Source organism: Patella vulgata, chromosome 3, assembly GCF_932274485.2.
Source record: "Patella vulgata chromosome 3, xgPatVulg1.2, whole genome shotgun sequence".
Taxonomy (NCBI): Eukaryota; Metazoa; Mollusca; class Gastropoda; family Patellidae; genus Patella; species Patella vulgata.
In genome coordinates, this window is record NC_065881.2 from 22,751,220 (window position 1) to 23,039,577 (window position 288,358).

At 35.1% G+C, this 288,358-nt stretch overlaps 9 protein-coding genes across 18 annotated transcripts; 4 read left to right on the forward strand and 5 right to left on the reverse strand.

Moving 5' to 3' along the window:
- The first annotated feature begins 8,754 nt into the window (after positions 1–8,754).
- Positions 8,755–38,826, forward strand: LOC126816267 (WD repeat-containing protein 7). 4 transcript variants are annotated; one of them, XM_050542557.2, is made up of 28 exons: positions 8,755–8,858; positions 9,737–9,927; positions 10,246–10,352; positions 11,103–11,181; positions 11,753–11,921; positions 12,448–12,518; positions 12,823–12,939; positions 18,309–18,454; positions 19,975–20,001; positions 22,135–22,219; positions 22,832–22,994; positions 23,486–23,568; positions 24,347–24,506; positions 25,145–25,362; positions 25,853–26,048; positions 26,925–27,242; positions 28,255–28,386; positions 29,205–29,843; positions 30,383–30,518; positions 30,985–31,213; positions 31,835–32,024; positions 32,359–32,562; positions 33,005–33,191; positions 33,661–33,931; positions 34,132–34,214; positions 34,449–34,551; positions 34,846–34,950; positions 36,063–38,825. In XM_050542557.2, exons 2-28 carry the CDS (start codon positions 9,766–9,768, stop codon positions 36,246–36,248), a joined length of 4,566 nt encoding a protein of 1,521 aa, XP_050398514.1. In that variant the 5' UTR covers positions 8,755–8,858; positions 9,737–9,765; the 3' UTR covers positions 36,249–38,825. The 4 variants fall into 4 exon arrangements, with proteins under 4 accessions (XP_050398514.1, XP_050398513.1, XP_050398516.1 ...); XM_050542556.2 differs by lacking the exon at positions 19,975–20,001 and adding an exon at positions 20,069–20,098; XM_050542559.2 differs by lacking the exons at positions 19,975–20,001; positions 28,255–28,386 and adding an exon at positions 20,069–20,098 and having other exon boundaries at positions 36,063–38,826.
- An 8,285-nt stretch (positions 38,827–47,111) lies between these two features.
- LOC126816268 (protein broad-minded) lies at positions 47,112–71,889 on the forward strand. 2 transcript variants are annotated; one of them, XM_050542561.2, is made up of 34 exons: positions 47,112–47,233; positions 47,919–48,100; positions 48,735–48,875; positions 49,545–49,728; positions 49,952–50,026; positions 50,607–50,732; positions 51,077–51,152; positions 51,562–51,665; positions 51,888–51,949; positions 52,676–52,817; positions 53,192–53,248; positions 53,596–53,842; positions 54,645–54,734; positions 55,344–55,486; positions 56,222–56,349; positions 56,699–56,900; positions 57,485–57,567; positions 57,791–57,929; positions 58,307–58,394; positions 58,836–58,954; positions 59,771–59,890; positions 61,098–61,186; positions 61,872–61,979; positions 62,188–62,311; positions 62,932–63,028; positions 63,571–63,600; positions 64,914–65,039; positions 65,400–65,483; positions 66,360–66,429; positions 66,954–67,081; positions 67,557–67,711; positions 68,462–68,602; positions 69,068–69,256; positions 69,437–71,889. In XM_050542561.2, exons 2-34 carry the CDS (start codon positions 47,946–47,948, stop codon positions 69,554–69,556), a joined length of 3,942 nt encoding a protein of 1,313 aa, XP_050398518.1. In that variant the 5' UTR covers positions 47,112–47,233; positions 47,919–47,945; the 3' UTR covers positions 69,557–71,889. The 2 variants fall into 2 exon arrangements, with proteins under 2 accessions (XP_050398518.1, XP_050398519.1); XM_050542562.2 differs by lacking the exon at positions 63,571–63,600.
- A 7,382-nt stretch (positions 71,890–79,271) lies between these two features.
- LOC126816275 (probable tubulin polyglutamylase TTLL9) lies at positions 79,272–87,152 on the reverse strand. The gene is made up of 14 exons (XM_050542571.2): positions 87,041–87,152; positions 85,671–85,708; positions 85,053–85,139; positions 84,735–84,846; positions 84,385–84,470; positions 83,951–83,984; positions 83,298–83,432; positions 82,867–83,001; positions 82,684–82,771; positions 82,170–82,291; positions 81,357–81,490; positions 80,755–80,868; positions 80,244–80,371; positions 79,272–79,823 (listed from the first exon to the last, which is right to left on the reverse strand). The coding sequence occupies exons 2-14, from the start codon at positions 85,703–85,705 to the stop codon at positions 79,753–79,755; spliced, it is 1,281 nt and encodes a 426-aa protein (XP_050398528.1). The 5' UTR covers positions 85,706–85,708; positions 87,041–87,152; the 3' UTR covers positions 79,272–79,752.
- Positions 87,153–92,194: 5,042 nt separating this feature from the next.
- Positions 92,195–115,139, forward strand: LOC126816274 (ubiquitin carboxyl-terminal hydrolase 10-B). The gene is made up of 13 exons (XM_050542570.2): positions 92,195–92,286; positions 95,390–95,485; positions 96,680–96,728; positions 97,444–98,619; positions 98,996–99,087; positions 99,422–99,531; positions 101,145–101,316; positions 102,136–102,238; positions 103,773–103,888; positions 104,947–105,072; positions 106,299–106,388; positions 108,011–108,212; positions 110,192–115,139. Exons 1-13 carry the CDS (start codon positions 92,269–92,271, stop codon positions 110,383–110,385), a joined length of 2,544 nt encoding a protein of 847 aa, XP_050398527.1. The 5' UTR covers positions 92,195–92,268; the 3' UTR covers positions 110,386–115,139.
- A 17,374-nt stretch (positions 115,140–132,513) lies between these two features.
- Positions 132,514–172,461, reverse strand: LOC126816272 (uncharacterized). Of its 5 annotated transcripts, none has more exons than XM_050542567.2 (8): positions 172,399–172,461; positions 148,824–149,858; positions 147,024–147,150; positions 145,510–145,675; positions 144,013–145,042; positions 142,688–142,805; positions 139,320–139,474; positions 132,514–135,493 (listed from the first exon to the last, which is right to left on the reverse strand). In XM_050542567.2, the coding sequence occupies exons 2-8, from the start codon at positions 149,762–149,764 to the stop codon at positions 135,388–135,390; spliced, it is 2,643 nt and encodes an 880-aa protein (XP_050398524.1). In that variant the 5' UTR covers positions 149,765–149,858; positions 172,399–172,461; the 3' UTR covers positions 132,514–135,387. The 5 variants fall into 5 exon arrangements, with proteins under 5 accessions (XP_050398524.1, XP_050398522.1, XP_050398525.1 ...); XM_050542565.2 differs by lacking the exon at positions 172,399–172,461 and adding an exon at positions 170,815–170,963; XM_050542568.2 differs by lacking the exon at positions 172,399–172,461 and adding an exon at positions 168,054–168,074.
- An 11,488-nt stretch (positions 172,462–183,949) lies between these two features.
- On the reverse strand, positions 183,950–203,650 carry LOC126815765 (lipopolysaccharide-binding protein). Its single transcript, XM_050541680.2, has 15 exons — positions 203,348–203,650; positions 201,353–201,452; positions 200,655–200,786; positions 199,467–199,540; positions 198,295–198,449; positions 198,076–198,139; positions 197,559–197,650; positions 195,903–196,079; positions 193,897–193,971; positions 190,645–190,812; positions 190,094–190,161; positions 189,214–189,256; positions 188,028–188,091; positions 184,977–185,053; positions 183,950–184,383 (listed from the first exon to the last, which is right to left on the reverse strand). Exons 1-15 carry the CDS (start codon positions 203,505–203,507, stop codon positions 184,336–184,338), a joined length of 1,497 nt encoding a protein of 498 aa, XP_050397637.1. The 5' UTR covers positions 203,508–203,650; the 3' UTR covers positions 183,950–184,335.
- Positions 203,651–212,168: 8,518 nt separating this feature from the next.
- LOC130010440 (lipopolysaccharide-binding protein-like) lies at positions 212,169–265,029 on the reverse strand. The gene is given in 17 exon segments (XM_056100031.1): positions 212,169–213,481; positions 215,589–215,665; positions 216,256–216,319; positions 216,710–216,752; positions 217,135–217,202; positions 217,450–217,617; positions 218,150–218,224; positions 219,114–219,290; positions 219,589–219,680; positions 219,779–219,842; positions 220,796–220,950; positions 221,626–221,699; positions 222,441–222,572; positions 223,747–223,846; positions 226,225–226,275; positions 226,278–226,314; positions 264,979–265,029. Coding segments are annotated over 17 exon segments (1,572 nt in total). The 3' UTR covers positions 212,169–213,337.
- LOC126815762 (testis-specific chromodomain protein Y 2) lies at positions 263,941–274,841 on the reverse strand. The gene is made up of 7 exons (XM_050541674.1): positions 274,759–274,841; positions 271,908–272,811; positions 270,948–271,369; positions 270,558–270,721; positions 269,994–270,204; positions 269,535–269,678; positions 263,941–268,989 (listed from the first exon to the last, which is right to left on the reverse strand). The coding sequence occupies exons 1-7, from the start codon at positions 274,789–274,791 to the stop codon at positions 268,828–268,830; spliced, it is 2,040 nt and encodes a 679-aa protein (XP_050397631.1). The 5' UTR covers positions 274,792–274,841; the 3' UTR covers positions 263,941–268,827.
- Positions 274,842–274,862: 21 nt separating this feature from the next.
- Positions 274,863–284,964, forward strand: LOC126815766 (enoyl-CoA delta isomerase 2). 2 transcript variants are annotated; one of them, XM_050541691.2, is made up of 10 exons: positions 274,863–274,928; positions 276,514–276,667; positions 277,167–277,265; positions 277,773–277,955; positions 280,820–280,889; positions 281,721–281,817; positions 282,124–282,244; positions 283,293–283,382; positions 283,634–283,777; positions 284,660–284,964. In XM_050541691.2, the coding sequence occupies exons 1-10, from the start codon at positions 274,879–274,881 to the stop codon at positions 284,816–284,818; spliced, it is 1,167 nt and encodes a 388-aa protein (XP_050397648.1). In that variant the 5' UTR covers positions 274,863–274,878; the 3' UTR covers positions 284,819–284,964. The 2 variants fall into 2 exon arrangements, with proteins under 2 accessions (XP_050397648.1, XP_050397649.1); XM_050541692.2 differs by lacking the exon at positions 274,863–274,928 and adding an exon at positions 275,104–275,163.
- Positions 284,965–288,358: the final 3,394 nt, after the last annotated feature.

Genomic DNA, 288,358 nt, shown 5'->3' on the forward strand with positions numbered 1-288,358 from the left:
AAATGACCGCTATCTTCAAAATATCTTTATGGCATGATCGAAAAAAGCTGAAATGTCGATAACATTATAAATAAGTTGAAAATAAAAAGTTAATTGGAATATTATCGCAAAATGGCTACCCTTACAATGAAAAACCACTCAGAAAAAATGTCAACATCGGTTTTTTGTAATTAAACATCAAAACCTTCAAAATAAAGCTTATTCAATGATTTCAACCCGAAAAGTCGACGGGCTGGAATTCTGTAACAAAACGACACGGACTATCGGGTCGTTGTTGTAAACGCCGCTGCTCGTCTACAGATAGTCTTTAGACTGTACATGTACTACATAATCTCTACTATCTTAAAACTTATAGATCGTAAAAGATATTCGGGCCTTGGTAAACAAACCTATATTGTTCCTGCTAGTTGTGATATGTTTTCCATCGATGATTATATATATATCTCGACGATAGTTTAGTCCATGATTTAATACATCAATATAGATGAAATTTGTTTAAAGGGTTTCTATTATGCGTCTTGGAATAATGAAAATAATAATAATGTTTGTATATGCATAAATCAAATATAGATATTCGATAAATTAGCCGAACACTCGTGCAAGTGATCGATTCATTTGTGTATCTAGGCTATATATTTACTAATTGGTAACATTGGTAATATTTCATTGCTTGGGGATTATTTACAAGTAACATTAAACCTAGAGATGGATATTTACATCAATTATAGACCTATTTATTGTATGGGTCAATTTGACATCAACTGGAGCATCAAAGGGTTATGCGTGTTTAATAGGCCAGTCAATTTATGATTTTATACCCAAAAGATTGCATTTTTGCGTTTATTTAGGTGTACTTTATAACATCCCAAAAGTTTACCAAATTTTGCGCACCGGAAAGCGGTAATATTGGTAAAATCCAAGATGACCGATATTCGCCTAATCAATGTTCTAGAATATCCTAAATCGTTAAGGCTCTATTGTGTAGAATGAACATATATATAGGAATTTGATATAAAAATGTCAAAATGACCCCATTAGCAGTAATCTGACGTCATATAGCAATATATGACATACTATGACGACCGGCACATCTACGTACTAAAATATTTAAACTTTTGGCTTTATTCCCTATAAATCTATATTGAGGTCATCAGAACATGACACTGAAGTGTCTTTAGTCCATAAAAAATACACCTGGCATTAAAATGACGTAATATGGACAGCTTTATGGAAGTACGGGTAACCTCTCAAAACATGTAGATACTAAATATTCCAGTACGCGATGAAGTACCCCGAAAATGTTATAACGGATCGGTTAACACCTCCGAGCATATCTTCAAGTGAAATATTGACCCCAAAATCATTAGTTCAGACACCAAATTTACTTTATCATGACGAAGCAGTGCAGAGTTTTGCCTATTCGTAAATTTGGAGTTTCGGTCTCAGGTTGTTGCGTTTCGGTCGTAGGTTGTGGCGTAGGGGTATATCTGAAAATGGTGTAAGGGATCCGTTAACATCACTGGGTATATCTACAAATGAGAATAACCGAATTTGCTAATTTATTAAGAAACAGTGCAGAGATATGCCCATTCGTATATATGGTTTCTCGGTGATAGGTTTTTAGGGTAGGGGTACCCTCGAAAATGGCACAATGGAGCATCGGACATCTATGAAAACCGTTCCATCAGAAGGATTGGCCCTGACAACCCGAGGGTCAGTTTTATTTGTTTCGATTAAAAATTGACGACTTTATGCTTGTCTGAAGTTTTACCTTTTTAAAAGAAATAAAAAATTTTCTTGTTACAGTTTTTTTTTAATAAATTGGCTGATATATTAAAAGACCTGACAATTAATCTCAAAATTCGGGACTTTCTGGTAGTCCCATTTTGGTAAACTTTTAGGCATCATTCAATACATCCTTTTTTCATAAATTGACTATAATTCATTAAATAATTATTAATGTGAAACTAGTACCAATGACGTAAATAGTTTTGGTTTAGATGCCATATGCTTAATTATCAGAAGAGAAAGAATATATATTTTTTAATATTATGATAAATAGATTTGTGAGAAATAATGAAATTAATTTCAATAATACGAGAGTGCTGGTAGGTAGGAGTTTGATTTTTTATCTGCGAACATTGACAAATTAACTAATCGGTTTACGTGTGTCTGTGTGTGTGTCAGCCCAGGTGGAGTGGGGGGGGGGCTTTATTCCCCCCCCCCCCCACACACACACAGAATAATTTTGCCGCAAGTATTGATTTCTCCAGGTTACTGCACGCAAGTAACTATTCTGTTATAAACAAAGAGACATGATTTTAACTTAGAAGTGAGTCTTCTAGAACGTAGACTTTCAGAAAAAGAAAACCCTGCTATGCTCTATACTGATCCCCCTGGGTAAGTCCATCTCACGTCCCTTGTATCTATGACAGATTAGGTAATTAGAAAAACGACGGGATAAGAGTTTTATTTATACTCTTTCCTTGTGTCCCTTATGTGTCAAATAATTCACTGCTATCAGTTATGACCAGTTAAACAAGCGGTTGTCATGCAAGATACGCCAAAATTTTGCAAGAAATGGACGAGGAAGAGGTAAAATCAATAGGGCTCATTCTCTCATTCAAGATCTTTTAATCCTTAACATATTTGTCAAGTTTCACCAGAACGGCACAACAACGGTATAGCCCCTCTGGAGGACCTACAAAATCCATACATATTTCAAAATGTAAAATGTCCCCGACGATATTCACACAAATCGGACCGTAACTTCCTGGATTATGGCCCCTGATTGTACGAAAAATCGTTGGTTTTTTTTACCTTGTTCTCTGATTTTGATGAAACTTAAAATGTGTTTATATCCCAAAGATCTAGATTCCTGTAGATATTCACACAAATCGGACCGTAACTTCCTGGATTATGACCCCTGATTGTACGAAAAATCGTTCCTTATTTTTTTACCTTGTTCTCTGTCCATCTCTTGCAAAATGTGAACGTGCCAACCGCTTGTGTTTTCATGGTGAGGGAGTTAGAAAAAAAGAAATAAAATTTCACTCCATTGCCGAAATCGCCCGACGATCTAAACCCTCAAGAGCTTACGGGGCCTAGGCGGCCCCTGGACCCTCGACTAAAGACCTAGGATGGTAGCCCCCCCCCCCCCACAATCAAGAATTGCTTCCACCGACCCTGTGTGTGTGTGTGTGGGGGGGGGGGTATGGGGGGGGCGTAACTTGGTATTCTTCAAAATTATCTAAAATAACCGTTTTTGCACTACTAGCCTCTTGAAATATCACATTATTTAAGACAGGGGATTACAGTGCAACTATACGCTATTTCATTTATTTTCTGATTTTTTTTAAATAATGGTATGTTTACTTTCAATAGCTCTCCGAAACATTTATCTATTGCCTTCGACTAGAATTTTAACTGAAAGAGCAAATATAGTACGATATTCTTTATTTGGATAGCAGCATACTTCGTGTTTCCCACTGTATAATTTATCGATTTTCATCAAATTAATGTTTCTCAAGGGGGGGGGGGGGGTTATAGAAGACATCTCAACAATATGTAATCTTCTTGAACAATTTCTAGCTAATGATACCAGAAAATTAAAAACAATCCTTTCATCGCACGGAGATATACGAAGATCAATTAATTTTTACCTAAAAATACGTCAAACGTCTTTATTTATTTTTCTAATACATCAAAAAATGTTTTAGAATTTAATTTGTCGGTGGAAAAAAGTTAATGTTTGAGACTTATTAAAGATACATTATGGGAGATTAGATAGTGAGTTGCCAGTTCTCACTATAATAGTTAAAACCTAGATAATGTAAAGGCATTTGCTGAAAATTTCAGTCAAATTGATCCACAAAAATCATACTCTCGATTATCCATTTAATCGTTAAATCGAGAAGGAAAGTTATGCAGCAAATCGGATCATAATCCAACAAATATCGCAGGCTAGCGTCGACATCGAGAGTTGATTATGGTCTGGATACGTTAATTAATGTCTAATTAATAGTTAATTTAACATTTCAGGCCTAAAGAAAGACCTACAACAGGCAGATTTAGCTCTTGCATAATGTATGTTTAAGTCGCATTGATGTCATCCTTATCAGTGATTGTAGCGGCCTAGCGAATATTCACTGCGGATCAGAAATAAAATGAAATGAAATGGGGTTTAACATCCTACTGTTCTGCTCCTAACCTGGGCTATTGAAGACGGGCATACACCATACAGTGTGCTATGAGGAAAATTTTGCCCGGGCAGCGCCGCTACGGCCTACTCTTATATCGAATTCCAACTGCCAAGAGATCTTTTACGTGCACGCCAATGTGTACACATGACCTCGGTTTTTCGTCCCATCCGCACGACTAGACAGCTGTCCTTGTCAGACCGGCGTCCTGCATCACTGACAAGGGGAAAACACGCCGGAAAATCGGGATGAACTTTCTCGGCCAATGCAGGGATCGAACACCCGACCTCCAGGCTAGCGAACCAGCGTCTTACCCACTTAGACTGCGGATCAGTGTGCACGGAAACGCAAACCAAATTCCACGATCTAGAGATACCTACTAATCAATGTGATATTGACCATTCTGTCTGTTTGTTAACCTCTATATTGCATGATGCAGCCGAAAGCATGATCATACGACCTAGCTGTACAAGATTGAGAGAGACTCGGCCGATCTGGTGGGACAGTCAATGTGAAAAACTAAAAATAGAAAAATATTAGACTTGTTTCGGAACAGCAAGGAAAATGAAGATTTGTTGAAATATAAAAAGTGCCGAAGTAAATTTAAAATGCACTGTGATACAAGGAAACGAGCAGAGGCGGCAAGGACTCGATCGATCAGACAACACAACAAACCTTTGTCAGAAAGTCAGCAGATGTTTGAGAAAAGAAAGGGTCGTACAAACCATATCAGCGACTCAGTGGTTCACTTTCTTTGAAGACCTGTTAAATAATAAATTCGAGACAGACGATGATTTGGAGCGAGAATGATTGTAAGGACTAAAACAATGAATCAGATGATAATCTAGATATTGAAATAAGCATAAAAGAAATCCTTTCGGCAGTCAACAGTTTACCGAACTAAAAAGCACCTGGGCCGGACGTAATTGTTAATGAGATAATTAAAAATTCAATCCATGCAATACTGCCTTATTTGCATGTTATTTTCAATCAAATTTTTAGTAGTGGGACTTTTCCAAAGAGCTGGCGGATGCCATCATTCATCCTGTCCACAAAAAGGGTAATCCTATGGACCCAAATAACTATAGGGGGATTTCGCTTGTGTCATCAATAAGTAAGCTTTTCACAAAAAATCATTAGCAGTCGTCTAACCCTATGGTGTGAGGTTAATCAAAAGTACTGTGAATGCCAAGGTGGTTTTAGAAAGGGTTATAGCACAGTGGATGAAATCTTTACCCCCCAATCCTCTATACAAAAATACCTTACAAAAAGGGAGGTCGTATGTACTGTATATTTGTAGATTTCTCCAAAGCTTTCGACAGAGTCCAGCATCATTTTATATTATATGTGTTATACAAAAATGAAATCCGAGGAAATGTCTTCAGAGTCATAAGATCGATGTACTCAAATCTTAGATCATGTGTACATACCAGCAAAATGCAACTTTCAGATTATTTTGATTTTACAGTAGGAACCCGACAGGGCTGCACGATAAGCCCGCTACTGTTTGTACTGTACCTCAACGAGTTAAAAGAAATGTTAGATAATTACAATTGTAAATGAATTTTTTTTGTTGATCCAGTTATAGATATGTATCTTTAATGTATGCTGATGATATTTCATGTATAGCGGATACGGTGCTCAGGCTACAGTCACAAATTGATTGTATAAATGACTTCTGCAAAAATTTGGGCAAGAAAGTAAACTTAAACAAAACTAAAGTTGTAGTATTTAGGAGGGGTGGTATTGTGAAAGCAAATGAACAGTGGCGGTTTGGCGGCATCAAAATCGACACCGTGTCCTCTATCGGCGGTTATGTGATCCCCATCTTTGATCATTACAGTATAAGATAATTTGTATTATCGTAGTTCAAATTGTATTAGAAATCGTTCAATAATCATTATAATCATACTTATATATTTTTGTACCTAATTATTTATTAATAAGATATATTAATAAATGGCTATTTTCAATCCATTCACAGTGTTGTTGTATTATACGTGCTTTGATCAAACTGAGCAAGATACTGTGTTGGCATAAATAAATATCTAGCTATCATGTTAAGTCCAAAATTATGCTGGTCTTTGGCTATAAATACTCTTGTACAGCAAGCCAGGAAAGCTACAAATATGCTTCTATGTTTCATACGTAGAGAAAACATTAATATGCTTTGTTTCTTATGATAGTTCCAATTGTATGCTCGGTTCGGAAATATGGGGATATACACGCCGTGATGCGTCAGATATACTACAAACTCAATTTTGTAAATCAATACTAAATGTAAACTCAAGTACTTGTAATGCAGCCGTATATGGTGAGCTAGGTAGAACCCCATTGTTAGTAAATTATTTGTTTAAATGTATTAAATATTGGTTTAAGTTTTTATATATGTCAAATGCTAGATTTCCGAAAGCTTGTTATAATATGCTTGTAAAATTGGATAATAATGGCAGAGTCACGTGGGCCACAAACATCAAATTTATATTATATAAATGTGGATACGGGTTCGTCTGGGATCTACAATAAGTTGGAAATGTTCAGATGTTTCTACAAAGCTTCAAGCAAAAATTAATAGATTGTTGTTCACAACAGTGGTCACGCGATGTATCTTCCAATTCTAAACTTGAACAGTACAGTCATTTTAAGTCCATACTCGAACCTGAGAAATATTTGTCCGCTATTTATAATAATAAATCTCGACGAAGATATTCTCGTTTTATCAAGCAAATGATTCAGTATGTGAATAGTAGACACATACAGAATATACAACAAAAACAACAATTGGTATTTTGGTTGCTGTTGCATGTTCTTTATATTTCGCTTTTCCACATAAAGCAAGCGGATTCTTTTTCCACATGTTTATTTTTCTATCCGTATTGATGATAATCAACATCAATCAGCTGGGCCTCCTGTTTTAATTTTATTATGACAAAGGGAGAAAATGATCACCCACCTTCTCTTCTCACGACAGCCAATTTTAACACCGTGTTATACAAGAACTTTATTTTATGTTTTACCCATTTTTTTTTATATTACGCCTTCTTATGTAAATTAACCTGTTCATAATATCATATATTATTGGAAGTTAAGTAATTTGTAATAAACAACAGCAACAGCAGCCCACTGACTGGCCACTTATTAATGCATTTTAATGTCATGCTGCGATATCGGACCAAAGAGGGTAATTAAAGGTATCTGCTGCAATAGGGGAAGATGACAATGATTGTTCAAGTAACCATACAACAATAACAAATAGTTCATCTGACTAGTATTGTAACAATATCGGCCCACCACTATCCTGTCAACCTCTACCAGATTTTCTGAGAAATTACCTCTTTAACAAACAAATAAATCCATTTTTAAAATTATTTTTATTCCTCACTTAACTTAAATACATAATACATCAACTTTAAAGCTTTAAATGAACCAGGATATAAAATGAATGAGATTTAATATAATATAATATGGCGGACATTGTCTAATCCAATGAATAGCCAGTTGGTGCTCTAGAGAGTTGATTATGTGCCTATACGTTTTAAATAAATTTCTACCTACTAACATAAACAATATTCGAAGCCAGGTTTACCTCTTACATAATAAGTTTCGGATCCCGTTGGAGACAGGGCCCCACCCACTCGCCCACCCCTCGCTCTAAGTAACGGTATAAAAATTCACCTATAATAATTCTGTTTCTATGTAACGTGTAAACTTGAGGCGTCCGCAACTGTATATAATGCATCTTTCTAATAATACTCAAAAGTAAAATAGAATTGCCAATAACACTCGTCTGATCGACAATATGTCGTTTATTTGACTACTTTTAATTGTATATGGTCTTATATTCGATTGTCTGATCTTTGTCGGTGACCCTATTGAGTCTATTCTCAGATTCAGGTGCCCCTTTCTTGGACTCGGGGCCCTTGCACTAGGGTCAACGGGGAACTTTTCTCCAATTCTCCACTGAGGGCCCCTGTCACAGGGGTACCACATTAAGTTTTTTCTCCAGATTTAGCTTTTTCTTTCATTTTTATTTTGGAGATTTTCAAATTCGGGTTGTAGGCTAGCGCCTCTGCTATAATCCGCTATATAGCCTACTACTGATTGGAAGTGGAATAAATCATAAAAATTAAATTGTGCTCTTAAAACTGAGCACGGTCACTCATTTATCCATATTCATGTTTCCTATTATTCGAGTTTTAAAAACTGTATATCCCGATTTGGTAGATGAAGAGTTATATATTTGCAAATGATCCTGTCAGTGTATCAGATAACAAAAAGCCATCCACGATGGCCGAGAATCTGGATAATCCGAAACAATTTATCTGGATATTCAAAGCTATGGGAACTATTTTTGGATGATTGAATCACTGCGCTGTACATAAAATTGATAATGATCTTCAAATAATGTATCTTTATTTTTCATTGCTTTACGTTGAATGGGCATAAGAAACACTAGTATTAAGCGCATAGGCGAAAGGAAGGTTATGGAACCAGTGAAATCGTATGCTAGAGATTACCTCTCTTTTATATCGTAGCCATTTCCGGGAAGTGTTGTTAGGTCTCGGCTTATTGATAATGTACATAAATAATGTTGTGAATTGAATTATAATATTTTGGTTATATTCTTGTTTTTTTTCGTTTGACTTCAGTAATATTCAGGTAATTTTATATACCTACAATAAAACTCTGCTTTGAGTTTGTTTTTGGCGAGATTCAATGTATAACAATAAACAGTGGACAGTGACAATTGCTCATGAATCCAGGTCAAAAACAAAAAAATGCCCAGAAATATGACATTGACAGATGACATGTCAGTTTACACAATTGATATATTGGGGATATTATCAGCTTGTTTGGTCTACTCTATACCTTTTAGTCTTAACAGTTAAATATCAGGTTTGGCAAAGCTTCCATACAACCACACTATCAGTTTAAACTGATGATCATCATCATTTGACATTTGGGAAATTTAGAATCGATGGCAATAAATTATTGTGAACATTCATTCTGAAAACATCAGTCCAGAATGGTTCAATTTCATTTAGTATTTGCGAAGATATGATGACTTGAAAATTTCGCAACATTTAGCATCCTCTGCTGATGATATAAACAAACCAGCGCCACATATAAGTGTTGGGTAAAATCTTTTGATGCTGTCTTCTTTTTTATCCAAATTAACCCAAACCCGGGTTAAAAACAAATGTATATCAAGTCAAGCGAATGAGAGGAGCCGGCTGTAACCAACTGTACACTGCACTGTGCAATATAACAAACCTGCGGACAAGACGTACAACAACCACACAGAGATTGTAAGCAACAAACACACATCGAATAGATTCGAGCCAGCATTCACTGTGCTGTACAGTTCGGGGCCTGTAGTAATACTGATAGTATGATACAGGCTTCACACTCAAAATAAAAACAATTTAACAATAAGGGAAACAATCCATGAAAAAAAGAGGAATATTTTCCAAATGTTGTATCATACCTGTATTATCAGCACATTTTGTTAAAATACTTCTTGATTATTATTTCAGTAGAGCTGATGTAAAGTAATTGTATAAAGATGTCTGGAGGAAGTAGTATTGTAGTACCTATGGTACTATGGGGTAAATATGCTCCTACACATTGTATATCAGCTATACTCTCTACACCTGATATGAAGAATATTATAACAGGATGTAATGATGGACAGATTTGTATTTGGGATTTGACAGATAATGGACAGGTACTTTTTAATTATAACTGATTTAAAATGTTTTTGACATTTGACGGATAATGGTCAAATAATTTACTTTAATTTATATTTAAAATGCATTTGGGAAATAAAAATACAAACTGGTTGTTCATGTAAAAGATCCCATGACAGTTTATAGACTAGTTCACATGAACATTACTGTCTAGGCAATATGACCAAGGTATTGTATTGTGCGATTAGGCCCCGCAGAATATTCATTAATAACTCATAATACTCATATATGTATGTATCAACAATAATATTATTTTATGTATTTCATCATAGAATGATACATGTATGTTTTTTCAGTTATATCCAAGAAGTATGTTATTTGGTCATACAACATCCATCAGTTGTCTAGCACTGGGTAGTAACCAAACAACACAACCATATATAGTCAGTGCTTCAGAAAATGGGTGAGACTTGTTTTTTCTTTGCTTATTTTTCAATTCTATAGCTACAAGGAAGTAATGATTATTAGTAGGCTTAATTTCTAGGAGTATTTGGGTTGATTTTTCTGGTTAGAACAGCTTTGAATTCGTTATAATAAAAGTCACATGTCTGACAATTCAATTAGATAATTAGATACACTTATAGTTGGTTCCATTTTAATTTTATATTTCAATATTATAAACACTTAGTTTAGACATTGTTTGAGTCAAAGCATGCCCTAAATTATGTGACATCAGACTAGAATCGTTGATGTACCATGCTAAATACATATACATGTAGGTATCTGCGAAATGACATATAGCTGTTTTGGGGCATATGAGCAGTGTGACCAAGGCCCTGTTTTACCGGGGTGTTGGATGGTCGAATGGTTAGCATGTGCGCACTATATCATAAGGTCTGTCATTGAGTCAGCTAGCATGGTTTTTATTCCCCATTTTCGATTCCCCTGAGTAGGGTCGCCTGTCCAACCTCGTGGGTTTTCTTCGAGTCCTCTGGTATCCTCCCACTGCTAAAGACCCCTACGCGCAAGCAAATTATTGAAATAAAAAATTAAACCATGTGTTAGTCACGAAATGACCTAGTGTTTGTGTCGAGTGGAGGTTAAACCCCATCTCTCTCTCTCTCACTCTCTCTCTCTCTCTCTCTCTCTCTCTCCCTGTTTTACCATATTGCAAAATATTATGAAACTCATACAATGTTATTTATTTGTACAGTGAGATGTGTTTATGGGATATAAGTGATGGCCGTTGTATTGAACATACCAAAATGTCTCAAGTACATACAGATATGGTGGTAGGGTATTTTTATATAGATTTCATGTTGATAAAATAACATGATTTCACTCATATTTTTGAAGTGTAATTCAAAAGAATAAAAATCATACTCAGTACTGCGTGATTTACTCAAAAAAAAGATAAATTCATTTTTATTAAACTCCTGTTCCTGTCATCCATTTTAACCCTTTTACACGGAGCAGCAAGTTCTTGAATCCTGACCTTTGTTTACGTCCAGACATGCATTGAATGTTTAAACAGTAACTGTTGGTTCAACTATATCACAAAGGGAGGATATTGATGATCAGGGCAAAGTTGCAGTCCCAATGGTTTGTTCCCTTCACTTCTTTACGTCAAGGCATCAGATATCTTAGTCCAAGGAACCCAGTGTAGAGGCTCCGAAACGTTCAGAAACTCGACAGTCAATAAGTTAAAAGTCTAGTCTGCTAGGAAAGTAAAGATAAAAATGGTTCCAATTGAAAAATTATGCCACATATAGATATTTTAATTTTTAAAAAGAAAAATTTGAATTCTATGTCTATTATCTAGAAAGCTATATATTGATTTGAGCTATATGTTTTGTATTTCAGTCCTACCATTTCTCTAATACAAAAGATTATCGTCTAGTATGTAATGGATATTATCCCGAAGTATTAATAATAAACCCGTTGAGTTTTGAGGTTATGATTTGTCTTTCGTCTAAAGTTGTGCCAGATTGGATTAGTGCTTGTTGTGTTTTGCGACCCGCCACAAAAGATGGTAAGTTGTCTTATTTTTGTTTTGCTTCCGACCTGGTGTCAGAAGAGTTTTATCTCAGCTGTTTACTTTATTTTTTGTTTTATACTTTTGCATACTGTTATATGTCTACTTTTAAACTAATCCAACATGGTATTTCATTCAGATGTTATGATGAATGGTCAAGATGATAAAAGTGCAGAGGAAATTGATCTGTTGTAAGAAATAAATCTCTCTTTGCAATTTTTTGTCTAAGGGAAATAACTCTATATTGGTATTCTGTAGCATAGAGTTTATGTCCACAGGTCACATTTACGAAAGATTAGTGGAATAATAATGAATGCAGTTGAATTATAATTGGTGTGAAATACCATTTGTTGGCCACTATCTTTCTCACCTGCCAGACTGAAGACCAATAAAATTTCAGGGTTATGTGTGTGGATTTGATCATCAAGGCATTTGTCATGGAAGTAAGGTTGCCAGCAGACAGCAAGAAGGCAATTGACACCGACCACTCTGTCACGTTTACTTCATATTTTTTCCCTTTCAGATGATGTTGTTTTAGCAATTTCAAATTCTGGAACTGTTAAAGTTTGGACTTTACCAAGCTCTGAAATAAAGGTAGTGTGGAAACTCATTGTATATATAGTTTTAAAAGAAGTGTGTTTGATTGAAGGGAATCAAGGATTTGTTTTTAACTTTTGTCCCTCCTTAATTACTCACTATTTAAATATAACATTTAACTACTGGGTATAGTCTTTAAATCTTAATTTTTTTAACGTAAATAGAATAATCAGATTCAAACACTGATCACAAATGGACAGAAGTATTAGATCACATATCCTGTCTGTAATTTAAACAAAACAAAATTAGATATGTTTTTGTGTTTCTTGGATATTAATAATCTGTTATTTTGTTTTTTTAGGCTAAAATAGTTTTTGAAGATGAGTCAAAGCAGATTCGCTGTTTAAATGCACAGACTCTGACTTGCTGTAGTGCAAATCAAAGAACTGTTTTAATAGTTTGTTCTAAATACTGGCAGGTTGGTATTTTTCCTCTTTATTTGTTGTTTCAGTAGAATAAGTAGAAAGATAAATTAAAAAAATATTCCTTTTACAGTAGGGGGATGGTAATCATGGTTCAATACTAGTCTATATATATATATCTTAATTTTGAAAAAAAGATTGTCATTTTTTTTTCTATGGTACACATTCGCTCAGAGATTTGAGTAGCACATACTGTGTGTGTTTGAAGTTTTAGTGAAACATTTCAAATGAATAACTAGTGGGCATTGGGAAATTAGATAAACATCTTTGGCTTCTGATTTTTGTTCTGTAAAAGCAAACAGGGGTCTTATTCAAGAAAACTTAATCTAAAATATGTGTGCTGGTGAACAATCAGGATTCTTAAAATATTCTCAAAGGAATATGTCTTTAATTCTATTTTGTTTAGATTACAAATGAAGTTTGTTTTGATAAATTCTGGAATGTTAAAGATTTATCAATTGATTTATTGAATTTTTTTTGTCTGAGGAATTGAAGTATATTGGTCTTGTAAATTTATATAGCATATTGGTGCATTTGAAATATTGAAAAACGCATCTACCTACTAATCATTATAATTTATATTAACCATTTTTTTTTTTTCTTTGTGATGTGTTTTCTTTTTAACATTTCTTCAAGACAGTATGTTAGCAAGTGCTCTTGTTTTGGACATATTTGCCTATCATTATCATAACTTACTGCCGTAGAAACTGACCAACTGAAAAATATAGCTTTCAGTAGATTTAAATGCCATAAGTTAAGATTACATCTTAAAATATTTCTCAATCTGTAGATTTACATACCAAAAGTTAGCATTACATCTTAAAAACTTTCTCAATCTGTAGTTTTCTGTGTGAAAACACATGATAATGGTTACAATTTTGAACTATTGAGACAAATTACTTATAGTATGTAAGCTAAAAATTTCATCATAGTTTTCTATTCTTATGAAATATGATGTGATACTAGAACACATTCATGAAATTTCATATTTTTTAATTTTATGATTATATCATATCCAAGAAATGTCACCATAAAAAAAACGTCATAAGGGACAATCTCCTAGGAATTATACCCGTAACTGAGTCTCTCAGAATATCAGAACACAATCTCTTGAAAATTAGAACCGAATTTCAAAGGAAATCAGAATGCATTCTCTTAAAAAATTAGGAAAAAATCTATAAGAAATCCAGGATCTTATGAAAGTAGAAACAAGCAAGACATGCCATATTGTAGTGTTTTTATGCCAAGATAAATGAAATTAATACTGTTCTTTTCAATGTTTTCTGTTGTCTACTGCCATCCTTGTAAAAAAAAGTACAATTTTCCATTCCTAAATGATTTAATCAATTTTGAATTTTATTCTGGTATGCAAGTTTCTTTTTAATGAATGCTTTGTAAATAATAAGCTAATTAATAGTTCATCAAGCCCAAGGTGGTTAATGTTATGTCATCATTTCTGGCTGTCATCTTCTTCAAAACTACTGGAGATGATTATACATTTTAATAAAACTAAAATTTGTTGATATGAAAAGGCTACTAAGTCCATGTATTGACTTAACCCTAAAAAGAAAAGTGAAATAAGCAATTCTTCTGATCATTATCTACTTTTAAAAAATAGAGCTGATCTATAATGTTAATTCATATTTAAGTGGGAGCCACAGTGGCTCTGTGAGTATGACTCTAATTCACTGACCACCATGTTTTGGGGAGCGGGGTTGATCTCGGTTGTTGACTGAGAAAGTTCCTCAGGATTTTCCAGCCAGGTTTCCCCATGTCTGTGATGCAGGACTGAGTTTCTGTCAAAACACTACTGTCTGTGCAAAATGTCCTTTATAACTGTTCATAATTTAAGTACCTGTAACCTGGTTAGTGAAAATGACTATTTTTCATTTGAAGGATACTGTACCCTGCACCTCGCCAAATTGTTCTGCAAATTCATATTCTTACAAAATGTACCTTAAAGAGCACATAAATGGCCAAACATAATTTTATATGCTTATAGCCAGTGGTTACTATATCCAAACAATACACCTGCAATAATAGGCTTCTGCTTAAAAAAGATGTGTATAAAATTGTTCTGCTTAAAAAAGATGTGTATAAAATTGTTATCGACGCCATTAATATATGAATACCAATGAAGCCAAAATAAATAATTATGTTGGCTTTTATGAAACAAATGGTCAAGAAGAATATTTAGAGTGATGTTATAATAGTAGTTTTTCAATTCGGACAATATTTGTCAAGACAAATGATTGCTATATATGTTTTATTCATATTTATACGGCATATTCGTATTTCCTCTAGCAGTGTTTTAATTTAGAACAAATCAAAATGTTTGATGTTGCGAAAAGGACACAACGTTTTTAAAACAAACTTTGTGAATTGAATTCCCATGCCATTTTTGATTCACTCTATATTAACTTTGAATTTACGTGTTAAATAGGCCAGATAATGGTGTTTATCTAATAATTTCAATCGAATTTAAATAAGCAGAAGTTTACAAATTAAAATGATGCTGGTGATCTAAATTTCACCTCTGATGTGAGTAGATGACAAGAAAGCCACAGGTATCTGTCTCTTTTGGATTATTTTATTTGAAAGATTTTCATAATGAATAAGGAATGAATGTTGATTAAGTTTTAAACAGTAACTGATATGATGTTGATAATCAACTGTAACAATTGAATTGCAGGAATTTGTTTTCTGTTTGCGTATTCCGAAAAATTAAATAAAGTTATGCCGTAGACCAAAAGAAATTTTTATTGCACTCCTCTTGTGACCTTAAGTTGACAAATGTTTATTGCAATCCCCTTGTGACCTTAAAGATACATTATGGAAGATTAGATAAAGCGCTGGCAGTTCTCGCTATAAGATGTAAATAGATTATGCTGAAGATTTAAAATCTTTGTAGCCTCGATTGTCATTGTTACTGCTGTCATGATAATTAACAAAGTCTTGACTATCCTATTTTGTGTTTAATCATCAACAGACGTTGAACAGCAGATCAAATTGAAATCCAATGAAAATTGGACATAAGATGGCATCGTGAGTTGATTATGGTCTTTTCATGTCAATAAATGTCTAATTAATGGGTTATATAACATTTCAGGCCTAAAGTAAGACCTGCAATAGGCAGATTTAACTTTTGCATAATGCATGTTTAAGTTGGCATATCAGGATTTGAACAATTTACAAAAGCAACAAACTTGGTAATTTTATGAAAAAAGGAGCAGTATCTATCTTTGTAACACAATTCTCAGTCACACAATTAAAGACATTGCGGCTTTAGCAAATTAACTCTAAAATATTGTAATCCAGTCACAAGTTATAATCTATTAGACTAAAAAGGCCCGTTGTTAACAACACTTCTGCCATATATAGATAATTTTTTTATATAACTTGGGTGATGATTAGTACAGCCAGCATGTAACATAATTCAAGTGAGCCTGTGTATACAGTGATGAGAGGTGTAGTCCCTGTGATGTCACATGCCAATCAACTGGATTAAGTTAGAAGTGTTTTAGAGGATCTAACACATAAACGGTCATATATAGAATAATTTTAGTATTCAATTGACTAAAGTGTTTATAATAAATACTGGCTTCAAGTCCACATGATTTTGATATGACCATATTATGTGCTCTTTAAACTGATGGGCAATTATGGCTATTCGATCGATTGTATTTAATACAATGCACAGCACTAGATTAGTTTGCTTTAGAAATTTTATCAATTTTCAAGGTCTATAATTTTAAACATCATGTGAAATCTCACCGCAACGAAGACGGGGTAAGGGCCAATCACTGTGGAATGACTCGTCTTGTAGAAATATGATTTAAAGAATGTTAGAAATTCTATTTCATCAGTTTTTAGTTTTTTTTGGGTTTTTTTTCATATTTCAACTTAATCAGGGCTTGATCTTCCTGGGATTGACATCTTCAGGCTGAAACAAAAGTATTAAGTTGTTTTAATGACAATAGAAATCTTTGAATTTATTTCGCATAAAATTAAAGCACGATCAAAATTAAAATAACTTAAAATGTTGATGTATATGTAGCTTGTACCCTTGCCTCGTAAAATTTATATAGAGATTGTATAATGTTAATAAGGTATGTGATGTTATTATCAAAGGGTTTAGTGAGTTATTTGGCATGTAATTTATGTACAAAGTACATTTGCAGCAACTTCCAAGGTCGGTTAATCTAATTTAGATTTCAACCTTCAAAAGAATTGTCGAAAATACAGAGATATAAAGACTAATCTGTTAATTGTGATATCCAGTTAAAATAACGGAAATTACTGAGGATTAAAATAACCACAATTGTAGTAGATCAAGCCCTGTTTTATTTGTTATGCTCAGTCAAACCTACATAGAGTTCCAATATTTGCATGTCGTAAAACATTTTAAGAATTCTTTTAATGAAAACATTCAGCATGTTATCTTCTTTATTTATGAACTTAAAAACAGGGCTTTTGCTTTAGAATATTAGAAATTTACACTAACAATGTAGCAATTAATGTTAGAGATAATGATTGCTGAAAAGTTTTGATGTTAGTCTAGTAATTCATATTAATTAGAAAGTAGATGAAATTAGTTTTTGAACAGATGCACTTTTCAGTATAGTACGACGTTGTAAATTCAAAAGTGTATATAGAGAAATATTGTAAATTGTCACATGACCGTAGAAATAATTAAATCGAACAGGAAAACTTATTTGAGAATTGATAACTTAAAAGATAACAAATTTGACAAGGCACCGACTCACTATACTTGTTCCAGAATGTGGGGTTTTCTTCTTTCTTATTTGCAGAACATGACTTTTCACGTAAGTGCTTGACTGGAATGTTGTAGGTTGGGAAAACTTCTGAAATATTATTTCAGTAACTTTCTATGAATATCACATTTCAATATTCCAGCACATTTTGCTGAAAGCATAATGTACGAATCTATTTATTATATTGCTTAAACTCATTTTTGCTATATTACACATGTATTTCTAAGATTAAAATCACACAATTTTTGAGCACACAGTTCATTAGATACTGTTTATAAACAATGAAATATTACAGTGTACAAATCAAGAGTCATTTAAAAGATCAATCAAGAACAGCAAACATTTTAATACAGTTTTAAAATATTGAAATATATATATGCAAAATGAGGAAATTTCACATCTGTCTGTTTAACAAGAACTTATACATTGATATGTGATTCAAATATAAAATTGGACCACGGATGAAAAATAAATCGTCATTACTATTTATCTTTAAATGCGAAGCTAAAGAAGAACAACAAATTTGTTTTACTAAATATGCTTACAATGTACATTTTACTAATATTAGAACTGTTTTAATTCTATTGCAGATCTACGATGCCAGTGATTTCACTCTCTTATGTTCAGAGTCTAACAGAGTAGGTGAGCGATGGTGTGGCGGAGATTTCATCAGCGTAGATCGTGTTATTGTCTGGAGCAACGAAGGCAAAGGCTATTTATATAAACTACCTACCAAGTACGTATTTAGCACTTTATTTATAATGCTAAAATAATAAAACTAATATCTAGAAGCATGGCTCTTTATATTTTATAATTAGGGAATGTGAATTAGAAAAGAATGAAATTTATTCTTTAAGAATACCCTTCATTATTTAGGTTCGACCAATTTTACTTTACTTTGTCAGGATCTTTGGTAAAAAAAAACCATGCCATAATCCGAAAGGTCTAAAAACTAATTTTGTTTTGGTACTTTTGAAAATTTGAAAAGAAGACTTCTTGGGAGGAAAGCCTTCCGTCCTATCCTTACTGTTGAGGTCTCCCCCTCCCCTGTTATGAATTAATATCATCTGATTTTTAGATAAAATGCATAATTATAACATCTAATTGTGTCACACCCTTTGATAAAATCATAGACTCTATATACAGTCCATGATGAAATACTTTATTATAAAATCTAATTGTGTCACACCCTTTGATAAAATACATTATTATAACATCTAATTGTGCCACACGCTTTGATGAAATACATTATTATAACATCTAATTGTGTCACACCCTTTGATAAAATCATGGACCCTATTACAGTCCATGATAAAATAAATTATTATAAAATCTAGTTGTGTCACACCCTTTGATAAAATACATTATTATAACATGCAATTGTGTCATACCCTTTGATAAAGTTCATTATTATAACATCAAATTATGTCACACGCTTTGATGAAATACATTATTAAAACACCTAATTGTGCCACACACTTTGATAAGATACATTATTATAACATCTAATTGTGTCACACCCTTTGATGTTATACACTATTATATCATCTAATAATGTCACACTCTATGAAATACATAATTATAACATCTAATTATGTCACACCGTTTGATAGAAAGCATTATTAGAGCATCCAATTGTGTCACACCCTTTGATAACATTAGTAATTAGAACATCTAATTGTGTCACACTCTTTGATAAAATAGATAATTATAACATCTAAATGTGTGACAACCTTTGATGAAATGCATTATTATAACATCTAAAATGTATCACACTATATTCACTAACCACATCTTAATAATATTGTGTTTCATGTATGTTTTAATTCAGTATTTTCCTTTCATCAAGCTTGAATTGGTTTCATTCTAATATTTTATTTTTTCTTCACCTCTTATGAACCCTAATCCTAAAAACTTTATTCTTTCTTTGGTTGATTTAAAAATGGCTGGTTATATTTTTAGATTTGGTTATTTATTTGATATGACTAAACCATAAAAATCCACATAATTGGTCTATTTAATTATATTATGTTCCTTCTCATTTCCCAGATTCAGATCTTATAAATGTTCATTTGTTACAAAGTTTGAAAGTAATTTTACATAACAAAACCCTTATACTTTTGTATCCTATAATTCTTTTCTTTTTCTTCTTTTAATTTTTTTTACATTAGATTTTATTATGTTTCAATTCAATCATGAAATAATTGTGGCTTAGTAACATTAATTTTGACAAAGTAATTCTAAATTTGAATTCAGCTTGCTCAAAGGAAAAGCTGTAAATGGGTAAGAATGTTTCAGTGTTCACCCGTTTTTTGGTTTATGCATGTTTTGAATTGTTTTATTAATTTAGTATTTCAGATAATAAATCTATTAGTCAAATGTTAGTACTGGTTTTCAATTTTCTTGCTGTAGAATACTTTATTGCTTTACCCTAATTGATCTCTGGTCAAAATATTTTCAAATGATTGGTAAAAAAAGCAGTGGAACAAAATATAGAAGAAATATGTACATCAAATGACAAATTCCTCTATCCATAACAGAAATGTTATGCATGTAAGCCCAATTTAGTTCAGCCCACAGATAATAGAACAAAGTCGGTAAAATCTTCTTTATTACATTGAAAAAACAAAAAGAGAAATATTGATAATGTATTTTAATTCATTTGGAGTTCAAAATAAATAAAACAATATTCTAATCAATTATTATTAATAATATTAATAGTGATATTCGGACCCACTTCAAATTTTATTAAGAAAAAACCCAGTTACAATATATATCAATGAGTAATTGATTTGAATACAGGATAATTAAGTTCAGTTATTTCTGTCACCTTTCAAGTTCTGATGTGCCAAACATGATGTCTGGTCCTATTACCAGTATTAGCTGTTTGTTGAGATTATGTTGGAACTGTGTAAAATAAAATTAAAAGTGGAGATTTGAAATAGAAATTTATTAAAAAGGTTTCTTATCATTAGTTTCAAAAAGCTTGTTTTTTTTTTGTTTTTTTTTTCTTTTTGCATTTTAACTGGTTTCTAACTTTTGCTAGTGCTTATTTTAAGATGCCTTTAAGCCCAATCCAAATTGACTTTTAGTTCTTCGGAAGTTAGATAAATTAATGGCTAGATGAGTCTTGTCCTGTGAAGAATTTTTTTGTTTAATATTTCAAAGTGTAAATATGTGGAACTAAAAGCTTTTGAGAGAAACCAAGTTCTTTTTGTTGTTTTTTTCGTTCAAAAATACGAAAAAATTTTATAAGTTGATCCCGAAGAGCAAAAATTCAAATTGGTATGGTGGCCACACACTGTGGTCTAATACCAGTAATAAATTATTCAAGCAAGAAACTTTACTTTCATTGAAGAAGGTTATAGTTAATTTTGGTTTCCACATTATGCATGTTAATTTGACCATGTTTGTGGTATGTTTAGATTGTATCCTGGTATATATATTTATATATTTTCTAATGACAGGGATTAAATGTTCATATACTGTAAAAGCTACCTCAAGTCGCATTAATTTCGCCACACATTTCTGTTTTTTTAACATAACCAAGGGAAGTATGGGCAGTTCCATAAGTAAATCAGCATTATCATCAAACATTTTATTGACTTAAAACAATCCACTTAAATGTGTTATTTCCAAGGTAATTGGTACCGGAGAAGGTTACTCTAATTGCATCTTAATTAATTAAATGTTATATACAACACTTACCCATGATATATCTAACAATGGCTCACATGTTATCATTATTGGAACAGTTAGGGTGGGTTATATAGCCGTAATATAGTACTTCCCCCCCCCCCCCCCCCATTGAATTGATTCCAGATTCTTGATACAGTCTGTGTTGTCTACATCACATGTTATTATATAAACCTTATCCTTTAACTAATAGGTGGGCAATATTAATGTATGAGATTTTTCAAACTTAACCTATGTTGTATATTACAGTACTTATTTACTTAAAGCTAGTTAGTTTATAGTAGAGCTTGCACATTCCGCTACAGGTATCATGGTTGGTGTTTTTTTTTTTTAAAATGTAATAATAATTGATGTTCAGTTTCTCACATCATCTGAATTGTAAATATTTATCAGTAATCATTTATTTCATCCTTGCTTTTATGTTGAGAAATTTTCATGCTAGGGCATTGCCATTATTCTAACCAAATCTAGTTTCAAAATTCATCTGCACGTTATATTTTCAGGGTAACATAGGTATGAGTGATAGCAGATCTTGTGCCAGTCATTAATGTCTGTATCCATTGTTTAGAAATATAAAGTAGCAGCTAGAATTTAGATATTTATTTACTGTATTATTTCTCACTGTAATATTATGAATTTAGCATGTTAATTCAATGTTAACATGAAATAACTATAATGAAAACATAATATTGAATGTTTTGTTGGTTGTTATTATTTCAGTGCTGATCCTAGGAGTAGTGAATATAGACATCATCAACCTACCAGTCCTCATGCTTATTATATACTAGATATATATAGTGAACAGGTACTCTGTATTCAATAGTATATAGAATACATAGGTTTAAAATAACTAACACAAGGTACAATTTTATGGATGCGAGAGTATCCTCATCGAAACGTTGCTTAGTATTAAACTCAGTAATTGTACCTTGCGTTAATACGTTCAATTACTAAATGCCAATCAAAGAAGGTTTAAAATAACTGATTCTCATTTGGATTCCTCAGACTATCTAATTTTTCATGCTAAAATGTATTTGATTTTTTAATTTACAAAACAAAAATCAAACATCAACTGTAGATAATCTCTCTGTTTGAATAAAATCAGATTAAAAAGATTTTACCCAACACATGTAGGCAGAGGATGTCTTTTTTGAACAAAATTTCAAAACATCTTTGTAAATACTTAATGAAAGTTTTAACCAATATTGGAATAAAATTCCTTTAAGTGATCCAATTTTCATGATAATGTGGTTTGCAAGGAATTAAAAATCTCAAATGACCATCATTGGCTTCAAGACAATTTTATTTCCAGAAAATTCTAAATTTCGAAAATATAGTTGCTGTCAAATATCAGAAAAATTTGAAACAAAAAAAAGATGTTGCTTACGTTAAAGCTGAAATTTGTGGGTTTTTTCAGCAATTAGTATGTACACCAGCAATGGTATTTTCTAAGAGTATGAATGGAAGAAAAGGGTTATTACGTGGTGATTCTGATGGTCGAGTTGTAATATGGATGTTACCAGAGGTATCAGAGAAACAGATGACATTAGTTAGACAAGAAAGTTTTGATAGATTACCGGGTAAGCTCTTAATAATTTGATTAATAGAATTTAGATTTCTCTCAAAATCCAATTTGTAACATAAACATGTGTTCATGATAATGGATATTATAAGATTAATCCTATTTAATATCGGTTTTCACAAAGTACAGAGAGCAAATTCTGTATTATCAATAATAATTTCCACAAGTGGTCATTTATACATTAACCACACATCCATTCTTCATAATGTTATTTAGATATATAAAACTATAATCTGGTTGACTATTTGACAACAAGTTGAAAGATGATTTGTTTTAGCCCCCCAAAATTTATCTAACTTTAAATGCCTAAAAACCTCCCCAACATAACATTTGTGCCATATTTGAAATAATGAGCAAATTTAAAACATTGTCATTGTCATAGCGGAAGGTAACTCTGATATCCTGAATATTAAGTTTTGCATATATCTAATCACTTTAAGACAGTTACATATATTTCTAGACTCAGTATATCATGGTTTTTTTTTTCAGCATTACCACCTAAAACTAGTACAACTTTACAGGATATCTGGGACAGTTTGTATAAATATCCACCTGGTGTACTAGAAGGCTTGGTACGTAAATGTATGAATAAAATTAAATTTTGAACAAATGAAGACAATCACACTTGCTTAAAAAATCAACACTAAGGACCAAATGGTGATGGTTTAAGTAAACCATTGGTTAACTTTGTAATTCTAGATCACTGGTAATCATGTACATGTATTACCGGTAAATGTTTTTTTATTTGATGATTACAAAAAATCAGTAAAATTAAAAATACATTATGGGAGATTATATAAAGAGCTGGCAGTTCTCACTATAATAGTTAAAACTAGATAATGTAAAGGAAATTTGCGGAAAATTTCAGTCAAATTGATCCACTCTGAACCGAGATTTTAGCGATTGAATTTTCTGCCTAGCTTCGATCATCATTACTAAAGTCAGTACGATAAAATTCATAGTCTCGATTATCCATTTCATGATTAAATCATGAATGAAAGTAGAGCAGCAAAATGGAATCTAATCCAATAAATATCGCAGGCTAGCGATGACATCGAGAGTTGATTATGGTCTGGATAAGTTAATTAATGTCTGATGAAAAATTTAGATAACATTTCAGGCCTAAAGAAAGACCTGCAATAGACAGATTTAGCTCTTGCATAATGTATGTTTAACATGATTTGAATAAAACTGTCATTTAGTTAATTATAGAGTAGGTAACTCTCATCTTTATATATAATAATATTAAAACAAACTGAAATTTCTTTTAATTGTCCAATTTGTTGATGTTTGATACTCATAACATGAAAAATTAGCTTAAAATAACTCCAGTAAAAAATTAAATTTCAGTGTGCTGAAGATGAGCATCATTTACGTATAACATCAACTATATATATACCATCACAAGGCAAGATGGTTTGTGGTAGACAGAATGGTAGTATAATTATACTCCCAGCTACACAGAGTATTATATTCCAATTACTAGAAAATAACCAAATATCAAAAGATTGTAAGCATTTATCTTTATTTAATTTTAAGCTTGGGTCCGTCTGATAGGATTAGGATTTTAGTGCAATCAGTCTCGGGCATGTCTTGAATATGGTTGTCGTTTCAATCACTCAAATACAAGCATTACAAGAAGTATGATTGGCTGCCTAACATTATGGGCTATATCCTAATTCTTTTTACGCCACAGTGGCTCGGCAATTATGACACTGGTTCACTAACAAGGCCTCGGTTTCACAAAACATTCTCAGACATAAGTTAAGAATTAATCAAAATTGTTCGCCTTATTTCAACTAAAATATAGCCTTTTATATTACTTTTGTTGTTATAATGTATTAAATACATCAATAAGAAACTATGTGCAAATCCTTAGGTTTTATCAGCCTTCTATAATTTTGTTTGTCAGCTGAAAACCACATGATACCAGTGGAACCGAACATTGTAATTCAACATTGTAATATTTTATTATTGTGTACCTAAGGTCATATCTTGCAATCTGATACAAAGTCTTTAATTTTCAAACATAAGAAAGAGAGATTATTTTAAAATAAAAAAAACTCTATTTTGAAAGCATTTTCAACTACTATTATTTACTCATAAAATTGATTGAACTGTTTTCTAATTTCTTTTAACCTATTTCAGCAATATCCCAACAGATGTTAGATGGACATGATGGTAGAGTTACTTGTCTTCTTTATCCATTTAACGAGAGTACTCGATATGAACCACAGCATCTATTATCAGGTGGAGCTGATTTCTCTGTCATATTATGGGATATATTTTCTGGTTATAAGATTCACACATTTACTGTACATGGTGGTGAATTAACACAGATGATAGTACCACCTGCTAATTGTAATGTAAGTTGCCTTTCTGTTAAATGTTGGTGATTGGATTACTGAATTTGCCAGTCTTGGCTGACTGGCTGTAAAACTACTGGCACAAGAAATATAATGAAATGTGGTTTACTTTTCTGCATCAACTGGGCTAATAAAGACAGGCACAGACTTTGTGCTTTGAGGGAAATTTGGCCTGTACTGATTTCCAACTGTCAAGAAGTCTTTAAATGATATACATGTGACCTCTGTTTTTTTGTCCTACTCGAAAGACAAGATGCTTTTTTCTTATTTGACTGTCTGTCCTGCACCACTGACAGTTGGAAACTAGGCTGAAACATTTGAGGATGTTTCTTGATTAAATCCAGGTTTTACTGGATAGTGAGCCAGCATTCCTCAATATGGCTCTGACTGTGGCTCTTGAAAATTGTTTACACTCAAGAACAAAGATCATATTATAGTCACTTATCAAAATCTGCATCAGCTTTTGTTTATATATATATATTTTTTTTAGGTGCGTATTTTATCATCAATCTGTTCTGTAGCCAGTGATCATTCTGTTGCTCTACTTAGTTTAAAGGAAAGAAAGTGTATATTATTAGCTGGTCGGCATCTGTTTCCGGTACATACTATCAGATGGCGACCATTGGATGATTTTATGGTAGTTAGTTGCAATGATGGTACTATATATGTATGGCAGATGGAAACAGGTATGTATTGTTCTACCTTTGTCTTTCTAAATCATAAGATTTCCTTTTGGGAAATGTGGGGTTGGATGGTCTACCATTGAGTCAACTGGTGTGGTTTCGATTCCCTGGTTGTACGTGACAAGGAGTAGGGTCACCTGTTCAACCTCGTGGGTTTTTTCCCGGTCCTCCGGTTCCCCCCCCACTGCTAAAGACCCCCCCTATGCTCAAGCTAATTATTGAAATAAAATTGAATCATATGTTATTGAAATAAAATTGAACCATATGTTAGTCCTGAAATGACCTAGTTTGTGTTGAGTGGGCATTAAATCTCTCGGTCTCTCTTTTGGGAAACAGTAGATATAGTAGACTAAAATAATACATTGGTTGGTTGACAGATGATAGAGAAATTAGCCTTGTCTAATACCATAAGCTTTGATGATAAAATTATAGTATAAAACTTAGTAGGAATTGGCTCTTATGGAAGGACACTGGAATAAACAGAAACTCAACACAGTTGCCTTCTCATCTCTGTTTATTTCTACTCCGATATATGAAATAAAATGGGGTTTAACGTCCTACTGTTCTGCTCCGACTGGGCTAATAAGGACAGCTACTCCGATATAACAGAATTATGTAAAATAAATAGATTGACTAGTAATGACTACATATTTAGGAAACAGCTATGGGTACAACTTTGGGACCTTCACACTTGTAAATCTTTGTATTCTACTGTAATTTGTGAAATGAAATGAAATAGGGTTTAACGTCCTACTGTTCACAGTAATTTGTAATTCATTATTCAAAACAATTTTATTTAGAAGGAATCATGAATTATTCTATGAAATATGTTTCGATATTTACCGATTTGCATAGTGTCTTATCCCATTTCTCTTTCAGGCCATTTAGATAGAGTAGTTCAAGGTATCACAGCTGAAGAAATCCTCAACAACTGTGATGAAAATGCGGCTCCTATGGAGAATCTAACCAATCCTAGTCTTACCCTCACACAGGCACTGAAACGGAGAAATTTTGCAACATTTAGAAATCTAGCACAACAAAAGCTTCAGTCTCATCAGAATCAACAACAGCTGTCCCAAGGACCAAAAGCTGACTATGTTAAACCTACAGGGTTTCCAATGTTGATACAAGGTGTGCGTACTAATACACGAGATCCGGATGCCCATGTGGTATTCTTTGATACAGAATCACTGATTGGTTAGTTTATTTTAATATTAACATCAAACTTACCAGAAATCCAAACTTGGAACCTGTTTTTATTTAGTTTTGAACCAAAATTTTTCTGTTTCTCATCTTGAATTTCTCATCTATCATGAATTTGAAATAAAATCTTTGTGTTTAAACTAGACAGTGGTAAAAACATTAGAACATAATGAAATGAACAACACTTTCAAAGGGTTACAAAAACAGCACATAAAAAAGACATACATATTTCAAATGATTGATTTGGGTATTTTCATGGAAGACTGCAATGTCCTAAGTTACAACCCCTGTGAAAGCCATAAAATATAATTGATTATATGATACTGAATGTCCTTGATAACATACCAATTTATAGCCTTCTACTACTTCAAGTCATTGATATCCTACATCAGTACGCATTTATGTAAATCTCCTTAATGTATCATATCAGAGAAGAAAAGTAGGATGTTAAACCCCATTTCATTTTTAATGTCTTATAGATTTCAGTATAGATTAATGTCAACTCCCTTAAAGTCTTATTAATTTTTTTAAATGTGAATTTATCATTTTGATATCAAAATCTGACTTTTTTGAAGATTTGAGTACCGGTAGTTAAACATAAAGAAAAGGTATGTTCTTATAAAGAGTGGAGTATAACTACCCAACGACAATCAACTGTATACAAATGCAGCACAGACAAAACAAAAGGACGAAGTGAATGGCAAAGCATTTACATAAAAAAAATTGAAAGAATAAACTGCATGCCATGGTCATTACAATATTGTCAGTATCTAATTGCTATATGCAGTGTATGAAATCAGTTTCAAACTCAGTGGGACTTTTTAAATAGAATGTAGCTTTTAGAATAAATGCCTGCTTTAAGCACAACTGCCAATTAAGTCAAAATACTGTCCTAACAATTTTTATTTTTCATGCTCTTTCTTTGGTATTGCTTTCTTTTATGGCATTTTTAGATTTAATCCCAATTTCTTATATTTGGTGGTTGGCTTTATCTATTTTCCCACAGTTCAGTTATTGACAGAAGAGTTTGCGTTATTATCACCGGGTGAATTGGAAGCCAGAGGACTCTTAACCCCTGTAATTGAAAGACCTTCTGGCACCCAACCAGAACTTAGTGAGGCACAACAAAAAATAGCAGGTATTGTTACAGAAAACAAATATGGTCTTATATGTGTGTGATGTGATGTATTTAATAATGACACATTGCATCAATTGTTTTGATTAATTTATAAAAACAACATCAGCTTCAAAATAAAGTTACTGTTTATTACAGAATGACGTTTTGCTCAGTAATTATATTCCATAGAATTTTGGCCTGTATAGAATACAGCTTTCTAACAATTTTATAATGCAGACAGTCTAACAAAAACTTATATTGTTATTGCATGAAACTAATCTAGCACCCGAGATCGCTTATGCTACCTATCACCTGTCCATTGACTATTGTTCATCTATCTTTCATCAATGTCAGTAACATTGTATATTCTGCTACCACTTGATTTTGATCGCATTTGATAGAAATTTTGCTTTGTGATGCATATTTAGCTTTTACGAGCTGAGAAGGAGGTTCTGAATGAGGTAAATTCTGAGTATTATTGACTTTCATTCTGGATAGCTCAATAAATTCTAATTATAGCTGTGTTGCTTGACTTAGTTAAGTTGAATTAAAAAAAATGTTTTTTTGTCCACCTGGTATTGTTCACGTAGGATAAAATACCCCAAAAATGTTATACAAAATACTCAAACAGTGGGATTTTCTAGTATCTCTTCTGTAGAAATAACTCATCAAATTATCAAGTAATGATGATCGAGGCTAGCCTAAAATTCAAAAGCTTATATCTCGTCTCACATTTTCAGCATATTCTATTTACATTATCCATTTTTTAACTATTATAGCGGGAACTGCCAACTCAAAATATATATTATAACAGATTTGTTGTTTTGTATGCTTTCTAGGACTAATAGCTAAAGCAAAAGAGAAAGCAGACACAATTGGACAGAAAATACAGGATAAAGTTCAGACATCTGGTCTAACTGTAGGAGGAAGAGATACATCAACTGCTAGTAGAGGTTCCATTATCAGTACTGCATCAACTACTGATGCCACACGACCAGACAGCATCCGTTTGCAAACAAATATCACTATGGAAATAGCACAGATTTTCATGTCCTGTTTACATGCCTGGGGTTTGGATCCTGATCTCGATAAACTCTGTTTAAACAAACTTGGTCTGTTAAAACCTCAAAGTCCCATATCATTTGGTTTGTTGTCAAGGCAGGGTCATATGTCTCTCATGTTACCGGGGTGGCACAAGCGTGTTTGTCACAGTGAACTTGCTGATCTTAAAGGTGTTACCGTCAGTAAAATTAGACAAGGTGATGTGAAGTCTGTGTCATTTGCCGAACCTCCACAACCTCCTGGAGGAAGCGTGTCTGGTAAACCAACTCTGCTGGCTCAGCGTATGGGAAGTATGCCTTTTGATGATGAGGAGTTGTATAGTAGTGATGATGGTGCCAACAATGATGATGCCTTTGATGATTCTTTACCAGTTCCAGAAAAACACATCAATGCTACAGCTCTACAACAAGAAACAGGTAATTTTTTTTGGCCCTACATGTTTGAAATTAAGTTTGAAAAATCAGTGTTCTTTAGTTTTATGGTAATATTACATTGTTCTTGATGAACTTTTGATGTATTATTTTATCTAATCAGACTTCAATTATTCCAAGACATGGTACAAATGGGTGGGGATCACGTGGCTAAGTGGGTAAGACGCTGGCTTGCTAGCCTGGAGGTCGGGTGTTCGATCCCTGCATTGGCCGAGAAAGTTGATCCAGATTTTCCGGCTTGGTTTCCCCTTGTCAGTGGTGCAGGACGGAGGGCCTGACAAGGACGAAAAACCGAGGTCCCGTATACATATTGGCGTACACGTAAAATATCCCTAGGCCGTAGCGCCGCTGCCCGGGCAAAATTTCACTCATAGCACACTGTATGACGTATGCCCATCTCCATAAGCCCAGTTTAGGAGCAGAACAGTAGGACGTTAAACCTCAGTTCATTTCATTTCATTTCCCTCCCTTTGTAAGGTCTTTCATTAATAATCGAGTATTAATGTATTGTTTTATATTATCAGGTATATTTTCCACAAAAGCAAGATGGCAGATATCTAGTGCTGTAACTACACAACATCTACTCAGCGTAATATCTGTAGCTAATACCATGATGAGTATGAGCTGTGCCAGTTTCCTTATGAAATCCAGAAGAAAAAAGTAAATATTTTTATGTACATGTGATATTTTTAATAGAATTTGTTGGAAAACTGCAAGTGCTTGATATCGGATCTCCAATCACGCATTGTGATTCAGGTGTAGCGATCTGATTTGTATCCTTATCTGCTTTCTATATTTCGGTTAATCAAAACTTGTTTTGGCTTGTCATGTTCATGGTGGGCTTTGTCTTATTAGTTTAGAACAAATTTTGTTTTGTCATCTTTTCAAATGCCAAAGTTTTTCAATACATTTAGTTTGTATTTAGCTGTAGGGTCTTGGTTTTGTATATCAAGTTCGTTATCCACCATTTCAATTTTTACATGATCTACTTTCTGACTTCTATTATATTTACGAATATTGATTGAATGCAGGAATTAAATTCTTTACAAACCGATTTCTGAAGGCGAACATACTAGATCTCTTTCAATCTGTTGAATTCTGACACCCTGATTTTGATCAATTACAGGAAAAAGCAAGGTGTTGTAACAGGTCATGCTGGTATTATAGTAACAGATGTACCTGATGGTGATAATACAGATGATATGTTAACAATGCAACAAGCACAGATCAAACAAGGTTGGAGTTTACTAGCGGCATTACACTGTGTTCTATTACCAGAGTTAGTTGGTGCTAGTCATTATAAACCTCCATTACTAGAGATGTTAGCTAGAAGATGGCAAGATAGATGTTTAGAGGTAAGATAATGTTTAGTATGGAATAATAAAATACAAGGTACAGACAGAACAAACAATATAAAGAGATAGTACAATACTTTATTGTTCATGTTTATACCATTATTGTTCATTTCTATACCGTTATTGTTCATGTCAATACCTTTATTATTCTTGCTATAATCTATTGTTGTTGTTGATATACTGTCCATGTTGATACCTTTCTTGTTCATGCCACTACCTTTATTGTTCTTGTCGTCACCTTAATTGGAATTGGTACTGTTTATTGACAAAGGGGGGGGGGGTGGATGGCTGAATGGTTAGTGTGCGCGCGCTGTATCATAAAGTCTGTCATTGAGTCGACTGGTGTGGTTTCGAATCCCCGGTTGTACGTGACAAGGAGTAGGGTCGCCTGTCCGGTTTCCTCCCACTGCTAAAGACCCCTACGCGCAAGCGAATTATTGAAATAAAATTAAACCATATGTTAGTCCCGAAATACCTAGTTTGTGTCAAGTGGGCGTTAATCGCCATTTCTCTCTCTCTCTTTATTGACAAAGTTTATTTAGTTGTAAGGCAAATCTGGCCAGCAAATAAATTGTTTATAATCCAGCACTCATTGGTAGGAATGTAATAATTTTATATCAGATTCGTGAAGCTGGTCAAGCCCTATTATTAGCCGAGTTAAGAAGAATTGGATTGGAGGGTAGAAAGGCTATTGTAGATGAGTGGTCTCCCTTCCTACCAATGTATGTTGATCCTAATCTGAGTTTATTGAGTGATGCTCAGAAAGGTGAAGAAGAGGATGATGATGAAGATGATGAATCAATGATGGCAGGTAGGGTAAAATTTTATGTAATCAGATTCAGCCCATGTTGTTTAGCTTTTTATTGCATAAAATATAGAGAAGTATGTCAAAGTATATCTTATTTTTTATAGCTTGTTAAAATACAGATGTGACATCATCCTTTGATTTTGGTGTACCATTATTGGCTATGTGCCAATATTTCAGAAAATGGTATGGGAACTAATAGCCCACTAACATCTGATTGGTCAATATATCCTAGGAAATTTGCAATCTCAACCTGCCTGATAATATATTATACCTTCTTTTTTTATGGGTAATTAAACAAATTGTTAATTAAAATTATTATATTTGATTACTGTTTCAGGAGATTTACCAGCTCATAAAGTATCAGTATCATTTGAAAGTCGTAGAAAACAGGCAACAGCTATCGTAATGTTGGGTGTAGTGGGTGCTGAGTTTGGTCACGAAATTGAACCAAGCAGACGTAAACATGAAGAACCTAAAAAAGGAGGAAGAAAGGCTCCAGAGGGATTCAGTTTAACTAATTACTCCCTAGCTAGACATACAAGTAAGGTTTCTCTTAGAATTATATTTTCCTTAAAATATATATTACGTACATCAGATAAACTACTTTTAAAGCCCAAAACTGTTCAACTGGTCTCTTGTGGTCAGCGCTCTTTTAGCTATCAAGCACCTGTTTTATGGAATAATCTACCATTTAGTTTAAGATGTACATTTCTATATTCTTTTAAAACACAACTTAAAACACATTTATTTAATCAGGCTTTTAACTGACTCTGTATACAATCGTTAACATTACATTGTCACTTTGTAAAGTGCCCCTGAACATGTTATATGAAAGGGCGCACTATGAATATGCTGTAATAATAATAATAATGTTCTTTGATTATGTAGTAAAGTCGAAGCATAGTAGCATCAATCAGCAGTTATGTGTGTGCCTGTATTTAAAAGTTCAATAGTTATTAAATAATATACTGCATATTTTTCAGGTAAAGCTTTAACCTTTCTGTTATTAACACCACCAAGTTCACGTCTGCCGGCCCACACACCAATACGTCGTGCTGCTATTGATCTGATAGGGCGTGGTTTTACTGTGTGGGAACCTTATTTAGACGTATCATCTGTTTTATTAGGATTATTGGAACTGTGTATAGATTCTGATCAGATAGTACCAAGGTAACATTTTATTTCAAGATACTGGTATATCTGCATTTCATTAGTTGTTAAAGTAAAGATAGCCTTGATCACTGTTTTGTTGGTGACCCTTTCTTGACAGTTTATTTACCGCTTACATGGCACAATAACATGCATTTGTTATTTTAATAAATGGCAAATATCTATTCATATCAGTGTTTTTTCATTATTTAGGCAAAACAAGCCCTTCCCAAGTAAGGTATTCGCAAAATGTACAATTTCTTTCTTTTTTTTTTTAAAAGTTTGCTCATACGTAAAAAAAATGTACAATTCTTTTTATAAAAAAACTTTCCAAGACAAAAAAATGTTTGACAGTTATTGTTCTGTACACCGTAACCTACAGTGATTTTTGCTAATAGTTAATTACTTTCAATGACAGTACCAACTACACTGCTGTTGGTTTACAATGTGTTGTTTACTGGCAACTAATGATTACCATATTTTGTTTCAGTGTAACTTATGGTCTACCTCTATCACCAGTAGCTGATGCTTGTCGTACAGCTAGACATGCCCTGTCTTTAATAGCCACGGCACGACCAGCAGCTTTTATTATCACCATGGCTAAAGAAGTAGCGCGTTATAATGCCCAGGCCCAGAACGCCCAATCACAACATACCCATCTACAAAACCTAGTCTTAGTCCGAGCTAGACAAGAGATACAACATATTCTAGAATTGATGGTAGAAAAGATGCCCAATGATATTGCTGATATATTTGTTGAGGTGAGTTTTCTTCAAATAAAAATTGAATCATTGTGTAAATAGAGCGAAATTTTCCAGGGTCAGTCATTTTCCTTACACTAAATGGATGTAATATTCTAAGAAAAAAACACCATAAAGAAATAATGATGAGGCATGAATAAACCTGATGTATATAAGGAAATCTGTGATTCTGATATGAATAAAAGTTGTTTTATTTTTAGACTGTCGATGTTGTGGTACATTGTTTAGATATGGGTCAATTAAAATCAAAAGGTTTACAAGAATTATTTCCAGCTATTTGCAGGTAAAAGTACCTTATCAATAATCTTAACTATTACCAATTTCTTTGGGTTTAATATAAAATTTAAGAATAAGGGTCATGTAACATATTTTGATATAAGTGAACATTCTAGTTATATGGCATTAAAGAAGGTTTGGGAAATAATTCATCTTTAGCTTATTCTTTTGTAACAGATATGGAATTCTCTGATAGGTGCTTAGAATGGTTTCTATTTTAAATGTAATTTTGATTTCACAGATTTAGTATGGTATCGGCTTGCAATCAAACAAAACGAATTTGGGTTGGGGCTAAAAATGGTAACCTAGCTCTCTATGAAATGAAACAACATTCTAAATGCCAGGTAAATTAAACCGTTGATTTATTTAAGAACAACATCAGTGGCCTGCTTGAAACCTAGCAGTCACTGAATGAATATATATGGGACTAAATTACGTTTAATAGTACCAACTTAAACCCCCTTTTATTTTATTTATTTTATTTTCATTCAAAACTAATAGGATAGATTGTTGATAATTTGAGTAGTGAAGGTTTTTTCTCTCACCAAGACATTGCTTGGAGTTACTGCCACTGGAAAATAAAATCGACATTAAATTTTGGAATGAATACTTAATTATTGTTTTGTATAATTTTACAGCTAATCTCAGCCCATCAAGGACCAGTTATAGCTGTATGTGTCAACCCTGATGGCAAATATCTGTGTACATTCTCACATGTTGATAGTCGTCTTAAATTCTGGCAGGTATGTTGATCATTAATACACATTTATTACAAATGAGAGAGAGAGAGAGAGAAATGGTGTTTAATGTCCACTCGACACAAAACAGGTCATTTTGGGACTAACGCATGGTTCAATTTTATTTTAATAATTCACTTGCGCGTAGGGTTCTAGGGAGGAAACCAGAGGGCCCCGAGAAAACCCACGAAGTTGTCACGCACACCCGGGGAATCAAACCACGTCACTTGACTCAATGACAGACCTAATGATACAGCACGCACGTGCTAACCATTCAGCCATCCAGTACAAGACATTAAATTACAACAATATTTTGAAAACTTTTAAAACATTTTTATCTGTTTTGTGGTCCTTGTGAATTAACTGTTTCAGTTGCATTTAGTGACTGAACTGGAAATACAAAAAATACAGTTCGATGGAATACAATTACTACTATTTATTACTGTAAAACATTTCGACCAGTCTGATTAAAATACAGATCTATATTTTGTTTCGTTTTTTTTATACCTTTGATGGCTTCTACTACATGAAGATCTGACTAGTTGCTTGAAAACGTTGAGAGAATACTCTTCGAAACGTCGCCCGAATAAATCAGTAATTGTTCTTCCATAAGTATGTGTTATAGTTTATTGTAGTGGGAGGTCGTGTCAGGGGTCATACAAGCGGCTTTTGACCCTATGATGTCAGATATTGATTAATCAATCAGCGTTGACATTTCTAGTGATTTACCCACAGTTCTGTCAACAGCACGCCAAGAACTTGCCGTAACAAACCGTTTCATTGGCTAATTCGTCACATCAACCAGAACGCCTGTTATATAACAACTCTTCCAAATCCTAGTTTTGTGAAGACAAAAAAAAACGAAATAGGATCTGTGTTTTAATCAGATTGTGTTTCGACTAGTTAGTCTTTTTCAAGCAGTGATTCAGTATCCTACTTCAATCATTATTTGATAAAAACTAGAGAATCCTATTCGAAACACTGTTCAGTAATAAACATTAATTGTATTCCATAAAATTCTGTTGTTCTGTGTAGAAGTATTAAGGTGCATCTGGATTCTGAGGGCTCTCAAATCTGGTTATATTTTCAACTAAATAAACATTTTTTTTTTTTTTCAGACTGCCTCGTCTTCCATATTTGGTATTGGGTCTCAGCAGACTAAATGTATCCGTCAGTATTCGGTGCCAAAAATAGAAGTTACACCTTTAACAAATATATTAAAACTAGTACGATTGGTGTGGATTGACAATAAAACAGTTGTATTACTTACAGTTGATGGGTCGGAAACCAAATTCTCTATTTAGAAATAAATTAGGACTGTGGGTGGGCATATAAACTAAAGCCTGTCAATAAATATCTTTCATTGTTATCAACACTTTTGTAAGATATTCTCTAATTTCCATTTCCAGAGAGAACCCATAAGGTATTTTATAAATACAAAGCTGTCCTGATATGGTATATTTGAATGAAAGTTTAGTTAAGGTGAGAGGCAGGGCAGAATTATAATCTAAAATCTATACAATCTGACTGCGGTCTAAAGAATTGATTTGGATTAAAACTGATAGTTGATCTGTATCCCTATGGTCCATACTCCATAGTCAGGGTTGAAAAGTGGAATTAATGACCTATATGTCAGAGTAGAATCCCACACAGACAATTCAACCAGGCTACAATATAAACTCAATAATTCAATATAATCTACTCTACATATATATGTATTTAATGACAAGGGACTTGATTTGTTTCTAGCCACTGATAGATAGATACATATATTCAGTTATATAATATTTTAAAGCCACTTATTGTTATTTTGTATTTTTAGGACAATATCTTAATTATTGACAGTTTAATCCATATGTTGATAAGCAGTTTTAAGATGCAATATAGTAATAAATAACTGACAGCTATGTTGTAGACAAGAAGTAATTATGATACATATATATAATTTATCTTGCACAGAATGGAGTGAAATTGAGTCACTGAGAGAGAGTGTATGAGAGTGTGTATTGATAATTGTATAATAAAATGTTTATTGTTATGTTTTTGTATAAATAATAGTATATCTAGTCACACATATTATAACTGTTATTAATCATATTATATATTGTGGGTGAAGTGTTCAAAAGGGTGTATCTCGGGAAATTAGTCAAATACACTTTTGCATTTTTAAACTCTCCCAATTAATATGCACATTTCCTTCTAAGCTGTGTATCTCTATGCCGATTAGAACTGTTCTGGGTATCATGTGTCCAAATGTTGTATCTTGATTTCTGGAAATTTTGAAATGCAAAAAGTTCTATTTCTTAATCTTTAGAAATTCGTAGATGCACCCTTTTGACACTTCACCTACGATATGTTTATTTGTCCTTTCTTGAAAAATATTTGAAATCATTCCTTCCTAGTACATTGCATATATAGCTTAACTGAAACTAGCCTGTAACAAGATTATGTTTATAGTTATATAAAATTTAATGGTGTATGCTTAGCTTTGTTTTCGAAAAAGTTGAAATTTGCAACAACTTCTTAACTTCAATAAAACATTCTCCTAGAATACAGTGATAGTCATTAATCTTTGGCGTTTTAGGACAAAAACAAAACCAAGAAGGGATAAGCAAGGTTTTTTGTTTATTAGGCCATAATAATTGTTTCTATACAAAAATTGGCTTTTTTTTTACTACTGTGATAATTGTGTGTTATATCATTCTATTTAATATGTTTATGTGTCTGTATAATTGTTAAATTAAAGCATATAAATAATAATTCAAATGAAAATGGTGATTAAAATGACAATGTTAGTATAGTTTATAGAAGTATATTTATCAGTAGCATAGAAATCCGGTCATGTTAAAAAAAATGATAAATAAAGATGAGACTAAAACTACAAAAGGAACAATGTATCGGTATTAATATATTTAGATATAAAAACAGATAATCAAGTATTTGTTGTTAAACAGAGTTTAAATAAGATGTATATTTTAATCTGCTCATATTTACCCATGTTATACCTTTCCATTCTACATAATTATTATGATAAAACCGGTGGATGGATAATTTCTGGTGAATGAAAGTATTGTTATTGCTATATTAAATATTGTATTCAATTTTATTCTATTTAATTGCATAATTTCACTTATAGGTCCATATTTCACAGTTAATAGGTTATAATATAAGTATAAATATATTCCAAGTAGATATAGTTTAAGGCAAAAGTCATTGAAATGTTATTAACTAGAACCTAACTATAGCATAATTTGACCAGAATAGAGGGGGTACCACTTTACTTGGCATGAGGTTACGATGTTGAGGGGTCCCACTGCTCCCCTTGGTAGAGGCTTAGATGGCCCTTTGGAAAAAGAGTCAATGGAAGTTCTGTAGGTTTAAGTATACTATTACCCATACTTATATCATTTGTATTTAGCCCTGATTACACCAATACTTTATGGGCAGTTTCCAATTTTACCAGAGTCTATTACCAGCTGTTCATAGGCTGCTTGATTGTTATAAAGTGGAGTATAAGGCATTGCCCTCACCCCCCACCAATACTTGTTATGCCTAAGGTTTACAAGGCATTGGTCAACACAGCTCACAAAAGGCTACATGGACTAAGTCTGTTTCCCAATCCCATTCAGATATCCTGAATATAAATATTGTTTCAAATGAAAAGAAAACTTGCTAAACACGAGCAAAGAATAATTATATACATTTATCAAAATTTGTAGTTTCAACAGGTATGATTTCATAATATCATTATGCTAATTCCAGTTATGTATATCATTATTTATTTTTGCAATTGGCCTATGAATGTTTGTTACAGATATCACATGAATAATAAACTTTTTTATATTATACACAAGTTGTTCTTGTAAGACCATTGCATGATTATTGGAGAGATAAAAGTAACATGACGAATTTAATATGGGTAAAATATACTTTATTTTATTTAAATAAGCAAAATATTACTACCTTAAACTGAGAGAAAGGATGTATGCTCTTATTTATAGATAAAAACAAAAAGCTACAAAAGAGCAAACAGTAAAAAGACTAGCAGTCAGCTTGATAATTATATGGCACAATGAAATAGTAATTATTTAAAAAGAATATCTTGGCCAGGAAAACCATTTAAAGCTTGGCTAAAATGGTTGAGGTTTTAAAGAATTTAGTGGGACAATCTGTTGGTGAGCAATTTCCTCCTTCAGTATGAATTCCATATCATCCTAATGGAGAAAATGAACAGGGTTGAAGCAAACGTGAGCTACCTGGGATATCTGTAATAATAAAACAGTGAAAATGAACAAATGTCAAATGAAATTTCAGCCGACTGATTTAAGCATAAAGTAAATTCTACCTTATGCACCTTTATTCAAGAAAAGCATGGTTCAAATAAAGCATGCTGTCAAATGTTTGCCGAGATCTGTGCTTAAACTGGTCCTTTCTTGCTGACCAGACGGTCCTGAGTTTGGTTCCGGTGTTGGCAGAGAAAGTTCCTCGGATTTTCCAGCCAAGTGTGTTTCCCCGACACTTGGAAATCGATCTAAGCCGTACAGCTTTATCCCGGAAATATCTCTCCCAGACCATACTGCGTGGATGTCCCTCTTCAATAAAAATTGGCCGTAGCACCATTGTCCGGAAATATCCCTCCCACACCATACTGCGTGGCGTATCCCCATCTTCAATAAAAGTAGGCCGTAGCACGGTTGTCCCCATGTTCCCGAAGCAACGACTGCGAGTTTTACAACTATGTACGGAGTTAAAGTGAGATCAAGCCTTGAGGGTGGGTTGTCCCGGAAATACTCCACTTCATTTGTGAGTTTGAATTTTGAAAACAGATGCTGGAAGAAACATATCTGTGATTCCAATGTGCTTTCAATCTGGTACCGGAAGTCACAGGACAAAGTGGGTGAAATAATCTGGGTCACTTTCTTTCTAGAAACAACCCCTCGCGACCTGACTTCTATGCGTCCTCTACTTACCTCTGTTTAATCTTTTGTCTTGCACTATTTGGTTGATATCTGGGTAGTGAATCAACTTATATTCTGTAATATATCGGAAAAGAGATAGTCTGATACATATCGTTTTATCTGCAACGATGACAGGACACAAACGCAAGGACAGCGACATCTGACAGGCAACCACCGAATTGTATATTCATGCCTAATTTGCCTGTGTTCAATAAGGATTATTTGTCGTCGATTATCCAGCACTGAGGAATAATGATTGGCCTGTGTCAAATTATACAACCCGACAGATTATTACCGATATGTTGCGTAAACAATCCATCGCTGACAAAATTATATATTTATGTTAAGTGGGTTTCCTTCCCATCTTACCTGATTGTTCAAATACCCGAAAGTCAGGAGCGGATGTACTATAAAACTAACGAAGCCTAAAATTCAAGATCGCCAAGCCCTGTGAGATCCACAGAAGCAACTTTAATCCATACTGCTTAGTTTAATTTAGGCCACTTTAAAGATCGGGCCGACATTACGTAGAATTGGAAGTTTAGGGATGAATATCTATGATGTACTATAATATAGCTGTGTGTCCATGTAATATCTAAGGTTGAATCAGGACGCACGAATTAAGTTCTCGTTGGATTCTACGAGCATAGTGTTTTGTATTAATTTCCTTTTTTCTTCCCATAGCAAACAGGTTAATACAAATGTTGGGATGACCTTCTATAGAACATCCCCAAAAGAAGATCTACAGTGGTTAACCAAATCTGGTTACTGATAATAATTCAAGCTTAAAAAATGTAGGCCCACCACTGACGAATTTAATGTTTTAATCTTGTATCTCTATCCAAGGGTTTTTCCATCTAAGCGAGCCGTAAGGTGCTGACTCGCTAACATGGAGGCCCCGGATTTGATCTCAACGTTGGCCGAGAATATTCCTCGGGAAATTCCCACGTGGTTCCGCATTGTCAGTGGTGAAGGACTGGGGCCTAGTCGTTCGGATGAGACTAAAAAACGAGGTCCTGTGTAGATCTTACAGCTGGAATTCAATTGCTGTCAGGGAAACATTCCCCTCATAGCCGTGCTTAGTAAGGTGCTGACTCGCTAACATGGAGGCCCCGGATTTGATCTCAACGTTGGCCGAGAATATTCCTCGGGAAATTCCCACGTGGTTCCGCATTGTCAGTGGTGAAGGACTGGGGCCTAGTCGTTCAGATGAGACTAAAAAACGAGGTCCTGTGTAGATCTTACAGCTGGAATTCAATTGCTGTCAGGGAAACATTCCCCTCATAGCACACTGCAGTCTTCATTGACAATGGCCGGGTTAGGGAAGAAAAGCAGGACGTTAAACTCCATTTCATTCATGATTTCCATCTAAGTTCTTATGTTCTATAATACGTAAAATATATTTATTTAACGTTTACCTGTATTCAGTGAACCTAATATACCATGGAATCTACCTAGAATATTTCTAGGATGGTGATCATGATCAGTGGAAGGCGTGATAGTCTGTAATTCATAAACACCTGAAAAGTTATACAAACATTGTTCACGAAACTAACGATTGCCGATATAATACAGTTTCTTGGAAAACGCGATACTTGCAGAAACGTTGAGAAATCGGAATGTTGAAAATAATTTGATAGACACTTTGCAGGGAAGCATCAGAACTTTCATCAAGAAAATAAAAGTAACTAATTTCACATGATATCATATTTTTAAATCAAAGAACCCTTAGACACTGGTAATCCCAAATCTGGCATATTTAGATCAACGCATTATTCACGAGCGCCCACTCAACTTTTGGAAATCAGTAAGGTCCGGGAACACGGGTGTGAGACCAGTCTGTAATGCATACGACGGACACGAATATATCTCAGTAACTGCTGGGCAGATCTGTCTCAAACGAGTAAATGACGATCATGATACATGTATTGGTGAAGAGAGAGCCGCAAGGAGAAGCAATTACTCAATACCCAACTAGCGTTGAACACATTTTCGGCCACAGATATCGGAAACAGTGTGTTGCCATTGACCCAGTGTCGTACTTTGAAACACACAGATTGTCTTAGGTGGTTAAACATAACTTACTTCGCAGACAGTTCTTAATATGTTTATAAGGTTTAAAAGTTAGAACACATTTGGCTGCAATATTTTGTGTCACAGTAATGACAGGGTACAGTCTATCTGTGTTCACTGTGCACTGTTCCATCTGTGAGCGTTCGATCGAGCACCAGTTGTCAACATTTGCTTCTTGACAATTTAAATATCCGAATATTTCGTATCCGATTCAGATTAAATCATATGATGAGTTTGCAAAAACGGCACGTTACGTTCACGACCCCCTTGTTTCTATTTGAATCCCTTTTTAACTCCACAGTAAATATGCCTCGGCGAGTGCAGATTTCAAGGGCCGCGCTACGTCCATGGTAGAGGTTAAGATATTCTGGGCCGGACTGGGCCCACCTGTCCACCTGTTCGTGACAGGTGGGCCTAAGCTCATTAAAAAAAAAGTGGGTCTAAGAAAGAAAAAAAAAGAAAAAAAGAGAGAGAAAAAAGAAAAGAGAAAGAACAACACAAAAAAGAAGTGTACTATAAGGAAAGAACTTTATGAGTTTGACCTTATTATACCGAGAACCGTGTAATTTATCTTTTAACCTCTACTTAGTTCTTCATATACTATTCAAAAAAAGTAGGGGATATTTGATTTTTAAGTGTTATTAAAGTCACCTAATGAAACTGACGAAGAAACAAATGACAAAATGAAATGAAGTTCACATTCATCGATTTATTCCAAATGATCGTTAGACTAAGTAAGGCACAGACTGACCATTATAAGGGTAAAATGATACGCGGGGTCAAACAGCAAAGTTACCACAGCATCACAACCAAGTCAGTAACGGGTAAATCCTCCTCTGTTTGCCAAACAAGCATTGATCCGACGTGGCATACTCCTAATGAGACGTCTAGGGTCATTTTGGTCCAGATTGTCCCATTCCTGTTGCAACGCAGCAGCAAGTTCTTGGACATTGGCAGGACGTTGTTGACGTTGACGTAACCTCTGTCCAAGTATGTCCCAGACATGCTCGATGGGGGAGTGGTCGGGACTCAGTGCTGGCCAAGGTAATGTGGTGATGTTCTGTTGTTGGAGGTAACCTGTAACGATCCTGGCCCTGTGACATCTTGCGTTGTCATCCTGGAAGATGAAACGGCGGCCATGACGTCGTGCGAACGGCACAACATGGACTGCCAAGATGTTGTCCCGGTAGTACTGGCCTGTAACACGCCCTGCAACAACATGTAAAGCCGTTCTTCCAGCAACAGTGATGCCTCCCCACACCATAACAGAACCACCCCCAAATCGATCATGTCTGATGACGTTAACGTCTTGGAAGCGCTCGTTTCGACGACGCCACACCCTCCTACGTCTGTCCAAAAAATCAACAGTGAACCTTGACTCATCTGAAAACATCACATTGCTCCAGCGTCGATTATCCCAGTGTTGACGATCCCTACACCAACGACGTCTTGCCTGAATGTGATGATCTCTCAAACAAGGGATCACGCGAGGACGTCGGGCGCGAAGGTGACCCCTATGCAGTCGATTCCGAATCGTCTGGCCACTCACTCTCACACCAGTGTCTGTTTGAAGACGAGCGCTGATTTGATTTGCTGTGATGACACGATTTCTCAAGGCCAAGGTACGGATAAATCGATCCTGGGCTTGAGTTGTCGCCCTTGGTCGACCTGAGCGTGGTCTGTCCTGTACAGATTGTGTATCACGGTATCTGGACCATAGCCTGCTTATGACAGACTGAGAAACATTCATCGTCCGCGCCACAACCGCCTGTGTTGTGCCGATCTGTAGCATGCCAAGGGCACGTAACCTTTCATTTTGGGTAAGCCGACGCATATCAAAATTTGTTTTCTGGTCACTAAAACAATTAAACTGATGTTTCCACCCTGGAATTCAATGCCACAATGACTGTAACATTCAAAGTCAGAGTCGTGCAAATCTTGGGTTGGACCCCCATGATGATCCCAAGCATCACCTGCATTCCATGCGGTAGCTATTGGTGCGTTTGGGCGTCACATGTAACTGGAAATGTTTCTTCTGTTAGGTTCTATAGTGACTTTTTTCGTAGTCATTTGCATATTTTAGTATTATGCCCCCAAAATCAAATATCCCCTACTTTTTTTGAATAGTATATGTCATTATCGCCGAAATAATCGCCAAAAACTTGCCAGTTTTGAGTTTTTCGCGAAAATTAATCAAAAATTTGCCTTCTTCTGCTTTGGTCTGAAATGTTTGGAAAATGGGTTTGCGGTTGTCAATTTTCAAAATTTTCCGGGGGGGGGGGGGGGGGCAGACCCTCCTCGGACGCTAGCGGGCCTTCGGCGCGTACTTGTGTGGGCCTTAGTCAATGACCTGACAGGTGGGCCTTTGGCCCACCAGTCCGGCACTGGGGCCGGTTGCGACATCTAGCTAAACACTCGCGGACAGGTTGGAGAATTTAAAATACTTGCATTGAGGAAGTGGAATCTAATACCTGCGGGGAGGTTGGAGAATCTAATACTTGCATTGGGGGTTGCAGAATCTAATACTCGCAGAGTTATTTATTGGGTAACCTATATATTAATACTTTATTGGGGATTGGATTGTGGAATATAATACTTGCGGATGGTTTAAAGAAATGTCATACCATCTCATACTCGCAAGGTGATATCCTTTTTTTTTCTAGAATTAGAAAACGGCTTCAGACGTGTTTCCTGTGAGGGTCGCACATGTATTTGCGAACGTTGAATGCACTAGATGCATTTAATATTGACGATTGAAATTGAATTGTGTTGTGACTCGTCAAAACTAAATGAATGACAATCTTACCGCCTTTATCAACATCTGTTTTAAATACTGTATTTGGTACCAGTTTCATTAAAGAGTTGTCTTGTCTAATAAGCATGGGTAAAATTAGACTAAAATAATTCTTCGCCCATTCTTCATCTCCGCTTAAAGCTTTTCTTACTGACGATCTATGTGATAAACTATCTGTTAAAATAGTTAAAGAAATAAAATGAAATGGGGTTTAACGTCCTACGAAAATACGTCATGGTGTGCTATGAATGAGTAAAATTTTGCCCGGACAACGACCTACTCTATCGAATTCCAACTGCCCTGGGGCCTTTTATTACGTGTACGACAATGTGTACACGGGAAATCGATTTTTAGTTCCATCCGAACGACTAAATAATTAAAGAGAAGCGTAGTATATTATATAACATGATATATTATGCCATTTAAAAAAAATCGAATGTGTTATATCCTAAAGATTTTTTTTTTAAAAGCACTTTGTGAGGTAATCCTTCACTGAGTAGCAATAAAGGTTACGTCATGGACCTGATGGGGAAGACATGGACCTGATGGGGAAGCTATGCACCTGGTTACGATTATTCTTTCAAACCCCAAAGTGCCGTCTCAAAACTGGGCAAATAAAAAAAGGAATTGAGTTAACATACCGTATTCCCATATATGGAGTACGTCGTTTAATCCACCAATTTCACTTGTCCAATATCCCATCATTTTAGAATATTTTGTTCGTACAGATATCCATTCTGTAGTCAGATCGAGGAAACGTTTAAAATCTTTAGGGTAAACATTATAACATCTCAATTCATAAATCGGCTGTTGTTCGCTGGTTGTCAGATTTCTAAATATCTGTTTAAAATAAACATAATAAAACATAAGGATTGTGTTGTATTTTATTTAAACAATAATAACATAAACATCTTTTTGAAAACCAAATTCCCAGGTCTTCAATGGAGTTTCCTGGATTTCAGAAAGTGGAACGAGAAATTTGAAGGTTTGTAAATGTAGATTTAAAAGTGTCCGGGCGGCATAATTTGTGTTACATGAATAATGTGAAAAATAAAACACGACTATTCCATGGGCTACTGTCAATAAATTTAGTCAATTAACGACAATAAGACAATGCGCCCGCCACCCAAAATTTTGGTTTTGGTGAAGAAAACATTCTTATCAATAATGTCAACAATTTTGACTATTCCTTATCCCGTGAACCAACTAATTAATGTATCCCTTTGGATTAAAAACTGTAAGTTTGATCAGGGTCACGTAAATACCCCCCCCCCATCCCCCGGCGCAGTGAATATTTTTTTCTCGCCTACTTTCATGGAAATAACGCCGTTTTGGCACACTCCAGTACTGTAATCCTATACATGTATGCACCTAAATGAGCAGAAATATTGTTTCAAAGCTTCTGAATTTATCAAATTCCGGGGTAGTTCCCCCTGACCTAACGCCAAACTTGACGTTTACCAACTTGGACCCGCCGCTGCTCAAATCCCTGGACACCCCCCTTTTGGATTGTATATCTGGATTTTTTTCTTGTCTTTAATAACAGAAAAACCCCTATACTATAGATCTGAGAGCGTTTTTTATACACTTGGGGGCAGCTGTATATGTACTGTAAATAAAATGAAAATGAAATGCAATGAAATGGGGTTTAACGTCCTGCTCCGACTGGGCTAATAAAGGCGGGGAAAATAAAATAGTTTACGTTCAAAATCCTCTTGCTCTAGTTTTAGTTTCGTTTTCCGAAAAGTTCGTGTGCGTTTCTGTACGTTTGAATCGTATGTCCCTTGGGTTTTATTTAATCAAGATAAAAAAGCAAACCCGTGTAAATTTGTGTGTCCTTTTCATACGGTGAGGCGGAAACCTTCAAAGCAACTGTATACATTTGTACTTATGTAAATAAAATAGGTTAGGCTCAAGGTTCTCGTTTGCTCTAGTTTTAGTTTTGTTTTTCTATTTTTGTTCTTGCAGTGAGTTCCATAAGCGATTTAATTAAACATACCACCGAGACATTTTTACTGCTGGCCCTGCAAATTCTGCTTATTCTTTGTAAAGCCATTGCAAATAATTAGACTTCGTTAACTTTTTTTTATAGTCTTATGATGATACCACGTCCACAAGCAAACGATAGTCCAGTCACTCGGCTCACATCGTCCGCGCCGATGACAGAAAATAGGTCAACGACAGCTGACAGATGGAGAAAATATCATAGGGTCTGGTAAACTAGGTCTATGAGTCACGTGTTAGCACTTGCCAACCCATTTACATAGTTTTAGTATCAGATGATGTGATTGGTTTGAATCTTTGATAATAACCAACCACAGTTCTTGACAGATTGATTAAAACAAAATGGCTGTGATGTAAACAAAAGTAAAGAGTGTGATGAATAATTTCATAAATTTTGTTTCTTTTCTTGGCTAAAAAAGCAAAAGTCCATCCCCAATGTTACATGAATCAGTAATTCTAGGTAAATCTTTAAAAAGTAGCATAAAAACCACTCAGAAATCTCTAATTTAGCTAATTATCTAAATATCGTACCTGAAACAAACACAAACATATGAAACAGCTCCATTTCTATTTCTATTTCTAAACAACATTTTTCATCTCTTTAATTTCTAATGATAGGAAAAAAAGTTAGAAATGGCAAATGTAGTTAAACCCAACCAGCAGGATTATGTGTGTGGGCCCCAGGACCAGTACTGAGACTTTATTAAACGCTCAAACTAGTGGTTAAATACTTCATACTTGTCATTTGTAATTGTACAAGTAACAAATAATTAAGTATCTTTAATTTAAAATTAATTGATACCCTCCATATGAGTCAGTGTATTTCTTAATATATTAGTAGACCTACAAAGCATTGTGTAATGACACTACTTTTGGAGCATTACTCAAGACACTACTCTTGTAGGTTATGGTGATAATTAAGTACCAGTATTACTTGCACATAAAACATGATAAATATTTAAACCTTGGCTTGGAAGAAAATCTTTGTTGTAAATTAAATACAACTGCTTTACCTCTTAACATTGAAATTGGTGAATCTATTTGCAACATTTCACTGCCTTTTTTCAGATATTGCAGAGAAGAACAAATATTTCATTTATTGGCCATTTTTAACTTAATTGACTCATTATTTTCCTCTCTAACAGATGTTGAAGTAACCTTAATGCAACAAAATGACACATCCAAAGGGTTTAGAAGGAGATGACCTAATTAAAAATATTCAACAACTAGTTAGTAGTTTCGAGCCTCATATCAGTGAACTGGAATCAACAGATCAAGTTAAAGATGTCTTATTACAGTTAGAGAGAAATGATGAACATTTTCATAAGTAAGCTTTTAGATGATAATTTATGAAGTAATGTAGGGCTAGAAACATTTCAATTTATTTATTTTACAGAGTAACAAAAAAAAGCTTTTAAGCCTTTTTTTGTTACTCTGTAAAATAAATAATTTTCTAATTTATTTACAGTTCACACATTAAAATGTGTGAACTGTAAATAAATTAGAAAATTATTGTTAATTATTTATTGTTAATTAGTTGTAAATTATTGTTATGTTTTTAGAACATCTGATACCATCTGTATATAAACAATAGTTTATTATTGACATACATTGATCAGGAAACAGGCAACTAGTCTATATAATAATCCTGCTCCTCAATATGTACAAAAATGAAATAGCATTACAAAAACAACATTATGTACACTATATACAATATCATACATGAATATAAGTACATTTAATTCATTTCTTCTTTAGTGGAATTCCCATAGCTAATAATTTTTATTGTACTTCTTTTGTATGCCACTGTCCACGTACACAGAGTAGCAACATATCTAGTATTACAGTTGCGTATAAATCCATTATTGAATATTGTGTGTAGTATTTGGACATAAAAATGAATGTCGATTTAATACAGTTAATTAAATTTAATGAGGTTGATTTTATTTATTTATTTTCAGACGTGAGATAGTGAAACAGTTGAAATCTGGATTAAATGATGTAATAGATAAAAATTCTATGACAGGACAGGTTGTATCTAGTGGTTATGATGTAGATAGATCAGTTAAACAAAGGACAGATGCTATACGATCTTCTAAAGAGTAAGTTCCATATTAGACATGGGGAGCCATGTTAATAGCTCAGTGAGTTTGGTGCTGGCTCACTAACCACAAGCTTCTGGGTTCATTATCGGTGTTGGCCGAGAAAGTTCATCAGGGTTTTCTAGTCAGTTTCAACTTGTCAGTTGGCAGGATGGAGTGCCTGGCAAGGAGAAATGTCTAGTGGTTCAAATGGGACAGAAAAACAAGCTTGTTAAAGAACCCTTGACAGTTGGAATTCAACATGAAAGACAGGATTTTATTCATATTTTCTAGATATAAAGCAGTTTTGTATCATCATTTTGAATTTACATATTTCACTGTTTGAATTCAGGAATAGTATGTTTATCTTTCATACATGCTTAATATATAATAATATCAAGTAAAAATGAATAAAGATATATAAGAAATATAGATTGATGCTAATGATGAATAATTGGGTTGTTGAAAAGCTCGCTAGCACTGCTTTTGATAAAGACAATGGAAAAAAAAATGGAGCGACATGATAAATCAATTTTATGTTGTTATAAAATAGGTTAGGCGGCCCAAATATGAAAACAGGGAATGAAATTTGAGATCCATGGTCGTTATATCAAGGATAAATCACATTATTTGTAGATCTTGATCATAGGTGTAATTTTATTGTTATTAACTTTCTTATTATATTTACAGTTATAAAGACTTTAAGAAGAAACTACATGATGATGTTAAAGATGCTGTAGAACATATTGTATTAAACTATGATTCTTTAAAAATAGAAGATCAGGTACGAGGTTCAGGGTTACCCCAGCAACGACAAGGATTTATGGGTAGTGACGATGAAGATATTTCTTCTTGTGGAAGTATATTTTGTCAGGTAAAGTATTTCAGCTGCCAGTTTTTATGTTGTAACTGCCCTTATGTTATACCACAAGTACCTAAGTGATTCAACTTGAAGTTAGAATACACAAATGGACCGTGGTTTTTTGTCCCATACAAATAACTAGGCTACACTTTACTTTTTGGTGTTGTATATAACAATGGGCTTTGTGTAAGATTAACATGTGATAATTGATATTTTTCATTGTTTTATTTTTAAGGGAAGTGTGACGATGTTTGACCCTGATGCTTTAAAGAAGATAGCCAATGAATTATCTATATCTAAGTCACATCAAGTAAGATCACTATTCTCTTTCCATAGACAAAATTAGACAGCATTTAGCAAGGACATAATTTCCCTTTTTGTATTAACTCCTTTATACAAAATAAAAGTTAAACAGTATCATATGTGTTAGAAATTTAATTTTAGATATGAATTCTGATTAGATAATAAATTACCAGCTAGAGCTTGTTGTAAAAGGTGCGTACATGTATCTAAAGAGAGAGAGGGAAGAGAAAAAGAGATTGGACAGGCGATCCTACTCTTTCTCACATACAACCGGAAACCCTGCCAGGCGATCCTACTCCTTGTCACATACAACCGGAAACCCTGCCAGTTGACTCAATGACAGACTTTATGATACAGCGCGATGACAGACCTTATGATACAGTGTGCACGTGATAACCATTCGGCCATCCAAATGTATCTACATTTTGAAAAAAAATTTTTTTTTAATTTTCTCCTCCACTAAGATATAAACCTAAAATTGATATATTTGTGTTACTTGTTTCGTTTTTTTAACCACAAATATTAAAATCAATGTTATTTTGTAAAGTTTAAAAATAACTAATTAATTTATCCATGTTATTTGGCAGACTAAATATGATGCCATGTTGAAGTTAAATCGTATTATGAGTGCTGATATGGTTAATAATAATAGTTGGAATTATTTACGCAAACAATTGTTAGATGTTCTATCTGATCCTGATGAAGAACTTACGGTAAATAAATATATTAATATGTTATCTGTGAATCATAAGTTTAATGGGGGCATATTTTAAGTCTTTTGCTAGTTCTGTTATGGTTTCATAAGTTTCCTACACCTTCTCTGGTTTCTGGCTACCGTTAAATTGATTATTAAGTTAATTATTCAATGTTTGTATGCTAAGAGGATTAATTTATGTTAGAGCCAAAACCACCTAGTAATTTCATCCTGTATTACTATGTTTTATTAGGTTGTCATTAATATTTTGAAGTTTGGGGTTTAAGTATATGAGATTGCATGTTTCCCACTGCTAAATAAATATTCACTTACAAAAGACAATTACATAATTTTCTCTTTCAGCAACTAAGTCAGAAATTTATAGCAAAAGCATTTACAAATACATGCCATCAAACCAGAGAGATTTATAGTTTACTGAGTAAGTTATCCTTTAGTAAATAATTTATATTTTTAATAACTCACTCATAGAATGTTCGCAAATTTGTGTATTCAATATCAGTGTATGTTCACAGTATAGTTCACAAATATCCTTTATTGATTAAATTATTCTTCAGTAAATGATTTATATTTCTCATAATTCACTCGTAGAATGTATATCCCCTAATTTGTATATTAACTATCAGTGTATATTCGCAGTATATTTAAGGTATGTGTACTTGTGTGTATTTTACACCTGATAAAGTTCACACTTAATATGTCTATATATACATTTTTAGTGTGTATTAGGTACTTGATATACTCACATTCCTGGATGTTACTTTTATCAAAGTAATGAACCAGTAAGTTTAATGTTTTATTATACCTAACACACGTTTCTATAATTTCAGCTGAGTATTTAACATGTCAGTTTCAAACTAGAGACAGCAATAGACAATTGCTCAGTAATGGACTTGATACATCTAAGCCAGAAAATATTAAACTACTTAAAGCAGTAAGTTCTAATTCTCCTGCTCTGTGTACAACGCAAAGGCATATAGTCTTCTAAGGCAGATCAGTTTGTTTTATTAAAGCTAATGGTAGTCATTTGCTTAACCAAATGTTTATTACAATGCTAAATGTAAAAAAACATCAGTCAAGTTATATCTTTATTTGAATGATTGAAAAAATATTACCATCAATTCAATCTGTAAAATATTATATTTTCTTATTATAGTTTCGATTGATGAATGAATTTCAACAAGAAGCCTCAAATTATTGGATACGGTATCCTGATAAGTATGTTTGTTTCTTATTTCCTTTTAAAGATACATTATGGGAGATGAGAAAAAGAGCTGGCAGTTCTCACTATGATAGTTAAAATCTAGATATTGTAAAGGAAATTTGCTAAAAATTTCAGTCAGATTGATCCACTGTGAACCGAGAATTAAGCGATTGAAATTTCGACCTAGCCTCGATCATCATTACTAAAGTCTGTACGATAAAAAACATAGTCTTGATCATCCATTTCCTGATTAAATTATGAATGGAAGTCGAGCAGCAAATGAGATCATAATCCAGTAAATATTGCAGGCTAGCGATGCCATCTAGAGTTGATTATGGCCTGGATAAGTTGATTAATGTCTAATTAATAATTTAGATAACATTACAGGTCTAAAGAAAGACCTGCAATAGACAGATTTAGCTCTTGCATAATGTATGTTTAAGTTACCTCTGGTATATAGATTTTTTATGGACTAATTTCATCTGAATAGAACTGTTACACTGTTGCATAATGTATGTTTAAGTTACCTCTGGTATATAGATTTTTTATGAACTAATTTCATCTGAATAGAACTGTTACACAAGAAGATACATAAAATTTAATGATTGACAGTTGTCACTACATGTGATATTATACTAGTTTATATTGTAATAATCATGTATACTTGTGAATGTTATTTTTGTAACTTGTATTATTGTAATTACCTGTATATAAAAGTAATTTGTGTTATTGTCATGAAGGTATTTAGAGGAAGTGGTTGAATCTACGTTAAAGCTGTTTTCTGTTCAACAGACATTATCTACCGGTGTACAGACTTATCTAATGCCATTACATTATTTGGCTCTAGTTGACCCTAAAGCTGTTTGGTGTATTAAATGGATGGTAAATAAAAAAAATTTTGATACGTTTTACTGGTACTATATGAAAGTCCTATTCTCATTGTTGTCCCCTTTTTCCATCTATTACTAATAGAGACTGGGGATAAGTAAAATAATCAAGTAGAAAATTATCATTAAATTTGTTAGTCACAAAATAATCAGATAAAACTTACCATCTGTTAGTCCTACAAAAATCAGCTAAAATATTACCACCTGTTAGTCCCAGTATGATAAGACTACGTTTGTTCTACCTAGCAAACTCCCTTACATTATCATTTACGTTACATAGCCATTATTGATAAAAAAAAGTAATTTATTACGAAATTTATCTTGTTAGCAATTGTTCAGTTAAATTCAATGTATGTATGTTCTTTTTAGCATGGTAACTACAGCAGAAGAGCATTACTAAGTTTATTGAAGGATTATAAACAAATTGTGAGTACCTTGTATCCAACTTTACAATGGTTTAATTCAAGATATTTCTTAGATTTGGTCATAATACCCTAATGGTCTTTTGACCCCTGATGTGACCTATCACTATAACTTGTCAGATCTTCATGTAGTGTAGGCCATCGAAAGTATAAAAAACGAAACGAAATATAGATCTGTATTTTAATCAGATTGGCGGAAAATCAAACTAGAATCAGGATGAAACAAGTGAAGCATATGTTAAACTCCAGGTTTAGCCCAATTCATGAGTTTATTTCTATGTAAATATATGTAATATTTATGTAATTATATATAATATGTAAATATATATAATTACTGTGTACTTCTTTCAGGTTGAAAATGCTGTTTATCATTGTTTACATTTCTTCAATAAAAAAACCAAAGATTACAAATCTAATGATATCGCGGAATCATTGTCAAAACTCCACGTCTCCAGTGGTACTACTAAAAGAAAACACTTCTACACAAGTTTAGAGTTAGAATATATCTATCTTATACATTCTCTCTGTTTTATTGGACGTCTGCTGTGTTTTATTGATGGACGAAAATTCTTCCCAATGAAATTTAAAGTTAAATCAGGTATGTTTTTAAAACTTAGGCTATATACTTTAAGTAGGGTCAAGTTTGTTTAACTGGCATTTAAGACAACATGTCTCGACCATAATCCCTAAGAGGCACTTAGTTACGGGATAAAGAAATAAACAGTAACGCATACTTATGGAAGAACAATTACAATTTACTGAGTCGATATTGAGAAAATACTCATGAAAACATTGCATAAATAAATAAGTAATTGCTCTTCTCGACCTGTGCCTGGAGGTCAGGTGTTCGATCCCTGCATTGGCCGAAAAAGTTCATCCAGATTTTCCGGCATGGTTCCCCCTTGTCAGTAATGCAGGATGGAGGGCCTGACAAGGACAGCTGTCTAGGCTTTTGGATGGGACAAAAAAACGAGGCCTCGTGTACACATTGGCGTGCATGTAAATGATCCCTTGACAGTTGGAATTCTATATAAGAGTAGGCCGTAGTGCCGCTGTCCGGGCAAAATTTCCCCAATAGCACACTCACTGTATGGCATATGCCCGTCTTCATCAGCCCAGTTCAGAGCAGAACAGTAGGATGTTAAACCTCATTTCATTTCATTCATTTCTCGACCTGTAAATATATCTTCTTATTGTCTTAAATATGATTGATTGATTTCCATAAAAAAACTGTCAGAATTCAGATGTAGTGTAATCATAAAGATGGTACAAAAGCCTCCTTGCAAGACAGCTCATCATCATCATCATCATCATCATCATCACTGTTTCAGTTTAGGAAGATCAACGGAACTATATTCTCTAGTTATATTGTTATTCTAAATGTTTTTTATTTTGTTTAGATTATGCAAATCCTGTAACTGTCACAACTTTATTAAAAGCATTTATTACCATCATTGTTGAATGTCCTTCTGTCTGGGACTCAAAATCAGGTAGGTCTGAGATTTAAATACACTGATAGACTTTATTATATTTAACATAAAAGAATTAAGTTATTTATGTTTATATTATAAAGAAGTTGCTTTATTGCCCATAAAATATACTCTTATATCTTGATCTTTATTATTAAATACTTTTAAAAAATGAAAGGGTTCAAAATTATGTGAATGCACTAATTATGTTCAATCCTGTCGACATCTTTTCACTTCTTTATAAATTTGTACTCTTAAGTTGAAATACACAAGGTCTCATTTGCTGATAAATATGTATCTGCATGGACATCATGTTTACTTTTTATATATTTTATATGATATGTAATATTTTGCTATCTACTGTGGTTTTTTTTAGAATTATCTGCTGTAGACCTGCAGAGACTATATTGATTTTTAAGTTATCCAGAATCTTTAAAGTTTGAAATTTCAAAAAGCTTAAAAAAAACAAAAACATTGCATGAATGGGAAATCTCTTTAGAATTAAGCCAGCATGGCTACTGTCCATTTCTAAAGAATGATCTAAAAACTTAATTTTCCTGAAATATACCATCCAGATGTGTAAAAATATTCTGCAGTTAAAGAGTTAATATGAAAATTTGTACAATTCAGAGAGTTTAGATGCAGCTAGTTTAATGAGTGAAGTTTTAAAGGATTTATGTGAGTGTGGTAAATTAAAAGAGATTGGTTTCTGTCATAATGATATAACTACAGCATTACTCATACCTATATCACAATATCTAAATATTAATACTGTAAGTATAATTATAATCTCATACCTATATCACAATATCTAAATAATACTATTATAAGTATAATCTCATACCTATATCACAGTATCTAAATAATACTATTGTCAGTATAATTATAAACTCATACCTATATCACGATATCTAAATAATACTATTGTAAGTAAAATTATAAACTGCTACTAAGTTTGTCTATTTTTACTTTGTTCTTTTTGTTGAATAAGCAGATTGTTTTCCCTCTAGTAGATTGGGTGGAGCTTAACCGTGCAATAACTAGACATGTTCAATGTTATTGCACACTTTTTGCTGGTTTACACTAGTTTTAGTAGAAATCATATAGAGAAGTGGGGTGGGTTTTCTGTGCAATAACAATAAGCATGTTGAGCAGTTGTCGATGTTACAAGTATAGCACGCGTCATTCGTTAACAGGTTTAATCCCTCGGCCTTTGGCCTCTGGTTAAACTTGTTAACTCATGAAAGCTGTGCTATAAATATAACTTATTTTTAAAAATTCATTCTAAGGTTGAATATGAAATAATAGACTTGATTTAAATGAAGAGTGACCATTCAGCATCACCTAATTTCACTTGAATATGAAAAGTAGAAAAATATACACTTGGCGAACATGTTAGAAGGCAATGACTATAGTCTGTCTGGCTCGCTTGTTCCTCTTGAAAAGAACTTTTGGAGAGTGATCCATTGCTGACATTGTTGTTGTTTGACTAAAACTGATTATTTCAGGGTAAAAAATTACCAAGTGAAGAAGCTTTATTGCATGTGGCAGATATTTTGTGTGTAATGGCTTCCGATTCTGATGGTCGGCAACATTTAATGTATGGAGAAGGTGGAAACATGTTCTCTAAAGCCAAGTAATTTATTTTATATGTTTATAATTAATGTGAAAGAAAAATATTAATTTGTTATATTTTCGGACTGTATATACTTATTATTAATGTGGAAGAAGCTTAAAATTTCGGACTGTATATGCTTATTATTAATGTGGAAGAAAATTTATTTTATTTTCGAACTGGCATTCATAATTTTCTTCTGTTACATTTTTAAAAAGTATATATCTATGTTCTATGAAGTACATTTAAAATAAGAGTTGTTATTCTTGCAAGAAATACTTTAGTGACAGTCTGGTTCTGGATGCCCAAGACTACACAGTTTATTAGACATTGTTGTAAATTATTATAAGAACATATGTTGAATTTTCAGGACCTTACCACCAATACATTATATTTGTGAATTTACGAAGAAATGTTTGCGTAAAGAATTGCCAGCTGGTATTTCTGTGCCATCTAGAACTGTGATTGGTGTATATCTATATATCTGTCGTCAGTTGTATATAACATGTGATGGTCTACATATACTACTACCATATAATCTACATACCTATATAGCAGATGCCTGGTTAGAGGTAAGATCTTGTAATATTGGGGATAACTGATTCAACGTTCCAGAATTGAATTGAAGATGTCAATGAAGTAAACATGAGAATTTCGGTAAAGAAGACATGATGCACAAACAAACAATGATACCATTACAACTAATGACCATAGCTGAAACGTTTAATTATGTGTTGATTCTTGTCAAACCAGATCTGTTTTCAAGACTGGCAAAACTGTGACAGGACTCAATTTAGCGTCACATTTTTGCAATTCCACCAGTTCAGAACATTCTGGACTGACAATTGAACTCCCCTGTTGTAATTGCCTCTATGTTCACAAACGTTTAACATTCACAGACACCTTTGAGCATTTTACAAATTTCCGCGGAATCCCTCCCGCTTCCTGTACTTATTCTGATCATGCAGATTTTCCAAACTAATGGGCTTAGTGCATGTACCACCATAAATCTTTGATAAACCCATCTCAGTAGCGATTCTGATTTAAGAAGCGGGACATATGCATCAACCCGTAGTAAATATTTTTCAAAGTGCCCACTTGAGAATTACTGTAGTACAGAACAGTTGATATAGATATTTTTGTTTGTATATTCCAGGCATCACAAGCTGGAGATCGTGCTGCTACTCCAACTCAGTTAGATTCACAAGATACAATATCTAGAGCTGATGATGATAATGTGTAAGTATGATAATGCTGATATTGATAAGAAAATGATAGATTTCCGTGTGAAATTATTATGCCTGTCTAAATTTGGTAACAAAACAGAAATGCTTTGCGGGGAATGGGGAGGTTGTTGATTTGAGGGAGGGGCAAGTCTCCTCAGCAACCCAGAATTCCCAAATAGTAGAGTACCATATCAGTTTACCATAAAATTATATTTGCTTGTTTTATTGTTTTTTAGGTTATTTTGGCAGGATTCGTTATTAGGCAGTTTATTAAATTTTGCAAGTACAGCAAGAGGAATATTATTATTACAGCAGAATAAAGCCATTAATGAATGTGTGGCTTATATGTATGATAGATACAAGAGAAAACTTCAGGTACACCCCTTTAATATTCTTTTATTTGCAATTAGCTCATTCAGACAATTTTATAGCAATCATTTCATAGCAATCAGTTTGAGTAAAAGTTGATTTTAACAGATTTAAGTTGTTAAGAATAATACACCTGAAGAATACTGAAGCCCATATATTATGATTTTTTACACATGGTACTAATATTTTTAGGTTTTTCTTTCTCTTTATAATGAATGTATCTTCCAGTGAATGTGCAATAAACTTATAACAAAATACAGACACTTTGATTATAGTTTAAGAATGCTTGGAAGAATTAAGCAAATATCAAAAATAGTTTGTTTTTTGTGATTTTCATGGCAGAATATGTTTTCTGTGTGATTGTAAATAATGCTGTGTTGTAGGTTGGTAAATTTGAAAAGTTTGGTTATGGTGTGATGGTAACACAGGTAGCTGCTACAGCACCTGGTATATCAGCTTTACAAAATACAGGTGATGGATATAAAATGACAGTTCTAAGTAACAATATATGTCTAAACTAACATGTCTTTTAGTGATCCAAATATGAATCTTAGGTGTAAGAAACCTTTATTTTGGAGTGATCTGTAAAATTAATATATATCCATTTAATAAACTGACAACTTTATGGATAACATTCACTAAGTTTATTAACTGCAACGTTTCAATGAGGATACTCTCACCGTTGCTTGATAACGGTGAGCGTATCCTCATTGAAATGTTGCAGTAAATAAACCTAGTGAATGTTATCCATAAAGTTTTCAGTTTATTATATATCCCGTTCACTAAATGCCTTTCAAAGATAATATACCCATTTAAATGAATATTTGTATTTGTATTTAGTCACTCTAAACTGCTGCTCTTGTATATATTATGATTGTGTTAACATACATTGTTATGTCCATTTATTTATAGGATATATACAAGCTTTAATGAATGAAATTTGGACCTGTTTAGAATGTGGTGAATCAGATGTGCCAGTTTATGCTGCTAAAGTTTGGCCAGTAGATGTTATAGAACGATCATCACATAAGGTACAATATTTTACTCAGACGACTCCATATAACATAATAATCACATGATGATTTGTACAAACATATGCAAGTTGGTTGTCTATGAAAAAACCAAGATAAAATCACAGTGTTGATTTCTTAATGAAAACTGTGTAACACATAATTGAGATTGTGACATCCAGCATAAAATCAGATTGTGACCTGTAACATAAAGTCAGATGATGACATAAAACATAAAGTCAGATGGTGACATATAACATAAAAGTCAGATGGTGTAATATAACATAAAGTCAGATGGTGACCTTTGACACAAAATCAGATTGTAACCTATAAAGTATAACACACAAAGTCAGATGATGTAATATAACATAAAGTCAGCGGATGACCTTCAACACAAAATCAGATGATGGGAGGCAGCTAACACAAAATCAGGTGCTTGTTTCAAACATAAATTTAGATGGTGGTTCAAAGAAAAATTCAGATGTGTGATCTAATTTAGATAGTGACCTGTAACAAACAGTACCGTTGTTGATATCAAATATTTCAGTAGCTGATATATGAAGCTATATTTCATGTCAAAATTTTCCTCGGGAGTGGCCTCGGTCCACAAAAACCAACTCTCATTTCCAGGTTCACAAACTAAGGCTCTCTCTCAATTTCTTGGTCGCCAAACTTAAACTCTCTCAGTTTCTCCACACACAAACTAAAACTATCTCACTTTCTCCACCCACATACTAAAACTATCTCATTGTATGAGCTAGATAGCAAATGCTAGAACTATAGTTATATGATATTATTTCTTTTAGTTTTATATTTATGTGTGATGATATTTTTCAGCATTTAATAAGAATATTAAATATATTATCATCGTTTGCGGCTGTATATGAATTATTGGCTACTAAACCTCTACCTGTTAAAGATAGTTATACGTTTAGAGAGATACCAGATACTATAGCTGTAAGTTTCTCTTAACTTATTTTCATGTGCGTGCTGTATCATAAGGCCTGTCATTGAGTCAACTGGCGTGGTGTCGATGCCCCTGTTGTACTTGACAAGGAGTAGGGTCGCTGGTCCAATCTTGTGGGTTTTCTCTGGGTCCTCCGGTTATCTCCCACTGCTAAAGACCCCTACGCGCAAGCAAATTATTGAAATAAAATTGAACCATATGTTTGTCCCAAATTGACCTAGTTTGTGTTGAGTGGACGTTAAACCCCATTTCTCTCTCTCTCATAACTGATTTTAAATTTTACCATAGTTCAACACCAATAAAGATATGAATGACCTTTAGATATTGATACTCCATAAATGTGCACTAATTGGATTGAGTCTCACTTGACACAATTTTCCTCAGTATTCAGATATGTACAAATGCGAAGAATATGACCCAGAGAATTATTTGCACTCGTCTTATTGGCTGAAAATATCAGATCATTGTAAAGCTTGTATAGCAAACTAACTATGCATGCTGACAATTACCATGTTTTGTCAAGTCTGATGTTTTGATGGGTAGTTGGGGATTGGAGTTTGCAATCAAAGTATATACAGTTATTATTTTTAAATACATATGTAGTACTATCAGACTTTTTTTCTTGTGTTTGTTTCTTTGTGATCGTAATAATACTACAGCATCAATGGTTTTACAACTTTATTGCTAAGCTGTAATGGCTTTGAAGGTTCCTCGTTCTTAATAATAATAGCTGCTAGGAATATCTGAATGTGTCCTGATCCATCTCGCTCTACACCCTATTTTATACCCCCTAATTTCTGCACGTCTTAGATAGCTGTGACGTTAATCTGGAATAAACCTCTTTATTTCACATGACTAATAAAGGAGGAGACATTACCTTATTTGGTCTACCAACCATAGGTCAATTAACAGACAGAATTTGATGGATATCATGACAATGGTTATGATTTTACCAAAATATCACTGTTTTTTTATGTATAACTATATTCACGTTCATTAAGTACGAGTGGTTTGACTCTATGACAGAGTGAAGCAACAATTTTTCAAAGAACCAAAATTGTCTTAAGGATCAAAGTGTTACACATATTCGTATAGATCAATTCAAAATATTTGTCTTATTCTTAAGCTTTTCTTGTTATGAAATTTGCCCTCAAAACAGTAATTAATTGTTTGAGTTTAATAATTTATTTATTGCAGGCAATGTTAGATAGATTAATAATGGTGGATAGTCCAGCTAAAATACATTCATTATTTAATTATGAACATTCCCATGTATTTGGTTTAAGGTAATGTATATAATATGATATAATATGTATATAGTTTAAAGAATTTCTGTAAGACTCTGTTCCTTTACATCTATTTGACTGAATTTTACTAATTTACTTTGAGATATTCTTAATGGACACCATGATAGATCTTAGTTCTATTTGCTGCTTGGGGGCCACTGTAGCTTAGTGAGTATGGCACTGGTTCATTAATCAGAAGATCCTAGCGTGATCTAGAAGATTTTTCAAGATTTTCCAGCCTGGTTTCCCTCTTTTCAGTGCTGCAGAACAAAGAACCTAGCAAGGAAAAGTATCTAGTCATTAGGATGGGAAGAAAAACTGATGTCCATCAGTGTACTCATTAACTTGTATATAAAAAAAAATTGATAGTTGGAATTTCATGAAGTATGGATGGAAATGCTGCTGTCATAGTGCATGCTCATCTTCATTAGCCTAGTCGGCGCAGAAATGAAATGAAATGGGGTTTAATGTCCTACTTTTCATCTGGCCATCTGAAACCTGGGAGCAGCCATCTTTATTTAGTTATGCATTCATTAACCAGTCACATAGTGTGCTTGATTATTCATTATAAAATCTAAAACGCTAGTGAAGCCACTAGGAAGTTACAAGTCTTGTTTTTGTTTACATCCTGTATGGTCTTTAACCATTCCTGTTATTATAGTATCGATGTAATTTATATTTATAGGGCATTAAGTGTAATGGTATCATGTCTAGATACAAGTCTACTATTACAGTCACAGTATAAAATTCAAGATGTATTTCTCATGGCACAGGCTGAAGATAAAACAGACAGGTAGTCTTATAGCTACATAATATTTTAACTTAGAGATACACTATTAATCTATTTAATATTCTTACGATATTTTCCCTAGACAGAAAAAAATGGAGGTCCAGATGAGTAGTAATTAAAAGTATGCATTAAAAGAATAAAAAATACAAATGCCATGATTTGAAAAATTGTCCTCCTTTTTCGTTTTGAATAAAATGATTTTTGTTTCCAGTGATCAGTTTATAATAGACATGTTGTCAGCAGAGAGAAATTATATTCTTGTATCATCATTTCTCATTGGTGGACCATCTGAAAGAATCTTACCACCTCACTCATTGGAGCAGGGAGAAACTCAGGTAAGACTGAACTATTTATAGAAATTATCTTATCTGAATATGCATGGACATAGCAGTAGAAGAAAATAATGGACAATAAAATATTCCCCTCATTGTGACCTAAGCAAATAGATTGGGTTAATTTTAACATATTTGTGCTAATTTTCAGCAAGGTTTATTGTTTACCAATGTAATAAATGAAAACATTTCTATTATTGATGAGGAAAATATTTCTCTCATGTACCAAGGGGGGTGGATGGCCGAATGGTTAGCACGTGCGCGCTGTATCATAAGGCCTGTCATTGAGTCAACTGGCGTGGTATCGAATCCCCGGTTGTATGTGACAAGGAGTAGGGTTGCCTGTCCAACCTCGTGGGTTTTCTCCGGGTCCTCCGGGTTTCCTCCCACTGCTAAAGACCCCTATGCGCAAGCGAATTATTGAAATAAAATTAAACCATATGTTAGTCCCAAAATGACCTAGCCTGTGTTGAGTGGACGTTAAACCCCATTTCTCTCTCTCTCATGTACCAATATTAATTTCACATCTGATGAAAGTGATGTGTTTTCTCTCAGATTATTTTTTAATTCTTACTTGTGTACATTTGTTTGTATTTTAATGATTTGTTTTGATTTTATTACAGAAGCCGGGTGTTATATATCCGTATCCTATGTTTAGTTCTTATCCAGTACCTAAAGAATACATTCCTAATCTTGCTGGTAGATCTGTCATGAAGCAAGGTAGATAACTCATATTTCCCCTTTTCATTATAGATCCTATTGTATGATTTGTTGCTAAAACAAACTTTCACCCAAACTCAATTTTATACACCAATATAGAGAACATATTCAATTTATTGGGGGGAGGAGATGCAACTCAAACATTCTTATTTTATAAATGATTAATGATATTTTGATAGATGATGTCCTTCAATATATTGCTGTAGATATCACTTGATACCAAATAGGAATTATCTTCCATGAAATGAATTATTGAGTAATGAATATGTGACGTAGTTAGAATCAATCACTCTTTTAACAATAGAACTTCTATTATTTTCTTTGTTTTCCTATACAACTGCATCTATTTCACTGCAGCACTAGCTATATAATTGTATCTGTTGTCATAATGAATTTCTATTTCATACATATTTCTCTTTCTCTCTTGTCTTATGGAATTAGTTCTAGCGTTTATTTCTAGCTGGCCTTATATAATTATTTCTAGCTTATCTTGTTAAATAATTCCTATATTTAGCTAGACTGTCACTATATATTATTTTCAGCTTTTGTAGAATTTGCTGATGAAGTTAAAGGTTTGCAATTCAGTATAAATTGTATCACACTGCACAGTGTTCTGCTGCATGCTTTTTGAGCACATTTTAAAATTGAGTCATTGGTATGTCAAATATTGTCGCTTGTCTGGCAAACCGACGAATCTGAAATATTTAAGTATTGAGAATTATGAGTTTGAAATTTGCGCTCTATTGTTATCTCTATGTCCATCAAATAATAACGTTTAGGTAAATGACGTACCGTGTCCTGATGTATATGTATGAAATATTAAATCATAAATAAATGTTAATATTTGATGGCTACAGAGATAACAACAGACCGCAAATTGCTAACGCATAATTCTCAATACTTAAATATTTCAGATTCGTCGGTTCGCCAGACAAGCAACGATATGTTCACAGCACATTGTACACTACATGTATAGAGAATGTATTATTGAAGACGGTATTTGATTTATACAAATATGTTAAGTCGACAGGGCTGTAATCCAGAACATTGATTATGACTAAATTCTTCCTAATCATACTTCAAGAATATGGACCTAATTATTTCCTAATTAACCTTCAAGAATATGGTCCTAAATTCTTCCTAATCAGTGTTTGAGATCAACATTTTCTAATTAACATTTGAGAAAATATACTTAACTCTTCCTAATCAACGTTGGAGTATATGGTTTGAATTTCTTTATAATTAATCAATGTTCAAGAATATGGTCCTTACTAGCTGAGCTAGTGTGCAAAAACAAAATAAATTGAAGTGAACTTGCTTTAAGTTTATGAATTTATATTGAAGGTAGCCAGGTAGGTTTCGTAAAATTAAGTACAGCATTATAATGTTACAGATTATATCTGAAAATAAATACAGAAAGTCTGGATAAAAGAATTGGCATTATTTCATTCTATTTGATGTAAAAAATCTGTCGTACTTAAAGGGACATTATGGGAGATTAGATAAAGAGCTAACAGTTCTTGCTATAATAGTTAAAAAATAGAGAAAATAAAGAGAATATGCTAAAAATTTCAGTCAGATTGCTCCACTCTGAACCAAGATATTAGTGATTGAATTTTAGGCCTAGCCTCTATCATCATTACTAAAGTTGGTACTATGAAAAACATATTCTTGATTATCCATTTTGACGTTAAATCATCCATCACAAAATGTATTCAGATCCAGTAAATATCGCAGACTAGTGATGGCATCGAGAGTTAATTATGGTCTGGATAAGTTAATTAATGTCTAATTAATAAATTAGATAACATTTCAGGCCTAAAGAAAGACCTTTAATAGTCAGATAGAGCTCTTGCATAATGTATGTTTTACTTCTTTATTTCAGATAATGAAATGACAAAATTTCTCTCTGCCTCTGGAAGGGGAGACAAAAAGATGGCTTGGTTAGACAAATGTCGAAGTTTATTTTTCAATCTTCTGACTAAAAAACCTGATCAAGTGAAAGGAACATGTAAGTTGAAATTCATTCCTGGTAAAATGAGTAATTTTCAGATTTTACATAGCAAGCTCTGTTTTGTCATTGTTTAATTGTGAGGGAGTTGGATGGTCGAATGATGAGTGCGTGCTTGTTGTATCATAAGGTCTGTCAGTGAGTCAACTGGTGTGATTTCGATTTCCCTGTTGTACATGACAAGGAGTAGGGTAGCCTGTCCAACCTCGTGGGTTTTCTTCAGACCCTCCGGTTTCCTCCCACTAATATTGAACCATATGTTAGTCCCGAAATGACCTAGTTTGTGTCGAGTGGACATTAAACCCCATCTCTCTCTCTTTCTGTGTTTAATTGTGTAATGATATATTATTTATATTACAGTACTACAGTTGTTATTTGAGCAAACTGTACAGGCCATGAGTCAGATAAAAGAAGAAGCAGTATACCCTTTAACCACATTTACTGGTAAATACATACTTCAATTTAACTTCTTTGGAATTAGCTTTTGACAGCAGGATGATCCCATAAACTGTGCTTTAGTTTTACATAGTTCCGTTGACCTTTTGTGTCCCAAATTAGCTCCATTAACCGTTTGTCTCCCGCTTTAGTTCCATTGACCACCGTTTCGTTGATTTTTGGTTTCCCAAATTAGCTCCATTTTTCCACTGACACTTTATTTCCCACCATAGTCACTTTTTTTAGCTGACCTTTTTTTCACACCATAGTTCGAACTGAATATTTTCTTCCAACCTTAGTCCCTCTACTTAAAGTAGCTAAGTCTCTAACTCAATATCATCCAAAATCTTCGACATTCAAAACGCAAATTATTTGCCAATTTAAATCAACATTGATGTTGTGGTCTTACCGGGAAAAGATGGGTTTCTGATATCCAATATTTAACACTAAATAAACATTTTACCATTGGTACACGAATCGCGTACCATAATGTGTTTCAGTGGCATTTGTAACAAGAGACTCGAAGAACAAGGTTAGACATATTCCTCAAGTCATATCAAACAGTGACGGCATATTCTTATCTAGAGAGCATGCACAATAAATACTATTGGTATAGACTGGAATAACCAGACGCTGGAGATTGCCATTTGATTGAGACTTCTGGCGTATTTCGCCGAACATGACTAATTAGAAATTACAGTAAAAACAGAATTATTGAATGTAAATCAGTTTATATATATTCATATTACATTATTTATATGCGTTGCGACCCATTTGTGTCAATTACTAGGTCCCAAATATTAGCGATTTAGCTCCTTTCAACTGAGGTTTTGTTTAGGGGAAAACTATTGTAGATTATGAGTATCAATCTGATAATTTTTTCAGGTGGAGAGAATAGTATTAAAAGCTATAACCTTTCACCTTTACAACTACTAGGTGTTAAAGTAGCTGTCAGGTAATTATAATGATAGAGTTATTTTTACTTATAAGTCAGGTTATCCGAGTAAAGGCATAGTTCCTCTAGAGATTCTCTATAAGTAGATCTATATTTACTTATAAGTCAGGTTATCCGAGTAATGGCATACAGAGATTCACTTTAATTAGTTTTATTCTATGATCCTGGTGTCCTTCATCGTTCAAAGTAAACTCCACTGTTTGTTATATCAAATATATAAAGTTTACGCTGGATAATATCAAGCATGTGCACTTCTTTGCGAATACTTAAACTAATATATTTCAAGAATTAAGCATTTTCAGTGGCTGAGAATTAAAATTCTATTGCAAATTTGAGCTTTTAGCCAATGAAAAGGTATACTTCTTAAAATATCTTAGTTTAATGTTTTGTAAAGCGCATTTGAGCACCTAGTGAATTGTGCGCTATAAAAATGTTCATAATAATAATAAAAATAATAATAATAATAATTTGGTGAATAAGAAATCAGCAGTCTTTATTAAAGTTTGTATGATTATATTTTGTAGATATGGTATACATTTAAAGGTTGTGACAACACCTACAGAAGCTACTGATAGTTTAACTCGTTTACTAAAACAAACAGGTGCTTTCTTCCAACAAAAATCTAAACATTCCAAAACATCTTCTACTTTATGTATCCTTTTATAATACTTTTATTTATTTTTAAAATAGCAAAACACATACAAACACTCATGGGGAAATTAGATTTAATAGCATTCTTTACCTGGTGTATAATACATGACTACATGGGATGATAGGTCAATGACCAAATAAATTGAAATGAAATAGAGTTCAGCATCTACTGGATTAGTGAAGACATACATACAGTGTGCAATGAGGAACTTTTTGCCCGCTCAACAGGATTCCATCCTACTTTACACCAAATTTCAACTGTAAGGATTCTGTTACATGCATGCCAATGTGTACATGAGTGGACCTCACATCTTCATCCCATCCAAATAACTAGATACTTCAAAAATCGGAATAGAACCCAGGGCATCCCGCACCATACACACTGAGCCACCGTGACTCCCTTAAAGAATGATGTGACTGATATTGTTTGGACATATTTGAAATATCTTTATCCAATCACCTTAACTTATATAAAGTATATCAGAAAGGTAGTTATCCTGGTTTTGATTGGTTTGCTTCCACCATATTTCTCATGTTTAATGGTGATGGAGACAAGGCATGGAGATTTCTACACAAGTTCAGTACATTAACTGTATCAGGTTATCTGTGGATGCCAAGATTACATTCTTCTGTAAGTAAAATTAACAATACCATTTTCATGATGCCTGTCTGTAAGGTTGTGTACCTTCCATTATGATCCTTCTGCTTGATTAGATTGAACTTTAGATCAATAATTTGTATTAATGTGTTGAAGTGATAATAAGTATGCTCTGTTTTGTATTGGAAAAATGTAATAGCAATATTTCAAGCTAATTCAAAATTTTTAAACTTGAAATGAACCCCACCCGAGTTGCTGTTCAGTTACAAGTCATTGCAACTCTTTTTTTTCAATTTCTTTTTTAAACGTACATAAATAAACTGATCTAAATAAAAACTAAAATTTAAAAGTATTTGTGTTTTTCAAATTCTAATTTAAGACATGTGAATTGACAGATGAATTCCTCAGACATGAGACAATCAATTTCAGAGCCAGGGTTTAATCACAAGACTGAATGAAGTCACAAAGCTTGAAGAAAGTCCAACAAGAAGCCTTTTTTTTTAGATGTCCAGTTGAGACATTTCGAAACTTGTCGATGTAAATTCTAATTTGAACAATTCGAACAGATACAAGCAATAAAATAGTGTGCGCATTAAGTTCAACATATTTCCTTTTTCCAGATTTAGTTTGCCACAACACTTTGATAACTTTTGGCTGAGGCAGTTATCTCTTTGTCACATTATTATTAATTTTGTATGATGTTATTCCAGACTTATATCCTCTGAAATATTTTCAGTTTCTGTTTCTTGAAATTCATTCTGCTGTTTGTTTTTATTTTTCTAGGAAGATCTTCCAGACTCAATCATGTACACTGGAATTCCACCAATATTTTATTCAACAGCCCATAACATGGAATTTGTTCTACAATCAGAATTACCAACATTAGCATCAGCTTTTAAAATGTCCGGCTTCACACCAGCACAGGTAGATAAATTCATGATGACAGTTTTTGTCTCATGGAACTTTCTTCCATGCAAATAATGAATGTGGAATGAATATGAATTGTTTCTGATAACCTTCGTAAAACCACTGGATTACTTAAGGGAGCCATGATGGCTGTGTGAGTATGGTGCTGACTGACTGACTAATAAGGAGGTCCTGGGGTGTTGACAGAGAAAATTGCTCAGTATTTTCCAGTCTGGTTTTCCCTTGTCAGAGGTTCAGGATGGGGGTCCTGGCATGGAAAAGCATCTAATTAATCGAATGGAACAAAAACTGACAGAAATCAAAATAAGGGTAGGCCTGAGTGCTGCTGTTAGGGCAAACTTTCCCCATAGAAAATGTATATCTTAGAAACACATTGGGTGCAGAAATGTAAGATGTTGAAGCCTATTTCATTTCAACTTCCTGTGTCTAAAAGATTTGTTTAATATGTTTGTTATATTACAGATCTGTGTACATTGGTTAAAACAGTGTTTTTGGAATTATTTTGATTGGAGTGATATATGTCAATATTTAGTATTGTGTATTATAATGGGTGTAGATTATCAGGTGTATATATGTGTAGCCATATTAAAACATCTAGAGAAAGATATACTACAACACATGCAAACTCATGATTTAATTATCTTCTTAAAGGTAAGATCTACATAAACTTTGTACTCGTATATACTAGTTGTGATGGGTGTCTTGCATGAAGACCACTGGCCAACAAGTCCACATAGCTTACAGTGTTTGAAGTCAGTTTGCCATATTAGTTTGATTACTTTTAGTTAATTCATAGAAAAACTTGTAAAGTAGTTTTTTTCTGAATTTCAGGAAAACCCTATAAAGAAATTTCGTGTAGCGGAGAATCTAAAATATATGAAAACTCTCGAGACTAAATTTAGGAAAATAGTTCTCAAAGATATGGTAACAATGGTGACTAGGAAGAAATGATAAAAATAGAAACTTCAGGAAATGGAAAGTGTTATAAACCAAAGTATTCAACAGAAAGGGCACTACTGCAAACCCTACTTCAGGAAAAATAGTCAATATTACTCAATAAAATAGTTCTATTTAACATTTTATTCATTCGTTATCATATATAACAGTAATCGTGTAATAAAAACAGGAGTGTATGTCAGTCATTCAGTCAGTTGTATGTTTTCATGTGGTAGATATTTTCATGTACTGAAATGATGGATAATTGCTTCTTTAGTCAATGATAAACTATTTATGCCATCTATGCTTCATGTATCCCTGTCACTTTCATATTAGTCACATCACTAAACACATGACCATGTAATGGTTGAAAGTCATATTCCTTTAAAGATACATTATGGGAGATTAGATAAAGAGCTGGCAGTTCTCACTATAATAGTTAAAAAATAGATAAGGTAAAGGGAATTTTCTGAAAATTTCAGTCAAATTGATCCACTCTGAACCGAGAATATAGCAATTACATTTTGGGCCTAGCCTCGATCATCATTACTAAAGTCAGTACGATAAAATAGATAGTCTCAAGTGTCCATTTTGTGATTTAATCATGAATGAGGGTAGACCAGATCCTAATCCAGTAAATATCGCAGGCTAGCGATGGCATCGAGAGTTGATTATGATCTTGCAGGTTTTTCTTTAGGCCTGAAATGTTATATAAACTATTAATTAGACATTAACATGACATATTCAAGAGTTTGTTAATTATCTTGACAGCGGTAACAATGACAATCGAGGCTACAGTGATTTTAAAATAAGGTTTTCTTGGCTTAGAGTGAAGCAATTTGACTAATATTTTCAGCATATCCCCTTTACATTATCTACTTTTTATACGCCCACATATTGTCATCGCCCCTGTCCGTCCGTCCACAATTTGTTTGTGGGCACTCTACAGGTCACTATTTTTATCCGATTTTGACGAAACTTTAAATATAGGTCTATCTCCCAAAGATCTTGGTTCCTTGTGATATTGGCATGTATCGGATCATAACTTTATGGATTATGGCCCTTGATTGTACGAAAAATCCCGTTTTTAGTTTGTGGACCCGATTTTAAAACACGTTTAAATGTATCACCGCTACACTCTAATGAAGGATGAGCTCGAATCATGTAGTGCAGGCCATCAAAAGTATAAAAAAACAAAACGAAATATAGATCTGTATATTAATCAGATTGGTATGATTATGATCCAAAGATATTGGTTCCTTTCGATATCGGACTGGAGGCAGACCACCATTAAATTTCACCATCTCGGTACCCACAAATTGTAGTTTGGCAATTTTTATCTGATTTTAAAAAACATTTAAATGTATCATCGTTACACCCTAATGATGAATGAGTTCGAATTTTGTGAAAATCGCACCAAACTGCCTGACAAAATGGCCGCTCCTTGTACACAAATAGTATAAAATCTGTAATAGAAGGTTGTGGACCCTCTAGAAATCACAATTTTTATTTGATTTTGATGAAACTTAAAATATATCTTTATATCCCAAATATCTCAGTACTTTTCGATATTCGCACATTTCAGATTATAACTTCCTGGATTATGGCCCCTGATTGTAAAAATTACGCCTTTTTTTTTGCTTGTTCTCTATCCATCTCTTGCAGAATTTAATTAACTATTATAGTGCTCTTTTTCTAATCTTCCATAATGTATCTTTAACACAAAGTAGCAATGGTTTGATGAATCTTTAACAGTTTATTTGGCTCAGTGCAGGGCTAAAATCTCAGGTCTTACCTTAAGGTCACCTGACAGACAATTCCAAGTAAGTCAATTTCACTTTCCTTTTAGGTGGAATAAAGTGAATTAAAGCAGGACCTTTAATGTTTATCTGACCCCTGTTCTTGGTAGCCATGAAATAACAAGTACAGGCATACTATGGACCAGGAACCGAGTGTGACATCATCGAAGCCATCTTGGAATCGTGACGTTTTTACCAAAAATCGAAATCCATCAATTGATGCGTAATTGTCAAAGGAACAGGCATGCCAAGTTTCATATGGATTGTACTTAATTAAATTGGCGGAGTCTTAGGCTTTTTTGAAGAACAACCTGAACAACACTATGAGTAGTGCTTGGGGACAAGTTCCTGGTACAAAATTTTCGATGTTATTCTTATTGAAAATTAAAGTGCTTTACCCTGCAATAATTATTATGTATGGTTTTGGTTTATAATTTAAATTCTTGATGTTATTTATTCTATAAATCATGTCCGTCTAAAAATATTTATAACTCATGTAATATCTCATATAATATTAATCAAATTAATAAACATTACTTTCACATTGTAGTAATATTGTCTGTTTTTAATAATCTATGTGTGACGATAATTCTGTTTCCTCGTACATTGTTGAAGTATAGTAATCAAGCCTACAGAGATCGGGTAATGTGACCTCTCACTATGAGCGGTCCATTAGACACAGTACCGGTATCTGAAAAGGGATAGCTCCAGGCCTTTAATCAAGGAAATGGAGGTGATTTTTTTTATGCCTCGCCTACCTGTTCCCACCCTATGCCTCCAACCATGTGGGGTTGGATGCCCGAATGGTTAGCACCACGCTGTATCACAAGGTCTGTCATTGAGTCAAATGGCATGGTTTCGATTCCAACCTCGTGGGTTTTCTCCAGGTTCTCCGCGTCCCCCCCCCCCCCAACTGCTAAAGACCCCTACGCGCAAGCGAATTAATGAAATAAAATTAAACCATGTTAGTCCCGAAATGACCTAGTTTACGTCGAGAGGACGTTAAACTCTCTTTCTCATTTAGCCTTTGGCATGACTTGTGGAATATGTCTAGCCTCGTTCATCCCTTGTTACAAATGACGCTGAAACGCATTATGATACACAATTCGTGTACCAGTGGTAAAATGTTTATTTTGTCTTAAATATTGGATATCGGAAGCCCATCTTAGCCTAGTACGTTGACCCGGCTACTTTTGACGTGAACAGATAATGGTGGCCACAATATAATTTAAAAAAAAAAATGTGGGTGTATCAGAAATGGTGAATTTTGAAAAGAATGGAATGAAATGAAATGGGGTTTAACGTCCTACTGTTCTGCTCCGACTGGGAAATGAAGACGGGAAATTTCGAAAAAAGAAAAAGGTTTAAAGAACTTATACAGACAAATAAAGAGAAAAATGCGGACGATCTTAAGAACCCAACAAAAACTAAAAGTTATTGAGCAAGTAACTCAACATTAACTTAAAGTTATTGATTATAAAAATAACCCAACATAAACTAAAAGTTATTGAGTATAAAAATAACCCAACATAAACTGAAAGTTATTGAGTGTAAAAATAAATCAGCAGCATTGGTACCCTCAGATATAGCCTAGCTGGTTATTTATCACCAGATAAAAACAAAACTTCATATTAAAATCTTTATTCCAGATTTTTATGATTTTTTTTTCTCTTCTAATCTGTGTTCACAGTTGGATTTCTTACAAGATAAAAGACCATAGGGTAAACACTTCAGTTGGTTTATTGTAAACCTCCAATTATTTGTCATACAAGTGTAATCCTTCAATAAAACATAAGTATAAATATGTCTTGGTATTGGATAAGTAATACGCCCCGCGTAATAAATCGGACAAGTCATAGATATATTACTGTAAAATCTATACACAAGTGTAGACGTCATCTTTATAGACAAGCGCGCAACCCCAAAATTTAAAATAACGTCACACAATTGTGTCCAATCCCATGATGCACTATAGGTAACCCAGTAACGTCTTATCTATGCCTAGATAGAGTTGCGCGCTTTTAACGGATTTATCAAAACTTTGATAAAAACCTAAAAATGGGATGTATTTATTCTAACCCTATCAACAGAGTTGAACCAATATTGGATAAAGATACAGAAAATCCAGGAAACGATAGATCTACAGATAAATCTGAGCTCTTTCTTATAACCAGAAATAGAAGAACGAAGACATGTTCATCACCAACTCCAGCAAGAAATCAACAGGAGTGTATTATCTATGATTAGGCCTAGCCGACGTAAAGTTCGAGCGTCTGGAGGTATAAGTTTTGAAGTAGAGGAGACTAGTCCCAGGAAAACAGTCCCAGCAAAATTACAGAGAAGAGAGCTCACAGAGGAACAGATACCAACAAAGCTGCAAATAGCAGAGAAAAGGCGAAAGGTTAGTTAAAAAGAAATACTTTAACCCCAGACAACCAAACTACTACCTAATCTACCTGGCCCATCTACTGCAAATGTAGACAGTGGCGAATGGGATTTACGAATACAACCCGCCACCAATTCGCAGACACCTTCGTAGGTGTTCTTGAGCATTCGCTGCTGTAAATTTGGTGTTGCGAAAATTAGGAACATGCTCCTAAAATTCGTCAGGAAATATAGTTCCTTCCGCTACACTTTCGTAAGCAATCACAAGCCATAATTAATATTATTGATAGCAAGGCTTTTGTGCTGATCGTACGAAATTTGTAAGCGATAATAAGACATTTGTAAGGATTTTCTAGGATTCATTTTTACTCAGCGGCGGCTGGTGAATACTCTTAACACAGTGGCGGATATCATTATATGAAAATCTGAAATTGGTGTCCGGTTTGTGGAAGATGATACGATTGGTCTGGAAAAATATTTTAAAAAGTTAGACCTTACAAATGTTTATCAATGCTTGCGAATTTCTTAAATTAGGAGGGGTTTATACGCAATTCGCCACGTAAGCGTTGTGTAATCGTTTCATTCGTAATGCGTTCGCAAGCATTTACTAGGGCATTCGCAAGAATTTGTAAGAAATTGGCAAGCATTAATAAATGTGTAAAGCCTCACTTTTTTTCAGTATTTCTCCATGCCAATCTTATCATTTTCGTCGATTTGCAGCGAATTTCAAACTTTCATATTCGCATGCATAGATATTCGCCCTGTGAGAGATTCGGAGAAGAAAACAAAGTGCGGACAATATCCCTTTCTTAAATGCATCAACTTTATCTAGATACGATTTTCGAATATTAACTCGGTCTGCGCTATTTCCAGTAAATATTCACCCATTACCCTCTTTTCGAAAAGTTTGACTTCGAACCCAGAAAGCACAAATTGTGAACAGTTGATGGATGTAAAATTAAGCACAACTCGTCATTTAAATATCTGGGGGTTTTTCAATAGGAAATAAATGAACATATTATGAACAAGAAGTTCCATAATGAATGTAGAAAAGATAGAGAGATGAGATTAAAAGAATTGAGAGATAGATTAAAAGAAAAACAATAAGTCAGAGATAATAACAGATAGAAGGGAAATAACTGGAGTTCATATCGGCGGTTCTTTGGTCAGCCGACCAGGAACACAAACATCGGGTGGTTTCAGCTTTGAAATCCTTCAGATCAACCAAACACTACCAGAAGGACACCCAGCAAGGTTGGCAACCCTGAGTAGAAGAAGAAAGATAAATTGGAGAAGGGAAATCTAAAACAAAACTTAAATGGACGAGAGGTTAGTATATTGTCTCCTATATGGAAAGAAATTATTGAAATAAAATTGAAGCATGCGTTAGTCCCGAACCTACCCAGTTGGTGTCGAGTGGACGTTAGTTAAACTCCATCTCTCTCTCTGTTTGCACTGAGATAGTATATTATCTGTGCACCGATTTAAATGTTGTTTTATACAGATATGATACCTCTCAACTTATATCAGTCTGTTAAAGGACAATATCGGTGCCAGTCATTATCACATGTGATAGAACTGGTTAAACACGTTCCAAATATTATTTTTTTCAGAGACCATTGCTACGATAGATGAGTAATCAATGTTTCAACAATAGGAATTGACGAACGCAAAAGGAAAACACGAGTTATCCCTCTGTAAAACTGGCTGAAGTGACGGGTGATAACAGATACATGGGCGAATTTCTGCTCACTAATAATTCCTTCAAAGACCAAAAGTTGTTGTATGGGACTGTGAAAGGATATCTGACAATTCATAAACAAAATTGACTGCCACTAGATAAGAGAACATGAAAGAAAAATAGAAAAAGTCCGTGCATTACCATGTTTTTATAAGTATAGAATGAATAAACACCCGTGAATGTACAGACTGTTTCTATTTTTCTCGTGTTCTCTTATCTAATGAAATTCAATTACTTTTTTGAATTGTCAGATATACTCTTACAGTCTCATATAACAACTTTTGATCTTCGAACGAATTTTTAGTGAGCAGAAATTCGCCCATGTATCTGTTATCACCCGTCACTTCAGCCAGTTTTATAGAGGGATAACTCGTGTTTTCCTTTTGCGTTCGTCACTTCCTATTGTTGAAACATTGATTATTCATCTATCGTAGCAATGATCTCTGAAAAAAATAATATATGGAACGTGTTTAACCAGTTCTATCACATATGTGATAATGACTGGCACCAATATTGTCCTTTAACATCTCGTCGACACAATATCGGTCATTGTGTGACTATATAAACTACAGTAGTTTATATAGTTTTACGATTGCGTGTGTCAAATTATTGTTCCAAGATAACTCCCCACACCCCTCTCTCATTCTCTTTCCAATAACTTGAAAGTGGTCCAATATAGTCTTATTGTTATGGTTTTGCAAAGTTAATCCCACCTAATGCCAACCAATCAATCAAATCCTTGCAGCACCATGCGCAGGACACCATAAATTCCCTTATCGCAAAAACGAATGAAACCAAATGATGATGCGCGAAAAAAAAAGCAGAGTGGCTCTAGACCAATAAGTCAAAAGGTTTCGGGCACTTTATTTTGCCGACTAAATAGCAAAGGATTATTTCCCAAAAAGTTGATCGATTATCGATTCCCGAAAACTGTTTATAATGATGCATGTGATTTCGGACACTTAATTTTTTTTTCTCACTTTACGCTCTGGCCGAAAAATCTGATTGTCAGACCCCACCCGACTCGTGCACCGATGCAACACATATCCCTCAACAAGGTTCTTACCCACTCATAGAGTTCAGTCCAGTGTTGAATAAATTAAAATTATTTTCTCTATTTTGTTTAATAGAAAAGGGAAGAAGACAATGTAATGCCAAGACTGTCAGCAGTAGTAATGAAAGAAAAAGAGAAATTACAGATCGAAAAAATGATGAGGGCCCAAATGAATAGAGAGAAAAGATTATTAGAGTTGAGAGAAAGGTTGAGAACGAAAGAAGTGCGTGCAATGAGAGTAAGAAAGATGAAGGATTTAAATCTAGATGATCTCGATTATCCATCATAAACTATATGAATTTTAATCAGCAGAGTTATATTTTTAAGAGAAATCTAGGCTATGTTTTAGTGAATAACTTTCCTTTTTCAGAGAGCCAGGGAAATGGACTCCTCGGTTGAATATTAGTGTTTCCTGATATTCATAAAGCAATGGCGTTGTAGTCCAAACCCGTCTAACAAGGGCGGACTTCAAACTCCGCCGTGTAGGGATGGTCCCTCCCATTCTCAAATAGTCTCATGTTAGCTATCACAATTTTGAAATAATCATTTTATATTTAACGTTTATTCAAATATTTTTTGTTCTAATGTTTGTTCGTGTTCGGATTTAATTAAAGCTATGTACGCTATGAAAAACGTTGTATTTAACACTTTATTTCGTGCTGCAGTTTTACATTAAAACACATTGATGCATGTATTGTAAAGTTCTCTTATTCTGTAATCCACATTGCACGTCTTTATTTCAGTACTAACTAGGAGGTCTCGTGTTACTCCCGGTGTTGGACGACAAAGTTCCTCGGGATTTTTCCGGCGATGTTTTCGCTTTGTCAGTGGTGCAGGACGGAAGACCTGACAAGGAACAGTGTCTAGATGATCGGATGGGACGAAAAAACATCTTCATTAGCCCAGTCGGAGCATAACAGTAGGACGTTAAACCCCATTTCATTACATTTACATTGAAGTATAAATTTATACAATATAAATAAAGGGATTTGGACATTTTAAGATATAACGCATTCTCTTGAAACTGGAAGTTAAAATTATAAATATTAACAAAATAGGGTGACCCTGGTTTCCATATTACACAATTCCTTTGTGGAATCTCCATTATATTTCCTTAATCTCTGACTTTTGTATATATATATTAATGTTATATACTTGGGCGTTCTGTACGAGGCTACAACGAATCTTGGGCTGCTTGCAATACGAAATTGATGGACGATAGACACGTCGGCCCCCTTAAGAAACATTCAAATTTAACAGGTGTTAGCCAAAGCTGTGGATTTTTCATCAGGAATGTAAATCGCTGTACATGTAAATGGAACATAATGGGTGTGGAAAGTACCTACACAGTTAAAAATAATAAGGTATTTTACACCAATTCAGGTGGAAACTAGTTGTCATCTAAATAGGTGTAACTCCTAGCCTTTAGTGGTGTAAACCGATAACACCCAACTAGTGTAGAAGATTACATCAATTCAGGTGGAAACTAGTTGCCACTTCCAATAGTGTAATATGCCTGATGCACTCAGACTGTAATGTTACAGTTAAATAGTTTACACCTGTGGATGTAGATTAAGCATTATACCCCTCAAGGATGTTTTGTAAATTACACTTTCATTTTAATTATTACACCAACGCGGGTCTAATTTGCTTTGTTGGATATTTATTTCATGCCAACGACTTCTAAGATTAGAAATCTTGAAACTGGCTATCAGTCTCTATGATAATTATTATAGCGCGTTAAGCCCGACCTACATTACATATAGACCGTCGGCTACTTCGCTTCATTTTAAATGACATTAAATTAACATATCCCCACCAGACTGATTCAAATTCAACTGCTGTTGGGCAATTAGACAATCTGTATCAATTTACAATGAATATAAATCATGAGGAAAAATCAATGCACATATCCTTACAATTTAGCTGAATAATGTGGTTTATTTAATTATGCACCTCATTAAGTAATCTATTAATACAGCACCAGGGCTCAATGTCTATGTTTTCCGGGAATCTAATTGATGGGCCTGTTTTTAATCCGATTGAATCCAAGTCGGTTGATTATTTAATATTGATATTTTGATTTCCTTACTTTTGTTTGCTTACATATTAGTGTGTAATCAGCCATTATAAATTTGATATGTTCCGAAAACTGAAAACTGTAAATCACGCACGGTACCGCTAATTTAATATTCTGTTACATGTAAAATATTGAAGTTTGATATTTTGTAGAAATAGACATCATTGCTTGTGTTTCTTCAGAAATTTCACGTATTAGCCGAATCACTCACATTGTGTGCTAAAAATGGTTCCCGGTAAATCATCCAATCGGCTATTTTCGAATTAACTTCCGATGTCAAGATGTGTATAAATGTTCCCAAGGATCATTAATATGTAACTCATGCAACGAACCATTGCCTAATTGTCTAGAAATCGGCAGCATTTCATTCTAACAAATCATGCCAATCAGTATAGTAGCCACTGGGGGCGGAGCTAATAAGGAACCGAATTACCAGAGATAAACGAGGGGTAAAGTTATCTCTGGGATTGAGATTATCCTTGTGTGACCTGCAGATTTTAGCAGGATTCTTTATGACTAGTAAATAACCTGGTATTGATGAAAAACATACTATAGTATAGGAAACATAAGGTCATGGAGGCGACAAAATACAGGAACACAACCATTTTGTCTCAATTGTAAAAATGAAATTATGACCCAGAGAAACTTGATCAACAAATATATTTTTATCTTATTTTAAAAATAGAGTTGTATAACTTAAAATAAAAGTATTCTTATTGCTAATATTTACTTTTCATCATATAATTTACATAAAATACATAATTCTATTAAAGATTTTGTCACATCTAGAGGCTTAAGTTATGAATAGAGAAAGAAATGGAGTTTATAGTTCACTCAAATACAAACTAGGTGATTTTGGGACTAACATATGTTACAGTTTCCTTAATACACTGTTGATGGGGTCCTTAGCAGTGGGACCACCCCCACCTGTTGCAAATAGAAGAAATTGTATTACTAGTACAATTTTCAACACAAGATAATATATTCTTTTAAATATAAAAATACTATATCCACCACTGAGGTCACACTTCCTACAAATAGTTTGAGAGATGCATGAAGCTTAAAACATAATTTGATTTTACTCAGTCAGATTTGTATGATAAATAATGATTTGGTCCAATAGTATATCATTTATTATTTTCAACATCCATTTTAAGATTTTTTGACTAGTTGAGCAGTGCGGTACACATGGCGTAAATTTTCTCTTCTGTTATTGGCACATCCTAAAAAAAACACAGTCTGTAATGATATAAAATAGCCCTTTTTTGCTTTAAATCATAAGAATCATATACACTATCTGTAATTAAACTCTTGGTTAGAGTGAGGCGTTACACATGGTCCCAAAACAGAACCTTGTTTGACTCCACTCGACACAAACCAGGTCATTTCAGGACCAATATATAGCAATATATGAATAGAGAAAGAAATGGAGTTTATAGTTCACTCAAATACAAACTAGGTGATTTTGGGACTAACATATGTTACGTAGGGGCCAGTAGCTATGCTAGGGAACAGGAGGACTGGGAGAAAACCCACAAGGTTGAGAATAAGATCAAAACCAGATCATTTTACTCAATGACAGACCTTACGATCTAGAGCACATACATTTACAGGCTCCCCCTACAGAGAAACATGATACTTACCAAGAAAAGCATTCATAGCTGTGCCATATTTGTTTAAAGAATCAGATGGAAGAGCATCATCAAGAAAAACTGGACCATCCTCAAATAATAAATCAAATCCTCCAATTCTTTTCTCTTTACCAGTTAATCTAATTATATAAACAACAGGCAATGTAATATTCTTAACACTAATAGAAAAATAGGAGATGTATAAAAGCACTCAGAAATAAAGTCATTATAGCAATTGATCTAATATACAATATGAATAATGATCGCCACCAAAACATGGAAATATGCCCACACGGCAGCAAGTCTGCAGCTTATCCAAAAGAAAATCTTGGATGTTGACAAATTTCATACGTATCCTATGCCTTCAAGAAGCGCTAAATATATTGGTAGGGTTCATGTTCAAACAAAATGTCTGGTTAAAAACTATAACATCTATTTATTTGGTTCATAAGGGACTGACGGACAGGGCGATGGCAAAATTTTCCGACACTGAAATATGGATGTATAAAAAAAATGTTATTACCTATTTTCCATATCTATTACATTCAATGTATCATTTAATAAACCACATTTTAATGTATAATCTTCTTTACTACTAGCTGTTAATGATGGTGAGGCATTCACCTCTATTAACCACCTACAATTATAATTTATTACTGCATGATAATTAACTTCTACATATCTATATAAGGTCTGTCACTGAGAGAGAGAGAGAGAGAGAAAGTTTAATGCCCACTGACACAAACTAGGTCATTTCGGGACTAACATATGGTTTAATTTTATTTCAATAATTCGCTTGCGCATAGGGGTCTTTAGCGGTGGGAGAAAACCGGAGAAAACCCAGGAGGTTGGACAGGCAACCCTACTCCTTGTCACGTACAACCAGGGAATCGAAACCATGCGCCAGTTGACTCAATGACAGACCTTAGGATACAGTCACACATGCTAACCATTCAGCCATTGGGTGTCATTTGTTTGTGAGAACACACTCAGTTCAACAGTAATTTGTGTCCATATCAATGTCCTGGGATCTGACCTATACACACTATGGGATAAAAAAAACATATTTATTTCATGTAGGTGCCCTTTAATTTGAAGACTGTGATTCAAGGTGAGTGTACTTACGGTTTAAGATTGTCATCTATCAGAATATCATAACCATAAAGTTCAAAACAATGTTTATCATTAATCATAGTCTTTTGTACACTCTGTAGGCTTAATATAAATACTTCATTCATTTTATTAAATAGCTGATCTGTCTGAAATACACAATATAAATACTTCATTCATTTTATTAAATAGCTGATCTGTCTAAAATACACAACATAAATACTTTATTCATCTTATTAAATAGCTGATCTGTCTGAAATACACAACATAAATACTTTATTCATCTTATTAAATAGCTGATCTGTCTGAAATACACAATATAAATATTTTATTCATCTTATTAAATAGCTGATCTGCCTGAAATACACAATATAAATACTGGTACTTCATTCACCATTCTTAACAGATGACTTATCCAAAATATAACAAACCCCTCCATTTATCCTTCTAAATAGATAATTTATCCAAAATACTCAATATCATACTCCATTTATCTGTCTAAAGAGATAATCTAGTTTAAAAGAAATACACTATAAAAATACTTCATTCATCCTTTTAAAGAGATTATCAAGAGAAAAAGTATGTTAAATCTCCACTCTAGTTTTTAGCCAAATATTCCATCATTGTATTCCAGTCTACCCAGCTGTAATTGGGTAGGCCTATCATGTATACAGTAAAGGGTTAATTTGAAGCAGCACAAAAATTCTATGCACCAAAAGTCTGGGGTAATGAAACATAGGTTAAGTCATCGAGCAGCTCCCACAGTGGAATGAAAGGCATTTAAGTTACATTTTTTTAGATTTTAAATAATAGAAATAAAAATCTAACCTTTTCTTGACCATGTCTGGCTGTTAAATATTTACGTAACTGTTGTGTTGACCATTTACAACCTCTTTCTGGATCATAATCTGGTGCTGTCTTCTGTATAGCAACATTGGTTAAATGAACATCTTATAATAGTTAAAGAATTAAAAGCAGGAATCCTGTGTCATCTATATTTGCCAGACACTTTTAATTTAAAAGTTACGATTGAAACAAAGCAATACAAACCCCTACAGCCCACGATTTAATCTAATACTAATAAGTTTTAATTCATATGGTAGCTTTTTGATGGTTAAATCATAAATACCATATAAATATATAATTATACAAGCATCAAGTGAGCAAGAATTGAAAAATAGATGAATTCAAAATATCACAGAATGGAGAAGGAAATAAAACTGGTCTTCCGATACCACAATATAAATTCAAAGAAGAATGTTCCAAGAGAAATATAGTTTAAGCTTTTATTTAATAAATATTCTTCTACGACAAACAATAAATTAAAAAATTAAAAGGATACAGTTATCATCAATGGACTCCAGAGAAAATCTAGTGTTTGAAAATCTGGCAAAACCATTTCTATATATCCACACTTTTAATGGACTGTACTGAAATAAAAGAAATAATATAAGATATAATGGTTGAATACTCAAAGTATTTAAGTTATCTGGTCATCCTGAGACTATGAAACTTCTATACTTACAGACGTAATTAAACAATATATTCTTATGTCAAACTTTCTTCCACCTATCAGATACGGGTTTTCGATATATCTTGATACAACATAAGTCTCTGGTGCTTCTTTACTAGGATCTGATGCTGGCTGGTATTCTGTACCCTAAAATAGACACAAATTTATTATAATCTTTGTAAGGATCTGATGCTGGCAGGTATTCTGTACTCTAACATTGTCAAATGGCAAATTCTTATATGGATATCTATTTAGGTGGGATTAAAGGGCAATTGACGATTAGTTGAACTGTTTATCAAATGGAAGGATGAATTTATTAGCACATGGATTGGTAAACATTTCAATAGTTTGACTAGCAAACTCCTGGGCACATCGATGGTTGAACCAGGCAGCACTGCCCTAGATCTTTCCAAAATTAAATGTGAAAAACAAGAAAACAATGCCTTCTTCCAGTCAGTTATATCTTTAAGTCTTTTAAAGAGGAAGATTCCTTTTCCTTGAGATTTAGCAATCGGTTTCATTATCCATATCGAACCAGGATTCCTTCTATACTCATCCACAAAAATATGATATTCAGACTGAAAGACAAACAATATACATATAATAACAATTAACAACCTCTTTTGTAAGCAGAAACAAAGTTTTAATTTAGCTCTGATTTAACGACTATGTCCACAGCCGTCAAGTAGTCAGGGCATGGGACACTCAATAAGACTCAATTAGGTATTTTTTAAGCCTGATATTCACTTGTAATCTGTGGCACCAAAAGGTGGACAAGGAAACTGTGCCTAATCATTCATAAGGGACAATAAACTGTGGCCCATCTCCTACAAACATCAATGCTTTGCTTGACAGTTGGACATCAAAGAAGAATAGGCAGAAACGTCACTGTCTGAGCAAAATTCTTCTAAGTCCAAATTACCATCCGTTTGTCTCAAAATGATTGTGACGAGGCATTAAACCCCATTCCATTTTGCTGATTAAATATGCTCTTATTGGAATGTTGACCTAGCCCCAGTTTTGGGAGCATTTTGGGCAATTTGTCTATCAAATATGGTATATACAGTTTTGATAATATAAAAGTTGGTTAACTTACAGGAAGTTCATATGTTGAGGGAAAGAAATCACATCTAGGATCAGTTAAGGAAAAAAGAAATATCTACACATGTATTTTTGATAATCATAGCAGGACATTTTATCCCTATATTTCAGATAGCAGGAGCAGAGTAATGGTTGTAGGATATACACAAAGTATATACAGCAAAGCATGACTTTTGCAGAGAAATGACCTCTCAAAAATAATTTTAAAGCTATATAGGCCCTTCTTCCTGCATAACTGACAAGAGGAAATCAGGCTGGAAAATCCAATAAAACTTTCTCAGTCAGCACCATGATCGAGCAAGGGAGTCAGTGCTTTATTTACTGAGTTACTGTTGCTCCTTAATCTGCTGCTTCAAAAGAACTATAAAAAATCAAATGTATATAAATAATCATACAGAAAATATAGTTTTCATTTATATGAAAAGATACTTCTGAGCTTCAAGCTTTCCTGATTCTTTCTCCAGCTGTCTTCGTAAGCGTTTCAAATTTTTTACCATTAAATTCTTTCTGGTGAGCTGAAATACAGACACAAGTGGAAAATGACTTAAAAACAGATATTTAGTTAAGAGGTAAACCAGCAAGGGAAAAAAGAAAATGCAATTGTCAGGAAAGCTTTATCTATCAATATAATATATCTTTTACAGAAACCATTGAATGAAAAGGTACAGTTGTCCTTTACTGCTTTCAGTTATCTTCTGTGGCCACATATGACTAAAGGTTTCAGAGATAAAATCAAAAATAATACTCCCACTCCACTTCAATGATGCCGATTCCCTCACCTCGTAATGATTTCTGAAATGATTAAGCCTCATGTGTTCCTCTAGGTAGGCATGATCAAAAGTTTCTTTCATCCACCAAACATCACACCAATAAAAATCCCAATCTGCATCTCTAATAAAACAATCAAATATAAATAATTAAAGATATATTGTTTTTGTGGTACAAGTGATTGAGTTTACAACTGGATGTCTAGAGATTTTGATCAAAACAATAATAGAGATACTCTTAATAAACAAGAAAATGGATTAAATCTTACATTATTTCATGAAAATAATTTCTATTATATACTTATGATAAGTATGTAAGTAATTACTTACCCAGTAACTTCTTGCCATCCTGGTCTAAGTCGTAGAACATCTAATATGGTATTCTGTAGTGAGCATTTAAATCTAATAGCCCTGTCCCTGTAAATAAAAGATTAAAGAAATAGTTACCGGTAATAGTCATGATGAATAAAGGTAGTCTTAAAAATTAAGTCATTCACCACAACTTTACTACCCTATTTTTGGAGTTGTAAGTCCTCCATAATTAAGTTAAAGCAGTTTATAAGACGAATGACTGTCAACTATGGCAATCTTAGATCAAGTCTAATTGTAGACTATTATAGATGTGTCCATGTACTGAACATCCAAAATATGGCCATAATATTCATTATAAGAAAATCTATTTCTCATAATAAACAAAAACAAGAATTTACATATGGGTCTCAGTTCTCAGAAATCTAAAGAGTTTCTATACAATCTAAAAGAATAAAAGAAAGAGGATTTATTTTATTGTTTTATTTTATTTAGGTCTTTAATATCTAATCACAGATGTAAATAGACATAGATTAATTAATGTCCATACTACACATTATGTTTCTACATTACATCTTCACAAGAGACTCATCTTTTATTACAATTATAACCTATTATCATATGATCAAAATACCTTACCCTGGTGGTTTATTCCTCAGCGAATTCCTTGGCATCCTCTTTAAAAGAAAAAGATTGTTATCCCTTATAAATAACAAAACTATTAGATCTACATATAATCTATATGCTGATTAGACATAATGAGCATGTAAATTTTGGCATCAACAACATTCTATTTCTGATTCTCAATTAACCAGTTGGTGGATGGAAGCAGTATGTTTTACTCTTTACTAGTATTTGAATAGTCCTTATTTTATTTTTGATCAGTAATTATTAATTCAATAGAATTTGATTAACTTTCATGTTAGAGAGAGAAATATGGGGTTTAATGTCCATTCAACACAACTAGGTCATTTTGGGACTAACATATGGTTCAATTTTATATCAATAATTTGCTTGCGCATAGGGGTCTTAGTTAGCAGCTGGAGGAAACTATAGGACCCAGAGAAAACCCACAAGGTTGGACAGGTGACCCTAGTCCTTGTCATGTACAAGCGGGGAATCGATAACAAGGGCACCCAACGTCCCTTTGATGTTAGAAAAGATATTCTTATTTCTGAAATTTTTTTTTTAAATCCCTTACTCTTTCACTATATGAATATGAGGAAGGCAGCAGTAAACATTTAATCCCCTTACTCTTTAACTATATATGAATATGAGGTAGGCAGCAGTAAACATATTTTAAATGAAAAATACTAATGATAATGACTAGGCTACTGTAGGAAGATATTATACTCTTATATCGAATTCCAACTGCCAAGTGATCTTTTAGGCGCATTCCAATGTATACATGGGACCTCGGTTTTTCGTTTCATCCGAAGGACTAGACAGCTGTCCTTGTCAGGCCCTCCGTCCTGCATCACTGACTTTCCCAGCCAATGCAGGGATCGAACACCCGACCTCCAGGCTAGCGAGCCAGCGTCTTACCCACTTATTCACGTGACCCCCTTCAAATCAGAAAGCCATCTAATTAGGTTTTCCAATCAATGTTACTGGGTGTTTCAGTAACAGAATCTGTGTAAAAACTCTCAAGACTCCAAACATTGAAACATGACTGTATATAATTGGCTATAATTAACTCAGCCATCAAAATCGACATAAATAACTTAATAAGATTTGGGAAACAATCAGACATTTCCGACCTATAAAATATCAAAACTGTAACAAATCAATCTTGAATTTGAATCTAGAAACTTGGCCTAAAAAAGATAACACATAAATTATAATTAAAGCAAACGAGTGGAGTTCGGAATGTCATGAATGAATGTGTATCTTCTTATATTTATAAAAATCAAAGAAAGAAATCCTAAAAGACATTGACTATTGTTAAGATAATATTTAGATATATGTTTGAAAGTTTGTCTATTATTCAAATTATGTAAGGAAGGTACCTTTTTCTGACGATTAACCGTTTATTTCAATCAATTTTAGTTATTTATCACATATTTTCCAAAGTTGCCAATGACGCTTTCTAGTGAGCGGCTTTTCGTGCTCTTATCGTGCTAAAGAGCTACTAAAGATAGACAAGTCATGAATTTTTAATAAGATTCTCCAGTTTTGCCCCCCCCCCCCCCCGAAAAAAAATTTGCCGACCATAGCTCTAAAATACCTACTGTGCCCCCCCCCCCCCCTAGCATTTCTTTCTAAATTTAAAAAAAATGTATACATCTTTTATGCTATCTATCGTCAATATATCTAATCAGATGAATGCAATATATATTTTTTCCACACGAAAGACATGTTTATACGATTATTGACGTGACGTATGCAGAATTTCGGGATAGTGGACGGTTCATGCTAAATTATGTTATCAAGCGAGGGATTTGATTGAGGGGGTTTTCGAGATTGTTTTTACTTTACAAAGATTCCGTCATTTATTCCTAATATACCTAGTATTCAAAATTGTTTTTGTCTTTTGCGTTTGACAGACATTTAATTCGATTACAGCCCAAAACTGACCGAAAACATCTTGTAAACGTGGCCGATTAGCAATATTTTTTTGAAAAAATAAATAAATAATTAAATAAGGAAAACGAGATAAATTTGTCAAAGATAACTACAACTGAACAGTAAACTGTTGTGGGAGTGGGTTGTTGTGGGTGTTTTATATGGGTTGTTTTTTGGTTGTTGTTTTTTTTTTGGGGGGGGGGGTACTACACTAATCTAAAATCATCGCCGGTAATGATCATTGTTTGTAAGTATCGGGAGCATGGAGGGGGGGGGGGATAATTAGCACGTGCTCGCTGTATCATAAATTCTGTCATTGAATCAACTGGCGTGGTTTCGATTCCCCGGTTGTACGTGACAAGGAGTAGGGGCGCCTGTCCAGCCTCGTGTGTCAGTCTCCTGGGTTTTTTCTCGGGTCCTCCGGTTTCCCCCTGCAGCTAAAGATCCATACGCGCAAGCAAATTATTGAAATAAAATTGAACTATATGTTAGTCCTGAAATGACCGAGTTTGTGTCGAGTGGACGTTAAACCCCATTTCTCTCTCAATTAAAACCACATCAACCTTTTTATTTTTATTTTATATTTCCTTTGTTTAATCTCCAACTTTTCTGCGCTCAACGGGGATAATGAAGATGTGCATAGCTACCTTAAATTTCGGTTTCCAGATTTCGAGGGATGTTTAACGTGCTGTCCTAATGAAAGATACTTTACTTTGCCACGTCCTGCACATAATCAGACTTCAGGGGCGGAACTAGGGATTTTGAAAAGGGGGGGGCGCCGCAAAATGAGGGCACTGACCGCGGAGATGGGGCACACCGCTGTCAGAGAGGGGATTTTTTTTTTTTTTTTTTGGGGGGGGGGGGGGAGGGGGAGGTCCCCCAAGAAAATTATCCGTCATTTCCTTGCATCTGTAGCCATTCCAAGAGCTATTAGGCTGCTATTTTCGTCTAAGTAAACGTTCGGAAATCGTTGAAAAAGAGCCTTAAAATCGAGCAAAAAAGCCAGTTGAACATGCGACTCGAAAATTGTCAAGGCGAGCGAGGCATTGTGATGGGAAAAAAGACGAATCTATTCCCTAGCCACTTCACTATTTAAGCCTTGTAACTTGTACTTTGTACTGTCCACACATGAAACAATGCTACATCAAGTTGCACTCATGCGCGGCGGTGAGGGGCATGAGTGTATACGCCGCCGATTCCACAAGATGCCTGTCTATAGTCACTCTATAGGATTAGGGCACCGTCAGCTAAACAACAAGAATTCGTTTGAAAGTGGAAGCATTTATTAGACCAGACCAGACTGGTGTGTTTGAATCGATGGTTTGAGTCATTTGGGATCCCTGCAACGGGTTGGAAACGGACATATTTGGGTCTGAGAAAGGGCACTTTCAGCAGTAAAAAAGGGCACTGCCCCCCCCCCCCCTTAAATTCGCTTCTGGACTAAACCTCATCTCTCAGCCCTCAGTGTTTCGAGATAAGAGATGGTGTTATATAGTTCCACGTAGCAAAGCCCAACACAAATCACATCGGGACGCAGTAAGCAAAATTGACAATATGTTTCATTTCATCAAAACAACGATTGATTATTGTTATTTATAATATTTCTGCCACATCCAACTACAATTAAAGGAGCTAAATCGCTAATATTTTGGACCTAGAAATTGGCACAAATGGGTCGCAACACATATAATAATGTAATATGAATTTATATAAACTGTTTTACATTCAATCGTGTCCGTTTTACTGTGAATTGTCATCAGTTATGTTCGGCGAAATACGCCAGAAGTCTCAACCGCAAGTCAGTTTCTAGCGTCTGGTTATTCCAGTCAACACCGATATTATTTATTGCGCATGCTCTCCAAATAAGAACATGATATCACCGTTTGACATGTACGAAAGCCCAGAAGGCTCATTCCAAATTCCAGATTCCAAATTCCAAATTTGCTGCTGTAGCAAGCAAGCAAGCAAGCAAAAAAAAAGCAAGCAAGCAAAAGCCAATCCTAGGATACCGAGTAGCAGAGTAGCTCACTGCAGAGGACCTTTGCCCCAAACTTTTCAGGGGATCACGTGGCTAAGTGGCTAAGACGCTAGTCTGGAGGTCGGGTGTTCGATCCCTGCATTGGCCAAGAAAGTTCATCCAGATTTTCCGGCGTGGTTCCCCCCCTGTCAGTAATGCAGGACGGAGGGCCTGATAAGGACAGCTGTCTAGTCCTTCGGATGATACAAAAAACCGAGGTCCCGTGTATACATTGGAATGCACGTAAAAGATACCTGGGCAGTTGGAATTCGATATAAAAGTAGGCGATAGTTCCGCTGCCCGGGCAAAATTTCCCTCATAGCACACTGTGTGGCGTATGCCCGTCTTCATTAGCCCAGTATAGAAGTAGAACAGTAGAATGTTAAACCCCATTTCATTTCATTTCCAAACTTTTCACATCTGCCGAAGCAAACCCGAACTGGAATATTGTTATTATACTCTAACTGATTAGTCAAAAGCAAAAACCAGATCCGATTGGTCGGATCAGATTTGGAATTTGGAATTAAGCATTTGGAATTTGGAATCTGGAATTTGGAATTTGGAATCTGGAATTTGGAATCTAGTAATTTGGAACGGGTATTTATCCGGCCCAGATAGGTAAACTAGAAGTAATTAGTTGTGTAAAATTACAATTTATATAAATTCTAATTTGTTTAATTGAGGGGGGCTGCCAATTTGCTATTTTATCGGTAAGACATGAATTTGGAAATTGGAATTTCGCATTTGGAATTTGGAATTTGGAATGAGCCTTCTGGGCTTTCGTAGACATGACTTGTGGAATATGTCTAGCCTCATTCTTTGAACACCTTGTTACAAATGGCGCTGAAACACGATTCGTGTCCAATGGTAAAATGTTTATTTTGTCTGAAATATTGGATATCAGAAGCCCATCTTTTCCAGGTAAGATCACAACACCGATGCTGATCTAAATTGCAAAAAAATTCGTGTTTCCAATGTCGAAGATTTCGGATGATATTAAGTTACGGACTTAGCTACTTTAAGCATATAATCCTACCTGAAACGGGTATTAATCTTCGTATTTAAAAAAAGAGGCGTTAAGTCGTTATTAGGACGCGCCATTTTTAAACGCTAGATGTCAATCTGTTTCACAGAGAATTACGAGTCTAGTGATAAATCTCTGTCAAAGATGACTGCCTTAACACGTGCTGTCACAGCACGCGACGTCAATCATTGGCTGAAATACGTCAAACGCCTTTATTTATTTTTCCAATACATAAAAAAAATGTTTTAGAATTTAATTTGTCGCAGGAAAAAAGTTAATATTTCTGGCTCATTAAGCCACACCGATGTCATCCTTATCAGTGATTGTAGCGGCCTAGCAAATATTCACTGCAGATCAGTGTGGCTAGATGTATGACGGCGTGTATGTCGGATAAAATCAACGCTTCATTAATTTAAACGCGAATATTTGGAGTCGGGCGCTAGTTGTGCAACTACATTAGCCTCTGTAAGTTTAATTAGTCATAATAGTATAAAATTATCATATTTTTAAAAGATGTTACATGCATTAATAAATAAATTGAGTTTGCCACCTGGAACTAAACGCACCCAATTGTAGCTAAAAACAATATCTCAACGTTTTTAGCTACGTTATCTCCAGTAACACCTTGGTCGAACTGAGGACCTCCTGTGTAGTGGGCCAAATACATTCCCACCGAGTCACCCGGCTCCACTTAATTCATATGTCATGTAAGAAATTTGGAATGTATGTTTTGGCCGCTTCTAAGATGGTGATCTTATTTTTTCCTTTTAATTTGTTCCATTTGTTGTATGTATGTGCATGTGGGCGTGTGTATGGGTCGAGGCGCATCTATACGAGAGAGAGAGAGAGAGAGAGAGGGGGGATTAACGTCCACTCGACACAAACTAGGTCATTTCGGGACTAACATGGTTTAATTTTATTTCAATAATTCGCTTGCGCATAGGGGTCTTTAGCAGTGGGAGGAAACCGGAGGACCCGGAGAAAACCCACGAGGTTGGACAGGCGACCCTACTCCTTGTCACGTACAACTGGGGATTCGAAACCACGCCAGTCGACACAATGAAAGACTTTATGATACAGCACGCGCACGCTAACCATTCAGCCATTCAGCCATCCAACCCCCCTTATTTATTATACCTAACACGTAATTATCGAGAACATAATAATGGCCAACTTAGATCAAACCACGGCTGAATTTTAATAACCTTTATAATGCGTCTGATCTGACTAATATTTTTTTTTAAAAAAAAAACGTCTATAAAGGATTATTTAACGCGGTGTATCTCGAATTTTGCAAGGGCTCTTAAAATAAAGAAATGTTATAGTATTTCGTAAATTAAAAACTTCATTGCGTTGTTATTATTTCTTCCTTTTTTTAAAGTTTTTTTTTTGGGGGGGGGGGGGAATCTGTAAATATATTTTTATTATTTGGAGACTTTTTAAAAATAACATACATTAGGCATTATTTATTTTGTATGATAATCGAAGCTACACAAAATATTATTGCTGGAAGTTCAAGACTTAAATTTATTACCTCCCTTTAATGAACATGCGTAGAACGTCTAAATATGGCACCCATACACCATGCTTGTTGGTAAAAGTTGCAAAAACGAACAGATGTTTTGATAAACATGGACCCTTCTAATCAGGTATGACCATTGTCACACCTCAAACAAAATCTATACAATAATTAGATTATTTCACTGTGTCCAAAATCAACCGATTACCCTTCATTTTCCAACCATTTCACCGAAAGAGAAATGGTGCAAACAAGTTTACGACCTGTCCCAAGTCGTTTCCATTTCATAACATTCCAAAGCATCAGCAGAAATCTGGAATACATTTATATGTCGATAGCAACATTATCTTTGGTCGAGTTCAAATAGATTTAATGATATAACGTTACTTAAAGTATGGACATATTTGCATCTGTCTGAGATAAGGAATCCAGCAATTTTGACTCTTAGTTGAGTGCTTTTTCATTTTGTGCAAATATGATCAGGTCAGGAAAATGAAACCTAAATTATATCCACCAATTTGTGACTACTGTGACATTTGATCTGTCATACATGTTTATGTTCTAACAACAGGATTGTTTTTAGAAAGCCAATATTTCCATAAATACACTTAAAACAGTGTCAAGTATCAAACTATGGCATAAATTACCTTTTGTTATGCAATAACTGAATAACGTAGTTGACTGTAATATTTGTAAAACCATGTAGAGAGGCCAAAAGTGAATTGCTATATGGTACAGTAGCCAATAACATCTGATTACTTAATCAGTCTCCTTATCCGTTGATTTGTGGCAATTAAACTGTAAAATGAAAACTTATAGACACTGTTTCTCATGGAGTAGAAGTGAGTATTCTGTACATCATATGTCAGGAGATAAGTAAAGTTGGACTGTCAATGACATTGGCATTATATTTACTTTCTCTAGTATCTCTACTGCTACTATCTGAACCTTGCTATTTTATAAACGGATTTCTTCGATTATGAACAAACTATTTAACTTTGGTTATTATAAACTTACCTGTGTGTTTGAAATCAACTCTGTTTAAATAAAATCCATTGCACAATTAAATATCCCAATGAATAAAAAAAGTTCTCTCTTGAAAAATTTGATGTGTTTACTTATATGGACAACATGGCTTTCGTCACGTGTTGGACGAAACCATTACAGTTGTTGTGAGGTGTTTAGTTTTGACAGCGAGTTTGATAACCACGTGTTGCTATGAAAACAAACCGCGATCGTTTGAGTTTGGGCGACGAAAAATTTTAACTAAAGGCAATTACATAGAAGATTTATATTGAAACCATTGATGGCCAGTCTACCAAATTTCATTCACAATGAAAATGTCAATGATTGCACGGATACTCAGAAAAATAAAGTCGTATTTAAACTAAACCTTCCCTATCTTCTTTATACATGTATTATAAATAATTTAAGAAACAACATGAATCTCAAGACCAAAGTTTCCGAGTGCATTGTTAACTTAATATCATTCTTTCGAGGAAACGATAACCGTTTCAGCAACATATACAAGCGTGTTGCGGCAGCCCCGAAGGTGCCAATTCTGTGGGTGTATAATGCCAAAAAAACAATAATCAAATAATTAAAACAAAATTATATTATTTCAATAGAAAATGTATAAACTTTGCAGGGATTTTACTAGAATGTAAAAAGATGGTAATAAAATAAAGAGATATGGGCCGAACCCCCAAACTCAATACCAAGCCGAGGCTAATACCACGAATTGTCGTAAATGTACCGTAAACGTTTCGATGTAGCATGCTGTCACCTCTTTATACGAAATGATATCTCCCGAAGAGTGACATAACCAGCTTCCATTTTTGTATTGCCCTATGTCAAAAGTTTGTTTGAGTTCAATTTTTCAAGAGAGAACTTTTTTATTCGTTGGGATATTTAATTGTGCAATGGATTTTATTTAACCGGAGTTGATTTCAAACACACAAGTACGTTTATAATAACCAAAGTTAAATAGTTTGTTCATAATCAAAGAAATCCGTTTATAAAATAGCAATGTTCAGACAGTAAGTACTACTACTACTACTACTACTACTACATGATTTTGCAGGGTTGTATTGTATTTAATCATAAATCAACAGAATATTCCTCTGCATGACCTTCTGAATTTATTGTTAAATTTTGAATTTGTGCATCTTCCATTTTTTACTGTTTACAAATGAAATAAGGTGAGAAGGCCTACACACTCCACATATTCCTATGTAAACTAAGATCATCCTTGATATAATGTTTCTCCATCTTGTTTGAAATACCAGTATTGATTTTATAAGGTTACTACTCTAGGCCAGTGCATGTGTCATTTAAAATTTGAAATAATCACTTAAATAATTATATATTCTCGTAGTTATAGTACCGTAATTGATTTCATATGTCTGCACTCAGCAGTATCTCGAGTATTGGCATCTCCAAGTTACTAAGATACATTAAAGGGGGATAATTCCTCATTTAACTATTTTAACTTCCGAATTCCAGTTTCAATCACAGCTAGGGCTGTGTCGATGCAGTTCATTTTCGATTTCGATTTGATGATACAGCAAACCAATACGCGATACGTATCACGATATGGTGACATCACGAATTATCCCCAAAATAGTCTCAAACTACATTCTGTTTCAAAGTCGTTTGAGATGGGTAAGCATCAGGGTTTTTAATCCATTTTGAATTGGGTCAAATGTAGGGAATGGGTTAATTATAAGCTTCCATTCCCTTTAATATAACCAGACTTTAAGAAAAATAATTCTTGGTAATTTGTTATGGAAAATCCCGTCTTTTAATGTCTGTGATTACCACAAAAATAACGACAGGTACACCTTTTGTAAATTTTCCATATTTAATTCACGTACCAGCTCAAAGTTCACGTCAGTAATATTCAAGAATAAATTACTGTGTTTGTTTATTCGATGGAACGTTTCATAAGTCGATGATCTAAAATATTAGCATTTTTCATTGGCCACATGGGTTTCATGATCTTTCTTAACTGAAAAATTTCTTCAACGATACGGCTATATTACGTATTGATATAAATATTGCTGGAACGTATCGATATATATTGGTGTATTGATATATTGACACAGACCTAATCAACACCCCAAAATATCTGTTTGAAACTTCTTGTAAAACAAGTTGAATAGTTGTGTGAATACTATAGGCCTACTACTACCACAGTTAATATTGATATTTTAAATATTATCCACATTCAGGAGGTATGCTTTGTGGAGTTGAATGGCTTAGATCAAGAGTCTTATTCAGAAGTTTTCAATATTCTACATGGACAGAAACAGAGTAAGAAAGTAGAGGTAATATCAAACAGTTTTTGTTCAGATACATGGTAATCTGTATATTGTCTGGTTATAATAAGTTGTTTGAAGATGTCTAATTCATTTAGACACAAGAATCAAAAAATGTTATGTTGGGCATATACACTAGTGAAACATGATGTTCTATTTTAATTTGGCACGGTTCACAAAAATTAAAGCTGCTGATCTTAATTTATATTTTTGGACCATCTCATTTTTCTTGGAATAATCCATGCCTAAAATTATTCAGATGGATTATTGAACGTTTCGTTAATAAAATGAAAGCAAAATATTTACATTATTAATCTCCCTGCCTCAATTCCATCTGGATAAAAGAGAGCCCCTTCAAAAGCTTAAAGGTAGCAATTGCTTATTGCGAAGTTTTCAATTGAATCATATCCTTGTAAATACTCAACCAACTATTTTTAGACTGATTTGCTTTTTAGAGATTCATTTTTCACAAAATTTTAGTTTGCAAGGCATATAGAATCCCACAAATAATGATCAATGGTATTAAATTTTATGCAAACAAGAGGTGGGGGGGATGGATGGCCGAATGGTTAGCGCGTGCACGCTGTATCATAAGTCTGTCATTGAGTCAACTGGCGTGGTTTCAATTCCCCGGTTGTACGTGACAAGGAGTAGGGTTGCCTGTCCAACCTCGTCGGTTTTCTCTGGGTTCTCTGGTTTCCTCCCACTGCTAAAGACCCCCCCCCTACGCACAAGCGAATTATTGAAATAAAACTAAACCATATGTTAGTCCCGAAATGACCTAGTTTGTGTCATGTGAAGGTTAAGCCCCATTTCTCTCTCTCAGCCTTAGACATAGACTGTGGCATAGTGAGTAAGTCTCTAATTCACTGAGAAAGTCCCTCAGGATATTTTCTAGTCTGATTTCTCCTTGCGAGTGGTGCAGGACTAACTGTCTGGCAATGAACAGCATCTAGTTGTTCAGATAGTGCGAAAAAACAAGGTCGTTTGTACATGTTGGAGTGCACATAAAAGAACCCACGACAGTTGGTATTCGCCCAAGAAGAGGTGTAGAAACATCACTGTTACAGTAAGCCCAATTTGTGCAGAAAAGTAAAACATTAAACCCTCTTTCATTTAGATGTATCCTACCATATCAACTTGATAAGAATTGTAATGTTTTGAAAGGATTATAATTACTTACAGAATTTTCTTTTCTTACAGTTTCCATGGGAAACCAAAAGTGATAAGGATAAGGATGAGGTTTCAAAAGGTAAGAAACATTCAAAGATTGGAACATATGTTATTACAAGTATTTTTTATACGCCCACATTTTCATGTGAACATATATTGTCGTCGCCCCTGTCCGGACGTCCGTTGGGGCGGGGGGATGGCCCTTGATTGTACAAAATTTAGAGGTCACAATTTTTATCCAATTTAAAAAAAACGTGTGAATATATCACAATTATCTGAACATAACTTCCTGGATTATGGACCCTAATTGTTCGAAAAATCGCATTTTTAGCTTGTGGATCCTCTAGAGGTCGCCATTTTTTTTTCGATTTTAAAAAACATTTAATTATATCACCATTCCACCATAATGACGGTTGGATTCGAATTTCGGGAAAATTGAAATGAAACTGCCAAACAAAATGACCGCTCTTTGTACGCAAATTGTGTAAAAGTATGTAATATGAAGGTTGTGGACCCTCTAGAGGTCACAATTTTTATCTGATTTTGATGAAACTTGAAATGTATGTTCATAACCCAAAGATCTCGGTTCCTTTCGATATTCGCACATATCGGACCATACCTTCCTGGATTATGGCCCCTGATTGTACAAAAAGTCACATTATTTATTTAGCTTGTTCTCTGTCCATCTCTTGCAAATGTGGGCGTATCATGCATGGCAACCGCTTGTTTAATGATTAATGTTACATATATTTTTCTGGTTATTGAATTATATTTTCACCTGTCATTTATTTCAGGTGATGCTGCATCTTTACCTAAAAATTTTGATTGTCCACCAGCTGAAAGTCCGCAGATGATGTATGCTATAGTACCAACAGTTGTACCATTACCAATACAGACTGTTGTTGCTCCTCCATACCCAATACCTACTGGTGGTCTGGTGAATGGTATACCACCTACTGGTCCATATCCTCATGGTGTCATCCAACAGGATATTATAGATATGGCATCACCTGTTAAAACAAATATACAGAGCCCAGATATAGGAGAGCCCAATTATGTCAGCCTGTCGCATTGTAACGGACCTTTGCCAGCACAAAACTACAGTTCTAGAGAGGGTAACACCCATAAGGTACATGCTGAAGGACAGTATATGTCTAATCAGTCTACTCAAGAACAAGCAGCTATGTATGTGACACAAACCATGCCACAACCTAAAGATAATAAACCAAATCATGGCGAAACACAAACCGTAGTTGCACAAAGTAACAAGAACAGCCTGGATGAAGCAATAAAATCAAGCAAGATATTTTCTCAAGTTTTAGGTGGTGGTAAAGGTGAACCATCCACAGGAATATCCTTCCTGGCAGATGATAATTTAGAGGAAGACGTCGTTGATGAATTAGATGCTAATGAGGTAGAGTTATCTTTTCTTGGTGAAGACCAGTTTAGTGAACTTGAAAATCTTGACTCATTTGAAGCAGATGTTCTATCCAAACCACAGGAAGTTGAGGAAGGCTTACTAGACAAATCAATGCTTGAGGATTCTTTTCTAGAGGACCCTGAGAAACAAGATATTGAAGTAACAGTCTCTATTAGTAATCATGAACCAGGAAATGAAAATAGGGACATTGTGAACACACAGAAGAATTCTCCTGTTGTAAAACAACAAGGAAGTGAAAAGACCAAAGCTGTGTCATCAGAAAGGGATAGTATCAAAACACAAAGTGACTCTAAAGGCTCTTCTCCAGGTCCTTCTTCTGGTCCTTCTCCAGAAGTAGCTCCTCCCAAATCGAAATCATGGGCTGCTTTATTTAAAAGCACTGCTTCTAAATCGGCTGTGGTTTATGTAAATCAGGTGCCTGATCATCCAGCCCCAATTGTCACACTTCCACATTCTGATAAGAAAAGAGAAGAAGATATCCTCCAGCCTGTTGCTGCTTCTGAAGATTCAGCTACATCTGAGCTTGGAGGTAAGACATTGGACATACTATATAACCCGAAAAATATGAATGATTTTGTCTTTTCCTTTCTCCTTATACAGAGATAAATGGCAAAACTTTATAAGGAATAAAAAAAAAAAATCTCTGTGTACTGTGTATTTTACATTGATGAGAGTCAGTTGTGTGTGTTTGAATTGTCAATTAATGAATAAATGCATTTGTTTAAAAACTGAATGTTCGCACAATCTAGCTACAAACTAGCATTTGATAGCTGTCACAATTAACATCGACTCAATCTGATTTTCTGGGTTTCAATTAATTTGATTATGATTACTATCAATTGTAATACATTTATACTGAAATGTTTTCTGATTTTATTTTAAATGTTTTTATTTCTTTTCTTCAGCACTATTGAGTCATGTGAAACTAAACCATGCTTCCGTTGCTCTACAACCTCGAGGTTTAATCAACAATAATAACTGGTGCTATATTAATTCTGTATCCTTTTATATGCAACATGGGTTTCTGTTTCTGAAATTTATAAAGACCATTTTAGATCTCGCTCCAAAATGTTAATACTGGAACTATATATGATTTCTTGTTGAACTATAATTAGATGCATAGTTTTCTTGCAATACAAGATTTTTAATTGGCAAAAATAAACTGACCCTAAACCATTAATGACGACATTCAAAACTTAATAAGAAGCCATTTATTTTATACACCTTTTAAACCTCCATTGACAATTTGGATCAATTTATGACATATATTTTTTCTGGGGGTTTTCTTTCCCTTTATGTATTTATTTAATTTTCTTGAATGTATTCATTAGACCTTACAAGCTTTAATTGCTTGTCCACCATTTTATCATTTAATGAAGAAACTGAGTGATTTCCCTCCAATGTCTCGAGGCTCAAGTTCAACTCCGATCCTAGATAGCATGTGAGTATCTAAACTGTGTCTATTGGTTTATGTATATCCCAGTGATGGGATTTCAAAAAATTTCATGTCAGACATTTTTTCCCGAAAATAAAGGGGCATAACTCTTACCATAATTTAAGCAGACGTTTTCAAAACACAATTAAGAATTACGTGTCAACAAAATATATTCAAATTCATATGTAAAAAAAAATAGGTGCACCTCATTATATTTCATGTTTAAAACCCGTACGGTATTCAAATTTATGTCAATAATATTCCTACAAAATTACATGACATCGTAATACTATAGAATTGGCAGCGTGCCGACTGCTGCCGATTTGTTTCAAACTCCCCCAAAATTACCGTATTTTTCGGGTCATACGTCGGTACATTTTTCAGCAAAGTCCGACATTCGTCTGATACTCCGTTTCGATTTATATACGAAAGGTAAAAAAATGACATCCCGAAATTTATTTGGCCGTAAACCGTAGTTAACAACGCTTTAATGAGCGACGCGAGTGACACCAACTGCTAAATAATTGCATTCGACTGTAGCACGCGCTATCGTCTAAAACAATTAACTACTTACGTCATTCCAATCGAAATATTCGTCAACATTTCTTAGCGTGTTTATTTATTTAAAGACATAAACCCCCTTCAAAATATGATCATAAGTCCGACAATATGCCATCAAAATAGAATCTTTTCTCGGACATCAGGGGTATTGAATTCAGCACGTATACATCTCTTAATTTCACGTGTCTCGCGAGATTTATACTTTCATTTTGATTACTGAAATCTATAAGCGCCATGTGTGTGAAATATCTTTATTTAACTTCGGCTTCCACCGAAAATATATCACAGACAAGTTATCGGATACGATGTATGTTGATTTGAGGTGTTATATACTATCAGGATATGAGACATATATGACTAATTTCTACGTGTTATTGTCCGACACAAAGGAGATTAAAACGTGAGACAATGGTCTGACAATGGTCTGGAGAAATCACGGGTTAATCAGATTAAGTTTATAATCACTCTTATTGGATTGATATATCGCCCGACAAAGGAGAAGCAATGACTTCTGTTCAGGATTGATTTAATGAATTCTCCGATAAAGAATTAAGTCAGCCAATCAAGGCAGAATAGTAGTTAAGCAATGGCCCGAGAAATGTATTACCTCTATCAAACGAATCACTGCAAGAAGTATGGAAACTAGTTGGCTATGTTAACTAGTCTAACCGTATTTGGGATGACTATTAATATTTTTCTTTGTATATCATTTTGATCTTGCAATATTATTGCCATTCAATAATGAGGTGTGGTTCCTCATTACAGCCGCCTTTGCTGTAGTCTTGAATAGAATGTTAGCACATGCGGATGGTAACATAACCGTTGGTTCATTCTTAGATTATTTGGTAAATCCTGTCTTTGGTACAGTCACTTGACCTAATGAAAGTAGGCATAACAGAATAACCCTAAAAGAATTCTATTCATAACAATGCCATTTCTAAAAAAAACATTTGATTGAAATTTCAGCAAATTCTACACAAATACATGCAGTCTGTTATCTAAATATAACTAGGTTTTTTTGAGTCTTTCATGTTATATAAGTGTTGATTGTTTTATAGGCTGGAGTTTGTAAGTGAATTTAATGCTATGCCAAAACATTATGAAACCACAGCCAATGGACACAGATACGATAAAAATCGGAAGAACTTTGATTTAGAACCTGGTCTAGATTTTGAGCCCAAGTACATACATGATATGTTACATGTAATAGAAGTTAATCCTGCCTTTAAGGTGAGTTAATTTAGTCTTGAAAGGTAGTTTCTTGAACATCTGTTTAGAGCACCTTGGACGTCACTGTAAGGTGGTGTCTCTGAATGTTACATCAGATTACGATGACAACACATGAGAATGATTTAACGATCGCATAAATGCACCACAGATTATTATCAACAGAATGGGAATGTTGAAAATTGTTGTTAAAGGTACAGATATGGTGAATAAAATGTTGCTTTAAAAACTAGGGTCAGTGCAAGTCCTGTAGTTCTGTAATGCAACGAGATGCCAAAGAACACTGAGAATGAGTCATTTTGTTAATTCAAAAGAGCATGTGTACCAAGAGCATGTGTCAATGGGAACAGCATGCCAATGAGAATGGACATGGATCCCACAAGCAGCCAATCATCCCTTTACCAATATAACACAGTTTCTTATGTCTAAGTATTGTTTAATGGTTGAGAGCGAGACATTAAGTAATATATTGTAACAACGATGCTTTTACAGTGAAATACGTCACACGAGTCCAATATTTCACTAGTATAAATAATGTACGATTGGCAAATTGTCTGTACGATTATTTGAAATAATGGTATGCCAACATCAGAGGGTGATGTTAATCTGTATTTTAAGTATATATAAGGGACTTGCTATAACTTGGGGTATATTTTTTGACCACAACAACAACGTTGTAGTAAAGCTCAATGCCCAATACACTCTTAATTTAGGGACATTTTAATCTTTGCTGCTCTAACAATGTCAATATTGTTTAAAAGATGTTTGCACGAAAAATATTATTTGACACAAAATCTATCGGGCTGCTCATTTTTCTCACAGCTTGGGAGACAAGAAGATGCAGAAGAGTTTTTAAGTATTCTGTTAGATGGTTTACATGAAGAAATGGTAGCTGCTATAAACATCAACTTGCCTAAAGATAAAGGTAAAAACAGTTGTTTGTAGGGGATAAGGAGGATAACTCTTGTCAAATCTCCCTATCTTCATATTATCTCCCCTTAGACCACATATTATTTGAGAGGTTGTTGTAAACCTGCTTTTCCTAACATAGAATTATTTTGGTAATCTAAATTTTGAAAGGTTTTAGTGTGTTGTTAAATTAGATGTTATTTATAATATGAATTGTCAAATTATATTAAGGAATATTAATAAGTAATAAAATTCCAGCACATGATGTATATACTTAGTGCTATATGGCATAGCAACCAGAAAATATTTTTCTATTTCGGTGAATTTTGTTCAATGACTTTAACTATGAAATACAGTGTGTTTATTTATAAATTCTATCCACAAACGAATGAAAATTAAAAATAGTTTAGGTAGAACTAGCTTTTGCCTGTGTAGATTAGTGTTGTCACGATTACAAAATTCTTGAATCGGTTAATCGGCTAGCCAAAAATCATATCGGTGCCGATTAATCGGATGCGGTATAAATTCTATAATAATGTAAAATAAATGTTTCTTTCGTTGGCTAATAATGTCATTGTCCGTACTGCGTTACAGGGGTTTTCCCTTGTGATTGTTGATATGCGTGAGCACTGAATAGGTGACCGTATATCATTTTAATACATTTCTTTGAGTTTGAGCTAAAGAGATGTTGGAATACATTTTTTAAATTGGCAATAAACAACATGTACCAAGTCATTAGTTTTGATATTTAGTTACGCATTGGACTGAGTAAGAGTAGATATCCCCGCGTTCAGACTTACCCCAACAGAACTGCTAATTAAAAATCCAATACTGGCAATAGATTACAATTCACTAGTACAACAATTCCCGTACATAAAGCGATAATCATATTGACGGAAAACAACAAGAGAACCCGCACAAGACAGTACAAATAAAGAAAAACCATGTGTCTTTAAAAAAGGCGGCAACATATGCCGAGGGAGGAGAAAAGAAGAGCCTCCTGACTGGTAATGTCCGGTTTGGGAACTGTTTATTCGCGCCTCGGACACAGTAACGTCACATTCTGATTGTGAATTAAATAACAAAATACAACTGAATTTAAAATTATTTTATACATGAGGAATTTGTGAGGGAATCTTTCGATTATATTGTTGGAGAATTGTCTTCTTTCAAAACTATTACTTTATCAAAATTACATTGGTAGTTTATCGCTTGTAACATCGCCAACTTCCCCGTCTCGTGCGGCATGCATTCAGTCCATGTATTATTGGATGAAATGTCTACCGATTTTTCAAAATGTGAATCGGTTTGAGCTAGAAACTGAATGGACTACGACAACCCTAGTGTAGATAGGGATTGCCTAAGCAAAGTTGCCTAACTGACAGGGCTGCACATATGTTTAAATATTTATGCAATAGATATTTAAATATTAATACAATAGATATTTAAATATTAATACAATAGATGTTTAAATATTAATACAATAGATATTTAAATATTAATACAATAGATATGATGTATATATTAATATTTAAATATTAATACAATAGACATTAGAAACACTGGTCAAGCTAATGGTGTATCACGGGATGTAGATGATGATGATGATGAAGATGATTCATGGGAACAAGTTGGACCCAAAAATAAAAGTGTTGTGACCAGACGGGTGAGAATAGTTATGTCTTGTATCATTTATTAGTCTCCTGTCAGTTGTAGACCTGAGCAATTCAGTCCATTTAGTATAATTTATATTTGGAAAAATATGTTTTGATCAAATGATTGTCATAGTGACTGAACAGTCTTTTAATCTAGCTTAAAAATAAAAAGTAGTAAGACTCAAAATGCATTCTGTTCCTACCTAAAGTTTGTATAAGGTTTCACAGTCATACTGGCTCACTAACCACAAGGTCGAGGGTTCGAGCCCTGTGCGCCAAGAAAATTCATTGGGATTTTCCGGCGTGGTTTTCCCTTGTCAGTGGTGTACGCGTAGGGAGGAGGGCCTGACAAGGACAGCTGTCTAGTCATTCGGATGGGAAAAAAATGAGGTCTTGTGTACACATTGGGGTTGGATTTCGATATAAGAGTAGATCGTAGCGCTGCTGTCTGGGCAAAATTTCCCTTATAGCACACGGGGGTTGGATGGCTGAATGGTTAGCGTGCGCGCGCTGTATCATAAAGTCTGTCATTGAGTCGACTGGCGTGGTTTCAAATCCCCGGTTGTACGTGACAAGGAGTAGGGTCGCTTGTCCAACGTCGTGGGTTTTCCCCGGGTCCTCCGGTTTCCTCCCACTGCTAAAGACCCCTACGCGCAAGCGAATTATTGAAATAAAATTAAACCATATGTTAGTCCCGAAATGACCTAGTTTGTGTCAAGTGGACGTTAAACCCCATTTCTCTCTCTCTCTCTCCCTTATAGCACACTGCATAGCATATGCCCATCTTCATTAGCCCAGTCGGAGCAGAACAGTAAGACATTGAACTTAGTTTCATTTCGAGCTCTGTGTATGCGAAGAAAATTCTTACAGATTTTCCAGCCAGTTATCAACACAAACCAGTGGTGCAGGACAGGGGGCTGGGACAAATATTGCTGTCCAGACAAAATTTCCCCTCATAGCTCCTTGCAAGATGTATACTGGTCATCATTATCCTGGTTGATGTAGTAAATCTAATTTCATTTCATTGTATAGAATTTGATTACATTCATTCCTTTCTCTCAATGTATAGGCCACATTTTCCAAGACACCTATAAGTGATATATTTGCTGGACAAATGAGATCAGTTGTATCCAAGACAGGATCAAAAGAATCAGCTACATTACAACCTTATTTTACTCTACAGTTAGATATCCAGGTAAAATTTACACAAGTTGAAACAAAACATGTAACTAGATTAATGAAATAGAATATGAGGGCAAATATTCTTATCTGGGGATAAAAAAAATAGTGTTCTTAGTGCCTTTAAATTGTCCAGGCTAAAGTTAATATCCGATTGACCGTAAATTTATAAAGAGTGTTTAAGGTCATGAGACGTAGAAGCCTAATTATTTTCAACGATTTCTGATAATTACTGCCTGAGTTATGGCTCTTGATCACTTTGAAATATCTGGTGGACACTCTGGACGCTAAAGTTAATATCCGATTGACTATAAATTTTAACAATATTTAAGGCTATGAGACGACGAAGTCTATTGATTTTCAACGATTTCTGACAATTACTGCATAAGTTATGGCCCTTGATCACTTTGAAATATCTGGTGGACGTTCTGGAGGCTAAAGTTAATATCTGATTGACTTTATATTTATGCAGTGTTTAAATGGACAATAACACACTTGCTGGCTTGACAGCTCAGAAAATAAATAATAGCCTTATTCTAAGTACTAGATGTTTAAATGTCCTACCTGTTGTGTAAATTATCTATTAAATCCTATTTTACTTGTCCAGAGGGTTCGAAAATATTTTTAAATCCAAGTCACATTTGAAAAGGTTTACATTAGGCTTTTCAAATCATTTAGTTGAATTTTTCCAATTTTTTTAATTAGGTGTGTAAAGATGAAATTTGTATCACCAATTAATTGGAATATTGTAAAATAGTACAATTTGTTGACCAGAATAAAGATTGGGACATATTATTTAGTTACAACAAGAGTGGTATTGAGCCTTTAAGATCTTGAGACAAAGAAGCCTATCAATTTTCAACTATTTCTGATGATTATGGCAATAGATATTAAATGTTTTGTATGCTAAATATTAGAATGGGGCAAAACTAGAAGCCAAGTGGGTAGTTACTCGTAATCAGATTTTAGTGTGTTGTAAATGTTTTCATTTCCGAAAAAAGAAAAAAATATGTGACAACCCTTATTGTCCCCCTGGTAGTGGACCAGGTCACAATTTTTATCAGATTTTGATGAAACTTAAAATGTATGTTTATTTACCAAAGTTCTTGGTTCGTTTTGATATTGACGCATGTTGGACCGCAACATCCTGGATTATAGCTCCTTATTTTTTAGCTTGTTCTCTGTCCATCTCTTGTATAATGTGGGCGTATCTTGCATGCCAACCGATTGTATTTTTTTCAGGGAAAAGTGTTCTCTGTTAGAGATGCCCTAGAAGGTCTTGTTAGTAAAGAAATCGTTGAAGATTTTTTCGACAAAAAAACAAATCAGAAGGTAAATTGTTTTTAATGGAATGACAAATCAGTGTTAGTATTGTTAACAGATTACAGCTTTTGTAGGCCTACGTTTAACGATATAAGCTAGAGTCTGAATGTTTACTGCAAAACAGGTGTCAGTACCATGGGTTCCATGTGGGCCGCATATGCCGGTCAAGGTTGAGGGCTATGGAAAACGACTGAAACTAGATCTGACCAATTGTTCATTGTGCACGCTGAAAAAATAGCACATTTTTGAAAAATTTCAATTTCCAAGCATGTCTATGATCAACCTGCGGCATAAAATTCTACGGTCTGTACAGAATAATGGAAAAGTATAAAAGCCACATAATCTCATGATTGGTTTTATACGTAGTTGTCAATAGATTATACTGAGTGTCGTGTTGATGATTAATTATGAGTGTCTAATAGTAGAACAAAAAACATTATTTATGTGGGAATCTTCTTAAGGATGTGAAGCAGTTTATTGTTAGTCATTAATTATTTGAACACCCTAGTGTCATAAGAATTTTCTAGAGCAAAGCCACCTTACCTCTATTGCAGTCACACACGGTGTAAACAAGGTAATTTTTACAGCGGTATTACATTCTTGTGGCGATTGTAGAAATAAAAGCTAAAGATTAGTAAACTTGCTTACCGAAAAGTAAGGAAATTACATATTCCAGTGCTATGTTATAGCAATGTTGATAATTTACGTAGTCACTAAAATATCTTGCATATTTTACTCTTATTATGCACAACAATATTCTAGGGGGCGCCTATGTCACCAACTGTTAAAATAGTCTGATATTAGGTATTAGTTATTCATTATTAGGATTTATGTCACAATTCTGCGACCTGTAATGGCATAACTTCTGTAAGAGATTGTCCAAAACTGATAAATGTTAGAAATATGCCGAAGATAATTATATATTTATATTCATTTCGAAGTTATTGAATTACAACTCAAAATTATCATGGTCAGTGTGTTTTGCATAGAGCATGTAGTAATACGTGTGAGCTACTGAAATGATTTTTCTTCAACCAAATCGGATTTATCTTTAACAAAGTAAGAAATTTCGATAATAAACACTATTTAAATAGCCAAAAGAGAACATATCATTAATAAATTATTATAAGACTTCCTAATATTTCATTTCTTAGTCCAATATATAATTTTTTGTGTAAACCATCTAAGAGAGTGGTCTAGACATGTAAATTCACGATAACCTACCACGAATTAAAAACATGGAATCTGAATTTAATTTGCAAAGTTTTTGTGCATGAAAACTAACTGTGAAAATTTTGATGTGGAAGCCCTAGATTCAGAATGGACATGAAAGATTTTTATAAATTAAGTAGACAGATCAGTGGTCGGCAGTGAATGGATTTACGATTGTTCAGTGCCATTTATGATTGATAATGAAGCCTTCAACTGGTAACGTTTAATTGAATTACCTCCCTCTAACACAGGAAATATAAATGTGTGGTAATCAATGAGAATATTTTAATTTTTTATTTTTAAAGATAAAGGCTGTTGATATACACATTCTAATATCTAAATATTGTGTTGGTAATATTTAAGACGAGTTGTGACAAAGAGTGTTGATTAATTGCTCTCCTTTATTTTCTATTTCTTAGATTGAGATAATGCGAAGAACAACATTAGAAGAATTGCCCCCAGTGTTAATTCTACATCTAAAGTGTTTTGTGTACAATACTGAAGGTTCTCAGAAGCTTCTTAAAAACATTGACTTTGATGTGGACCTTAAGATAACTAAAGATTTAGTTTCTCCAACAGCTAAAATACCAACATCGCATAAATCTTATAAACTCTTTGCAGGTAAACTTTTCATTCTTTTTTAAGTTGGGTCAGACTTTCAGATATCTAATGGAGTAGTTCTATTTTTCTAGGTGCATGGTGATTTGCCAGTTCCATAAATATTATCTGTGACAAATGACTATCTTCAATAAGTCAATGGTTCATCTCATTGATGTCCAACACATCAACAAAACTCCCCCAAAGTTAAAAAATAATGATTTTAGTTGAACTTGACAAAATATCAGGCACTATTATTAGAAACTGTAACTTTATGCTAGACATATGTAACAATAAAACTATTGAAACGAGAAAAATCTTTTTTTTTTTCTTTTTTTTTTATAAACAATATTTTTATTCAGGATGTCTGAATGGGATTGGGGAACTGGCTTAGCCTATGTAAAACCCCTATCTTTACTGGACATAATTTCAGGCATAAGAGGAACTGTGCCTGACAAAGTCTACATTTGTGACTGTGACAAGTTCCTTATTTCAAGTATAACTTTGTTAAAGTGACAATAAGTCTGTGCAAGTTGGAATAACCTGTCATCATATTCGTGAATATGTTTATTAATTTAGAAATTCTAATAGTTTAGTTGTAATAAACTTGATGGATGGCCAACAAATGTTATTTTGTTAGTCAACTAATTTAAAAATTGGAGTTTTCAATCTGATTAAAACACTGATCCTATTTCGTTCTGTTTTTTTTTTTATAGTTCAAAATTTCGTTTTACTTGTCTTTACGACACTTTGACCTGGAAGAGTTGTTATATTACCAGAGTTGTGGTTGAAGTGAGGGATTGGGCAATCAAACGATCTGTTAGGGCGAGTTCTGGGTGTGCGATGCACGGAACTGTGGGCAAACCACTACAAACGTCAACGCTAATTGATTAACCAATGTCTGACATCTAGGGCTGCAACGATACACCAGGCCACGATACGATGCGCATCACAATTCATACCCCACGATACGATTAATATCGCGATGCAGTTTTCTCGGTCCACTGAACGAATTCCATTCTTGTCATAATTTACGGGAAATCCAAAAACCTCCCATACTTGTGACTTATACTTGGCAGAGGGATTTTCAATTTCTACATTATTTTTGTCGCCCGTACGACCTGAATTTGTTGACGAATGCATCATTATTAAAAATATTCTGTTGCTGAATCAATTCAATGGCTGGCTCGTATTGCTACAACAATTTCAGCCAATGGAAAGCTTTCTCGTTGTCAGGTCAGTCGTAGATGAGAGAATGGCAAAGAAAATAACAATACGAAATTTGAATGTCAAAATATTATTATACATTGAAAATATAGAAAAGATAATTGTGCTGATCATTGTATGCACCTATCACCATTCTTGCACAGTAGTCTTATTACAAATCGCATATTACTGACGTATTTATAATAATATGTTGTATTATTCAAGTGTGTAATTTCCAAGTAACCTAATTTCATGCCTGACTTGCTTATCCAGACTGATATTTTATTTTATTCTTGACGAAATAGCTGAAAGTCTCGAATTATTCACGTGCAGAAAGCGAGTTATCACGTACTCGCTGAAAGTAAAAAAAGTTATTTTACTCATAGACTTATTTAGGCATTCCTCGTTAGGATATTTAAACGACAGAATGTCAGTCTATTTTTTTTTTAATTTTGGATAACGAATCGTGATACGGACATTGATTGTATCATGCATCATGGATTTTTAAACTATCGCGGTTCATCGATTCATCGATGCAGCCCTGCTGACATCATAGGGTCAAAAGCCAATCGTACGACCCCTGACCTGACCTTCCAGTACAACTGGTCAGATCTTCATGTAGTGTAGGCCATCGAAAGTATAAAAAAAGCGAAACAAAATATAGATCTGTATTTTAATCAGATTGGTTTCATTTGAGAAATGTGGAGATTTTCAATAAGTTTATTAATGACCATAATATTGTATGATTTTATTGCTACTTTAAGGGTTTATAAATGTGAATGTTATTTATTTTTCAGTTGTATATCATCATGGTGTAAAATCAACAGGTGGACATTATACTAATGCAGTGTTTCATCCTGGTATAAATGGTTGGATTCATATTGATGATCGACGTATAGAAACTGTTAGTGTACAGAAAGTTCTTAAATATACCCCTCCACGTATGCCCTATCTATTATATTACAGAAGGACCGATTTAACCTACTCTTAGTAACGTTGTGCTACGTTGGGGCGGTCGTATTTAACTATTCATATCGTTATAGAAACTAATAAACTCTAGTCCATCACAAACAATCGTTCCATCAAGAATGTGTCGTGGATTTTATCAACGGAAAAATTAAATTTGCTGTGAAAATTGTTTTTTTTTTGTCTGATATTTTGTTTAATGTTGATTCGATGTTGATTACATGTGTAATATGACATTTTGGATTTATTCTGGAATAATATTAGAAAGAGGAATTAGTAATCCGAATTGGAAATTATATACATGTCATTATTATATTTTTGGATTTGTTCTAGAATTTATTCATCTTTCTTAATCTTATCATTAGCCCTCATCTTTAAATGGATCCGATAGTGCAACAGAAATATTAGCTATGTGGACTTCCCAAATAAATTAGAACAGGTATCGGTGGTTCTCAAAAGCTTAAGCCTGTACACGTGCATATAGATATTACATAAAATTTTCTGAAGGTTCAAAGTAAATTCCCTAGCCCATAATAATTCTGTTACTATTTTTGATACCAAACAATATCTGTTTTCTAAAAAGCATGAAACACTAATTGTTTCCCAAGAATCATGTTGGGGCCCCATTATAATTCCCATATGAATGTATTATGATTTAAATCTACACAGTTGCAGGCCTGGATGTTATCCCACAATGGACACAACAACAATGTGGAGCAATATCGGTTTTTACAAACCACATATAAGATATAAAGTAACATTATATTGGTACTAGCCTAAAATGGGTTAACATTGATTGTCAAACCCCTTAGTCTAATATATAGGGATTTATATCGATAATACAAGTTATATCTGGATTATAGTCTAATGTATAATCAAGCCCAAGTGTAGTCCCCCTCACCCACCTATCTCATTTGTGAATATTCATTTCTTTGAAGTCCTGTAAATCCTGGAACTATGTATAATAATGTAAATATGTTAATTGTATAAATTGCTTAAATTATGGTTTTATAGCATTGGTTGTATAGCTATGTTGTGTTATGGGGTTATTCATTAAAATGGACAAATTGTGTAGAAATTAATAGAACTTGTTAGCTATGTCAAGTTTCCAAATGAATCTTAATTGATATCAGGTATGATAGAAAAGGATATTCTATGGGTACACATGACCTAATCACAAACCTTTTAATTCCTTAAAATCGATTCAAATCATTTGTTACCATAATAAACATTAAATCATGATTTTAGAAATGGGTGCTTATATCGTTACCAAGTACTGATTTAAAACTAAATAACATTTTTAAGAGATTTAAAAGTTTTGTGGATAAGCCATCAGATTCAATTATTTTTGAAACTGGATTTGTATCATTTTTGAACTGCTCTCAATAACACGTGAGATTGAATTATATTTTATTTGCGTTGTATATTGTGTATTGTAATTCTGTTATTGTTTATTTTTTGCGCTGGTTTGTGTATTTGTATTATATTTTTAAATAGACGCAAGCCAATTATTTCATACTTCATGTGTGACAGGAAATTTATAAATGAATGCTTAAATTGGTCCTTTGGAGATGAAGAATTGATTCATTTAACATTGCCTTCTTGAGACAAACCAAGAACTGTGTTGTAATGGTTGTAGAAACTGTAAGAACTTATTTGATAACAAGTATACCGTTTTAGTATAAACAGAAATTATGAACATATTTGTTCTATCACTGTAAATACTGGTAGTTTAATTGTAAAACCTTATTATCCACTCTTGCTTTAGCTGAATTTAGCAAGTAAACAATTGAATTTTGTGCTAATTTAAGTGGTATTAGCAATATTATTTAAGGACCTATTGTTAAATTGGATGGAATGTAGAACTTTTAATAAATGTTGAACCACTTAATAAATGTATATGTTACTACTATATAATTAGGTGCTTTTTTGGTAAAAGTACACATGTGAATAGTGTACATATCATCTGTACAGTCGTCTCAAATTGTCTATAATTTTGTGTAAAAATTCATTTGTTATATTATAATAAAGTATAATCTATGTACAATCTAATTTGTTTAGCTAATATATGGGTGAATATGAATATTCAAATAAGATTAACATTGCATTTGATTTACCCAAATTTTGTAAGTTTTGAGATGAGTAGTGTATATGTGATACATGTATGGTATTCAAAATAATCATATACAGTAGGAATATTATGAAAATGTAGGAATATTTAAAATTCATAGTTTATTGATTTAGTTAAATAGATCTATAAGAATATCAGATGTTATTGGATAATATTTGAAAGGCTATTGCGATTATCAGTTATATTGAATGTCAGGTTGTGCTTTGTAAGTGCCTCAAATATGGTTTTGTCTTTAGTTAAGGTATTTAGATTATGGATACATGTAAACATGCACAAATGGATAGCATTTCTAGAAACAATATTATTTTTAAAATGTCGATTCTTTTTTAAAAACATTGTGGTTATTTATTGCTTTTTGGGTTAAATATGATTTATTAATGACATTTAAAGGCACTTATGAGTAAAAGTTTATGACAGGGTTTTCTCCATAAAGAAGTTAATTTAATAGGATATATCGTCACCAAGAACCAAATTAATAATCCTAGTGCAGCTATAAATAACTCTGGAAATGAATGTACATAGGAGATAAGCCAAATATGAATAGTTTGGAAATTTTTGTTTTGAAAAAAAATTCTTAATTATCCATCAACTGTAGAAATTTTAGTATTAAAATTGCAGAAAAAAAACCAAAAAACAGAACTTTAGCATGGACGAATATTTTATAATTACATTCTAAATTTTATGTACGACTTTACTAACATTGCCAACAAAGAATTAGAGCTATGTAAAATGATAATCAAAATGTACATAATATTAAATACACTATATATAAAAAGAATATATTGTAAGATATATGCACAAAAATAGCCTTTGTTACCCAGGCTATTGATGTGTACAGTACACCCACTAAGAGTTACACAGGGTATGAGCCTATGGTTAGCCTGGGTAATAGAGGTTAATGCACAGGATATAAAAACAACTAGACACAGACTGCACTAAATATACAAATTAGATAAATAATCTGTTGGCTTTATGTAGTTTGTAGATCAGCTTATGTTTTCTATTTTGATGTCATGTTTTTGTATGCTCCTACTCTAAATTCTTTTTTTTTTGTCATTTTGATTTTTGTGAACAGCACTCATTAAGCTTGATTGTCATTTATACAATACTGCAACATAAATTGTAAGACGCATGAGAAATGGGAACAGGTGTTACTTCATTTCACAAAATATCCATGTTTGATGTTAAATGGAAACATAAAGTTTTGTCCAGAATCAGTTTTGAATATAACTTTCTTGTTAAATGAAGAGAATTGTATATGATTATTATTATTTTATTTTGTTCTATGGATTATGTTTTCTATTAGTGTGTGGTTTTAATGTTTGATTTCAACTTTTATTCATGACATTCAGTTCAGTGAATTGTTGGCCCCTTCCTTTTAAAGAAATCTGGAGACGATTAAAATGGACTCGTCTGTCTGTCGGCCTTAGATGGATCAAGACATTAGAACATAATAACTTTGATTCTGAGAGTGACTCAACTTGGCGTATATAGTATAATTACATCAATACCTTGATAATGAGCATTTTGTGCAAGGGTTAAGCAGAGTAATAAACAGTTCGATTGCTCAGTGCTTTATAAAAAGATAAATAAATAGACAAGAAATTAATGAATGTCATCTGTTTATAGTGGGATTGGAGCATCAGCGTCGCTGTTGGCTTGTTATGACTCCCATTACTGAAATTTATATCATTCGGCCGAATGAGTGAACACACTAAGCGAATTATCTGCCGATCCACCAGTCAATTGCGTCTCCTTTTATGTCACATGATTAAACATGGCAGCGATCACGTCTTAAAACAATCACATGACTTCTCGACATCAGTGGTGATTGGCTATTGAATTCTAAAAATAAGACGAACCGGACACACTAGGCGAATATATTCTGCCGTATATATCAAACGTTTGATTCGCCCAAATCATTCGGCTAGTATATGTCCACCGCTTTAATCACGTTTGTTTCTATCCGAGCCATTACAGAAGAATTATGTGATTCTATAAGAAAGAAAAAGACGACATTGTAAACTGAGAAATATGTATATCTTCAGGCAATGTCTTTATTGCTGAGATATTAAGCCTGTACATGGATCAGAGTATAAACAGAATATACTATCTCTTATAATCAATAATAACTTATAATCTGGTTTCACTTTAATCATGGGGTTACCATTGTCAAATTCTTGTGTGTAAATCATAACGAGTTTGCAGATGTCCAGATTTTTAAATAAGAATTAGGTGTCTTACACACTTATGTTTAAGTCGTAAAACAGTTTTTGATCAGCAAATTTGACAACCCCAAAACGACAACAATTTACTGAAAGTGTTAACAATGTAATTCCAGCATTACTTAAAAAAACAAATATCAATGTGATTATGAAGCCCTAGAGTAGATTTTCCCATACATATAAGAATTACTATATGTAGTCAAATAATTACTCTTTATTACATGTAACCCTGAGGGAATTATTTCTCTTTATGATTCTATTGAACAATAAAAAAAAACCTTGTCTCTCTTCTTTATATATATATATATATAATTATTATGTATACTGTAGCCATTAAAGCCAATAATGGCTTCTTCTTGTACATTATGCATATTATGAAAATTGTTACTCTTTTGAAATAAAGAAAACTATTGTTTTCAAATGTGCTTTTATTTATTCAGTTATTTCCCAGAATACATTACAGAGCGGGAGAAGCTTACTTAGGGCGTTTTTATCGGCCACTGATTAGCCAAGGTGATTTGCATTCAATCAAATTTTCATCTTTAACGTCCATCTAATTCAAATTGGTTACCCTAATCAACGAATTTATCGACACCGATTTCTGAAGCGATTACATCAAATCGCCAAATCACTTCAGGGGGCGATTTGATCGGGTGATCACGTGTTTTTTTCAACTGTGTCCAGCCACAACAATTGTTTACAGCTAATCGGAGCATTTAACGAACTCGCCAAAATACTTTGAAATCGACTATACTGTCACATGACATCTCCACTAAATTCAAATCGATTTGGCAAGTCGATAAAAAAGCCTTATTTTAATTTCCAACATTTCTTATGTTCCAGTGGACGTTAACCCTCCCTCTGTCTCTTACTCTCTCAAACGCGCAAATTTAATGATAGTGGTCCGTTTTCTTGGAATATGGATTTCATTCTGCACAGGGAGAAATATCTACCTTGAGAATAGATCTCTGCCTTGAATGGCCGCCATATTCAAAAATTAGTACATGTATACTATTTTGTGATATGATTCTAATCCGTTTTACATCTTTCATATACACTTAAAGACTGAACACACATTTTCTGTTTACTTAGATAGAAGCAGAATAAATACTTTCTCTAAGTATGATTTTCTGCTAAAATCGTCGATTTAGCTATTAAAATATCGGCCAACCACCTTCTTGTCTCGGTTCTAGTCATGCATGTAAGTTTCGTATGTATAGATTTGCGTCTAATAAATTAACAGAGTTTATAATTATATCTATAGTCAATTTGATATTTGGATGTTGGTTTGATGTTGAAACGAAATTATTACTTTCTTCATAGCAGATTTGCGTATGGCACAAAATGTTAACATATGTTACAACGAAAGGTGTTCCCATGGTAGTCCCATATCTCTGACTATAAAACATAACCAAAAACTCAAATTCATCTATTTGTAGAACTGATGCTGATCTACATCGGTCATGATTTTAGTTTCACATAATCCAGAAATGAAGATATTCGTATATATTATGCACTGATAACCATATTTTGGAACAGATCCACATCTTATCTTGAATGAATTGGAGAGGTGGGGTGAAATTTTGTGTACGTAAAAGATCCCTTAGCAGTTGGAATTCGAAATAACAGTATGTCGTAGCGCCACTGTCAGGGCACAATTTCCCATATAGCACACTGTATGGCATATGCCTGTATTCATTAGCCCAGTCGGTACATAAAAGTAGGATGTTAAACACCATTTTATTTGAATGAATTGAGTGGTGTCTTTAACTATAATGTCCAGTCAAGCCAGAAATATGTTTTACGAGCAGATGTTGTAACTTGACTACATATAGGTCTTAGTGGTGGTATATCGGTACGATTAGAAACTTTATGTGGTAATGGATTGGTTTATCAACGGGTCTTTCCAAGAAAACTTTCTTTTCTGACTGACCACTTGAATTATCTCCACTGACATTTTCATACACAGACGAATCTTTAACGTAATGTCCAAGTCACAATTTTATTGAATACAATTACTGCTTATTACTGAGCGACGTTTCGACTAGGCTTCTCTAGTCATTAACACGACAACACTTTAATGCTGACCAACCAGAGATATCCTTATAATTACCTTAAAAGGGACAGCTAAGGTATCTCTGGTTGGTCATCTATGGAATATACTATTCAAAAAAAGTAGGGGATATTTGATTTTTAAGTGTTATTAAAGTCACCTAATGAAACTGACGAAGAAACAAATGACAAAATAAAATGAAGTTCACATTCATCGATTTATTCCAAATGATCGTTAGACTAAGTAAGGCACAGACTGACCATTATAAGGGTAAAATGATACCCGGGGTCAAACAGCAAAGTTACCACAGCATCACAACCAAGTCAGTAACGGGTAAATCCTCCTCTGTTTGCCAAACAAGCATTGATCCGACGTGGCATACTCCTAATGAGATGTCTAAGGTCATTTTGGTCCAGATTGTCCCATTCCTGTTGCAACGCAGCAGCAAGTTCTTGGACATTGGCAGGACGTTGTTGACGTTGACGTAACCTCTGTCCAAGCATGTCCCAGACATGCTCGATGGGGGAGAGGTCGGGACTCAGTGCTGGCCAAGGTAATGTGGTGATGTTCTGTTGTTGGAGGTAACCTGTAACGATCCTGGCCCTGTGACATCTTGCGTCGTCATCCTGGAAGATGAAACGGCGGCCATGACGTCGTGCGAACGGCACAACATGGACTGCCAAGATGTTGTCCCGGTAGTACTGGCCTGTAACACGCCCTGCAACAACATGTAAAGCCGTTCTTCCAGCAACAGTGATGCCTCCCCACACCATAACAGAACCACCCCCAAATCGATCATGTCTGATGACGTTAACGTCTTGGAAGCGCTCGTTTCGACGACGCCACACCCTCCTACGTCTGTCCAAAAAATCAACAGTGAACCTTGACTCATCTGAAAACATCACATTGCTCCAGCGTCGATTATCCCAGTGTTGACGATGCCTACACCAACAACGTCTTGCCTGAATGTGATGATCTCTCAAACAAGGGATCACGCGAGGACGTCGGGCGCGAAGGTGACCCCTATGCAGTCGATTCCGAATCGTCTGGCCACTTACTCTCACACCAGTGTCTGTTTGAAGACGAGCGCTGATCTGATTTGCTGTGATGACACGATTTCTCAAGGCCAAGGTACGGATAAATCGATCCTGGGCTTGAGTTGTCGCCCTTGGTCGACCTGAGCGTGGTCTGTCCTGTACAGATTGTGTATCACGGTATCTGGACCATAGCCTGCTTATGACAGACTGAGAAACATTCATCGTCCGCGCCACAACCGCCTGTGTTGTGCCGATCTGTAGCATGCCAAGGGCACGTAACCTTTCATTTTGGGTAAGCCGACGCATATCAAAATTTGTTTTCTGGTCACTAAAACAATTAAACTGATGTTTCCACCCTGGAATTCAATGCCACAATGACTGTAACATTCAAAGTCAGAGTCGTGCAAATCTTGGGTTGGACCCCCATGATGATCCCAAGCATCACCTGCATTCCATGCGGTAGCTATTGGTGCGTTTGGGCGTCACATGTAACTGGAAATGTTTCTTCTGTTAGGTTCTATAGTGACTTTTTTCGTAGTCATTTGCATATTTTAGTATTATGCCCCCAAAATCAAATATCCCCTACTTTTTTTGAATAGTATACAATTACTACTTCGATCAAAAAGTCCCGTCCACGTCTACAAGGAGTTCTATATGAAAATTGGGACTGGCTGGTCTTTTTTTAATGGGAAAGGCCGCTGATGGATCATGGCTGAAATGAATAAGCTAGACATGTTACATACGGGATGTCTGTACTACTGTAGGGTAGTTAAACTTCGGTTGTTTGTCTTTGTCTGGGTTATAATCCTCTGAATCATTGGCGGCGCTAAATGCCAGTGGATGGAGGGGCCTCTCGAGGGCAGAAATGCAGCAATTCAAGTGCAGACTGCTATCAGAACACAAGAATAACGATTTTGATATATGTGATATCGGAGACAAGTGTTTCCTAAGAAACTAACAAGAGGAAGCCATAATATAGGTTTAAAGGTACGGTAGGCTACCTGGGCGTTTCTTTCACCTTTAGCTTTGTTATTAACCGGAAGATTGCCCGTTCCCTGTGGAATTTTATTACAGCCAAGTTGCGGAGACGCTTGTCGCCCATATATTAACCAGGAGAGTCATTCGGCAAACCTCTGCTAGAGTGGCCCACAGACTCAATTCTTTGTACTATATAAACTGACCTGTTTTAACAGCATATTGTCACGCGGATCAAAACTTCGTTTATGAGAAAAGTGCTCTCACGGGTTCGCTCGTGCACTGTAAGCAGCAAACAGTCGCCCAAAATAGACATTCACGTGACAATATTCATTCACTTATTTATCAATGAAGCCATGTAAAAAAATATTCTTTACTCGTTGGACTTTTAAAAATAAGTAGTTACGAACTAGATTAAAATTTTGGCTAAAACTCGGCGATTTAATTTCTAAGTTAGTTGATTGTAACCAATGACGTATATATTGTAACGGTTCTCGTTTCAGAGTCAACTCATGTAGTTTCGCCTTTTTTCTATCTTTTAAATCCACTCTCGTGGCAAAATATACCGACACTGCAAGACTGTGAAAGTTACTTTTATTTAACCGTAAAACTCTGTTGTTAGTGGGCGCTTTAGTTACTTTAGAAGTTACATTGTTGCTAGCTCTAAATACGCAGAAAAAATTTGAGACTGGAAATGAATTGAACGAAATTATTTTCCCTAGTCTCGATTAACCAGACGTGTATGATTAAAATAAAATTACGGTACTGGTCACAAGACTCGGATTCTAATCATTTTAGGGCGCTGCGAATTTGGCCTCCGGTTTTGTGTCAAATTTAATAGGAGGATGTGCCATTTTGGCTATACCATTCGTGTTTAGTATCCTTATGCATTTTCCATTTCTAACATGGTGGTTACAAAACGTTTCAGTTATTATAAATCCAGCAACAACTCATTTTTCTAGAACTGAAATATAACCAAAAAGTCGCGCATTGACTGTTTCATAATTATTAAAAATATGAAAACGCGACACGATGCGTAAATTGTGCGTCTTACTTTCGAGAACAATAGCTATAAAACAGAATTTTCCCGTCATATAACAGATCAAAGAATTTTTCGAGACGCATTGTCACGTATCGACTTCTATTGTTAGATTATCTGGCGCCACAAATAGCCCAATCATATCAAAAAGCATGCAGTTCCACCTTGAAATGGGTTCAATTGATTTACGGTTTATTCTATGATTTATAACACAGTTTAGAGCACAATGTGTAGGAGTCGCATTTTTGACTTATACGGAATTCCGGATGCAATGCTAGACATTTGGACCACTGCTGCCGAACCGATTTGAAAATGCTTAAGGCTTTTTTTCTTTGCGCATGTCGTGTGCTTCTCTGTTTTTGATGTGTATCATTTTTATATTTGTGATAATTATTTGAAACAAAATAGGATTATCATACCGGATAATAACATCTACAATATGAGTACGGTAAGCACTCTCTACATACTGCGTTTGTAAACCACGAAATTCACCCCTTATTAGAAAGTTTTAACTATAGTCTATTGCATGTAAACGTTAAAAAAATCAGCTCAAAATACAGACAACCTCCCCCCCCCCCCCCCCCTCTCTCTCTCTCTCTCTAACCAAGGGCCGCGCACGCTTACCAATGTTAAATTCAATCGTTAATTGTACGCACGTAAAAAACGAAGAAAACCGACTGCGGAAGTTAACAATTCGTTTTCCAGAGCAAAATTTGAAACTTTGATGTGACCAAGAAACATAACTCTTTTTAATGAAAAAATCTACCGCTGTGACGCTACTTGGGCGATCAACTTTTCCATATATTAGAAAGTCCCATTTAAATGGCCAAATCACACAAATATCCAACTTAGCAATAGTTTAATTGTTAATGAATGATGATTTTAATGGTAAGTCTTATCATATTTGTTAAAATAAGCCCCAAATATAGCTCGTTTATTGGATTTTTGTTATTTGCACGAACCACTCTACCTCTGCTGCGTCTGCAGATTCCGGTACCCTACATCTAACCTGGGCTGTTTGACGGTAAGTGATACAGTATGTAGCTACACGCAATACAATTGTGATGCGGCTCTACCGCAGCTTTTAGAAATAAGTTCCCAAAATAAGTTTTCATAGTAAAGTTGTTCCTTTGTTTAAAGAAAATCGGATAAAGCTGAAAGAAAAACAGCTTCAGACATTGAAAGCAGCTTTGTTTGATGTATAAAGTTTCTTGAGTTCACGGGCGTCTTCATGGGAGCCGCCATTTTTAATCCGGGTACTTGAAAGTGGGTCCAGTGGCTGTATTCGTGAAGTACAGTGGGCTAAATCTATTTGTTAAGGCCAGCTCAATTTATGTTAAGGTCGCTGAGATGTAAAGAAGGTTAGGGCACGTGATTGTTGGCGAGAGTGTAGATTAGGATTAGGGTAAGCATTGGGGCAAGGTCCAGGGTTAGGTTTCGGATTAGCGTTAACCTTGTTTACATCTCTTGGCCTATGATGAAAAATTGAGCTGGCCTTATCATTTAGCACTAACCATGGACAGTTTACAGCCGCGGTTAGATGAAGGGCGCTGGAGTCAACCGAGGTGTGCCGAATGCAGGAGAACTTTTGTTAAAGGACAATATTGGTGTCAGTCATTATCGCGTATGTGATAGAACTCGTTAAACACGTTCCAAATATAATTTTAACACGGAGATCATTGCTACGATAGATGCGTAATGAAGTTTTCTACAAAAGGTATTGACGAATACAAAAGGAAAACACGAGTTATCCTTATATACGACTGACTGAATTATTTCAACTGCTGGATCAAAACTTCGATAAGATCAGTGGCTTTTAGATAGTTTATCTTTGGATCCTGTAGCGTATTCGATACCATTCGAGTCTTGTTGAGTACGTCATGCATGGTCTATATTAATGTTTGGTCCATCAATGCCAACAACCCTCTAGCTGTCGTTGCTCTGTCGCAATTTGCTCCATTAACAACTACCTCACACAGGAAGAGAACGAAGGTGACGAAACGTTTCTTTACTGCAGCAACAGTTCGAACTTTGCGTCACTCCGTGATTCTTCTAATCTTTGTTACGGGTCAACCGCTGTGCAGATTATTTGGGTAAGTCATTATATACTCTTCAAAAAAAGTAGGGGATATTGAAATGCAAATACCTATGCAGGTTGCGATATGATAAATAGTCATGGACATTTGACATGTTGAGAGTATGTTCACAGATGAAGAACTTATCGCCCCAACAGAACCATTGAGCTGCACATGCGACACGCAATAGTGCCGTACACGTGGGAGGGGTTCATTGTCAAATTTGACACTTCAAGGAAGGGTTGATGAAAACTGCCGCGTGCTGGTTTATCTATCCATGTTTGCTTTCCTATCGGTTCTCGCATAAGATTTACTGTTTAGCGTATCTTTGCTTTAGTGTGTTACGTTTAATTTGATCGGGAGACGTGTTCGTCGACGTCAACGTCAACCGACAACACTACAAGAATTGGTCGTGGCACTGCAAGAGGAGTGGGTCAGATTGCCCCAAATCGTCATTTTATATAACGAGAACGCATCTCAAACTTGTTAATTACGCGCAGCGATCCAGAATTCTTATATTCATATTATCATATTCATAATTAATACGGTATATCATTATTGACCCATGATGTCATATTTTTATATTTATTGTGTTTTTCAATTATTACACAATCGCATGACTATTATTTTCATAATTGCATGATTACTTTATATTGTTCACTAACTGCCTATTTAGTATTTGCATAATTACTATTATATTGCATAAATTATTTTGACTTCTTGAGACATTAAAGACATCATGTGTTAACAAACGTATTCTTATTTTTTAGGTTGTGAGAACAAGTGATAAATAACCCAAAGGTTGCGTCGCATCGCCCTAGACAAAATAGGGGCACGTTCTCAGTTGGTGGACGCCATTCGATCCCGAACAGCCTAAAGAACAATGACGGTCTCAGTAGTACCCGTGTACAATTACATTTCTTTTAAAAAAAATAATCACAGCATCAGCTGTCAAATTATTTTTTCAGGCCGTGTAAATACAACATTGTAGTTAACCTTGCCCTCTATTTTTATGTCAAGCTCTGTTAATCTTCCGTCGTGCCATTCATTAAAGATACTTTCCCACAAAAGTATTTATCGGCTGGTTATTTCCAATAAAAGTATGGCTGAAACGTACAACAGTTTCTAAGATAAAACCACGGGAAAAGACGTGATCAGGGGATAATCGCAAAATATACTCAGGCTTCGATATTTATGATAAATGGACAGCGGTTAAAGACAACATCGTCTTTTATATGCAATGAACCCTCCACCGACTTTGCACCTGAATACAATGTTTTGAGAGGGATTTGAAGCAAATTTTGATAAATTAATTAGTTTGAATATATCTAGTCCAAATATATGATCAAATCATCCAGTTTGTAGGTGGGAAGGTATCTTTAACTGAACTGTACCCTTCTTGAATTTCTTCACCGCTACCTGTAAGGTATAATCATGCCCCTACCCACCCTTGCCTTTACTACAGTCAACACGAGTGTCTATAACCATCAACGTATGTTTTTGAGTCTCCAGTTTCCGGGGAATGGCCAGGAATACATTCAACACGAGTGTATAAAAATGTAACTAAAGGCTAAACATAATATGTTTTTGATCCGCCAGTGTTAAAAGGTCAATAGCATGATGGGCATCCATATACAAATATATTAAAAATAGTATTGAAACTCTTCTCAGGTCGTCAACCCTATTGTCCCTACAATCCCGACAATTACCAGTCTTCATAAAACCTTCTATTAACCACTGGTAAATGTATAAAACTTTTTGTGACACTGATCGTCTTTATAATGATTTTTGAATGAACTTTTTTTCTGACACCGATATTAAAACATCATTAATAATCACATCGGTTCTATATTGATTCGTCTTTATGCTGAATATTCTTTGCACGCCACAGCTTTGATACACGAGATATTGCATCATGATTTCCGAATTGTTTCCTTGTTTTCGTACAAAAAGTGTAAAGAAAAAAATTGTGCCAGTATAGTGCAAGGGTTTCCAACCTGGGGTTAATTTGTAGGTTGCCTTATTATTGTCTTAAACTCAAATTACTGTACAAAACATAGTCAGGGTTAAAATGGGAAGAGAAGGGTTTGGCACCCCTGTCGTAGATAGGTATAGTGAGCCATTTCTACTGGTAGTAAAACTGTATATTTTATAACGTGGGTGTTATTTTCGATGTAACCTGTTATGTTCAAAATCGGTAAATGAGAGTCTGGATGTTCGAGTGTGTCTGAGTGGAAGCGCGTGTTGCTAGGTGATTGACTATTATAGGATGTGAAAGCAGACGCATGGTGACCGGTGAGCCAAGCCCTCGTATGTGTGTGTAATGGGGGTTTTGATATCGTTTTTCACGATGAATTTGATGTTGACACTCAACTTTCCTTTATTATAACGGTGAATTGTGAACTCAATATATATTCTGTGTGAATGAATATGTATGGTGAATCTTTTATAAGGTGAATTTAGACCTTTTACTTGGTCATTTGTGTGATGTGATCAAACCGTGAACTGTACTTTTCTCTGAACATTTTCCTGTTTTGTATGACATTTATTTAGTTTATAATATACTATAGTTGGAAATAATATTGGTTTGTTATTGTTGATGTCGAATCACCAGTGATACAGCAAAACTACGCCCTTAACACGACCCACGGCTCACCAGTACTATATTAGGTGAAAAACGTCAAAATCTGGTCATTTTGTAAACACGTGATCATGAAGTTAGCAAGCGTGAAGCGGTGACACTTATCTTATTGTTATGTACTTTCGTACTGCAGCAACTTTTTGTTTTCTACTTTTGTGTATGATATATGGTGAAAGTATTGACTATGATAAATTAACTTTGAAAATGTCAACACGTGATAGTGATCCTCCACCAGTTTTGGAACCGGTGATAAATATTGTGAATGTGAATGAAAATGATACTCCTCCAGTGTTGCAGAGTGAAGTAAACAACACTGAATCGACAGGTAACAATAATGACCCACAGGGGGCCGGTGCGGGTGACAATACAGAGCCACACGGGGCCGGTGCAAATGACCATGAACATTCTATTATAAACATTACCCCAAGTGAAGATAATTATCAATCAGTTGCCAATTTTGTGCATCCGCGAGATGACATTAGACCCCAAGATAGCATTTCTAATGTACCTAGTAATAGATCAAAATCAACAACGTCTTCAACTCTTCGATTAATGAACATAAAAAGACAATTAGAGTTAAAATATCAATTAGAAGTATTTCAAGAACAAAACAAAATCGAAGAAGAGAAGTTGACATTAGAAAGAATACGGAAAGAAGAGCAACTGAAATTAGAAAGAATACAGAAAGAAGAAAAGATGAGATTAGACAGAAAACAGAAAGAAATCGCACTTAAAGCAAGATTGAAAGCTGCTACAGATTTAGTTGAAATACAGAGTGCCGGTAGATGTAAATCTAGTGCAAAATCATCCGTGATCCCTGAACGTTCTGTGACACATAATAAACACAAAGAAAATGTTGATAAACCCTCAGCTGTAACAAATACATCCAACTTACCACAACCTGATCATACACCTACAAATATTACCATGGAATCGGTGTTGAATAAATTAATTGACAATCAAAGGGATCAAGCCTTACCCTTACATGAAATCAAACCATTTGATGGCTTAGATGTTATGACATACAGAACTTTCATTAAAAACTTTGAATTAATAGTGGAAAGGAACACTGAAGACAGTGCACGACGCCTAGAATACTTGTTGAAATACACACGCGGTGATGCGCATGAAATTATCAAGAACTGTCCTTTAATTGATCCGCCTTCACATGCATATAAAAGAGCCAAAGCATTGTTAGAAAGAGACTTTGGAAATTTACCACTTTTAGCAGCTGCTTTTTCGTCGAAAGCTGAAAGTTGGCCTAAAATCGCGTCTGGCGATCGTGTAGCTTTAAGAAAATTCTCAATATTTTTGATAAACTGTACTAATTCAAAAATTAACAATAGCGATATGAACTCCATGGATGGATTTGAATTCCTTCATATATTAGCATCAAAATTGCCAACCGCTTTACAGCAAGCTTGGATAAATAAAGTCGGTGATATTCGTGATAAAGAAGTAAGATCTCCGAAGCTCATGGACTTTGAAAATTTCGTCAGTCATATATCTCGCAATGAAAACGATCCACGAATAACAGGCCTAGGTTATCAACAGAAATCCTATCAGAATAAACAGAATAGTATGAACCCATCACATTCAAAAAGAGCCTACGCAAGTGGACTGCATCCAGTGAACTCCAGTAGTAACAGTACCTCACGTGAACCAATCGACAGAGCTTCAATACACCCATGTTTATATTGTGGTAATAACACAAACCATTCCATATTAGTATGTCGTAAATTTGGTAGTTTAAGTCCACACCAGAAATCAGATGTGGTGAAGAAATCCGGTTTGTGCTTCTCATGTTTAAACCCAGGACATATGAAACCAAATTGCCCTAATCCCCAGTGGTCAAAGTGTATGAACTGTTCTAGGTCACACCCAACAATAATGCATGACCCCACCCGTGATTCTTTTCAAAGTAACAATAGAAGTGATGTTTGTGATAAAGCAGAAAATAAACCAAAAATTACCTCCGGTTGTGCTGAAATAATAGGAAACGAACCATTAATGGCAGTGATTCCAGTTAAAATCAAAACTACATTGAACAGTTATCCGATTACAACATTAGCATTTGTAGATAATGGTTGCAGTGCTGTGTTTATTAGTAAAGTGTTATCCGATGCACTTCGTGTTAGAGCCAAAACAACTAAAGTTTTATTAAAAACATTAAATTTAGAACAGTGGACAGATACAGAAATGGTGTTAGATAATTTGATTATTGGTGGTGTGAACAACAATGATTATATAGAATTACCGCAGTCTTACGTTGGAACATCAATGCCAGTGAACAAGTCAGATGCTCCAAGTCAGCAAGACATAAACAAGTATAAACATTTGCGTCATGTACAGGTGTCTGAATTGAGTGGAAAATTTTGCATTCCAGAAGTAACATTAATGATTGGTAGTAATATGCCCGCAGCTACAATGCCTCTCAAAGTTGCGATTGGTGATATCGGAGAACCGTATGCGATTAAATCTCCTCTCGGTTGGTTATTATATGGACTCCCAGGAAAATTAAGTAATGTAAACAGTTTCAGTGTTAACTTTTGTCAACTTGACTCGCGATTAGAAAAACAAGTCAAGTCTTATTTTGATTTAGAATTTGCTGAGCGCCTTAATGATGATCAAGTGAATTATTCCATTGAAGATAAACAATTTATAGATATTATGGATAAATCTGCAAAACTTGTAGATGGACATTATGAATTAGAATTACCATTAAGAAATAAAAATGTAAATGTACCTAATAACAAATTACAAGCTGAAATGTATGCTGAAAAACTTAAGAAAAAATTGTTAGTAAATGATAAGCTTCATTGTGAATATACTAAGTTTATGAATGATTTAGAATCCAAAAATTATTGTGAACATGTTCCTATTTATGATATTAATGGTTTAGATAAACGATTATGGTATATTCCCCATCACTCTGTCAAACACCCTAAAAAACCTGATAAAGTAAGAATAGTCTTTAATTGTCCAATTGTATATGATAATTTCTCTTTAAACAACCACTTGTTACAAGGTCCAGACCTAACTAATAGACTTTTAAGTGTATTGATACGTTGGCGACAAGAATTATTTGCAGTCATGGCCGACATAGAATCCATGTTCTACCAAGTTAGGGTAGCTAAATCTGATTGTGACATGTTACGTTATTTATGGTGGCCAAAGGGAGATTTGACAAAACCCTTATGTGAATATAGGATGCTTGTACACGTTTTTGGTGCGACCAGTTCCCCTGCATGTGCAAATTATGCTTTACAGAAAGTAGCATTAGATAATCAAAATGATTATAATCCTTTTGTCATTGATAGTATACTTAATGATTTTTATGTAGATGATTTTCTAAAGTTAGTTAGTGATGAAATTATAGGTATTTCACTTATTCGTGATGTTTGTGAACTCTTATCTAAAGGTGGTTTTAGATTAACTAAATGGATAAGTAATAGTCGTAAATTGTTAAATTGTATTCCTGAGCAAGATCGTATTGAAGAAGTGAGAGATTTAGATTTATGTAATGATTTACCTGTTAAAAGAGCATTAGGTGTGCAGTGGTGTGTGGAAAGTGATATGATTGAATTTAAGGTTGAAATTTTAAGTTCATTAGCAACTAGACGTAATATTTTGTCTGTAATGAGTTCTATTTTCGATCCTTTTGGTATTGCCTCCCCATTTATTTTAAAGGCTAAAATTATATTGCAAAACTTATGTCGTGCAAAATTAACATGGGATGAACCCATTCCTTCTGAATGGAATATTAAGTGGTGTGAATGGCTTAGTCAATTAAGTAATTTAGAACAATTAAGAATACAAAGGTGTCTTAAGCCTTATAATTTTGGCAACATTGTAAATACTCAATTACACCATTTTGCTGATGCAAGTCAGGACGGTTATGGTACAGTGACATATATACGATTCTTAAATGACAGTGGTAGTGTGCATACCGCTTTTGTGTTAGCTAGATCGCGTGTGGCACCCTTAAAGCCCCACACTATTGTGAAGTTAGAGCTTTCTGCAGCAACTTCTCTTGTAAGAATAAATACTATGTTGAATCGTGAATTCTCAATTCCAATAGACCGTGAAATATTTTGGACTGACAGTCAAACAGTGCTGAAATATGTAAACAATAATACGTCGCGATATCCAGTATTTGTGAGTAACAGAATCGCTGTTATACGTGATGGATCCAATGTTAGTGATTGGAGATACGTTCCGTCTAAAATGAACCCTGCAGATTATTGTTCAAGAGGACTTGGTGCAACTGAACTCTCAAGTAAAAGGTGGCTTGAAGCACCAGAGTTTCTACATAATCCTGAAACAGAGTGGCCTGAAAATTACAATGTAAATAATGAGACTTGTGACAATGAAATCAAGGTGAACAGTGTGAAATGTGAAAATGACTGTGTGACTCAGTTATTTCAGAAGTACTCTGATTGGGTTAAACTAAAACGTTGCGTGTCGTGGTGGATGCGCTTAAAGGCGATTCTTAAACTTAAAGCAAAGAAACAGTCAATACCCGATGATTTGTGTAAACATTCCTTATCTCATGAAGAAATTGTCAATTCAGAAAGTGTAATTTTAAGATATGTTCAAAACTCATGTTATTCAAAGGAAATAGATGTCCTTAAGAACGACAGCAGTGAGAAGTGTGTGACATCGAATAGTGATATTTCCAGTTTAGATCCCATATTAAAGGACAATCTTTTACGCGTCGGTGGTCGATTACGAAATAGTAATATTCCTTATAATGCTAAGCACCAAATAATATTACCCAAAAATTGTCATATTTCGTGGTTAATTGTGAAACATATTCACAAAGTTGTAGGACATCAAGGTATGAATCATACTGTATCAGAACTTAGACAAAAATTTTGGATAATAAAAGCTGGACTTCTAGTGAAAAACTTTATTAGAAATTGTGTGACATGTCGAAAATCTAATTCCCGTGTATGTGAACAGAAAATGGCAGACATTCCAGTGTCAAGACTTATTCCGGATGAGAAACCATTTAGTAGAGTGGGCATAGATTATTTTGGCCCGTTTTGTGTAAAAGTAGGTCGTTCGGTGAGGAAGAAATATGGTGTAATATTCACCTGTCTCGCTTCTCGTGCAATACATATAGAGGTGGCAGACACGTTGGACACTGATTCGTGTGTAAGTGCAATTCGCCGATTTATTGCTCGACGAGGTTATCCAGTTGAAATATTTTCTGATAATGGGACCAATCTTATCGCTGCAAACAAAGAATTGAAATCTTCATTACAACAGTTAGATCAAAATGTGTTAAATCATTTCTCTGCTAGATATAGTTTCAAATGGAACTTTAACCCTCCTGCCGCATCCCATTTTGGTGGCATATGGGAAAGACAAATTCGTACCATAAGAAAGATTTTACAAGCTATTTTATGTGATCAGTATTTAAAAACGTGTCAAAGTGAAGAACATTTGCGAACTTTCATGTGTGAAGTAGAGGCTATAATTAACAGTCGTCCACTTACCAAAACTTCAGACAATCCTAATGATTTAGATGTACATGTAATTACCCCAAATTCCATATTATTGTATGATAATAATGTATTATTTCCCATAAGTACTTTTAGTGACAGAGATCTTTATGCTAAAAGACGGTGGCGACAGGTACAATACCTGTCAGACTTGTTCTGGAAACGTTGGACTAAAGAATATTTACCCTCCCTTCAGAAACGCCAAAAATGGTTAAAACCCCTTAAGAATATTGCAATAGGTGATATTGTCTTAGTTGTCGATAGTATGTCGCCAAGAGCTTCTTGGACTATGGGTAAAGTAGTTGAAACTTATCCAAATAAGCTTGGATTGGTAAGAAGTGTCAAATTGAAAACACAGACTGGTTTTTTAGTAAGACCAATTGATAAGTTGTGTCTCTTGTTAGAACAAGAAAATTAGTGGTGTAATTGTAATCATTACTAGTATTAGTTATATTTATACATATACATACAAGTAAATGTCTTTGGTGAAAGGTGTAATGTGGATTTGGTGACTATAACTTACATGTAATTAGAATCAGAATTTGAATTATGCTATTAGTATTTTGTAGTTTATTTAAAGGTCAAGTGTGACAGACTTTAATATGATATATTAAAATAACTCAGTATTTGTGTGATGGTGATAAGATGTTATACATGTTCTTAAGTGTAAAATAATATCTAGTAATTATTATTATTAACTACAGTATTCATATTTAGTGTAACATTTTGTGTTAAAGGTATTAATATTTGAATTTAGTTTTAAGTTAATAATGACGATTCATTATTTGTTTATATTTGAACATATAAGTATTTGTATCTCATTATGTATAATTCGATAGGGGCCGGTTATGTTATGTTCAAAATCGGTAAATGAGAGTCTGGATGTTCGAGTGTGTCTGAGTGGAAGCGCGTGTTGCTAGGTGATTGACTATTATAGGATGTGAAAGCAGACGCATGGTGACCGGTGAGCCAAGCCCTCGTGTTTGTGTGTAATGGGGGTTTTGATATCGTTTTTCACGATGAATTTGATGTTGACACTCAACTTTCCTTTATTATAACGGTGAATTGTGAACTCAATATATATTCTGTGTGAATGAATATGTATGGTGAATCTTTTATAAGGTGAATTTAGACCTTTTACTTGGTCATTTGTGTGATGTGATCAAACCGTGAACTGTACTTTTCTCTGAACATTTTCCTGTTTTGTATGACATTTATTTAGTTTATAATATACTATAGTTGGAAATAATATTGGTTTGTTATTGTTGATGTCGAATCACCAGTGATACAGCAAAACTACGCCCTTAACACGACCCACGGCTCACCAGTACTATATAACCATTAAAACAAACGATTAGTTGCTTTGATTATTTGTTGAACGGTCTGTATTGCATCTACACTTGTCTACCAATCTAATTAAAACCCCATTTCATTTTGTTATCTAGATATTTTAAGGTTGCTTTTGTGTAACTAAAACACAGATCTGAATAAAACACAAATCCTATTTCGTTTCATTTTTTATAGCTCAAAATTTCGTTTTACTTGCCTTCACTACATTAGGATCTGGAAGAATTATTATATAACCCGCGTTCTGGTTGTTGTGAGGGTTTAACCAATGAAATTGTCTATTGTGGTGAGTTCTTGGCTTGCGGTGCACGGAACTGTGGTTAGACATTCGCAGCGAAGACAAATCTAAAATTGTGTTTCCAAATACCCACTTGGAACATCAACACTGATTGGTTAATCAAATGGCTGACGTCTTAGAGTATAAAGCCGCTCGTATGACCCCTGACGCCACCTTCCACTAGTTATATCTAAATATTAAGGCCATCTGCAGATTTGGTCAAAGGTTGCGAGGTGGAAACAGGGCTAGCGCTAACGCTATTGTTAAAACAACATTTTAGTCATTTTGAGACTAACATATGATAACTATCCTTATGTGCCAAACGATGGACGTGTGTGGGGAGGGGTGTCCCGACAGTTCCACTTCGGCTTACCCTTCTTCAATTTCGAACTGCCAAGGCTGCCTTTATGTGCAATATGTAGGCCTACATGGGTGGGACCCTGTTTTCGCCCATTCGAACGACTAGACAGACACCCTCCTAATCAACCCCACAAGCAGTACCCCAGAAAAGTAAGAACCGGGCTTGAAAATTCCAGAAGGTCTATGCCAAGATTCAAATCTAGACGAGGGGCCCTATCGCTCGACTACTGCGGTCCCCTAAACTAAGTATATAGAGAGGTGGTAATGTTTCGTTATCCAGTATATATTTATTGTACAGGGCCCCCATATTCCGGGCCATCTACTTATTTTGCCCAGACAGCGGTGTTACGACCTACTCTTATTTCGAATTCCAACCGGCAAGGGTTCTTTTACGTGCACTCACACGGGACGCCAGTCTTTCGTCATGTCCGAACTACTGCACACTGTTCGTGGCCAGGTTCTCTGATATACACCACTAACAAATTCAAATTCTACTCACTTTATTTACAATCTAACTGTCTTTCTTTATTTCTGTATAAAACATTAATAGAAAACATCCGAGATTTACATGCTAGTTAAATCTCTACTTTGGTATTATTGGACAAGTAATAAATCTTTATATCTCATAAAAAGATTATATAACCAAAATATAAATATTATATCTTCAATAATAACACATCAGTAATAATTAAAAAGTCAACCCCTCTTTTAATCTATTTTGAAAAAATAAAATATCGGGACCATTACGACATTGAAGCACGATTGTACAGTATGATTAGTCTCGGTCACCCAGAAACTCCTAGTCCTCAACGTACGTAGAATATTTTTCTGGATGATAGAGACTACAGAATGATTGGTTTACAACAAAATGTCTAAATGAAAATCGCGTACAAGCAAGGGACAGCACAGGGATTGCAGCTGCTCATCATTTGACTACTCAACATGGCGGGCTGGCCGACTTCAGACTCTATTTTGTAAGATCACAAAGTCGATATCCGTTAGCGTCGCAAATCGCCCGTAATGCGGTAGACGAAAGGAATCGCCCGTATATGCGCTAGATGAATTGAATTACCCGCAAATGACATCAATGCTATAATAATTAATGAATATAAAGCTCTATTATCAATAAAAAATACAGGAAATAATACAAAAGCTAGCGAACCACGGCATAATACTACAAAATACAGTGATTAAAAATCCATTAGGTAAAATAGATAATATAATGGCACAGACGTGAATAGGCTAGATGTTTAACATCTAATACATGTATCAATAACCTGAATGACATGATATATGAACATTATTCTATGTATAATAACAAGTGGTTGCTATGTAAGATATGCCCATATTTTGCAAGAGATGAACAGAGAACAACTAAAAAGGCGATTTTCGTACAATAAAGGCCAAAAATCCAAACAAAGTGTGAACGGGTGGACGGACAGGGGCGACGACAACATACGTCCACATGAAAATGTGGGCGTATAAAAATACAATAGCGCCTTTTGGCCCCCCCCCCCCCCCGCCACACACACGCGCACGCACACACACACTTTCTCAAGTCCACTACTAATGTTCCATTATTGACGATTTAAAGAGTTGCACTGAAAGAAAAAATGACCGTTGGTTAACAACGAAGAAGTGACAGCATTACACCAGTTGTTTAAAGGAAGGCTCGTATGACAGCTTAAAAAAACGACACTATAACAGGATGTAAAATGAGTTAACATCCATTGTACTATACGATTAACCCGCTTACGATCAAATAACATGATATATATGGCATATCCATTTCTCCTGTTTCAAACAAACAACATAGATCCTTCAAATCGGCTATACCGTTCAGGAAGTGGTCTAAAATTTTGGGTAGGGTTGTAAAGCGAGGACATTTTCTCTGGGTTTCCCCAATCGAATAAGACAACCTATTGAATTATTAAGGACTTCCCTGTCCAGATGTAATTCTAGCATACAATCACTTAAATAAATAGTCAATAGTCAAAAGTCAAAAGTCTGGATGTTTACATATCGAACAATGTTGTGTCCCTGATTATTGACACGTGCTGGATTTGTATTTATGAGTGACGGTAGACTGTTTGATATATACATCAAATTAAGTTTATGTTTGAAGAATAAAATAATGTCCTCGAAAGCGAGCTGTCGGCCAGCTGTCCGGGTCGAAAAAGCTTGATGACCCTGACCCAAAACTGAATCTAATATATGTTTTAATAGATATAATCAGAAAAGAATCTCTGGATTTTGGGTAGACTTTCGAACTTTCAAATAATCTGTCGTATTATCATTCAGCTTTGTTTAGTAATGTGACGATCAAGACATTGTGTATTCCACAGGAATGTGGTAATTACGCTCATTAAAATTATCCTATACACCTAAACGTCATTGATTCATAGTCATTACTTATGATTATCAAGCCCCTCTTGGCAGAAGTGTACCTGGGTGGGAGATTTCGAGGACATGTTGAACCCTTTTGACCATACACTCAAGACATAAATGTGCTTTTCATAAAAGCACTAAGCATGGATGGATACAGTGTGCGTTTTTAGATAACGTCAAATCGACAAAAGCAAACCTCCCCCTTTAACAATAAACTAAACTTAAAGCAGCTAAACCCCTTTCCTCAAGGTCATAATAAAATATTGATTTGGTTTGATCCGATATGGTGACCCAAATCAAAGAAGTCTCGTCAATTAAAAGCTGAACCTTCCTGTGGCATTTTGTAAACTTAGCCTTAAATATACATAACATAATATAACGAAGTATAAAACGAAATATTAACACTTAACATAAGCTTAAATTGGTCATATATCGGAACAGTTAAAAACAATCAAAAATACAAGTACGCTTTTATCTATATATCTGACCTAAACAGTTTAGATCTATCACTTTTAACTTTCTGCAAATTAAATGTTGTATTTGTTTGAACCAAGTTCGTCATTTTTATTCCCAATAAAAGAAGCGGTTCGGTGAAAGTATTCCCATGTCAGTTGCCCCTATAATTTTTTGGGCATAAATTAATAATTACTCAAATTTGTTATTCAACCTTTGCATAAAATTCAAAAACTGATGTTACACATTTTTGACTGGGGTGACTAGTATGTCAGAAATAAAATAATATACTGTCTGTTGACATATTTACCCTTTGTGCTAGTAGCAACCAGCAATTTAAATTTGAGTAAAACTTAAGTTGAAGCAAACTATTTCATGGTTTGATCCTTAGAATTTTATTGGGCTATCAATCCTGGTTATCATTCTAGGGAGCACGGGTGTGGGGGTCGGGGGTGTTAAGATGTCTTTCTTTTTACCGAGACAATTTTATAGTGATCTCGGGAGATAAAATAATACTTATAATATGAAATGATGCAATGATACCAATATAACAATTAACGTTAAAAACAAACTGTATGTTATTGTTGAACCACCAGATATTCTACACCTCAGATCATCAAACCTGTAATTATAGAACAATAGTAAATCTTAATAAACTCACAGCAGTAAACTACTAATTAGCTTACAATAGTAGATGTTAATAAACTCACAGCAGTAAACTATTAATTAGCTTACATTAGTAAACCTTAAGAAACTCATGGTGGTAAACTATATATTAATTAGCTTTCAACGGTAAAATTTTATAAGCCCATAGAAGTAAACTTAATCACCCCACACTAGTAAACCGTAATGAGCTCACTGTAGTAAACCATTAATTAGCTCACAGTGGTAAACCTTAATAAGTCCACGGCCACAATAGTAAACCTTCACGATAATAAACTTTAATTAATAAGCTCACGATAGTAAATCTTAATAAGCTGGCAGTAGTAAACTTGACTTATTAAGCTCACAATAGTAAACCTCAAAAGGCCCACAATAGTAAACATTAATAATCTCACAGTAGTAAACCTTAATAAGCTGGGGGTTGGATGGCTGAATGGTTAGCGTGCGCGCGCTGTATCATAAAGTCTGTCATTGAGTCGACTGGCGCGGTTTCGAATCCCCGGTTGTACGTGACAAGGAGTAGGGTCGCCTGTCCAACCTCGTGGGTTTTCTCCGGGTCCCCCGGTTTCCTCCCACTGCTAAAGACCCCTATGCACAAGCGAATTATTAAAATAAAATTAAACCATATGTTAGTCCCGAAATGACCTAGTTTGTGTCGAGTGGACGTTAAACCCCATTTCTCTCTCTCTCTCTCTCTCTCCTTAATAAAGTCAGAATATTAATCATAAAATCACCTAGTACGAAATTTGTTTCAACTACAAACAACATACGATGTAAATCAATTCGCGTTTAAAGATGCAAAACCCGATTGTAATAAAATAAAATAATTTTTTTTATCCTACTAACAGATAATACAGGAGAACTGCACAACAAAACACGGACAGAAAAAACTGATACTGGAATATACTATATTAAATAAATAATTTCTAACTTTTGCAGCATGAAGTGTTCCTAAAATATATTATTTTAGTGCACATAAGATGGTTTTAAACTTGAAAATTCTTTAATGTGATTTTAGGTGTTCGTTTTAATTCGCTGCGAAACCCTTACATTATAATATGTGGGCTATTTATTATATCGGTGGAGCGATGCGGATTCAAAGAAATAAACAAAAAACAACCACAATAACAAATTAACTAAACTAAAAACAAGCTGTCCAAAATTAATATCATTCAAGTACTGTATTTGATGTGGAAAATTGCATGCCTAATGACGCAAGTAGAAGTACGTCATTGTATACATGTAATGGGAATCCATCAAGCAGGACGGGGTTCTATTTTTTCTGTTTTTTCTTATAATACAAACATTTTTAAAATTCTTTTTGAAACATTTGATCTTGTTTACTTCACATACTCTTTTGCTATTTGAAACCCATTTTTGCTATTTGAAACCCATTTTTTTTTTTTTTTTTTTTTTGGGGGACGGGTACGGGTTGTCACATACCTGCCATATTATATAAAAACAATTATAGTATGCATTTATGTATTTTTATGATATATTATAGCAGGGCTGGAGTAATGACATGTAATCATTACATTTTTTTTAAGTATTGGCCATGTAATGAGTAATGGAAGATTTCAAAAGTAATGAGTAATTCAAAAAATCATGTAATGGTCAATTATGACATATATGACATGTATAAATATTTCCAATATAACTAGCCTCAAATTTTATAGAACCAAAGAAGAAAATTAAGTCCATCTGATACAAATCCAATTCATTATAATTAAAAAAAAAGATTTAAATCAGTTTTAACAAATTATAATAAGAAAGTAATTGTAATGATTACATTTAAAAAGTAATGTTAATCTAATTAATTACATTGGCGATGTAATGGCCCCAGCCCTGGATTATAGTCAGTACACTTCAGTCATTTATCAGTGCACCATTCAACCCGTAGTCCATAGCTTAAAGTAGAAATAAGCTTAAGTACCTTCGAATAATTTATAGCCCGTAACCAGCTATTTGTTAAATATATCTATCCATTTAGAAAGTCTAACTGTCTATGGTCTATTTTTCGATAACTTTGGCTAGCTTCGCAGACACGCCATTTTCGGGAACCGCGCTGGCTCAGTGGATAAGATGTTGGCTGGCTAACCTGACGGTGCAGTGTTTGATCCCGGTGTTGGCCGAGAAAGTTCATTGAGATTTTCCGGCGTGGACCCACCTTGTCAGTGGTGCACGGACAACATATAGATAGTCGTTCGGATGGGACAACAAACTGAGGTCCCGTGTACACACTGGCGTGCTCGACAAAGATCCCTTGACAGCTGGAATTCGAAATAAGTGTCGGCCGTTGTGCCGCCAACTGGGCGTTTCCGAAAGAGTTGCCGACAGTGATCACATCATGTACTTTTTGTACCTTGTGCGTAACCGGAAGCGTAAATGTCTCAGGGACTTATTTTGGCGATCCAATATTGCTCCTTTAAGTGACTATAAAAAAGATTATGCGATATATTATACCAACAATAATAACAAAACTGTGACTGTTTTGTCCTTGACTGATTTACCATCTTCTGATAACTCGAATACAAATGGGGTAAAACGAAAAAGATTATGCGATATATTATACTATTACCATAATAACAAGACTGTGACTGTTTTGTCCCTGACACATTTACCATCTTCTAACAACCCGATTAAAAATGGGGTAAAACACAGAAAAACTTAATATTTATAAATCGCCCTTTTTTTTCTAAAAGAGGTTATATTATTTTAAAAACGGGTGTCTTCCCCTTCGCTTTTATTTTTTCTCTGGGCATCTTTGTCACGGTTCCTCAATCATTTGTTCTGTCTGATTATTATTGTGCAGTTCTCCTATATTGTATGCTAGTAAAATATATCAAAGTATTGGTCTAACTTAAATGAGAAAAATGTGAAAACCGGATCGCAAAACCTTTCTGGAGATAATACGAATCGGTAAACATTACGCGAATTATTAAAAATGTCTCCTTTCTTGTGTGCAAATACACATTAGATTTTCTCCATAGAGGATATCATCAAGCCAGTCGGAAAATTATCTCCGTTGATAATTTGAATGATTTCTATTAAAGTTGACGATCGTCATTATTTGGTCAAATATATTTCACGGTTTAACCCAATCTAAAATGTACTCAAACTGGTTATTTAGCATTTGATTAAGAACACTTGAGAGCAGATAAAACCGTGGGTCCGCGAAAATTGACGATTGGCGGTTTTAAACCATACAGCTTCTCAATATATTAAAGGAGCTAAATCGCTAACATTTGGGACCTAGAAATTCACAAAAGTGAGTCGCAACGCATATAATACTGTAATATGAATGTATATAAACTGATTTACATTTAATGGTTTCCGTTTTTACTCCAATTTCAAATCAGTTATGTTCGGCGAAATAAGTCAGCAATCTCAATCGAGTGCAAATTTCTAGCGTCTAGTTATTCTAGTCTACATAACTCCATTTGATTTGGTGCAATGTGTCTAGCCTCGTCCCTCGAGTCTCTCAATACAACTGGGGCTGAAGCGCATTATGGTACACGATTCGTGTACCAATGTTAAAAAAATTATTTTATCTTAAATATCGGATATCAGAAACTCATCTTTTCCCGGTAAGTTTACATCATCAATGTTGATTTAAATTGACCAATAATTCGTGTTTTCGATGTCGAAGATTTTGGAGGATTTTGAGTTACGGACTTAGGTCCTTTAACACAACGGTTTAGCAGGAAAACTTTACCATATTGCAGGGAATCATATTGGGTCGTGGTCCTTAATCTGGTCTGATTTTTAATCATTTATTTTCTTACCTGCTAAATAAACCTTTCATCTTCTTTTCATATTCTATTTCTACCAAGGATCCTTCTATCCAGAATTTACCATCATTATGCATATATTCATAACCCTCTTTACAATCACATCTATACGATCCTCTCATGAACTTAAAACCCGGTTGTGGTCTACACTGAAAACAGATTTATACAATAATAAATAAAAGGGGAAACAATTACATACATTAGCTCATATTGAAAATAAACTTAACAAGCCAACAGTGAGGCTGCTGTCCCCAGCCGAAATCCCGAAATAAATAGATGATACATATTATTTAGTCGCACATTTTTTTTTCTCAAAAGTATCCAGCAATCAATCTGATTATCAACTATACACTAAGTTTCATCACTCTCTATCAGATAGAATTAAAGTCATCTTGTCCCAAAGCATCGATCAATGAAATTGCTTAGCTCTACTTGAACTCAGTTATGTTCCAAAGTTTTGACCAATCAGATTGCTTATCGCTCCTTAGCCTAAGCAGAAAATTCTCACCATCGAACTTAGTCAAGGTAATGATAATGAATCTATACTCGGAGTTTCATCGCTCTCACTTAGTTATTACCAAATTTATTGTGCCCCAGATCATCAACCAATCAGATTGCTTATCTCTGCTGACCGTAAGCAGAAAATGTTCGCCTACACCAAGTTTGAACATTTTACCTCAATTAGAAGGAGATTTATTGTGTTCCAAAGTCTCGACCAATCAAATTACTTATCGCTCTGCTTACCCTGAGCAGAAAATGCCTATTATCGAACTTAGTCAAGGTTGTGATGTAATGAAACTATACACCAAGTTTCATCACTCTCACTTAATTAGAACTAAAATTATCGTGCCCCAAAGGTCCCGTGTACACATTGGCGTGCACGTAAAAGATCCCTTGACAGTTGGACATCGATATAAGAGTAGGCCGTAGTGCCGCTGTCCGGGCAAAATTTCCCTCATAGCACACTGTATGGCGTATGCCCGTCTTCATTAGCCAAGTCCGGAGCAGAACAGTAGGACGTTAAACCCCATTTCATTTCATTTAAGTAACAAGGCAATCATTTTTATTAAAGATACGTAAACAAATCCCGACTTACGATATGGTGAGAGTTGGCGTATAATTTACGGCAAAAGTTTTGATTTTCGTAAGTTAGTTACGAAGTTTATGGAAACACAGATTTAAGCAGTTACCTGATTCATTTACAATCTTAAAAAAACACAAACAAGTCAATGAACTAAACATGTTATCATAATATATATCATCAAAGGAAAATAACTCGGAGACAAAAAAAATAATTTGAACTAGACATGTACACTTAGTACATATTCGATTGTAGTAAAGTATACACAAACAAAATTATAGTTACAATTTTATATTTTTTTAAGAAAGTCAAAACATAATTATTTCTATGTCTTTTGCTCAATAGGTTGTCAACTCACTATTATACGATCATAGGTGTCATTCTCACACTAAAAACTCATTTACACCGGAAATAATAACACAATTACCCCCCCCCCCCATTACCTCCCTTGTTTTCTATTCTCCACCATGGAGTAGTTATTTTCAAACGTTGGAATTTGAAGATGAAAATGATATTTTTGCCAATTTCTCAACTGGCAATAGTGAATTATAGGATTAATAGGATTATTCTTTAACAAGATAAGACTGTTTATAGATACCATCTATTTTAAGGCTTTATAACTTAAAAATATGAAATTGCAACTTTAAAAACTATATCAATTTAAGCTGTTACCTATTTTATTTGCAATTTAAAAAAAAAAGAAAAGAAAACTGACATGAGTAAAATGTTCTCACATGATAATATCTAATGTTATTTTATGCCTTTTGGATTTCAAAAGAATGCGAACTTATTTGACAATAAAACTTTTAAGTATTAATTTACGACGCGGTTGAAATGATGGATAATAGTGTTATGCCTGGATAATAAAGCATACTAGAGTGGAGACTGTGGGTCTGTCTTTATGTGCAGCGCTTTTCCATCAAGTTACACATATTCATATGCGCATAATTAGTTCTTTCTTAAAGCGCGAAGATTGAAGATGCATTATGTGAGATTTAGATAGACAGCAGGCAGTTATCGTTATAATAATAGTCTAAGAATATATAATTACTTTATTCTATATGAAGTTATAAATGTTTGAAGTTATGAGAAGAAATATGGTAAATAGTCTCGATTGTCAACATAGGCATGGGGGGGGGGGGACTATTTGCACCAAAATTTGCTTTTTCACCCGAATATTCAGATCCTTGAATTTTCATTACACAACAATATAAATATACAATAAAATTTTGTTAAGCAAAAATCAACTTAATGTTCCCAATTATCTTATGATTGTGCCCGAAAAACGGAAATACATTGCCCGGAAAATGGACGGTTCACCGAACCTAGAGGGAAGGGGTTGGGTGGGGTGGGGGGCTAACATCTGTTTCAATTTTATTTCAATAATACGCTTGCACGTTGGGTTCTTAAGCAGTGGGAGGAATCCGGAGGACCCGGAGAAAACCCACGTGGTTGGACAGGCGACCCTACTCCTTGTCACATTACAGTTGGGAAATGGAAACCACGCCGCCCATGTTAAATGAGAAAACGTCCATGACATTGAAGGAACACTTGAGTGACGCTGGTGTTGGATTCACTTCATTTGAGTAATTAATAGCTGAGAGAATGTTAGAAATTTGGTTGAGGTCAAAACAGTGAGTTGGTGTTAAGTTTTGAGGTAAATAATTATAATTATCCATTTACATTTTACTTATAGGTAAATAGAACAAATTATTTATTGAAAATGACCATGAGTTTCAATTTCAAAATTTAATATAGTTTCCAAAGTGCCATCTTTTTACTAATATGAACGTCAGATTAAGGGTTCGGGTTAACTGTTTTACTGTCACAAACTCTAACACTAGCACTGACGTTTTGTTCTGACCTCATCCAATGTCGAGTAGACCTAATGCTTCAGCCAACCGATGATCTAAAGAGTTAATTATGACCTTGCCATGCGAATAATTACTAAATAACATTTAAAGCCAGAAAAAAAGACCCACAATTGGCAAATTTCGCGCTTCGATAATGACTGTTTAACATATTACTTTATTTTGTTGTACACATATATAATAGTCCTATACTTATTACTAAAGGTTCATATTACTGTCAATAATTTTGTACATCGACATCTTCAAACGCGTTTTATTGCAATCGCAACTCTTCGGTGTGTACTTAACAAATCTAAGTTTAGGTTTTTCTAAATTTTATTTAAATCCGATCCGGATGAGGTTGATCTCTAATACAAACAAATCGACATAGTAGAGCACAAGGAATTCAGATTGAAATAAAGTATTTTTACCTTAGTAGATTCCAGATCACATCGAGCTGTGTTTTTAAAAGCGTTAGCAACATGGAATGGTTGTGGACATTGGTTTATTTCTAATGCACCCAGTGGTACATCGACAGTTACGACACCCCTGCAATAATCAAATAATATAGAGTTAAATACATTAGACTGCCATTAAAACCTCAATGCGCCAGAAAGCTAATATCATTTTCCTTATCTAAATTTAATAAAATAAAAAAAGAGAGCCAAACCGTGTTCTTTAGAGAGCAACGAGTTATTCTGGATGACGTTTGTAGAGGGAAAAAGATGGCGGCGATAAATCAATAGAAAGTAATGTAAACTTTGGGTGAGCATTACTTACGTTAGACTTTAGAGTGACCGATATTAATAGTGTTGGGCTAATGTGCTTTTCGATATAAGACTACCTGTAATTGTACACAGACTCAAATATGGTTTTTAATCTGAAATATTCGGCCTCCATTATCAATAATATCAAGGGGTAATTAATTCGCCCCGATGTCATCTCTATCAGTGATATTGGCGGCCAATTGAATATTTAATCGGTCGATCCGGCCTACATTGTCTCCGTTTGGACTACAGAACCGAACCCAACTTTATTTACTCACATCATATACATGACATATGACTGATAGGTTATTAACATATCTATAACATTGAGACAGCTAATTCAACAGTCAAGGAACATAAAATGAATTTTGTATTATCTTTAAAAACATAATTAATTGTATAATTATAGATTGTTTAGTTAAATTAAATAGCACCAGGCCTTATATAAAAATACCAAGGTATATATAATTTCGCGCTCAAGGGATGTATTTTGTATTATCTATACACACATAACTGTATAGATTGTAAACAAGCATTAGTTCGTTTCGTTTTTTATAGTTCAAAATTTCGTTTTACTTTCTCTTACGACACTAGGATCTGGAAGAGTTGTCATATAACCCGCGTTCTTGTTGATGTGAGAGATTAGCCATTGAAACGGTTTATTACGGCGATTTTTTGGCGTGCGGGGCACGGAACTATGGGTATCCCACTAGAAACACCAACGCTGATTGGTTAATCAAATGTCTGACGTCATAGGGTAAAAAACTGCTCGTGTATTAAAAAACGAAACGAAATATAGATCTATATTTTAATCAGATTGTGTCAGGGGCGAGTCTAACTGGTACTCCGTCTTTATTAGCCCAGTTCGGAGCAGAACCGTAGGACGTTAAACCCCATTTCATTTCATTTCTAACTGGTTCACAGTTTCTAGAAGGTATTATAGTAGTATTATATAATGTTCGTCTGAAAAAAATAACAATTACACTTACATGAATTTGGTTCTCTTTCTTATACCATCCAAACCAAAGAACGGAACCACATACGTGATTATCCAGTCATCAACTCTTCCGTCACATTTAAATCTAGGGTTCGTCCAGTAACCATCGGAATATTCTGGTGCTTTATAGGAGAGAGGAAAATGTTCAAACCTAATACTACTGGTTCCTTTTGGATCGGAGCGAATCATTGGTCGTAGTTTGAACGTTTTGAGTTGAACAGTGTTGGACTGCCACCTCGATTTAACCGTCATATACCAATCCTCGTGTACATACGCTTCTGGTAACCCAGCTGAGTCAATGGCATAATAACCACCGTCTTTTTGATACGCTAAAGGACCAAAATATTCTCTGACAGAATCATCAGGATTTATAAATTGATTCGTGTCGAAAAAAACGCCACTAGACCGTATTTGGTAATTACCCATAACATTAGCTATCACCTCTCCAAAAACATGCTCCATGTTCAAACGACCGCCACCTAGCATGTTTCCAAAATCTTCATCTGGGCTCGTATTTTGTAAAAAGTTACTCAAAAAGTGCGCCAATCTTAGTGCTGTTCTTCCCTCCGATTCCATTTGACTGTTAACACCATAAGCAACACTGCCTGGCATAGACTTGGTTGCATCAGACATATCGCGACAATTCGATGCCGTCACTGCTGCTTTCTGTCTGAATACCTGCATCATTTTCTCAAAGGCAACATAATCATAAGTGAAGGCCCTCTTCTTTCTGGAAAGAAGTTTGAGTTTTTGAGCTGGTGTTTTTGGTGGTTTCTGTTTAGGTTGCCGAGAAACATATTTGACTCGTCTTGATGGATATTGCCGTGGACGTTGTTTGTTTTCGGGACCAAATGGTCTGAATTTGAGTTCTTCTCCGGTTTCATTGAATGATTTAAGAGTTCTTGATATAAATCCAGTTCTACGCACGTGACTGGTGTCTCGTTTGGTCTGAAGGCCACCACTTCCACCACCTTCAATAACGGTTCCTTCTAAAGTATCCACTACTGGTAATACTTGACGAACTATAGAAAAAAAAACAAATAACGAAATTCAAATAACGAAAACTGTATCTGTGCTTATTGTGTGTTTATTCTTTCTAGACCCGTCACCTCTCGTATATTATATAACTGATATTAGAACGTGCTCTGAAAAGTTTGTTAGGTCATACACGTTGCTCGGTATCATAAGAACAATCCAAGAATATATATGTCACTGACTAACCTCTAGACAGAAAATGTATATTAAAAATTAACCTAGCTGTAGACCGGAATTGTAAGTTATGACCTCTTTAGACCGGAAATGTAAATGTAAGTTTCGACCTCTTTAGATCGGAAATGTAGGTTATGACCCCTTTGGACCGAAAATGGAAGCCATGACCTCTTTAGACAGGAAGTTGAATGGTTTTTAACTTTAGTTTGATATCTGTACATCCAGTCACAATTTATTAAACAATCAAACATTTAGATGACACTTTTAATTTATGACTTACATTCTACATTTGTACAATCGAATCCATTTTTATATTCTTCATCTGTAGCTTGTTCTATATTATCACCTTGATATGGTGGATCTATATATATAGGATATCTTTTACCTGGTTTACACACACATACATAACCTCCTCTCATAAAACCATAACCTGGCTTATGTTTACACTGAAAAATATAAAACACTAAACCTTCTTGAACTAAACCTTAAAGATACATTATGGGAAATTAGATAAAGAGCTGACAGTTCTTAATATAATAGTTAAAAACTAGATAATATAAAGGGAATTTGCTGAATATTTCAGTCAAATTGATCCACTCTGAAACGAGATTTTAGCGATTGAATATTGGGGCTAGCCTCGATCATCATTTCTAAAGTCGATAGGATAAAAAACATAGTCTCGATTATCCATTTTTTGATTTAATTATGAATGGAAGTCGAACAGCAAATCAGAACCTAATCCACTAAAGATCGTAGGCTAGCGATGCCACCGAGAGTTGATTATGGTCTGGATAAGTTAATTAATGTCTAACTAATAATTTAGATAACACTTCGGGCCTAAAGGAAGACCTGCAATAGGCAGATTTAGCTCTTGCATAATGTACGTTTAAGGATATACACCTCTGCCTTTCTCATATCTGATCTGATCTTTGTTATGCTATGTAACAATACAACAGACACAAATATAACCTCTTAGATTATTATACTGAAATATCCAAATAACACACTTATATGGAATAACAATTACTATGGGTTATTGCACTGTGACGTTTCAACAAGATTTCAAAACTTGTTATCAAGTATATATACACAAATAGACAAATTCCATAAAAAGTGTGCTATTTGATTATGTCCCAATTACTAAATAGCACTCAAGGAATATATACGCAATATTATAACCCCCTGAACAAGGTTATTGGTGTGCACGATTTAGGGAGGTCGTGTAGCCGCGGGTCGGTCAAAATGTCTCAAATAGCCCAGACGGAACACAGGGTATATAGGGCATAATCATATCCATTAAAATATAACCCAAATGTTTCCTCAACGAATACAATAAGCCATCTCCCCCCTCTCTCCCTCTCTCTCTCATAAGCTATGAACAAACTCCTCAACAACCTTCTCATAAACCCTTCTACTATATACCCAATCTCCTCTCATAAACCCGTATACCCAATCTCCTCATAAACCCTTATACCATATTCCTGATCTCCTCTCGTAAACTCCCGTATTATACCATACAACCAATTTCCTCTCATATACACATATACCATATACACAATCCTCTCATAAGCCGTATACCATGTACACGATCTCTTCTCATAAAACCGTATACCATGTACACGATCTTTTCTCATAAAACCGTATACCATAATATACACACATAAACACGTATACCATATACACACATAAACACGTATACCATATACACAATTTCCTCTCATATACCCTTATACCATCCAACCTCCTCTCATAAGCTCTTATAAGATATACACAACCCCTATACAAAACACTTACCCCTGTAGTGGGTTTGCACCTTGAAATGCCAGATAGATAGCTGGGTCCTGGATTACCAATACTTACTGGACAGGAATTAAAATCTATCATATCCCAATCAATATCCATTACAACTACAGCGACAGTTCTACAGTAAAAACAAACTACATGTATAGCCATTACACTAATACTAAATACAATCTTACACCGCCAGGTCCATTGCTGAAACAATATACACATCATACAGTCTTTAGACTAAAACTCACACATAAGCACACGATTTTTCTGAATTTTTCTCCAGAAAATAAGTATGACAAATTCGATTACACAAAAAAAGTACCATTTGTTTTATTTTCTATTAAAACAGTTTGTGACATTCTTCTTTAAGTTTCATATTTTGTCGGCTTGATATCAATGGTGTGGCTATTATTTCTCAAGAGTGGGTAGAAAGAGTTTATGTTTGAGACACATAGATGTAGGAAAACAAAGAGAGTCAAATAAATTATTTTTAGCTCTGCGAAACTTTATATACAGAGGTACATTCTATTAAAGGGTATGCAGAATATACTTTCTGAGGTTTTGTAACATTTTATTTTGGCAGTTTAGTAGTAAGATGATTGCATATTTCGTATTATATTTCTTGGTCGTGGACTCCAGTGTCGACAGGGCTGGTAACGTCCCATTCAAACCCGACATTCAAGTTAGTCTCGGTAACCCAGAATCTGTCAACATTTGACGAAATCTACTGGTAACCAACCCAAAATAAGAACAAACTCCCGGTAACGCATGGGCAATGGAACTTTTTAGCCGTAGCCAAGTAAGAGTTGCGCACCTCCCCGAAATAAATCGCACATTTCATGCATTATTATAAAATATGAATCATGACGGCGAACTTGGATTAATGTAAACCATTGATTTGATCCTTGAAGAGAGAAATTTTACAATAAAAATATTAAAGATACATTATGGGAGATAGATAAAGAGCTGGTTGTTCTCACTATAATAGTTAAAAACTAGATAATGTAAATACAATTTGCTGAAAATTTCAGTCAAATTGATCCACACTGAAATTTCTGCCTAGCCTCAATCATCATTACTAAAGTCTGCACGATAAAAAAAACATAGTCTCGATCATCCATTTCATGATTAAATTATGAATGGAAGTCGAGCAGCAAGTTGGATCATAATCCAGTAAATATCGCAGGCTAGCGATGCCATCGAGAGTTGATTATGGTCTGGATAGGTTAATTAATGTTTATTAATAATTTAGATAACATTTCATGCCTAAAGACAGACCTGCAATTGCATAATGTATGTTAAAGAGTGTTGGGTTTTGAATAGACAATGCAAACGAATTTTTCTGAAATTTAAATTCTTAAATTAATTTCATGGGCGTCGACATCTTGTTCTAAGGCTAGTTCCCTACGATTTTGTTAATGATAATGTAAAAGACCTGATAATCTAACCAATAACCAAGTTATCCTCAAATGTTGACAACCCGCCCAGACTAATATTCGTAGAATATTTGTTTAAATGATACTATAGACTACATTCAAGTCGACGGTTCGGTTTCCTTATCTGACGATATACTATTTGAAATAACGTCAGTACGATAAACTTCAAACAACAATTTCCATTATTCTGCTACCTGAAAAACTGAAAATTGACGTTTTCCAATTAATTTGAGAAGTACTGAGCGGCGTTATTTTAAAGCCCCAAAAATGTAAGACAATAAGGAGTATGCTTATTTCGAACAGGGGGGATATTGGGTCTAACACGCAGTATAACACCCAACACTAACTGAATTATCAAATGACTTACCGTGGACGTCTTAAATGAGTCCAATTTGAATATCTTGGCATGAACTCAACGACTGGACTTGTAGCACTAACAACCCACTTATCAGAAACACCACAATCAAAGTAGGGTTTGGTAAATGTTACTGGTAGCATTCTCTCATCTTTTTCTTGCTGACCTGGTTGTGGTGGTCCGAAAAAGGTGAAAGACTGAAAGTCATCTGTCATAAATTTTCCAGTCGTATTTGAGTATCTTAATCCAACGTTGTATGTGTATTTTGTCAGAGAATCCACGTCTCCCACCGTATCCGGCATCCATTTATTATACCAATTATTCATCTTATAACTGGGGTCAGTATAGTTGTTATTATATCCCGATCCGATATCTTTAATAGCCGCCACTTTCCGAGTTGGTTCCCGTAAAAAATTATCTTGGTCGTTGTAATCTTCCCATCTCCATGCCTTCGGTCCAAAATATTGTAAAGTCGTATTGAAAGGAACAGATACAAACCAATTAGTATAGGTGCAATTGAAATCAAAAATGATAGCACTGGCATTGATACCATAAGGATTGGCATTCACGTCCGCTCCCACAGAAAAATACATATACATCCAATTAGGCTGAGTTTGAAATACTTTTATATTGGTTTCGTTCAATTTCTGGTAAATATAACTAAAAAAGAAAGCCCTGTTTAAAGCCATATTGTGAAGATGAATCATCATTGTTCTGTTTTTGTACCACGTCATAGATCTTAAAGTGTTATATCTAGGAATCATCGTTACAAGGTCACCACGCATTTCCATATCTTGTTTGGATTTACCACGACAGCTATCTCCATCCATAGAATTATAAACTTCTTCCATCTCATCAAAATGATCATAAGTCATCCATTCGTATCGACCACATTCTACTGATACAAACAATATCAACACAAATATTCTAACTAAATAATCAGCTAACTCCATCTTGAGAAATAGTTAATCCTCCGATAAACCAAACATCTAAGCAATAACCATCCTCATATAGATTCTCTTGTAAACTTTCCTTAACTTCCAGGTTCTATAATAAAAGATAAAAATTGTGAGACAGTGGAGAGATTCGTCGACTAACACAGACAATCGTTACATCCCAAATCAGGTGAGATCTGGATATTCTGCGATGTAAATATGTAATTTAATAATGCATCAGGCCACCTGAGGAGCAAAATCGATATGTTGTTCATGAGTGACGCTACTACATGTCATATATCCACATCTATTTTCATCTAAGAAAGGTTGGCCTAAATCCGTTAAAATTAACTTGGTATCATGTATTAACTGCTGTGAGTTATAATTATATATAATTCCCCAAAAAACGTCTCTTATTTCGAATTCCCCCCAAGGGTTCTTTCAACGTGTATGTGAAGCTTAAACGCACGTAAGACTTATGTCCATGTAAATCAAATATTTTATTACACACATCTACTGGTCTCTTGTGTACGTATATTTAAACTCGTTTCGTGTAATACCGAGAATTGTATTGTTAAAAAAAATTCATTGATTTTTTTTTTGTCGTAATTGGTGTGAAGTTTTTTGTTGGATGTATAATAGTAGTATCTTGCGAAATGCTCATATTATATGTACACAAATAATAGAAGCTTGTACACTAGTCGATTTTTGGTGAATCACTGGTTGTCTATAGTCTGTAAACACCCAAGGTCCCAAATCTGATCCTTGGGGAACATCGTATAAATCATATTGACAGCGCTAAATCTACTGTCATCCATGACGACACCAAAATATGCTCTGAACCATTAAAGAACTATATCTACTAAAACAAGTCGTTGTTTTAGGACCATAATGTAAGCACGGTCCTATTAAAATTATCAAATGTTAGTAATCTCTTGTATAGACAGAGGCGCATATATGGATTCACTTCGGGAAAGGGTTTGTATATATGTTCAATCAAAACACCCTACTTGGTCATTATTTAGGGTACCAATTTAAATGCATAGTTTATTTTTTTAATTTTTATACACCCACATGTCCACGTGGACGTATTGTCTTCGCCCCTGTTCGTCCGTCCGTCCACAATTTGTTTGTGGACACTCTACAGGTCACAATTTTTATTCGATTTTGCCGAAACTTGAAATATAGGTTTATCTCCCAAAGATCTCGATTCCTTTCGAAAAGTCACGTTTTTAGCGTGTGGACACTCTAGAAGTCACATTTTTGTCCGATTTTGATGAAACTTGAAATGCGTGTTAATAACCCAAAGATCTATATTATGTTCCTTTCGATATTCGCGCATATAGGACCATAACTTCATAGATTATGGCCACTGATTGTATAAAATAAGCACACATTTTTTAAAGCGCATCCCCTTACCATCTCTTGCAAAATGTGGGCGTATCTTGCATGGCAATCACTTGTTTGGTTATTTAAAGCTATTTTCACACATTCGTGGTATACCTTTTTTGTATAATAATATAGTATATATTACAAGGTGTGGGGTAATACGAGCCTGGCCCCTCAATTCTTTTATGCGAATAAAATATTGCGTCTCAAAAAAATAATAAATCTTTTATTTTTTTTAAAAAAAAAAATGCATCGGGTTATATAGTGGTTGAATCAGTTCACGAATTCTTGTCCCATTGAAGACACAACTTCAATATATATATATATATATCCAAAATTATTAGCACAACCGCAAAGCTGCACTACTTTGTTTCACGGTAAATGATGAAAAGATAAAAAAAGGTATGCCGACACAAACTGATTTCAGCACTGGTTTAATAACATTTTAACATTTTAAAGTACTTTTCGTCCGTCTTGGGACTATTCATAAATAATGTCATTGTATAAAGATGGACAGTATAGTATATTTATACATATTTACATAGTAACACTGTGGTTTTAATTGGCTATAGTTACCATTGTCTATGGTTACATAGTATATCGTTAACTAATAGAAACATGTACACACATGTGTTAATCTGTAGTATATGGGGTTCAATTTATGAACAATGAGTTTAAGATAATCATGGGATAGATTTAAGAAAATTAATGAAGCTAATGGCCAATTGTTACTTATTGACTATTAAGTCGAGGAACATATTTTTTAATAAAATGGTTTTCCATTAATTTCCTTTTCGTGGTGTCATCGACTTTCATTTTATAAAAAGGGAAAATTTGGAATTTTACTTGTAGGTGTTGTGCACATTTATATATATATATATATATATATATATATATATATATATATATATATATATATATATATATATATATATATATACACACGAAAGAAAGATTAGATACGCGTGGGTAGGTTTTTATAATAATTATTTTATCATAAACTAGACATAGCTTCAATTTAGGAAACCTAACTGAAAACATATCTCAAAGATTTATTTTTTATATATTTTATAATCCAATAGGTATACATATCATATCGAAAAGTGCTTTTTCGCGTTGGGTTTTTTATTTTTTTTTTATCTTATTTTCTCGATCCATTTCAAAGTATTGTATAATGAGTACAAGAAAATAATCCTATGGAAAATGCACCAAATATACATTTTGTCTCAGATGTTCGAACGTTAGTGGACACAGAAAATACTTGTCGGATGATAATCATTAATGCAAATATTATGTAATCTATGGGTACTAAATGTTTCTTCATGTAGTTATAGAGAAATCTCCGACAGTCTTCCACACCTTTGTACTACATAGAAAAGGGAAATAAGTTGTATTTCAATTGGACTATGTTCGGTCATGCTCTCATAAATATCGACAAAAATACAGCCAATTGGGTTTGGCCATTAGCCAACGGTTATTAGTAAAATGAATCACCACTGACTTTAAAAAATAGTAGGGCGATATACCCATTTCATTTCATTCTTTTAATAATTAATTAAGAATTCTTTTTTAATTGTGATTTGGTGTAAAACCGTGATTTATTTGTCATTTTTACATCCGAATATTATCATATCCGAATCAATGAATAACACTATTATCGGATATATACTTTTGTTCGTAGTAGTTTTGGTTCACTGATTTTAATTTAAGTTATGTCCGTTCGAGCATAATTAGGCCACAATGTTTGGCAATCAAATCATATTTTTACCTAAAAATATATTTGTGATGTTAGGATCTCCGCTGTCTAGGAAATAATTTTATAACTTTAATGTGTGTTATACCAAATGTAATTATACCTTTGAGTAGAACATTATGTGTGGTTCTATCGATTGTATAAATACATTAATATTTTAATAGGATAAAGCAGGAAATGTATCGAATAAACATCCAATATGTCGTCAAAATAAGTCGAAATCATTGGTTCACTCCTTTTTTGGGAATTTTCCTATATGCAAGAAGGAGTGAGGGGGTCGGCTTCCATATCTACGTCCTAAATTTTGTTTTACATGATAATAATTTATTTTAAATTTCCAAGTACTAATAACCTTTGGTACATTACTGCTAAGATATTAACTATACAGACTATTCCAGTTTCAAATATTATACAAAGACTTTTTGAATATTTGAATTAGTAAATTGTGTATTAATAATATATATTAGTAACAATGTAAATTTACCTTGTCAACATGAACTAACCACGTGAAAAATACAGTGCTGGTCCTTAAAATGTCCATTGGGTGGACAACGTTTACAACACGTCAAATAATCAGGACAAGAACAACACCTCCAAATGAAATGAATAATGCCCCGAAAAATGTCGGCCAATTTCACTGTGTAATCCTTGAAATATATTTATAGTTTCAAATGTAACTATGGTACCGTCAATCGATTCTAAAGAACAATTTACTCGACACCCTACTCATGTTGTATGATAATCGTGTGGTAGTTACAAACTGGTCCGCGGTGGATCTTACTCTATCGCTATTATCACTAGAAGGCGTGATGGCAGAGAAGCTTCTATCATTAGGATAATATGATTATTTATTAAGGGCGTTGAGTAGTCTAAGATACGCACTAACATTTCAGTACCAATCTTATTAAGACTTTGCATACTTGTTCCATGTGTAAAATAATGTGTAATAATGGGAGATACAATCGGAGAGAAAATGAACTATTTATAGCAAACGAGAAGGTTTCCCTGACCTATTTCAGTTGTTAAATAAAATATGACGTAGTACGTACATCGGTCACTTGATCCGCAGTAAACAATCATGGCTGCCCCCAGCAACAGTTTAAAGCTGGACCACTGATCACAAACCTATATCCAATATTCTTCTTTACAATTTAAAATTCTGCCTTTTCACTGTTAATTTAATATTTAAAAAAAGCCAAGTAGTGCACTGAATCCGAATTGTATTTTAGAACTTTTTGTGGACGTTTCCAAAGCATTTACTCAAAATCTCGTTTGAAGGTAAATAATGAACAAAGATTTAAAAATACTTTGAGTTGACATTTTTAACGTTTGAGCTGCCGAAATGGCGCTTCTTTGGATACTAGACAAACCACGGTCTAAATTCAAAAAGTGAACCGTAGGTTTCTTGGACTTGCATTTAGCATTGTTCATGTTAAATTTGATTGAAATGAGACTTCTGTTGTCATCGGCACCCTTTAATATCTTGCTTTTGGGCAAAGTTTGTAACATAGTTGGTAAATAAAATTGATAGTATTTTCTAATTAACATGTAACAAAAAAATGACATATCTTAGGAACAAAACTGACAGAGCTAGCTTTTAAACCAACATAAACTAGTTACACATGTGTAGTGGCACGCACACGTCATTAAAAGATCAAAATCTTATGTGTGACAGTTTAAGAAATTATGTATAACAACCACAATGTGTATGAGTAGATCGTTAAACCCTATTTCATTTAATTTCACAATGTGTATGAATTTGGGATATTAACAAAAGCAAGGCTTAAGCCGTTTGTACACGTTACTATTTTTATTAACAAAGCGTTTGAAAAGGTAATTTAGATATTCATAATAACCATTCACAAAATATTCAGAAAAGCCATTCAAGTTTTTATAAAAAAAAAACCCCAAAAAAACCAAACATAATACATATTTAAATTAGAAATTCTGGAGACAAGACAGGGGGAAATTTTTAACTTCGAATATTTTCCCCAAATTGCTCATATTATTAATAAATATCCCCAACTTAACCTGTTGACCCGTTTACTCTAAAGTTATTTGTCTTCTTTTACACTAATGCCTCCATATTCCATTTGAAACATATATTGGAATCGGTCATTTATTTGGTTTAAGATTGTTCTATTTGTTTTTCTTACTGTATAAACAATATTTTATATACAGAAACTGGACAGCAGACAAAAGCCCATAGACGTCTTCTCCAAAAACATACAAATATTGAAAAGAATAGGAGAGAGGTTATCGGACGGCTATATAAATATATACATTGTCATGGAACATCAGCGTTTTATTTCATCAAGAAATCAAACAAAGCAGAATGTTTGGGAGATGTCGGGGAAAGGTCTTCCATAACATAAATTAACATAATTTTTTGGCTTCATCGTTAGCATACGGTTTTGATCACAATTTTATCGTATAGGTAAAAACCAATGCAACCCCTTATTTTCATGTAAAACAGGGGTTCGTCAAGGCGATCCAATGTCACCCATCTTTTTAATATGATCACTGAACTATTATTATAGGCTATTAGAAACAAGTTATATATAGAGAGAAATGGGGTTTAACGCCCACTCGACACAAATTAGGTCATTTCGGGACTAACATATGGTTCAATTTTATTTCAATAATTCGCTTGCACATATGTGTCTTTAGCCGTGGGAGAAAATCGGAGGACCCACAGAAAACCCACGAGGTTGGACAGGCGACTCTACTCCTTGTCACGTACAATCGGGGAATCGAAACCACGCCAGTTGACTAAATGACACTGACAGAATTTAATATTATACCGTGCTCACGTGCTAACCATTCGGCCATCCAACCCCCAAGACAAGTTATATATAAATGGAATAAAGTTTACTTATAAATCCTTAAAATTTAACTGCATTATTAAACGATTTTAGCTATGCATGCCATCTATTTGAAATACAGAGACTTGTGGGTTTATTTTCTACACTAACAAGATACGGAATAAATGCAAAAATTAAACTCAACCGGTATAGTTTGAAGTGAAAAGTTCATAAAAATTAACGGAATTTGTTTTCCCAAAGACATTCATACCACTGATGAATTGAATTTTTCAAATAAAATAACTGAAACAGGAAAAACATCAAGAATGTGAAATAAACATAAATTATTTCAATTTAGAAAAATATGAATAATTAAAACATTTAGTATTTCAAAAAAATTTTACCTAGCAAATATTAATAGTGTCTGATTTTAATATTCAAAATCTAGATTTAATATGAACTAGAACTGCGACGCAGTAATGACGGGTTTCACCGGTGCTCCGTTACCCTTGAACATATGTCACTTCCGGTACCGATGAAACCATTAAACAGGTTTCCATTTAAGCATTGCACACATCACATAAAATGTACGCAGAATCAACCAAATCCAGCAATATCAATTCATTGTATACATTCATTACATGTAAGTGATCCTGACAACGTTACATTACTTCCGGTGATGATTAAAATGTTAAATTAGTTTCATGAAATCAGAAATAGCATAAGGCATCACATGGTGAAAATTTTATGTAAATCGAATAATATTTGCCACTTTTATAGACCAAAATCCTTGAAAAGTGACTTGTAGAAAATCGTCTATTTCTCTGCAACCGTACAAGTTAGAAACCATTTTTTGGTATTTGTATGATCGTGTGAGTTCAATCTATTTGTTGACTGGAATCAAATATCATAATTTTAAAAACAATACAAATCAGACTCATTTGAATAAAATATCTGTTTTGAAGGCTAAAAATACAGTTTTTGCCAAAATGACGTTACTTCCGGTGATAATGAAAATCTTAAATTACTTGAATGAAATCTTAAATGGCATTAGATATCACACAGTGAAACATTTATGAAAATCGAATAATAATTGACACTTTTATGGTCCAAAAACCTTGAAAAGTTACCTGTTGAAAATCGTCTATTTCTCCGCAACTGAACAAGTTAGAAACCATTTTGTGATATCTATATGATCGTTTGGGTTCATGCTATTAGTTGATTGGAATCAAATATCAAAATTTTTAACAAAAAACAAAAAAGACTCATTTGAATAAATTACTGGTTTTGAAGGTTATAAATACAATTTTTGCCCAAATTACGTCATTTCCGGTAACATTTAAATGTTAAATTGGTTTGACCTTGTTCAAATTGACATTACGCATCAAATGGTGTCACTTTTATGAAAATCGAATAATAATTGACTCTTATACAGGCAAACTAGCGTAAAAAGTGACTCATACAAAATTGCCCATTTCTCGGCAACTGTTCATATTAAAAATTAATTTTCACATACATTCTCTTCGTATGGATTATTGCTACTAGTTTATGAAAGTTGCGAAGAAATATTTTAAAATATGAAAAGCCTGAATGGGTTGTGAATAGCTCATTTTTTCACCTTTTTTCACCTTTAAATCGAAATGATCCGAAAACGAAATAAAAATTAAAAAAAACTGAGCGCGATGATTTCTGCGCATTAACAGGGCAAAGCCTTTCACTCATACCAGATTTGAAAAAAATAATATTTGCTTTCAAAAAGTGGTAACGAACTCTCAAAATTGCAGTTTTTGCTAAATTTATGTTACTTCCGTTGCCGAAAAGAAAATGTACCGGTAACAAAAAAAAATGACAGTTTGGACCGCGGAAGATATAAACTTTGTTTTATACAAATCGAACAATAAATAATTAATCCAGGCCTGAAAAACTAAATTAGCCAATGGGGGCCAAGGAAAAGTACGGTGACAAAAAATGTTGACATTTTTTGTCAAATCAGATGACCCTTTAATCCTTGGTAAAATACCACATAAAAATATTCATTAATAAAAAAGTTTTTCGTAAAAATTTAAATTTTCAAAATTTGGCGCCTAATATCTCCGAAAATAAAAAATCCAAAGAACCTTAGCTATGTGCCTTGTCTCTGGCTATGTCAAAATGTATCAAATATTACAATCCGACAATTATTGATAACATTACGGCAAAATATCGAAAAACGACAACTTCGGTGATTTCGGACATTTCGCATTGTCGCAGAACGTTGGAAATAGCTTTAAAATTTAAGTCAAACCCACTTTCCCAGTAAAACCGTAGACATCGAATCGATCCGACAAGTAGTTTCTGAGATATGCTCAAATGGAAAAATAATAATAATAATAATAAGAAGAATAATAATCCGAACAAAAACAATAGTGTTTCACACTGGCTACGCAGTTTGAAACCCTAATAAAGCGCGACATTCATATACAGTGCAATAAAAATTGCGAATTAAAATGATGCACTGGAAATAATTTTGATATTTTTGGTTTAAAAAATATATCAGTCACCCATTCAAACACGTCTCGTATTATGCTTTCATTATGACTGAATATGGTGTAACTTTATTACCTGCATAGGGTAAATTTAAATACTCTTCTTTATTTAACAAAAAAAAAACGCAAAGCAGCTGGTGCGGAATTTACACAACGCCTATAAAGAAAATTACTCATGCTGAACATCAAATCATTTGGTATGATATGAATATATAAGATTTATAACAAAATTTAAATTTTAAAATGGTGTTTTTAACAAGAAGATTAATAATAAAATATCACTTTTAAAAGGGTCTTTTTAACAATAAGATTCAGTATTAGAAAATACACGATAAGTATATTGTGACCGACAGGTACGAGGGGTCCTTCAAATATTATTCTTCAAATCTTAAATACTGGAAATTTATAATAATTATTATCACACAGGACCGCGGATAATCTACTAGTACCTATACTACTAAGCCGGATAGACCTAAAAGGCTACATTTACAAATTTAAATGGAATTAAAATTACAATATAAGAAATAAAACAATGGTAAATAAAACATAGCTTAATCATACGATTGAAGTTACTTGGACTCAATCTTAATTTAATAAGACCAGAAACAACGTGGTCACATAATATACAGGATACAGACATTATTAAAAAAAACCATAACATTATCTTAAATGGTATAGAAAACTGAATCTTATGGGTTGAACAGAAATTGAGACAATTGAATCGTAACAAAACATTACAATTTGAATCGTAATAAAGATTAGTTTGGGAGATTTAAATAACAAATTTTACATATATAATACAGAGATTCATAACGTAAATTGAACAGATCAACAGGCCAAAGGCTATTGGAAATTGAGATTTTATTCTAGATGCATATCAAATAACAGATACAAGTTTGTATAATACTTATAAATATTTACCAAAGACCTTAGGTAAAGTGCAAAAAATAATATTTTTGTGGAGATATGTCGGTTTCAATTCTACAAAATAAAATCTAAAAGTGTTTTCTGCAAATCTCCAATGTCCTATGAGTTGGACGGTTGATGTTCATCAGTATATGAAGCCGTGCACTGAATAGTAAATTGGTTTTCAAATTAATTAGAAAGATGTTTTCGGTACATCTCCGTGCTCCTAATTTTCTGAGTTCGGTGATCGAAAGTTTTAAGCAATCCTAAAATAAATGCATTTGAAATTCCACAAAATTAATTCTGAAATCAATTCATTTTCTGTAAATCTCGGACGCTCCTATTTTCGGGTGGTTGGTCCTTGATCATCAGTCTCAACCACCCAATAGTAAATGCAGAAGAGAACAATTTCTGATGCGTAATTTTAAAAAAAAAGCTATCTTACGAATTTGTATTGTGCAGGGAATGTCGATGCATGACCTGGTAAGTACATGAGAATTTCGTCAACAAACGGACAGTTTGTAAAAAAGTAATTAGGTCTACGACTGATCAAACACATGTTGTGATGTGGGTTCAACAACGCGGGTTAAAATGTTTAGACAAATATCCTTTACCTGTATTTTTAAATGTTTTATAAAAAAAATACAATTTCAGAGGAAAAATACAAAAGCGTGCTCCAAAAAGAAACAACAGCAAAATGAATTATAGGGGAAATTTTTGAAATCTATAAGATCTCAGGAAAATCCAAGTCAAGTCTTCTAATTCGAATTTTAGACGCCCACATTTTCATGTGGACGTATTATGCCGTCGCCCCTGTCCGTCCGGACGTCCGTCGACAATTTGTATGTGGACACTCTACAGGTCACAATTTTTATCCGATTTTAACGAAACTTGAAATATAGGTATATCTCCCAAAGATCTTAGTTCCTGTCGATATTCGAGCATATCGGATCGTAACTTCCTGAATTATGGCCCTTGACTGTACGAAAAATCGCGTTTTTAGCTTGTGGTCCCTCTAGAGGTCACAATTTTTATCCAATTTCAAAGAACGTTTGAATATATCACCGTTACACCCCAATGAAGGTTAAGTACGAATTTATTGAAAATCGGACCAAAACTGCTGGATAAAATTGCCGCCCCTCGTACACAAATAGTTTTAAAATATGGTATATCAAGGTTGTGAACCCTCTAAGGGCCACAATTTTGATTCGATTTATGTTTATATCACAAAGATCTTGGTTCCTTTTGATAATCGCGCATTCCGAACGTAACTTCTTGGATCATGGCCCATGATTGTTTGAAAAATCGCATTTTTAGCTTCCAGAAGTCACAATTTGTATACAATTTTAAAACAAAAAGTTTAAATGTATTACCGTTACACATCATTGAAGGTTGAGTTCGAATTTAGTAAAAATCTGACCAAAACTGCCGGACGAAATTGCCGCTCTATGTACGCAAATAGTGTAAAAGTATGTAATTCCAAGGTTGTGTACACCCTAGAAGTGACAATATTTATCCGATTTTGATGAAACTTGATATGTATGTTTATAATCCAAAAATCTTGGTTACTTTCGATACTTGCGCATATCAGACCGTAACTTCCTGGATTATGGCCCCTGATTGTATGAAAAATCACGTTTTTATCCGATTTTACAAAACGTTTAAATGTATCACCGTTACATCCTAATGACGGTTGAGTTCGAATTTCGTGACAATCGGGCCGAAATTGCTGGCAAAATGGCCGCTCCTTGTACGCAAATTGCGTACAAGTATGTAATACGAAGGTTGGGGACTCTAGAGGTCACAATTTTTGTCCGATTTTGATGAAACTTAAAATATATCTTTATATCCCAAAGATTTCAGTCCCTTTCGATATTCGCGCATTTCAAACCATAACTTCTTGGATTATGACCCCTAATTGTACGAAAAATCGCGTTGTTTTTTTTTAGCTTGTTCTCTATCCATCTCTTGCAAAATGTGGGCGTATCTTGCCTGGCAATCGCTGTTTTGGGGTGTTTTTTTTAGTAAATCTAATATAGCTCAACCGCTTTGATTTAAATCAAATAAGAGAGAGAAATGGAGTTTAAAAAGTAAAATAAGGTTTTGAATTGGGTTGATCTGTGTAGTCGATTAAACATTTGTTACGAAATATAATGCCAAAATTCTTTACTAAAATATACTTTCATTTTCGGCTCGAACAGTCAACTGTATGGAAAATATTAGTATCTATGATAATAAATCCTTTGGCTGTATTTAATTCAAAATAATGCTGGCCGGTCATTTGAAATTACAAATAAAACTATAACCCAAAAAACTTATTTGAAAATAATGATAATAAATCCTTGGGGTGTATTTAATTCAAAATAATGCTGGCCTGTCATTTGAAATTACAAATAAAACTATAACCCAAAAAACTTATTTGAAAATATTTCACATTAGATCCAATTGTAAGACAACTGACTCACCTTGTTTGTTAGCGAGGAATATAATTTCCTTCAACTGCAGGTTATTTCTATATAACAGCAGTTATGGATTTTATTCACAGTAGGATATCTGTGTGTGTTGTTTGGTTGGTTATATAAACTAGATTATTCACGAAACACAATCAATGCGCAAATAGAAATAGGGACCGAAAATAGAAATTCATAAACAAATTCATAGGGTTATAAAATGAAATGGGGTTTAACGTCCTACTGTTCTGCTCCGAACTGGGCTAATGAAGACGGGCATACGCCATACAGTGTGCTATGAGGGAAATTTTTGCTCGAACAGCGGCACTACGGCCTACTCTTATATCGAATTCAAACTGTCAAGGGATCTTTTACGTGCACGCCAATGAGTACACGGGACCTCAGTTTTTCGTCCCATCCGAATGACTAGACAGCTGTCCTTGTCAGGCCCTCCGTCCTGCATCACTGACAAGGGAGAACTACGCCGGAAAATCTGGATGAACTTTCTCGGCCAATGCAGGGATCGAACACTCGACATTGGACGAGAAAGAGTTATAGTGCTATAGACTTTTTTATAACCTATTGAAATGAGACATAGTTTGAAATGGAACAGTATTGTTCACCGGTACTAACATATTTTTTAAATCGGCGGTGACATTATGAAAGGACGACAATGACGATCAGAATGTCCATGCTCATATTGAAATCAAGTACATGTGGTATGGAAGCTGGCTCCTGCTATTTTTTTTTTTTTTTTTTTTTTTTTGATGATTTCGCCTTTTAGAGCGCGAACAAAAAATTTTAAAGGAGCTAAATTGCTAAAATTTAGACCTAGAAATTGACACAAATGGGTCGCAACGCATAATAATGTAATATGAATGTATATAAACTGATATAGTATATGTAGTATTACATTCAATCGTTTCTGTTTTTACTATTACTTATAATCGAATGACAGTCTCTAGCGTCTGGTTATTCCAGTTTACACTGATAAGAATAAGTTTGACATGACTTGTGGAATATGTCTAGCCTCGTTCTTCGAGTCCCTTGTTACAAACGCATTATGGTACACGATCCGTGTACCAATAGTAAAATGTTTATTTTGTCTTAAATATTAGATATCAGAAGCTTATCTTTTCCCGGTAAGATTACAACATCAATGTTGATTTAAAGTAACAAATAATTTGTGTTTTCAATTTCGTAGACTTTGGATGATATTAAGTTAGAGACTTAGACACTTAATGTGTTGCAACAACATCAAAAAGTGGCGCTTCTCGCATTGTCACACGTTCTTGTCGTCACTTCCGTATTTTACTACGCGAAAATGCGACAAAACTGAAACGACATAGCAGAAGTTTATTTTAGGTTTCATATTATTATTATTATTATTTATTACAGCATATTTATAATGCGCCCTTTCATATAACGGGGCTTTTATATGGCTGATGGTGGCCATGTAAAATTTTATTTTACGAGAAATGGTCTCGAATGGTGGCTGATAGTGGACTTGCCCTTTTCATAACCCGACCACACGACATATAATACATTCAGTGCAAAGACCCGACATACTAAACTTGCGACCCCACTCCCTTATTACTTACAAAGTTATTGCTCTTGTATTAAAAGTTCATCATAGTGATTTTCGTTTTGATCGAATTTGTTTATTTGTAGCATTGGCTTACAGCTATGAACACTCCACTTAAAATAAGAATGTTGGCCCGCGTCACTCGTTTTTATACTTACACCTGTTTTTATCTATTTAAATTCTAACTGTGACAGACTAATTTGGATTTTTAACCCGTGTGTTCTAGGCAAATTTAGATTAGAGTTTAGGTAACATTCTGTTGATTCTAGAGCATTAACTAAATGTCGGAAGGTATTTGTCAATGAGTGCAATCCATGTAAAAGTATCTATGAGTGTGTAAACTTTATCTAAATACTAAACACCACACTGAACTGTGGAGCTAACGTTAACTGTTCTAATTAAAGTAGGGCAGAATTTAATGAATTTTAACACCTTCAAATAAAATCACCAGAGTTATGCAATGGCATGAAGTCAGGGAGCGAGACAAGACTACATTAATAAATCAATGAATAAATAAATAAATAAATAAATAATAATAATCTTAATCAAAATAAATCAAAATATATAAGAGGCTGATATGATAGACCGATGATAACATTCGATAAAGGCTGACAACTTAATGCGTGATTATGAATTTCCACAGTTTTAGTCACACAATGTTTCAATGACAGGAATTCTGAAGGATGAATTCAATGCGTGACACTGAATTTCGATGAGTTCAGCAAATTGTGGGGAAAATGTCCCAAACATTGGACCTATAGGGCCAACACAAGGTTTCGATGTTAAAACCTCCGATCTATTGAGCGAGTACAACAAAGAATTCTCAGACTTAAGAATTTATTGAACATTTAATCACTGTTTATGAGAAATATCTTAGATCCAGAAAGATACAGCTATTTAGATAACATTTCAGGCCTAAAGAAAGACCTGCAATTGGCAGATTTAGCTCTTGCATAATCTATGTTTAAAGATACATTATGGGAGATTATATAAAGAGCTGACAGTTCTCAATATAATAGTTAAAAACTAGATAATGTAAAGGGAATTTGCTGAAAATTTCAGTCAAATTGATCCACTCTAAACCGAGATATTAGCAATTGAATTTTCGGTCTAGCCTCTATCATCATTACTGAAGTTGGTACGATAAAAAACATAGTCTCGATTATCCATTTCATGATTAAATTATGAATGAAAGTCGAGCAGAAAATTGGAACCTAATCCAATAAATCGCAGGCTAGCGATGCCATCAAGAGTTGATTATGGTCTGGATAAGTTAATTAATGTCTAATTAATAATTTAGAAAGCATTTCAGGTCTAAAGAAAGACCTGCAATAGGCAGATTTAGCTCTTGCATAATGTATGTTTTAAGTAGGGCCTGGTCTGGATAAGTTAATTAATGTCTAATTAATAATTTAGAAAGCATTTCAGGTCTAAAGAAAGACCTGTAATAGGCAGATTTAGCTCTTGCACAATGTATGTTTTAAGTAGGGCCTATGAATTTGTTATAGCGTTCATTTTCTCATTGCCTACTAATCTCTTTTTAATAATTTCTTAAGGTAAAGGTAACCCCATTTGCACAATAATATCAACAGCATTTCAGACCTAAAGAAAGACCTACATTAGGCAGATTTAGCTCTTGCATAATGTATGTTTAAATATGAGAATGTTTTGTGAACTCGGCCCACGTATAGATACCAGTTCTTATTGATTCCTGATGTGAAATTATTATAGTATCATTTTCTCATTGCCTACTAATCTCTTTTTAATCATTTCGTAGTAAGGTACGGGTAACTCCATTTGCACAATAATATCAATATTGTGTTACACTTTTTTTTTTTTTTTTTTTTTTTGAATAAGAGCATTCAACGTTGTTTGGTCCAAATGGTCGCGGTATTGATTATTTGTATGGGTTGATTTCCATAAGAACTTCAACGCAGCACAATACAAACCATTATGCATGTTAAAATGAGGTAACTGTGCTTGTATTTGGACTAATAGGTTAAAGTCTCTATAATAAATTGAAAATTGATATTCATATCTCGTGTACATTCACCATATTAAAGGAGCTAAATCGCTAACATTTGGGACCTAGAAATCACATAAGTGGGTCGCAACGCATATAATACTGTAATATGAATGTATATAAACTGATTTACATTTAATGGTTTCCATTTTTACTCCAATTTCAAATCAGTTATGTTCGGCGAAATAAGTCAGCAATCTCAATCGAATGCAAATTTCTAGCGTCTAGTTATTCTAGTCTACATAATTCCATTTGATTTGGTGCAATGTGTCTAGCCTCGTCCCTCGAGTCTCTCAATACAACTGGGGCTGAAGCGCATTATGGTACACGATTCGTGTACCAATGTTAAAAAAATTATTTTATCTTAAATATCGGATATCAGAGGCTCATCTTTTCCCGGTAAGTTTACATCATCAATGTTGATTTAAATTGACCAATAATTCGTGTTTTCGATGTCGAAGATTTTGGAGGATTTTGAGTTACGGACTTAGGTCCTTTAATTCTTTCTTTCCGCAGACCGCAAAAAGATTTGTTTGAACTAAGTAAAATAAACAGCATTAAAAAATATCCGGATCAGCGCGATACAGTTCGAGGCTACAATTCAAGCCTGTTTGTCGTGTCTTAAATTGGAGCATTTCATTGGAGAGTAAGTTACCTGCATTATTAGAATTAGCCAATTGAATGCCTTCATATATTTTTAATATCAACACTTGATAACCCGCCGTGGTCACTCCTGTAATAGCAGTTCAATCATATATATAGAAACGGACTGCAAGAATTATAAATGTCTCGGGTTCTAATTAGAGCATAGGTCGTGGGGAAGGGGAGAGAGAGAGAGATAAATGGAGTTTAACGTCCACTCGACACAAACCTGTCATTTCGGGACTAACATATGGTTTAATTTTATTTCAATAGGGGTCTTTAGCAGTGGTAGGAAACCGGAGAACCCGGAGAAAACCCACGAGGTTGGACAGGCGACCCTACTCCTTGTCACGTACAACCGGGGATTCGAAACCACGCCAGTTGACTCAATGACATGCTTTATGATACAGCGCGCACGTGCTAACCATTCGGCTATCCCCCCCCCCCCCCTTGGGAAGGGGAGAGTGGAGAGCAAAACTAATGTACAAATATGTGTTCATTTAGGTTCGCTAGACCGCCCCCTCCCCTATAACCGCCAACCCTGTACCCTCAATATGTTTCATCTATATAAATAAAATCAAAGATGTCTGTGTGTATGTTCGCCCATTTCGTCGCCTCGATCCAGTCCCACATGTGGTATCAAATCCGGTTTTCGGCAGTTCACCAACTTAAACGAAATGAAATGAAATGGAGTTGAACGTCCTATTGTTCACCAACTTAAACTCTTTCCAGACAATCTGGCAGCAGGGCTGCCAGGTGAGGCTATTTTTAGGTATTAATCAATTACTAATTGTGAAGTTGGCCTAAAATATGAATGAATATAGGCCTAGTTAAAGATGCTCATATCTTGCAATGTAATTTCGGGCCTCCTAAATTGGACCTGTATTTTTTACAACCGGTTTCTGGGTCAAGATCACAGATCTTGGGCCCGGGCCGAAGTCGGGTATCCAGCTAGTATTTAAAGGCTTAATACCACTCTTGTTGTAACTGAATAATATGTCCCAATCTTTATTCTGGTCAACAAATAGTACTATTTTACAATATTCCAATTAATTGATGATACAAATTTCATCTTAACATACCTAATTTAAAAAAATTGGAAAAATAAAACTAAATGATTTGAAAAGCCTAACGTAAACCTTTTCAAATGTGACTTGGATTTAAAAATATTTTCTAATCCTCTGGACAAGTAAAATAGGATGTAATGGATAATTTACACAACAGGTAGGACACTTAAACATCTAATACTTAGAATAAGGCTATTATTTATTTTCTGGGGCTGTCAAGCCAGCAAGAGTGTTATTGTCCCTTTATAATTTGGAATACAAACACGGATAGAGAGAACACACGCGAAGATTTTTTATTTTATTGTGTAAATTGAACCCCGCTGAGCTTTAAATCGTATATGTTATATAATATAGATAGTTATTGTTGTCTGTGTGAACTATAATAATCTCTACCAGCTTGTTTCACACTGTAAGTCGCGGTGGCTCAATGAATAAGACGATGACTAGCTAGCCTGTAGGTCTCGGGTTCGCTCCCGGTATTGGCTGAGAAAGTTCCTAAGGATTTCCCATTGTCTGTTTGAAGTGCTCTATAAATTCAAGTTATTTCAAAATCATTAGAGCTCTTTGTATTCCACTTTAGACAACCATGCCCTGATTGAAACAAATGAGTGAGCAACCGGACTCTCGCTTAAAGGTACATTATGGAAGATTAGATAAAGAGCTAGCAGTTCTCACCATAATGGTTAAAATTAGATAATGTAAAGGGAATATGCTGATAATTTCAGTCAAATTACATTACTCTAACCCGAGAAAACCTTAGCCTCGATTGTCATCGTTACCGCTGCCACGATAATAAACAAAGTCTCGATTATCCAGTTTGCGGTTAATCATCAATCATCAGATTGGATTCAAATTCAATGAAAATCGGACACATAAGATGGCATCGACAGTTGATTTTAGTCTTTCCATGTTAATAAATGTCTAATTAATAGTTTATAGAACATTCCAGGCCTAAAGAAATACCTGCAATAGGCAGATAAAAACAACTTAAAACACATTTGTTTAATCAGGCCTTTAACTGACTCTGTATACAATAGTTAACATGTCCATGATCTTGTTGTTTACTTATGATTACATTGTCACTTTGTAAAGTGCCCCTGAACATGTTATATGAAAGGGCGCACTATAAATATGCTGTAATAATAATAATAATAATAATTTACCTCTTGCATAATGTATGCTTAAGTTTTGCGAAGTTAAGATCCATTAAACTTGATGGGAGTTAGGTCGTATGTCAATGTGTTCTCTCAGTTTAATATTACACAAAAACCATTCAATTTTATATAATAATCCAACTATTTCACCGTAGATCACGAACATTTATTAAACAATAAACAAACTAACAAGGTCCCGTTAACTTACACATTTTTAAATCATAAATTAACAATTGAAATATGAATGGGGCATTGTTCTCTAACAGGTTTCCTTTCAGGACATGTTTAATAACTTTTACCACCTACCTTTCACTCTATTTTTATCTTTAATTTTAAATATCTGCGGTTAATTAATAATCCTACCAACTTGTGGCTTCCTTGTGCCGCATAATTTTAAAATTCTTATACAATTTGTGATGAATATAAACAAAAGTCTTAGTGTGTTCTCATGTTATAAAGAAATACTTGAGCGTTGTTAGTATTAAGACACGCGCGCTACATATAAATGCTACATAATGCCCCCGTCAGACTGGGGTGGCGTCCTTACTGCGCTGCTGCGACCGTACGGCGACCAGAAAATACACAAGGTCGCCGGCAAACGTGAACACAACGTGTCCCAAAAAATTACAAACTTGAAAAAAGTCGCGTTCTCACAGCTTTCCAGACCATTCGCATAAGCTTGGCGTTTGCTCTGAACATGCTCAAAATAAACGCCGTGACTCGGCGATCATTAGCGACCATGGACACCACAGCACGATATCTGGTGTTTCCACCACGCTTTTACTACGCTTATGGTATAATTGGTAAGCCCGTAGTTTGTCGTATTATCTGATTCCCATTCTCAAATATGGCGTTGTAGATTAGAAAATGTATAATGTTTTGGAACGTAGCTTTTTCGAAAACTACAGCGTCAGTGTTTTATAATCCATTTAGTATCCTGTATGTAAATGGCATCAAGTTGTTGTTGCTTAATTTAAAACAAAATCTCCATGTCCAGTTTAGGCTAGGTGTTTACTTTTTAAGAAAATTACAAGAGAGATTAATTAATTTGGAAAATATCAGCGAAATATCATAATTCTTTTTTGGGAAAACCCGATAATTATGGCAAAAATACCAGGATCAAAAGAGGGCTCTAACTTTAGCTACAAACCTTTTTTTTAGGGGCGGGGGGAGGTCAAGGTGGATGGATAACCTACATGTGATGTGTGCCTCGTTGAAACTGCAAAAAAATGCCGAAAAAATTCAAAGTCATAAAGACTCCATAATAGTAATAAAATATTATACGATATGTGCACCACGTTCAAACGGTAAAACATTGCAGAAAAAACTCAAAGTTATAAGGGGTCTTAATAGTAATAAAATATCACACTAGAGGCTATATTAGTTTTTTTTAATATTAACTATAAATTATATTGATTATGTACCTTACTATTCAAATATAATTCACGAGTTACTGATCTAAATAAGTAAACGATTATATTACGTTATATACACAGTCGTAAAAGATGCGTAACTGGTAACTGGTGTTTTTTTTTTAGCCAATTAAATTGGTTAATGACCGTTAAGGGCTTTGCCATTTTGAATTTTTCAAAAGCTCGTTTATATCATTCATGTACTTACGTTTTTAAAGAAATCCAAACTATTTCTACCGTATACTGTGATTAGAATACAGTGAATTATTGTAAGAACAGTATTTAAAGTAGCTATATCTTTAACTCAGTATTATTAATCCTAGAACATTTTGTTGAGGTATTAGAAAAATAAAATAAAGCTGGTTGAAGTATATCTAGATAAAAAAACATTTCCTATTAAGTATAAATCGGTATTTGAGTAAAATGCACCATACTGCCCGGACCAGTTGATGCCAATTTCAAGTTATCCTAGCCCGAACCTACACTCTCGCCAACAATCACGGGCCCTAACCTGATTTACATCTTAACGGCCTTGGCGAAAATTGAGTTGGCCTTATAAAATAGATCTAGCCATGTAAATAATGCACATGCCATAGAACCAATGATCACCGCCTTGTGATGTGACGTCAAATTAGAAGGCAGTCATCATTTACAGAGTTATAAGAAGACTTTAGCAATTGCTCTATGAAACAGATTGAAGTGAAATGTCAAACTGTAATCCCGACGTACACTGGACTAATCATTGCACAAACGAACGCCATTCAATTTGGACTGCCGAAGCATTTCTCCGAAAATAACTGATTACTATATTAATGTAAAATATTAATGTAAATCAGTTTGTATAAATTCATATTACATTAATTTGTGCTTTTCGACCCATTCTCCTCCATATTATATTCCAAAGAATACAGGGTTCAAATCGTTTATGTTTTATATTTACAATAATGTTTTCTTGCCCTAGTCAAATTGTTACACGCCACAACAAGAAGAAAAACGACGAACTAATATTTACAATTGTGTCGGAAAGCCATACACAGGACTCCGCTACACAACATTCAAATTATTTACAAACAAATCGACAAAAAGATTAGAAATCATCGTATTTATTTATCTGTGTTGATATCAAGGGTTTGACTATTAACCATATTATTGAAGGATTATCTTCCTTTCAGGTTAAAATCCGTAAAACATACCTCAAGATGGAAAATCTGCGTAACTAAACTGCGTATGGTTCATCTTTGATTAAAATGATCTTAATCTGAATAGAAATTATTTTAGAACCACTATTGGTTTCAGTGATTAAAACTATAAATGCCAATTTCATGACGAATCTATAAATAATTAAATATATAAATTACCTTTCATGTTGTCCATGTATACCCGCGGTACGAAAAGGCTGAAGTGTAACGAATGTTTGGGTCCGATTCAACTAGGCTACGAGTGTTGTATCACTAGTTTTGTAAACTTAGAAGCCATAGCTTAATATTGTATTTAACCAGCGCGCAGACGTCACTGAAAGGTAAATAAAACATGAAGTTGAAATCAATAAATAAACAGATGACGGAAAATTTCTACGTGTATCTTTCTAGAAATCGCGAGACTGCAACACTGACCAAGGAGCGAATGCAAAAATGAAATGGGGTTTAACGTCCTACTGTTCTGCGAATGCAATAATAGTTGTAAAGAAGGCGTAAACCAGAACTATTTAGTACTATGTCTTTGGTACGATTTCTTTCGGGTATTTTTGTTTGTTTTTTGTTTATTTGTTGTTTTTTTTTGTGTTTTGGGGGTTTTTTTTGCTGGGGGGGGGGGGGGTCTAATGCGCACGAATTAATCATAAGGTCTGTCATTGTTTTGCGCGTAGTGTGGTCCTCCTGCTAGGCTAAAAACCCAACGTGCAAGTGAATTATTGAAATAGAATTGAACATTAATTATGCTAGTTCAGAATTGACCGGGTTTGTGTCGAGTGGATGCTAAACCCCATTTCTCCACCTCTTTGTAACACCAAATCATTGCGGCATTGGCACATTAATTAAAAATAGAGATCAAAGCCCAATAGTGACCGGATTAATATCTCCTCAAGATTCTTTTCAAGGTTTTAATTAAACCAAGCAATTTTATTTGAAACTACCAAAGATACAGTATTTAAATCAGTCGCATCTTTTAGGAGGCCTGAAACTTGAACTGTTATGGGAGCTCTTCCTAACCATGCAGCAACGAGGCCTGGATAACCGCTGTTATCAATGAGGTTGTTCCATGCAGGAAGGGGGCAGGGGGTCATGAAAAAATTAAAACAAACCACTATTATAGTACAATGGCTATTCCCTTTAAATTTTCCAATTTTACATGTGTGGAGTACTGGTCCCGCCACTAAAGCCAACCTCATAATCTTAAGCAAGGTGAATAAAGTCGCCTTTGGGGTCTCTCATCTATACATAGTAACGATCCTGCCACTACAGCAGTCATATTTATTAAGCATAATATTTTAGGTACCCTGAAGCTTGAACGTCATTAGTTTCTCATTTAGATCCACCTCTGGGTTAAATTATATCAACAATTTTAAATTACTATTTTAATTGGGCTAACGAAAATATTTAACTTATGTAACACATGTGTAAAAACTGATAAAAAAAGATTCGGATTTTGCGGTTTGTGGTAATGGATTCTTCTATTCTTACCCGTGCGTTGCACAGTGAGTAAGATACTGGCTAGTTAACCTGGAAAGTTCATCGAGATTTTTCGGCGTGGTTCCCCATTGTCAGTGGAGCCGGGTCTGACAAGGACAGCGTCTGTGCACGTACAGAAACCATTGCCCTTGACAGTTGGAATTCGAAATAAGAGAAGGCTGTAGTGTCGCTGTGTGGGTAAATTTCCCTCATATATCACTGCATGGCATATGTCGGTCTTCAAAGTAGGACGTTAAACCTCATTTCATTTCTTACCTGTACCTAATTACAAGTAGGCTGGTAATACAGCATAAATATCTCCAAAAGCTACCATTCCTTACACTGTGGTTTACTCCACTATATGCACGGATAATTTTGTTATACAATAGAGATAATAAAAAAAAAACAATTTTATTTCATTTCCATAAAAAAATATTTTAATGCGATTTAATGTAGAAAGAATTCTTCTCTAATCTCTACACACCTAATCCGTGTATTTCGCAATATACTATAATTTTTACTCTTTCTCGAACATCCGTTACAGATTATTCAAAGATACATTCGCACGATAGTATTTATAGGGTAGTTATTTCCAATAAAAGTATGTCAAATCTGGTATTATATGGAAAGTAGAGACGCCCGATCTTCATAGAAAAATACTGGATTCCCTTCTGCAGGGCTCACACTGGCTTTCATTTCTCCCCCGCCAAAATGGATAATAATTATTATGGCCTACAGTACATGCAGATCTGACCAGTTGTAATGGAAGGTCACGTTAGGGGTCGTACAAACCGCATTTGACCTATGACGTCACACAATTAACCAGACAGCGTTGATGTTTCTAGTGGAATACGAACAGTTTCGGGCACCGTACACCAAGAACACGCCGTAACAGACCGTTCCATTGGCTAATCCCTTACATCAACCAAAACACGGTTATAGAACAACTCTTCCAGATCCTAGTGTAGTAAAGACAAATAAAACCAAATTTTGAACTATAAATAAAAACGAAACGAAATAGGATCTGTGTTTTAATCAGATTGTTCGCACACTGTATTACACAATATTTTTAGGGAATTTCCCTGGAAATCACCCATGAGGCAAGTACTGGGCAAAATGTCACTAACTGGCAACCCGACAGCTTATTGTCTCCCAGCTTGACTTAGGGGGCGGTTGTTATTTCTTGAAAGAATGGTTTGCCGGTTTGGGGAACATTGAGGTGTGTAAACATACAACAGACTCTGTAATTAAACAGAAAGAAGTTGACAGAAGATAATTGATCGAACAATTTACTTTAGCTTCAATATCTACGCATTATGGACAGTAAGTAACCACAAATACATTCTATCAAGTTAGGTTACGAACACGGCTTTAAAAATAGATTTTTTTATATCTTGGGGTAGAGAATACAATGTTTTGAGGGGGAATTGAAGAACATGTTTGATAGCTTAATTAGTTATAATATGTTTTTAGTCCAAATATATCATCAAATCTTCCAGTTTGTACATGGGAAGGCATCTTTAAGCAAAATAGAAAACATAGCGCATCGAGGTACACAATCTTGACTTCAGTATATCCTTCGTAATGAAACTAGTATTAAATACATAGGTGTCTTTGAGACTGGATATAATTGCCAATATTGCGACCTGTGGCCATTGCAACTCTGATAATGAGTATTTTGATATAAATCCCAATAATGCGTCCTGCGTCCATTGCAACTCAGATAAGGTGTATTTTGATATAAGTCTCAGTAATGCGTCCTGCGGCCATTGCAACTCAGATAAGGTGTATTTTGATAAATCTCAGTAATGCGTCCTGCGGCTATTACAACTCAGATACTATGTATTTTGATATAAATCTCAGTAATGCGTCCTGCGGCCATTGCAACTCAGATACTGTGTATTTTGATATAAATCTCAATAATGCGTCCTGCGACCATTTCAACTTAGATAATGTGTATTTTGATATAAATCCCAACAATGCGTCATCCGTCCATAGATAATGTGTATTTTAATATAAATCCCAATAATGCGCCCTACGGCCATTACAATTCGGATAATATATATTATTTTGATAATACACCGGCAAATTATCACACTGTTAACTTGTATTTGTATTGGTATTGGTTTATTTCACATGACGACCTATACGAAGTTATTTGTTAAAAGTATACAGTCTGCAGCTGTTATCTTAAATTGATTAATGTACCTTGATTTTCACAATACATTTCTGTTTTGTTTATTGTTTATTTATTGTTATTTAATAAAGTATTCGCGCAGATTTTACACAACGCAGTAGACGGCAACTAATTCACTTTACGATAAAGGTCATCCTTCTTCCGGTCAAAGCTGTTGGTGTGTACCTGCTAATCTGTAACTCTGCACGTGATAACCTCCCACTCAAACAACTCCAGAATTTCACATTTTTAAGTTATTCCTTTTCCCTAAAAAGTTAGTTATCTCTTTTGAACTTTTCTTCACCGTCGTTTGTCCACATCGTTCGGAATCCGTGAATTTTTGTACGGGGTGGGAGCTATCCGAAAATGATATACTTTCCTTTCACCGAGCGAAGAAAGGCAAATAGTATTTTTAATATTAGTTATTATTGTGGAATTGGCAGAGAAAACACAGCGAGCCTCACCCGAGTCAAATTAATGATATAATTGACTGTGACAACACCCAGGTTCTATGTTATAAGGGGGGGGGGGGAATGGTTAGCACGTGCGCGGCGCATCATAAGGCCTGTCATTGAGTCAACTGGCGTGGTTTCGAATCCCCGGTTGTACGTGACAAGGAATAGGGTCGCCTGTACAACCTCGTGGGTTTTCTCCGGGTCCTTCGGATTCCCCCACTACTAAAGCCTCCTACGCGCAAGCGAATTATTGAAATAAAATTAAACCATATGTTAGTCCCGAAATGACCTAGTTTGTGTCGAGTGGACGTTAAACCCCATCTCTCTCTCTCTCTCTCTCTCTCTCTCTCTCTCTCTTCTCTCTCTCTCTCTCTGTTTATGTTATAAAGTGACCGAATACAAAATAATTCTGGGTAATACTAATAGAGACTAAATTAAGAGTTGGGTTAACATCCGTTAACAACGCAGACTAACTAATACTAATTCTTCGATGAGACCACAAAATATTTTCTTTCTTTCCTTAACTTCAAATTTAATTTAGAAATGACATTTTCATTCGACACATTTTTGTAACATTACTTAGTAAATCCACCCAAAGTTACAATTTTTTCAAAAATGTTAATTTTTGTTTGCAAACTGTGCGTTTTTTACGACATAATACGTGATCTATCATCGTTTTAAAACATTGTTTAAACAACAAAGTTTGGTGATATATACTAAACAGCAAAAAAAAAACCGTCAGTACGATTTCAAAATCAGAGATGCACTTTAATCAAATCATTCTAGAAAGCGACTTACTAAATGGATCAAAGCAATTTTTTGTGAACAGGATGTTGACACATTAGTGATAAATTAATCACAATTCCAAGACATTACGAGTAGGTTTAGAGTCTGTACACATACTTCAGTATCTGGTGGTTCACCACGAGTGTCAATAACAGCAGCGCAGCGTCTGCACATGGAGTGGACCAGACGATTGATGAACGCCATTGGCACCTGGAACCACACTCTCAGAAAAGCCTGGCGCAATCCATCGGCTGTGTTTGGTCTTGGCACGACGTTATTAAGTCTCCTCTGAATTTCATCCCAAAGATGCTCAATCGGGTTTAAGTCCGGACTAAGGGCTGGCCAGTGCATAACGTTCACACCGTTCCCGAGTAACTTTGGCGGTGTGGGCACGGGCGTTGTCATGCTGGAAAACGTTGTTTCGATGACGTGCGAAATGTGGTATGACGTGGGGACTGAGAGCTTGATCGATGTAGCGCACTGTTGTGATGCCGCCTTCTCTCCCTGGACCAAGATTTTGGAACACCACAGGACCCACTCTCTTGTTCAGGCCGATTCCACCCAAACCATTTTGCTTGGACCTTCCCATGAGTCTCGTTCCATGACACATTGGTCAGAATAACGCTGACCACGTCGACGTCATATTCTGGTCCTGCCATCTGCAGTTGATACGCAATACCGACTCTCATCTGTGAACAGAACAGTTCTCCATTGCCTGTGTCGCCAGTTCTGGTGTTGTTGGGCAAACTGTAGACTTTCACGTCGATGGCGAGGGGGTATGGATTGGTTCACGGTAAGGTCTACGGCAATGGATGTTCTCTCTGGTAAGACGTCGGCGCACTGTATCGGTTCTGTTGGGTCTCCCGTGTGTTCCCACTGTCTGACTTGCTGTCTCAGATGCCCGTGTGAAGGGATTCTGCACGTGCTGTCGCACAAGATGGCGGCCTTGTCGCCTTGCGGTAACCCTTGGTCTACCAGTTCGGGGGCGATCATCCGTGGTGTCGGTGGCTCCGAAAGCGTTGCTGAAGCCTGTAGATGGTCCGAACATTGACCTGGAAGTGATTGGCAACGGCTTGGGCAGTGTGGCCAGCGTCGAGTCTTCCAAGCGCCTGGTTCTTCTGAGCTGTCGTGAGACGTGGCATGCTGCTGACGTTGTAGTGTGAATGATTCAACCAGGTACGGGAGTGCATTTTATAGGGCTGGTCCCGGTGAATAGCATGTGCAGCATGAGTTACATGAAAATCATGGAGAACACATTACCATCTCAGAAGTCAGGTTGCGTTTTTGAGAACATTACCTGGGTTCAATTCTGTGTTTGGGAAGGAGCCTTATTGCTCAGGTAAACTTGGAGATGTGGTCACAAATATACAATAAAAACATTTGGCAAGTTTTACGCAATGCGTCTATTCAGAGTAACATACCAATCTGACGTTTCTTTTGCTGCTTAGTATATTAGTGGTGCATTATTTTAAAAAAAAATCTGCGATTGTTGCATTAGAGAACATCTTAATGTGGACGTATATCCGTGATACACTGTTTGCCCGTCCGCCCACCCTATGCTCTGTCGTTCACATTTCTTCATATCACAAGAAAGGCTACATTAACCCATTTAGCCTTTTCAAATTGATACGGGTTGTCGATCGCATTGAAATGAAAAAAGCCTATTGATTTTCAAAACTTTCGACAATAACTTGCGGGGTTATTTACCTTTGTTACGAAATCCTGTCAGCATCCTGAAGACACCAATCATGATCCTGAAATGTATCAATCCTACTGAAAGGAAGAACCCTATCGCGTTCATCGATTTTCAATAATAACATCCAGGGTTATTCCCATATGTTACTAAATCGTGTTTGCACTTTACACACTTCAATTATAATCCTATCTTGTAAGCAAGTTATCGGCTTTTATAAATTTTTTACCTCATGACTTGTTGAAACGCCGTGTGTATGTAATATAGTTATCCATAGAACTGTGTTGTGTTATGCATCATAACTGTTGGTGTATGTTTCGTTGCCTGGCAAACTATGTTTTATTTAAGTAGGGTTAGGTGTGCAATGCTAATCGAATTTCAACTCTCAAGACTTTCTTTGTCAGCATCTTGGGAACCGGGTTGAAAATGATTCTCGTCGGGCCAGGCAGGGGTTTTAAGCCGGACCATTCTTGCCCAGTGTCCCCAATTCGCGGTGACCGATCTAAAACATTTTGTTTACAAAAAATCAGAACCGTATTTTTGATTTATTTCAAGTGTGGGGTGGGGGCAGTGGTCTAGCAAGCTCATAGTAGAAATCGAAGCTCTGGCCAAGGAGCTGGGTTGCCGGCCTAGAAGCGAATTAGGCTATCGAAAAAAAATATATCGTATGTTGGTCCCAAAATGAAATATTATCGTGTGCACGTTCAGCATCTGCTGGTTTCAATGTTCAACAAGAATACGAGTAGGCTATTACTTCTGTTTTACTAAAGGTGATGTGGGGGTAGATCGCCGAATGGCAGGCGCGTGTGCGTTGTATCATAAGGTCTGCCATTGAGTTACCTGTCGTGGTTTTGATTCCCCAGTTGTACATGACAAGGAGTAGGGTCGCCTGTCCAACCTCGTGGGTTTCCTCCGGGTCCTCCGGTTTCCCCCCACTGTTAAAGACCCATACGCGCAAGCGAATTATTGAAATAAAATTGAACCGTATGTTATTATTATTATTATTATTGTTCGATTTATATAGCGCTTCATTATACGTGAAGTGTTTTTAAGCGCATATCACAAACATATACTTCAAGCACACAGAAATAATCAAAATCAGGAGAACATAATTAAACACAGCTGCCTTTTAGGCGCTATTATTCAAAGGTTTATATCCAACAAATCAACCGGCTAATCTCTATATGTTAGTCCCGGAATTACCTGACCTAGTTTGTGTCGAGTGGACGTTACCCCCCCCCCCCCCTTCTCCCTTCCCTCCCTCTCTCTCTCTCTCTCGGGTATGGATTAAATAGATAGATTTTGAGCTCGGCTGATAAATGTCTCGTTTTAGTTGGATTTTAGGATACCTATAATAAATTCATTTTATATACGTCCATATTACAACAACAACAAAAAAGAAATTTTTGCAATGTTTACAATTTTGATTTTTGGAAGAATTTATAGAGGAATTATCATCTCTGTGAGCGCAAATATGTCCACCCATTAAAAATCAACAATGTTTTAAAGACACTTGCTGTTGTTGAAGTACTTTGATTGCCTTATCGGAAGAAGTTTATCGTTTGTCATAGTGTTATTTTCACCGCTATGTTTATTTTTAAAAGCCCCCCCCCCCCGAAAAAAAAAAAATGAAATGAAAAATAACAGAAATACAAAAGAACAATAATGATAAATAAATAACAAGTTAGATGGAAAGATTTGGACAATTTGGTGTTCTCCCTTTTTTAGGTATGAACCTGTGAGACGGTTTCTTTATGTAATTTTGATTGATAGGGCATTTAAAACTATAATCAACATGCAGGCAACAGTCGCCCATCATGTCCCTGAAGAAGATCGCAAATGAACACTGTAATGTAGTAAATTGGATTTTAGAAAATACAATGTTAATTCGTATGTACATTTATAAAGTTTGCAATCTGTATATACACACAGCACTGCACGGAAACCTGCAGAGAAGAAAATGAAATGAAATGAAATGGGGTTTAACGTCTGCTTCGACTGGGCTAATGAAGACTCGCATACGCCATACAGTGTGCTATGAGGGAAATTTTATCCGGACAGCGGCGCTACCGCCTGCTCTTATATCGAATTCCAACTGTCAGGGGATCTTTTACGTGCACGCCAATGCGTACACGCAATCTTGGTATTGAGTGCCATCCGAACGACTAGACAGCTGTCATTGTTATGACATCCATCCTGCGCCACTGACAAGAGGAAACCACGCCGCAAAATCCAGATTAACTTTCTGTGGACAAGACACAAACTACACAGACATTGCAACGGGGCCTAAAATAACGCGCCTTTAAGCACGAAGGTGCTTCGAAATGAAAAATCTGTGCTCTGAAAAAAATGTTGATGTGATGATAGAATTTGAATTATAATTCAAATATTATCGTAACTAAAGTGGTTTGTTATCTCCCTAGTGCTGGGTTTTCATGCGAAAAAAAAGCTGCGCATAGCCAAATAAACTCCTATGTAAACTGCGCCAGAATAGTCCAATGATGTCGTTTTTCAGCTCTGAATGTTCAAAATTGTCTGGGGGGAGGCCCCGCAAACCTCCGGCGCTCGCGGGCTTTCGGCGACTCCGCTGACACAGATTCCGTGCTACGAGAATTTAACCTTATTTTATACCCCCATTTCACTGGGCCACGGAAGACTTGCGGAAGGAAATCCGCAAGTGTACCGCAAAGTCCGTAAGTCTTTCCTCTCACTCCGTATGGCTCCGCCAGGAAGCCCAGTGAATCCGTAGTCATTCCTCGTCGTCCACAGACTTTTGGGAGCCCAAATTGTTCCGCGAACGTTCCTTTAAATATCGTTTGCGGAAAATGTTTTCGTGCTCTTCCGCAATTAAACCGGGATCGATCCGAGAGTCTTCCGCTGTTATTCCGTATACAAACGTAGTTGTCGCAAGTTGTCCGCATGTATACCGCAGGCATTCCGTCACTTTCCGCGGGTGTTAGATGGTTACGGATGACCTTCGTTCATGTAAGGAAGAATACGGAAGACCTTCGCCTGCGAAAGGAAAGCGCGGTATATCACTGAATGTTTACGGAAAAGATGCGGATGAGACGCACAAGAACGAGGGATAGCCGGCCTGACGACAGATTAGTTACGGATTAGGCAAATGAAATGAAATGAAATGAAATGGAGTTTAACGCCTTACTGTTCTGCTCCTAACCTGGGCTAATGAAAACGGGCATACGCCATACAGTGTGCTATGAGGGAAATTTTGCCCGGACAGCGGCACTACGGCCTACTCTTATATCGAATTCCAACTGCCAAGGGATCTTTTACGTGCACGCCAATGTGTACACGGGACCTCGGTTTTTCGTCCCATCCGAACGACTAGACAGCTTTCCTTGTCAGCCCCTCCGTCCTGCATCACTGACAAGGGAGAACCACGCCGGAAAATCTGGATGAACTTTCTCGGCCAATGCAGGGATCGAACACCCGACCTCCAGGCTAGCTAGCTAGCGTCTTACCCACTTAGCCATGTGATCCCCAATACGGATTAGGCGCGGTTAATATACGGGTCATTTGCGTACTGCATGCGGTACGCGAGGACTACTTGCAGAAGCGGCGAATCAATCGCGGTTTGTTTGCGGATTTCACGCGGAAAAAAATTTCAGGGTATAGAATCCGTGGAAAGCCGACCTCCATTTATAGATATTTCTACCTCGACGGCAGAGCTGCGGAAAAAAATCACGGAAAAATTGCGGAACACATGGGAATGAGCACGGAAGACATAAGGATAATTTGCGGGTCACACTCGGCAGTAGCGAATAACTGTGGTATCTGGCGATACTAATCCGTTTGGCACGGTAGAACTGCGAAATAATCGCCGAGTACTTGCGTTATACGCGGAATAAATGCGCAACAAGTGCGGACAATCTTCAGCAACAGCGTTTGGTCTCGGATCAATCAAGGCGTACCTGCGGAAAAATTTGTAAAGAGCAGATGATTTGCACGTGATTTCGCCTATAAAATTGCTGGACCCTTCTTCTTACAACTAGGCTTCCCCTTTGGCATCTTAAAACAATTCTTTGCAATACCTGTTGTCGATGACGAGGTAGAAATATCAATGAATGAAGGATGACTTTGCACGGATTTTATACCCTGCAAATTCTTCCGCGGGAAGTCCGCAAACAGTCCGCGATTGATTCGCGGCTTCCGCAAGTAGTCCGCAAACGAGTCGTATATTAACCGCGCCTAATCCGTGACTAACCCGTCATCACACCGCTCTGTAATGCATCATTATCCATGGTGTCAGGCTATTTACGCCACTTCAGTATCTCATCCGCGTCTAATCCGCAGGTCTCGATTGGTCTGAGACGAAACGCGGTTGCCGAAGATTGTCCGCGCTTGTTCCGCAGTCATTCCGAAGTTCTACCTTGCCAAACGGATTAGTACCGTCAGCTACCGCAGTTATCCCGCCATTGACGAGTGTGGCCCACAAGTTGTCCGAATATCTTCCGTGACGATCCGGGCACATTCCTAAGTGTTCCGCAGTTTCGCCGCCGCTTCGCCGTGATTTGTACCGTAGCTTACCCGTATGTGTTCCGAAGATACCGTGACTGTTCCGAAGGTATTCCGAGAGCGTGTGAAATGGACATTTTCCGTGGAATTTTTTTTCCACTTTTCCGCGTAAAAATGCCGAAGCTCTTCCGTAGAAGCCATTCCGCGGACGTCCGTGAGTACCGCAGCTTTACGCAGCTCAGTGAAATGGGGGTATTAGGCCCGGCATTGCAAGAATTAAACAACAAAAGCAAGTGAATGGATCCAGGGACCAGTCGTGAGATACAAGCTTCACCCAAACTGAAAAAGAAAACTATGATTTACAAGAAAGAGCCAATAGAAATAATGCAACCAGTATGGACGGTGGTCGTCTCCGGAATGGCGATAGTCTGCCAGTTGACGCCATGAGTTAAACGTCAAAAAATTAACAATAATAGGAGCGATGATCCGGACAGAATCCCCGAAAACGCTAAAAAATTAAAGAGCGATTTATTAATCAAATAAGGTAGTTTGGGCGTACATAGTCGTCACCCTGTCCGTCCGCCCGTCAACAATAAGCTACTGTTTTTGACGCACCTTTTTTTCAAATTTGCTGTGAAGAATTGTGGTCATGATTTTACGAAACGTAAGCTATAGTTTTTGAAGGATTTATTTTCAAATTTGTTGTGAAGAATTGTGGTCATGATTTTACGAACCTTATTGATATTTAGCGCTCCTCAGTCTTCCTTCCGTACCAGAAGCATCGGGGCCATGGGAGAATGAACACTATAGATACTGAGCGTTCTGCAAATCTTCGTTTATGATATACCTCTCCCCCCCCCCCGCCTAAAACCTTATGAAATATGGTCCGTGATTCATTTTGGTCATGGGATGACTAACCCTGTCGATATTCAGCGTTACACGACTTTGCCAAAAAATAAAACACACAAAAAAAACGAGAGAGATTATTTTGTTTTTAACATTTTATTTAACATTTAGTGGGAAGGACACTATTGATATTCAGTGAGTTTCCATTCCGGAGTTATCCCCCCATTACTATGGGAAATCCCGTGAAAGGGGGCAGTTTTTAAAGGATTTTATCTTAAAATGTTGTGTGAAGCGTCGTGGTTATGCGAGGATCAACTGTATCGATATCCAGCTTTCCGCTATAAGTTTAAAATACCCCCTTTGACAAACGCAAAAGTCAAATATTACATAGTCGTCTTCGTCTCTCTTGCAGCAATCTAAATGAGTATAAATATTTTAGGAATATTTCGGAAAGCTCCGCGTGATTGTGGCCATTTCTTCGAAGATACCGATCATTTTCTTTTATATTGCTCCTTACATTCTGAGGAGGGGGTAGGGGTGGATGGCCGAATGGTTAGCATGTGCGCGTTGTATCATAAGGTCTGTCATTGAGTCAACTGGCGTGGTTTCGATTCCCCGGTTGTGCGTGACAAGTAGGGTCACCTGTCGTGGCTCATGGGTTTTCTCCGGGTCCTTCGGTTTCCTCCCACCGCTAAATACCCCTGCGCGCGCTAGAGAGAAGAGAGAGAGAGAGAAATGGGTTTTAACGTTCACTCGACACAAACTAGGTCATTTCAGGACTAACATATGGTTTACTTTTATTTCAATAATTCGCTTGCGCGTAGGGGTCTTTAGCAGTGGGGGGAAACTGGAGAACCCGGAGAAAACCCACGAGGTCTGCGCACAAGAAAATTATTGAAATAAAATTGAACCATGTGATAGTCCCGAAATGAACTGGTTTGTGTCAAGTGGTCTCTCCACTCTCTCTCTCATTACATACTGATGCACGCAAAATGTCTATTACCACCCACTTTTATTAATACACAGAATCTGTTATACGGTGTTAGCAACAATCATACTTCGTTCAACATCTTTGATAAAGGTTCACTTCTTATTTTACACCAGCAGATGGTTTTAAGATCAGTTAACATCTTTATCGATCATGATCAAAATGGGAACATGAACAACTGCGTAGCCAATGTGTAAACATGTATATATTAAGTATTGCTTTGTTGTTTATTCACCTATTTCCATATATATATTTATTCTTGTATTTAGGAGAGAGACTATAATAGTATAGGCTATGTCTGTTCCTCAATCCCTTTCAATTTCAGAATAAAATATTGTTTTAAAAATAAAATAAATAAAATATAATAATCTAATGCAAGAAGTGTAATATTTATTGTAAAGATTTTTTTTTTGAATAAAGACATTATACACAAAGTTTAAAAAAGAATAATCATTTATAATAATGCATACTATAATCGAGTCATAAATGCTACTTGTGCTCTACTTCTATAATAACTGAATTATATTAATATTGATAAATTATCATTCATTTATTACAATTATAAAAGTTATAAAACATGTGCAGGTATTATTAGAAGCTTTTTAATATTCATTTATAAAATAGGCTTAGCCAACTGCTAAAAATAGTTTTAAGAGTTAAATTTCAAAAAGATAAAATACAGCAGTCTTCAAGCAAATATCTGTATAAAGATTTTAACATATTCATGTGTTGAACAACCTGAAATATTGGTTTCTTGTACTCTGTTGTGGTTATTAATGACATTATAATCTGTTTATATCTTGGGTTTATAAATCAGATCAGTAGCTATCATCAAGGAATGCTGGAAAATATAATAATTTATATACTGTGCAAAGTTATATAACATATCTAGCGGAGGTGCAATTTGTCCGATATAATTTGTAATAAATCGATTTTTCGGCGATTTCAGGGGCGTTTAAAGTACCTAAAGCTAGGCGGTCAATCACTTTGAATTGCACATGACGTCAGAATTTTTGGACCAAACCCGAATTTTTGGACCAAACCTAACCCTAGCACGGGTTGCGTGTCAGTGTCGCTAAAAATAAACCATCATCTCGTTTATCAACGCGAGATTTCATCAATTCACCATGGCCGGTGTTGTGAGGAATGTCTCCCTTGTGCAAAATTTCCGAATTAGTATACGTTTCAATATGGCGGTCATTCGGGACAGAGATCTATGCTCAAATTATATAGTTCTCTGTGGGCAGGATGAATTAATATCTGACAAGTTATTGGTTACATCATGTAAGTACTTGCTTACTTTCTGTCTAAGTACTGGGAATTAGACAACTTAGACAATTTAATACCTATTTTCTGTGTAATAAGTTGACAATATAATTAATACCTACTTTCTGTGTAATAAGTTGGGAATTAGATAATGCTTTTAATACTTACTTTCTGTATGATAAGTTGAGAATTAGATAATTCTATATCATCAGTTATGGGTAATACCAGACCTTTGCTTCCCAGCGCTGTAAAACAAGTGATACTTTTACTATTTTCAAATACAGAAATAAGCCCGTTGTCCATGTACGCCTTTTCACCGGCGAAAAAGTCTGTTTAATACAGATGTAATGGGACCGTTTCCTTATTTAAGCATTTCAACCCGAGAAAACGCGAGCAGAAAAAAAAGTTGCTCGATGAGATACTTTTTTGCTGGCGCTTTTTCTCGCGAGAAGTGTGCTCATGGCAGACAAACATGGGTTCTCTCACTCGGTAAACCACTGCAGATTCAGGTACATCTAACATCGGCTGTATCCATACAATTGTGATGCGGCTATCGGTTTACTTATTAAGAAAACTTGCCCATTCTAGAAAGAAGTTTTAAAAATGGTATTGTTCGAAGAACGTGTAGAGTTTTCATTGCAAAGTCGTCCTTTGTTTAAAGAAAATGCTTTTATATACATTCATTTAGGTCTTTTATTTATTGTAAAATGTGGGGGGGGGGCGCGAATGGTTAGCACGTGCGCGCTGTATCATAAGGTCTACCATTGAGTCAACTGGCGGGGTGTCGATTCCCCGGTTGTATACGTGACGAGGAGTATAAGGTTGCCTGTCCAACCTCGTGGCGGGTTCTCTCCAGTTCCTCCGGTTTCGTCCCACTGCTAAAAACCCCTATGCGCAAGTGAATTATTGAAATAAAATTGAACCATGTGTTAGTCCCGAAATGACCTAGTTTGTGTCGACTGGACGTTAAACCCCATTTCTCTCTCTCTCTGCTGTAAAATACTTAGGGTTTTATCTTTGATTATCACTCAGCCTATTATCATCGTTTTGATTAAAGATACATTATGTAAGATTTAGATAAAGAACTAGCCATTCTTGCTATTATAGTTCGAAAGTAGATGATGTAAAATGAATAATTTGAAAATTTCATTCAAATTACTCTATTGCAAGCGAAGATATTAGCCTTTGAAGGTTTGACAGACGTGTGAAATAATTTCAACCACCGTACTGGTTGATCGAAGCTAAGTCTCGGTCCCCCATATTTGATTAAATCAAAGTATCGCTGAACCATTCTAATCTATTTAATATCGGAGAAATCTGATGCCATAGAGGGTTGATTAAGGCCTGGATCAGTTAATTAATGTCTAATTAATACTTTGGAAAACATTTCAGGCCTAAAGAAAGACCTGCAATAGGCAGATTTAGCTCTTGCATAATGCATGTTTAAGTTAATGTTATAAGATAAGATTTTATTGTATCGAAAAATCCATTTAGGACAGCATACAATATAAACATGTACATATATTTATAACAATATGACAAATAATATTTACAAATAAGACAAGGAAGGGTAATATTAATCTAGCTTATAAAATAGATGTACTAACAGGACAACAGTATGTAATGTACACATTTACCTCAAACGAGTTTGATAATGGTGCAGCATTCAATACAGTTATGATGCATGGGTATAAGTGTTATAAATAACGAGAAGACTTAGTATAGGTATTTACATGGAAATATGATATAGGGATGCTATAATAATGATATGAATCAAGTTATAGAATATGGAATGAAATATATTAATTCATGGAAATCTAGAGAATAATTTGGATACAAAAATGTAGAGATAGGCTACAAGTAGCTCTACACATTTTATGTTCTTAGATTCATTGAATGAAAAACAAACGCACTAACTTAGTTTGCAACTGTTTTGGGTGGGTTAAATAGGTTTTCTAAGGAATAGGGTAGATAATTATCTGTAAATGCTGGGTATATGTGGACGGTACGTAAATCTTCACACAGTAGACATTCTAGTAAAAAAATGAGCTTCGTCTTCCATTTTTTCTATATAGCATTGTTGGCATATTCTTAGATCTTGCGGGGTACATTTTTGTATCTGCCGATTTCAACGTATATATTTATGGCTCCCTTTACTGTATTACTGTATAAATACTTCGGGTATTATACCTATCAATTTCTCGATAAATAATAAAAAAAGTACTATCGTCGAAACGTTGCATGTTAATAAACTAGTAATTGCCATTCCATAAATGGCTTTAGTGGGTTACTGTTCAATTACCAAATGCCACTCAAAGAAGTTATGACTAGGTCTAATTTACACGGATCTTAAAGTACCGATACGTCATTTTAGCGCTATAGAATAACTTTCAAACTACAATACTGTAAAAAATGCATCTCTAATAGGAGCATCAGTCCGAATTTTGTTCAATTCCGTTCAGTGTGTACAAAGATAATGATATTGAATTTTAATTCCATTAATTTTTGCGACTCGCTACGCAATAAGCCCACCGCCATTTTTTTGTCCGCGAAAATTTATTGATAGGCCTTTTTAAATCCAATTGAATCCAAGCCCGGACATTATCTAGCGTTGGTATTTTGATTTGGTTTTCTTAATTAGATATTAAATAACATATCGGCGGGGGTTAAGCCGTGAGAAATTTGATATTTTGGCGAAAAATGCAAATGACGCATGGGGCCTTTAAGAAACATGATCACTGAGCTATGTTTTGCACAAATTAAAAGAATGACATATATTATAGCCCGTTCAGACGCTTAAGTTGGATTAGTTAAAAAAAAACGGGGATCATTAAACCAGTTTAACTTTGTCGTCTTAACGCAAATGTGGAGCAAATAAACCAGCTCGCGTCCTGTCTTCGAGAAGGCTTCGCCGTCTGAGCTGGTTGGCTTAATATATATAAAAACACCGACTCCAGCTTGCTTTGAGCATGCACAGTACTTAGTAAGTTACAATCCTGTGAAAATATCGGGGTCAGACAATGCCAATGTTATCAAAAGCGTGCGAGAACTGATGCGTAGTTAACTCTAACCTCCGACCGAAGAGGTCAGAATAGTTAATTATAAACTGGCCTGGCTTATAATACGTCTAACGCAACATGATGCTGTCTTAAAAACTCTGGCTATTTTGAACTGGTTTAAAAATAAGGGCCTATACGGTAAATTACTCTAGTGACTCACCATTTAGCTGTGGAAAAACGATCATACCAAGAGCCAATTTCATCATTTTTTGAATAGCTGATACCTATTAAAAACAAAAATCTTGGTAATAATTAAACATACATTATGCAAGAGCTAAATCTGCCTATTGCAGGTCTTTCTTTAAGCCTGAAATGTTATCCAAATAATTAAGGGTACATTATGGGAGATAAGATAAAGAGATGGCAGTTCTTGCTATAATAGTTAAAAACTAGATAGTGTAAAGGTAATTTGCTGAAAATTTCAGTGAAATTGAAATTTTTGCATAGTCTCGGTTATCATTACTAAAATCATTAATATAAACAGCATAGTCTCGATTATCCACTTTTTTTTATTTAATTATCAATGGCCGTTAGCGGCATATAGGAATCTAATCCAGTCAGCATCGAAGGCTAGCCTTGACATCAAGAGTTTATTATGGTCTGAATAAGTTAATTAATGTCTAATTGATAATTTAGATAACATTTCAGGCCCAAAGAAAAACCTGTAATAAGCAGATTTTGCTCTTGCATAATGCATGTTTAATTAACTTATCCAGACCACAATCAACTCTCGATGGCATCGGATTTCTCCGATATTAAATAGATTAGAACAGTTCAGCCATATTTTGATTTAAGCAAAAAATGGTGGAGCGAGACTTAGCTTCGAACAACCAGTACGGTTGTTGAAATTATTGCACGCGTCTTGTTAAATCTTCAAAGGCTAATATCTTCGCTGGTGATAGAGTAATTTGAATGAAATTTTCAAATTATTCATTTTACATTATCTATTTTCGAACTATTATAGCAAGAATGGCTAGCTCTTTATCTAAATATCACATAATATGTCTTTAAATTCCTTCTTGGCATTATTCTGGCCATTAAATAAACCCCCAAGCTAAAAATATGATATTTCAAAGAATGGATGAAAATTAAACAATAGGCCTAATAAGGTGGTCACCAACAATCTATATCTTTACCAAACTTTGATGGGTCATGACCAAGATCAAAGCCAGTTTGTGTTGATGTTGCTAACTTCAAATCAATAACTTTGATCATACTTTAGATTTTTATATAAAAGAAGTCCCGGTTGTAAAAGGAAAGTATCTTTAACGAAGCTTATGCATGTCTCTAGGTTTATGCATTATCACATTCTTAACCACCCCTTTTCCATAATGTAAAATACTCACACGGACATTTCCAATATTAGATTTAAGCACTTTAAGTTCCAATCTACAAAATAAATATAAACATTTCAAGTGTAACAAGTTTGTTCTTTGAACAGTCAGGAAAACTGCACAAAAAAGAAAGGAGACAAAGAAATCGCCCATAAGCGTTAACCGCCCAGTTAGTAGTACCACCAGTGTGTAAGTCGTGGGGCGACAGACTGTACAAATTTATGTTCTGTCAACTCTCACAAAACAGAATTGGCAGGTAGGTCTCGAAATTCTGTTCCATTTCCGATCTTCTCGTTCACAAGAATTTGCTCCCACCAATGAACCCAAATGGCAGGAAATTGGGATCTGTGGTCTTATACTATCTCATCACTATCATATTCATGGTAGTGAACCACCCAGGTAGTAATACCACTAGTGAGCGGGTCATGGGGCGATAGACTGTGCAAACGTTTTGCCAACTTTCACAAAACAGGCAGAATTGACAGGTAGATCTCGAGATTCTGTTCCATGCGGCAAGCAATGACCTTAAATGCCAGGAAAATGACTCATAGTTACAAATCTGCTTTCCGACGAGATAACGATCAGCAAACAGCTATAAAGGCAATACGATCTATGTTGACATTCATTGTGGGGTGGGATAGCGCCCTAGATTCCCACCCCCCTCCCCAATACATATATAGTTTCTAGATCCGCTACTGTATGTAATGGCAACTGTTATCCATTCAGATCACTGCAGTATAGTCTCAATTTACTATTTATTTTCTGAGCTTTCCTATCTCCAATATGGAACTGAGTGGCCAAATTTATGGAAGCAGTAATAAACCAGCAAACTTTATAGATAGTAAAATGTACATAAATAACATTAAAGAGATCATAATAAACTACCACTTACAATGGGTTAGATATTTTAGCATAAAGAAGTTGACCTTTTAATGAAGCTTGTGCTGTAAATCCTAGTGTCTGAAATTTAAATGAAAAAATAAATTACTTACATACCGGTACTAAACGTCGCCCAAGTAAATAAGTAGCTGTTTTTCATATAAAGTACTCCGTGTTCGAACCCGATCAGTGATGTAGGACTGAGGATCTGGCAAACAACAACGTATAGTCGTTCGGGTGGGACGAAAGGCTGAGGTCCTGTGTAGAACAACCACTGATATTTGGAATTCGAAATAGGCCGGTAATGCTGCTGTCCGCGCAAAACTTCCCTCTTATCACACTGTGTGGCGTGCCCAGGCGGTGCAGAACGTTAAACCCATTTCATTTCCACAAGAATGTGTTATATTTTTATAATTATGACCTAGTTTAAAATACACCTAAACATACAGATACACAAGGGTGGCAACTCCCATAACATGTTGAGGCATTAAAATGTTATAGAATTACTTTTGATAAATTATATGAAAGGAGTATCTATCACATTTATATAAAAGGTCTACCTACCACCTTCAGAGTAAGAATTAAAATATCAGCCCTGTCCTTTTTCTGGGCATAAATATTAACAGTTCCTGAACCATTTACTTTCAATGAACCATCGCCTATTGATAATACTGGTGCTTTTGTTCCAATCATATTTAACTTTAGTTGACAATTCGGATACTTTTTACCAATCTAGAAAATTAAGGTTTATAAAAAGCATTTAAGTTTGTAGGAATTTGAATACACACAAACTAGGAAATATTATTTACTATTTAAAGTACTTATATTCAAGACAAAAAATCTCCAACTATCCACATTAACCAGCGGCTGCCAGGTACGATACGCCCACATTTTGCAAGAGATGGATAGCGAACAAGCTAAAAACAAACAGGATTGTTTGTACAATCAGGGGCAATAATCCAGAAAGTTATGGCCTGAAATGCGCAAATATCAAAAGGGTCTGAGATCTTTTGGATATAAAGATGTGTTTTAAGTTTCATCAAAATCGGATAAAAATTGTGACCTCTAGAAGATCCACAACCTTCGTATTTCATATTTTTACACAATTTGCGTACAAAGAGCAGACATTTTGTCGGGCTGTTTTATTTCGATTTTCCAGAAATTTGAATTCAACATTCATTATGGTGGAATGGTGATATATCTAAACGGTTTTTGAAATCTGAACTCAATCAAAATTACGGTGTAACAATAATATATTCGAACGTTTTTTTTTTAAATCGGCTAATAATTGTGACCTCTAGACGGATCACAAGCTAAAAACGTGATTTTTCGTGCACTCAGGGGCCATAATTGGGGAAGTTAAGGTCCGATATGCGCGAATATCGAAAGGAACCAATATCTTTGGGTTATAAACTTATATTTCAAGTTTCAACAAAATTGCATAAAAATTGTGACCTCTAAAGAGTCCACAACCTTGATATATCATATTTTTACGCTATTTGAGTACGAGGGCCGGATATTTTGTTTGTCAGTTTTGGTCCGATTTTTACGAAATTCAAACTCAACCATCGTTAGGCTGTAACGGTGATATATTCAAACGGTTCCTTAAATCGGATAAAAATTATGACCTCTATAGGGTCCACAAGCTAAAGCTGATTTTTTTCGTACAATCAGGGGCCATAATTAAGGAAGTTACGGTCAGATATGTGCGAATATCGAAAGGAACCGAGATCTTTGGGTTATAAACTTACATTTCAAGTTTCATCAACATCAGAAGAAAATTGTGACCTCTAGAGAGTCCACAACCTTGATATATCATATTTTTACGCTATTTGAGTACGAGGGGCGGCCATTTTATCTGTCAGTTTTTGTCCGATTTTTACGAAATTCAAACTCAACCATCGTTAGGGTGTAACGGTGATATATTCAAACGGTTCCTTAAACTGGATAAAAATTATGACCTCTATAGGGTCCACAAGCTAAAGCCGCGATTTTGCGTACAATCAGGGGCCATAATTCAGGAAGTTACGGTCCGATATGCGCGAATATCGAAAAACCGATATCTTTGGGTTATAAACTTACATTTCAAGTTTCAACAAAATCGGATAAAAATTGTGACCTTTATAGGATCCACAAGCTAAAAACGTGATTTTTCATACAATCAGGGGCCATAATCAATGAAGTTACGGTCCGATACATGCCAATATCAACAGGAACCGAGATCTCCAGGAGATAAACCTATATTTCCAGTTTCGTTGAAATCGGATAAAAATTGTGACCCGTAGAGTGTCCACAAACAATTGTGGACGGACGGACGGACACAAGGTTGGTCCACAACCTTGTATTACATGCGTTGCCGCCATATTTATGTATAAACGGGGTGTGCATTTTTAATGTGAAGTTACGATCCGATTTCTACCAAAATCGATATTTTGTATAACAAACACCAAAATGTGACACTAGAGGGGCCACCAGCTATGGAAGTGATTGTCGTGCAATAAGGGGCAATAATTCGAGATTACAAGCCAACAGTGAGGCTGATGTCCCCCGCCGAAATAGGAAAATAATTAGAGGACACATATAAATTTATCACAAATTATCTTTTACAAAGTATTGAACAATCAAACAGTATATCTTTACTTATAGTCTAACAATCAAAGTAGGAGAGTTATTGTTTTCCAAAGTCTCGACCAATCAAATTGCGTATCGCTCTGCTTACCCTGAGCAGAAAATGCTCATTATCAAACTTAGTCAAGGTATTACTGTAATGAAACTATACACCAAGTTTCATCAATCTCACTTAATTAGAACTAAAGTTATCGTGTCCCAAAGCATCAACCAATCAAATTGCTTATCTCTGCTTACCCTAAGCGGAAAATGCTCATCTTCGAACTCCATCAAGGCATTGACCTAATCAACACATACACCAAGTTTGAACATTCTAGCTCAATTAGGAAGAGAGTTATCGTGCCCCAAAGTATCAACCAATCAAATTGCTTATCTCTGCTTACCCTAAGCGGAAAATGCTCATCTTCGAACTCCATCAAGGCATTGACCTAATAAACACATACACCAAGTTTGAACATTCTAGCTCAATTAAAAGTTATCGTGTCCCAAAGCATCAACCAATCAAATTGCTTATCTCTGCTTACCCTAAGCGGAAAATGCTCATCTTCGAACTCCATCAAGGCATTGACCTAATCAACACATACACCAAGTTTGAACATTCTAGCCCAATTAGGAAGAGAGTTATCGTGTCCCAAAGCATCAACCAATCAAATTGCTTATCTCTGCTTACCCTAAGCGGAAAATGCTCATCTTCGAACTCCATCAAGGCATTGACCTAATAAACACATACACCAAGTTTGAACATTCTAGCTCAATTAGGAAGAGAGTTATTGTGTCCCAAAAAGTGTGACGGACAGACAGACGGACGGACAGACAGACGGACGGACAGACAGACAGACAGACAGACAGACAGACAGACAGACAGACAGACAGACAGACAGACAGACAGACAGACGGACGAACCCATTTTAATAGTCCCCTGCTTTCTTTGAAAGGCGGGGGACAAAAATCACAAAAATTGTGATCTTTGCAATCTCTAGAGGGTGTCCATAAAAATGTGAAGGGACGCCCGACTTCATAAGGCGGCCACATGAAAACATGGGCATTTAAATATGCTTATTGGCCATCTGACTTATTTTGTCCTTAAATAAACTACACTTCATATCCCTTAAATACTAAACGTAAGAAACATGAACTGTTTATATCCTCCATGTTCAAATATAGGTTAATTTGAACTAGAATACTTACCGGGGGTACGAGTTTACCTATACATTTAGATCCCCTACAGGTTGTATTTAATTTTGATTGGTTTTCTGGTGGTAACTGAAAATACAATACAATTTTAACAAGGATTTATCAACGTCACGTTCCATGATAGTACTGAAGAGTTGTGGAAGAAGCTAATTACCTTAAAGGAGCTAAACCTAACTCTATAATATTATCAACAATATTCGAAATTATAAGCACGAATTAGAATTTAGTATTGGTCCATTTCAATCAATATTGATGTTGTTATTTTCTAGTGAAAATATCTGATCCTAATATCCAACATTTAAGACACGGTGAGCATTTTAAAATCAGTATACGAGTCGTGTACGCTATATTTTTGGGCGCCATTTGTAATGAATAAAGCAAACCATATACTACAAGACAATGCAGAAGAAATTAGTTATGACCGATTCACAAACGACAAAATAATAATAACAAACCCTTTTTAGAATGGCCGTAGCAGGCGAAAACGACCGCCATTCAATTTGGACTTTTCAAGTATTTCACCGAACATAATCGATTAGAAATTACAATTGATCTTTTACAAATTCAAATTACATTAATATGTGCCTTTACACCCATTTTCATCTACATGTATTTAAGGTTTCAAAGAATAGAGCTATACGATACGTCCTTTAATAACACATAGATAGAATTAAACCAGCCAGGGTTTAGACACGTTACTTAAAGATACATTATGGAAGATTAAATCGAGAGCTGACAGGTTTCGCTATAATAGATAAACATACATTATGCAAGAGCTAAATCTGTATATTGCAGGTCTTTCTTTAGGCCTGAAATGTTATCTAAATTATTAATTAGACATTAATTAACCTATCCAGACCATAATCAACTCTAGATAGTATGGCTAGCCTGTGATCTGTAGTGGATTATGAGCCGATTTACTGCATAACTTTCCATCGCGATTTAACGATTAAGTGGATAATCAAGACTATGTTGTTTATCGTACTGACTTTAGTAATGATGAACGAGGCTAGGCAGAAATTTCATTCGTTTAGTTCTGGGTTCATAGTGGATCAATTTGAATGAAATTTTCAGCAAATTGCCTTTACGTTATCTAGTTTTTAACTATCATAATAAGAACTGTCAACTCGTTATCGAATCCCTCATAATGTATCTTTAAATAATAGATACAGTAACGGGAATATTCCGAAAATTTCAGTCAAATTACTTCATTCTAAGCCGAGAAATAATTATTTTAAAAACCTTGTAGCCTCAATTGTCATTGTTGACGAAAATAATTGAAGAGCTTAGGACTAGAGTCGCGGCGAGGGGGCATAACTCTAACTTACCTTATTCGCAATCTTTAAGTGGCATTTAGCGATCGGAAACACATTAACAGAACACAGTTTTTATGGGATACAATCACTAGTTTTATTCTAAAAGCACGACGTTTCAACAAGTATCCTTTTATCGTTATTGTGCTTGATAACGATAAGAGGATACTTGTCGAAACGTCGTGCTTTTAGAATAAAACTAGTGATTGTATCCCATAAAAACTGTGTTCTGTTATCTTATTCGCAATGAATTGCTTACTCATTTGATGAACTGGCGATTTGAATCGGGCTCAGACTTTGTGAAGACTTGGTACTCGACTCGACATGGTCAGCGACTTGGGACTCGTCTCGGACTTAAGGGCCGGCGACTTGGGATTCGACTCTGAGTCTAGGTCCTGCGATTTGTTCAAACCTCTGCATGTTACCTTGAAGTTGATAGTGTGTGTACACGCTGCATTAGTCCTCAAGGAGGCAAAACTTAAGCAGCATGTACACTATCAAGTTCTCGGTAATATAGGCCTACTGGTCAACTTTTGGGAAACATGTTGGGCAAAATTTGTCCATTTCACATCTGCCTTTTTGTCTAAAGGTCACAATCCAAAATACTATTGTCTCTAGCACTGGTCACCATATTACAGCGCAATACAGGTATAATCTAAAAAAATTGACTATATGCATTAGACTTACGTCTTGAGATGAAAAATTATATTTAAGGTATCCATGTTTAAGAGCTGTATAACCCATAGAATTAGCCATATAATCAGACAACCATAGGTACACCATCTTGGATTTATCATTATTTTCTGGTATCGGTTCTGGTTGAAATGGTGCTTCTGTTTTATCACCATTCCAAAATATCTCACCCTAAAAATATAAGACATAAGCCAGTAAGAAATATACAGTATAGAATTGGAATGAAATGAAGCTTAACGTACTAATGTTCTGCACCAACCCTGTTGGTGAGGATGAGTATACACCATGTATTATGCTATGAGGGAAGTTTTGACTGATCAGCTGTATTTCTGTCTACCCTGTCTACTCTGTCAAGGATTCTTTTAAATGCAATCCAACATGCACAGGAAACCTTGGTTATGTCTATTTTAAAATGATAAGAAAGGACAGCAAATTTGGCAGACATTAAGTATGACGGGGGATTTGAGTCAAAAGTCAGTGCTATGTTGTTAGTGCTATTACATGTCCAATGTTGCAAATGTTGAATGTAATGTGTAAATTTGACTAAGTCAAAAGTAAAAAATCCTGTAATACTGACAAATACATCGTGTAAAATGACATCTACTTTTTGTCATTAAACATTTCACAATAAGCCGAAGTCCATCTACCCAGAACTTTAAACACTGAACTCTGACATCTTCTCATTTGACACTCGCCCTATGTATTGTACTCTTCGACATATGTCTTGTGTATCGTAACACAGAACAAGTAATGAAATTAGCCAGTATGCAAATTAGTTCACGCGGTACCTATGACTGTCTCTTTTTGGTGCTGTCATCTTTTGCATTATAATGCTATCCTGTTTATAAATTATATAATACCCATCCATGGGCCATTGTTAATTCTTCTCCTTTTATTTGTTGGGCTATTATATTTTGTATTGTATATACTTCTCATGAAGGGAAGGATGGTTAAGTTGTGGCACCTTTCTATGTCCACATTGCTCATGGACTGTCGCACACGTTCACACAAAACCCTGGCGACTTCAGAGTAAAATTCTTCGTAGGAAAGTCTATGAATTCTACGAAAAATCTCTTGTGTTATATGTGGAAGCCGAGATATTTTACATTTCTTTCTTTATGTAGAAAAAAAAATCATGAAATCAACACCCGGTTGCAGGCTCATGCCGGGGGAAATTCCCTGCTTCAAAATTATGTTTTCTTCACGCGAGATGTCACGTGATTAAAAATAGGTACCGTCTGATATTATTTTCATACTGGCTAATTTCATGTCGTGAGTTCTGTGTTACGATGTAAAAGTGAAATGTTGAACGGTACAATACATAGTGCGCGTGTCATATGAGAAGATGTGAGAGTTCAATGTTTAAAGATCTGGGTAGATGGAGTTAGGCGTGTTGTGGAAATTTTGAAATGTCTAATGTGCATGAAATGTTTAATGACAAAACGTAGATGTCAATTTACACGATGTATTTGTCAGTATTACAATATTTTGTTAAATTTAACGTCCTCCAATTTACACATTACATTCAACATTTGCAACAATTGTAGATGTAAAAGCACTAACAACATAGCACTGACTTTTGACTCAAATCCCCCGTCATAATTAAGAAGTCCATTTAGCCTATATGTTTGATAAATATATTAAGAATACCTTATGATGTGTTTCCATATATGAACTTGTAAATGTTGGAGTAGATATCAAGCTGTAATCTAATAAAAACTTCTTAGCTAAAACAACAGTCACTGAAATAAATAAGTACAGGAAAATTGAAACTAAACTAAAGCCTTGATTAGTTGAGACTATGAAATTGAAACAAGTTTATTCCCAAAAGTCTATTTATAGAAACAAAGAAGGCATTACAGAACGAATGGATTCTAACTATATAAAGAAGAACTATTTGATTTTTACCCTGGCCCCATATATGTTTATATCATATTTATTAATACTCTGATGACAGCATTGTCGAAATGGACCCGATTTTAAGCTTCTCTTGCTCTACAATAGCCAACCCGAACCCGAACCTTAGCTGGATATAGCTCACCACCTGTTTAATAAACAATATTATATTCAGAATATCTGAATGGGATGAGGCAATAGGCGGGCCTATGTGAAAAGCCCGTTCGATCACTTGCTTGTTCCTACCCCAGATCATGAAAAGCGGGCATACCTGGTAATTTTTGTAACTCCTTTTCTCCGTCAACGTTAACGGCCTCTTTGACAATTTGGATTAGCTAAAATTACAAAATGAATTAATTAATGGACTATTCTTACGTAGCAGGCAGACAAGCGCAAACAGATCCATATTCCGCTTAGTACCCACATTGTCCACAATTACCGACTGAACTCCTGATTTGCTTAAATATTGATGTGAGGTTTATAACATTACCTTTTCTTGTAGGATTCCTTTGATCTTTCGCTCTATGGTACCTGAGAAGAGATTATAAATCCATGATAGTCCACCACGAAACTTAACACGTACACTGCCGATACTACAACTACCTCCTGTTGCTGTTAATTTTGGTCGACCGTTAGAATCTTTTCCTACGATAACAGAAAATAGAATTGAAAATTAGTGGATTAATAATACTGTAAATGACCGTATATGATTCTGAGAACACAACCACATTACTAGGTTGTCGTGCAAGATACGCCTACTATCTCCCAACAGATGGACTGTGAGACATGGAACATCGACAGGGCACATCCCCTCATTGTGTCATTGCTTCACATCAAATTAGAAAAAACAATTATAGTCTTTAATGAGTTCACAAGGTTTTCAGAAAAAGTGGCATAATTCTGGAAAGAAAGGTCGCGACACGCTGAATATCGATAGACTTTGTCATCTCTTGATTCCAATGTTTCACATCAAATTCGAAAAAAACAACATGTTAACAATGTAGCCTTGGCAAAGGGGAGGAAATCCGGAGCACAAGCAGTTTCGGTCTGATGCACATCAAAATTGAGCTCATCCAAGATATTTTGATATCAGTTACCACTACAGTGTATCTGCTTAATGGGACGGGGCAATTTTAACGGGAAGTTACGACCCAAGGGCAGCCAGTATCGACCCCATCCATGATCTTTTTGTAATAACATTTATCATCAAAATCTAACAAAAAAGGGACTTCTAGGGTGTCCACAAGCTAATGTTGCTGATTTTAGTCAAATCAGGGGCCATAATCCAGGAAGTTACGGTCCAACATGTGCCAAAATGCGAGATGTTTGGGATAAAAATCGGATAAATGTGACCACTAGAGTATACACAAAAAATGTAAACGGTCGTCAGGACTTTCCAAACGGGCGGACAGAGACAACGATATAAGATGTCCACACCAAAGTGTGGGCCTTTATAAATACCAGCCATATTGCTACATGCACTACTATCATTTAGTTTTATCATTACAAACTACACCATGCTCATTAAGCACTACACTTGTTTTTATTCCGCAATCATCTTGAACACACACAGAGTCTGGTCAAACTTTTTTGTTGGATTGCTGTTGGAAAGTACCTAAATCTGCACCTTTGCCCTCTACAATAACCAGGAAACAACCTTACCAACATTTATTATAATAGAAAAGGAGATTCCATTCGCAGAAACATGAAACCGTCCATGGTCAGATATTTTAAACCTGAAAAAAAAAATCACATATTTTTACCATTACCGACAGTTAGAATTACGAATCAAATAATATATTTATCTATTCAGATAAATATTGCGAACTATCTCAACGTGAGCCAACATATCTAAATGAAGAGTGAAATGCCACATTAATAGCTGGGTGTTATCGTCCGTTTAAAATGGTATTGCAGACCGATTTTTCCCAGTTATGATTGTGAGGCCAAGTGTTTTATTAGATTTCGGGCACTTTATTTTGTTAATTCGGTACAAATTCGCGACACTCAATAAACAAAAAAGTAAAATTAGAGTTTTATTAGACTTGGGACACTTTATTTTGCCAACTAAACTATTTCATATTTTCCACAGATTGCCCAAAAGTTAGTGTTTGGAGGTGGAGGTGGGGGAACAGCTACCCCCCCCCCCCCAAACCCCTGGCTCATACACCTATGCAGGAACCCTTTCTCTCAGCTGGCTATATGTTTAACAAAATGCCTCCGAGTCACCCTTTTCCAAAAAAATAACAGTTTTGAACGGACGTATAAGGAAACGAAAAATCATCACAAGGGCGATTCCGTTTTAAGCTGGACTTGAATTATCAGTTCGTTTAGTCGTAAAGACATTGGAGAAACCGTAGGGACTTACATAGTAGCATACCCACAGTTTCGGAGCGGGGATTTGGTGGTCCCATTAATTACCCCAATAACTGTACCCGTTCAAGCAGATCCGATCTTGTGCATAACACATGCCTTTAGACTACAGTGGGCTATCGTCCGTAAATATCATTTTGTGACAATGATAATGGAAACAGATCTTCAACAATTACACAGTTGAATGGTCAATCTTACTCTGAATATCTCCATGATTCAAATATTTCATCCCCGTATACCAATCTACACATATAATTATGTACATAGCATAACTAATTAGCATAAAATTGCAGTCTATGCAAATTACTGTTGCCGAGAAATAAACCTTTAAGGGAGCCAGTAACCCCACAGAATGCTTTGTTTCCTAAAACAAGAGAAGCGAATTATAAGTCAGAAAGTGGTCACCAGAACAATGTCGAAAGACAAACAAATCACATTACTTATAACAACATAATATGTCTACCAAAAACTTCTTACCATCCTCTTTTATACCTATACCGCCAGTTACCATTCATCGCTACACCAGCACCAGTTACACTCCATTTTAAACCTTGATTTGGAACAGGAGTTATACCACCAGATGGTTTAGTAAAACTTGTGATAGTCATACTGTAAATATACATATATAATAATTATAAAACGAATTAGAGCTGTGGGGATGAAAATGATATGATTCAAAATTGATCACTTGGTGTAAGTGATAATGCCCCTATAATTAATGTGCCAACCATTTTTCAAGTATCATATTGGGTTGATTTAATGCTTCATTTCGATTAGTGATTATGATTAAATTGCCATATTGAATGATTAAGTGAAAGTCGGCTTACTAATTTTATATCTTTTCGACAATAGAAAATAAAATTGCAGTTTCCTGTATTTATTATTTAAAGAGAATTTTAAAACAATACAGATTTCAAGAGTCCTGTGTATTTTAAAAAACGATCACACAACGTGAAGTTAAGAATAATGAAATCCGGGGTGTCACATTCTTTATTAGGAAGCATGTGACCAGGATTGGCTTACAATCCATATTTGGCAAACGTCTCTGGGTTAGCGTGATGGTATAGTGTCACATACTATTTCTACCTTTCTTTTCTTTTAATATACTGTACCTTAGATATTATAACCTGCGCAATCCAGTTACTATCCTTCAAAATAACTATAATCATATTTACCTTGTCATTTGATAGGTAATACGCTTTGCTGTACCAGATTGATCTGGGACTTTCATACCTGTTATTTTTCCAGACAGAGCATTAATAGCTTCATTTGCAGCTGTAACGAAAGGGTAATTTAAACATACATTATGCAAGAATTACATCTGCATATTGCAGCTCATTCTTTTGGCCTGAAATATCATCTGACCAGACCATAATCAACTCTTGATTTGAATACATTTTGTGGTGGATAAATGGATAATCGAGACTTTGTTTATTATTATCGTACCAACGTTAGTAATGACGATCGAGGCTAGTCTAAAATTGAATCCCTTATATCTCGTTTCAGAATAAAGCACTTTGGCTGAAATTTTCAGCTTATTCTGTTTTCATTATCTACTTTTTAACTATTATAGCGATAACTGTCAACTCTTTATCTAATCTTACCTTATGCCCCTTTAATGTAATTTAATGTCTTTCGACCAACTCTGTAGATTTACATTTCATTACATACATGTATCGAATCTGTCGTACTTAATTAAATTCATATGGCACTAATAATATTGTCATAATTTCAGATAAAATACAGTTACGTCATTGGCCTGTAAGAAACTTGCAGCCCTTTTAAATTAATGTTAAACCAGGATAAAACGGTCTTCCGTTAAACGTGTTTCTTTTAATTTGAACTCGCGATTCTGCACCCTGTGTCCCCCTTTTGCAGTCCTCCGCATCAAAAATCAACACTTTTATTTTATAAACTATTTTTTAGTCAGATTTGTAACTGATTGGGCACATGCATAGTCTACATTACACGTCCTATTTCCCTGTCAAATATAGGTACCTGTATATATTTTATAAATAATAAACAATGAACAAGTTAAGATATCAGTACATGATTAAGTGTGTGCTTCGTTTGCCCATATTTTGAGCTGGTGTTATAATTGTCCATTGAACATCCTGGCGGTTCGAAATACGAGTGGACAGTTTTAAAGTAACCAGTATAAGGCCTTAGCTACGAGAACGTAGCTAAAAACGTTGAAACATGCTGATGTGCTTGTTTTTAGCTACGATTGGGTGCCTTTAGTTTCACCTGGCAAACTTAATTTCTCTATTAATGCATGTAACATCTTAAAAATAAGTTAATTTTATAATATTAGAGCTTATTACACATACGTAGCCCAATCAATTAAACAACTTTTATTTATCAGCAAATATTGATATACATTGATATTTGGGTAGATTGGTTTTACGGAGAGTGTGCCCTTTTCAAGATTAAATCATGGAGATAAGATGGAAAAAGACCGTTTCTAATTTTATGAATAAATTTGAGTTTATGTCTTCTACAACTCTCTTTTAGCACAATAAAGAACGGATTTCTTCGTATAGAAGTCTGTGGCTGGTATCCCTTACAACGCCACACTTGGACCTAATTGCGCCCAGTTGTAGGTGCTGTAATTTGTCAAACTGATCGACAGTGCTATTCCTTATGCAGTTTCGTTGAAAAATTAAGTCTGAATGTTTGTGGACAGAGAGATCCTTGATAGGAGCGCTGTTTAGTAGGTAAGAATATAAGGTAAACTTATAGAAATTTGCTTAGTTGTCAGTACTAGTTCCCCAGTCTTGCGCACGTTTTAGCCCATGAGTTGACGTTTACCAGGTCATTGTTGTAGTATTTTCACATTGGGTTGGGTCATCAATTTTCAGATAAAGGGAAGTATCATCAGCAAAGCATCGAACATTTGATGTAATAAATGTCATGTATATAAATGATCAAAAGAACCATTGTGGAACCATTGTAGAACCATTGAAGGATGTCTCCTCTTATCCCCTTATGTAACATTTTCTGTAATTGTGGCCTGGAAACCGGTGTTTTCCTTTATCAAAATTATATCAGCCGACTTTGTGACTCTGTGGTCATTTATTTTCTTTTTAAATTGTTAAATTACAATACCTCCTGGTCGATCATCATCACCCCTTCAGCCCCACCTAAAATCATATTTATATATAACATACCGTAGGCCAATGCCTTTTCTGTAATTCTGGTCTGAAATCCTGGGTTATGCGGGACAGTAGCGCCATTGGTGGAAGCAGAAGCATCTACGACTGTAAACACAATTACGGCAAATAATACAGTCTGTACAGCAGCTGTTGAATGTGGAAACTTTCCCATCATTTCTGACTGATATTGCGTTCTTTCTTGCCTTTCTCTTTTCGTTCACGGTTTTCAAATAAAACGCATAGACAGGTCTTCAAATAAACAAGCTTATATATTCTTATCTACATATAATTAGCATATTTCCAACGACCAGGACTTCCTTGTTAAAACGTATTCTTTCGCGCGAAGGCGGATATAAAACTGCAACATATATCAGAACAAAAAAAAACGATCTTTATAATTACGAAACATGACAGTGAAAAATACTTGAATATACCAGATATGGTACAGAAGCGTATAAGTATGGTGGCTGAAAGCGTCCATTTAGATCGGCGGGTTTCTAGATACAACGCGAGAGTCGCCGTTAAGCCAGCACGACGAAAAAGGCGCCGATCGGCGACTTTTTCGTCGTACTACCTTATCGGCGACCCGCGACTTTCACAATACGAGAGTCGCCCTTAAGCCACGCGCCGAAAAAGTCGCCGAAAAAATCGGCGCCTTTTTCGGCGACTTGCTTAACGGCGACTCTCGCCTCGGAAGTTTATAGTTAGTTACATGCGCAATGGCTACATTTTACACACACAGATCAACAAATATTTCTACGCCGTAATGTAGGGCGAAAGTTATTTTTAGTCTTTCTCTCCCTTTCCCTTTTCCCCCTTTTGAATGGCGATTTTTGGTGTAGAATCGAAGAAAGGGGTTTGATAATACATTTTCTGCCGGTTTTGGTGAATATTCATGATTTTGAGAGGTCGGTTAGGTTGAAATGTAGGGCCGAAAATTGCATGTTTATTTGGCAAACCTCATACATGCTTTTGTGCAAGAGTTTGCCACATGTTGCTCCATCTGTGGCAGAAAGTAGGCTAGCCTACAAGTCCTAACTCATCCAAAAGCTCCTCCATTTTATATACAAGAAGTAAAATGTAGCCATTGCGCATGTAACTAACTATAAACTTCCGAGGCGAGAGTCGCCGTTAAGCAAGTCGCCGAAAAAGGCGCCGATTTTTTCGGCGACTTTTTCGGCGCGTGGCTTAACGGCGACTCTCGTGTTGTGAAAGTCGCGGGTCGCCGATAAGGTAGTACGACGAAAAAGTCGCCGATCGGCGCCTTTTTCGTCGTGCTGGCTTAACGGCGACTCTCGCGTTGTATCTAGAAACCCGCCGATCTAAATGGACGCTTTCAGCCACCATATATAAGGGTCATGCAATATTTTGTAGAACACATCGAGATCGTGCGATCCTGTGATACTTTCTCGAGAACTCAATTTAATGTTCTCGAAAGCCTCTAATAATTTTCTCGAGAATCTCCCATCCCGTGTTAAATAAAGATCTCGAGAATTTGAGTTAATGTTCTCGGGATCGTGCCATCCTGTGTAAATTTTCTCGAGTTCTCGTGTATTTTTATGTGTGCGCGTAGTTTTAACGTTTTCTCAGCGTCCCACAACCTATCGTTTCGGAGTTTACCCCCCCCCCCCCCCATACACACACACACTTTCCCGAAAAACTTAATAGCACGATAGAGCCTACAGTTTTTAACGGATTTGTTTCAAATTTTGTGTTATTAACGGATTTTCGATATTCAGTGTTCCGCGACAAGGATAACCCCTGTTAATTTTCAGCAATATAAGATTTCGGTCACAGAGATTAGATTTCTTGAAGAATGCTAGATCCTTAGTCAATTTATTAAACAACCCAGTTTTCCTTTCGAATAATCTGCTGTTCAAGCATAAATGCTGCGTTGGCGTATCTCCACACTTTGCGTGACTATCGTTCACATTTCTTTTGAATCATTAGTGTCACAAGCAGAGGAACCCTATTTATTTTCGGCGTAACAATGAACCTTATTGATTTGCAGCGCTCCCTGAGGTTTTCTTATGGCATTATTCCTATTTTCCGGTTAACCTTGTGAACGCGTTAGAGCCCAGAGTTTTTCAAGATTTTTTATTTAAAATCTGCTCCGAAGCATTTGTGCCACAAGACAATAAACTCCCTGTCTAGCTTTATTCTAAAACAAAATATGGTCCGAAACTCTGCAAAAAATGACATTTTTAATTAAACTTCGCCCACACATTAAATTGAAATAATTTAAAGATACATTATGGGAGATGAGATAACGAGTTGGCAGTTCTCACTATAAAAGTTAAAAACTACATAATGTAAAGGCAACTTGCTGAAAATTTCAGTCAAATTGATCCACTATGAGCCGAGAACCAAGCGGATGAAAGTTCCGCTTAGCCTCGATCATCATTACTGAAGTTGATAAGACAAAACTAATAGTCTTGATTATCCATTTAATCGTTAATCACGAAGGAAAGTTTTGCAGCAAATCGGACTGCAATCCAACAAATATCGCAGGAAATCCTTGACATCGAGAGCTGATTATGGTCTGGATAAGTTAATTAATGTCTAATTAATAGTTTTTATAACATTTCAGGCCTAAAAAAAGACCTGAAATAGGCCGATTTTGCTCTGGCATAATGTATGTTTAACAAGAATGTCTGTAATTCAAAGCTTCACACTTTAAAGCTAACGTGGTAGGGTTTTGAATTTCATATTTGGTGTGAAGTATTGGGGCCATAAGACGATGAACCCTATCGATTTTAATCATATTTCAAATTTAGTGTAAATCATGGGTACCCTATCGATTGTCCGTTTATTCTTTCATTAGTTAGCAGTTTTCCTTTGTAACAAATGTTAGAATACTTTATTTTTATCAAATTTGGTGCGAAGTATTGGGACAATGGTTGCTTCACAACGTGGAGACACTATCATATAAGGTTTCATATTAACTCGGGATCTCGAGAAAATTTACATAGGATGTCAATATCTCGAGAACATTAACTCGAATTCTCGATAGGGTACCCATGATTTACACTAAATTTGAAATATGATTATGACACTAATGATTCAAAAGAAATTTGAACGATAGCCACGCAAAATGTGGAGGAGATACGCCCACGCAGCATCTATGCCTCAACAGCAGATTATTCGAAAAGAAAACTTGGTTGTTTAATAAACTGAATAAGGATCTAGCATTCATCAAGAAATCTAATCTCTATCGTGTTCACGTGCTTGTTATATCTCTGGGATAGAAAAGGCTATATTGCTGAAAATTAACAGGTCATCCTTGTCGCGGAACACGGAATATTGAAAATCCGTTAAAAACAAGGTTTTCAAAGAATGGAGAGTATAACTCCGGAACGAAAGATCGCTTCCCATTGAATATCAATAAAGTTCATGACTCCAAAGCTTCACACAAAATTTTAAAAGTGAAGCCTCTATGGCGTGAACAAGGCTTTCAGGGAGCGGGCGGGGGAGAGGGTATATTTAGGAACAGAAGGTCACAGAATGTTGAATATCGATAGGGTTCGTCCTCTCATCGTCACATATTTTTTAAGAAATACAAAGAAGGTAACCCTGGAACAGAAGTTTGAGGAGTACTGAAAATCGAAAGGTCCTAGTGCTTCACACCACATTTGAAAAACAAAATCAGTTAAAAACTGTAGCCTCTATTGCGTTAACAAGTTTTTCGGATAGGGGGAATAACTCCAGAACGATAAGTGGCGCTAGAAGCGACAGGGACCGTCCTCTCATGGCCCCGATGCTTTACACTAAATTTGAAACAAATCCATTAAAACCTGTAGGATCGGTGGCGCTATTAAGGTTTTCGGGAAAGTGTGTATGTGTGTGTGTGGGGGGGGGGGGGGGGTGGCGGGGGACTCCGAAACGACAGATTGTGGGGCGCTGAAAATACGTTAAAACTACGCGTACACATAAAAATACCCGAGATCTCGAGAACATTTACACAGGATGGCAAGATCCCGAGAACATTAAATCAATTTCTCGAAATCGTTAACACAGGATGGGAGATTCTCGGGAAAATTATTAGGGGATTTCGAGAACATTAAATTGAGATCTCGAGAAAGTATCACAGGATCGCAGGATCTCGAGGTCTTCTACAAAATTTTGCATGACCCCTATACGCTTCCGTTATACGCTTCCATAGTTTTTATTTAAAATTTCTCCTTTGTTTTCACGCCATTTGATTTTAAGTTTGTAAACAAGGTGAAAAAAACCCCATAAATTAAAAGGAATTCAGCCACTCAGATGGTACGTCAATCAAATATGACACACCAGGAAGCTGTTGTTTGTCGGAAAACATTGTACGTTAGTATGATACGAATATTATATCACAAGGGGTCACCATGACCAAAAAGAAACATTGACGAACAGAATTAATAATGTCGTACAAGGTCCACCCCAATAATGGAGCGGCGCGTCGAATTACCCAATAACACCCAATAACTGCCCAATAACACCAATAACTGCCCAATAACACCCAATAACTCCAAAATAACAACCAATAACTACAAAATGTTGACTTTGGAAACACAAAATAACAATTTAGTTGAATTTAAGAAGCATCGCTGCTTTGTGTCCAAATCGGAGTTTCACGCTCACTCGCCTGAAGGGACATAACTCGTATATGTGATTTTTGTTGACAAGAAATTAATAACACCCAATAACTGTCCAATAACTGCTTAATAACACCAAATTGTTGACTTTGGAAATACAAAATAACAATTTAGTTGAATTTAAAAGCCTCGCAACGTTGAGCCCAAATCAGAGTTTTACGCTCACTCGCCTGAAGGGAGATAACTGGTGTATGTGATTTTTGTTTACAAGAAATTAATGTATGCTTTCGTTGCATTTCGTTTTAATTATACATGGGCGTCAAATATGGAATAACTATTTCAACCCCTCCATGGGTATCGTCAGGCGGTTGCAATAACAAAACGTTATTACAGATGTCCCCGCTATAGTTTTTCATGAAATTCAAATTAACTTCCAATAATTTAGCGCAAAAATGCGCTACCCGACGACATAACGATTAGTCTGTAAAGAAATTCTACGCACACAGGCGCTACCTGACGAGATAACGAGATACTTGGCTGTTAATTTTAATTCCTTTACAAACCAATGTTTTCTAAAAAAAACATACACATATTTAAAAATGTTTCATATGAAAATATTATAAAGATAATAAAATAATTAGTCTGTAAAGAAATTCTAATTAACTGCCAAATATTCTACGCACAAAGGCGCTACCTGACGAGGTAACGAGATACATGGCGTTTAATTTTAATTCCTTTACAAAACAATATTTTATTAAAACATTTAAACCTGTTTCATATAAAATATTTTATTAAAACTAACATAGCCATTCAATGAGTTTTTTCTACAAGCCCATGTTTCAGGACGGATCTCAGATTTGTGGTCTACAAGTTGCCAATTGTCTGTCCCGTGTAAAGCCCGACGTATGTTAAGAATTTGAAATGTTGACACTCTAGCCAATTTTGTAACAAGGTCAGGTAAATTCTGAATATGCCAATCGGTTTCTTGTTTCAATCTATTATTAATTGATTCTGCGTTGTTATTAGTCCATAAGTTTGAGATCAGTTTATTTTGGAGGGGCTTAATAACATATAATAACAATTTATGTTTTAAATATCTGTCCCAATATTGTTCAAATCTAGGATATTTTTCAAAATAAACAGACAAGTCATCTTTTTTCATTTCAAAATCCATGTCATTTTTCGAATATACAATTCCTTCCTTACCAAAAATTAAATTTCTTATAATTGAGCGTTCTTTTTGTGGTGTTCCCGATTTCTCTAAATATCGATATAAATTTTCCTTAATGTGTTTTGTACAAAGTAAGAAATTAGAATTTTGGAATACTTCATACAAAGATTTAGTCATAGATTTTTCTTTGTCGGTACCAAATATTATTTTATCACTACCTAACTGGGAACGAAGATGTGAAAAGAAATAGTGATAGGTTGGTGCTTCGCCATCCCAATGGAGCATCATGGGGCCAAGCATTATGGGGTTTTGATTCGTTTCGCGATATAAAAATAACTATAGCGGGGATATCTGTAATAACTTTATGTTATTGCCACCGCCTGACGATACCCATGGAGGGGTTGAAATAGTTATTTATAGATTGATGGCCATCTTATATATAATAATAATGCACTAGTTAAAGCGATTTTTGATTTAACGATATGTAATGATATATAAGGATTAAAACGTACACAAAATACTTTGTCGTGAGTATTAATTATGTAGATAGAGGGATGAGGTTTAACGTCCACTATGTCATTTCAATAATTCTCTTGTGTGTGTGTGTGTGTGCGGGGAGGGGGGGGGGGTCTTTACCAGTGTGATGACCCAGAGAGAGCCCACGATTCTGGACAGACGACACTACTTCTTGTCAGGTATAACTGGGGAATCACATACACAAGTTATCTCCCTTCAGGCGAGTGAGCGTGAAACTCCGATTTGAATATCAAAACCAGCATAGTTGGATCTGCAAGACCTACATATGTAGTCTTCACTTGAACATTGAAAAAAATTCAACTGAGTAGTATCTACTTTCTCACAATCTGAATAGCACAAACGTTGACATACTTCACAATATAAGCTTTGAATATCAGCAAGGATACTCAACTCGGGGATTTTTCCTATCATGTATAATTAAAACGAATTGCAACGAAAGCATACATTAATTTCTTGTAAACAAAAATCACATACACGAGTTATCTCCCTTCAGGCGAGTGAGCATAAAACTCTGATTTGGGCTCAACGTTGCAAGGCTTTTAAATTCAACTAAATTGTTATTTTGTATTTCCAAAGTCAACAATTTGGTGTTATTGGGCAGTTATTGGGTGTTATTGAGCAGTTATTGGGTGTTATTAATTTCTTGTCAACAAAAATCACATATACGAGTTATGTCCCTTCAGGCGAGTGAGCGTGAAACTCCGATTTGGACACAAAGCAGCGATGCTTCTTAAATTCAACTAAATTGTTATTTTGTGTTTCCAAAGTCAACATTTTGTAGTTATTGGTTGTTATTTTGGAGTTATTGGGTGTTATTCAGGCGAGTGAGCGTGAAACTCCGATTTGGACACAAAGCAGCGATGCTTCTTAAATTCAACTAAATTGTTATTTTGTGTTTCCAAAGTCAACATTTTGTAGTTATTGGTTGTTATTTTGGAGTTGTTGGGTGTTACTGGGGTGTTATTGGGCCGTTATTGGGTAGTTATTGGGTGTTATTGGGTAATTCGACGCGCCCTAAAGGAGCTAGACACGAAAAGCGGTAATTTTATTCTTTTTGCCATGTAAATTGTTGAAAACTAGTATACTTTCCAAATGCTATTATATTATACATCGGATGGTGGTAGAAAGGTTGTGTGTGTGGATGGGGGTGGAAGGGATATTGCGTGTCGAGAGAATGAGCGTCTGTAATAGCCATATTAGGAAGATCTGCATTTGTGTATTGTGTTGTTTTGGGGGGAGTGGGGGGAGTGGGGGGTTGGGTTTTTTTTGGGGGGGGGGGGCGGTGGAGAGGGTCTTGTGAAGGTGTGTGTGTCTCACTCCCGAGCAAGAAGACGGGCAATCTGACTATTCCGGTATAGTGATAACAAAAATTATTACTTCATCTATTTATTTGGCAATTAGGGTGCCTGAAATCTAATAAAATGCTAAATACCACGAATTTGTATTGAATTGACTATGGATTAAAACATTTTGTGTGGAGCCACTCTACTTTGTGTGACATTTTTCGGGCATCGATTATTTTTGTGAATTCAGCTGCAACAGTCCGATTGGATGGTTGGAATTCAGGATGGCATGTTGCAAAACGATTTGAAACTTTAAAGTTGCTTAACTCACGGTCTAGAATAGCTGAAAAGCGCATTTGCGGCGGTTAAATTTGCTTGGGGAGGACAAGACCCCCATTCCCAACAACGATCGGTGGGTTGTTTGGGATTCTGGTCTGCCACCTAAGGTAGGCCATATTGGACAACATTGAAGATGCTTTATTCAAGGGTTAGCATAGCAGGAAAACACGTTTGGGGCAGTGGACTGTAAACGATTGATTGGTTAGACTATATTAGACCACTTTGAAGTTGCTGTAGTCACGGGCTGGAAGTGGGACAGCCCCCCTTTGCCTCTCGCAGACAAACGACGCCGCCATCTGTAGCCCAAAATTCTTTCGGGAATTTCCAGTTCAGCCCCCCCCCACTCTCCTTAACATTGATCGAGCCAGTACGCCTATGCTTTTAAATCAAAGCATTAAAATCTGACAATGTTTGACATTCTTACAACGGAACTGTTTTGCCATCTTAACGTCATGCAGGTGGGGCTAAATATATGTAGCGCACAATAGCCAATCAAAATGCACGACCTAGACAATGGTAAAATAGCAAGTAGAAAACCTAATATACCGTAATTATGAATGGCGGTTCAAAGATTTTTAAAAACACTGCTTGATTAACTTAACTGTCAATATTTGCTGGTGAAACTGAAGGCGTCCAATCATAGCTAAAACAAATACGTCAGTACATTTAAACGTTTTTACGTTGTTGCGAACTATGTTCATGTTCAGATTTTCAGAACTTAAATCTAATCCCTCAACCAAGTATCGAGGTATATGGTATACCACAGAACCAAAAGGGTCTCGGCGTTAGGGAGAGAGAGCCCCCGCCCCTCTAAAGTACCCCACGTTTGGCAAGACTATCCCCCTTCAGAGGCCCTGGCATGACTTTGTTGCTACCTTTTAGTCCACCAGGAACCTATTTCATGTTCTTACGTAATATAATACACTAATACAAGCTTAAGTAGGCCTATAATATTTATTGTAAATGTTTTAAAAAAGAAAGACATCATAAACAAAGCATATATATAAATTTTAAAAAATACAATGATCATTTTGTATATAGTTCAGCTGTGCAATAAAAATACTGATACCATATTGGTTTTGCATATAGACTAGTAAACCTGTACCATAAAAATACATACCTTACTTACAAAAAATGCATAGTCTGCCCACAAGTTGTGTTCTATGAAAGATTGGCCAATCTTTCTACAATAATATAGACAAAAAAGGTTTTGGCGAACTTAGATTATATTAGGTCCAATTTCATCTGATCCTTGGCAGATTATAAATGATCTTCTGATAAATCAAAGCATTTAGCAAGTTCCTAGTTGCATGAATGAATTAGTTTTAAAAAATAGGCTACTTTATAGATAACTATTGTTATTTCATTTTAATGTACATAGCTTAATCAAACTGGCTAAAAGTTGGCTTTTTCAGCTTACAATAAAAAAAAAACACCTGTAAGTTGTCATATCAAATTGTTTTGACTTTTCTTTAAGTCATGATAGAATGAGTTCAACAGAATATTTGTACTTCTGTTTTAATTAGCCATAAATTTATATAAGTATGTGTAATTGAATTATATAAATATTGATAATTATCATTCATTTTTAATGCAAAAAGCATATAACAATTATAAAACATATCAACTTCTTTGATAGGCAGTTAGGCACATATTAACACAAGGTACAGTTTAGCTAGAATGCTTGATAAAGATGAGACTTTATCATGAGAGTATCATTCTCAAAATGCTGCATATTAATAAATCCAGTTATTCAGTATCCATAAAAACTGTAGGTTGATATTAATTGAACAAATATTTAGTAGAATATATACAAATACCGGTAGTAAAACCAGTATTCTATATGTGATTTTTATGGTGTTATTTTGTAGAATACATTTGAAGATGAAACAGAATATTTAAAATCTATTAATATTCACTATAAAATAGAGTTAGCCATTTACTTAAATAAAATTCTGAATAAAAATGGTTATGCTGAATTTCATTAAATTAAAATACATCTTAAATGTCTTAAAGGTTTTACATAAATAAATCATTTCAAAATAGAGTTACATCCCTTTAGTCTTCAAGCAGACCACAAAGTATATTATACAGCTCTCATTCTTTACAAAGGTTTTGGCATATTCATATTATGTTGAACAACTTGAAATATTGGTTTCTTGTACTGTATGTTGGGATGATTAATGGCATCATGGTCTGTTTGTATCTTGGGTTTATAAATCAGATCAGTAGCTATCATCAAGGAATGCTGGAAGAGATAATAATTTGAATATTATTTGAAAAGTTATCAAGATTATTAAGAATGAAAAAATCAAGCATGTCATGAAATTATTGATTTAGCAATGTTAGAATCTGTCCACTAATTTTGTCTTCCACTATACCTGACGCAAGATAACCTGGATGTTCACTGCACATACCATATGACTAAACTGCATGCTGTTACTTGGGCAATCTACATCATACATCGGGGACAATGTATAGTCCTTCGGGTGGGATGGAAAGCAGAGGTCCTGTGTACACCTTGCTGTGCACATTAAATAAACCTTGGCAGTTGATATTCTATATAAGAGAAGGCTATATTCCACTCTCTGGGAAAAATTTCCCTCATATCACACCGTATGGCTTATGTGTCCCTTCATCAGCCCAGTCGGAGCAGAACAGTAAGATGTTAATCATAAATCAGATATTCCGATTTACTCAAAAACTGAACAATAAAATATTCTAAAGCCCTTAACACTAAACTTTGTATTATCTTTATGAAAAAGTGTTTACCTAAGCAATTTGGATTTCACACCCCTACTGAAAATCCAACTGATTTTATCTGTGGCAGGATGAAATCAATAGAAAGTAATTTATAATCTTTAAGTTGCATTTATACATGATCACTGGATTGTTTACAATCACTGATGAAGAAAATGATGGATGTTACAACAATTATTTGTGGGAATATTTTATCTTGTGAAATCAATTTTAAGTATCCAGCAATAACACAAAGTTTAGTGGCAAGGTTTTCAGAATTTTTTTTTCTATTTTGGAGTAAATCTAAATCTCCAATTTATAAAGCAGATAGACCAGACAGTTTAACCTAAGCTTAGAACAATGTGTACAAAATAATTGTGAATTCTATAATTCAGTTACTGAAAATATTAGTATATGATATGTAAATTACTCTCTGTAGATAACGAAATCCTTATACGGCATTTAGTAACTGAACATATGATATAAAACACAAATTTATATGGAAAACAATCACTGGGTTTATTTCACACTATGTTTCAGTGATTGTTTTCCATATAAATTTGTGTTTTATATCTGTAGATAACGTAATTACTTTCTGTGTGATCAGTTGAGAACTAGTTTTTGTAATTTCTTACTTAATATATAGTTAGATAATGCCATTATTACTTATCTTTAGTACCGTATGATAAATGGAGAATTAGGTAAAATAATTAATACTTACTTTCAATATGATTATTTGATAATTTAATAATGGAATTTCATGTTACTTTCTTTATGATTACTTGGGAAATAGATACTGTAAATTACGTGGATTGGCGAAGTATTCGATTTAGTACGCAAGTTTGGTACCATGATACTTGGCGGAATTTGCATGGATACAGATGATAGAATTGTACGAATCTTCGAGTCGCTGAGCCAAAGCAGATTTGCCGACTTTCAAGAACTTTTAGGCATTCCAATGTCGAAGAAATAAAAGGTTTCAATATTACCGTATTTATATGGAGCAATGTATGTCAAAACCTAAACAATTTAAGAGTGTGTGTGTGTACCTACATGTATGGATATGTGTCATGTGATTGGTCTTTGATAATTGAGAGTGACAGGTTATTTACTGAAGCGACAGGTATGAACAGGTAGCTTTTTTTAAACATTACGAGGCCTGGGCTTAACACTCTGCTTTAAAGGATAAATAAATGACAAGATGCTTTTCCTTGTCAGGTCCTTCATCATGCATAAAACACAAGAGAAAAGCAGGCTGGAAAATCCTATAGAACTGTCTCAGTCAATCCAAGGATCCAACCCAAAATCTCCTGGTTAGTGGCACCAATAGATAAGGTAAAAGCTTACTTAATCTTTAGTAGGATAATGCCATACTTATCCAGTATGATAAATTTGAGAATTATGTAATGTAATTAATACCTACTTTGTGTGTAATAAGTTTATAATTAGATAAAATATTTAATACAAACTCTCTGTGTAATAAATTGATAATTAGATAATGTATTAAATACTTACTTTCTTTGTAATATGATAAGTATAGAATACAAAATGTAATTTTAATTACTTTCTGTGTAATAAGTTGAGAATTAGATAATTAATTTAATTCTAATACTTACTTTCTGTATGATAAGTTGAGAATTAGATAATTGTATATCATCAGTTAGGGGTAATACCAGACCTTTGCTTCCCTGTGCTATAAAACAAGTGATACTGTGATACATTTATTATTTTCAAATATAGAATAAAAGTAAACTCAACTCTGTTCAGAAATGTTATGACAGACATGTAAATATCAGGGGGGGGGGGGGGGGGGGGACTAGTCAGTCTCCAAATAAGTGCAGTCACTGCAGTTGGTCTCAAAATTATGCATCAGCAACTAAATGAGGTAAACAAACAAAGACGAAATAGAAGGGAAAAATCCCAAGTACTTAAAATATGTATGAATATATCTGTGTATACTATGATTAGATATCACAAAACGCGCAAAAGTTTCACATATTTTCTATGTATGGAGGATTTAAGGCGATATTATAAAGGTCAATTATGTCATTTGCAGGTGATTTTCAATATTAGCAAAGAATTTATAAATTATATAAATAACATGAATTCCCATGCGTAGTACTCAATTTTACTCATGTTAAAAATGTTTTCTGACCATCAGGATTCTACAAAATCTTCCCCCAAAGTCCAGGAAATGGCATTTCAGGGACTCTAGATACAAAACTGTACGCCCGTGATGACAGAGGTTTGCATAATTCGAAGGCTGGGATGTTACTGACTCACCATTTAGCTGTGGAAAAACGACCATATCAATAGCCAACTGCATCATTGTTTGTATAGCTGATCCCTATTTAAAAAAAACCAAAAAAACCCCCATAAAATCATGGTAAGGAAAAAATAAATTTCTTATTGTCATTTATATTAATTAAACATCCAACCGAGCTTGTGTTGTGGCTGCATATTTGAAATCAAATAACTATTACCAAATTTTTATGAGAAATACAAATTATTTCGCTCATAATTTAGATTTTGATATAAAAAAAAGAAGTCTCAGTTTTAGGTAAAATTTAAGTATTTTTATCGAAACTTCGCCTTGTCTCTAAGTCTATCCATTATCACAGTGTTCATTGTCTTAGAAATTGTTCTTAAGTATTAATGCACTTTGTAAATGGTAATTATTATTATTATTTCTTGTGAACGTAAACCATCATCTGTCCATAATTTGTACAATACTCACACTGACGTTTCCAATATTCGATTTAAAGACTTCAAGTTTCAATCTACAAAATAAATATAAACATTTTAAGTGTAACAAGTTTCAATCTACAAAATAAATATAAACATTTCAAGTGTAACAAGTTTCAATCTACAAAATAAGATTATTCAACCAACAGCAACTGGTAATTACTGGTACCAGGGCTAACTTTTGGTCAGGAAAACTGCAGAAAAGGGAAGGGAAAAAACCCCAATAACACTGTACTACTACTAATTCCAGTGTTAAAGTAAACCATATTATTCCATAGCAGTATAAATAGCATGCCCCATACATGACACTTTGTCCCTGAGTTGCACTAATGCCTCCAACTAACTTTATCGAATGAAAGTATAGTAAAATGTACATAAATACCATTAAAGTAATCATAATATACTACTATTACTTACAATGGGTTAGATATTTTAGCATAAAGAAGTTGACCTTTTAATGAAGCTTGTGCAGTAAATCCTAGTGTCTGAAATTTAAATGAGATAATTAAATACTTAAATACTGATGGACTATCCCTAAATATACCCAAATGCAGGCAAGTTCATTTTTAAAAATCTAAACAACTTGACCTGGTTTAAAAATGCACCCAAACATACAGATATACAAGGGTGGTAACACCCATAACATTTTGGCATGTAAAAATGTAATAGAGATAATCTTGATAAATTATATGAAAGGAATATCTATCACATTTATATAAAAGTTCTACCTACCACATTCAAAGTAAGAACAAAGATATCGGCTTTGCCTTTTTTCTGGACATAAATATTAACAATTCCTGAACCATTTACTTTCAATGAACCATCCCCTATTGATAATACTGGTGCTTTTGTTTCAATCATATTTAACTTTAGTTGACAATTCGGATACTTTTTACCAATCTAGAAAATTAAAGTTTATAAAAAGCACTTTAGTTTGTAGGAAGTTGAATACACAAAAACTAGAAAATATAATCTCCCAACATGGATTCAATCAGATTAACAATAGACCAATAAAAACATTTTACAAAACACTTATAGGTTACAATGAATTGTTTATATTGTCTTATAAATGTTGTAAAATTTCATTCATTATATAGACCAGAGTTGAACTATTTTTGGATTGATATTCTTTTTAAAGATTCAACTTTCAAAATATTATAGTTTTCAAAGGATTCAAACTCCCTCAAATTTTGATAAGTTGTTTTCATATCGCTTTATTTATAAAACCGTGGTAATTAAAAACTACACATTTTAAAAGTAAGTACTGTATCTCAAAATTCATATATTATGAAACATCTATATCCTCTCAATTCGAAATAAAAACTTAATGACATTACAGAATGTTGATACAGGAATAACCACCATAAATCATTCATAGTTGCTATGAGAGATATAAGCTTCGCCCTTGAGGTGTGTAAATTAAAATACTAACCTGTGGTATGATTATACCTATACATTTCAATCCTGTACAGGTTGTATTTAATATTGATCGATTTGCTGGTGGTAACTGAAAATACAATACAATAATTATGTTGTAATTAACTTAAAGGAGCTAAATCGCTAATATTTGAGACCTAAAAATTGACAAATATGGGTCGCAACGCATATAATAATGTAATATGGATGTATATAAACTGATTTACATTCAATCGTTTCTGTTTTTACTTCAATTTCAAATCAGTTATGTTCAATGAAATATGCCAGAAGTCTCAATCGAATGGCAATCTCTAGTATCTGGTTATTCCAGTCTACACCGATAGTATTTATTGCACATGCTCTCCAGATAAGAATATGGCATCACTGTTTTACATGACTTGTGGAATATGTCTAGCCTCCTTCTTCGAGCCCCTTGTTACAAAGGGCGCTGAAACGCATTATGGTACACGATTCGTGTACCAATGGTAAAATGATTATTTTGTCATAAATATTAGATATCAGAAGCCCATCTTTTCCCGGTAAGATCACAACAGCAATGTTGATTTAAATTGACAAATAATTTGTGTTTTCAATGTCGAAGACTTTGGATGATACTGAGTTACAGACTTAGCTACTTTAAATCATACTTTAGAATTGAAAAGTTTCTGCATGTGGATCCAAAATCTATTCAGTACTTGTCCTGGTTTAGATAGTAAGTCTTAACTTGGAAATATTTATGCTGTGCAGTCAGATAGAAAACAGGCATGGCTTTCTTGTGTTTGCCTAACATTTAGCAAATGGCTTTCTTGTGTTTGCCTAACATTTAGCAAATCAAGCCAGATTTCCAATCTCTGGTTATTGCCAAATTAACAGCAAATTTATAGCTTACAACAGGCAAAACCTGAAAGGATATAGGTCCAAATCTTATTGTCGATGGCACTTGTCATCACATTAGAAGTGTGAATATGCATTAGACTTACGTCTTGAGATGAAAAATTATATTTAAGGTATCCATGTTTAAGGGCTGTATAACCCATAGAATTAGCCATATAATCAGACAACCATAGGTACACCATCTTGGATGTATCTTTATTTTCTGGTATTGGTTCTGGTTGAAATGGCGCTTCTGTTTTATCTCCATTCCAAAAGATCTCACCCTAAAAATAAAAAAAAAGAGAGAAAGAAATAAACCAGAAAGAAATATACAGTATAGAATTTCAATGAAATGAAGCTTAAGGTCCTAATGTTCAGCACCGACCCTTTTGGTGAGGATGAGCATACACTATGAGGGAAGTTTTGACTGATCAGCTGTCTTTCTGTCTACTCTGTCAAGGGTTCTTTTACATGCAAGTCAACATGTACAGGAAACCTTGGTTATGTCTATTTTCAAATGTTAAGAAAGGGCAGCAAAGAATTCCATTTAGCCTATATTATTGATAAATATATTAAGAATACCTTATGATGTGTTTCCATATATGTACTTGTAAATGTTGGAGTAGATATCAAGCTGTAATCTAATAAAAACTTCTTAGCTAAAACAACAGTCACTGAAATAGAGAAAACCCATGAAGTTAGTCAAGTCAATTTATCATATGGTGACAGACCCAGCTCCCCTAATATAGAAGAAATCAGTAAAAATTTATACCTGGTAATTTTTGTAAATCATTTTCTCCATCAACATTAACTGCCTCTTTCACAATTTGTATCAGCTAAAATAAAAAATAAATTAATTGATAATAAGACTTTGTAATTTTCAATTAAAGGACAATATTGGTGTCAGTCATTATCACATATGTGATACAACACGACAGAAAAATAGAAAAAGTCTGTGCATTACCATGTTTTTATTAAGTATAGAATGAATAAAAGCAAGGGAATGTACGGACTATTTCTATTTATCTTGTGTTCTCTTATCTAATGACATTCAATTACTTTATTGAATAATCAGATATCCTCTTACGGTCTCATACATGTATAACAACTTTTGGTCTTGGAAGGACATTAGTGAGCAGAAATTCGCCTGTGCATCTGTTATCACTTGTCACTTCAGTCAGTTATACAGAGGGATAACTCATGTTTTCCTTTTGTGTTCGTTACTTCCTTTTGTAGAAAACTTCATTACGCATCCATCGTAGCAATGATCTCTGTGTTAAAATTATATTTGGAACGTGTTTAACCAGTTCTATCACATATGTGATAATGACTGACACCGATATTGTCCTTTAACAGACTGATATAAGTTGAGAGGTATCATATCTGTATAAAACAACATTTAAATCGGTGCACAGATAATATACTATCTCAGTGCAAACAGAGAGAGAAATGGAGTTTAACTAACAGATAATATACTATCTCAGTGCAAACAGAGAGAGAGATGGAGTTTAACTAACGTCCACTCGACACCAACTGGGTAGGTTCGGGACTAACGCATGCTTCCATTTTATTTCAATAATTCGCTTGTGTGTAGGGGTCTTTAAAGCAGTGCAAGGAAACCAGATGACCTGTGGACATCATACCAGACTCGACAGGGAACTCTTTTCAGGGGATTGAAACCACGCTATTTGACTCAATGACAAATCTAACAATTCGGCCACATAATCAACTCTCAGTGCAAACAAGCTCCTGATTTGCTAAAATATTAATGTAAGGTTTATAACATTACCTTTGCTTGTAGGATTCCTTTGATCTTTCGTTCTATGGTACCTGAGAAGAGATTATAAATCCAAGATGCTCCACCATGAAACTTGATATGTACTCCGCCGATACTACAACTGCCTCCTGTTGCTGTTAAATGTGGTCGACCGTTAGAATCTTTTCCTACATTTAAAGAACATACAATTCAAAATCAGTTGAATAATTATATTGGCAATAACCTTATATTATCATATTAAAGAATGAAACAGCCTAGCCTGCATTATTAGGTACTATTTATCATAGGTCATTACAAAATACACCATGCTTAAAGATACATTATGGGAGATTAGATAAAGAGATGGCAATTCTCGCTATAATAGTTAAAAACTAGATGGTGTAAAGGTAATTTGCTGAAAATTTCAGTCAAATTGATCCACTATGAGCCGAGAACAAAGCGGGTGAAATTTTCGCATAGTCTCGGTCATCATTACTAAAATCATTAATATAAACAGCATAGTCTCGATTATCCACTGTTTTGATTTTAATATCGAAATCTAATCCAGCCAACATTGAAGGCTAGCCTTGACATCGAGAGTTTATTATGTTCTGGATAAGTTAATTAATGTCTAATTGATAATTTAGATAACATTTTGCTCTTGCATAATGCATGTTTAATCTGGTGTTATGAAGATAAAACTATGTTGAACGCAGGATGGGATTGTACACGTATTAAATGTGTTTCACTATTGATCTTGGTTCCGCAATCACCTAGGCCCATGTTAGAGTCTGACCCGACTTTCACCTGGATTGCTGTGGAATCTACCAGTGAGCTCAGTATTAATAACAAGTAAATCTTACCAATATTCATTATAAGAGAAAAAGAGATTCCATTGGCAGAAGCATCAAAACTACCATGATCAGATATTTTAATCCTGAAATAAATTCATAATTATTTACTATTTACACCATATTCAATATTCAACGCATTGGAAGGAAATGACACAGGAACTAGATCTTAACAGGACAGTATGTTTAATCTTTATTCTGGATCACAGGTGCCTTTAACATGGAGAATCTTTATCAATTTTAAGCCTATAAGTACCGGTGCTGATAAAGAAAAGTTTTAAGATAAGTTAATTACCCTTGAATCAGATTCAGACCAGTTATTTTATGCTCTCACCCACTTCGTCACAGCTTAATATTAAAAGAGATTTTCCACATTACAGTTCTCTGTGCTCTGGATAGGTGTTGAAACCTTGTCTCCTTGATTAGGACACTATATTCCTGCATTCTGGTCAACTCACAGAATTATGTACTAGTAGAATAGTGCAAAGTATAATAACAGTGATGGATCCATTCATACCCTCTCCCCCCACACCCCCCCCATAAAACAATTCATGTATTATTCTGTTTCTATGAAACATATGATAATGAGCTTTTTGTTATTTGGGTAATGTAGGTGATCAAATTGAATGTTATATTTAGGTCCAGATATGAGCCACAGATCACAATTGACACCCAGATTTTTTCAAGTTTTCTCAGAGGATTGATCCCCCCCCCCCCAACCCCTCCACACACTAAAAAAAAAATCCTGCATATCCCACTGTATCATTAATTAACACAAAACTTTGTCTAAATAAATCAGTAATTGTTCTTCAAACAACACTACTTACCATCCTTTTTTGTACTTGTATCGCCAGTTACCTTTCATTGCTACACCAGCACCAGTTACACTCCATTTTAAACCTTGATTTGGAACAGGAGTTATACCACCAGATGGTTTAGTAAAACTTGTGATAGTCATGCTGTAAATGTAATTATAGAACCAGTGAGGAGTTCAGCTCTGTACAAAGATTACTAATTTTAATTTAATTTTGAGCTTACTGTATCGTAAAAAATATTCCATGAAGAAATCCAATGAAATACACAATTTTACTTTTTACCCAAATCAAAGAGGTCTAGTCATTTTAAGCATGGCAACATCTGAGTTCCAATTGAAATTGCTCCAAGTGATGTAATACCGCCATCAACCATAACTCTAGAAGTAATTAACGAAAATTGCTGAAATTCAATACACTTCTTCGCTTTACTAATCTAAATGATGTATATAAATTTAATTCAGATCGGATGATAAGTTTGTCGTTAGGACATTCAACAAAGTGAAACAAGGGGTATAACTCAAGAAATAATTAACAGAAATTATTGAAATCACCAAATAGGCTTCTTTGTCTCACTAAGGTAAATAACATAGTCATTTCAAAACGATCAGATAATAAATGTAGTCAGTAGAGTGTTCACATGAAAATGGTGGATGACGGACCGATCGGATGATAACTTTTGTCGTTCACAACTTTTCATAACGTTCAACAAAGTGAAATAAGGGGTATAACTCAAGAAATAACAGAAATTGATGAAATTCAATAGGATTCTTCATTTCACTAATTTGAATCATGTATATAAATTTCATACAGATCGGATGATAATTTTTGTCGTTTGAGGGTTTACAAGGTTCAACAAAGTGAAACTCCAGAAGAAATAAACAAGAATTATTGAAATTAAACAGCCTTCTTCATTTAAATTTCAAAACAATCAGATGATAAATGTAGTCTAGAGTGTTCTCAAGAAATTCTGATGATGGACTGATCGGACGATAACTTTTGTCATTAGAGCATTCACTATGTTCTACAAAGTGAAACAAGGAGTATAACTCAAGAAATAATTAATGGAAATTACTGAAATTCAATAGTCTTCTTCATTTCACTAATTTAACAGTCTGTAGAGTGTTCATAGGATATTGTTGATGAGGGACGGACGGCAATATAGGACCACATTTCATGTGGCGGTCATATAAAAATCTACAATTCAAAAACAAATTTGTAGAACATTCCTAGCTCTGTCAGAATAACACATCTAGGATATTATAAAACAAGACACTTCAGTTTCTTTTTTTTTTTTAAAAATGACTATAATTATATCTACCCTGTCATCTGATACTGTATATGACTTGCTTCTCCAGACTGATCTGGTATTTTCATACCTGTCACTTTTCCAGACAGAGCATTAATAGCTTCATTTGCAGCTGTAATGAAAAGATAAATGTAACTTTAATGTCATTATACGGATTGCTTAATGATTTACATTTCATTGCTCCAATCCCCAAACTTAGGTATAGAACATTTCTGTCAGATACAGGGTGGCTAAGTGGGTAAGGCACTGGCTCACTAGCCTTGAGGTCGGATGTTCGATCCCTGCATTGGCCGAGAAAGTTCATCCAGATTTTCCGGCATGGTTCCCCCTTGTCAGTGATGCAGGACGGAGGGCCTGACAAGGACAGTTGTCTAGTCGTTTGGATGGGACGAAAAACCGAGGTCCCATATACACATTGGCGTGCTCGTAAAAGATCCCTTGATAGTTGGAATTCGATATAAGAGTAGGCCGTAGTGCCGCTGTCCGGGCAAAATTTCCCTCATAGCACACTGTATGGCGTATGCCCGTCTTCATTAGTCCAGTTCAAAGCAAAACAGTAGGACGTTAAACCCCATTTCATTTCATTTCTGTCAGATACAGAATTTTTAAAGTTTGTATCCACATGGAACTAACTTTTCAGTACCCAGATAAACAGTAACACAATGATAAAGAACCTTTGTATCCAAGGACTAAAGGATGCAACAGGACTTAAGTTTTTATACTTTTATGCAGGTATTATACTTTCAACAGTGTGATTAGACACTCTGAGTTATGGCAGGGCCTTGCCAAAAACCTAGCATCCAATAAACCAAGGAACCATGGTTGCTAAGTGAGAATGACGCTGACTCGCTGGCTTGGAGCTCACAGGTTGATCGGGAGGGTTCATCAGGATTTTCCAGCATGGCTTCCCCTTGTCATTGGTGCAGGACAGAGGGCCTGACAAGGACAGCTATCTAGTCATTTGGATAGGATGAAAAAAACGAGATCCCGTGTACACATTGGCATGCACATAAAAGATCCTTTGGCAGTTGGAATGCGATATAAGAGTAGGTCTTAACACCATGCTGTCCAGGAAAAACTTCCCTCATAGCACACTGTATGGTGTATGCCCGTCGTCATTAACCCAATTGGAGCAGAACAGTAGGACGTTTCCGATGAACCAATGATAAGGACAGAAGGGAGATGGGTTGTGTTAAGTGACCCAAGATTTCCAACTCTACTCCAACTGAATCCTATCTCAACCCTGAGCAATACAAGTAATGTGAGTGGTGGACAGATTCTGCTATGTAGTAAAGATATTATATATCTTCAATGTTCGAATCAAGTTTTATATATAGGTCTGCAAGTGTTAGACAACACAAGAATGGTATTGTCTTATTCTGTAAAATTTAAACATACATTATGCAAGAGCTAAATCAGCCTATTGCAGGTCTTTCTTTAGGCCTGAAATGTTTTCTAAATTATTAATTAAAAATTAATTAACTGATCCAGGCCATAATCAACTCTCGATGGCATCTGATTTTTCCAATATTAAATAGATTAGAACGATTCAGCCATATTTTGATTTAATCTAAAAATGGAGAAGCAAGACTTAGCTTCAAACAACCAGTATACGGTGATTGAAATTATTGCACACGTCTTGTCAATCCTTCAAAGGCTAATATCTTCACACACAACAGAGTAATTTGAATGAAATTTTCAAATTATTCATTTATTTACATAATCTATTTTCGAATTATTATAACAAGAATGGCTAGCTCTTTATCTAAATCTTACATAATGTATCTTTAAAGATGTCAGTTATCAACCACATGTATAAAGTATTTGACAGGTAGACATACGAGTTCATGTAAATTTGGATATAGTAACATCTATATAGCCTAAATGAGGAAGTATATATATATATATCAATCAGATAAATTAGGTTTTAGTAATCTACAATGAGGAAATAGGTCAGATTAAGTTAGTTTTAGTAGTCTTCAATCTCTGCAAAATAAATCTTACATAACACTTTACTGTGAGGAAATAAATCAGTTTATCTTATTTATACAGGTCAATAAATGTACATCCTACATGTTTGATTCTCCAAAATTTAAGATTTCTAAAGTAATGACTCATTAAGTGTTGTCAGTTTGAAGAATATGCCTTTTCAGAGATAGTTGGCCCTATTTATATAAGTAGCCTAAACTAAAACACTATTTTGCTAATTGCCAATTAAGGCACAAAAGTTAAAACTTCAAAATTGTTGGTAGCCTACATACACAGGTTGAGCAAGACAACAAAATACAACCTGATTTCTGAAAACATTTTTATTTTTCGTACATAATAAATGTCATATTTTCAACTAAAGACTTTTTTGGCAATGTAGCTTAAAATTTTCGTTCATTTTTTTTATTTTTTTTATTTTTTTGGGTTATAAATTGCACTCATAGGAGCTGGACTAAGCTGTCCTCCATGCACCCCTACCCAAAATCAAATTATATAACATACCGTATGCCAATGCCTTTTCTGTAATTCTGGCCTGAAATCCTGGGTTTTGCGGGCCAGTAGTTCTCTGGGTAGAAATAGAAGTAGATACAACTGCAGCAAACACAATGACCACAAAACAAATCATTTGTACAACTGTGGAAAGGGAAAACTTTTCCATCCTTTCTATCTCAAGTTTCTGTAATTCAACTTCGAAGACTTATAGTACTTTGTTCTTAGTCACAGCTTTCAAATGAAACGTATAATTGGATATTGAGAAAGACGAGGATGTAAATTCTTATCTACATGTCTCAAACGATCAAAGTTTCCTTGTCATAATGTTGTTACCCCAGTAATACGTATTGTAAATCTGTCACGTGTTCCCATGTTTTTGATAAATAGCGTCAACTGATAAATGTTGTTTGATGAGCAAGACTATGTTTATGAAGCTTGACGGATATTTATAAATAGTAACAGGCAAAATACTACCCAATCGAATGCGTTGGATTGTAGACTCCTTTAGTCATGTGCATCAGAAGTGTGCCAAACTAAAAACTGGAAAAACCGCAATAATAGTGAGACTGAGAGAGAGAGAGAGAGAGAGAGAGAAATGGGGTTTAACCACTGGAGATCAGTGGGTTTAACGTCCACTCGACACAAACTAGGTCATTTCGGGACTAACATATGGTTTAATTTTATTTCTATAATTAGCTTGTGCATAGGGGTCTTTAGCAGTGGGAGGAAACCGGAGGACCCGGAGAAAACCCACGAGGTTGGACAGGCGACCCTACTCCTTATCCCGTACAACCGGGGATTCAAAACCACGCCAGTCGACTCAATGACAGACTTTCTGATACAGCGCGCGCACGCTAACCATTCAGCCATCCACCCCCCCCCCCCCACAATAGAGAACTCAAAAAACTAAAATAAATCTGAGATCAGCAAAAGAGAAGAACGGAACGGAGCTGTACGTGTGTGTGTGTGTGTGTGTGTGAGAGAGAGAGAGGGGGGAAGAGAGGGGAGGAGGGGGTAGGGGGGGGGGGGCTTTTCCGAGATAGGGGGTGGGTTGAATTGGGTGGATTTGTGATAATGTTTTAAACCGCTTTACATCTCTAAAATTTAGTAAATATAGGCTAAGGTGGTTTATGTAGGAATTCGACCCGCTGAATCCAATGAGTTTGGGTATCCATCCTAAAGTGACGGCTAATTTCGCTAGGGGGCCAAATTCAAAATGGAGGCTCATTTTGGCAGGAAACTCCTTAGTTCTCTAAAAAAAAAAAAAGGTGCGCATTGAAATATGGATTTTCGGTGTCAATTACCAAAGTTAACTGGCTGAGCTCATATTCAAAATGGCGACCATTTTGCGGGACATTGCCATATGCGTACGGGCTCGATGACAGTGGGCCAGAACCCGAAATGCCCGAAAAAATTTCGGGTTTACAGACAGCGGCGTCGGTCTTCCTCGAGAGGCGAAGAAGCAGAGTTTATCTTGCATGCCCCCCCCCCCCTAAAGAAAATTTTGGAATATTTGACGGCTGCCAACACGTTTTCCTGCTATTTTAGTCCTTGAACAAAGTGGTCTGTTATAGCCTAATTAAGATGGCTGACTCGAATTCCAATCAAAAGATCAATCGTTTACAGTCCACGAAGACGGGACCATTAGCAGAAAATTTTTAAAATTTAACTGCCGCAAACGCGTTTTCCTGCTATTCCAGCCTGTGAATACACCAACTTCAATTTGGTCCAATATAGCCCACCTAGCTGACCCGAATTCCAAACAACCAATCAATCGTCGCAGAGTATGGAGGCCTCACCCTCCCGGAGAAAATTTTGAAAATTTAACCACCGCATATGCGTTTTCTGCTATTCTAGCCCGTGTAAGCACTCCAACAGTATCAAATGGTTTGGTAACCTAAATCCCATTTTGAATTCCAACCATTCAATCAGACTGTTACAGCTGCATTCACAAATAATAATCGATGCCCGAAAAATGTCGCACAAAGTAGAGTGGCTCCAGACAAAATGTTTTAATCCATAGTCAACTCAGTACAAATTTCTTGGTATTCAATTAAAAGATAAGTAAAATTAGTGTTTTATTAGGGCTCAGTGACAGGGAAGCAAAACTAGAAATGCCCGAAAAAATTTAAGGTTTACAGACAGCGGCGCCGGTTTTCTTCGAGAGACGAAGAAGCGGAGCTGATCTTGTAAGGACCCCCCAAGAAAATTTTTGGAATATTTGACGGCCGCAAACGCCTTTTACTGCTATTCCAGCCCGTAAAATTAGTGTTATATTAGATTTCGGGCAATTTATTTTGCCAAGTAGATGAAATAAAAAATTTTTTTCACTCCACCCGTCTGCCCGAAAAGTCAGCTTGCCCGAAAGTTAGGGGGGCAGCTGCCCCCCCCCCCCGGCTCGTACGCCTATGGACATTGCGATGTTAGTAATTTATTTAATAGTGTACGTCAAACTAGGTTTTGGGGATCGCTGAATTCATATCTGAACAGCTGAATGTCCTATATATGATTGAAATAAACGACAATATGGTTCTGAAACCCGACATTAGGCTATAGCTAAGTTTAGGAGACCATGGAAAGGGCTCACACCTGAGCTTCTAGATAAGATGTAATGTCAGTCTCTCCTAGCAAAACTCTGTAACCTTTATATACTGAGCGCCATGGAAAACGCATCACTTTTTTTCACAAATATTTTATTACTAGGTGGTTTTGTATGTATAATATTATGCAATACTATGAACTATTGTTTCACACAATGCTTCCAAACGCAAAAAATATCGGCCCGTGTGCAACAAAGAAATTGCACGAGATGCACATGAAAAACCCAATATTCACGTGCAGCATTGTGTGTGAGCCCTTTAAAAGCATGTTTTCAACTTAATGTGCAGTACATGAACTGTGAAACGTCAATCTGTCGTAATTTGTTGTTGGACGTGTGAAGAAATCGAGCTAGAGATGCCGAGACTTACTGAAAATCAACGGAATGATGCCATGGAAATGTTCAGGGCTGGCATATCTACACGTGCTATTGCCAGACACTTCAATTGTCATCAGTCCACTATTGTAAGGCTGGTGGAACGTGTTCGAGTTACTGGATCAACATGTGACCGTCAACGTCCTGGTCCACAACGCGTTACAACCCAGGCTCAAGACCGCTACATCCGGGTCACTCATCTGCGTGACAGATTCCGCCCAGCGACTCGAACAGGTGCAGCAGTCGTCGGAAGACAAGGACCAGTAAGTGCCAACGCCGTAAGACGTCGTCTAAGAGAAGTAGGACTCCGTGCACGACGACCTTATGTTGGAGCTATCCTCAGGGATCATCACCGTCAGCGGCGTTTGATATGGGCTCAAGGACACCAGACATTGAGAAGAGTAGACTGGCAAAGTGTACTCTTCAGTGATGAGAGTCGCTTTCATCTTTATCACGCTGATGGCCGTCAACGTGTGTGGAGACGTCTTGGGGAACGTCTTGCAGACACCTGCGTCTTCGAAACGAATCGTTGGGGTGGGGGAAGAGTAATGGTGTGGGGAGGCTTCACATTTCATCACCGGACCGCCCTACACATTTGCAGGGGTCGCGTTAATGCTGTAGCCTACCGTGATGATGTCTTGCAACCAATTGTTGTTCCGATGTTTCGAGCGCACCCACAACTTCAGTACTTCCAACAGGATAATGCACGTCCGCATACCGCCTGTTTTAGTATGGACTACCTGGCTGCTAACAACATCAATGTCTTGGACTGGCCAGCCATGTCTCCGGACATGGCACCGATAGAACATGTCTGGGATGAGATTGGACGCCGTCTGTATCGGAGACCACAGATGCACACCATTGCTGCTTTAGAAGTTGCTCTTGTCCAAGAATGGAACAATTTGCCCCAGGCCTTCTTTCAAACATTGGTAAATTCCTTGCGACATCGCTGCACAGCGTGCGTAAGAGCCCGTGGAGGACACACGCGCTACTGAATCCTGTGTCGTACTTTTGGTTTTGACCCCTTTGACTTTGTGCCGTTGATTACAGATTAAACATCCATAAGTGTACAAATGTGTTGTTATTGATGTGTTCCCATTTGAATATTGTTCACAATAGATGCAAAATAAATAAGATATGTTTACAGGATCATTTTGTTATACGAAAAACTAAGTGATGCGTTTTCCATGGCGCTCAGTATATATACAATTATTGATTCGTATAATAACATGCGATATACTCGCCACTTGGAAGGGGGCGAATATAACGGGAAATATTTAGTGGTGGTGATGAGCATGGGATGGAATGTGTGTGCGTGTCGCTGCAGCTTTGGATCGGCTGTAAAGACGAACAAATGAATATCTTTATTCTGCAAGTATATCATCAAATTATTCCCAAATGAATATCTTTATTCTGCAGGTATTTCATCAAATTATGCACAAAATATCGGTTGAGATGTTTTCGGTTTTATTATATCGAGCACTCGACTTAGTATCTCGACCGCTGGACTTAAAAAAAAAGTATCTCGAGCGCGGGACTTAGTAAATTGAGCGCTCGAGATAGTTAAGTCGAGCGCTCGAGACTTAGTATCTCAAGCACTCGACTTATTATCTCGAGCGCTCGAGATATTTTTTTTTTGCGTGTCCTAAATCAGCCACCGTAGAAGGGGGTAAATATAACGGGAAATATTTAGTGGTAGTGATGAGCATGGGATGGAGCGTGTGTGTGTATGTGGGGGCCGTGGGAGGATCCGCTCCGCCACTGCAGCTTTGGATCGGCTGTAAAAACGAACAAATGAATATCTTTATTCTGCAAGTTTATCATTAAATAATGCACAAAATTATACAGCTTAAAACATAGGCTGAGACGTGTTCGATTGTATTAACTCGAGCGATCGACTCAATATTTCGAGCGCTCGACTTAATTATCTCGAGCGTTCGACTTAAAGTAGCTAAGTCTCTAACTCAATATCATCAAAAATCTTCATTGAAAACACGAATTATTTGTCAATTTAAATCAACATTGATGCTGTAATCTTACCGGGAAAAGATGGGTTTCCGATATCCAATATTTAAGACGAAATAAACAGTTTACCATTGGTACACGAATCGTGTACCATAATGCGTATCCGCGTCATTTGTAACAAGGGGCTCGAAGAACGAAGCTAGACATATTCCACAAGTCGTGTCAACTGGTGACGTCATATTCTTATCTGGAGACCATGCGCAATAACTACTATCGGTGTAGACTGGAATAGCCAGATGCTAGAGATTGTCATTCGATTGAGACTTCTGGCGTATTTCGCCGAACATAAATGATTTGAAATTAGAGTAAAGATGAAAATGATTGAATGTAAATCAGTCTATACATTCAGATTACATTATTATATGGGTTGCGACCCATTTGTGTCAATAACTAGATCCCAAATATTAGTGATTTAGCTCCTTTAACTATCTCGAGCGCCCGACTTAGTATCTCGAGCGTACCGCTCGAGATATTATTATTTTTTTTACGTATCCTAAATCAGCCACCGTAAAAAATATAGTAATGTAAAAACATTTGTATCAAGAACAATGTTGAAATACAAATATAAACGTAGAAATAAGAATTGAGGAATATGAATTATGAACTTATAAGAACTAAGAATAAAGAGCTGTTTGGTCTTCCATATTTAAAATATATGGTGTTTTATGTTGTTATGTCCGCTTGGTGTTTTGGACTTGGAGCCTGGCCAAGATGTAGTGTCCAGTGTGTGTGTTGTATCGTAATTGTGTTCAATGAGTTGTTTTAATGAGTTTACTTGGCTTGCACCTTCTTTTTTTAAACTACACTTCTAAAGACATAACAACTGACAGGACCTATTATTTTCCCCAGCTTCAGGTATTTTATATTTCTTGGTTTTAATAATTGGATTAAGTTTTATTTGTCAGTAAATATATTCATTTGATATCAGTAAATAATTCCTATAATAGGAATTTCCTTAATTTGTAAATAATTCGTACCTTTAGTTTTCCCGCGATTTTTGCCTTTTAACCAATAGTCGATATTATTATTGTGGCGTTTTTTTTTATTTTAGATTTGTGAACTATAGTTTCTACTTACCTGGTATTTTTCAATTAAAAGACCATTAATTCCTATGGTATGTTTACTTTTCTTGTTTTCCTCTTCTATCTTTTTAATTTTCTCTACATGTATTTATAGTTCATACGATATTTTTTGTTTCTTTTCTATAGGCCTATTTATTTCTGTTTTGATTCTATGTTCTGTCTGTCTTGTTTGTAGTATATTTGTATTTACATTTCAGTGTTTTGGGTATTTTTGGTTTTCTTAGTGGGGGGTTGGATGTTGGAATGGTTAGCACTTGCGCGCTGTATCATAAGGTCTGTCATTGAGTCAACTGCTGGGGCTTTCGATTCTCTGGTTGTAGGTGACAAGGAAGAGGGGTGCCTGTGCCACCTCGTGGGTTTTCTCCAGGTCCTCCAGTCTCCTTCCACTGCTAAAGACCCCTACGCGCAAGCGAATTATTGAAATAAAATTGAACCTTGTGTTAGTCCCGAAATGACCTAGTTCGTGTCGAGTGGACGCTAAACCATTATCCTATTCAGATCCCTGGTCTGTCCCGGTTTAAAGTAGCCGTACTGCTATGCTGTATGACGCCCCACACTCCCAATGCGACCTACATCTGATAGAGCAGATCCATAGAGACCAAACTAGTTCCATGCCTATGGGTCCTATCATGATGAAGACCGACTCAAAGCACTGGACTTGCCTTCAATGCAGTATAGATTCCGCTACGGTTGCTACAACAGGGATTTCAAGGGGTTGAAGATGACGCGAACACAAACACCTGAAGCCACTAACTTAAAGGAGCTAAATCGCTAATATTTGGGACCTAGAAATTGACCCAAATGGTTCGAAACGCATATAATAATGTAATCTGATTGTATATAAACTGATTTACATTCAATTGTTTCCTTTTTGACTCTAATTTCAAATCAGTTATGTCCAGCGAAATACAGCATGTGTCTCAACCCCATAGCAATTTCTAGCGTCTGGTTATTCCAGTCTATTAAGCAGGCTCTCCAGTTGAATATGTCTAGCCTCGTTCTTTCTGGTCACTTGTTGCAAATGACGCTAAAACGCACTATGGTACATGATTCGTGTACCAATGGTAAAATGTTTATTTTGTCTTAAATATTGGATATCAGAAGCCTGCCTTTTCCTGGTAAGATCATAACATCGTGAAAATCGGCCCAAAATTGACAGACAAAATGGCCGCCGTTCCTTCTCAAAGAGCGTAAGAATATGGTATATCAAGGTTGTGGACCCTAAAGAGGTCACAATTTTTATCTGATTTTGTTGAAACTTGAAATGTAAGTTTATAACTCATAGATCTCGGTTCCTTTCGATATTCGTGCATATCGGACCGTAACTTCCTGAATTATGGCCCCTGATTGTACGAAAAATCGCGTTTTTAACTTGTGGACCCTATAGAGGTCATAATTTTTATCCGATTTAAAAAACTGTTTTATTTTATCACTGTTACACCCTAAGGACGACTGAATTCGAATTTCGTGAAAATCGGCCCAAAATTGACAGACAAAATGGTCGCCATTCGTTCTCAAATAGCGTAGGAAAATGGTATATCAAGGTTGTGGACCCAATAGAGGTCACAATTTTTATCCGATTTTGTTGAAACTTGAAATGTAAGTCTATAACCCAAAGATCTCGGTTCCTTTCGATATTCGCGCATATCGAACCGTAATTTCCTGAATTATGGCCCCTGATTGTACGAAAAATCGTGTTTTTAGCTTGTGGACCCTATAGAGGTCATAATTTTTATCCGATTTAAAAAAAAAGTATTATTATATCACCGTTACACCCTAAGGACGACTGAGTTTGAATTTCATGAAAATCGGCCCAAAATTGACAGACAAAATGGCCGCCGTTCATTCTCAAATAGCGTAAAAATATGGTATATCAAGGTTGTGGACCCTATAGAGGTCACAATTTTTATCCGATTTTGTTGAAACAAAAGTTTATAAGTTTATAACCCAAAAATCTCGGTTCCTTTCAATATCTGCCCATATCGGACCATAACTTCCTGAATTATGGCCCCTGATTGTACGAAAAATCATGTTTTTAGCTTGTGGACCCATTAGAGGTCATAATTTTTAACCGATTTAAAAGACCGTATTATTATATTACCGTTCCACCCTAAGGACAGTTGAGTTTGAATTTTGTGAAAATCGCCCCAAAATTGACAGACAAAATGGCCGCCGTTCGTTCTCAAATAGCGTAAAAATATGGTATATCAAGGTTGTGGACCCTATAGAGGTCACAATTTTTATCCGATTTTGTTGAAACTTGAAATGTAAGTTTATAACACAAAGATCTCAGTTCCTTTCGATATATGCGCATATCGAATTGTAATTTCCTGAATTATGGCCCTTGATTGTAGGAAAAATCACTTTCTTGTTAGCTTGTTCTCTATCCATCTCTCGAAAATGTGGGCGTATCCTGCCTGGCAGCCGCTGGTTATTCGATTTTGTTGAAACTTGAAATGTAAGTTTATAAACCAAAGATCTCGGTTCCTTTCGATATTCGCGCACATCGGACCTTAACTTCCTGAATTATGGCCCCTGATTGTACGAAAAATCGCGTTTTTAGCTTGTGGACCCTATAGAGGTCATATATTTTATCCGATTTAAAAAAAACGTATTATTATATCACCGTTACACCCTAAGGATGGCTGAGTTTGAATTTCATGAAAATCGGCCCAAAATTGACAGACAAAATGGCCGCCGTTCGTTCTCAAATAGCGTAAAAATATGGTATATCAAGGTTTGTGGACCCTATAGAGGTCACAATTTTTATCCGATTTTGTTGAAACTTGAAATGTAAGTTTATAATCCAATGATCTCGGTTCCTTTCGATATTCGTGCATATCGGACCTTAACTGGTTATTCGATTTTGTTGAAACTTGAAATGTAAGTTTATAACCTAAATATCTCGGTTCCTTTTGATATTCGCGCATATCGGACCGTAACTTCCTGAATTATGAACCCTGATTGTACGAAAAATCGCGTTTTTAACTTGTGGACCCTATAGAGGTCATAATTTTTATCCGATTTAAAAAACTGTTTTATTTTATCACTGTTACACCCTAAGGACGACTGAATTCGAATTTCGTGAAAATCAACCCAAAATTGACAGACAAAATGGCCGCCGTTCGTTCTCAAATAGCGTAAAAATATGGTATATCAAGGTTGTGGACCCTATAGAGTTCACAATTTTTATACGCCCACATTTTCATGTGGACGTATTATGCCGTCGCCCCTGTCCGTCCGATGTCCACAATTTGTTTGTGGACACTCTAGAGGTCACAATTCTTATCTGATTTTGACGAAACTTTAAATATAGGTTTATCTCCAAAAGATCTCGGCTGCTTTCGATATTGGCATGTATCAGATCGAAACTTCATGGATTATGGCCCCTGTTTGTACGAAAAATCATGTTTTTAGCTTGTGGACCCTATAGAGGTCACAATTTTTATCCGATTTTGTTGAAACTTAAAATGTAAGTTTGTAACGCAAAGATCTTGGTTCCTTTCGATATTCACGCATATCGGACCATAACTTCCTGAATTCTTCGAAAGGCAGGGGACTATTAAGATGGGTGGGTCCGTCCGTCTGTCACACTTTTTGGACACCAAAACCTAATTGAGCTAGAATGTTCAAACTTGGTCTAGGTGTTTATTAGGTCAATGCTTTAATTGAGTTCGAAGATGAGCATTTTCTTTTTAGGGTAAGCAGAGATAAGAAATATGATTGATTGATGCTTTGGGACACGATAACTTTAGTTCTAATTAGGTGACAGTAATGACACTAGGTGTAAAGTTTCATTACATCAATACCTTGACTAAGTTCAATAATGAGCATTTTCTGTTCAGGGTAAGCAGAGTGATAAACAATTATATTGGTTGAGACAATAATTCTCCTTCTAATTGAGGTAAAATGTTCAAACTTGGGCATTCATTAGGTGAATGCCTTGTCTGCTGACGGTTATAATTAAGAGAGAGCAATAAGCAATTTGATTGGTCAAGAATTTGTAACATAACTCTGTTTTTATTGATGTAGAATGTTTAAACTTGATGTAGATGTTCATTAGGTGAATGTCTTGACTGAGTTCAATGATTAACATTTCTCGTTAAAGCTAAGCAATTGCTTTGACTTTGATTCTATCTGATAGAGAGTGATGAAACTTAGTTTATAGTTGATAGTGAGTTTGATTGCTAAAAACTTTTGAAAAAGATAAATGTGTAATTAATCAACATGTGTCATCTATTTTTTCCGGGATTTCGGCGGGGGACATCAGCCTCACTGTTGGCTTGTTTGAGCCCGTTTTCTGTCCATCTCTTGCCAAATGAGGGCGTATCTTGCATGGTAACCGCTTGTTTTGTTTGTCATTGCACATGTACTAATTACCATCGGCCACCTAAATTTGTTTTTCAGGACCCAGGTTGGGGAATGCAGCATGGTGGACAAAGATGGAAGAGGATGCAGGCAAGGCAAGGCAGTATGGTGATCTGTTTGGCTTAAAAGGAGAGTAGTTTTTCTGATTGTATTTCTTGAGGGTGGTGGCAGGCTACAGACTGGGGGGCCCTCTATTCTGTGGAAAAGACTAGCTGAACAGTCCAGTTCAGTTCCATTTAATTCAGTGGGGATTAAGTTAATTTGGCTTTAAAATTTTTTTAGGCCTACATTTTCATGCGGACGTATATTGTCATCGCCCCTTTCCATCCATGTATCTGTTCACATTTTGTTTATGGACACTCTACAGGTTACAATTTTTCTCCGATTTTGCGCATATCGGACCATGAATTCCTGGAAATTCTAGATTTGCAATAACAGGTTAAATCTATGAACTATGTATATTTTCTAAATTCTTCATTGGTCCGTCTAGTAAAGGACATCTGTTGACAAGTTAAAAACACATTTTTAAATAGGGGTCCTTGGAAACATTGACCTTTAGTGGGAGTTTGGTGTAAAGCTACTTGAGGAATCAAGTCTACTTGTTATGTCTAGGCTAGATAGATTAACATGTCATAACTTCAATATAAACCCATATAAACAGATGTTTATTGTTTATCTCTATCAGGAGAAAACACAACATGAACATTAATTTCTGTAGTCCACATTTATAACATTGTTTTCTTCTGGCTACTAGTGGGACAGATTTCAGCAGTTCTGGGTTCTGTTATATTCGTGAGATTAGAATTCTTATAGGTCGAGACAGGTTCTTTGTGTTATTGTTTGGAGAACAGAATTATTCTAGGTTTCACAAGGATCAAATGCTGAAACAGCTAGTCCTCATACATAAACAGTTTCTTCTCTAATCCACATACACAACATAAACAATCTGAATTTCTTGTATTCTGGTGGCTTCTAGCTAGACTATTTCTTTTTTATTATCTGGAGATTGAAATTGGTTGTAATGGTTGTAGGCTGCAGACTTAACCATTACTTCTTAGAACAATTACACAAACACATCCATACCTATTTGGAACTCTGTTCTTTGGGAACTGTGATCAACAATTACAGAGCTGAACTCAAGGTTTATGACATTGTTAATCTAACAGGATTGTGGCTGATTTAGGTCTATGAGATATACTAGAGACTTCTGTCTCGCTTCTTTTGAGGTTTTCTGGTGTGCACACCTCATTCATTGGTCCTCGACGAGGCCAGTTATCTTTGATGACTTGTGGTTGGCCACCCAGTTATCTCTGATGACTGGTAGTTGGCAGTCCATATTAGGCTATGGGCTTATGATACAGAACAGAAGATCCACACATTAGGCGGTAATATATTAGCAGTGTGCTTCATTTCTCTAGAACATAACATTTGGGTTTGTTTCATCTTGTAGTTTAAACCGATATCTTCACTGAAAGTCTATAAAATCACTTTATGTAAATAAATGTGTGTCCTAAATGTGTGTCCTAGACCTGTTAGCACGTGTTTCTTTACTGTTGTTATATCTCTGTATATCGCCAACGGTCATCAATTCATTTTTTATAATCTTGTTATTGCCAATATAGTATTTTTCTAATGAAGTTGTCTTCAGATGTCTGTTGTTAATTGGTTATTTATATTATATGCATGATTTTGTAAAGCTATATGTACTTATACACCTACAACTATGAATTTGGGGGATAATTAAACCAGCTGAACAGTCCAGTTCCGTTCAATGGGGATGAAGTTAATTTGGCTTTCAATTCATTGAAGATATGTACTAATTGCTTTCGGCCACTAAGTTTTTCAGGACTCAGGTTGGTGGATACAGAATGGTGGACACAGATGGAAGTGGATGCAGGCAAGGCAGTTCAGTTCCATTTAGTTCAGTGGGGAATTAAGGTAATTTGGCTTTAAATTTATTGAAGATTATTTTCTTGTTTTTCGTTGCACATTAGAGTACAGTTTTTCTGTTTGATTTTGTCTTGAGGGGGATATCAGCTGTACAGTCCAGTCCAGTTCATTTCAGTGGGGATAAAGTAAATTTGGCATTCTTGGAAGATGTTTTTATTATTGCAAATGTACTAATTACTCACTCCCCAATTAGATTGTTTTTCAGCACGCCAATATTAAACATTATTTAGTTTTATTTATACGCTGATATATCATGCATGTCAAATTGTCATGCTACAGGATAAACTTTTGACAATTTCCTAATCGTGGAACATTGACCTTTATGGAAATTTAAATAGTCAAAATTATTTCGAAATTTGACATACTAACATGATGTGATGATGATGGAGTAGGTGATTCATGCCGTCGGTCAGTCAGGCTACAGACCAAACTCCAAAATTTTCTATTTTACTTAACTTGGGAACATAAACCATTATGGGAATTTGAATGGGGAAAAATTATTTTGAAATATTCGACATACCAGCATGATGTGATGGTGGGTGGCTTAGATGAATCATGCCCGTTGTTCCGTTGTCATGTTACAGGTCGGAACTTCTAAATTTTTGAACATAAACCGTAATGGGAATTTGAATGGGGTCAAAATTATTTCGAAATTTTCGACATACCAACAAGTTGTGATGGTGGGTGGAATAAATGAAACATGTCCGTCGGTCTGTCATGCTACAGGTCAAACTTCTAAATTTTCTATTTTATTAAACATGGAACAAACCTTTATGGGAAACTGAAATTTTTGACACATGATTTGATGGTGGGTTGATTAGATGATTTGTGCCCGTCGGTCCGTCATGCTACAGGCCAAATTCTTCTAAATTTTCTTTTTCGTAAACTTGGAACAAACCTTTATGGGAAACTGAATGGGGTGAAAATTATTCTGAAATTTTCAACATACTACCTACCGGTAATATGGGATGGTGGGTGGCTTAGATGAATCATGCCCGTCATTCCGCCTTGTTACATGTCAAACTTCTAAATTTTATATTTTATTCTGCGCCGGGCGAAGTTAGGGAGGGATATTGAAATGGGGTCCGTCCGTCTGTCCGTCTTCGTTTCCGGAGCATATCTCATAAACTGTTCAAGATATTTATCTGAAACTTTGCACACATATCAACCTATTACAGTAGTTGTGCCTTTTGCTATTTAGGAATTTCTGGGATTTATATTTTTTGTGTTTCCATGGATACAAATTTAACTTAGTTTTTGGTGTATAATTTTGTTTCCGGAGCATATCTCATAAACCGTTCAAGATATCTTTTTGAAACTTTGTACAGACATCTAGCCATTAAAGTAGTTGTGTCGTTTGCTTTTTAAGAATTTCTGGGATTGATATTGATAAGATTTTATTGTATCATTGCATCCACCAAGGACAGAGAGAGAGAGAGAGAGAGAGAGAGAGAGAGAAATGGGGTTTAACGTCCACTCGAAACAAACTAGGTCATTTCGGGACTAACATACGGTTTAATTTTATTTCAATAATTCGTTTGCGCGTAGGGGTCTTTAGCAGTGGGAGGAAACCGGGGGACCCGGAGAAAACCCACGAGGTTGGACAGGCGACCCTACTCCTTGTCACGTACGACCGGGGATTCGAAACCACGCCAGTTGACTCAATGACAGGCCTTATGATACAGCACGCACATGCTAACCATTCGACCATCCAACCCCCCACCAAGGACAGCATACACAGTTTAAACAATAGTTGATCATACAATTTATAACATAACATCTGGGGTGACCCTTTATGGATGTGCAATGTGATGAGTCTATAAGCATCAAAAGATGGTCGGTATAATGAAAATCAGTATAGAGCTAAAACGAAAATTATCTAAACTAGCCTGAAAAATAAACAAACTATTTCTATCACATATATTTTAACAGGGGTGTTGGTTAACAGGTAACTCTGATGCTTTTTCTTGGAGACATTTATATATATATATGAAGCAACCTGACTAGCAATTTCGTTTGGGGGATTTAAAACATTAATCATATTGCGCGAGATGAGCGGATTGCTTTTGAAAATTAGTGTAAATTTTGAATTTCTAAGATAGTTATATTTATTACAGTCAAATATGAAATGATATTCGTCTTCTATTTCATTATTATTACATTGTTTACATAAACGTGCATGTGGCGGAATATTTTTATAACGACCACGCTCTATCTCGAGATGATGTGTGCTAAGCCTAATCGAAGTCAACACAATTTTATGGGCCTTCGTTATGACGGAGTGCAGATAGAACGGTATCGCATAAAAATCTGGCTTAATTTTTCCATACGTCTGAAGTTTATGGATCGATTGCGAATTTTCTTGTTGATCAGTAACTATTAGGAAAAGATTAACAAATTTCTTTTCGGTGGCAGATTTTATGTCAAAATTTTTTAGGTCATTTTGTTCAAGTTCAAAATATCTGGTTAAAATCTTTATGCTATGACAAAATGATTTTCTTGAACCAGCCGTTTTACAAGAAAGTTCATAATCCGCTACAAATGACGTGTCAAGGAGTTTGTTTTTATTATCCGATAAGAATCTTTTGAAGTCAAGAAGCATACGCTGATATAATTATGTCCAGAGATAGTGGATGGATACCACATTCAGCTAGACATCCCATGTTACTGGCACGCTTAGGCATATTGAGAATGGATTTACAAATGTTGATCATACTTATATTTTCTTCAAATTTATCCCATCTGTCAATCTTAATTATGTTTTTGTTTTTGATAACGTATGAACCCCAAATCTCTGCCCCATAAAGGGCTATCTGCTTAACAATAGAATGATAAAGTTTTATCATTAATGTAGAGGGCAGGGATTCAGTACAGCATAGTTTCTGTCTTATCGCATACCACGGTCATCAGGCTTTTTTCATTTGGTCACAAAATGCTGTTTTAAAGCTAGAATTATTAGTAATCGTTAATCCAAGATAATTGTACGTTTCGGTATTTTGGAGTTCAAATTCTTCAAAATAAAATTTATATACACACTTTTGCTTTTTACTTATTTTAGAATTAAGAAACGTCATTATTTTTGTTTAATTCGGATTAAGTTTCAGTTGCCAATCGGAACAGAACTCGAATAAATTATTTAATTGATTCTGTTGATCAGCCTCATTAGAGGACAATAAAACTAAATCATCCGCAAACGTAAGATGGGATAATGGTTTACCATTAAGCAGCGGGGTGCTAGCTGATTTTTGAAGGTAGTTTTGTAGATCGTTAACATATATATTAAACAGTGTTGGACTTATGTTACAACCCTGCTTGACACCAACCGTTGAAGAAATTACCTCGGATAATTTATCATTAGATTTTATCTTATAAGTTGTTTTATGATACATTGATTATATAATATTATATACATTACCGTTTATATTATGTTTAACTAATTTGTAGAGAAGTCCAGCTCGCCATACTGAATCAAATGCTTTTTTGAAATCGACAAAACATAGATACAAACTTTTCTTTTCGTATAATTTTTGGTTAATAATAGGCTTTAATATAAATAAATTATCTATTGTTCTTTTTCCTGGTCTAAATCCTCCTTGTGATTTATCAAGAATGTTATTGTTTTCTAGGTACTCAGAGAGTCGTTGATTAATAATTGCCGAAAACGTTTTGCCTAGACAGCTAGCTAACGCAATTCCTCTGTAATTATTAACATTATTAATGTCTCCCTTTTTATAGACAGGTATTAAATATGACTCTGTCCATTTGTCCTGAAAATGTCCAGACAAGAGAATGAGATTAAAGAACCTGAGGTAGTGGTCATTAAGAATACTAGAGGAATGTTTAATCATTTCATTAATTATCAAGTCATGGTTTATATTTTTAATTTCTAAAAGAGTTTCAGTTCTTATTCTGATCTCCCTGTGGAGTGGTAAACTAGGGTCTTCATCCGTCGCTAATATTTGAGAAAAATGCTGTTCCCATTCACTAAAGGAAATATTTGGATCTTCATTAGACTTTATATTTTCAAGTATTTTATTCACAAGCTTCCAATATTCCCTTGGGTTGTTGGTTTCTAATGTATTAATTTTATCTAAAATTTTATTTTTTACTTCTCGAGATTTAAGTTTGGTTATCTTTTTATGGGCCCTACTGACTAGTCCCATTGATATTCCAAGAAGTTGTTTTTCCTTATGCCGTCCAAACAAGTTCAAGGGCGCGGGATGGTGATGACTAGTCATCTTGTTCAACTTGAAACGAAAGCTGAACTAGCTGATGACTTAAGCTTCTGAAATCCATGTTCAGGCCAGTGACGATTATCAGTCCAGTTCCGTTGCATTTAGTTCTAGTTCAGTGCGTATTAAGTAAATTTGGCATTCTTGGAAGATGTTTTTATCATTGCACATGTACTAATTGCTCTCTTCCTCTTAAAATTTCAGCACGTGAATTGGAGGCAGAATGGCGAACACAGATGGGTGGATGTAGGCTAACAGTGGTGATCTATTCGGACTATTTGGCTCAAAGGAGAGAACAGATTTTCTGCTTGATTTTGTCTTGAGGGTGGTGACAGGGCGGCTCTCAATTTTCGTGAAAAGACCAGCTGAACAGTCCAGTTTTGGTTCATTTAGTTCAACTGAAATAAAATTGAAACATGTGTTAGTCCCGAAATGACCTGTTTGAACGATTTGGAATAAAAGGAGAGTACAATTTTTTTCATTGATTTTTTGAGGGTTGTGGCGGGGCTGTAGACCAAGTTGCTCTCAATACTTGGGGATAAGACTAGCTGAACAGTCGAGTTCAGTTCCATTTAGTTCAGTAGGGATTAAGTTAATTTGGCTTTTTTTAGTTTGTCATTGCACATGTACTAATTGCTTTCAGCCACCTAAGTTTGTTTTTCAGGAACCAGGTTGGTGGATGCAGACTGGTGGACACAGATGGAAGAGGATGCAGGCAAGACAGAATAGTGGACACAGATGGAAGAGGATGCAGGCAAGGCAAGGCAGAATGGTGGACACAGATGGAAGAGGATGCAGGTAAGCAGAATGGTGGACACAGATGGAAGAGGATGCAGGCAAGGCAGTATGGTGGTGATCCGTTTGAACGATTTGGAATAAAAGGAGTGCAGTTTTTTTGATTGATTTGTTTGAGGGTAGTGGCAGGCTGCAGACCGAGTTGCTCTCAATACTTGGGGATAAGACTAGCTGAACAGTCCAGTTCAGTTCCATTTAGTTCAGTAGGGATTAAGTTGATTTGGCTTTTTTCTTTGTCATTGCACATGTACTAATTGCTTTTGGCCACCTAAGTTAGTTTTTCAGGAACCAGGTTGGCGGATGCAGAATGGTGGACACAGATGGAAGAGGATGCAGGCAAGACAGAATGGTGGACACAGATGGAAGAGGATGCAGGCAAGGCAGAATGGTGGACACAGGTGGGAGAGGATGCAGGCAAAGCAGTATGGTGGTGATCTGTTTGAACGATGTGGAATAAAAGGAGAGTCCAGTTTTTCATTTTATTTTCTTGAGGGTAGCGGCAGGCTGCAGACCAAGTTGCTCTCAATACTGGTATAAGACTAGCTGAACAGTCCAGTTCAGTTCCATGTAGTTCAGTAGGGATTAAGTTAATTTGTCTTTTTTGTTTGTCATTGCACATGTACTAATTGCTTTCGGCCACCTCAATGCATTTTTCAGGAACCATGTTGGCGGATGCAGAATGGTGGAAACAGATGGAAGAAGTTGCAGGCAAGACAGAATGGTGGACACAGATGGAAGAGGATGCAGGCAAGGCAGAATGGTGGACACAGATGGAAGAGGATGCAGGCAAGGCAGTATGGTGGACACAGATGGGAGAGGATGCAGGCAAGACAGTATGGTGGTGATCTGGTTGAACGATGTGGAATAAAAGTAGTCCAGTTTTTCTTTTGATTTTCTTGAGGGTAGTGGCAGGCTTCAGACCGAGTTGCTCTCAATACTTGGGGATAAGACTACCTGAACAGTCCAGTTCAGTTCCATTTAGTAGGATTAAGTTGATTTGGCTTTTTTCTTTGTCATTGCACATGTACTAATTGCTTTCGGCCACCTAAGTTTGTTTTCAAGGAACCAGGTTGGCAGATGTAGAATGGTGGACACAGATGGAAGAGGATGCGGGCAAGACAGAATGGTGGACACAGATGGAAGAGGATGCGGGCAAGGCAGAATGGTGGAGACAGACAGGAGAGCATGCAGGCAAGGCAGTATGGTCGTGATCTGTTTGAACGATTTGGAAGAAAAGGAGAGTCCAGTTTTTCATTGATTTTTTTTAGGGTAGTGGCTGGCTGCAGACCGAGTTGCTCTCAATACTTGGGGATAAGACTAGCTGAACAGTCCAGTTCAGTTCCAGTAGGGATTAAGTTGATTTGGCTTTTTTCTTTGTCATTGCACATGTACTAATTGCTTTCGGCCACCTAAGTTTGTTTTCAAGGAACCAGGATGGCGGATGTAGAATGGTGGACACAGATGGAAGAGGATGCAGGCAAGACAGAATGGTGGACACAGATGGAAGAAGAGGCGGGCAGGGCAGAATGGTGGACACAGATGTGAGAGGATGCAGGCAAGGCAGTATGGTGGTGATCTGTTTGACCGATTTGGAATAAAAGGAGAGTCCAGTTTTTCATTTGATTTTCTTGAGGGTAGTGGCAGGCTGCAGACCGAGTTGCTCTCAATACTGGTATAAGACTAGCTGAACAGTCCAGTTCAGTTCCATTTAGTTCAGTAGGGATTAAGTTAATTTGGCTTTTTTTGTTTGTCCTTGCACATGTACTAATTGCTTTTGGCCACCTAAGTTAGTTTTTCAGGAACCTGGTTGGCGGATGCAGAATGGTGAACACAGATGGAAGAGGATGCAGGCAAGACAGAATGGTGGACACAGATGGAAAAAGATGCAGGCAAGGCATAATGGTGGACACAGATGGGAGAGGATGCAGGCAAGGCAGTATGGTGGTGATCTGTTTGAACGATGTGGAATAAAAGGAGAGTCCAGTTTTTCATTTGATTTTCTTGAGAGTAGTGGCAGGCTGCAGACCGAGTTGCTCTCAATAATGGTTTAAGACTAGCTGAACAGTCCAGTTCAGTTCCATTTAGTTCAGTAGGGATTAAGTGAATTTGGCTTTTTTTGTTTGTCATTGCGCATGTACTAATTGCTTTCGGCCACCTAAGTTTGTTTTTTAGGAACCAGGTTGGCGGATGCAGAATGGTGGACACAGATGGAAGAGGATGCAGGCAAGATAGAATGGTGGACACAGATGGAAGAGGATGCAGGCAAGGCAGAATGGTGGACGCAGATGGAAGAGGATGCAGGCAATGCAGTATGGTGGACACAGATGGGAGAGGATGCAGGCAAGGCAGTATGGGGAACACAGATGGGAGAGGCTGCAGGCAAGGCAGTATGGTGGTGATCTGTTTGACCGATTTGGAATAAAAGGAGAGTCCAGTTTTTCATTTGATTTTCTTGAGGGTAGTGGCAGGCTGCAGACCGAGTTGCTCTCAATACTGGTATAAGACTAGCTGAACAGTCCAGTTCAGTTCCATTTAGTTCAGTAGGGATTAAGTTAATTTGGCTTTTTTTGTTTGTCATTGCACATGTACTAATTGCTTTCGGCCACCTAAGTTAGTTTTTCAGGAACCTGGTTGGCGGATTCAGAGTGGTGGACACAGATGGAAGAGGATGCAGGCAAGACAGAATGGTGGACACAGATGGAAGAGGATGCGGGCAAGGCAGAATGGTGGACACAGATAGGAGAGGATGCAGGCAAGGCAGTATGGTGGTGATCTGTTTGAACGATGTGGAATAAAAGGAGTCCAGTTTTTCATTTAATTCAGTAGGGATTAAGTTAATTTTGCTTTTTTTGTTTGTCATTGCACATGTACTAATTGCCTTCGGCCACCTCATTGCGTTTTTCAGGAACCAGGTTAGCGGATGCAGAATGGTGGACACAGATGGAAGAGGATGCGGGTAAGACAGAATGGTGGACACAGATGGAAGAGGATGCGGGCAAGGCAGAATGGTGGACACAGATAGGACAGGATGCAGGCAAGGCAGTATGGTGGTGATCTGTTTGAACGATTTGGAATAAAAGGAGAGTCCAGTTTTTCATTTGATTTTCTTGAGGGTAGTGGCAGGCTGCAGACCGAGTTGCTCTCAATACTGGTATAAGACTAGCTGAACAGTCTAGTTCAGTTCCATTTAGTTCAGTAGGGATTAAGTTAATTTGGCTTTTTTTGTTTGTCATTGCACATGTACTAATTGCTTTCGGCCACCTAAGTTTGTTTTTTAGGAACCAGGTTTGCGGATGCAGAATGGTGGACACAGATGGAAGAGGATGCAGGCAAGACAGAATGGTGGACACAGATGGAAGAGGATGCAGGCAAGACAGAATGGTGGACACAGATGGGAGAGGATGCAGGCAAGGCAGTATGGTGGTGATCTGTTTGAACGATGTGGAATAAAAGGAGTCCAGTTTTTCATTTAATTCAGTAGGGATTAAGTTAATTTTGCTTTTTTTGTTTGTCATTGCACATGTACTAATTGCCTTCGGCCACCTCATTGCGTTTTTCAGGAACCAGGTTAGCGGATGCAGAATGGTGGACACAGATGGAAGAGGATGCGGGTAAGACAGAATGGTGGACACAGATGGAAGAGGATGCGGGCAAGGCAGAATGGTGGACACAGATAGGAGAGGATGCAGGCAAGGCAGTATGGTGGTGATCTGTTTGAACGATTTGGAATAAAAGGAGAGTCCAGTTTTTCATTTGATTTTCTTGAGGGTAGTGGCAGGCTGCAGACCGAGTTGCTCTCAATACTGGTATAAGACTAGCTGAACAGTCTAGTTCAGTTCCATTTAGTTCAGTAGGGATTAAGTTAATTTGGCTTTTTTTGTTTGTCATTGCACATGTACTAATTGCTTTCGGCCACCTAAGTTTGTTTTTCAGGAACCAGGTTTGCGGATGCAGAATGGTGGACACAGATGGAAGAGGATGCAGGCAAGACAGAATGGTGGACACAGATGGAAGAGGATGCAGGCAAGGCAGAATGGTGGACACAGATAGGAGAGGATGCAGGCAAGGCAGTATGGTCGTGATCTGTTTGAACGAATTGGAATAAAAGGAGAGTCCAGTTTTTCATTTTATTTTCTTGAGGGTAGTGGCAGGCTGCAGACCGAGTTGCTCTCAATACTGGTATAAGACTAGCTGAACAGTCCAGTTCAGTTCCATTTAGTTCAGTAGGGATTAAGTTAATTTGGCTTTTTTTGTTTGTCATTGCACATGTACTAATTGCTTTCGGCCACCTAAGTTTGTTTTTCAGGAACCAGGTTTGCGGATGCAGAATGGTGGACACAGATGGAAGAGGATGCAGGCAAGACAGAATGGTGGACACAGATGGAAGAGGATGCAGGCAAGGCAGAATGGTGGACACAGATAGGAGAGGATGCAGGCAAGGCAGTATGGTCGTGATCTGTTTGAACGAATTGGAATAAAAGGAGAGTCCAGTTTTTCATTTTATTTTCTTGAGGGTAGTGGCAGGCTGCAGACCGAGTTGCTCTCAATACTGGTATAAGACTAGCTGAACAGTCCAGTTCAGTTCCATTTAGTTCAGTAGGGATTAAGTTAATTTGGCTTTTTTTGTTTGTCATTGCACATGTACTAATTGCTTTCGGCCACCTAAGTTTGTTTTTAGGAACCAGATTGGCGGATGCAGAATGGTGAACACAGATGGAAGAGGATGCAGGCAAGACAGAATGGTGGACACAGATGGAAGAGGATGCAGGCAAGGCAGAATGGTGGACGCAGATGGAAGAGGATGCAGACAAGGCAGTATGGTGGTGATCTGTTTGAATGAATTGGAATAAAAGGAGCGTCCAGTTTTTCATTTTGATTTTCTTGAGGGTAGTGGCAGGCTGCAGACCGAGTTGCTCTCAATACTGGTATAAGACTAGCTGAACAGTCCAGTTCAGTTCCATTTAGTTCAGTAGGGATTAAGTTAATTTGGCTTTTTTTTGTCATGTACTAATTGCTTTCGGCCACCTCAGTGTGTTTTTCAGGAACCAGGTTGTCAGATGCAGAATGGTGGACACAGATGGAAGAAGATGCAGGCAAGACAGAATGGTGGACACAGAAGGAAGAGGATGCGGGCAAGGCAGAATGGTGGACACAGATGGAAGAGGATGCAGGCAAGGCAGAATGGTGGACACGGCTGGACACATATGAGAGAAGGATGCAGGCAAGGCAGTATGGTGGCGATCTGTTTGAATGAATTGGAATAAAAGGAGCTTCCAGTTTTTCATTTTGATTTTCGTGAGGGTAGTGGCAGGCTGCAGACCGAGTTGCTCTAAATACTGGTATAAGACTAGCTGAACAGTCCAGTTCAGTTCCATTTAGTTCAGTAGGGATTAAGTTAATTTTGCTTTTTTTGTTTGTCATTGCACATGTACTAATTGCCTTCGGCCACCTCATTGCGTTTTTCAGGAACCAGGTTAGCGGATGCAGAATGGTGGACACAGATAGAAGAGGATGCGGGTAAGACAGAATGGTGGACACAGATGGAAGAGGATGCGGGTAAGACAGAATGGTGGACACAGATGGAAGAGGATGCGGGCAAGGCAGAATGGTGGACACAGATAGGACAGGATGCAGGCAAGGCAGTATGGTGGTGATCTGTTTGAACGATTTGGAATAAAAGGAGAGTCCAGTTTTTCATTTGATTTTCTTGAGGGTAGTGGCAGGCTGCAGACCAAGTTGCTCTCAATACTGGTATAAGACTAGCTGAACAGTCTAGTTCAGTTCCATTTAGTTCAGTAGGGATTAAGTTAATTTGGCTTTTTTTGTTTGTCATTGCACATGTACTAATTGCTTTCGGCCACCTAAGTTTGTTTTTTAGGAACCAGGTTTGCGGATGCAGAATGGTGGACACAGATGGAAGAGGATGCAGGCAAGACAGAATGGTGGACACAGATGGAAGAGGATGCAGGCAAGGCAGAATGGTGGACACAGATGGGAGAGGATGCAGGCAAGGCAGTATGGTGGTGATCTGTTTGAACGATGTGGAATAAAAGGAGAGTCCAGTTTTTCATTTGATTTTCTTGAGAGTAGTGGCAGGCTGCAGACCGAGTTGCTCTCAATAATGGTATAAGACTAGCTGAACAGTCCAATTCAGTTCCATTTAGATCAGTAGGGATTAAGTTAATTTGGCTTTTTTTGTTTGTCATTGCACATGTACTAATTGCTTTCGGCCACCTAAGTTTGTTTTTTAAGAACCAGGTTGGCGGATGCAGAATGGTGGACACAAATGGAAGAGGATGCAGGCAAGATAGAATGGACACAGATGGAAGAGGATGCAGGCAAGGCAGAATGGTGGACGCAGATGGAAGAGGATGCAGGCAATGCAGTATGGTGGACACAGATGGGAGAGGATGCAGGCAAGGCAGTATGGGGGACACAGATGGGAGAGGATGCAGGCAAGGCAGTATGGTGGTGATCTGTTTGAACGATTTGGAATAAAAGGAGTCCAGTTTTTCATTTGATTTTCTTGAGGGTAGTGGCAGGCTTCAGACCGAGTTGCTCTCAATACTGGTATAAGACTAGCTGAACAGTCCAGTTCAGTTCCATTTAGTTCGGTAGGGATTAAGTTAATTTGGCTTTTTTTGTTTGTCATTGCACATGTACTAATTGCTTTCGGCCACCTAAGTTTGTTTTTTAAGAACCAGGTTGGCGGATGCAGAATGGTGGACACAGATGGAAGAGGATGCAGGCAAGGCAGAATGGTGGACGCAGATGGAAGAGGATGCAGGCAATGCAGTATGGTGGACACAGATGGGAGAGGATGCAGGCAAGGCAAAGACTAGCTGAACTGTCCAGTTCAGTTCCATTTAATTCAGTGGGGATTAAGTTAATTTGGCTTTAAATTCATTAAAGTTTTTTTAAGCCCACATTTTCATGTGGAGGTATATTGTCGTCGCCCCTGTCCATCCATGTGTCTTTTCATATTTTGTTTGTGGACACTCTACAGGTTACAATTTTTCTCTGATTTTGCGCATATCGGACCGTGAATTCCTGGAAATTCTAGATTTGCAATAACAGGTTAAATCTATGAACTATGTATATTTTCTAAAAGCTTCATTGGTCTGTCTAATATGTACAGTAAAGGACATCTGTTGACAAGTTAAAAACACATTTTAAAATAGGGGTCCTTGGAAACATTGACTTTGAGTGGGAATTTGGTGTAAAGCTACTTGAGAGATGAGTCTACTTGTTATGTCTAGGCTAGATAGATTAACATGTCATAACTTCAATATAAACCCATATAAACAGATGTTTATCTCTATCAGGAGAAAACACAACACGAACATTAATTTACATAGTCCACATATATAACATTGTTTTCTTCTTTCTACTAGCAGAACAGATTTCAGCAGTTCTGGGTTTGTTATATTCTGGAGATTAGAATTCTTGTAGGTCGAGACAGGTTCTTTGTATTATTGTTTGGAGACCAGAATTCTTCTAGGTTTCACAAGGATGAAATGCTGAGATGGCTAGTCCTCATACATACAGTTTCTTTTCTAATCCACATACACAACATAAACAATCTGAATTTCTTGTATTCTGGTGGCTTCTAGCTAGACTGTTTCTATGTTATTATCTGGAGATTAGAATTGGTTGTAATGGTTGTAGGCTGCAGACTTAACCATTACTTCTTGGAACAATTACACAAACACATCCATACCTATTTGGAACTTCTGTTCTTTGGGAACTGTGATCAACAATTACAGAGCTGAACTCAAGGTTTATGACATTGTTAATCTGTTCTTTGGGAACTGTGATCAACAATTACAGAGCTGAACTCAAGGTTTATGACATTGTTAATCTAACAGAATTGTGGCTGATTTACATCTATGAGATATACTAGAGACTTCTGTCTTGCTTCTATTGGGTTTTCTGGTGTCCACACCTCATTCATTGGTCCTCGACGAGGCCAGTTATCTTTGATGACTTGTGGTTGGCCACCCAGTTATCTCTGATCACTGGCAGTTGGCAGTCCATATTAGGCTATGGGCTTATGATACAGAACAGAAAAAGATCCATTAAAGCTCACATATTAGGTGATGATATATAGGCAGTCTTATTAATTTCTCTAGATTATAATATTTGGGGTTGTTTCATCTTGTAGTTTAAAGCGGTATCCTCACTAAATGTTTATCCAATTACTTTATGTTAATGTGTGTCCAAGACCTGTTAGCACGTGTTTCTTTACTGTGACATTTTGATTCAAATATTGATGGAGTTCTTGTGCAATTTGGATTTAACTATTGTTATATCTTCGTATATCGCCAGTGGTCATCTTTATTTGTATACGCCCACATTTTCATGTGAATGTATATATTGTTGTCCGAACGTCAGTTCAAATTTTTTTGTGTTGTCACAATTTTCATCCGATTTTGATGTAACTTGAAATATAGGTTGATATTCCGAAGGTCTCGATTCCTGTCGCTATTGACATGTATTGGATGGTAACTTCATGGATCATGGCCCCTGATTGTATGAAAAATATCTTTTTTAGCGTGTTTGCTCTCTAGAGGTCACAATTTTTTATTCTATGATAAAACCTGTTCAAATATATCACCCTTACACCCTAATGATGTTTGAGTATGTTTTACCAGGGTTGTGAACCCTCTAAAAGTCAAAATATTAATCCGATTTTGATGGCACTAAAAAATATGTTTATATCGCAAAGACCTCTGTTCATTTTGATGTCACATATCGGATCGTAACTTAATGTATTATTCCCCCTGACTCTGCCCAATCTATCGAAATGTGGGCGTATCTTGCATGTTATTGCCAAAATGGTATTTTTCTCATGAATTTATAGAACAGACGTCTACTGTTAATTATTTATATTATATGCATGATTTTGTAAAGCGATGTTTTTTTTACAATATAAGGCCAATAGTTAGTAAACACTGCCAGTTGATCAAAGCACTTGGGAAAATCCTACCTTTCCCTTCCTAAATGGGAGTAATGCTTGGAGAGAGATGGGGTTTAACATCCACTCAACATGAACTAGGTCATCTGAGGACTAACATGTGGTTCAATTTTATTTCAATAATTTGCTTGTGCATAGCGGTCTCTAGGTTAGACATGTGACCCTAATCCTTGTCACGTACAAGCGGGGAATCGAAACCCACCACTTGACTCAATGCGTTAACCATTTGGCCACCCAACTCCCCAATTAAGGTTCAATAGCTGGCTCTCAATATGATTACCAGAGATTGTCAGAAAAGCCTACAAAGATTGATATAAATATTCACATTTTTATATTGTCAGTTGTATTTGGATAACATAATCCAACCATCTATTAATATTGACAGTGCAGATAAATCTATATTATTTATGTTTTAGAATTTAATGTCATGCATTTATTATAAATGTTTAAATTGTTGTGTGTGGCTGCTGGCTCTTCTTTCCCCATTCAGGTAACTTTTGTCTAAGAAGAGTCATCCTCAACAAGGAAAACTTTAATGGACAGAAAGCAAGCAGATTCTTTTTCCCATACCAAATTTCAATCAGCTAGACCTCATGTTTTAACTTGTCTTGTGGACGCTCGAGAGGCTAAAGTTAATATCCTATTGACTTTAAATTTATACAGTGTTTAAGGCCATGAGACGAAGAAGTCTATTCATTTTCAGCGATTTTTGATAATTACTGCCAGAGTTATGGCCCTTGATCACTTCAAAACATCTTGTAGACGCTCTACAGGTCAAAGTTAATATCCGATTGACTTTAAATTGATATACAGTGTTTAAGGTCATGAGACGAAGAAGTCTATTCATTTTCAGCAATTTTCGATAATTACTGCCAGAGTTATGGCCCTTGATCACTTCAAAACATCTTGTAAATGCTCTAGAGGCTAAAGTTATCATCCGATTTACTTCAGATTGATACAGAGTTTAAGGTTTTGAGAAGAACAAGTATTGTATACTAAACGTTAGCATGGGGCAGAACTTTATAAAAACCAAACAAATTCTAATGTTTTTCTGATAATAACTTAATAAGTTGTTACTCTTAATCAGATTTTAATGTATTATAAATGTTCCATCACCGAAAAAAGTAAAAATATGCGACAACTCTTGTTGACTGCCAGAACGATTTAGCTGCTGTGGGCGTATGTTTCGTTGCCTGGCAACCTATCTTTTTTATTTTGACAAAGGGAGAAGTGACTGTCCTTTCTTCTCATGTGTGATTTTTAACATGTTTTAAAGTGACATTTTGATATACAACTTGGGTTTTTTTTTTTGTGGGTGGGGGGTGGGGGTACCCATTTTCCTTTTCATTATAGAGAGAAATGGGGTTTAACGTCCACTCGACACAAACTAGGTCATTTCCGGACTAACATATGGTTCAATTTTATTTCAATAATTCACTAGCATGTAGGGAGGAAACCGGAGGACCCGGAGAAAACCCCATGAGGTGGGACAGGCGACCCTACTCCTTGTCACGTACAACTGGGGAATCGGAACCACGCCAGTTGACTCAATGACAGACCTTATGATACAGTGGGCATGCGCTAATCATTCGGCCATCCAACCCCCACTTATAGATAAGAGCTTTTGATTTATATTCGTATTTCCCACTAAAAGTCTTTCTTATTGTAATAAAAATATCTGATGTTAAATTAGACAAATTATAATCTAGTTATTGCCAAAATAGTAAAAAAAATTTCAATGAAGTTGTAATTGGGGGGGGGGGGGCGTAGATCTATTATGCCTGTTGGTCCGTCATGCTACAAGTCCAAATTTGTAAATTTTCCCTTTTCCTTAAACTTGGAACATACCTGTTTATGGTAATTTTAATGGGGCCAAAATTATTTCGAAATTTTCGACATAAAAACATATGGGGGTGGTAGTGGGGTCAAGATTTGTACGTGCAACCACATTTATAGATCTATTATGCCTGTTGGTCCGTCAGGCTACAAGTCCAAATTTTAAATTTTCCCTTTTCCTTAAACTTGGAACATACCAATTTATGGTAATTTTAATGGGGCCGAGAAAATCTTTACGCGTAACCACATTTATTATCTTTACCGATACATTTACCATCATTACCGATACAGTGCGCCGACGTCTTACCAGAGAGTACATCCATTGCCGAAAGGCCCTACAGTGGACCGATCCTCACCCTTCGCCATCGACGTGAACGTCTAGTTTGCCCAACAACAACAGAACTGGCGACACAGGCAGTGGAGAACTGTTCTGTTCACAGATGAGTCGGTATTGCGTATCAACTGCAGATAGCTGGAACAGAATATGGCGTTGACGTGGCCAACGTTATTCTGACCAATGTGTCATGGAACGAGACTCATGGGGAGGTCCAAACATAATGGTTTGGGGTGGAATTGGACTGAACCAGAGAGTGGGTCCTGTGGTGTTCCAAAATCTTGGTCCAGGGAGAGGAGGCGGCATCACAGCAGTGCGCTACATCGATCAAGCTCTCAGACCCCACGTCATACCACATTTCGCACGTCATCGCAACAACGTTTTCCTGCCTGACAACGTCAGTGCCCACACCGCCTGAGTTACTTGGGACTTTCTACAGCAGAATGGTGTCAACATCTTGCACTGGCCAGCCCTTAGTCTGGACTTAAACCCGATTGAATATCTTTGGGATGAAATTCAGAGGAGACTTAATAACGTCGTACCGAGACCAAACACAGCGATGGATTGCGCCAGGCTTTTCCGAGAGTGTGGTTCCAGGTGCCAATAACGTTCATCAATCGTCTGGTCCACTCCATGTATTGACACTTGCGGTAGACACACCAGATATTGATGTATAGTCTGTGTACAGACTCTAAACATTCTCGTAATGTCTTGGAATTGTGATGAATTAATCACTAATGTGTCAATATATTGTTCACAAAAAATTACTTTGATCCATTTTCTAGAATGATTTGATTAAAGTGCCACTCTGATTTTGAAATCGTACTGACGTCATCAATTATATACTTATAGATAACAGGTTTTAATATATTTGTATTTCCCATTGAAAGTTTTTGTTATTGCAATCAAAATATCTTATGTTAAATTAGACAAATTATAATCTTGTTAATGCCAAAATAGTATTATTTTTAATGAAGTTGTAGGATTGGTGTCTCCTGTTATAATTGTTCATTTATATTATATGCATGATTATGTATTTTACAATGTAAGGTCAATAGTAGATAAACACTTCCAGTTGATCTAGGGACTTGGGGAAAAATCTGCCCCCTCCCCCCTCCCACCTCCCACCTTCCTAGCCGGCTCTCAAAACTGATCACTCATATCTATATCATTGTTTCAAATAAGTATATACTATAATATGATGATACCAGTCTCTAGAGAAAGCCTACAAAGATTGATATAAATATTCACATGTTTATATTATTGTCAGTTGTGTTTGGGTAACTTAATACTTTATAAAGACGTAGAACGAGGTCAAAATTCAAATAATTCATCTGTTGAATAGATTATATTATTTCTTAATCAATTATTTACTTATAGATAAGAGATTTATATTTGTATTTCCCTAATTATTATACATTATTTAGTTTTTCTTATACGCCTATATTAAACAATAATTAGATATTTTTTATGCCCATATTTTTATGCTACAGAACAAAATTCTAAATTTTCTATTTTCCTAAACATGGAACATGACCGTTATGGGAATTTGAATGGGGTCAAAATTATTTCGAAAATTTCGACATACATACATCTTGTGATTGAGGGAGGGGGTGGGGGTAGATCTATTATGCCTGTTGGTTCGTCATACTACAAGTCCAAATTTTGTAAATTTTCCCTTTTCCTTAAACTTGGAACATACCTGTTTATGGTAATTTTAATGGGGCCAAAATGGGTCGACAATTTTACGCGCAACCACATTTATTATCTTGTTTATCTATACCCACGTAATTTAAAATATTGTTTAATGTAGGCCAACTGATTATTCATCAGTCCAAATGAATTATATTATCTGTTTATTATATACTTATAACAGGTTTTAATATATTTGTATTTCTCACTGAAAGTCTTTGTTATTGTAATCAAAATATCTAATGTTAAATTAGACAAATTATAATCTTGTTATTGCCAAAATATTATTTTTTTAATGAAGTTGTAGGACTTGTGTCTACTGTTATAATTGTTTATTTATATTATATGCATGATTATGTATTTTACAATGTTAATTCAATAGTAAGTAAACACTTCCAGTTGATCTGGGGACTTGGGAAAATCCTACCCCACCACCACCTCCCCACCTTCTTCCTAGCCGTCTCTCAATACTGACCGCTCCTATTTACATCATTGTTTCAAATAAGTAGGCCTATATACCAGGACTGGGGCCATTACATTGCCAATGTAATTAATTACATTACCATTACCATTACTTTTTAAATGTAATCATTACAATTACTTTCTCATTTTAAGCAATGTAATTAATTACCATTACCCATTACATTGAAAGTAATTAATTACCATTACCCATTACTATATGACTATATAAATAAAAAACATTTTTCATAGAAATTAAAAAGACAACCTTATTTTTCTGCCATGAAGCATCTACAAAATCAAACTCAAAATAATCCTTGATTCACTTAATAGATATTTGTTGATTACTTAAAAAATGTAATGATTACATTCCATTACCATTACCCCAACCCTGCTATATACTATAATATGATGATACCAGTCTCTAGAGATTGTCAGAAAAGCCTACAAAAATTGATATAAATATTCACATGTTTATATTATTGTCAGTTGTGTTTGGGTAACATAATACTTTATAGGGACGTAGAAGTTAAAATTCAAATAATTCATCTGTTGAATAGATTATTTTATTTCTTAATCAATTATTTACTTATAGATAAGAGATTTATGTTTGTATTTCCCTAATTATTATACATTATTTACTTTTTCTTATACGCCTATATTAAACAATAATTAGACATTTTATATGCCCATATTTTTATGCTACAGAACAAAATTCTAAATTTTCTATTTTCCTAAACTTGGAACATGACCGTTATGGGAATTTGAATGGGGTCAAAATTATTTCGAAAATTTTGACATACATCTTGTGATTGAGGGAGGGGGTGGGGGTAGATCTATTATGCCTGTGGATCTGTCATGCTACAAGTCCAAATTTGTAAATTTTCCCTTTTCCTTAAACTTGGAACATACCAATTTATGGTAATTTAAATGGGGCCAAAATTATTTTGAAATTTTCGACATGCAAACATATGGGGTGGTAGTGGGGTCGATATTTTTACGCGCAACCACATTTATTATCTTGTTAATGCCAAAATACTATTTTTTTTTAATGAGGTTGTAGGACTGGTGTCTACTGTTATAATTGTTCATTTATATTATATGCATGTTTATGTATTTTACAATGTCAGGTCAATAGTAAGTAAACACTTCCAGTTGATCTTGGGACTTGGGGAAAATTCTGCCCCCTCCCCCCTTCCTAGCCGGCTCTCAATACTGACCACTCATATCTACATCTTTGTTTCAAATAAGTATATACTATAATTGGCTTTTAATACTGACCACTCATATCTACATCATTGCTTCAAATAAATATATACTATAATACTATAATATTCACATGTTTATATTATTGTCAGTTGTGTTTGGGTAACATAATACTTTATAAGGACGTAGAACGAGGTCAAAATTCAAATAATTCATCTGTTGAATAGATTATATTATTTCTTAATCAATTATTTACTTAAGAGATTTTGATTTACATTTCCCTAATTATTATACCTTATTTAGTTTTTCTACATTATGGCTATATTAAACAATAATTAGATATTTTTATATGCCCATATTTTTATACTACAGAACAAAATTCTAAATTTTCTATTTTCCTAAACTTGGAACATGACCGTTATGGGAATTTGAATGGGGTCAAAATTATTTCGAAAATTTCGACATACATATACATCTTGTGATTGAGGGTGGGGGTAGATCTATTATGCCTGTTGGTTCGTCATACTACAAGTCCAAATTTGTAAATTTTCCCTTTTCCTTAAACTTGGAACATACCTGTTTATTGTAATTTTAATGGGGCCAAAATCATTTCGAAATTTTCGACATAAAAACATATGGGGGTGGTAGTGGGGTCAAGATTTTTACGCGCAACCACATTTATTATCTTGTTTATCTGTACCCACGTAATTTAAAATATTGTTTAATGTAGGCCAACTGATTGTTCATCAGTCCAAATGAATTATATTATCTGTTAATTATATACTTATAGATAACAGGTTTTAATATATTTGTATTTCTCACTGAAAGTCTTTGTTATTGTAATCAAAATATCTAATGTTAAATTAGACAAATTATAATCTTGTTATTGCCAAAATATTATTATTTTTTTTAATGAAGTTGTAGGACTTGTGTCTACTGTTATAATTGTTTATTTATATTATATGCATGATTATGTATTTTACAATGTAAGGTCAATAGTGAGTAAACACTTCCAGTTGATCTGGGGACTTAGGAAAATCCTACCCCAACACCACCTCCCCACCTCCTTCCTAGCCGTCTCTCAATACTGACCGCTCCTATTTACATCATTGTTTCAAATAAGTAGGCCTATATACCAGGGCTTGGGCCATTACATTGCCAATTTAATTAATTACATTACCATTACTTTTTTAAATGTAATCATTACAATTACTTTCTCATTTTTAGCAATGTAATTAATTACCATTACCCATTACATTGAAAGTAATTAATTACCATTACCCATTTACTATATGACTATATAAATAAAAAAACATTTTTCATAGAAATTAAAAAGACAACCTTATTTTTCTGCCATGAAGCGCCTACAAAATCAAACTCAAAATAATCCTTGATTCACTTAATAGATATTTGTTGATGAATTGTCATTTCTAGCAACTATAACATCAAGGCAAATTTTATAGTGATAGGCAGTGGTGACAAAAACTGATATTTTCACTGTATGACTTGAAAAATTAATCAAAAGAATAGTTAATTAACTGTATTTTCTTAAGTAATTTTTTAATCAATCCAAATAGTTTGTCTATAATATATTGTATAATAACTGGTAAATTATTCAGCATGACTCTAAAACAAAATATATATTAGTTTTAAGTAACCATAAAATGATGAGATACCTGAAGGTCATTGATTGAGTGATTGGCTGTAAATTAGTTCTAATCTTTGATTACAATATACATCTTTTCAGAAATCCTCTTTTTATGTTAAATGTCTTAAAAAAGGGTCCTACATAAAAGTAATAAAAGAAAATGTTTAATGCCTTCTTATTCTTCTTATAATTTGTTAAATCTGATTTAAATCTTTTTTAAAAATGATAATGAATTGGATTTGTGTCAGATACACTTAATTATTTCTTTGGTGCTATAAAATTTGAGGCTTGTCATATTGGAAATATTATATTTATATGTGCCATAAAATGTAATTGAAAAGTAATTGAAATGTAATTGACCATTACATGATTTTTGGAATGTAATTATTTACATTTCCATTACTTTTGAAAATTTCCATTACTCATTACATGGCCATTACTTAAAAAATGTAATGATTACATTCCATTACCATTACCCCAGCCCTGCTATATACTATAATATGATGATACCAGTCTCTAGAGATTGTCAGAAAAGCCTACAAAAATTGATATAAATATTCACATGTTTATATTATTGTCAGTTGTGTTTGGATAACATAATACTTTATAAGGACGTAGAACGAGGTTAAAATTCAAATAATTCATCTGTTGAATAGATTATATTATTTCTTAATCAATTATTTACTTAGAGATAAGAGATTTTGATTTATATTTGTATCCCCCTAATTATTATACATTGTTTAGTTTTTCTCATACGCCTATATTAAACAATAATTAGATATTTTTATGCCCATATTTTTATGCTACAGAACAAAATTCTAAATTTTCTATTTTCTCTAAACTTGGAACATAACCGTTATGGGAATTTAAACAGGGTCAAAATTATTTCGAAATTTTCGACATACCAACATCATGTGACTGAGGGTGGGGGGTGGTAGATCTATTATGCCTGTTGGTCCGTCATGCTATGAGTCCAAATTTTAAATTTTCCCTTTTCCTTAAACTTGGAACATACTAATTTATGGTAATTTTAATGGGGCCAATATCATTTCGAAATTTTCGACATACAAATATATTGGGGCGGTAGTGGGGTCAAGATTTTTACGCGCAACCACATTTATTATCTTGTTTATCTATACCCACGCATTTTAAAATATTGTTTAATGTGGGCCAACCGATAATTCATCGGTCGAAATAGATTGTCATTTCCTAATCAATTATATACTTATGTTTATAAGATTTTTGCTGCAACCACATTTAATATTTTTTTATCTATACCAACGCATTTTAAGATATTTTTTAATATGAACCAACTTATATCTTGTTTCTTAATCAGTTATATACCGTACTTATAGATGAAGTTAAAAATGATTTACAAATGAAATATTTCACCATCGTTGTTTTTACTGAATCTGTAATTTTGATGATGTTATAGTGTATCTTTGTATATATTTTATTACTATTTAATTTTAGTCAAAATAGCAATTGACCAATGTCCGAATTGATATCTCGCTAATCTTTCAAGTCTTTTAACTGTTTGGTTTTAAACTTAATGTAACGATATATATTACATAATTATAGTTAACACTGTTCTTGCTATGTCCATATCTTCTTCTGTATTTATACATCTGTTTCCTATGTACAATTTAACATTTCTGGTCAAATAGTATTATATAATTATTTTAATCTTAAGCTTGTATATATATGTTCCATATTCTACTGTAACTTTAGTCTGATGACTTGCTCGCTCTATTATAATTGATACCTATCTCATTATTGTGACCGTTAGCCAGTTTTGGACACTTGTTTATTAAAAGTACAATTTTAAATATTTATCTGAGTTCTTGTCATTAGTGTTGGAATAAGCTACAACCCCCAGAAAACAGTACTTCGGCACTGTGAACAGCTGGCGGCAGGCATAAAATGAGATGCTGCTTAAGTTAAGCTTCTGTAATCCATGCACATGCCATTGACGATTATGTGAACGAGGCATGAGGCGTCATATTAATTTGAGATAACAAGAGATAACAATTTTTGCTTAGCATTGGAGTACAGTGCATTCAAAGCATTAGGCCAACACGTTTTTAAACTTTCGGCGAATTATTTGTTTCTGTTTCACCTGAACAAGGCTCAACTTCTATATCTGCCCCGCCCACTGCCAATTTGGGAATGTATAGCCGAGGTTTTGCTGAACTGATGACTCAGGAGAAGACCATGCCTGGTCGACTATTGGCTGTTGTGATGATTTGCACGGAATAAGTTGCCACATCTATATGGAATAGTGCCTTGTCGTTCTGGCCGTTCGCCCCAGTATGGGGTCTAAAATAACATGCCTCGGAGCACAAACGTGCTTTAAAATGAAACATCTGTGCTTCGAATTCGAAAATAAGAAAACCAAGCTCTGAAAAAAAATGGTGTAGTGCTCTGAAAAAGTGTAAGGTATAGCGATACCTCCTGACCCCTAATGAGTGTTTCCTCTTGTGGTGGTCAGTTGCACAGATCAGATCAGCTGGCCCCGAGTCAAGTGAGCGCCCCCCCCCCTGGAAAAAATTGGCGCCCATATCAGTATGGGTGCCCCATAAATTCGAGTGACACTGTTTGTGCGCACACGAGATTGGTTTTATGAACGCCTCGCCAAACATGTCGTTGAGGCGCACCCCTCATAATGAATCACACGATTAACCCAACAACTTGATTGAGGGGGCGTCCAAAGCTGTGTAATCTGTGGGGTGCCTTATCCCGGAGTGGGGCCCATAATGACATGTTTGGTGGGGCGCCTTATAATGACAATATAATGATTGTCGGGCTATGCATAATTGATTAAGCGCCACTGCTTCAGGAATATGCTCCCCCATAGCCCCCAAACCCTGACTACGTTGGTATTATCAAGAATGGTGATAAAAATGGTGGCTTTGAAGTAAATTTTTTTATAAGAAGCCAAAAAACACACCATCTGTGCATTCATCGAGACAATAGTTGAAGATACTGACACTGTAAGTGTAACAAGCTCAAATATAGTAGCCATGCTGGGGAGCCACGATGGCTAAGTGGGTAAGATGCTAGCTCGCTAGCCCGGAGGTTGCATATTCGATCCCTGCATCGGTATTTTTCAACATGGTTTCCCCTTGTCAGTGTTGCAAGTTGGAGGGACTGACAAGGACAGCTGTCTAGTCGTTTGGCTGGGACAAAAAACCGAGGTCCCGTCACTCCCATGTACAAATTGGCGTACACATGTAAAAGATCCCTTGGCAGTTGGAATTCGATATAAGGGTAGATCATAGTGCCGCTGCCCGGACAAAATTTCCCTCATAGCACACTGAATGATATGCACGTCTTCATTAGCCAATTTCATTTCATGGCAGTAGCCATGGTTCCCGAACCAATAAAATCACCACAAAAAGACCAGAAGGAGTTATTCACTTCGATGTTTCCATTGATGACTATGATATTGAATAGGTCAGTTATTATGATCTTACTTCAACAAAATGTGCCAAAATTATAGTTTTAATTTATTATTTGATTAAATTATATGAAAGCTCTTAAATGTTTGTGTATCTTATTGTAACGATTGAACGGTCCATTGGTCCCCATGTGGTGGTCCATTGGACCCACACCATTAGGCCCGATGGGCCATCCTGAGACATTTCATAAAAAGAGGTAAAATTCAACGTTTCTTTAAGGTATAGCATTGAAACTCTGTATGTTCATAGGTTAGTATCTGATGAATGAAGTAGCAAAGATTAGCTATCTTCGCTGATTTGTATCATGCGCGCTGTATCATAAGGCCTGCCATTGAGTCAACTGGAGTGGTTTCGAATTCCCGTTTGTACGTGACAACCAGTAGGGTCGCCTGTCCAACCTTGTGGGTTTTGTCCGGGACCTCCGGTTTCCTCCCACTGCTAAAGAACCCTACCCGCAAGGGAATTATTGAAATAAAATTAAACCATGTTAGTCCCGAAATGACCTAGTTTGTGTCGAGTGGACCTTAAACCCCATTTCTCTCTCTCACAGGGAGGCCCTTACTTGGTCTCATGGGGTGGGGGTGGGGGGATCAGGCCATTGCTTCAGGAATCTGAACAGCCGCACCCCCATTACTGAACAGATGCAGTGGCGATTTATAAATGATCATGGAAAAGGAAAATCCAGATTATTTTCAAGTTTTATTTCTAATGTTTTGGTCAACAATACAGAACAGAATGTGGTATAAAGTTGTTTTTTTATGTTTAATAAATCTTCCTGATAAATCCAGATGTCAAACAAGAGATTAGATGGTCTTGATTGTGTATGATACCATCAGCTGCCAGGCAGGATACGCCCACATTTTTAAGAGATGGCTAGAGAACACGATTAACAAAAAGCGATTTTTCGTAACATCAAGGGCCATAATTCAGGAAGGTACGATCAGATATGTGCGAATATCGAAAGGAACCAAGATCTTTGGGATATAAACATGCATTTCAAGTTTCATTAAAATCGGATCAAAAATGTGACCTCTAAAGGTTTAAACTATTTGCGTAGACGGGCGGCCATTTTGTCTGGCAGTTTTATTACGATTTTCATAAAATCCGAACTCAACCAACAATACGGTGTAACGGTGACATATTCAAATGTTTTTTTTTAAATCAGATAATAATTGTGACCTCCAGAGGGACCATAAGCTAAAAATGCGATTTTTTGTACAATCCGTGGCCATAATTCAGGAAGTTACAATCCGATATGCGCGAATATCGATAGGAACCAAGACCTTTGGGTTATAAACATGCATTTCAAGTTTCATCAAAATCGGATCAAAATTATTACCTCTAGAGTGTTTACAAGCTAAAAACGTGATTTTTCTAAAATCAGGGGTCATATTCCATGAAGTTATGGTCCTATACATGCCAATATCGAAAGGAACTGAGATCTTTGGGAGATAGACCTATATTTCAAATCAGATAAAAATTGTGACCTGTAGAGTGTCTACAAACAAATTGAGGACGGACGGACAGACGCGACGACAATATATGGCCTTATGAAAATGTGGGCGTATAAAAATTTCAAACAGGGGGCCAAAGGTTCTCAAACACGTCAGACAAATAAAGTACAGGGGGCCAAAGGGTCTCAACCACATCAGACAAATTAAGTAAAGATTTTTGTTAAATGCCTACAAATAAGGACTTAAAGTTACAGACATTCATATTATTACCTTACTAACAAATGTGACACTGCAGAAATTCTCCATTAAAATAATAAGCATTCTTTTCCATTTGCTATGTTAAAATTCACCTAAATTTCACTATTCAACAAAAATATACACTGTGCTGCACTGTAACGGTGACATATTCAAATGTTTTTTTTTAAATCAGATAATAATTGTGACCTCCAGAGGGACCATAAGCTAAAAATGCGATTTTTTGTACAATCCGTGGCCATAATTCAGGAAGTTACAATCCAATATGCGCGAATATCGATAGGAACCAAGACCTTTGGGTTATAAACATGCATTTCAAGTTTCAACAAAATCGGATCAAAATTATTACCTCTAGAGTGTTCACAAGCTAAAAACGTGATTTTTCTAAAATCAGGGGTCATATTCCATGAAGTTATGGTCCTATACATGCCAATATCGAAAGGAACTGAGATCTTTGGGAGATAGACCTATATTTCAAATCAGATAAAAATTGTGACCTGTAGAGTGTCTACAAACAAATTGAGGACGGACGGACAGACGCGACGACAATATATGGCCTCATGAAAATGTGGGCGTATAAAAATTTCAAACAGGGGGCCAAAGGGTCTCAAACACGTCAGACAAATAAAGTACAGGGGGCCAAAGGGTCTCAATCACATCAGACAAATTAAGTAAAGATTTTTGTTGAATGCCTACAAATAATGACTTAAAGTTACAGACATTCATATTATTACCTTACTAACAAATGTGACACTGCAGAAATTCTCCATTAAAATAATAAGCATTCTTTTCCATTTGCTATGTTAAAATTCACCTAAATTTCACTATTCAACAAAAATATACACTGTGCTGCACTGAACAGTTTTTAAAGCAGTGATGACAATCAGTTTATTGTAATATATATATATAATCATCGCCTTGAAGTTTTTGTTTTTCGGCAAATTCAATATTTAAATCTTTTGGGCAGAGTATAGTAGTATGGTGTATAATAATAGCCAATGTTTTTTCATAAAAATACATAGAAAAGTTAAAATTATTTTTTCAGATCTAGACACTAAAATATGATTCCTAGCTGCCTTAAGATTTTGGTCAGATGAAAAAGATTTCAACTTGGAATGGCCTACAGGTAAATGATTTTATGTTAGCAATAAAATTAAGTGTGAAGATTACATGACATAATTATGAAAGTTATAATAATTCAAGATCTACACAAAGCAAACAGGAACATTTTCGCCTACTTCACTAACCATATATGGCCAGGTTCCCATAAAGCTACCATTTTAGTTGCATACAATTCTATCATGTGTTAACAAACTGTCAACCACAGTTCTTCTGGCTACTCTGCTCTGAATAAATATAAGGTACTAGAGGTATTTCAAGGCTTAAGTATTCTATCATCTACTTTGAGGTATTCTATATCACATAAGAAGAAATAATATCAAAATAATAAGTTTTGAAAAGTAATGGTATGGTCAACATTTAAATTCTCTTTAACTTTTTTTAGTACCGCACCTAAAAAACAGCTTTTCTTTATCATGTTTTATAAAATTTAATGATTTTAATATTTAAATGTTGACAATGACACTAGTCTATAGCTATATCCAACACATTTAATTAGAACTCTAATTTGTAATTTGAATTCACACAAGCTAAATACAAAAGCTACTGCATGAGTCAGAAGTTATACTCCTGATATTACCAGTACAATGCAATCTTTAAAGTAAAATTTAATAAATATTACCAATATAATAAATTTTCAAGTCAGATAAATTTCTACATGCAGTTTGTAACAAGGGACTGATAGATAAATGGGCAAACAGGCAGCAGTGGCGCCAACACACTTAAATAAGGGCAAATAAAACTAATTAATTAATAAACCCTGCGAACCAAAAATTAGAATACTTATAAACATAAATAAATCTAATAAAGTAGTTAAAAATATGAATAATTATGGTATGCTTAAAACATTTAAATAAAAATTTTAAGACAATATTAAAATTAAATTAACTTAAAAATTGTAATTACAAAACTCACGACTAAGAGTCTGATGTTTGCCAATATCTATGTCTCAGAAATTCAACTTCAATCAATGTGTTAGAATTTCTGCTAAACAGCTCTACAGGACATGTTTAAATGAAATAAATGAGCATATGGCATACAATGTACTACTATGAGAGAAATTTTGTCCTGACATCAGTGTTTCTGTCTGTTCTATCACAGGTTCTTTTATTACATCACTACTAACTTGTACACATGACCTCAATGTTTTCATCCCATGCTATACCACAGATAAGGAGAAACCAGGCTAGAAAATACTGAAATACTTTCTTGGCCAAGGAGCCAGAGTCTTACTCACTGAGCCACCTTGTTTCTGTCATGTGTTAACAAAATTTCCTTTTATTAATTTTAAATCAAAATTCCATTTCATTGCATCTTAAATTGTCCATGTCCAAATTGTCAAAATTTATGATACAAATTTCTTAATTGTCAGTCAACCTGTCAGATTTAATGGTAAAATTCTAGCTATCGTTTCTATGTATATGTGACATATATAGTTATGTTTTTAGGATGTGAATAAATTAAAATATATTTACATTAATATAATTGAGCCTAGTCTAGAAATTACTAGAGTACAATATGATATAACAACAATATCATTGTAGGAAGGAATTGATTTACATTTTCTATATACATGTTCATCATAAAATTCAACATGAACTTTCTGAGATAATAGTGTTGTTATCAATGTTAAGATTTCTCCAATGCCAACAAATTCCTATAGTGTCTGGGAAAAAACCCAAACAAACCATTTCAAAAGCTCTGTTGACAAAAGTATGTAATAGAGATGTCATTTGCTTTGATCAGTGATTTATTACAGGGGGAATTATTGACAGAAAATGTCACCACAAAGTGAAGTAAAATGCATTCCTGAAAGTGATTCACTAATACTGAAGACAACTTTGGCAGTGTTATCACTATGTAATGTAACGATTTAAAAATATCAACAGAAACAAGGGGTAACAAGCTTAATATACAAGATATACACATACATGTATACCACAATGGAAATTAGGAAGGTGCTAAAGACACCATATTAAAAGATACAAGCCAGCTAATAAAGCACACTTTGAGTTGTCTATATGTATAATAGAGGACGCATACACCAAGCCTAACTACCTGTACATTTCAATTATATATACATATAAACCTTTATTAAAGGTATGGATTATCTATAATTAGATATGTAATGATAATAAATATTTACACGTCCTTATCAATTTACTGGCAGAACATGGCATCATTAATATATTTTTGTAAAATGAATAAATGAAGAATGTCAAAAATGTGGTAAAAACATTGCTGCTCATTCATAATAATTGCTGCCCAAGTATTACAATATTAATTTGTTATTGGATAACTAAAGTGAATAACAAAATATATTAACTGATTATAATGGTGCATCAAATTTGGGCTGATAAAGTGCTGTTAGGGAACCTTCCTGTGAAGAAATGTAGAGTGATTTGTCATCATTAATTTGCTGAAGGAAACACAGTTTATTGCCACAATCTAATGAGTATTATATATAAAACACTGCAGGAATTTTGTGAACACACTTATGTCAAACATATTATTCCCTTGTGAAGTTCAAGCTAAAGATTAAAGCTAATAAGAAAGCTATCAAATTCAATACAATATAGGAATTTTACAGACACTACTTTTATAAATATTTGTTCTTAATAATTATTTACATGCAAAGATTTATTCAAGCCTAGCAATTGATTACATTAGGTAAAACGAGTAATAATTTATTGTTAGAATTTACAATATTGCGTAATAATTTAGATTCGGTTGACTAAAAGATGATTAGAATATAAAGTTTTTCTCGTTGTCCAGATATGACAATATGGCTCTTTGACAATCTGCTGATGGCCATCTTTCAAGCAGTAAGTTGCACTCTGTTTCATTGGTCAATTCTAGCTTGGTTCTGTTATGGCATCTAATTAACAGTTTTGTTGTCTCCAATGCCTGTAAAAGTTAATTTGGAATGAGTTGAAGAAAAAAATTAATTTCATTAAAAATAATTATTGGCAAACAATTAGAAATTTGATTCAATTTCAGTCAACCAATGGGTTGTTTGTGAGTCTAGAATGTTCCCAATTGCCAAGCAATGAGAGAGAGAGAGATGGGGTTTAATGTCCACACGAAAAAAACTATTTCATTTCGGGACTAACACATGGTTCAATTTTATCTTAATAATTCGCTTGCACGTAGGGGTCTTTAGCAGTGGGGAACCAGAGGACTCGGAGAAAACCCACGTGGTTGGACAAGCAACCCTATTCCTTGTCACATACAACCGGGGAATCGAAACCACGCCAGCTGACTCAATCAATGACAGACCTTATGATACAGTGCACACATGCTAACCATTCGGCCATCCAACCCCCCTCAAAGCAATGAAATATAAGCCCACAGCAGCTAAGTCATCTGGACAGTCCACATACGTAATCACATATTTACTTTTTGTAGGTAATGGGAACATTACACGACGGAATAAAAATTGAAACATTTACCTTGCCGGAGAACAAAGCCATTTGCTGTACTCGTGGTATAACCTCTTGCATCATACTGGTTGGCCAAAATACCTGTGATACCAAACCTAACTGATGTGCTTCTAAAGCTGTTAATTTACGTCCACAAAATAATATCTCACTACCCTAAATAATAAGATAAAGTACAATTTACTTTTTAGGAGAAATGAAAATATGGGAGTTGGAGATGACAAAATAAAAACCACAATGGGGAATATCAGAATTGGATCTCCAGATTGTTGGCACTAAAAATAGAACTTAATGATTCTCAATCTTAAATAGAGACAACATTGTGTGTTTGGGTGTAATGACTGCTAAAATATGAAGACCTGTGAGATCTAGGTTTTCGTAATCATCAAGATTCCAGATGGACTTTGGCTTTGAAATCTGTATGCATCTGAATAAAACAACTTTAGAGAAGCAGTAACAAGAGAAACTTACCACTGCAAGTCCTAAAACTTGAGGTAAAGTAAAAGATGAACAACCTTCTGGTATTTGAGATAATGCTGAATAAGGTAGATAGAACAAAGCTTTATCACTAGCATATGTTATATCACATAATGGTAATATAGCCATTCCTAGTCCAATAGCTGCTCCGGTTACTACTGCTATGATAGGTTTAGGAAATGTTATAAATGTTTTGACTAGTTCCCTGAAAACAGATAAATATCTTATATCAATTAAAACACTGAATAATTTGATCAAATGAAGTGTTTTTTTCTTTTTTACTAAGTTTAAATAGCTTGTACTTTTCTATTTCAAACTTTGAACATGAGTGGCTGAGGCACTGTAGTGTGCTCAATACAAGTAGGTGTGTGCTATAGGGGAAATTTTGTCAGAATGTTTTTGCCTATCCTTCATTGAATTGCAACTGTCAAATATTCTTTTTATATGCTCGCCAATAAGGTCCTTGTGTTTTCGTCCCCATTTGAACACACTGGCCAAAGTCATATACTTCCCTTAAAGATGACATAAATAACAAATACATGTAAATTAATTAATTACCGTAATGAGTCTGACATTTGCCTGGCAGCTATTTTCGGATCACCTCTCGTTAAGAAATTGAGATCAACACCAGAACAGAAGACATTACCAATACTACTTAACATCACTAGATTACTGTCATCATACTTAGCTGAATTCAATGCTGTCACAATTTCTTGTATCACCTAAAATTGAGGGAAAAGTTTATATATAATCCAGTTGTTCTCAGCTGCAGGTAATATGTGGTTCCTTGCTTCACTCCATTGACAAAATGTCATTCTGGACAAATTACAAGAATATTGGGCCGCAAAACTTTAAAAAATATTATCAAAAATAAAAGAAGGTCTGGTCTATTTATAACTAAATTGCATGTTGGGTTGATTAATAGCAATTTAATGACCATACATGTACCTGTGGATTTAGTGCATTTTTCAGGTGAGTATGGGTGTTGAGCCAGATCTGTGTATAACCTTGACATTTCTTAACAACGATTTCTTTATTCCTAAAAGCACACTCTGCAGTTCTTACACTTATTCTTCTTTCAATCTTATCATCACCATTTGAGGTGTTACTTTCAACATCAGGATCTTTCTTTTTCTTCTTTGGGTGCATTTGATGAGGCAAGTCATCCAACATGGCCTTGTAGGATATGGCAGATGGGCTGACTGGCAAGGAGCTGGCCATTTGATATGAAGGGATATCAGCGAAGTATGACTCCATTGTGATAGAATGAGATGGCATGGCTTTACTCAGTAGTGAGAGAGATGGATTCATCAATGGTTTTACTGAGGTGTAGAAGGGAATAGTTGTAGGTACTGGTAAAGGTGCAACATCTGAAAATGTAAAATTCAACATTAATTTAATAAATTAAAACTATGTACATTATTGTATCCAGGCACATGTATATAGCCAGAATTTACCTAAAGAGGGGGCTCAGTCAATAAACGTATCATATACTCACTACCTGAATCTTTTGAGGAGTCAGATCAGGAAGGAACACAACTAGGCTACAGAGCAAGATATTGCCAGGATTACATACAGTTAAAAGCCTAAAAAAATGGTTCTCTTCAGCAGGTTTGTTGATCTACTATGCAGTGTATTTTTTTCTTATTTGAAAGTTTTGGTGTGAAATTGCTTCATTTTTTAAGACTTCACAGACAAACAAGAAATTTTATCAGACTGAAGTACACTCTATTGTTTCATTTGCTGTTATTTTACAAACTATTACATTAAATTATATATTTTTTGAGGCCACCTTTATTCAGTTAAACTGGAAATTATAACAGAAACAAAATCCCTTATCAAGATTCTACAATTATTAACTTCGCTGATACAAGAACATTTTCATAGGTTAAATATATCCCACCATACCTGTTTTTAAAGGTTTATGTTTTAAACCATCAAGTAAAGATAGTCGTCGATTGATTGATTTGGGGGATTCTTTCATCTTTTGAACACTTTCCGGAGACTCTGATGTAGTACATGAACAAGTTGATGTTTTTACTAGTAATTTTTTTGTTTGGTCTTTATTTAAGTTTTCAGTTTTTGATTTCACTTTGTCCAATTTCTGTTTTATTTTTTCTTCTGTATTTTCAATCAACGAATATAAAACATCATCATCATCATCGTCATCATTCAATACTTTTTTCAACTTCTTCTTTATTACTTTTTCTTCACTCCCTGATGGAGTCGGTTTTCTTTTAATTCCTTTGGCTTGTGTAGTCTTTTTCTCAACTGTGGAGTTAGTTTTCTTAGTAGGCTTACTAGTAGTACACATATCCTTCTTGTTCTTCATCACTTGACCTTTTTCAATTTGGTTGGCAGTTTTTCCTGTTTTCTTTTCTGTTTCTTTCGTTGTTTTAGATTTGGGAGAAACTTTTTTGACTTTCAATATAATTCTTTTCACATTTGGGGACAATTTCTTCTCTTGTGTGTTATCTGGAGTGCACTTCTTCCATTTAATTTTTGCATTCGTTGATAATTTGAACTTTGGTGTACTGGTTTTTGCTTTTTTTGAATCATTTTTCACAATCTTACTGCCAGTTTTACTCTTCTTGATAAGTTTAATTGCCATATTAACTGATTTTGATTTTTTGTTTGGCGTTTTAACAACCTTTGGATTTGGATTATTTTTTTCAAACTCTGCCACCAGTCCAACACAAGCAGCTAAATTTTTCTTGGGTTCCCATGTGTCCCACAGATGTGTAAAGCCTCGCCATCGTATAAGGTATTCTGTTCGACCATGAACCTTACGCTTCTTTAATAATTTTTCAACCTAGAATGACAAAAATTTCAATTTGAATTTAGAACTTCTAATAGAAGTACTTTAATCAGTAAATTGTGAGTGTAGAAACTTCTCAAATAAAAACATTTCTTTTAAAAAAAAAAAAACTAAAAAAATACTAGAAAGTGAATTTTCATATTTGAATGCAAGCTGCTTTAACTGGGGAAAAACTGTATAGTTCAGCAGGTTATAGATGACTGTGCCAAGTCTGCTTTCTTGTCCAAGGATAGATTCTTGGAAGATCGGGATGTAAATCGTACAATGATTCAGTCTTAATTGACTCATCAGATATTATGAGCACCATTAAAAAAGAAGCTCAACTTTAAAATTTCAAGCTCTATATTGTCAATCCTTCACAAATTCTTGTGGCAAATAACCTTTTAATTTCACTACACTTAAGCTTACCAGGTTTTTGTTTCTTTATGTAGTGGACAGAGATGCTAATTCAACCTGACAAAATAGTATCCTTCTTTGTGTGTGCAACAAATTTCTGTTAACTGTTAGTTTATCTAATTTAAAATATTGATTTTAAATTTATTAAATATCTAGATCCATCTTTGGAACATTTCACAATGATTACTATTTTCAGGTTATTTAATTCAAATACATCCAGTTAATCCAAATCCCCATGATCAATAAAACAATTTAAATCTGCAGACTAATTTAGTATCTTAGCCAATTTGCATTTAATGTGTATAACTAAGCGACTAAAAATAGTCACTGTCATTGACCACGAGTGATCTCTGTCCCTTGTGATTACAAAGTATTCAATGTAGGTCTAAGTACTACTGGTATAATAATTTTGTAAAGCTGTACACTTTCATGCCAGTAAGGCAAAATGACAAAGCTTAAATACTGTATCTTAAATTATAAACTGCTTAAAAACTGTAGGCTACCATTGGCATTTACATTTCGTCCTAGGAAATATTTTACTGGGTAAAAAGATGTATCATTATCAGTAAGTTTATCTCAGCTAAAAATTAAGTTGAATAACAACACATAACCAACAGTAGCATTCCCCAAATTATTAAACGTCACAGATTGTTTATTGACGGAAGGTTATGACTAACCACGGAGAACGGCAGAAATTACTAACGTTGAAATTTACCTGTTGCAGGTAATATTGACATTCGGGTTTGTATCAGACTTCTAAGAAGGGATATGTAACGTTGACATAATTAGGCTACTTCAGTACTTGCATTATTTAAAAAAATTATGAAGCTTTTCTGGTGAGGTTTAAAATGTAAAAGTTATTTAAGGCTATGTCATTGTTAACAGTAGGCATATCGGGTCTATAAATTTGTCAAGAAAATTAATAAGCTATTTTCAAGAAAAAAAAAAGGTGATTTAACTTGTAATGTGTCTATTAATATACCGATAATAACGTTTTAAATAACTTGATCTGCTGTATTATAAATATAAATAACTCTCCCGGACACCTGTTACCACTGTTTGTCGTGTATTTTGTACACGAGGAGCAGTCCATTTGCTGATTACACTATTTTGCTTGAATACACTATTTTGCCTATAACGCTTTTTAGGACTTCGAATTCTGTCTTATGGCATGGTTTGGATTGTTCGTACTTCAAAGTACTTGGTTTTATTTTATTAGCACAGAAATTACATGAACACAATGACAACTAAAACAAAAAAATCTAGAAGAGTTTTTATATTAAAAAGACGTTAAACGGTTAATGGCTAGCAGTAGCAGACACTTCACGCGACGAAATCATGACATCACTCATCAGTTCCAAAACAATTTTGCAAAACACTTCGGTCCCGTTTTCTTTGTCATTTCATCCGTGTGTGACCTGTCAAAATTTCTTGCCTACAAATAGTCGTCTGCTAATAACTTTTAGGCGCATACATAGAAATATCTATCTACCGCTGATCAAAAAGGCAGTTGTAAATGTGGTAAAAAAAAAACGGAATTTATACCTCGTAAATTCCAGCTTGACCAAAATCCGCCATTCCGAAAATTTATTACTCGCCAAAACTAATTTTCAAGGGGGAGATAACCGTTATTTATTTTGTGTTGTTAGGTGGCGTTGTTTCAATATGGCGGCTTCGATGAACAGCAGAATTCTGTCACTGATAAATAAATCTCGGTAATTATTTTAGGAAATTGTATAGATTAAATAAAAGACCATATTATATTTAAAAATAACACGTTTATTCTGTATTTATTATTATTTTTTTAGACGATACAAAACACAATTGTCTTTTTTTCTTCATGTTTATTTTATTCTGAAGTTTCTGAACTTTGGACTTTGTCAGACTTTGGTACTTCGATAACTTGTTTGTTATTTTACTTTGTACCCGACCCAGGCAATAGGTATTAAGGTAAGGCCAGGGGTCCAGAACCTTGAAAGAAATAAATTTGACACATTTATCTGTTATTGCCATTAATGACGGGTATTTCAATCTAAAGATTAATACTATAATAATGGATAGGGCCTAAATTAATCTAACCAAGTCAAAGTCCAGATACCCCCACCCACCCACTGCCACAGGAAAAAATATAGTATTAGTAGGGCGCAAAATAGTAAAATAGTGCATTTGATCGCAAATTTAAGCATCAGTGACTAAAAGAATTAATGAGGTAAACGTAAAATGACAAATTAGAAGACAAAATCCCAAATACTTAATATATTTATGAACATATCTGTTAGTGTTATATGTATTATTGCTGTGAGTCAATATCACAATACGTGCCATTTTTCCAAAGCTCAAATTAGTAAAAACTGCTATGCGTTCAGTAATAAAACAGGAATGTCTCAATGATGGACACCATCGATCTTGACAAAATCGCCGACCCATGGTCAGACTTGACTTAGCGCGGACGCTTGATGAAAATATGAGGACATACATGTAGTCATATCTTTGCTATTAATTTATGTATATTCACCACAACAATATATCTAAGATATAGGTCCATGTAAATGATGTAATTATTGTCGCTTTCAGAAGTTGTCACAGAATCACAGTACTTTGTACGTTCTCGCAAATTTCTTAATAAATAACATGAATTACCCTGCGTAGGACTCAATTTTACTCATGCTATAAGTATTTTCTGACCATCAGGATTCTGCAAAAGTTTTCCCCAAATCAAGGAAATAGCATTTCAGAAACTATAGAATTTCTACGGAGCATGCCACCAGACCCCCTAGAAAGCTTGCACCTGCTGTGTTTGGCTCATGGCTGTGTCACTTGTATTAGGGGCCTGTGTATCAGTTGATCTCATTTTTCCTAAACACCCCTCCATACAAAATCGATTGTCCAGGCAATCTGGTTGAACTTGTTCTTCGAGTTCTATGATCAACATTTGACACGATAGCTACTAATGTGACAAGTTTTCTATTTAAAAAAAAACTACCAGTCGTATAACATAATAAGTCATCCTACATTGTGAAATCATGAATCATGCATCAAAGTAAATAAAGTATGTCTTCAGGTACTGCAAACCATTGTAATAATTGATAACTATTGTTGGCCTTTACGCAGAATGCATAGCGATAGTAGGCCTAGATCGTCTATGGTGCCAGTTTGCTATCAATTGTTTGTGACCAATGTTTCCTTTTTCATCTTTGAAATACTAAACCAATGTATCATTATTTGGAAAACTAAATCATTTTGTAAGTCAATCTTTCAAGCTAATAGAGGTCTAGTGGAAAGGTCTTATTTTTGCTACAGGTTACTGAAGTCAGTCAAAAATATTCATACATCAAGAGTTCTAGCTATGCCTGCACATGATGCTGAATTTAACCAAGCTAAAGAACGGTTAAACACTTTAACTGAGGCACCAGGGAATGATGTCAAACTTAAAATTTATGGTTTGTTTAAACAGGTAAATTATACAAAATTAATTACTGTTCTTCAGTATAATCTTATTGGAGAAGTGGGTGGATATTTTTATGTACACAATTTTAGATGACACTGTTTTAAAATTAATTTAATAATACTGTGGTCTGTGGTCATCAGTGATTAAAATTTGATTATTTTATGGTTCTTCCCAAGAACTCTAACAATTATTTTACAAGACATGTATTGTACAAATGTAGCCCTATTCTATAAGGACAATAAATCTGACAGTAGTCATTTGAAGTTGTTGATCACAAGATGCTCCTTAATCTCATGAATATAAAAACTGCATATAAATTTCAAGACAATTATAACTTTAAACTATAGCGTGCCCTCCAGCAACTGTAGACATTGAAATTGGACCACATTTCAAAGTGGGCGTATGAAAAGAAAAGCAATAAAATTACATATGCTCATCATTGGTCACAGTAGTGTGTCAATATTTTCTTTTTCTGCATAATCTTTTTATTAATATATTGTTGCAGGCAACTGAAGGAAAATGTACAAAACCAAAGCCTGGCATGATGGACTTAGTTGGTAAAGCAAAATGGCAGGCCTGGAGTGGCCTCGGAGTCATATCTCAGGTATATAAATGTATGAGATTATTCAATTTATATCCCTTTAATGTTTATTGGTTGACGGTTTCATACATAGATAATGATTTTTTGGACGCATGAAAATGAAATTCTCTATTTCCATGGTAACCTATAAAGCAAATTCTCCCAAAACTGCTGATAAGCCTTATTTTAGCTATTTAAACAATTCCTGGAAATTTCATTTTGATAGCACTATAGTATTAGAAATGAGTTATTTTAACATTCATATTTGTTGAGTACTGCCTCCATGTATACACAAGATGTCGATCATTATGGAGCATTTTGCCAAATTTCTATTTCATGGTTCATTTTATGGAAAAAAGACAAAAATCCACCAAATTAGCACGTTATCATAAGATAACTAGTATTTTCCATAAAAAAAACAGGCTAGTCGCTAGTCTAATTAAAACTAAGAAAGATGATTTAATTAACTTGCTCATATCTTACATGATTTAAATTTAATATATATATATATAATGATTTATAATAATACAGGATGAAGCCCAGAAGAAATATATTGATCTTGTAAATGAGTTAGTAGCAGCTGAGTCTGCAACAAGTTCTGCATCTGAATCAACTGGTGACAGCAAATTTAAGATGATCAATGTCACTAAAGAAAATAAAATCTACAAAATTACGTTAAATAGACCAAAAAAGAAGAATGCATTAAATCATCAGGTACATGTTTGTCTCATTTTAAAAAAAAAACCCAACAAGAACAAAAATTGAATAAATATATATTGCAATATATTTGATGACTAAGACAATTTGAACAATGCCAGATTTCCTCCTCCATCTGGAAAGACTATATTTCCCCCACCATTTACCAGAAAGACTGTATCCCCCCCCCCATTTAGTAAGACTAAATATCCCCCTCCATTTAGAAAGACTAAATATCCCCCTCCATTTAGAAAGACTATGTATAGAAAGACTATATCCCCCTCCATTTAGAAAGACTATGCATAGAAAGACTATATATCCCCCTTCATTTAGAAAGACTATGTATAGAAAGACTATATACCAGCCTCCATTTAGAAAGACTATACATGTATATCCCCCTCCTTTAGAAAGACTGTCTATCCCCCTCCATTTAGAAAGAATAAATATCACCCTCCATTAAGAAAGACTGTATAGAAAGACTATATATCACCCTCCATTTAGAAAGACTATACATGTATATCCCCCTCCTTTAGAAAGACTGTATATCCCCCTCCATTTAGAAGAACTAAATATCCCCCTCCATTTAGAAAGACTATGTATAGAAAGACTATATATCGCCCTCCATTTAGAAAGACTATACATATATATCCGCCTCCTTTAGAAAGACTGTATTTTTTTCTCCATTTAGAAAGACTGTATTTCCTCCTCCATTTAGAACTACTATATACCCCCCACCCCCTTTCCATTTAGGAAGACTGTATTTCATCCTCCATTTAGAAAGACTGTATTTCATCCTCCATTTAGAAAAAACTGTATTCCCTCCTCCATTTAGAAAAACTGTATTCCCTCCTCCATTTAGGAAGACTGTATTTTCTCCTCCATTTAAAAGACTATATATCTCCTGCCATTAGAAAGACTGTATTTCTTCCTCCATTTAGGAAGACTGTATTTCCTCCTCCATTTAGAAAGACAATGCCCCTCCTTTAGAAAAATTATATGTCCCCTTTCATTTAGAAAGACTATATATCCCCCTCCATTTAGAAAGATATTTGCCCCACATCATCTCAGTGGAAGCGAAAGTTTTAAATAAACTAAAATTGAATGATGATAAAACCGAATATTTGTTATTAGGCTCAAGGCATCAATTAAGTAAATCTGCACAAGATAACCCCCCTGTTATAATTGGTAATTGTGATATATTTTCATCTTATTCTGCTCGTAATATTGGCGCTATCTTTGATAGTTTTATGCTTATGGGAGCTCAAGTAAATAATATTTGTAAATTGTGCTATTTTAATATTAGAAATATAGGTAAAATACGTAAATGTGTAACTGTAGAGGCCACTAAGTCACTTGTTAATTCTCTGGTCACTTCTCGATTAGATAACTTTAATTCACTTTTAGTTGGTTTACCTTTAAAGCTTATAGATAAATTACAAAAAGTACAGAATACTGCGGCTAGACTTGTTACTTTAACTAAGAAATGTGAGCACATAACTCCTGTTTTATATAATTTACACTGGTTACCTGTTAAATATCGAATTGATTTTAAGATTTTATTACTTACTTTTAAATGTTTAAATAATTTAGCTCCTGTTTACCTCTCAGATCTTTTAGAACATTATACACCTGGCCGAACATTACGTACATCAGATAAACTACTTTTAAAGCCCAAAACTGTTCAACTAGTCTCTTATGGTTAGCGCTCTTTTAGTTATCAAGCACCTGTTTTATGGAATAATCTACCATTTAGTTTAAGATGTTGTACATCTCTATATTCTTTTAAAAAACAACTTAAAACACATTTATTTAATCAGGCTTTTAACTGACTCTGTATACAATCGTTAACATGCCCATAATCTTGTTGTTTATGTGTGATTTACATTGTCACTTTGTAAAGTGCCCCTGAACATGTTATATGAAAGGGTGCACTATAAATATGCTGTATTAATAATAATAATAATAATAATATTAATGATTTTAGTAATGATGACCGAGACTATGCAAAAATTTCACCCGCTTTTTTCTCGGCTCTTAGTGGATCAATTTGACTGAAATTTTCAGCAAATTACCTTTACACTATCTTGTTTTTAACTATTATAGCGAGAACTGCCATCTCTTTGTCTTATCTCCTTTAATGTATCTTTAAATATAAGTTTTTCTGTACCAGAAATCAGTTTAGATTTATAGAATAATTACTCTGTTTTTGTGATGGGTGAAACATTTACCCTACTGTATTCAATATGCCTTGATTCTATTGAATACTAAAATGTTTCTTAATTGACTTGGAGCATTTAGTTTTAGGCTACCCGTTTTCTTTTTTTATACATTTCAACTATGTGGTTACTTGTATAGTTAAATTTTATTATAATATGCTTACATTCATATTTCTTGTAACATATAGCAGATCATGACTCATGCTGGCATTACACAATGGTTTCTCTGGGTTATATTATTCCTTATTGTTTTCAAATTTGAGTGAAGTATGTGTCACTACAGACCCGGAACTGTACTGGGCAGTGGACGCTTACGGCTAGCCCCCGGATCCATTCACTTTATCTGAATTGTTCGTATGTTTGTGATTTCTGCGTATTGTCTTTGTTTTTGTGTAAATTATGTGTGGTGCAGTCCCCCAGCACTTACTAATATATTATACTAATATAGAAGTGACAAGTATTATTATACTTACATTGTGATTTAATGTGGCAGAAAGATGAATCCTGATATTGGTTCAGCCATATGTTGTTCCAGCATTAATAGTCTGTGCTGCAACTTTGTTAGCCTAATTACCACTGGAAATGCCTGAATCTCCATCTCATTTTTTAATGTTTTTTTCTGTAATAAATAAACAGTTTATTGATTTTATACCCTTTCTTTTGTAGATGTACGATGAAATAGTTCAAGCTTTGGATGAAGCAGGAAAAGATAACTCCACCTTAGCTGTGATAACAGGTACATTGTGTACAAGAATTTATTTTAACAGAAAGTTTGGCAGATGGTTTCTTGATGTTATTTCTGTATGGCATGGGAAATTCATTTAGAAAAAGAAAATCAAAATCAGAAATTTAATTATAAATCTGTAATTTTGAACATGTTAAATTAATGATGAAATTACTAATTTTCAAATTATTGTAATTCAAGTAAACAATAGCACATCAAACAAGACTTTATGCAAATTGAAATCTTAAAGGCTTTCTAATCCCAAAATTTAATTAGACAAACCCCACAAATATATTCATGATTATTTCTATGAAAAATTGGGATTTTTCCAATCTGATTAAAATACAGATCTATATTTCTTTTATTATACTTTTGATGGCCCACCTTACATGAAGATCTGACCAATTGTACTGAAAGGTCGCGTAAGGGGTCATACAAGCGACTTTGACCCTATGACATCAGACATGGAATAATCAGTCAGTGTTGATGTTTCTAGGAGTTTATCCACAGTTCCGTGCAGAAAACACCAAGAACTTGCCGTAACAGACCATTTCATTGGCTAATTCTTCACATCATCTAGAACGCCTGTTATATAACAACTCTTCCAGATACTAGTGTTGTAAAACAAAATTTTGAACTATAAAAAATGAAATGAAATAGGATCTGTGTTTTAGTCAGATTGGGATTTTTCTCTCAAAAATACATTTTTTAATATATAAAAAATTCAGTTCCAGAATACAATCAAGTGGCCTTTGGTAATTGACATGGGGGGAATCAAGTTACCTATATATTTATTTGAATTCTGTTAATCATTTTTTCTATCTTGGAAATATATTTTTATAGGAGCTGGTGATTATTTCTGTAGTGGTAATGATTTAGAGAATTTCACTAGTGGTGGGGATATACCTGGTATGGTTAAAACTGCTAGAGAGATTCTTTTGTAAGTAATAATATGTGAAATGAAATGGGGTTTAACTTCCTACTTTTCTGCACCAACTGATCTACTGGAGACACACAGTGTGCTATTAGAGACATTTGCCCGGACAGCATTGTTTCTGTCTAATAATTATATTTAATGAAAAGTACACCAGCTGCGTACAAAAGACATGATTTGATTTTCATTTGTACTTTCTACAGAAAATTTACCAATTATATGAATGCCGAAAAGTGTATACCTAAAATCTATCAAAAATATGCTTTCAATATTACCCTCCTATCAGTAACTATACTACCTGTTTACTTTCAGACGATTTGTTGGAGCATTTATATCTTTTCCTAAACCTTTGATAGGATTGATTAATGGACCAGCAGTTGGTATTTCAGTAACAACATTAGGACTGTATGATTTAGTGTACTGTACAGATAAAGTTAGTAATCGTAAATCTATTAAAACATGCTTAGGGTATGGACAGATAAACAATTTGATTTCTTGTTGCTTTACAAAAAGATAAATGTGCAATTAATTAATATGTGTCATCTATTTATTTTGGATTTGAGGCCTGGACATGGGCTAGTTAGAAATATTTCTTGTTCATGTTGATGACCTTTTTACTCCATTTAGATTTTGATACATGTTTTTGTGAAAGACTTAAGTAACTGATGAAACATTAATAAATCAGTTTACTTCTTCTTTGAAATAATGTTGACGTTAATGATTTTTTATACGCCTACATTTTCATGTGGATTTATATCGACGTCGCCCCTTTCCGTCCGTCCGCAATTTGTTTATGGACACTCTGCAGGTCACAATTCTTATCCGATTTTGACGAAACTTGAAATATAGGATTATCTGCAAAAGATCTCTGTTCCTTTCGAAACTACATGGATTATGGCCCCTAATCGTAAGAAAAATCACGTTTTTAGCTTGTGGACACTCTAGAGGTCATAATTTTTATCTGATTGCAATGAAACTTGAAATGTAAGTTTATAACCCAAAGATCGCGGTTCCTTTCGATATTCGCGCATATCGGACCGTAACTTCCTGGATTATGACCCCCGATTGCACAAAAATCATGTTTTTAGCTAGAGGCCACAATTTTTATCCGATTTGAAAAAAAAAAAACATTTAAGTATGTCACCGTTGCACCCTAGTGATAGTTTAGTTCGAATTTGTGAAAATTGGACCGAAACTGCCTGACAGAATGGCTGCTCCTTGTACGCAAATGGTGAAATAGTATATAATACCAAGGTTGGGGACACTCTAGAAGTCAGAATTTTGATGAAATTTAAAATATATGTTTATATTCCAAAGATCTTGGTTCCTTTCGATATTTGCGCATATCAGACGATAAGTTCCTGGATTAGGGTCCCTGATTGTACGAAAAATTGTTTCTTTTTTTTTACCTTTATCTCCGGCCATATCTTGCAAAATGTGGGCATATCTTGCATATCAACCTCTTGTTGTTGTTTTTTCAGGCAACGTTCCACACACCATTCTCTAATTTAGGTCAGTCACCAGAAGGTTGTTCATCTTATACGTTTCCTAAATTAATGGGAACAGCTAAGGTTAGGATGAAATCTCATTTGTTTAGATAATGAATATTATGTCTCATTGGATTCTGTTTGTGTGTAGTGTGGTTCTCCTTCACTTTTAGGTGTCAAACTAATAAGATGATAAATCATATATAAAATAAATGCATGAACTGTAATCGAGAATAACAATAATCTAGATATTAAATAGATTGGATGTGTGTCATATGCCTTTAAATATCTCAGGTAGTTTTTGTATTGAACTAGATATCGCATGTTTATTACAGGCCAGTGAACTTTTGTTGTTCAATAAGAAAATCACAGCTAAAGAAGCTTTAGAGAGAAATTTAGTAACAGAAGTGTTTCCTGATCATAGTTTCCAGAAAGAGACAACAACACGAGTAGAACAGTATGCTCAGCTACCCCCACAGGTTTGTTTGTGATATATACTTTAAAACAAGAAATTATTATTCTATATGCACACTTTCGTTAGTTCTATAGATTACAGCAATCTGATTAAAATACAGATATATATTTCGTTCCGTTTTTTTTATACTTTCCATATCCTACACTACATGAAGATCTAACCAGTTTTATTGGAAGGTCGTGTACAGGGTCGTACAAGCGGCTTTTGACCCTGTGACGCCAGACATTGATTAATCCATCAGCTTTGACGTTTCTTGTGGTTTATCCACAGTTCTTTGCATCGCACGCCAAGAACTCGCCGTAACAGATCGTTTCATTGACTAATCCCTCACTTCAACCAGTAAAGACATGTAAAACAAAATTTTGAACTATAAAAAAATGAAACAAAATAGAATCTGTGTTTTAATCAGATTGATAGATTACAGTGTGCACTATTATTGGGTAGTGTACTCCAATAATCTGAAATTGTATGTTAGTGTACATTACTATTGTATAACAAAATAAATTTTATAAGTTGGAAATATATAATATCAGAAATTTCAAGAAGACCTTGTTCAGCAATGGCATTTTAAGAAAACACTCACTTCAGAGTCAGCCTGTCAATGTTTTGTTTATCTTAGATTAAGGAATCATTTGTTCTGATGACAATATTTAGTATTAAATTAAATGGTCTACTTAACGGCCAAGGCCAGTCAGTCAGAACTAGCAAATATTTAAGATCAGAATGAGACCCCTGGTAAGCAGGTTATATTAATTATAGATTTCATAAATTCTTGTTTCATTGTAAAAACAGTATTCATAATAGTTCAACTATTGAGGAAGGGATATGGACTATCTTTATGTACTGTAGAAGAAATTTATATTTTTCATCTTCATTGATATTTCAGAGTTTACAAATATCGAAACGATTAAACAGAAGGGCAGAGATTGATTTATTACATAGAGTTAATGCTGATGAATGTGACGTACTTGTAGAAAGATGGCAGTCGGATGAGTGTATGAATGCAATTATGAATTTTTTCAAACAAAAGACATCAAAGTTATAAACTGACAATGTTTGAATGGTTATACAGGAGATATTATATTAACAACTTATAAATTATTATATAATGTGGGTGATTCATGTTTATTATTTACATTGACTTCATCCACCTTTAACATTTGATAATAAATTAAAATGTGAAGAAGTTTTCTTTGTTTTCTTCAATCTCAGCAGCTACTGTATCAAAATGAATATTTGAACAAATAAGTAGATTTACTTTATAGAAGCGGTCCCAGATTTTATTGGTTATGGTTGATCAAAGTATGCAAAGCCCAGGGTGTAAGGAAGTAACTCTTTAATTTACTTCATGGAAAGTTTGGCATCAAAATATTGATCTGTTTCAAATTGTAACATGCTTATGATCTCAGGACATGTCTATTGCACAATAACACCCCTCTAAAGGCAAAACAGGAAGTGTTTATCTCCTAAATATAATCCAGATAAAGATTTGCGGTCTACTGCCCATTGCTCAAGTGTACATTTTCATTACCTGGTACTTCAAAATCTTGATTGAGTTCTGTCCAACCTCGTGGGTTTTCTCCGGGTCCTCCGGTTTCCTCCCACTGCTAAAGACCCCTACGCGCAAGCGAATTATTGAAATAAAATTAAAACAAATTAAACCATATGTTAGTCCCGAAATGACCTAGTTTGTGTCGAGTGGACGTTAAACCCCATTTCTCTCTCTTTGATTGAGTTCGGTTGTGAACATTTTCTGCTTAGATTAAAGGAGCTAAATAGCTAATATTTAGGACCTAGAAATTGACCCAAATGGGTCTCAACGCATATAATAATTTAATCCGATTGTATATAAACTGATTTACATTCAGTTGTTTCTGTTTTGACTCTAATTTCAAATCAGTTTTCTCCAGCGAAATACGGCATGAGTTTCAACCGAATTGCTATTTCTAGCGTCTTTTATTCCAGTCTATTGTGCATGCTCTCTTGGCGTCACCGTTTGACACGAGTTGTGGAATATGTCTAGCCTAGTTCTTTCTGGTCACTTGTTACAAATGATGCTGAAACGCACTATGGTACACGATTCGTGTACCAATGGTAAAATGTTTATTTTATCTTAAAAATTGGATATCAGAAGCCTACCTTTTCCCAGTAAGATCACAACATCAATGTTGATTTGAATTGACAAATAATTTGTGTTTTCAACGGGTAAGACTTGGATGACATTGAGTCAGAGACTTAGTTACTTTATTAAGTATGGATAATCAGTTTGATTGCTGGATACTTTTCAAAAAGATACATGTACAATTAATTAATATGTATCATCTATTTATTTTTGGATTGAGGCAGGGAGATTGTGGTCATGAGAGGAAGAACCCTATTGTTATTTATGAAGGTCCACAACAGAGTTTTTCCCCCATTTACCAAAAACCCTGAAAAATCAATTGCAGCTATAGTTTTTAACTGATTCCTTTCAAATTTTGTGGGAAGCATTGGGGCCTATGAATATTTAGCTTTCTGAATTTTTAAGTTCTTGAGTCACCCCGTTTGCTTAAAACCTTGTGAAGTCAATTGAGGCTACAGTTTTTAACAGCCTGGAGGTCGGGTGTTCGATCCCTGCATTGGCCGAGAAAGCTCATCCAGATTTTCCAGCGTGGTTTCCCCTTGTCAGTGATGCAGGACAGAGGGCCTGACAAGGACAGCTGTCTAGTCATTCAGATGGGACGAAAAACCGAGTTCCCGTGTACACAATGGTGTGCACGTAAAAGATCCCTTGGCAGTTGGAATTCGATATAAGAGTAGGCTGTAGTGCCGCTGCCCTGGCAAAATTTCCCTCATAGCACACTGTATGACGTATGCCCGTCTTCATTAGCCCAGTTTAGGAGTAGGACGTTAAACCATATTTCATTTCATTTTTAACAGATTCTCTCTTAAATTTGGTGTGAAGCATTGTAGCCACGAGAGGATGAAACCTTTCAATATTCAACATTTTCCGACTTTCATTTCTGGAGTCCCTTGCCAAAATATGGAATTTGGTCGACATCCAAGTTTTTCTTCTTGGATAAGCTGCTGTTTAAATATTGCTGCTGTGTGGACATATATGGATCTAATAATGGTTCAATTTTATTTCAATTCTTTTCTTGTGCATAGTGGTCTTTAGCAGTGGGAGAAAACTGGAGGACCCAGAGAAAACCCACAAGGTTGGACAGGCAACCCTATTCCTTCTCACGTACAAGTGCAGGATCAAAACCACGCCACTTGACTCGATGACAGATCTTTTTATCTAAGACGCACCTGTTATAGACTACTCACCACCTCTTAACTGCCAAATGAACGGGCAGAAAGAAAATTGGTACACCCTTCGGGTAGGCGACTAATAAACCACCAAAACAATTTGATACAATTTTTATTTCTCAGTAGTAGTATTAATAACAACCTGTGAGGAATTATATTTAAGAAACATATCCACATTTATAAATGATAATGAAACAAAGCTAAATACATATATTAAGAGTTATCAAAATATGTGAAGTCCCAACTTCTCCAGATAGCACGGAGCATGAAAATTGACAATTTTAAACACCTCACAAGACAAAATAAGTTATTTTGTTTTCTTTATGGATTTCTTCTTTGTAATCCAACCTTCTTCAGGTATTGTCACATTCAAGAGCTCTCTTTAAAACAAATTTAAGTAAATGTATAGTGACCAAAAAATACGATTTTTTCCCTTCAAAATCTATTAATAAGATAGGTTGCCAGGCAACGAAACATACACCCATAGCAGCTAAGTCGTCCGGGGAGTCAACAAGGGTTGTTGCATATTAATGAAAACATTATTACAAAATTACAAAACACTAAAATCTGATTACAAGTAACAACCCATTTGGCTTCTAGTTTTGCCCTATTCTAACATTTAGCATACAAATCATTTAATATCAATTGCCATAATCATTGGAAATCAATGAAAATTGATAGGCTTCTTCGTTTCATGACCTTAAACACTGTATTAAATATAAAGTCAATTGAATAAACTTTAGCCTCTAAAGCATCCACAAGATATTTCTAAGTGATCAATAACTCGGGCAGTAATTGTCGGAAATCATTGAAAAACAATAGGCTTCTCCGTCTCATGACCTTAAACACTGCGTATAAATTTAAAGTCAATCAGTTATTAACTTTAGCATCTAGAGTGTCCACAAGATATTTCAAAGTGATCAAGGGCCATAACTCTGGCAAAAATGATCAAAAATCGTTGAAAATCAGCTTCGTCTCATGATCTTAAACACTGTGTATAAATTCAAAGTCAATCGGATATTAATTAGGGCTGTAGACAGGCGGACCCACAGAGGCGACGACAATATACAACCACATTTCAATGTGGCCGTATAAAAAAGGTGAATCAACTGATCTATGCTTGCATGATTTGAGTATTTCTTTTGCAAATTCACTTTAATAATCAGATGCTGCCTGGGTCCACTGGGACTTGATTAGACCTTTTTGACTTGGATCAAATATAAATATGCCAAATTTATATTTAATTTTGACTTAAATTAAAGAGGATCTAATGACTAAAGATATTATGTAAAAT

Bases quoted from the DNA above. Each gene is read 5' to 3' on its own strand.
- LOC126816275 (XM_050542571.2), bottom strand. From the start codon at position 85,705: ATGCCAAGGAATTCGCTGAGGAATAAACCACCAGG. The intron at 84,471-84,734 runs GTGAGGGAATCG...TCTGTATTTCAG, and splicing joins ATTTCAGAAATCATTACGAG to CTCACCAGAAAGAATTTAAT. The intron at 79,824-80,243 runs GTAAGTATCATG...TGTTTTTTTTAG, and splicing joins AGCTATGAATGCTTTTCTTG to GATGTGCCAATAACAGAAGA.
- LOC126815765 (XM_050541680.2), bottom strand. From the start codon at position 203,507: ATGATGGGAAAGTTTCCACATTCAACAGCTGCTGTACAGACTGTATTA. The intron at 196,080-197,558 runs GTATTCTTAATA...TTATATTTTTAG, and splicing joins ATATGGAAACACATCATAAG to GGTGAGATATTTTGGAATGG. The intron at 189,257-190,093 runs GTAAGTGGTAGT...TTTATTTTGTAG, and splicing joins GCTAAAATATCTAACCCATT to ATTGGAACTTAAAGTGCTTA.
- LOC126815766 (XM_050541691.2), top strand. From the start codon at position 274,879: ATGGCGGCTTCGATGAACAGCAGAATTCTGTCACTGATAAATAAATCT. The intron at 277,956-280,819 runs GTACATGTTTGT...TTTCTTTTGTAG, and splicing joins AGAATGCATTAAATCATCAG to ATGTACGATGAAATAGTTCA. The intron at 280,890-281,720 runs GTACATTGTGTA...ATATTTTTATAG, and splicing joins CACCTTAGCTGTGATAACAG to GAGCTGGTGATTATTTCTGT.
- LOC126816267 (XM_050542556.2), top strand. From the start codon at position 9,766: ATGTCTGGAGGAAGTAGTATTGTAGTACCTATGGTACTATGGGGTAAA. The intron at 9,928-10,245 runs GTACTTTTTAAT...ATGTTTTTTCAG, and splicing joins ATTTGACAGATAATGGACAG to TTATATCCAAGAAGTATGTT. The intron at 20,099-22,134 runs GTTAGTACTGGT...TTATTATTTCAG, and splicing joins AATAAATCTATTAGTCAAAT to TGCTGATCCTAGGAGTAGTG.
- LOC126815762 (XM_050541674.1), bottom strand. From the start codon at position 274,791: ATGGCGGATTTTGGTCAAGCTGGAATTTACGAG. The intron at 271,370-271,907 runs GTATGGTGGGAT...TTACATTTTCAG, and splicing joins ACATAAACCTTTAAAAACAG to ATGTTGCACCTTTACCAGTA. The intron at 270,205-270,557 runs GTAATTAATTAA...ATCTGTTTTCAG, and splicing joins CAAATGTCAGACTCATTACG to GGAACTAGTCAAAACATTTA.
- LOC126816268 (XM_050542561.2), top strand. From the start codon at position 47,946: ATGACACATCCAAAGGGTTTAGAAGGAGATGACCTAATTAAAAATATT. The intron at 48,101-48,734 runs GTAAGCTTTTAG...ATTTATTTTCAG, and splicing joins AATGATGAACATTTTCATAA to ACGTGAGATAGTGAAACAGT. The intron at 58,395-58,835 runs GTGATGGATATA...ATTTATTTATAG, and splicing joins ATCAGCTTTACAAAATACAG to GATATATACAAGCTTTAATG.
- LOC126816274 (XM_050542570.2), top strand. The intron at 99,088-99,421 runs GTATCCTTTTAT...TGTATTCATTAG, and splicing joins ACTGGTGCTATATTAATTCT to ACCTTACAAGCTTTAATTGC. The intron at 108,213-110,191 runs GTAAACTTTTCA...TTTATTTTTCAG, and splicing joins ATCTTATAAACTCTTTGCAG to TTGTATATCATCATGGTGTA.
- LOC126816272 (XM_050542567.2), bottom strand. From the start codon at position 149,764: ATGGAGTTAGCTGATTATTTAGTTAGAATATTTGTGTTGATATTGTTT. The intron at 145,043-145,509 runs GTAAGTCATAAA...TTTTTTCTATAG, and splicing joins CGATTGTACAAATGTAGAAT to TTCGTCAAGTATTACCAGTA. The intron at 142,806-144,012 runs GTAAGTGTAATT...TGATTATTGCAG, and splicing joins AGAAAGAGAACCAAATTCAT to GGGTGTCGTAACTGTCGATG.